The sequence below is a fragment of the Mesoplodon densirostris genome, chromosome 13, assembly GCF_025265405.1.
Source record: "Mesoplodon densirostris isolate mMesDen1 chromosome 13, mMesDen1 primary haplotype, whole genome shotgun sequence".
Taxonomy (NCBI): Eukaryota; Metazoa; Chordata; class Mammalia; order Artiodactyla; family Ziphiidae; genus Mesoplodon; species Mesoplodon densirostris.
Genome location: NC_082673.1, coordinates 45,515,888 through 45,804,245, shown reverse-complemented (window position 1 = coordinate 45,804,245; position 288,358 = coordinate 45,515,888).

Sequence of the window (288,358 nt, the reverse complement as noted above, 5' to 3'; positions counted from 1 at the left end):
ATATTCAAAATCATTGCAGGCCTGTAAATGACACCTGCCCTGAAAACAAATCCTGGGGTCACATATCGACCAAAAAATTCAAAGGACGTCCATATTTCAAAACGACCATTTCAAAAGGCATATTTTACGCACATTAGTGTTCTGCTTCTTTTTCTTTCTTTCCTTTTTTGTTAAAAAAACGGGAATGGAAAAAGGCATCCCTCAGAATGGGCGAAAATCGTTGCAAATGAATCAATGGACAAAGGTTTAATCTCCAATATATATATAAACAGCTCATGCAGCTTAATATTAAAAAAACAAACAACCCAATACAAAAATGGGCAGAAGATCTAAAGAGACGTTTCTTCAAAGAAGACACAGAGATGGCCAAGACGCACATGAAAAGCTGCTCAACAGCACTAATTATTAGAGAAATGCAAATCAAAACTACAATGAGGTATCACCTCACACCTGTTAGAATCGGCATCATCAGAAAATCTACAAACAACAAATTCTGGGGAGGGTGTGGACAAAAGGAGCCCTCTTCCACTATTGGTGGGGATGTAAATTGATACAGTCACTATGGAGAACAGTTTGGAGTTTCCTTAAAAAACCTAGAAATAGAATTACCATCTGATCCAGCAATCCCACTTCTGGGCATATACCCAGAGAAAACCATAAATCAAATGGCACATTCACCACAATGTTCATTGCAGCACTATTTACAATAGCCAGGGAATGCAAGCAACCTAAATCCCCACAGATGAATGGATAAAGATGTGGTATATATATAAAATGGAATATTACTCAGCCATAAAAAGGAATGAAACTGGGTCATTTGTAGAGACATCGATGGATCTAGAGACTGTCATACAGAATGAAGTAAGTCAGAAAGAGGAAAACAAATATTGTGTATTAATGCATATATGTGGAACGTAAAAAATGGTCCAGATGAACTGGTTTGCAGGGAAGAAAGAGAGACACAGAGGTAGAGAACAAACGTATGGACACCAAGTGTGGGAAGCCATGGGGTGGTGGTGGTGGGATGAGTTGGGAGATTGGGATTGACCTGTATACATGTATATGCATAAAATACATAACTCATAATAACCTGCTGTATAAAAAAATAAATAAAATTAAATTTCAAAATTTAAAAAAAAAATTAAAATAAAATAGAAAAAATTTATTCCCTTCACACAGATGTATTTATAGGAATGAATTATTTCCATGCTTATATCTGTAAATACATAAAAGAGGAATCAAATCTAACTTGAACCATAAAAGAAAAAAAAAACCTGAACCCACCAGTTATACAGAGGGAAACCCTATCAGGGCACTTGCTCCAGCGGTAAACAATTCTGAAATTGGTCAGAGGTGGGGAATCACCTCCCATACAGCCAGCAACCCACCCCAAATGCAAGGAGCGTCCTCATTGCAAAGCTGGGGGACCGTGCTGAGGCATCTGTGAGTAAACGTGAGCTGAGCCCCAGGCCAGCTGCTGCTGAACTGTTCCCACCCTTCCCAGGTAAAACACCTGAATATGTACAAGGGCTTGAAAGCCTAGAGGAAGGGCCGTGGAGCCGCACCAGCGACAGCACTCAGGCCAACTTGGTGCCTGCAGGCCAGCCAGGATGGTCCTGGCCCCGGGCGCTGTTCTGGAAGCTTTCTATTGCCCTGCCTGAGATACCCCTCCTGTCCTGGCCCCCACTGCTTTTATCCTTCCTCACCTCTGTCCGGAGAGAAATTCCATCGGAAGGTATGGGTGACACATCCTCTTCTTTACAGGTGGCAGCCTGGCAACTCCTGCAGAAAGGCCAGCAGAGCCCCACTCACACCGGGCCACCAACAAAGCCTTGGCCCCTCACTCCCTCCCACCAGCACAGCCCCGAGACTGCTGACGGGGCAGAGAATATGGAGTCAGGCACAACTTCAGGGGCTATTGCTGCCTGGAGCGCTGTTTATATTGACCTCAACCAGGCACACCTGGGGAGGGCCGGCCGGCAGGGTAAGGCTGCCCAGGTCAGCTAATCCACAACCCTCAGGGAATCACATTGTTGAAAATGGACCTCGCTAAGGCAGAACAGAAGCCAAGGGAAAAAAGGACACAATGCCATTTGCAGCCCCGTAGATGAGTCTAGAGGTAATCACGTGACTTGGAGTAAGTCAGAAAGTGAAAGACACATATCGTATCATATCACTTATAGGTATTACCTAAAAATGGATACCAGGGCAGATATTTCCACGGAGAAGGGCAATCACAGATTCATTAAACAAACTTATGGTTCACCAATGGAAAGGTGTGAGGATTGGTTTCATTATGATATCGGGGTTAACAGACATAATCAAACACAGGTGACATATATAATCACCAAAGACCTACGGAATACCAAGAGAAGACTACTCAACATTCTGTCCTAAGGTACATGGGAAAAGGATCCCAGGATGAACAGACATCTGTATATGTGTAAAAGAACCACATCTTCCACACTTACAACAAGCCAAACATTGTAATCAAACTTGCTATAATAGAAAATAAAAAAAAAAAATTAAAAACACGAACAAGAAGTAGTGAGACAAACTTGAGGGGCTTTCTCCTGGCACATTCCATTCTAAATTCCAGTCTAGAACACGACTTCCATTGAGGCTCTGTTGCTCTAGTAACCAGATTTGGTAAGGGAGAACTTCTGCCAACTTGTGGCCGTTTCACGCAACAGCAGCTTTAATCCCAGCGCTAATGGTCAGTTGATATTCAAAATCATTGCAGGCCTGTAAATGACACCTGCCCTGAAAACAAATCCTGGGGTCACATATCGACCAAAAAATTCAAAGGACGTCCATATTTCAAAACGACCATTTCAAAAGGCATATTTTACGCACATTAGTGTTCTGCTTCTTTTTCTTTCTTTCCTTTTTTGTTAAAAAAACGGGAATGGAAAAAGGCATCCCTCAGAATGGGCGAAAATCGTTGCAAATGAATCAATGGACAAAGGTTTAATCTCCAATATATATATAAACAGCTCATGCAGCTTAATATTAAAAAAACAAACAACCCAATACAAAAATGGGCAGAAGATCTAAAGAGACGTTTCTTCAAAGAAGACACAGAGATGGCCAAGACGCACATGAAAAGCTGCTCAACAGCACTAATTATTAGAGAAATGCAAATCAAAATTACAATGAGGTATCACCTCACACCTGTTAGAATCGGCATCATCAGAAAATCTACAAACAACAAATTCTGGGGAGGGTGTGGACAAAAGGAGCCCTCTTCCACTATTGGTGGGGATGTAAATTGATACAGTCACTATGGAGAACAGTTTGGAGTTTCCTTAAAAAACCTAGAAATAGAATTACCATCTGATCCAGCAATCCCACTTCTGGGCATATACCCAGAGAAAACCATAAATCAAAAGGCACATTCACCACAATGTTCATTGCAGCACTATTTACAATAGCCAGGGAATGCAAGCAACCTAAATCCCCACAGACAGATGAATGGATAAAGATGTGGTATATATATAAAATGGAATATTACTCAGCCATAAAAAGGAATGAAACTGGGTCATTTGTAGAGACATCGATGGATCTAGAGACTGTCATACAGAATGAAGTAAGTCAGAAAGAGGAAAACAAATATTGTATATTAATGCATATATGTGGAACCTAAAAAATGGTACAGATGAACTGGGTTGCAGGGAAGAAATAGAGACACAGAGGTAGAGAACAAACGTATGGACACCAAGTGTGGGAAGCCATGTGGTGGTGGTGGTGGGATGAGTTGGGAGATTGGGATTGACCTGTATACATGTATATGCATAAAATACATAACTCATAATAACCTGCTGTATAAAGAAATAAATAAAATTAAATTTCAAAATTAAAAAAAAAATTAAAATAAAATAGAAAAAATTTATTCCCTTCACACAGATGTATTTATAGGAATGAATTATTTCCATGCTTATATCTGTAAATACATAAAAGAGGAATCAAATCTAACTTGAACCATAAAAGAAAAAAAAAACCTGAACCCACCAGTTATACAGAGGGAAACCCTATCAGGGCACTTGCTCCAGCGGTAAACAATTCTGAAATTGGTCAGAGGTGGGGAATCACCTCCCATACAGCCAGCAACCCACCCCAAATGCAAGGAGTGTCCTCATTGCAAAGCTGGGGGACCGTGCTGAGGCATCTGTGAGTAAACGTGAGCTGAGCCCCAGGCCAGCTGCTGCTGAACTGTTCCCACCCTTCCCAGGTAAAACACCTGAATATGTACAACGGCTTGAAAGCCTAGAGGAAGGGCCGTGGAGCCACACCAGCGACAGCACTCAGGCCAAATTGGTGCCTGCAGGCCAGCCAGGATGGTCCTGGACCCGGGCGCTGTTCTGGAAGGTTTCTATTGCCCTGCCTGAGTTACCCCTCCTGTCCTGGCCCCCACTGCTTTTATCCTTCCTCACCTCTGTCCGGAGAGAAATTCCATCGGAAGGTATGGGTGACACATCCTCTTCTTTACAGGTGGCAGCCTGGCAACTCCTGCAGAAAGGCCAGCAGAGCCCCACTCACACCGGGCCACCAACAAAGCCTTGGCCCCTCACTCCCTCCCACCAGCACAGCCCCGAGACTGCTGACGGGGCAGAGAATATGGAGTCAGGCACAACTTCAGGGGCTATTGCTGCCTGGAGCGCTGTTTATATTGACCTCAACCAGGCACACCTGGGGAGGGCCGGCCGGCAGGGTAAGGCTGCCCAGGTCAGCTAATCCACAACCCTCAGGGAATCACATTGTTGAAAATGGACCTCGCTAAGGCAGAACAGAAGCCAAGGGAAAAAAGGACACAATGCCATTTGCAGCCCCGTAGATGAGTCTAGAGGTAATCACGTGACTTGGAGTAAGTCAGAAAGTGAAAGACACATATCGTATCATATCACTTATAGGTATTACCTAAAAATGGATACCAGGGCAGATATTTCCACGGAGAAGGGCAATCACAGATTCATTAAACAAACTTATGGTTCACCAATGGAAAGGTGTGAGGATTGGTTTCATTATGATATCGGGGTTAACAGACATAATCAAACACAGGTGACATATATAATCACCAAAGACCTACGGAATACCAAGAGAAGACTACTCAACATTCTGTCCTAAGGTACATGGGAAAAGGATCCCAGGATGAACAGACATCTGTATATGTGTAAAAGAACCACATCTTCCACACTTACAACAAGCCAAACATTGTAATCAAACTTGCTATAATAGAAAATAAAAAAAAAAATTAAAAACACGAACAAGAAGTAGTGAGACAAACTTGAGGGGCTTTCTCCTGGCACATTCCATTCTAAATTCCAGTCTAGAACACGACTTCCATTTAGGCTCTGTTGCTCTAGTAACCAGATTTGGTAAGGGAGAACTTCTGCCACCTTGTGGCCGTTTCACGCAACAGCAGCTTTAATCCCAGCGCTAATGGTCAGTTGATATTCAAAATCATTGCAGGCCTGTAAATGACACCTGCCCTGAAAACAAATCCTGGGGTCACATATCGACCAAAAAATTCAAAGGACGTCCATATTTCAAAACGACCATTTCAAAAGGCATATTTTACGCACATTAGTGTTCTGCTTCTTTTTCTTTCTTTCCTTTTTTGTTAAAAAAACGGGAATGGAAAAAGGCATCCCTCAGAATGGGCGAAAATCGTTGCAAATGAATCAATGGACAAAGGTTTAATCTCCAATATATATATAAACAGCTCATGCAGCTTAATATTAAAAAAACAAACAACCCAATACAAAAATGGGCAGAAGATCTAAAGAGACGTTTCTTCAAAGAAGACACAGAGATGGCCAAGACGCACATGAAAAGCTGCTCAACAGCACTAATTATTAGAGAAATGCAAATCAAAACTACAATGAGTTATCACCTCACACCTGTTAGAATCGGCATCATCAGAAAATCTACAAACAACAAATTCTGGGGAGGGTGTGGACAAAAGGAGCCCTCTTCCACTATTGGTGGGGATGTAAATTGATACAGTCACTATGGAGAACAGTTTGGAGTTTCCTTAAAAAACCTAGAAATAGAATTACCATCTGATCCAGCAATCCCACTTCTGGGCATATACCCAGAGAAAACCATAAATCAAAAGGCACATTCACCACAATGTTCATTGCAGCACTATTTACAATAGCCAGGGAATGCAAGCAACCTAAATCCCCACAGACAGATGAATGGATAAAGATGTGGTACATATATAAAATGGAATATTACTCAGCCATAAAAAGGAATGAAACTGGGTCATTTGTAGAGACATCGATGGATCTAGAGACTGTCATACAGAATGAAGTAAGTCAGAAAGAGGAAAACAAATATTGTATATTAATGCATATATGTGGAACCTAAAAAATGGTACAGATGAACTGGTTTGCAGGGAAGAAATAGAGACACAGAGGTAGAGAACAAACGTATGGACACCAAGTGTGGGAAGCCATGGGGTGGTGGTGGTGGGATGAGTTGGGAGATTGGGATTGACCTGTATACATGTATATGCATAAAATACATAACTCATAATAACCTGCTGTACGAAAAAATAAATAAAATTAAATTTCAAAATTTAAAAAAAAAAATTTAAAATAAAATAGAAAAAATTTATTCCCTTCACACAGATGTATTTATAGGAATGAATTATTTCCATGCTTATATCTGTAAATACATAAAAGAGGAATCAAATCTAACTTGAACCATAAAAGAAAAAAAAAAACCTGAAGCCACCAGTTATACAGAGGGAAACCCTATCAGGGCACTTGCTCCAGCGGTAAACAATTCTGAAATTGGTCAGAGGTGGGGAATCACCTCCCATACAGCCAGCAACCCACCCCCAATGCAAGGAGCGTCCTCATTGCAAAGCTGGGGGACCGTGCTGAGGCATCTGTGAGTAAACGTGAGCTGAGCCCCAGGCCAGCTGCTGCTGAACTGTTCCCACCCTTCCCAGGTAAAACACCTGAATATGTACAAGGGCTTGAAAGCCTAGAGGAAGGGCCGTGGAGCCACACCAGCGACAGCACTCAGGCCAACTTGGTGCCTGCAGGCCAGCCAGGATGGTCCTGGATCCGGGTGCTGTTCTGGAAGCTTTCTATTGCCCTGCCTGAGATACCCCTCCTGTCCTGGCCCCCACTGCTTTTATCCTTCCTCACCTCTGTCCGGAGAGAAATTCCATCGGAAGGTATGGGTGACACATCCTCTTCTTTACAGGTGGCAGCCTGTCAACTCCTGCAGAAAGGCCAGCAGAGCCCCACTCACACCGGGCCACCAACAAAGCCTTGGCCCCTCACTCCCTCCCACCAGCACAGCCCCGAGACTGCTGACGGGGCAGAGAATATGGAGTCAGGCACAACTTCAGGGGCTATTGCTGCCTGGAGCGCTGTTTATATTGACCTCAACCAGGCACACCTGGGGAGGGCCGGTCGGCAGGGTAAGGCTGCCCAGGTCAGCTAATCCACAACCCTCAGGGAATCACATTGTTGAAAATGGACCTCGCTAAGGCAGAACAGAAGCCAAGGGAAAAAAGGACACAATGCCATTTGCAGCCCCGTAGATGAGTCTAGAGGTAATCACGTGACTTGGAGTAAGTCAGAAAGTGAAAGACACATATCGTATCATATCACTTATAGGTATTACCTAAAAATGGATACCAGGGCAGATATTTCCACGGAGAAGGGCAATCACAGATTCATTAAACAAACTTATGGTTCACCAATGGAAAGGTGTGAGGATTGGTTTCATTATGATATCGGGGTTAACAGACATAATCAAACACAGGTGACATATATAATCACCAAAGACCTACGGAATACCAAGAGAAGACTACTCAACATTCTGTCCTAAGGTACATGGGAAAAGGATCCCAGGATGAACAGACATCTGTATATGTGTAAAAGAACCACATCTTCCACACTTACAACAAGCCAAACATTGTAATCAAACTTGCTATAATAGAAAATAAAAAAAAAATAAAAACACGAACAAGAAGTAGTGAGACAAACTTGAGGGGCTTTCTCCTGGCACATTCCATTCTAAATTCCAGTCTAGAACACGACTTCCATTGAGGCTCTGTTGCTCTAGTAACCAGATTTGGTAAGGGAGAACTTCTGCCACCTTGTGGCCGTTTCACGCAACAGCAGCTTTAATCCCAGCGCTAATGGTCAGTTGATATTCAAAATCATTGCAGGCCTGTAAATGACACCTGCCCTGAAAACAAATCCTGGGGTCACATATCGACCAAAAAATTCAAAGGACGTCCATATTTCAAAACGACCATTTCAAAAGGCATATTTTACGCACATTAGTGTTCTGCTTCTTTTTCTTTCTTTCCTTTTTTGTTAAAAAAACGGGAATGGAAAAAGGCATCCCTCAGAATGGGCGAAAATCATTGCAAATGAATCAATGGACAAAGGTTTAATCTCCAATATATATATAAACAGCTCATGCAGCTTAATATTAAAAAAACAAACAACCCAATACAAAAATGGGCAGAAGATCTAAAGAGACGTTTCTTCAAAGAAGACACAGAGTTGGCCAAGACGCACATGAAAAGCTGCTCAACAGCACTAATTATTAGAGAAATGCAAATCAAAACTACAATGAGGTATCACCTCACACCTGTTAGAATCGGCATCATCAGAAAATCTACAAACAACAAATTCTGGGGAGGGTGTGGACAAAAGGAGCCCTCTTCCACTATTGGTGGGGATGTAAATTGATACAGTCACTATGGAGAACAGTTTGGAGTTTCCTTAAAAAACCTAGAAATAGAATTACCATCTGATCCAGCAATCCCACTTCTGGGCATATACCCAGAGAAAACCATAAATCAAAAGGCACATTCACCACAATGTTCATTGCAGCACTATTTACAATAGCCAGGGAATGCAAGCAACCTAAATCCCCACAGATGAATGGATAAAGATGTGGTATATATATAAAATGGAATATTACTCAGCCATAAAAAGGAATGAAACTGGGTCATTTGTAGAGACATCGATGGATCTAGAGACTGTCATACAGAATGAAGTAAGTCAGAAAGAGGAAAACAAATATTGTGTATTAATGCATATATGTGGAACCTAAAAAATGGTCCAGATGAACTGGTTTGCAGGGAAGAAATAGAGACACAGAGGTAGAGAACAAACGTATGGACACCAAGTGTGGGAAGCCATGGGGTGGTGGTGGTGGGATGAGTTGGGAGATTGGGATTGACATGTATACATGTATATGCATAAAATACATAACTCATAATAACCTGCTGTATAAAGAAATAAATAAAATTAAATTTCAAAATTTTAAAAAAAAATTAAAATAAAATAGAAAATATTTATTCCCTTCACACAGATGTATTTATAGGAATGAATTATTTCCATGCTTATATCTGTAAATACATAAAAGAGGAATCAAATCTAACTTGAACCATAAAAGAAAAAAAAAAACCTGAACCCACCAGTTATACAGAGGGAAACCCTATCAGGGCACTTGCTCCAGCGGTAAACAATTCTGAAATTGGTCAGAGGTGGGGAATCACCTCCCATACAGCCAGCAACCCACCCCAAATGCATGGAGCGTCCTCATTGCAAAGCTGTGGGACCGTGCTGAGGCATCTGTGAGTAAACGTGAGCTGAGCCCCAGGCCAGCTGCTGCTGAACTGTTCCCACCCTTCCCAGGTAAAACACCTGAATATGTACAACGGCTTGAAAGCCTAGAGGAAGGGCCGTGGAGCCACACCAGCGAAGGCACGCAGGCCAACTTGGTGCCTGCAGGCCAGCCAGGATGGTCCTGGCCCCGGGCGCTGTTCTGGAAGCTTTCTATTGCCCTGCCTGAGTTACCCCTCCTGTCCTGGCCCCCACTGCTTTTATCCTTCCTCACCTCTGTCCGGAGAGAAATTCCATCGGAAGGTATGGGTGACACATCCTCTTCTTTACAGGTGGCAGCCTGGCAACTCCTGCAGAAAGGCCAGCAGAGCCCCACTCACACCGGGCCACCAACAAAGCCTTGGCCCCTCACTCCCTCCCACCAGCACAGCCCCGAGACTGCTGACGGGGCAGAGAATATGGAGTCAGGCACAACTTCAGGGGCTATTGCTGCCTGGAGCGCTGTTTATATTGACCTCAACCAGGCACACCTGGGGAGGGCCGGCCCGCAGGGTAAGGCTGCCCAGGGCAGCTAATCCACAACCCTCAGGGAATCACATTGTTGAAAATGGACCTCGCTAAGGCAGAACAGAAGCCAAGGGAAAAAAGGACACAATGCCATTTGCAGCCCCGTAGATGAGTCTAGAGGTAATCACGTGACTTGGAGTAAGTCAGAAAGTGAAAGACACATATCGTATCATATCACTTATAGGTATTACCTAAAATGGATACCAGGGCAGATATTTCCACGGAGAAGGGCAATCACAGATTCATTAAACAAACTTATGGTTCACCAATGGATAGGTGTGAGGATTGGTTTCATTACGATATCGGGGTTAACAGACATAATCAAACACAGGTGACATATATAATCACCAAAGACCTACGGAATACCAAGAGAAGACTACTCAACATTCTGTCCTAAGGTACATGGGAAAAGGATCCCAGGATGAACAGACATCTGTATATGTGTAAAAGAACCACATCTTCCACACTTACAACAAGCCAAACATTGTAATCAAACTTGCTATAATAGAAAATAAAAAAAAAATTAAAAACACGAACAAGAAGTAGTGAGACAAACTTGAGGGGCTTTCTCCTGGCACATTCCATTCTAAATTCCAATCTAGAACACGCCTTCCATTGAGGCTCTGTTGCTCTAGTAACCAGATTTGGTAAGGGAGAACTGCTGCCACCTTGTGGCCGTTTCACGCAACAGCAGCTTTAATCCCAGCACTAATGGTCAGTTGATATTCAAAATCATTGCAGGCCTGTAAATGACACCTGCCCTGAAAACAAATCCTGGGGTCCCATACCGACCAAAGGACATCCATATTTCAAAACGACCATTTCAAAAGGCATATTTTACGCACATTAGTGTTCTGCTTCTTTTTCTTTCTTTCCTTTTTTGTTAAAAAAACGGGAATGGAAAAAGGCATCCCTCAGAATGGGCGAAAATCGTTGCAAATGAATCAATGGACAAAGGTTTAATCTCCAATATATATATAAACAGCTCATGCAGCTTAATATTAAAAAAACAAACAACCCAATACAAAAATGGGCAGAAGATCTAAAGAGACGTTTCTTCAAAGAAGACACAGAGATGGCCAAGACGCACATGAAAAGCTGCTCAACAGCACTAATTATTAGAGAAATGCAAATCAAAACTACAATGAGGTATCACCTCACACCTGTTAGAATCGGCATCATCAGAAAATCTACAAACAACAAATTCTGGGGAGGGTGTGGACAAAAGGAGCCCTCTTCCACTATTGGTGGGGATGTAAATTGATACAGTCACTATGGAGAACAGTATGGAGTTTCCTTAAAAAAACTAGAAATAGAATTACCATCTGATCCAGCAATCCCACTTCTGGACATATACCCAGAGAAAACCATAAATCAAAAAGGCACATTCACCACAATGTTCATTGCAGCACTATTTACAATAGCCAGGTAATGCAAGTAACCTAAATGCCCACAGACAGATGAATGGATAAAGATGTGGTACATATATAAAATGGAATATTACTCAGCCATAAAAAGGAATGAAACTGGGTCATTTGTAGAGACATCGATGGATCTAGAGACTGTCATACAGAATGAAGTAAGTCAGAAAGAGGAAAACAAATATTGTATATTAATGCATATATGTGGAAACTAAAAAATGGTACAGATGAACTGGTTTGCAGGGAAGAAATAGAGACACAGAGGTAGAGAACAAACGTATGGACACCAAGTGAGGGAAGCCATGGGGTGGTGGTGGTGGGATGAGTTGGGAGATTGGGATTGACCTGTATACATGTATATGCATAAAATACATAACTAATAATAACCTGCTGTATAAAAAAATAAATAAAATTAAATTTCAAAATTAAAAAGAAAAATTTAAAATAAAACAGAAAAAAGTTCTTCCCTTCACACAGATGTATTTATAGGAATGAATTATTTCCATGCTTATATCTATAAATACATAAAAGAGGAATCAAATCTAACTTGAACCATAAAAGAAAAAAAAAACCTGAACCCACCAGTTATACAGAGGGAAACCCTATCAGGACACTTGCTCCAGCGGTAAACAATTCTGAAATTGGTCAGAGGTGGGGAATCACCTCCCATACAGCCAGCCACCCAACCCCCATGCAAGGAGCGTCCTCATTGCAAAGCTGTGGGACCGTGCTGAGGCATCTGTGAGTAAACGTGAGCTGAGCCCCAGGCCAGCTGCTGCTGAACTGTTCCCACCCTTCCCAGGTAAAACACCTGAATATGTACAAGGGCTTGAAAGCCTAGAGGAAGGGCCCTGGAGCCACACCAGCGAAGGCACGCAGGCCAACTTGGTGCCTGCAGGCCAGCCAGGATGGTCCTGGCTCCGGGCGCTGTTCTGGAAGCTTTCTATTGCCCTGCCTGAGATACACCTCCTGTCCTGGCCCCCACTGCTTTTATCCTTCCTCACCTCTGTCCGGAGAGAAATTCCATCGGAAGGTATGGGTGACACATCCTCTTCTTTACAGGTGGCAGCCTGGCAACTCCTGCAGAAAGGCCAGCAGAGCCCCACTCACACCGGGCCACCAACAAAGCCTTGGCCCCTCACTCCCTCCCACCAGCACAGCCCCGAGACTGCTGACGGGGCAGAGAATATGGAGTCAGGCACAACTTCAGGGGCTATTGCTGCCTGGAGCGCTGTTTATATTGACCTCAACCAGGCACACCTGGGGAGGGCCGGCCCGCAGGGTAAGGCTGCCCAGGGCAGCTAATCCACAACCCTCAGGGAATCACATTGTTGAAAATGGACCTCGCTAAGGCAGAACAGAAGCCAAGGGAAAAAAGGACACAATGCCATTTGCAGCCCCGTAGATGAGTCTAGAGGTAATCACGTGACTTAGAGTAAGTCAGAAAGTGAAAGACACATATCGTATCATATCACTTATAGGTATTACCTAAAATGGATACCAGGGCAGATATTTCCACGGAGAAGGGCAATCACAGATTCATTAAACAAACTTATGGTTCACCAATGGAAAGGTGTGAGGATTGGTTTCATTACGATATCGGGGTTAACAGACATAATCAAACACAGGTGACATATATAATCACCAAAGACCTACGGAATACCAAGAGAAGACTACTCAACATTCTGTCCTAAGGTACATGGGAAAAGGATCCCAGGATGAACAGACATCCGTATATGTGTAAAAGAACCACATCTTCCACACTTACAACAAGCCAAACATTGTAATCAAACTTGCTATAATAGAAAATAAAAAAAAAAATTAAAAACACGAACAAGAAGTAGTGAGACAAACTTGAGGGGCTTTCTCCTGGCACATTCCATTCTAAATTCCAGTCTAGAACAAGACTTCCATTGAGGCTCTGTTGCTCTAGTAACCAGATTTTGTAAGGGAGAACTTCTGCCACCTTGTGGCCGTTTCACACAACAGCAGCTTTAATCCCAGCGCTAATGGTCAGTTGATATTCAAAATCATTGCAGGCCTGTAAATGACACCTGCCCTGAAAACAAATCCTGGGGTCACATATCGACCAAAAAATTCAAAGGACGTCCATATTTCAAAACGACCATTTCAAAAGGCATATTTTACGCACATTAGTGTTCTGCTTCTTTTTCTTTCTTTCCGTTTTTATTAAAAAAACCGGAATGGAAAAAGGCATCCCTCAGAATGGGCGAAAATCGTTGCAAATGAATCAATGGACAAAGGTTTAATCTCCAATATATATATAAACAGCTCATGCAGCTTAATATTAAAAAAACAAACAACCCTATACAAAAATGGGCAGAAGATCTAAAGAGACGTTTCTTTAAAGAAGACACAGAGATGGCCAAGACGCACATGAAAAGCTGCTCAACAGCACTAATTATTAGAGAAATGCAAATCAAAACTACAATGAGGTATCACCTCACACCTGTTAGAATCGGCATCATCAGAAAATCTACAAACAACAAATTCTGGGGAGGGTGTGGACAAAAGGAGCCCTCTTCCACTATTGGTGGGGATGTAAATTGATACAGTCACTATGGAGAACAGTATGGAGTTTCCTTAAAAAACCTAGAAATAGAATTACCATCTGATCCAGCAATCCCACTTCTGGGCATATACCCAGAGAAAACCATAAATCAAAAAGGCACATTCACCACAATGTTCATTGCAGCACTATTTACAATAGCCAGGGAATGCAAGCAACCTAAATCCCCACAGACAGATGAATGGATAAAGATGTGGTATATATATAAAATGGAATATTACTCAGCCATAAAAAGGAATGAAACTGGGTCATTTGTAGAGACATCGATGGATCTAGAGACTGTCATACAGAATGAAGTAAGTCAGAAAGAGGAAAACAAATATTGTATATTAATGCATATATGTGGAACCTAAAAAATGGTACAGATGAACTGGTTTGCAGGGAAGAAATAGAGACACAGAGGTAGAGAACAAACGTATGGACACCAAGTGTGGGAAGCCATGGGGTGGTGGTGGTGGGATGAGTTGGGAGATTGGGATTGACCTGTATACATGTATATGCATAAAATACATAACTCATAATAACCTGCTGTATAAAGAAATAAATAAAATTAAATTTCAAAAATTAAAAAAAAAATTTTAAAATAAAATAGAAAAAATTTACTCCCTTCACACAGATGTATTTATAGGAATGAATTATTTCCATGCTTATATCTGTAAATACATAAAAGAGGAATCAAATCTAACTTGAACCATAAAAGAAAAAAAAAACCTGAACCCACCAGTTATACAGAGGGAAACCCTATCAGGGCACTTGCTCCAGCAGTAAACATTTCTGAAATTGGTCAGAGGTGGGGAATCACCTCCTATACAGCCAGCAACCCACCCCCAATGCAAGGAGCGTCCTCATTGCAAAGCTGGGGGACCGTGCTGAGGCATCTGTGAGTAAACGTGAGCTGAGCCCCAGGCCAGCTGCTGCTGAACTGTTCCCACCCTTCCCAGGTAAAACACCTGAATATGTACAAGGGCTTGAAAGCCTAGAGGATGGGCCGTGGAGCCACATCAGCGACAGCACTCAGGCCAACTTGGTGCCTGCAGGCCAGCCAGGATGGTGCTGGACCCGGGTGCTGTTCGGGAAGCTTTCTATTGCCCTGCCTGAGATACCCCTCCTGTCCTGGCCCCCACTGCTTTTATCCTTCCTCACCTCTGTCCGGAGAGAAATTCCATCGGAAGGTATGGGTGACACATCCTCTTCTTTACAGGTGGCAGCCTGGCAACTCCTGCAGAAAGGCCAGCAGAGCCCCACTCACACCGGGCCACCAACAAAGCCTTGGCCCCTCACTCCCTCCCACCAGCACAGCCCCGAGACTGCTGACGGGGCAGAGAATATGGAGTCAGGCACAACTTCAGGGGCTATTGCTGCCTGGAGCGCTGTTTATATTGACCTCAACCAGGCACACCTGGGGAGGGCCGGCCCGCAGGGTAAGGCTGCCCAGGTCAGCTAATCCACAACCCTCAGGGAATCACATTGTTGAAAATGGACCTCGCTAAGGCAGAACAGAAGCCAATGGAAAAAAGGACACAATGCCATTTGCAGCCCCGTAGATGAGTCTAGAGGTAATCACGTGACTTGGAGTAAGTCAGAAAGTGAAACACACATATCGTATCATATCACTTATAGGTGTTACCTAAAAATGGATACCAGGGCAGATATTTCCATGGAGAAGGGCAATCACAGATTCATTAAACAAACTTATGGTTCACCATTGGAAAGGTGTGAGGATTGGTTTCATTACGATATCGGGGTTAACAGACATAATCAAACACAGGTGACATATATAATCACCAAAGACCTACGGAATACCAAGAGAAGACTACTCAACATTCTGTACTAACGTACATGGGAAAAGGATCCCAGGAAGAACAGACATCTGTATATGTGTAAAAGAACCACATCTTCCACACCTACAACAAGCCAAACATTGTAATCAAACTTGCTGTAATAGAAAATAAAAATAATTAAAAACACGAACAAGAAGTAGTGAGACAAACTTGAGGGGCTTTCTCCTGGCACATTCCATTCGAACTTCCAATCTAGAACACGCCTTCCATTGAGGCTCTGTTGCTCTAGTAACCAGATTTGGTAAGGGAGAACTGCTGCCACCTTGTGGCCGTTTCACGCAACAGCAGCTTTAATCCCAGCGCTAATGGTCAGTTGATATTCAAAATCATTGCAGGCCTGTAAATGACACCTGCCCTGAAAACAAATCCTGGGGTCACATATCGACCAAAAAATTCAAAGGATGTCCATATTTCAAAACGACCATTTCAAAAGGCATATTTTACGCACATTAGTGTTCTGCTTCTTTTTCTTTCTTTCCTTTTTTGTTAAAAAAACGGGAATGGAAAAAGGCATCCCTCAGAATGGGCGAAAATCGTTGCAAATGAATCAATGGACAAAGGTTTAATCTCCAATATATATATAAACAGCTCATGCAGCTTAATATTAAAAAAACAAACAACCCAATACAGAAATGGGCAGAAGATCTAAAGAGACGTTTCTTCAAAGAAGACACAGAGATGGCCAAGACGCACATGAAAAGCTGCTCAACAGCACTAATTATTAGAGAAATGCAAATCAAAACTACAATGAGGTATCACCTCACACCTGTTAGAATCGGCATCATCAGAAAATCTACAAACAACAAATTCTGGGGAGGGTGTGGACAAAAGGAGCCCTCTTCCACTATTGGTGGGGATGTAAATTGATACAGTCACTATGGAGAACAGTATGGAGTTTCCTTAAAAAACCTAGAAATAGAATTACCATCTGATCCAGCAATCCCACTTCTGGGCATATACCCAGAGAAAACCATAAATCAAAAAGGCACATTCACCACAATGTTCATTGCAGCACTATTTACAATAGCCAGGGAATGCAAGCAACCTAAATCCCCACAGACAGATGAATGGATAAAGATGTGGTATATATATAAAATGGAATATTACTCAGCCATAAAAAGGAATGAAACTGGGTCATTTGTAGAGACATCGATGGATCTAGAGACTGTCATACAGAATGAAGTAAGTCAGAAAGAGGAAAACAAATATTGTATATTAATGCATATATGTGGAACCTAAAAAACGGTACAGATGAACTGTTTTGCAGGGAAGAAATAGAGACACAGAGGTAGAGAACAAACGTATGGACACCAAGTGAGGGAAGCCATGGGGTGGTGGTGGTGGGATGAGTTGGGAGATTGGGATAGACCTGTATACATGTATATGCATAAAATACATAACTCATAATAACTGCTGTATAAAAAAAATAAATAAAATTAAATTTCAAAATTTTAAAAAATAAAATTTTAAAATAAAACAGAAAAAAGTTATTCGCTTCACACAGATGTATTTACAGGAATGAATTATTTCCATGCTTCTATCTATAAATACATAAAAGAGGAATGAAATCTAACTTGAAACATAAAAGGAAAAAAAAAAACCGAACCCACCAGTTATAAAGAGGGAAACCCTATCAGGGCACTTGCTCCAGCGGTAAACAATTCTGAAATTGGTCAGAGGTGGGGAATCACCTCCCATACAGCCAGAAAACCACCCCCCATGCAAGGAGCGTCCTCATTGCAAAGCTGGGGGACCGTGCTGAGGCATCTGTGAGTAAACGTGAGCTGAGCCCCAGGCCAGCTGCTGCTGAACTGTTCCCACCCTTCCCAGGTAAAACACCTGAATATGTACAAGGGCTTGAAAGCCTAGATGAAGGGCTCTGGAGCCACACCAGCCACAGCACGCAGGCCAACTTGGTGCCTGCAGGTCAGCCAGGATGGTCCTGGACCCGGGCGCTCTTCTGGAAGCTTTCTATTGCCCTGCCTGAGATATCCCTCCTGTCCCGGCACCCACTGCTTTTATCCTTCCTCACCTCTGTCTGGAGAGAAATTCCATCAGAAGTTATGAGTGACACATCTTCTTCTTTACAGGTGGCAGCCTGGCAACTCCTGCAGAAAGGCCAGCAGAGCCCCACTCACACCGGGCCACCATCAAAGCCTTGGCCCCTCACTCCCTCCCACCAGCACAGCCCCGAGACTGCTGACGGGGCAGAGAATATGGAGTCAGGCACAACTTCAGGGGCTATTGCTGCCTGGAGCGCTGTTTATATTGACCTCAACAAGGCACACCTGGGGAGGGCCGGCCGGCAGTGTAAGGCTGCCCAGGTCAGCTAATCCACAACCCTCAGGGAATCACATTGTTGAAAATGGACCTCGCTAAGGCAGAATAGAAGCCAAGGAAAAAAAGGACACAATGCCATTTGCAGCCCCGTAGATGAGTCTAGAGGTAATCACGTGACTTGGAGTAAGTCAGAAAGTGAAAGACACATATCATATCATATCACTTATAGGTGTTACCTAAAAATGGATACCAGGGCAGATATTTCCATGGAGAAGGGCAATCACAGATTCATTAAACAAACTTATGGTTCACCAATGGAAAGGTGTGAGGATTGGTTTCATTACGATATCGGGGTTAACAGACATAATCAAACACAGGTGACATATATAATCACCAAAGACCTACGGAATACCAAGAGAAGACTACTCAACATTCTGTCCTAAGGTACATGGGAAAAGGATCCCAGGATGAACAGACATCTGTATATGTGTAAAAGAACCACATCTTCCACACCTACAACAAGCCAAACATTGTAATCAAACTTGCTGTAATAGAAAATAAAAAAAAACAAATTAAAAACACAAAGAAGAAATAGTGAGACAAACTTGAGGGGCTTTCTCCTGGCACATTCCATTCTAAATTCCAATCTAGAACACGCCTTCCATTGAGGCTCTGTTGCTCTAGTAACCAGATTTGGTAAGGGAGAACTGCTGCCACCTTGTGGCCGTTTCACGCAACAGCAGCTTTAATCCCAGCGCTAATGGTCAGTTGATATTCAAAATCATTGCAGGCCTGTAAATGACACCTGCCCTGAAAACAAATCCTGGGGTCACATATCGACCAAAAAAGTTAAAGGACGTCCATATTTCAAAACGACCATTTCAAAAGGCATATTTTACGCACATTAGTGTTCTGCTTCTTTTTCTTTCTTTCCTTTTTTGTTAAAAAAAACGGGAATGGAAAAAGGCATCCCTCAGAATGGGCGAAAATCGTTGCAAATGAATCAATGGACAAAGGTTTAATCTCCAATATATATATAAACAGCTCATGCAGCTTAATATTAAAAAAACAAACAACCCAATACAGAAATGGGAAGATCTAAAGAGACGTTTCTTCAAAGAAGACACAGAGATGGCCAAGACGCACATGAAAAGCTGCTCAACAGCACTAATTATTAGAGAAATGCAAATCAAAACTACAATGAGGTATCACCTCACACCTGTTAGAATCGGCATCATCAGAAAATCTACAAACAACAAATTCTGGGGAGGGTGTGGACAAAAGGAGCCCTCTTCCACTATTGGTGGGGATGTAAATTGATACAGTCACTATGGAGAACAGTATGGAGTTTCCTTAAAAAAACTAGAAATAGAATTACCATCTGATCCAGCAATCCCACTTCTGGGCATATACCCAGAGAAAACCATAAATCAAAAATGCACATTCACCACAATGTTCATTGCAGCACTATTTACAATAGCCAGGTAATGCAAGCAACCTAAATGCCCACAGACAGATGAATGGATAAAGATGTGGTACATATATAAAATGGAATATTACTCAGCCATAAAAGGGATGAAACTTGGTCATTTTTAGAGACATTGATGGATCTAGAGACTGTCATACAGAATGAAGTAAGTCAGAAAGAGGAAAACAAATATTGTATATTAATGCATATATGTGGAACCTAAAAAGTGGTACAGATGAACTGGTTTGCAGGGAAGAAATAGAGACACATAGGTAGAGAACAAACGTATGGACACCAAGTGTGGGAAGCCATGGGGTTGTGGTGGTGGGATGAGTTGGGAGATTGGGATTGACCTGTATACATGTATATGCATAAAATACATAACTAATAATAACCTGATGTATAAAAAAATAAATAAAATTAAATTTCAAAATTAAAAAGAAAAATTTAAAATAAAACAGAAAAAAAGTTCTTCCCTTCACACAAATGTATTTATAGGAATGAATTATTTCCATGCTTATATCTATAAATACATAAAAGAGGAATCAAATCTAACTTGAACCATAAAAGAAAAAAAAAACCTGAACCCACCAGTTATACAGAGGGAAACCCTATCAGGGCACTTGCTCCAGCGGTAAACAATTCTGAAATTGGTCAGAGGTGGGGAATCACCTCCCATACAGCCAGCAACCCAACGCCCATGCAAGGAGCGTCCTCATTGCAAAGCTGGGGGACCGTGCTGAGGCATCTGTGAGTAAACGTGAGCTGAGCCCCAGGCCAGCTGCTGCTGAACTGTTCCCACCCTTCCCAGGTAAAACACCTGAATATGTACAAGGGCTTGAAAGCCTAGAGGAAGGGCCCTGGAGCCACACCAGCGAAGGCACGCAGGCCAACTTGGTGCCTGCAGGCCAGCCAGGATGGTCCTGGACCCGGGCGCTGTTCTGGAAGCTTTCTATTGCCCTGCCTGAGATACCCCAACTGTCACGGCCCTCACTGCTTTTTTCCTTCCTCACCTCTGTCCGGAGAGAAATTCCATCGGAAGGTATGGGGGACACATCCTCTTCTTTACAGGTGGCAGCCTGGCAACTCCTGCAGAAAGGCCAGCAGAGCCCTACTCACACCGGGCCATCAACAAAGTCTTGGCCCCTCACTCCCTCCCACCAGCACAGCCCCGAGACGGCTGACGGGGCAGAGAATATGGAGTCAGGCACAACTTCAGGGGCTAATGCTGCCTGGAGCGCTGTTTATATTGACCTCAACCAGGCACACCTGGGGAGGGCCGGCCGGCAGTGTAAGGCTTCCCAGGTCAGCTAATCCACAACCCTCAGGGAATCACATTGTTGAAAATGGACCTCGCTAAGGCAGAATAGAAGCCAAGGAAAAAATGGACACAATGCCATTTGCAGCCCCGTAGATGAGTCTAGAGGTAATCACGTGACTTGGAGTAAGTCAGAAAGTGAAACACACATATCGTATCATATGACTTATAGGTGTTACCTAAAAATGGATACCAGGGCAGATATTTCCACGGAGAAGGGCAATCACAGATTCATTAAACAAACTTATGGTTCACCAATGGAAAGGTGTGAGGATTGGTTTCATTATGATATCGGGGTTAACAGACATAATCAAACACAGGTGACATATATAATCACCAAAGACCTACGGAATACCAAGAGAAGACTACTCAACATTCTGTCCTAAGGTACATGGGAAAAGGATCCCAGGAAGAACAGACATCTGTATATGTGTAAAAGAACCACATCTTCCACACCTACAACAAGCCAAACATTGTAATCAAACTTGCTGTAATAGAAAATAAAAAAAAAATTAAAAACACGAACAAGAAGTAGTGAGACAAACTTGAGGGGCTTTCTCCTGGCACATTCCATTCTAAATTCCAATCTAGAACACGCCTTCCATTGAGGCTCTGTTGCTCTAGTAACCAGTTTTGGTAAGGGAGAACTTCTGCCACCTTGTGGCCGTTTCACGCAACAGCAGCTTTAATCCCAGCGCTAATGGTCAGTTGATATTCAAAATCATTGCAGGCCTGTAAATGACACCTGCCCTGAAAACAAATCCTGGGGTCACATATCGACCAAAAAATTCAAAGGACGTCCATATTTCAAAACGACCATTTCAAAAGGCATATTTTACGCACATTAGTGTTCTGCTTCTTTTTCTTTCTTTCCTTTTTTGTTAAAAAAAACGGGAATGGAAAAAGGCATCCCTCAGAATGGGCGAAAATCGTTGCAAATGAATCAATGGACAAAGGTTTAATCTCCAATATATATATATAAACAGCTCATGCAGCTTAATATTCAAAAATCAAACAACCCAATACAAAAATGGGCAGAAGATCTAAAGAGACGTTTCTTCAAAGAAGACACAGAGATGGCCAAGACGCACATGAAAAGCTGCTCAAGAGCACTAATTATTAGAGAAATGCAAATCAAAACTACAATGAGGTATCACCTCACACCTGTTAGAATCGGCATCATCAGAAAATCTACAAACAACAAATTCTGGGGAGGGTGTGGACAAAAGGAGCCCTCTTCCACTATTGGTGGGGATGTAAATTGATACAGTCACTATGGAGAACAGTATGGAGTTTCCTTAAAAAAACTAGAAATAGAATTACCATCTGATCCAGCAATCCCACTTCTGGGCATATACCCAGAGAAAACCATAAATCAAAAAGGCACATTCACCACAATGTTCATTGTAGCACTATTTACAATAGCCAGGTAATGCAAGTAACCTAAATGCCCACAGACAGATGAATGGATAAAGATGTGGTACATATATAAAATGGAATATTACTCAGCCATAAAAAGGAATGAAACTGGGTCATTTGTAGAGACATCGATGGATCTAGAGACTGTCACACAGAATGAAGTAAGTCAGAAAGAGGAAAACAAATATTGTATATTAATGCATATATGTGGAAACTAAAAAATGGTACAGATGAACTGGTTTGAAGGGAAGAAATAGAGACACAGAGGTAGAGAACAAACGTATGGTCACCAAGGGTGGGAAGCCATGGGGGGGTGGTGGTGGGATGAGTTGGGAGATTGGGATTGACCTGTATACATATATATGCATAAAATACATAACTAATAATAACCTGCTGTATAAAAAAATAAATACAATTAAATTTCAAAATTAAAAAAAAAATTAAATAAAACAGAAAAAAGTTCTTCCCTTCACACAGATGTATTTATAGGAATGAATTATTTCCATGCTTATATCTATAAATACATAAAAGAGGAATCAAATCTAACTTGAACCATAAAAGAAAAAAAAAACCTGAACCCACCAGTTATACAGAGGGAAACCCTATCAGGGCACTTGCTCCAGTGGTAAACAATTCTGAAATTGGTCAGAGGTGGGGAATCACCTCCCATACAGCCAGCAACCCACCCCCCATGCAAGGAGCGTCCTCATTGCAAAACTGGGGGACCGTGCTGAGGCATCTGTGAGTAAACGTGAGCTGAGCCCCAGGCCAGCTGCTGCTGAACTGTTCCCACCCTTCCCGGGTAAAACACCTTAATATGTACAAGGGCTTGAAAGCCTAGAGGAAGGGCCGTGGTGCCACACCAGCGACAGCACGCAGGCCAACTTGGTGCCTGCAGGCCAGCCAGGATGGTCCTGGCCCCGGGCGCTCTTCTGGAAGCTTTCTATTGCCCTGCCTGAGATACCCATCCTGTCCCGGCCCCCACTGCTTTTTTCCTTCCTCACCTCTGTCCGGAGAGAAATTCCATCGGAAGGTATGGGGGACACATCCTCTTCTTTACAGGTGGCAGCCTGGCACCTCCTGCAGAAAGGCCAGCAGAGCCCCACTCACACCGGGCCACCAACAAATCCTTGGCCCCTCACTCCCTCCCACCAGCACAGCCCCGAGACTGCTGACGGGGCAGAGAATATGGAGTCAGGAACAACTTCAGGGGCTATTGCTGCCTGGAACGCTGTTTATATTGACCTCAACCAGGCACACCTGGGGAGGGCCGGCCGGCAGGGTAAGGCTGGCCAGGTCAGCTAATCCAAAACCCTCAGGGAATCACATTGTTGAAAACTGGACCTCGCTAAGGCAGAATAGAAGCCAAGGAAAAAAAGGACACAATGCCATTTGCAGCCCCGTAGATGAGTCTAGAGGTAATCACGTGACTTGGAGTAAGTCAGAAATTGAAAGACACATATCGTATCATATCACTTATAGGTGTTACCTAAAAATGGATACCAGGGCAGATATTTCCACGGAGAAGGGCAATCACAGATTCATTAAACAAACTTATGTTTCACCAATGGAAAGGTGTGAGGATTGCTTTAATTATGATATCGGGGTTAACAGACATAATCAAACACAGGTGACATATATAATCACCAAAGACCTACGGAATACCAAGAGAAGACTACTCAACATTCTGTCCTAACGTACATGGGAAAAGGATCCCAGGAAGAACAGACATCTGTATATGTGTAAAAGAACCACATCTTCCACACCTACAACAAGCCAAACATTGTAATCAAACTTGCTGTAATAGAAAATAAAAAAAAATTAAAAACACGAACAAGAAGTAGTGAGACAAACTTGAGGGGCTTTCTCCTGGCACATTCCATTCTAAATTCCAATCTAGAACACGCCTTCCATTGAGGCTCTGTTGCTCTAGTAACCAGTTTTGGTAAGGGAGAACTTCTGCCACCTTGTGGCCGTTTCACGCAACAGCAGCTTTAATCCCAGCGCTAATGGTCAGTTGATATTCAAAATCATTGCAGGCCTGTAAATGACACCTGCCCTGAAAACAAATCCTGGGGTCACATATCGACCAAAACATTCAAAGGACGTCCATATTTCAAAACGACCATTTCAAAAGGCATATTTTACGCACATTAGTGTTCTGCTTCTTTTTCTTTCTTTCCTTTTTTGTTAAAAAAAACGGGAATGGAAAAAGGCATCCCTCAGAATGGGCGAAAATCGTTGCAAATGAATCAATGGACAAAGGTTTAATCTCCAATATATATATATAAACAGCTCATGCAGCTTAATATTCAAAAATCAAACAACCCAATACAAAAATGGGCAGAAGATCTAAAGAGACGTTTCTTCAAAGAAGACACAGAGATGGCCAAGACGCACATGAAAAGCTGCTCAAGAGCACTAATTATTAGAGAAATGCAAATCAAAACTACAATGAGGTATCACCTCACACCTGTTAGAATCGGCATCATCAGAAAATCTACAAACAACAAATTCTGGGGAGGGTGTGGACAAAAGGAGCCCTCTTCCACTATTGGTGGGGATGTAAATTGATACAGTCACTATGGAGAACAGTATGGAGTTTCCTTAAAAAAACTAGAAATAGAATTACCATCTGATCCAGCAATCCCACTTCTGGGCATATACCCAGAGAAAACCATAAATCAAAAAGGCACATTCACCACAATGTTCATTGTAGCACTATTTACAATAGCCAGGTAATGCAAGTAACCTAAATGCCCACAGACAGATGAATGGATAAAAATGTGGTACATATATAAAATGGAATATTACTCAGCCATAAAAAGGAATGAAACTGGGTCATTTGTAGAGACATCGATGGATCTAGAGACTGTCATACAGAATGAAGTAAGTCAGAAAGAGGAAAACAAATATTGTATATTAATGCATATATGTGGAAACTAAAAAATGGTACAGATGAACTGGTTTGAAGGGAAGAAATAGAGACACAGAGGTAGAGAACAAACGTATGGTCACCAAGGGTGGGAAGCCATGGGGGGGTGGTGGTGGGATGAGTTGGGAGATTGGGATTGACCTGTATACATATATATGCATAAAATACATAACTAATAATAACCTGCTGTATAAAAAAATAAATACAATTAAATTTCAAAATTAAAAAAAAAAATTTTAAATAAAACAGAAAAAAGTTCTTCCCTTCACACAGATGTATTTATAGGAATGAATTATTTCCATGCTTATATCTATAAATACATAAAAGAGGAATCAAATCTAACTTGAACCATAAAAGAAAAAAAAAAAACCTGAACCCACCAGTTATACAGAGGGAAACCCTATCAGGGCACTTGCTCCAGCGGTAAACAATTCTGAAATTGGTCAGAGGTGGGGAATCACCTCCCATACAGCCAGCAACCCAACGCCCATGCAAGGAGCGTCCTCATTGCAAAGCTGGGGGACCGTGCTGAGGCATCTGTGAGTAAACGTGAGCTGAGCCCCAGGCCAGCTGCTGCTGAACTGTTCCCACCCTTCCCAGGTAAAACACCTGAATATGTACAAGGGCTTGAAAGCCTAGAGGAAGGGCCCTGGAGCCACACCAGCGAAGGCACGCAGGCCAACTTGGTGCCTGCAGGCCAGCCAGGATGGTCCTGGCCCCGGGCGCTCTTCTGGAAGCTTTCTATTGCCCTGCCTGAGATACCCCAACTGTCACGGCCCTCACTGCTTTTTTCCTTCCTCACCTCTGTCCGGAGAGAAATTCCATCGGAAGGTATGGGGGACACATCCTCTTCTTTACAGGTGGCAGCCTGGCAACTCCTGCAGAAAGGCCAGCAGAGCCCAACTCACACCGGGCCATCAACAAAGCCTTGGCCCCTCACTCCCTCCCACCAGCACAGCCCCGAGACTGCTGACGGGGCAGAGAATATGGAGTCAGGCACAACTTCAGGGGCTATTGCTGCCTGGAGCGCTGTTTATATTGACCTCAACCAGGCACACCTGGGGAGGGCCGGCCGGCAGGGTAAGGCTTCCCAGGTCAGCTAATCCACAACCCTCAGGGAATCACATTGTTGAAAATGGACCTCGCTAAGGCAGAATAGAAGCCAAGGAAAAAATGGACACAATGCCATTTGCAGCCCCGTAGATGAGTCTAGAGGTAATCACGTGACTTGGAGTAAGTCAGAAAGTGAAACACACATATCGTATCATATGACTTATAGGTGTTACCTAAAAATGGATACCAGGGCAGATATTTCCACGGAGAAGGGCAATCACAGATTCATTAAACAAACTTATGGTTCACCAATGGAAAGGTGTGAGGATTGGTTTCATTATGATATCGGGGTTAACAGACATAATCAAACACAGGTGACATATATAATCACCAAAGACCTACGGAATACCAAGAGAAGACTACTCAACATTCTGTCCTAACGTACATGGGAAAAGGATCCCAGGAAGAACAGACATCTGTATATGTGTAAAAGAACCACATCTTCCACACCTACAACAAGCCAAACATTGTAATCAAACTTGCTGTAATAGAAAATAAAAAAAAATTAAAAACACGAACAAGAAGTAGTGAGACAAACTTGAGGGGCTTTCTCCTGGCACATTCCATTCTAAATTCCAATCTAGAACACGCCTTCCATTGAGGCTCTGTTGCTCTAGTAACCAGTTTTGGTAAGGGAGAACTTCTGCCACCTTGTGGCCGTTTCACGCAACAGCAGCTTTAATCCCAGCGCTAATGGTCAGTTGATATTCAAAATCATTGCAGGCCTGTAAATGACACCTGCCCTGAAAACAAATCCTGGGGTCACATATCGACCAAAACATTCAAAGGACGTCCATATTTCAAAACGACCATTTCAAAAGGCATATTTTACGCACATTAGTGTTCTGCTTCTTTTTCTTTCTTTCCTTTTTTGTTAAAAAAAACGGGAATGGAAAAAGGCATCCCTCAGAATGGGCGAAAATCGTTGCAAATGAATCAATGGACAAAGGTTTAATCTCCAATATATATATATAAACAGCTCATGCAGCTTAATATTCAAAAATCAAACAACCCAATACAAAAATGGGCAGAAGATCTAAAGAGACGTTTCTTCAAAGAAGACACAGAGATGGCCAAGACGCACATGAAAAGCTGCTCAAGAGCACTAATTATTAGAGAAATGCAAATCAAAACTACAATGAGGTATCACCTCACACCTGTTAGAATCGGCATCATCAGAAAATCTACAAACAACAAATTCTGGGGAGGGTGTGGACAAAAGGAGCCCTCTTCCACTATTGGTGGGGATGTAAATTGATACAGTCACTATGGAGAACAGTATGGAGTTTCCTTAAAAAAACTAGAAATAGAATTACCATCTGATCCAGCAATCCCACTTCTGGGCATATACCCAGAGAAAACCATAAATCAAAAAGGCACATTCACCACAATGTTCATTGTAGCACTATTTACAATAGCCAGGTAATGCAAGTAACCTAAATGCCCACAGACAGATGAATGGATAAAAATGTGGTACATATATAAAATGGAATATTACTCAGCCATAAAAAGGAATGAAACTGGGTCATTTGTAGAGACATCGATGGATCTAGAGACTGTCATACAGAATGAAGTAAGTCAGAAAGAGGAAAACAAATATTGTATATTAATGCATATATGTGGAAACTAAAAAATGGTACAGATGAACTGGTTTGAAGGGAAGAAATAGAGACACAGAGGTAGAGAACAAACGTATGGTCACCAAGGGTGGGAAGCCATGGGGGGGTGGTGGTGGGATGAGTTGGGAGATTGGGATTGACCTGTATACATATATATGCATAAAATACATAACTAATAATAACCTGCTGTATAAAAAAATAAATACAATTAAATTTCAAAATTAAAAAAAAAAATTTTAAATAAAACAGAAAAAAGTTCTTCCCTTCACACAGATGTATTTATAGGAATGAATTATTTCCATGCTTATATCTATAAATACATAAAAGAGGAATCAAATCTAACTTGAACCATAAAAGAAAAAAAAAACCTGAACCCACCAGTTATACAGAGGGAAACCCTATCAGGGCACTTGCTCCAGCGGTAAACAATTCTGAAATTGGTCAGAGGTGGGGAATCACCTCCCATACAGCCAGCAACCCAACGCCCATGCAAGGAGCGTCCTCATTGCAAAGCTGGGGGACCGTGCTGAGGCATCTGTGAGTAAACGTGAGCTGAGCCCCAGGCCAGCTGCTGCTGAACTGTTCCCACCCTTCCCAGGTAAAACACCTGAATATGTACAAGGGCTTGAAAGCCTAGAGGAAGGGCCCTGGAGCCACACCAGCGAAGGCACGCAGGCCAACTTGGTGCCTGCAGGCCAGCCAGGATGGTCCTGGCCCCGGGCGCTCTTCTGGAAGCTTTCTATTGCCCTGCCTGAGATACCCCAACTGTCACGGCCCTCACTGCTTTTTTCCTTCCTCACCTCTGTCCGGAGAGAAATTCCATCGGAAGGTATGGGGGACACATCCTCTTCTTTACAGGTGGCAGCCTGGCAACTCCTGCAGAAAGGCCAGCAGAGCCCAACTCACACCGGGCCATCAACAAAGCCTTGGCCCCTCACTCCCTCCCACCAGCACAGCCCCGAGACTGCTGACGGGGCAGAGAATATGGAGTCAGGCACAACTTCAGGGGCTATTGCTGCCTGGAGCGCTGTTTATATTGACCTCAACCAGGCACACCTGGGGAGGGCCGGCCGGCAGGGTAAGGCTGCCCAGGTCAGCTAATCCACAACCCTCAGGGAATCACATTGTTGAAAATGGACCTCGCTAAGGCAGAATAGAAGCCAAGGAAAAAATGGACACAATGCCATTTGCAGCCCCGTAGATGAGTCTAGAGGTAATCACGTGACTTGGAGTAAGTCAGAAAGTGAAACACACATATCGTATCATATGACTTATAGGTGTTACCTAAAAATGGATACCAGGGCAGATATTTCCACGGAGAAGGGCAATCACAGATTCATTAAACAAACTTATGGTTCACCAATGGAAAGGTGTGAGGATTGGTTTCATTATGATATCGGGGTTAACAGACATAATCAAACACAGGTGACATATATAATCACCAAAGACCTACGGAATACCAAGAGAAGACTACTCAACATTCTGTCCTAACGTACATGGGAAAAGGATCCCAGGAAGAACAGACATCTGTATATGTGTAAAAGAACCACATCTTCCACACCTACAACAAGCCAAACATTGTAATCAAACTTGCTGTAATAGAAAATAAAAAAAAAAATTAAAAACACGAACAAGAAGTAGTGAGACAAACTTGAGGGGCTTTCTCCTGGCACATTCCATTCTAAATTCCAATCTAGAACACGCCTTCCATTGAGGCTCCGTTGCTCTAGTAACCAGTTTTGGTAAGGGAGAACTTCTGCCACCTTGTGGCCGTTTCACGCAACAGCAGCTTTAATCCCAGCGCTAATGGTCAGTTGATATTCAAAATCATTGCAGGCCTGTAAATGACACCTGCCCTGAAAACAAATCCTGGGGTCACATATCGACCAAAACATTCAAAGGACGTCCATATTTCAAAACGACCATTTCAAAAGGCATATTTTACGCACATTAGTGTTCTGCTTCTTTTTCTTTCTTTCCTTTTTTGTTAAAAAAAACGGGAATGGAAAAAGGCATCCCTCAGAATGGGCGAAAATCGTTGCAAATGAATCAATGGACAAAGGTTTAATCTCCAATATATATATAAACAGCTCATGCAGCTTAATATTCAAAAATCAAACAACCCAATACAAAAATGGGCAGAAGATCTAAAGAGACGTTTCTTCAAAGAAGACACAGAGATGGCCAAGACGCACATGAAAAGCTGCTCAACAGCACTAATTACTAGAGAAATGCAAATCAAAACTACAATGAGGTATCACCTCACACCTGTTAGAATCGGCATCATCAGAAAATCTACAAACAACAAATTCTGGGGAGGGTGTGGACAAAAGGAGCCCTCTTCCACTATTGGTGGGGATGTAAATTGATACAGTCACTATGGAGAACAGTATGGAGTTTCCTTAAAAAAACTAGAAATAGAATTACCATCTGATCCAGCAATCCCACTTCTGGGCATATACCCAGAGAAAACCATAAATCAAAAAGGCACATTCACCACAATGTTCATTGTAGCACTATTTACAATAGCCAGGTAATGCAAGTAACCTAAATGCCCACAGACAGATGAATGGATAAAGATGTGGTACATATATAAAATGGAATATTACTCAGCCATAAAAAGGAATGAAACTGGGTCATTTGTAGAGACATCGATGGATCTAGAGACTGTCATACAGAATGAAGTAAGTCAGAAAGAGGAAAACAAATATTGTATATTAATGCATATATGTGGAAACTAAAAAATGGTACAGATGAACTGGTTTGAAGGGAAGAAATAGAGACACAGAGGTAGAGAACAAACGTATGGACACCAAGTGGGGGAAGCCATGGGGGGGTGGTGGTGGGATGAGTTGGGAGATTGGGATTGACCTGTATACATATATATGCATAAAATACATAACTAATAATAACCTGCTGTATAAAAAAATAAATACAATTAAATTTCAAAATTAAAAAAAAAATTTTAAATAAAACAGAAAAAAGTTCTTCATTCACACAGATGTATTTATAGGAATGAATTATTTCCATGCTTATATCTATAAATACATAAAAGAGGAATCAAATCTAACTTGAACCATAAAAGAAAAAAAAACCTGAACCCACCAGTTATACAGAGGGAAACCCTATCAGGGCACTTGCTCCAGCGGTAAACAATTCTGAAATTGGTCAGAGGTGGGGAATCACCTCCCATACCGCCAGCAACCCACCCCCCATGCAAGGAGCGTCCTCATTGCAAAGCTGGGGGACCGTGCTGAGGCATCTGTGAGTAAACGTGAGCTGAGCCCCAGGCCAGCTGCTGCTGAACTGTTCCCACCCTTCCCAGGTAAAACACCTGAATATGTACAAGGGCTTGAAAGCCTAGAGGAAGGGCCCTGGAGCCACACCAGCGAAGGCACGCAGGCCAACTTGGTGCCTTCAGGCCAGCCAGGACGGTCCTGGCCCCGGGCGCTCTTCTGGAAGCTTTCTATTGCCCTGCCTGAGATACCCCAACTGTCACGGCCCTCACTGCTTTTTTCCTTCCTCACCTCTGTCCGGAGAGAAATTCCATCGGAAGGTATGGGGAACACATCCTCTTCTTTACAGGTGGCAGCCTGGCAACTCCTGCAGAAAGGCCAGCAGAGCCCCACTCACACCGGGCCATCAACAAAGCCTTGGCCCCTCACTCCCTCCCACCAGCACAGCCCCGAGACTGCTGACGGGGCAGAGAATATGGAGTCAGGCACAACTTCAGGGGCTACTGCTGCCTGGAGCGCTGTTTATATTGACCTCAACCAGGCACACCTGGGGAGGGCCGGCCGGCAGGGTAAGGCTTCCCAGGTCAGCTAATCCACAACCCTCAGGGAATCACATTGTTGAAAATGGACCTCGCTAAGGCAGAATAGAAGCCAAGGAAAAAATGGACACAATGCCATTTGCAGCCCCGTAGATGAGTCTAGAGGTAATCACGTGACTTGGAGTAAGTCAGAAAGTGAAACACACATATCGTATCATATGACTTATAGGTGTTACCTAAAAATGGATACCAGGGCAGATATTTCCACGGAGAAGGGCAATCACAGATTCATTAAACAAACTTATGGTTCACCAATGGAAAGGTGTGAGGATTGGTTTCATTATGATATCGGGGTTAACAGACATAATCAAACACAGGTGACATATATAATCACCAAAGACCTACGGAATACCAAGAGAAGACTACTCAACATTCTGTCCTAACGTACATGGGAAAAGGATCCCAGGAAGAACAGACATCTGTATATGTGTAAAAGAACCACATCTTCCACACCTACAACAAGCCAAACATTGTAATCAAACTTGCTGTAATAGAAAATAAAAAAAAAAATTAAAAACACGAACAAGAAGTAGTGAGACAAACTTGAGGGGCTTTCTCCTGGCACATTCCATTCTAAATTCCAATCTAGAACACGCCTTCCATTGAGGCTCCGTTGCTCTAGTAACCAGTTTTGGTAAGGGAGAACTTCTGCCACCTTGTGGCCGTTTCACGCAACAGCAGCTTTAATCCCAGCGCTAATGGTCAGTTGATATTCAAAATCATTGCAGGCCTGTAAATGACACCTGCCCTGAAAACAAATCCTGGGGTCACATATCGACCAAAACATTCAAAGGACGTCCATATTTCAAAACGACCATTTCAAAAGGCATATTTTACGCACATTAGTGTTCTGCTTCTTTTTCTTTCTTTCCTTTTTTGTTAAAAAAAACGGGAATGGAAAAAGGCATCCCTCAGAATGGGCGAAAATCGTTGCAAATGAATCAATGGACAAAGGTTTAATCTCCAATATATATATAAACAGCTCATGCAGCTTAATATTCAAAAATCAAACAACCCAATACAAAAATGGGCAGAAGATCTAAAGAGACGTTTCTTCAAAGAAGACACAGAGATGGCCAAGACGCACATGAAAAGCTGCTCAACAGCACTAATTATTAGAGAAATGCAAATCAAAACTCCAATGAGGTATCACCTCACACCTGTTAGAATCGGCATCATCAGAAAATCTACAAACAACAAATTCTGGGGAGGGTGTGGACAAAAGGAGCCCTCTTCCACTATTGGTGGGGATGTAAATTGATACAGTCACTATGGAGAACAGTATGGAGTTTCCTTAAAAAAACTAGAAATAGAATTACCATCTGATCCAGCAATCCCACTTCTGGGCATATACCCAGAGAAAACCATAAATCAAAAAGGCACATTCACCACAATGTTCATTGTAGCACTATTTACAATAGCCAGGTAATGCAAGTAACCTAAATGCCCACAGACAGATGAATGGATAAAGATGTAGTACATATATAAAATGGAATATTACTCAGCCATAAAAAGGAATGAAACTGGGTCATTTGTAGAGACATCGATGGATCTAGAGACTGTCATACAGAATGAAGTAAGTCAGAAAGAGGAAAACAAATATTGTATATTAATGCATATATGTGGAAACTAAAAAATGGTACAGATGAACTGGTTTGAAGGGAAGAAATAGAGACACAGAGGTAGAGAACAAACGTATGGACACCAAGTGGGGGAAGCCATGGGGGGGTGGTGGTGGGATGAGTTGGGAGATTGGGATTGACCTGTATACATATATATGCATAAAATACATAACTAATAATAACCTGCTGTATAAAAAAATAAATACAATTAAATTTCAAAATTAAAAAAAATTTTTTTAAATAAAACAGAAAAAAGTTCTTCATTCACACAGATGTATTTATAGGAATGAATTATTTCCATGCTTATATCTATAAATACATAAAAGAGGAATCAAATCTAACTTGAACCATAAAAGAAAAAAAAACCTGAACCCACCAGTTATACAGAGGGAAACCCTATCAGGGCACTTGCTCCAGCGGTAAACAATTCTGAAATTGGTCAGAGGTGGGGAATAACCTCCCATACAGCCAGCAACCCACCCCCCATGCAAGGAGCGTCCTCATTGCAAAGCTGGGGGACCGTGCTGAGGCATCTGTGAGTAAACGTGAGCTGAGCCCCAGGCCAGCTGCTGCTGAACTGTTCCCACCCTTCCCAGGTAAAACACCTGAATATGTACAAGGGCTTGAAAGCCTAGAGGAAGGGCCGTGGAGCCACACCAGCAACAGCACGCAGGCCAACTTAGTGCCTGCAGGCCACCCAGGATGGTCCTGGCCCCGGGCGCTCTTCTGGAAGCTTTCTATTGCCCTGCCTGAGATACCCATCCTGTCCCGGCCCCCACTGCTTTTTTCCTTCCTCACCTCTGTCCGGAGAGAAATTCCATCGGAAGGTATGGGTGACACATCCTCTTCTTTACAGGTGGCAGCCTGGCAACTCCTCCAGAAAGGCCAGCAGAGCCCCACTCACACCGGGCCACCAGCAAAGCCTTGGCCCCTCACTCCCTCCCACCAGCACAGCCCCGAGACTGCTGACGGGGCAGAGAATATGGAGTCAGGAACAACTTCAGGGGCTATTGCTGCCTGGAACGCTGTTTATATTGACCTCAACCAGGCACACCTGGGGAGGGCCGGCCGGCAGGGTAAGGCTGCCCAGGTCAGCTAATCCAAAACCCTCAGGGAATCACATTGTTGAAAACTGGACCTCGCTAAGGCAGAATAGAAGCCAAGGAAAAAAAGGACACAATGCCATTTGCAGCCCCGTAGATGAGTCTAGAGGTAATCACGTGACTTGGAGTAAGTCAGAAAGTGAAAGACACATATCGTATCATATCACTTATATGTGTTACCTAAAAATGGATACCAGGGCAGATATTTCCACGGAGAAGGGCAATCACAGATTCATTAAACAAACTTATGGTTCACCAATGGAAAGGTGTGAGGATTGCTTTCATTACGATTTCGGGGTTAACAGACATAATCAAACACAGGTGACATATATAATCACCAAAGACCTACGGAATACCAAGAGAAGACTACTCAACATTCTGTCCTAACGTACATGGGAAAAGGATCCCAGGAAGAACAGACATCTGTATATGTGTAAAAGAACCACATCTTCCACACCTACAACAAGCCAAACATTGTAATGAAACTTGCTGTAATAGAAAATAAAAAAAAAAATTAAAAACACGAACAAGAAGTAGTGAGACAAACTTGAGGGGCTTTCTCCTGGCACATTCCATTCGAAATTCCAATGTAGAACACGACTTCCATTGAGGCTCTGTTGCTCTAGTAACCAGATTTGGTAAGGGAGAACTGCTGCCACCTTGTGGCCGTTTCACGCAACAGCAGCTTTAATCCCAGCGCTAATGGTCAGTTGATATTCAAAATCATTGCAGGCCTGTAAATGACACCTGCCCTGAAAACAAATCCTGGGGTCACATATCGACCAAAAAATTCAAAGGACGTCCATATTTCAAAACGACCTTTTCAAAAGGCATATTTTACGCACATTAGTGTTCTGCTTCTTTTTCTTTCTTTCCTTTTTTGTTAAAAAAAACGGGAATGGAAAAAGGCATCCCTCAGAATGGGCGAAAATCGTTGCAAATGAATCAATGGACAAAGGTTTAATCTCCAATATATATATAAACAGCTCATGCAGCTTAATATTAAAAAAACAAACAACCCAATACAGAAATGGGAAGATCTAAAGAGACGTTTCTTCAAAGAAGACACAGAGATGGCCAAGACGCACATGAAAAGCTGCTCAACAGCACTAATTATTAGAGAAATGCAAATCAAAACTACAATGAGGTATCACCTCACACCTGTTAGAATCGGCATCATCAGAAAATCTACAAACAACAAATTCTGGGGAGGGTGTGGACAAAAGGAGCCCTCTTCCACTATTGGTGGGGATTTAAATTGATACAGTCACTATGGAGAACAGTATGGAGTTTCCTTAAAAAAACTAGAAATAGAATTACCATCTGATCCAGCAATCCCACTTCTGGGCATATACCCAGAGAAAACCATAAATCAAAAATGCACATTCACCACAATGTTCATTGCAGCACTATTTACAATAGCCAGGTAATGCAAGTAACCTAAATGCCCACAGACAGATGAATGGATAAAGATGTGGTACATATATAAAATGGAATATTACTCAGCCATAAAAAGGAATGAAACTGGGTCATTTTTAGAGACATCGATGGATCTAGAGACTGTCATACAGAATGAAGTAAGTCAGAAAGAGGAAAACAAATATTGTATATTAATGCATATATGTGGAAACTAAAAAATGGTACAGATGAACTGGTTTGCAGGGAAGAAATAGAGACACAGAGGTAGAGAACAAACGTATGGACACCAAGTGTGGGAAGCCATGGGGTTGTGGTGGTGGGATGAGTTGGGAGATTGGGATTGACCTGTATACATGTATATGCATAAAATACATAACTAATAATAACCTGATGTATAAAAAAATAAATAAAATTAAATTTCAAAATTAAAAAGAAAAATTTAAAATAAAACAGAAAAAAAGTCTTCCCTTCACACAGATGTATTTATAGGAATGAATTATTTCCATGCTTATATCTATAAATACATAAAAGAGGAATCAAATCTAACTTGAACCATAAAAGAAAAAAAAAAAACCTGAACCCACCAGTTATACAGAGGGAAACCCTATCAGGGCACTTGCTCCAGCGGTAAACAATTCTGAAATTGGTCAGAGGTGGGGAATCACCTCCCATACAGCCAGCAACCCAACGCCCATGCAAGGAGCGTCCTCATTGCAAAGCTGGGGGACCGTGCTGAGGCATCTGTGAGTAAACGTGAGCTGAGCCCCAGGCCAGCTGCTGCTGAACTGTTCCCACCCTTCCCAGGTAAAACACCTGAATATGTACAAGGGCTTGAAAGCCTAGAGGAAGGGCCCTGGAGCCACACCAGCGAAGGCACGCAGGCCAACTTGGTGCCTTCAGGCCAGCCAGGACGGTCCTGGCCCCGGGCGCTCTTCTGGAAGCTTTCTATTGCCCTGCCTGAGATACCCCAACTGTCACGGCCCTCACTGCTTTTTTCCTTCCTCACCTCTGTCCGGAGAGAAATTCCATTGGAAGGCATGGGGAACACATCCTCTTCTTTACAGGTGGCAGCCTGGCAACTCCTGCAGAAAGGCCAGCAGAGCCCAACTCACACCGGGCCATCAACAAAGACTTGGCCCCTCACTCCCTCCCACCAGCACAGCCCCGAGACTGCTGACGGGGCAGAGAATATGGAGTCAGGCACAACTTCAGGGGCTACTGCTGCCTGGAGCGCTGTTTATATTGACCTCAACCAGGCACACCTGGGGAGGGCCGGCCGGCAGGGTAAGGCTTCCCAGGTCAGCTAATCCACAACCCTCAGGGAATCACATTGTTGAAAATGGACCTCGCTAAGGCAGAATAGAAGCCAAGGAAAAAATGGACACAATGCCATTTGCAGCCCCGTAGATGAGTCTAGAGGTAATCACGTGACTTGGAGTAAGTCAGAAAGTGAAACACACATATCGTATCATATGACTTATAGGTGTTAACTAAAAATGGATACCAGGGCAGATATTTCCACGGAGAAGGGCAATCACAGATTCATTAAACAAACTTATGGTTCACCAATGGAAAGGTGTGAGGATTGGTTTCATTATGATATCGGGGTTAACAGACATAATCAAACACAGGTGACATATATAATCACCAAAGACCTACGGAATACCAAGAGAAGACTACTCAACATTCTGTCCTAACGTACATGGGAAAAGGATCCCAGGAAGAACAGACATCTGTATATGTGTAAAAGAACCACATCTTCCACACCTACAACAAGCCAAACATTGTAATCAAACTTGCTGTAATAGAAAATAAAAAAAAAATTAAAAACACGAACAAGAAGTAGTGAGACAAACTTGAGGGGCTTTCTCCTGGCACATTCCATTCTAAATTCCAATCTAGAACACACCTTCCATTGAGGCTCTGTTGCTCTAGTAACCAGTTTTGGTAAGGGAGAACTTCTGCCACCTTGTGGCCGTTTCACGCAACAGCAGCTTTAATCCCAGCGCTAATGGTCAGTTGATATTCAAAATCATTGCAGGCCTGTAAATGACACCTGCCCTGAAAACAAATCCTGGGGTCACATATCGACCAAAACATTCAAAGGACGTCCATATTTCAAAACGACCATTTCAAAAGGCATATTTTACGCACATTAGTGTTCTGCTTCTTTTTCTTTCTTTCCTTTTTTGTTAAAAAAAACGGGAATGGAAAAAGGCATCCCTCAGAATGGGCGAAAATCGTTGCAAATGAATCAATGGACAAAGGTTTAATCTCCAATATATATATAAACAGCTCATGCAGCTTAATATTCAAAAATCAAACAACCCAATACAAAAATGGGCAGAAGATCTAAAGAGACGTTTCTTCAAAGAAGACACAGAGATGGCCAAGACGCACATGAAAAGCTGCTCAACAGCACTAATTATTAGAGAAATGCAAATCAAAACTACAATGAGGTATCACCTCACACCTGTTAGAATCGGCATCATCAGAAAATCTACAAACAACAAATTCTGGGGAGGGTGTGGACAAAAGGAGCCCTCTTCCACTATTGGTGGGGATGTAAATTGATACAGTCACTATGGAGAACAGTATGGAGTTTCCTTTAAAAAACAAGAAATAGAATTACCATCTGATCCAGCAATCCCACTTCTGGGCATATACCCAGAGAAAACCATAAATCAAAAAGGCACATTCACCACAATGTTCATTGTAGCACTATTTACAATAGCCAGGTAATGCAAGTAACCTAAATGCCCACAGACAGATGAATGGATAAAGATGTGGTACATATATAAAATGGAATATTACTCAGCCATAAAAAGGAATGAAACTGGGTCATTTGTAGAGACATCGATGGATCTAGAGACTGTCATACAGAATGAAGTAAGTCAGAAAGAGGAAAACAAATATTGTATATTAATGCATATATGTGGAAACTAAAAAATGGTACAGATGAACTGGTTTGAAGGGAAGAAATAGAGACACAGAGGTAGAGAACAAACGTATGGTCACCAAGGGTGGGAAGCCATGGGGGGGTGGTGGTGGGATGAGTTGGGAGATTGGGATTGACCTGTATACATATATATGCATAAAATACATAACTAATAATAACCTGCTGTATAAAAAAATAAATACAATTAAATTTCAACATTAAAAAAAAAAATTTAAATAAAACAGAAAAAAGTTCTTCCCTTCACACAGATGTATTTATAGGAATGAATTATTTCCATGCTTATATCTATAAATACATAAAAGAGGAATCAAATCTAACTTGAACCATAAAAGAAAAAAAAACCTGAACCCACCAGTTATACAGAGGGAAACCCTATCAGGGCACTTGCTCCAGCGGTAAACAATACTGAAATTGGTCAGAGGTGGGGAATCACCTCCCATACAGCCAGCAACCCACCCCCCATGCAAGGAGCGTCCTCATTGCAAAGCTGGGGGACCGTGCTGAGGCATCTGTGAGTAAACGTGAGCTGAGCCCCAGGCCAGCTGCTGCTGAACTGTTCCCACCCTTCCCAGGTAAAACACCTGAATATGTACAAGGGCTTGAAAGCCTAGAGGAAGGGCCCTGGAGCCACACCAGCGAAGGCACGCAGGCCAACTTGGTGCCTGCAGGCCAGCCAGGATGGTCCTGGCCCCGGGCGCTCTTCTGGAAGCTTTCTATTGCCCTGCCTGAGATACCCATCCTGTCCCGGCCCCCACTGCTTTTTTCCTTCCTCACCTCTGTCCGGAGAGAAATTCCATCGGAAGGTATGGGTGACACATCCTCTTCTTTACAGGTGGCAGCCTGGCACCTCCTGCAGAAAGGCCAGCAGAGCCCCACTCACACCGGGCCACCAACAAAGCCTTGGCCCCTCACTCCCTCCCACCAGCACAGCCCCGAGACTGCTGACGGGGCAGAGAATATGGAGTCAGGCACAACTTCAGGGGCTACTGCTGCCTGGAGCGCTGTTTATATTGACCTCAACCAGGCACACCTGGGGAGGGCCGGCCGGCAGGGTAAGGCTGCCCAGGTCAGCTAATCCACAACCCTCAGGGAATCACATTGTTGAAAATGGACCTCGCTAAGGCAGAATAGAAGCCAAGGAAAAAAAGGACACAATGCCATTTGCAGCCCCGTAGATGAGTCTAGATGTAATCACGTGACTTGGAGTAAGTCAGAAAGTGAAAGACACATATCGTATCATATCACTTATAGGTGTTACCTAAAAATGGATACCAGGGCAGATATTTCCACGGAGAAGGGCAATCACAGATTCATTAAACAAACTTATGGTTCACCAATGGAAAGGTGTGAGGATTGGTTTCATTACGATTTCGGGGTTAACAGATATAATCAAACACAGGTGACATATATAATCACCAAAGATCTACGGAATACCAAGAGAAGACTACTCAACATTCTGTCCTAACGTACATGGGAAAAGGATCCCAGGAAGAACAGACATCTGTATATGTGTAAAAGAACCACATCTTCCACACCTACAACAAGCCAAACATTGTAATCAAACTTGCTGTAATAGAAAATAAAAAAAAAATTAAAAACACGAACAAGAAGTAGTGAGACAAACTTGAGGGGCTTTCTCCTGGCACATTCCATTCTAAATTCCAATGTAGAACACGACTTCCATTGAGGCTCTGTTGCTCTAGTAACCAGATTTGGTAAGGGAGAACTGCTGCCACCTTGTGGCCGTTTCACGCAACAGCAGCTTTAATCCCAGCGCTAATGGGCAGTTGATATTCAAAATCATTGCAGGCCTGTAAATGACACCTGCCCTGAAAACAAATCCTGGGGTCACATATCGACCAAAAAATTCAAAGGACCTCCATATTTCAAAACGACCATTTCAAAAGGCATATTTTACGCACATTAGTGTTCTGCTTCTTTTTCTTTCTTTCCTTTTTTGTTAAAAAAACGGGAATGGAAAAAGGCATCCCTCAGAATGGGCGAAAATCGTTGCAAATGAATCAATGGACAAAGGTTTAATCTCCAATATATATATAAACAGCTCATGCAGCTTAATATTAAAAAAACAAACAACCCAATACAAAAATGGGCAGAAGATCTAAAGAGACGTTTCTTCAAAGAAGACACAGAGATGGCCAAGACGCACATGAAAAGCTGCTCAACAGCACTAATTATTAGAGAAATGCAAATCAAAACTACAATGAGGTATCACCTCACACCTGTTAGAATCGGCATCATCAGAAAATCTACAAACAACAAATTCTGGGGAGGGTGTGGACAAAAGGAGCCCTCTTCCACTATTGGTGGGGATGTAAATTGATACAGTCACTATGGAGAACAGTATGGAGTTTCCTTAAAAAAATCTAGAAATAGAATTACCATCTGATCCAGCAATCCCACTTCTGGGCATATACCCAGAGAAAACCATAAATCAAAAAGGCACATTAACCACAATGTTCATTGCAGCACTATTTACAATAGCCAGGTAATGCAAGCAACCTAAATGCCCACAGACAGATGAATGGATAAAGATGTGGTACATATATAAAATGGAATATTACTCAGCCATAAAAAGGGATGAAAGTGGGTCATTTGTAGAGACATCAATGGATCTAGAGACTGTCATACAGAATGAACTAAGTCAGAAAGAGGGAAAACAAATATTGTATATTAATGCATATATGTGGAACCTAAAAAATGGTACAGATGAACTGGTTTGCAGGGAAGAAATAGAGACACAGAGGTAGAGAACAAACGTATGGACACCAAGTGTGGGAAGCCATGGGGTGGTGGTTGTGGGATGAGTTGGGAGGTTGGGATTCACCTCTATACATGTATATGCATAAAATACATAACTAATAATAACCTGCTGTATAAAAAAATAAATAAAATTAAATTTCAAAATTTAAAAAAAAAATTTAAAATATAACAGAGAAAAGTTCTTCCCTTCACACAGATGTATTTATAGGAATGAATTATTTCCATGCTTATATCTATAAATACATAAAAGAGGAATCAAATCTAACTTGAACCATAAAAGAAAAAAAAAACCTGAACACACCAGTTATACAGAGGGAAACCCTATCAGGGCACTTGCTCTAGCGGTAAACAATTCTGAAATTGGTCAGAGGTGGGGAATCACATCCCATACAGCCAGCAACCCAGCCCCCATGCAAGGAGCGTCCTCATTGCAAAGCTGGGGGACCGTGCTGAGGCATCTGTGAGCAAACGTGAGCTGAGCCCCAGGCAAGCTGCTGCTGAACTGTTCCCACCCTTCCCAGGTAAAACACCTGAATATGTACAAGGGCTTGAAAGCCTAGAGGAAGGGCCGTGGAGCCACACCAGCGACAGCACGCAGGCCAACTTGGTGCCTGCAGGTCAGCCAGGACGGTCCTGGCCCCGGGCGCTCTTCTGGAAGCTTTCTATTGCCCTGCCTGAGATACCCCTCCTGTCCCGGCCCCCACTGCTTTTTTCCTTCCTCACCTCTGTCCGGAGAGAAATTCCATCGGAAGTTATGAGTGACACATCCTCTTCTTTACAGGTGGCAGCCTGGCAACTCCTGCAGAAAGGCCAGCAGAGCCCCACTCACACCAGGCCACCAACAAAGCCTTGGCCCCTCACTCCCTCCCACCAGCACAGCCCCGAGACTGCTGACGGGGCAGAGAATATGGAGTCAGGCACAACTTCAGGGGCTATTGCTGCCTGGCGCGCTGTTTATATTGACCTCAACCAGGCACACCTTGGGAGGGCGAGCCGGCAGGGTAAGGCTGCCCAGGTCAGCTAATCCACAACCATCAGGGAATCACATTGTTGAAAATGGACCTCGCTAAGGCAGAATAGAAGCCAAGGAAAAAAAGGACACAATGCCATTTGCAGCCCCGTAGATGAGTCTAGATGTAATCACGTGACTTGGAGTAAGTCAGAAAGTGAAAGACACATATCGTATCATATCACTTATAGGTATTACCTAAAAATGGATACCAGGGCAGATATTTCCACGGAGAAGGGCAATCACAGATTCATTAAACAAACTTATGGTTCACCAATGGAAAGGTGTGAGGATTGGTTTCATTACGATTTCGGGGTTAACGGATATAATCAAACACAGGTGACATATATAATCACCAAAGATCTACGGAATACCAAGAGAAGACTACTCAACATTCTGTCCTAACGTACATGGGAAAAGGATCCCAGGAAGAACAGACATCTGTATATGTGTAAAAGAACCACATCTTCCACACCTACAACAAGCCAAACTTTGTAATCAAACTTGCTGTAATAGAAAATAAAAAAAAATTAAAAACACGAACAAGAAGTAGTGAGACAAACTTGAGGGGCTTTCTCCTGGCACATTCCATTCTAAATTCCAATGTAGAACACGACTTCCATTGAGGCTCTGTTGCTCTAGTAACCAGATTTGGTAAGGGAGAACTGCTGCCACCTTGTGGCCGTTTCACGCAACAGCAGCTTTAATCCCAGCGCTAATGGTCAGTTGATATTCAAAATCATTGCAGGCCTGTAAATGACACCTGCCCTGAAAACAAATCCTGGGGTCACATATCGACCAAAAAATTCAAAGGACGTCCATATTTCAAAACGACCATTTCAAAAGGCATATTTTACGCACATTAGTGTTCTGCTTCTTTTTTTTCTATCCTTTTTTGTTAAAAAAAGGGGAAGGGAAAAAGGCATCCCTCAGAATGGGCGAAAATCGTTGCAAATGAATCAATGGACAAAGGTTTAATCTCCAATATATATATAAACAGCTCATGCAGCTTAATATTAAAAAAACAAACAACCCAATACAATAATGGGCAGAAGATCTAAAGAGACATTTCTTCAAAGAAGACACAGAGATGGCCAAGACGCACATGAAAAGCTGCTCAACAGCACTAATTATTAGAGAAATGCAAATCAAAACTACAATGAGGTATCACCTCACACCTGTTAGAATCGGCATCATCAGAAAATCTACAAACAACAAATTCTGGGGAGGGTGTGGACAAAAGGAGCCCTCTTCCACTATTGGTGGGGATGTAAATTGATACAGTCACTATGGAGAACAGTATGGAGTTTCCTTAAAAAAACTAGAAATAGAATTACCATCTGATCCAGCAATGCCACTTCTGGGCATATACCCAGAGAAAACCATAAATCAAAAAGGCACATTCACCACAATATTCTTTGCAGCACTATTTACAATAGCCAGGTAATGCAAGTACACTAAATGCCCACAAACAGATGAATGGATAAAGATGTGGTACATATATAAAATGGAATATTACTCAGCCATAAAAAGGGATGAAACTGGGTCATTTGTAGAGACATCTATGGATCTAGAGACTGTCATACAGAATGAAGTAAGTCAGAAAGAGGAAAACAAATATTGTATATTAATGCATATATGTGGAACCTAAAAAATGGTACACATGAACTGGTTTGCAGGGAAGAAATAGAGACACAGAGGTAGAGAACAAACGTATGGACACCAAGTGTTGGAAGCCATGGGGTGGTGGTGGTGAGATGAGTTGTGGGATTGGGATTGACCTGTATACATGTATATGCATAAAATACATAACTAATAATAACCTGCTGTATAAAAAAATAAATACAATTAAATTTCAAAATTTAAAAAAAACATTATAAAATAAAACAGAAAAAAGTTCTTCCCTTCACACAGATGTATTTATAGGAATGAATTATTTCCATGCTTATATCTATAAATACATAAAAGAGGAATCAAATCTAACTTGAAACATAAAAGAAAAAAAAAACCTGAACCCACCAGTTATACAGAGGGAAACCCTATCAGGGCACTTGCTCCAGCGGTAAACAATTCTGAAATTGGTCAGAGGTGGGGAATCACCTCCCATACAGCCAGCAACCCACCCCCCATGCAAGGAGCGTCCTCATTGCAAAGCTGGGGGACCATGCTGAGGCATCTGTGAGTAAACGTGAGCTGAGCCCCAGGCCAGCTGCTGCTGAACTGTTCCCACCCTTCCCAGGTAAAACACCTGAATATGTACAAGGGCTTGAAAGCCTAGAGGAAGGGCCCTGGAGCCACACCAGCGACAGCACGCAGGCCAACTTGGTGCCTGCAGGCCAGCCAGGATGGTCCTGGCACCGGGAACTGTTCTGGAAGATTGCTATTGCCCTGCCTGAGATACCCCTCCTGTCCCGGCCCCCACTGCTATTTTCCTTCCTCACCTCTGTCCGGAGTGAAATCCCATTGGAAGGTATGGGTGACACATCCTCTTCTTTACGGGTGGCAGCCTGGCAACTCCTGCAGAAAGGCCAGCAGAGCCCCACTCACACCGGGCCACCAACAAAGCCTTGGCCCCTCACTCCATCCCACCAGCACAGCCCCGAGACTGCTGACGGGGCAGAGAATATGGAGTCAGGCACAACTTCAGGGGCTATTGCTCCCTGGAGCGCTGTTCATATTGACCTCAACCAGGCACACCTGGGGAGGGCCGGCCGGCAGGGTAAGGCTTCCCAGGTCAGCTAATCCACAACCCTCAGGGAATCACATTGTTGAAAATGGACCTCGCTAAGGCAGAATAGAAGCCAAGGAAAAAAAGGACACAATGCCATTTGCAGCCCCGTAGATGAGTCTAGAGGTAATCACGTGACTTGGAGTAAGTCAGAAAGTGAAAGACACATATCGTATCATATCACTTATAGGTGTTACCTAAAAATGGATACCAGGGCAGATATTTCCACGGAGAAGGGCAATCACAGATTCATTAAACAAACTTATGGTTCACCAATGGAAAGGTGTGAGGATTGGTTTCATTATGATATCGGGGTTAACAGACATAATCAAACACAGGTGACATATATAATCACCAAAGACCTACGGAATACCAAGAGAAGACTACTCAACATTCTGTCCTAACGTACATGGGAAAAGGATCCCAGGAAGAACAGACATCTGTATATGTGTAAAAGAACCACATCTTCCACACCTACAACAAGCCAAACATTGTAATCAAACTTGATGTAATAGAAAATAAAAAAAAATTAAAAACACGAACAAAAAGTAGTAAGACAAACTTGAGGGGCTTTCTCCTGGCACATTCCATTCGAAATTCCAATCTAGAACAGGACTTCCATTGAGGCTCTGTTGCTCTAGTAGCCAGATTTGGTAAGGGAGAACTGCTGCCACCTTGTGGCCGTTTCACGCAACAGCAGCTTTAATCCCAGCGCTAATGGTCAGTTGATATTCAAAATCATTGCAGGCCTGTAAATGACACCTGCCCTGAAAACAAATTCTGGGGTCACATATCGACCAAAAAATTCAAAGGACGTCCATATTTCAAAACGACCATTTCAAAAGGCATATTTTACGCACATTAGTGTTCTGCTTCTCTTTCTTTCTTTCCTTTTTTGTTAAAAAAACGGGAATGGAAAAAGGCATCCCTCAGAATGGGTGAAAATCGTTGCAAATGAAGCAATGGACAAAGGTTTAATCTCCAATATATATATAAACAGCTCATGCAGCTTAATATTCAAAAATCAAACAACCCAATACAAAAATGGGCAGAAGATCTAAAGAGACGTTTCTTCAAAGAAGACACAGAGATGGCCAAGACGCACATGAAAAGCTGCTCAACAGCACTAATTATTAGAGAAATGCAAATCAAAACTACAATGAGGTATCACCTCACACCTGTTAGAATTGGCATCATCAGAAAATCTACAAACAACAAATTCTGGGGAGGGTGTGGACAAAAGGAGCCCTCTTCCACTATTGGTGGGGATGTAAATTGATATAGTCACTATGGAGAACAGTATGGAGTTTCCTTAAAAAAACTAGAAATAGAATTACCATCTGATCCAGCAATCCCACTTCTGGGCACATACCCAGAGAAAACCATAAATCAAAAAGGCACATTCACCACAATGTTCATTGCAGCACTATTTACAAGAGCCAGGTAATGCAAGTAACCTAAATGCCCACAGCAGATGAATGGATAAAGATGTGGTACATATATCAAATGGAATATTACTCAGCCATAAAAAGGGATGAAACTGGGTCATTTGTAGAGACATCGATGGATCTAGAGACTGTCATACAGAATGAAGTAAGTCAGAAAGAGGAAAAAAATATTGTATATTAATGCATATATGTGGAACCTAAAAAATGGTACAGATGAACTGGTTTGCAGGGAAGAAATAGAGACACAGAGGTAGAGAACAAACGTATGGACACCAAGTGTTGGAAGCCATGGGGTGGTGGTGGTGGGATGAGTTGTGGGATTGGGATTGACCTGTATACATGTATATGCATAAAATACATAACTAATAATAACCTGCTGTATAAAAAATAAATACAATTAAATTTCAAAATTAAAAAAAAACATTTTAAAATAAAACAGAAAAAAGTTCTTCCCTTCACACAGATGTATTTATAGGAATGAATTATTTCCATGCTTATATCTATAAATACATAAAAGAGGAATCAAATCTAACTTGAACTATAAAAGAAAAAAAAACCTGAACCCACCAGTTATTCAGAGGGAAACCCTATCAGGGCACTTGCTCCAGCGGTAAACACTTCTGAAATTGGTCAGAGGTGGGGAATCACCTCCCATACAGCCAGCAACCCACCCCCCATGCAAGGAGCGTCCTCATTTCAAAGCTGGGGGACCATGCTGAGGCATCTGTGAGTAAACGTGAGCTGAGCCCCAGGCCAGCTGCTGCTGAACTGTTCCCACCCTTCCCAGGTAAAACACCTGAATATGTACAAGGGCTTGAAAGCCTAGAGGAAGGGCCGTGGAGCCACACCAGCGACAGCACGCAGGCCAACTTGGTGCCTGCAGGCCAGCCAGGATGGTCCTGGCACCGGGAGCTGTTCTGGAAGATTTCTATTGCCCTGCCTGAGATACCCCTCCTGTCCCGGCCCCCACTGCTATTTTCCTTCCTCACCTCTGTCCGGAGTGAAATCCCATTGGAAGGTATGGGTGACACATCCTCTTCTTTACAGGTGGCAGCATGGCAACTCATGCAGAAAGGCCAGCAGAGCCCCACTCACACCGGGCCACCAACAAAGCCTTGGCCCCTCACTCCCTCCCATCAGCACAGCCCCGAGACTGCTGACGGGGCAGAGAATATGGAGTCAGGCACAACTTCAGGGGCTATTGCTGCCTGGAGCGCTGTTTATATTGACCTCAACCAGGCACACCTGGGGAGGGCCGGCCGGCAGGGTAAGGCTTCCCAGGTCAGCTAATCCACAACCCTCTGGGAATCACATTGTTGAAAATGGACCTCGCTAAGGCAGAATAGAAGCCAAGGAAAAAAAGGACACAATGCCATTTGCAGCCCCGTAGATGAGTCTAGAGGTAATCACGTGACTTGGAGTAAGTCAGAAAGTGAAAGACACATATCGTATCATATCACTTATAGGTGTTACCTAAAAATGGATACCAGGGCACATATTTCCACGGAGAAGGGCAATCACAGATTCATTAAACAAACTTATGGTTCACCAATGGAAAGGTGTGAGGATTGCTTTCATTATGATATCGGGGTTAACAGACATAATCAAACACAGGTGACATATATAATCACCAAAGACCTGCGGAATACCAAGAGAAGACTACTCAACATTCTGTCCTAACGTACATGGGAAAAGGATCCCAGGAAGAACAGACATCTGTATATGTGTAAAAGAACCACATCTTCCACACCTACAACAAGCCAAACATTGTAATCAAACTTGCTGTAATAGAAAATAAAAAAAAAAATTAAAAACACGAACAAAAAGTAGTGAGACAAACTTGAGGGGCTTTCTCCTGGCACATTCCATTCGAAATTCCAATCTAGAACAGGACTTCCATTGAGGCTCTGTTGCTCTAATAACCAGATTTGGTAAGGGAGAACTGCTGCCACCTTGTGGCCGTTTCACGCAACAGCAGCTTTAATCCCAGCGCTAATTGTCAGTTGATATTCAAAATCATTGCAGGCCTGTAAATGACACCTGCCCTGAAAACAAATCCTGGGGTCACATATCGACCAAAAAATTCAAAGGACGTCCATATTTCAAAACGACCATTTCAAAAGGCATATTTTACGCACATTAGTGTTCTGCTTCTTTTTCTTTCTTTCCTTTTTTGTTAAAAAAACGGGAATGGAAAAAGGCATCCCTCAGAATGGGCGAAAATCGTTGCAAATGAAGCAATGGACAAAGGTTTAATCTCCAATATATATATAAACAGCTCATGCAGCTTAATATTCAAAAATCAAACAACCCAATACAAAAATGGGCAGAAGATCTAAAGAGACGTTTCTTCAAAGAAGACACAGAGATGGCCAAGACGCACATGAAAAGCTGCTCAACAGCACTAATTATTAGAGAAATGCAAATCAAAACTACAATGAGGTATCACCTCACACCTGTTAGAATTGGCATCATCAGAAAATCTACAAACAACAAATTCTGGGGAGGGTGTGGACAAAAGGAGCCCTCTTCCACTATTGGTGGGGATGTAAATTGATACAGTCACTATGGAGAACAGTATGGAGTTTCCTTTAAAAAACTAGAAATAGAATTACCATCTGATCCAGCAATCCCACTTCTGGGCATATACCCAGAGAAAACCATAAATCAAAAAGGCACATTCACCACAATGTTCATTGCAGCACTATTTACAATAGCCAGGTAATGCAAGTAAACTAAATGCCCACAGACAGATGAATGGATAAAGAAGTGGTACATATATAAAATGGAATATTACTCAGCCATAAAAAGGAATGAAACTGGGTCATTTGTAGAGACATCGATGGATCCAGAGACTGTCATACAGAATGAAGTAAGTCAGAAAGAGGAAAACAAATATTGTATATTAATGCATATATGTGGAACCTAAAAAATGGTACAGATGAACTGGTTTGCAGGGAAGAAATAGAGACACAGAGGTAGACAACAAACGTATGGACACCAAGTGTGGGAAGCCATGGGGTGGTGGTGGTGGGATGAGTTGGGAGATTGGGATTGACCTGTATACATGTATATAAATAAGATACATAACTAATTATAACCTGCTGTATAAAAAAATAAATAAAATTAAATTTCAAAATTAAAAAAAAAAATTTAAAATAAAACAGAAAAAAGTTCTTCCCTTCACACAGATGTATTTATAGGGATGAATTATTTCCATGCTTATATCTATAAATACATAAAAGAGGAATCAAATCTAACTTGAACCATAAAAGAAAAAAAAAACCTGAACCCACCAGTTATACAGAGGGAAACCCTATCAGGGCACTTGCTCCAGTGGTAAACAATTCTGAAATTGGTCAGAGGTGGGGAATCACCTCCCATACAGCCAGCAACCCACCCCCCATGCAAGGAGCGTCCTCATTGCAAAGCTGGGGGACCGTGCTGAGGCATCTGTGAGTAAACGTGAGCTGAGCCCCAGGCCAGCTGCTGCTGAACTGTTCCCATCCTTTCCAGGTAAAACACCTGAATATGTACAAGGGCTTGAAAGCCTAGAGGAAGGGCCCTGGAGCAACACCAGCCACAGCACGCAGGCCAACTTGGTGCCTGCAGGTCAGTCAGGATGGTCCTGGCCCCGGGCGCTGTTCTGGAAGCTTTCTATTGCCCTGACTGAGATATCCCTACTGTCCCGTCCCCCACTGCTTTTATCCTTCCTCACCTCTGTCCGGAGAGAAATTCCATGGGAAGTTATGACTGACACATCCTCTTCTTTACAGGTGGCAGCCTGGCAACTCATGCAGAAAGGCCAGCAGAGCCCCACTCACACCGGGCCACCAACAAAGCCTTGGCCCCTCACTCCCTCCCACCAGCACAGCCCCGAGACTGCTGACGGGGCAGAGAATATGGAGTCAGGCACAACTTCAGGGGCTATTGCTGCCTGGAGCGCTGTTTATATTGACCTCAACCAGGCACACCTGGGGAGGGCCGGCCGGCAGGGTAAGGCTTCCCAGGTCAGCTAATCCACAACCCTCAGGGAATCACATTGTTGAAAATGGACCTCACTAAGGCAGAATAGAAGCCAAGGAAAAAAAGGACACAATGCCATTTGCAGCCCCGTAGATGAGTCTAGAGGTAATCACGTGACTTGGAGTAAGTCAGAAAGTGAAAGACACATATCGTATCATATCACTTATAGGTGTTACCTAAAAATGGATACCAGGGCACATATTTCCACGGAGAAGGGCAATCACAGATTCATTAAACAAACTTATGGTTCACCAATGGAAAGGTGTGAGGATTGGTTTCATTATGATTTTGGGGTTAACAGACATAATCAAACACAGGTGACATATATAATCACCAAAGACCTATGGAATACCAAGAGAAGACTACTCAACATTCTGTCCTAACGTACATGGGAAAAGGATCCCAGGAAGAACAGACATCTGTAGATGTGTAAAAGAACCACATCTTCCACACCTACAACAAGCCAAACATTGTAATCAAACTTGCTGTAATAGAAAATAAAAAAAATTAAAAACACGAACAAAAAGTAGTGAGACAAACTTGAGGGGCTTTCTCCTGGCACATTCCATTCGAAATTCCAATCTAGAACAGGACTTCCATTGAGGCTCTGTTGCTCTAGTAGCCAGATTTGGTAAGGGAGAACTGCTGCCACCTTGTGGCCGTTTCACGCAACAGCAGCTTTAATCCCAGCGCTAATGGTCAGTTGATATTCAAAATCATTGCAGGCCTGTAAATGACACCTGCCCTGAAAACAAATCCTGGGGTCACATATCGACCAAAAAATTCAAAGGACGTCCATATTTCAAAACGACCATTTCAAAAGGCATATTTTACGCACATTAGTGTTCTGCTTCTTTTTCTTTCTTTCCTTTTTTGTTAAAAAAACGGGAATGGAAAAAGGCATCCCTCAGAATGGGCGAAAATCGTTGCAAATGAAGCAATGGACAAAGGTTTAATCTCCAATATATATATAAACAGCTCATGCAGCTTAATATTCAAAAATCAAACAACCCAATACAAAAATGGGCAGAAGATCTAAAGAGACGTTTCTTCAAAGAAGACACAGAGATGGCCAAGACGCACATGAAAAGCTGCTCAACAGCACTAATTATTAGAGAAATGCAAATCAAAACTACAATGAGGTATCACCTCACACCTGTTAGAATTGGCATCATCAGAAAATCTACAAACAACAAATTCTGGGGAGGGTGTGGACAAAAGGAGCCCTCTTCCACTATTGGTGGGGATGTAAATTGATACAGTCACTATGGAGAACAGTATGGAGTTTCCTTAAAAAAACTAGAAATAGAATTACCATCTGATCCAGCAATCCCACTTCTGGGCATATACCCAGAGAAAACCATAAATCAAAAAGGCACATTCACCACAATGTTCATTGCAGCACTATTTACAATAGCCAGGGAATGCAAGTAACCTAAATGCCCACAGACAGATGAATGGATAAAGATGTGGTACATATATAAAATGGAATATTACTCAGCCATAAAAAGGAATGAAACTGGGTCATTTGTAGAGACATCGATGGATCCAGAGACTGTCATACAGAATGAAGTAAGTCAGAAAGAGGAAAACAAATATTGTATATTAATGCATATATGTGGAACCTAAAAAATGGTACAGATGAACTGGTTTGCAGGGAAGAAATAGAGACACAGAGGTAGACAACAAACGTATGGACACCAAGTGTGGGAAGCCATGGGGTTGTGGTGGTGGGATGAGTTGGGAGATTGGGATTGACCTGTATACATGTATATAAATAAGATACATAACTAATTATAACCTGCTGTATAAAAAAATAAATAAAATTATATTTCAAAATTAAAAAAAAAATTTTAAAATAAAACAGAAAAAAGTTCTTCCCTTCACACAGATGTATTTACAGGGATGAATTATTTCCATGCTTATATCTATAAATACATAAAAGAGGAATCAAATCTAACTTGAACCATAAAAGAAAAAAAAAACCTGAACCCACCAGTTATACAGAGGGAAACCCTATCAGGGCACTTGCTCCAGTGGTAAACAATTCTGAAATTGGTCAGAGGTGGGGAATCACCTCCCATACAGCCAGCAACCCACCCCCCATGCAAGGAGCGTCCTCATTGCAAAGCTGGGGGACCGTGCTGAGGCATCTGTGAGTAAACGTGAGCTGAGCCCCAGGCCAGCTGCTGCTGAACTGTTCCCACCCTTTCCAGGTAAAACACCTGAATATGTACAAGGGCTTGAAAGCCTAGAGGAAGGGCCCTGGAGCAACACCAGCCACAGCACGCAGGCCAACTTGGTGCCTGCAGTTCAGCAAGGATGGTCCTGGCCCCGGGCGCTGTTCTGGAAGCTTTCTATTGCCCTGCCTGAGATATCCCTACTGTCCCGTCCCCCACTGCTTTTATCCTTCCTCACCTCTGTCCGGAGAGAAATTCCATCGGAAGTTATGACTGACACATCCTCTTCTTTACAGGTGGCAGCCTGGCAACTCCTGCAGAAAGGCCAGCAGAGCCCCACTCACAACGGGCCACCAACAAAGCCTTGGCCCCTCACTCCCTCCCACCAGCACAGCCCCGAGACTGCTGACGGGGCAGAGAATATGGAGTCAGGCACAACTTCAGGGGCTATTGCTGCCTGGAGCGCTGTTTATATTGACCTCAACCAGGCACACCTGGGGAGGGCCGGCCGGCAGGGTAAGGCTGCACAGGTCAGCTAATCCACAACCCTCAGGGAATCACATTGTTGAAAATGGACCTCGCTAAGGCAGAATATAAGCCAAGGAAAAAAAGGACACAATGCCATTTGCAGCCCCGTAGATGAGTCTAGAGGTAATCACGTGACTTGGAGTAAGTCAGAAAGTGAAAGACACATATCGTATCATATCACTTATAGGTGTTACCTAAAAATGGATACCAGGGCAGATATTTCCACGGAGAAGGGCAATCACAGATTCATTAAACAAACTTATGGTTCACCAATGGAAAGGTGTGAGGATTGGTTTCATTATGATATCGGGGTTAACAGACATAATCAAACACAGGTGACATATATAATCACCAAAGACCTACGGAATACCAAGAGAAGACTACTCAACATTCTGTCCTAACGTACATGGGAAAAGGATCCCAGGAAGAACAGACATCTGTATATGTGTAAAAGAACCACATCTTCCACACCTACAACAAGCCAAACATTGTAATCAAACTTGCTGTAATAGAAAAAAAAAATTAAAAACACGAACAAAAAGTAGTGAGACAAACTTGAGGGGCTTTCTCCTGGCACATTCCATTCGAAATTCCAATCTAGAACAGGACTTCCATTGAGGCTCTGTTGCTCTAGTAGCCAGATTTGGTAAGGGAGAACTGCTGCCACCTTGTGGCCGTTTCACGCAACAGCAGCTTTAATCCCAGCGCTAATGGTCAGTTGATATTCAAAATCATTGCAGGCCTGTAAATGACACCTGCCCTGAAAACAAATCCTGGGGTCACATATCGACCAAAAAATTCAAAGGACGTCCATATTTCAAAACGACCATTTCAAAAGGCATATTTTACGCACATTAGTGTTCTGCTTCTTTTTCTTTCTTTCCTTTTTTGTTAAAAAAACGGGAATGGAAAAAGGCATCCCTCAGAATGGGCGAAAATCGTTGCAAATGAAGCAATGGACAAAGGTTTAATCTCCAATATATATATAAACAGCTCATGCAGCTTAATATTCAAAAATCAAACAACCCAATACAAAAATGGGCAGAAGATCTAAAGAGACGTTTCTTCAAAGAAGACACAGAGATGGCCAAGACGCACATGAAAAGCTGCTCAACAGCACTAATTATTAGAGAAATGCAAATCAAAACTACAATGAGGTATCACCTCACACCTGTTAGAATTGGCATCATCAGAAAATCTACAAACAACAAATTCTGGGGAGGGTGTGGACAAAAGGAGCCCTCTTCCACTATTGGTGGGGATGTAAATTGATACAGTCACTATGGAGAACAGTATGGAGTTTCCTTAAAAAAACTAGAAATAGAATTACCATCTGATCCAGCAATCCCACTTCTGGGCATATACCCAGAGAAAACCATAAATCAAAAAGGCACATTCACCACAATGTTCATTGCAGCACTATTTACAATAGCCAGGTAATGCAAGTAAACTAAATGCCCACAGACAGATGAATGGATAAAGATGTGGTACATATATAAAATGGAATATTACTCAGCCATAAAAAGGAATGAAACTGGGTCATTTGTAGAGACATCGATGGATCTAGAGACTGTCATACAGAATGAAGTAAGTCAGAAAGAGGAAAACAAATATTGTATATTAATGCATATATGTGGAACCTAAAAAATGGTACAGATGAACTGGTTTGCAGGGAAGAAATAGAGACACAGAGGTAGACAACAAACGTATGGACACCAAGTGTGGGAAGCCATGGGGTGGTGGTGGTGGGATGAGTTGGGAGATTGGGATTGACCTGTATACATGTATATAAATAAGATACATAACTAATTATAACCTGCTGTATAAAAAAATAAATAAAATTAAATTTCAAAATTAAAAAAAAATTTTTAAAATAAAACAGAAAAAAGTTCTTCCCTTCACACAGATGTATTTATAGGAATGAATTATTTCCATGCTTATATCTATAAATACATAAAAGAGGAATCAAATCTACCTTGAACCATAAAAGAAAAAAAAAACCTGAACCCACCAGTTATACAGAGGGAAACCCTATCAGGGCACTTGCTCCAGCGGTAAACAATTCTGAAATTGGTCAGAGGTGGGGAATCACCTCCCATACAGCCAGCAACCCAGCCCCCATGCAAGGAGCGTCCTCATTGCAAAGCTGGGGGACCGTGCTGAGGCATCTGTGAGTAAACGTGAGCTGAGCCCCAGGCCAGCTGCTGCTGAACTGTTCCCACCCTTCCCAGGTAAAACACCTGAATATGTACAAGGGCTTGAAAGCCGAGAGGAAGGGCCCTGGAGCCACACCAGCCACAGAACGCACTCCAACTTGGTGCCTGCAGGTCAGCAAGGATGGTCCTGGCCCCGGGCGCTGTTCTGGAAGCTTTCTATTGCCCTCCCTGAGATATCCCTCCTGTCCCGGCCCCCACTGCTTTTATCCTTTCTCACCTCTGTCCGGAGAGAAATTCCATCGTAAGTTATGAGTGACACATCCTCTTCTTTACAGGTGTCAGCCTGGCAACTCCTCCAGAAAGGCCAGCAGAGCCCCACTCACACCGGGCCACCAACAAAGCCTTGGCCCCTCACTCCCTCCCACCAGCACAGCCCCGAGACTGCTGACGGGGCAGAGAATATGGAGTCAGGCACAACTTCAGGGGCTATTGCTGCCTGGAGCGCTGTTTATATTGACCTCAACCAGGCACACCTGGGGAGGGCCGGCCGGCAGGGTAAGGCTGCCCAGGTCAGCTAATCCACAACCCTCAGGGAATCACATTGTTGAAAATGGACCTCGCTAAGGCAGAATAGAAGCCAAGGGAAAAAAGGACACAATGCCATTTGCAGCCACGTAGATGAGTCTAGAAGTAATCACGTGACTTGGAGTAAGTCAGAAAGTGAAAGACACATATCGTATCATATCACTTATAGGTGTTACCTAAAAATGGATACCAGGGCAGATATTTCCACGGAGAAGGGCAATCACAGATTCATTAAACAAACTTATGGTTCACCAATGGAAAGGTGTGAGGATTGGTTTCATTATGATATCGGGGTTAACAGACATAATCAAACACAGGTGACATATATAATCACCAAAGACCTAAGGAATACCAAGAGAAGACTACTCAACATTCTGTCCTAACGTACATGGGAAAAGGATCCCAGGAAGAACAGACATCTGTATATGTGTAAAAGAACCACATCTTCCACACCTACAACAAGCCAAACATTGTAATCAAACTTGCTGTAATAGAAAAAAAAAAATTAAAAACACGAACAAAAAGTAGTGAGACAAACTTGAGGGGCTTTCTCCTGGCACATTCCATTCGAAATTCCAATCTAGAACAGGACTTCCATTGAGGCTCTGTTGCTCTAGTAGCCAGATTTGGTAAGGGAGAACTGCTGCCACCTTGTGGCCGTTTCACGCAACAGCAGCTTTAATCCCAGCGCTAATGGTCAGTTGATATTCAAAATCATTGCAGGCCTGTAAATGACACCTGCCCTGAAAACAAATCCTGGGGTCACATATCGACCAAAAAATTCAAAGGACGTCCATATTTCAAAACGACCATTTCAAAAGGCATATTTTACGCACATTAGTGTTCTGCTTCTTTTTCTTTCTTTCCTTTTTTGTTAAAAAAACGGGAATGGAAAAAGGCATCCCTCAGAATGGGCGAAAATCGTTGCAAATGAATCAATGGACAAAGGTTTAATCTCCAATATATATATAAACAGCTCATGCAGCTTAATATTCAAAAATCAAACAACCCAATACAAAAATGGGCAGAAGATCTAAAGAGACGTTTCTTCAAAGAAGACACAGAGATGGCCAAGACGCACATGAAAAGCTGCTCAACAGCACTAATTATTAGAGAAATGCAAATCAAAACTACAATGAGGTATCACCTCACACCTGTTAGAATTGGCATCATCAGAAAATCTACAAACAACAAATTCTGTGGAGGGTGTGGACAAAAGGAGCCCTCTTCCACTATTGGTGGGGATGTAAATTGATACAGTCACTATGGAGAACAGTATGGAGTTTCCTTAAAAAAACTAGAAATAGAATTACCATCTGATCCAGCAATCCCACTTCTGGGCATATACCCAGAGAAAACCATAAATCAAAAAGGCACATTCACCACAATGTTCATTGCAGCACTATTTACAATAGCCAGGTAATGCAAGTAAACTAAATGCCCACAGACAGATGAATGGATAAAGATGTGGTACATATATAAAATGGAATATTACTCAGCCATAAAAAGGAATGAAACTGGGTCATTTGTAGAGACATCGATGGATCTAGAGACTGTCATACAGAATGAAGTAAGTCAGAAAGAGGAAAACAAATATTGTATATTAATGCATATATGTGGAACCTAAAAAATGGTACAGATGAACTGGTTTGCAGGGAAGAAATAGAGACACAGAGGTAGACAACAAACGTATGGACACCAAGTGTGGGAAGCCATGGGGTGGTGGTGGTGGGATGAGTTGGGAGATTGGGATTGACCTGTATACATGTATATAAATAAGATACATAACTAATTATAACCTGCTGTATAAAAAAATAAATAAAATTAAATTTCAAAATTAAAAAAAAATTTTTAAAATAAAACAGAAAAAAGTTCTTCCCTTCACACAGATGTATTTATAGGAATGAATTATTTCCATGCTTATATCTATAAATACATAAAAGAGGAATCAAATCTAACTTGAACCATAAAAGAAAAAAAAAACCTGAACCCACCAGTTATACAGAGGGAAACCCTATCAGCGAACTTGCTCCAGCGGTAAACACTTCTGAAATTGGTCAGAGGTGGGGAATCACCTCCCATACAGCCAGCAACCCACCCCCCATGCAAGGAGCGTCCTCATTGCAAAGCTGGGGGACCGTGCTGAGGCATCTGTGAGTAAACGTGAGCTGAGCCCCAGGCCAGCTGCTGCTGAACTGTTCCCACCCTTCCCAGGTAAAACACCTGAATATGTACAAGGGCTTGAAAGCCTAGAGGAAGGGCCCTGGAGCCACACCAGCCACAGCACGCAGGCCAACTTGGTGCCTGCAGGTCAGCCAGGATGGTCCTGGCCCCGGGCGCTGTTCTGAAAGCTTTCTATTGCCCTGCCTGAGATATCCCTACTGTCCCGTCCCCCACTGCTTTTATCCTTCCTCACCTCTGTCCGGAGAGAAATTCCATCGGAAGTTATGACTGACACATCCTCTTCTTTACAGGTGGCAGCCTGGCAACTCCTGCAGAAAGGCCAGCAGAGCCCCACTCACACCGGGCCACCAACAAAGCCTTGGCCCCTCACTCCCTCCCACCAGCACAGCCCCGAGACTGCTGACGGGGCAGAGAATATGGAGTCAGGCACAACTTCAGGGGCTATTGCTGCCTGGAGCGCTGTTTATATTGACCTCAACCAGGCACACCTGGGGAGGGCCGGCCGGCAGGGTAAGGCTTCCCAGGTCAGCTAATCCACAACCCTCAGGGAATCACATTGTTGAAAATGGACCTCGCTAAGGCAGAATAGAAGCCAAGGAAAAAAAGGACACAATGCCATTTGCAGCCCCGTAGATGAGTCTAGAGGTAATCACGTGACTTGGAGTAAGTCAGAAAGTGAAAGACACATATCGTATCATATCACTTATAGGTGTTACCTAAAAATGGATACCAGGGCAGATATTTCCACGGAGAAGGGCAATCACAGATTCATTAAACAAACTTATGGCTCACCAATGGAAAGGTGTGAGGATTGCTTTCATTATGATATCGGGGTTAACAGACATAATCAAACACAGGTGACATATATAATCACCAAAGACCTGCGGAATACCAAGAGAAGACTACTCAACATTCTGTCCTAACGTACATGGGAAAAGGATCCCAGGAAGAACAGACATCTGTATATGTGTAAAAGAACCACATCTTCCACACCTACAACAAGCCAAACATTGTAATCAAACTTGCTGTAATAGAAAATAAAAAAAAAAATTAAAAACACGAACAAAAAGTAGTGAGACAAACTTGAGGGGCTTTCTCCTGGCACATTCCATTCGAAATTCCAATCTAGAACAGGACTTCCATTGAGGCTCTGTTGCTCTAGTAGCCAGATTTGGTAAGGGAGAACTGCTGCCACCTTGTGGCCGTTTCACGCAACAGCAGCTTTAATCCCAGTGCTAATGGTCAGTTGATATTCAAAATCATTGCAGGCCTGTAAATGACACCTGCCCTGAAAACAAATCCTGGGGTCACATATCGACCAAAAAATTCAAAGGACGTCCATATTTCAAAACGACCATTTCAAAAGGCATATTTTACGCACATTAGTGTTCTGCTTCTTTTTCTTTCTTTCCTTTTTTGTTAAAAAAACGGGAATGGAAAAAGGCATCCCTCAGAATGGGCGAAAATCGTTGCAAATGAAGCAATGGACAAAGGTTTAATCTCCAATATATATATATAAACAGCTCATGCAGCTTAATATTCAAAAATCAAACAACCCAATACAAAAATGGGCAGAAGATCTAAAGAGACGTTTCTTCAAAGAAGACACAGAGATGGCCAAGACGCACATGAAAAGCTGCTCAACAGCACTAATTATTAGAGAAATGCAAATCAAAACTACAATGAGGTATCACCTCACACCTGTTAGAATTGGCATAATCAGAAAATCTACAAACAACAAATTCTGGGGAGGGTGTGGACAAAAGGAGCCCTCTTCCACTATTGGTGGGGATGTAAATTGATACAGTCACTATGGAGAACAGTATGGAGTTTCCTTAAAAAAACTAGAAATAGAATTACCATCTGATCCAGCAATCCCACTTCTGGGCATATACCCAGAGAAAACCATAAATCAAAAAGGCACATTCACCACAATGTTCATTGCAGCACTATTTACAATAGCCAGGTAATGCAAGTAAACTAAATGCCCACAGACAGATGAATGGATAAAGATGTGGTACATATATAAAATGGAATATTACTCAGCCATAAAAAGGAATGAAACTGGGTCATTTGTAGAGACATCGATGGATCTAGAGACTGTCATACAGAATGAAGTAAGTCAGAAAGAGGAAAACAAATATTGTATATTAATGCATATATGTGGAACCTAAAAAATGGTACAGATGAACTGGTTTGCAGGGAAGAAATAGAGACACAGAGGTAGACAACAAACGTATGGACACCAAGTGTGGGAAGCCATGGGGTGGTGGTGGTGGGATGAGTTGGGAGATTGGGATTGACCTGTATACATATATATAAATAAGATACGTAACTAATTATAACCTGCTGTATAAAAAAATAAATAAAATTAAATTTCAAAATTAAAAAAAAATTTTAAAATAAAACAGAAAAAATTCTTCCCTTCACACAGATGTATTTATAGGAATGAATTATTTCCATGCTTATATCTATAAATACATAAAAGAGGAATCAAATCTAACTTGAACCATAAAAGAAAAAAAAAACCTGAACCCACCAGTTATACAGAGGGAAACCCTATCAGGGCACTTGCTCCAGCGGTAAACACTTCTGAAATTGGTCAGAGGTGGGGAATCACCTCCCATACAGCCAGCAACCCACCCCCCATGCAAGGAGCGTCCTCATTGCAAAGCTGGGGGACCGTGCTGAGGCATCTGTGAGTAAACGTGAGCTGAGCCCCAGGCTAGCTGCTGCTGAACTGTTCCCACCCTTCCCAGGTAAAACACCTGAATATGTACAAGGGCTTGAAAGCCGAGAGGAAGGGCCCTGGAGCCACACCAGCCACAGCACGCAGGCCAACTTGGTGCCTGCAGGTCAGCAAGGATGGTCCTGGCCCCGGGCGCTGTTCTGGAAGCTTTCTATTGCCCTGCCTGAGATATCCCTCCTGTCCCGGCACCCACTGCTTTTATCCTTCCTCACCTCTGTCCGGAGAGAAATTCCATCGGAAGTTATGAGTGACACATCCTCTTCTTTACAGGTGTCAGCCTGGCAACTCCTCCAGAAAGGCCAGCAGAGCCCCACTCACACCAGGCCACCAACAAAGCCTTGGCCCCTCACTCCCTCCCACCAGCACAGCCCCGAGACTGCTGACGGGGCAGAGAATATGGAGTCAGGCACAACTTCAGGGGCTATTGCTGCCTGGAGCGCTGTTTATATTGACCTCAACCAGGCACACCTTGGGAGGGCCGGCCGGCAGGGTAAGGCTGCCCAGGTCAGCTAATCCACAACCCTCAGGGAATCACATTGTTGAAAATGGACCTCGCTAAGGCAGAATAGAAGCCAAGGAAAAAAAGAACACAATGACATTTGCAGCCCCGTAGATGAGTCTAGAGGTAATCACGTGACTTGGAGTAAGTCAGAAAGTGAAAGACACATATCATATCATATCACTTATAGGTGTTACCAAAAAATGGATAACAGGGCAGATATTTCCACGGAGAAGGGCAATCACAGATTCATTAAACAAACTTATGGTTCACCAATGGAAAGGTGTGAGGATTGGTTTCATTATGATATCGGGGTTAACAGACATAATCAAACACAGGTGACATATATAATCACCAAAGACCTACGGAATACCAAGAGAAGACTACTCAACATTCTGTCCTAACGTACATGGGAAAAGGATCCCAGGAAGAACAGACATCTGTATATGTGTAAAAGAACCACATCTTCCACACCTACAACAAGCCAAACATTGTAATCAAACTTGCTGTAATAGAAAAAAAAAATTAAAAACACGAACAAAAAGTAGTGAGACAAACTTGAGGGGCTTTCTCCTGGCACATTCCATTCGAAATTCCAATCTAGAACAGGACTTCCATTGAGGCTCTGTTGCTCTAGTAGCCAGATTTGGTAAGGGAGAACTGCTGCCACCTTGTGGCCGTTTCACGCAACAGCAGCTTTAATCCCAGCGCTAATGGTCAGTTGATATTCAAAATCATTGCAGGCCTGTAAATGACACCTGCCCTGAAAACAAATCCTGGGGTCACATATCGACCAAAAAATTCAAAGGACGTCCATATTTCAAAACGACCATTTCAAAAGGCATATTTTACGCACATTAGTGTTCTGCTTCTTTTTCTTTCTTTCCTTTTTTGTTAAAAAAACGGGAATGGAAAAAGGCATCCCTCAGAATGGGCGAAAATCGTTGCAAATGAAGCAATGGACAAAGGTTTAATCTCCAATATATATATAAACAGCTCATGCAGCTTAATATTCAAAAATCAAACAACCCAATACAAAAATGGGCAGAAGATCTAAAGAGACGTTTCTTCAAAGAAGACACAGAGATGGCCAAGACGCACATGAAAAGCTGCTCAACAGCACTAATTATTAGAGAAATGCAAATCAAAACTACAATGAGGTATCACCTCACACCTGTTAGAATTGGCATCATCAGAAAATCTACAAACAACAAATTCTGGGGAGGGTGTGGACAAAAGGAGCCCTCTTCCACTATTGGTGGGGATGTAAATTGATACAGTCACTATGGAGAACAGTATGGAGTTTCCTTAAAAAAACTAGAAATAGAATTACCATCTGATCCAGCAATCCCACTTCTGGGCATATACCCAGAGAAAACCATAAATCAAAAAGGCACATTCACCACAATGTTCATTGCAGCACTATTTACAATAGCCAGGTAATGCAAGTAACCTAAATGCCCACAGACAGATGAATGGATAAAGATGTGGTACATATATAAAATGGAATATTACTCAGCCATAAAAAGGAATGAAACTGGGTCATTTGTAGAGACATCGATGGATCTAGAGACTGTCATACAGAATGAAGTAAGTCAGAAAGAGGAAAACAAATATTGTATATTAATGCATATATGTGGAACCTAAAAAATGGTACAGATGAACTGGTTTGCAGGGAAGAAATAGAGACACAGAGGTAGACAACAAACGTATGGACACCAAGTGTGGGAAGCCATGGGGTGGTGGTGGTGGGATGAGTTGGGAGATTGGGATTGACCTGTATACATGTATATAAATAAGATACATAACTAATTATAACCTGCTGTATAAAAAAACAAATAAAATTAAATTTCAAAATTAAAAAAATTTAAAATAAAACAGAAAAAAGTTCTTCCCTTCACACAGATGTATTTATAGGAATGAATTATTTCCATGCTTATATCTATAAATACATAAAAGAGGAATCAAATCTAACTTGATCCGTAAAAGAAAAAAAACCTGTACCCACCAGTTATACAGCGGGAAACCCTATCAGGGCACTTGCTCCAGCGGTAAACACTTCTGAAATTGGTCAGAGGTGGGGAATCACCTCCCATACAGCCAGCAACCCACCCCCCATGCAAGGAGCGTCCTCATTGCAAAGCTGGGGGACCGTGCTGAGGCATCTGTGAGTAAACGTGAGCTGAGCCCCAGGCCAGCTGCTGCTGAACTGTTCCCACCCTTCCCAGGTAAAACACCTGAATATGTACAAGGGCTTGAAAGCCTAGAGGAAGGGCCCTGGAGCCACACCAGCCACAGGACGCAGGCCAACTTGATGCCTGCAGGTCAGCCAGGATGGTCCTGGCCCCGGGCGCTGTTCTGGAAGCTTTCTATTGCCCTGCCTGAGATATCCCTACTGTCCCGTCCCCCACTGCTTTTATCCTTCCTCACCTCTGTCCGGAGAGAAATTCCATCGGAAGGTATGGGTGACACATCCTCTTCTTTACAGGTGGCAGCCTGGCACCTCCTGCAGAAAGGCCAGCAGAGCCCCACTCACACCGGGCCACCAACAAAGCCTTGGCCCCTCACTCCCTCCCACCAGCACAGCCCCGAGACTGCTGACGGGGCAGAGAATATGGAGTCAGGCACAACTTCAGGGGCTATTGCTGCCTGGAGCGCTGTTTATATTGACCTCAACCAGGCACACCTGGGGAGGGCCGGCCGGCAGGGTAAGGCTGCCCAGGTCAGCTAATCCACAACCCTCAGGGAATCACATTGTTGAAAATGGACCTCGCTAAGGCAGAATAGAAGCCAAGGAAAAAAAGGACACAATGCCATTTGCAGCCCCGTAGATGAGTCTAGAGGTAATCACGTGACTTGGAGTAAGTCAGAAAGTGAAAGACACATATCGTATCATATCACTTATAGGTGTTACCTAAAAATGGATACCAGGGCAGATATTTCCACGGAGAAGGGCAATCACAGATTCATTAAACAAACTTATGGTTCACCAATGGAAAGGTGTGAGGATTGCTTTCATTATGATATCGGGGTTAACAGACATAATCAAACACAGGTGACATATATAATCACCAAAGACCTACGGATTACCAAGAGAAGACTACTCAACATTCTGTCCTAACGTACATGGGAAAAGGATCCCAGGAAGAACAGACATCTGTATATGTGTAAAAGAACCACATCTTCCACACCTACAACAAGCCAAACATTGTAATCAAACTTGCTGTAATAGAAAATAAAAAAAAAATTAAAAACACGAACAAAAAGTAGTGAGACAAACTTGAGGGGCTTTCTCCTGGCACATTCCATTCGAAATTCCAATCTAGAACAGGACTTCCATTGAGGCTCTGTTGCTCTAATAGCCAGATTTGGTAAGGGAGAACTGCTGCCACCTTGTGGCCGTTTCACGCAACAGCAGCTTTAATCCCAGCGCTAATGGTCAGTTGATATTCAAAATCATTGCAGGCCTGTAAATGACACCTGCCCTGAAAACAAATCCTGGGGTCACATATCGACCAAAAAATTCAAAGGACGTCCATATTTCAAAACGACCATTTCAAAAGGCATATTTTACGCACATTAGTGTTCTGCTTCTTTTTCTTTCTTTCCTTTTTTGTTAAAAAAACGGGAATGGAAAAAGGCATCCCTCAGAATGGGCGAAAATCGTTGCAAATGAATCAATGGACAAAGGTTTAATCTCCAATATATATATAAACAGCTCATGCAGCTTAATATTCAAAAATCAAACAACCCAATACAAAAATGGGCAGAAGATCTAAAGAGACGTTTCTTCAAAGAAGACACAGAGATGGCCAAGACGCACATGAAAAGCTGCTCAACAGCACTAATTATTAGAGAAATGCAAATCAAAACTACAATGAGGTATCACCTCACACCTGTTAGAATCGGCATCATCAGAAAATCTACAAACAACAAATTCTGGGGAGGGTGTGGACAAAAGGAGCCGTCTTCCACTATTGGTGGGGATGTAAATTGATACAGTCACTATGGAGAACAGTATGGAGTTTCCTTAAAAAAAACTAGAAATAGAATTACCATCTGATCCAGCAATCCCACTTCTGGGCATATACCCAGAGAAAACCATAAATCAAAAAGGCACATTCACCACAATATTCATTGCAGCACTATTTACAATAGCCAGGTAATGCAAGTAACCTAAATGCCCACAGACAGATGAATGGATAAAGATGTGGTACATATATAAAATGGAATATTACTCAGCCATAAAAAGGAATGAAACTGGGTCATTTGTAGAGACATCGATGGATCTAGAGACTGTCATACAGAATGAAGTAAGTCAGAAAGAGGAAAACAAATATTGTATATTAATGCATATATGTGGAACCTAAAAAATGGTACAGATGAACTGGTTTGCAGGGAAGAAATAGAGACACAGAGGTAGAGAACAAACGTATGGACACCAAGTGTGGGAAGCCATGGGGTGTTGGTGGTGGGATGAGTTGGGAGATTGGGATTGACCTGTATACATGTATATGAATAAGATACATAACTAATAAAAACCTGCTGTATAAAAAAATAAATAAAATTAAATTTCAAAATTTAAAAAAAAAATTTAAAATAAAACAGAAAAAAGTTCTTCCCTTCACACAGATGTATTTATAGGAATGAATTATTTCCATGCTTATATCTGTAAATACATAAAAGAGGAATCAAATCTAACTTGAACCATAAAAGAAAAAAAAACCTGAACCCACCAGTTATACAGAGGGAAACCCTATCAGCGAACTTGCTCCAGCGGTAAACACTTCTGAAATTGGTCAGAGGTGGGGAATCACCTCCCATACAGCCAGCAACCCACCCCCCATGCAAGGAGCGTCCTCATTGCAAAGCTGGGGGACCGTGCTGAGGCATCTGTGAGTAAACGTGAGCTGAGCCCCAGGCCAGCTGCTGCTGAACTGTTCCCACCCTTCCCAGGTAAAACACCTGAATATGTACAAGGGCTTGAAAGCCTAGAGGAAGGGCCCTGGAGCCACACCAGCCACAGCACGCAGGCCAACTTGGTGCCTGCAGGTCAGCCAGGATGGTCCTGGCCCCGGGCGCTGTTCTGGAAGCTTTCTATTGCCCTGCCTGAGATATCCCTACTGTCCCGTCCCCCACTGCTTTTATCCTTCCTCACCTCTGTCCGGAGAGAAATTCCATCGGAAGTTATGACTGACACATCCTCTTCTTTACAGGTGTCAGCCTGGCAACTCCTGCAGAAAGGCCAGCAGAGCCCCACTCACACCGGGCCACCAACAAAGCCTTGGCCCCTCACTCCCTCCCACCAGCACAGCCCCGAGACTGCTGACGGGGCAGAGAATATGGAGTCAGGCACAACTTCAGGGGCTATTGCTGCCTGGAGCGCTGTTTATATTGACCTCAACCAGGCACACCTGGGGAGGGCCGGCCGGCAGGGTAAGGCTTCCCAGGTCAGCTAATCCACAACCCTCAGGGAATCACATTGTTGAAAATGGACCTCGCTAAGGCAGAATAGAAGCCAAGGAAAAAAAGGACACAATGCCATTTGCAGCCCCGTAGATGAGTCTAGAGGTAATCACGTGACTTGGAGTAAGTCAGAAAGTGAAAGACACATATCGTATCATATCACTTATAGGTGTTACCAAAAAATGGATACCAGGGCAGATATTTCCACGGAGAAGGGCAATCACAGATTCATTAAACAAACTTATGGTTCACCAATGGAAAGGTGTGAGGATTGGTTTCATTATGATATCGGGGTTAACAGACATAATCAAACACAGGTGACATATATAATCACCAACGACCTACGGAATACCAAGAGAAGACTACTCAACATTCTGTCCGAACGTACATGGGAAAAGGATCCCAGGAAGAACAGACATCTGTAGATGTGTAAAAGAACCACATCTTCCACACCTACAACAAGCCAAACATTGTAATCAAACTTGCTGTAATAGAAAAAAAAAATTAAAATCACGAACAAAAAGTAGTGAGACAAACTTGAGGGGCTTTCTCCTGGCACATTCCATTCGAAATTCCAATCTAGAACAGGACTTCCATTGAGGCTCTGTTGCTTTGGTAGCCAGATTTGGTAAGGGAGAACTGCTGCCACCTTGTGGCCGTTTCACGCAACAGCAGCTTTAATCCCAGCGCTAATGGTCAGTTGATATTCAAAATCATTGCAGGCCTGTAAATGACACCTGCCCTGAAAACAAATCCTGGGGTCACATATCGACCAAAAAATTCAAAGGACGTCCATATTTCAAAACGACCATTTCAAAAGGCATATTTTACGCACATTAGTGTTCTGCTTCTTTTTCTTTCTTTCCTTTTTTGTTAAAAAGACGGGAATGGAAAAAGGCATCCCTCAGAATGGGCGAAAATCGTTGCAAATGAAGCAATGGACAAAGGTTTAATCTCCAATATATATATATAAACAGCTCATGCAGCTTAATATTCAAAAATCAAACAACCCAATACAAAAATGGGCAGAAGATCTAAAGAGACGTTTCTTCAAAGAAGACACAGAGATGGCCAAGACGCACATGAAAAGCTGCTCAACAGCACTAATTATTAGAGAAATGCAAATCAAAACTACAATGAGGTATCACCTCACACCTGTTAGAATCGGCATCATCAGAAAATCTACAAACAACAAATTCTGGGGAGGGTGTGGACAAAAGGAGCCCTCTTCCACTATTGGTGGGGATGTAAATTGATACAGTCACTATGGAGAACAGTATGGAGTTTCCTTAAAAATACTAGAAATAGAATTACCATCTGATCCAGCAATCCCACTTCTGGGCATATACCCAGAGAAAACCATAAATCAAAAAGGCACATTCACCGCAATGTTCATTGCAGCACTATTTACAATAGCCAGGTAATGCAAGTAAACTAAATGCCCACAGACAGATGAATGGATAAAGATGTGGTACATATATAAAATGGAATATTACTCAGCCATAAAAAGGAATGAAACTGGGTCATTTGTAGAGACATCGATGGATCTAGAGACTGTCATACAGAATGAAGTAAGTCAGAAAGAGGAAAACAAATATTGTATATTAATGCATATATGTGGAACCTAAAAAATGGTACAGATGAACTGGTTTGCAGGGAAGAAATAGAGACACAGAGGTAGACAACAAACGTATGGACACCAAGTGTGGGAAGCCATGGGGTGGTGGTGGTGGGATGAGTTGGGAGATTGGGATTGACCTGTATACATGTATATAAATAAGATACGTAACTAATTATAACCTGCTGTATAAAAAAATAAATAAAATTAAATTTCAAAATTAAAAAAAAAATTTTAAAATAAAACAGAAAATATTTCTTCCCTTCACACAGATGTATTTATAGGAATGAATTATTTCCATGCTTATATCTATAAATACATAAAAGAGGAATCAAATCTAACTTGAACCATAAAAGAAAAAAAAACCTGAACCCACCAGGTATACAGAGGGAAACCCTATCAGCGAACTTGCTCCAGCGGTAAACACTTCTGAAATTGGTCAGAGGTGGGGAATCACCTCCCATACAGCCAGCAACCCACACCCCATGCAAGGAGCGTCCTCATTGCAAAGCTGGGGGACCGTGCTGAGGCATCTGTGAGTAAACGTGAGCTGAGCCCCAGGCCAGCTGCTGCTGAACTGTTCCCACCCTTCCCAGGTAAAACACCTGAATATGTACAAGGGCTTGAAAGCCTAGAGGAAGGGCCCTGGAGCCACACCAGCCACAGCACGCAGGCCAACTTGGTGCCTGCAGGTCAGCCAGGATGGTCCTGGCCCCGGGCGCTGTTCTGGAAGCTTTCTATTGCCCTGCCTGAGATATCCCTACTGTCCCGTCCCCCACTGCTTTTATCCTTCCTCACCTCTGTCCGGAGAGAAATTCCATCGGAAGTTATGACTGACACATCCTCTTCTTTACAGGTGGCAGCCTGGCAACTCCTGCAGAAAGGCCAGCAGAGCCCCACTCACACCGGGCCACCAACAAAGCCTTGGCCCCTCACTCCCTCCCACCAGCACAGCCCCGAGACTGCTGACGGGGCAGAGAATATGGAGTCAGGCACAACTTCAGGGGCTATTGCTGCCTGGAGCGCTGTTTATATTGACCTCAACCAGGCACACCTGGGGAGGGCCGGCCGGCAGGGTAAGGCTTCCCAGGTCAGCTAATCCACAACCCTCAGGGAATCACATTGTTGAAAATGTACCTCGCTAAGGCAGAATAGAAGCCAAGGAAAAAAAGGACACAATGCCATTTGCAGCCCCGTAGATGAGTCTAGAGGTAATCACGTGACTTGGAGTAAGTCAGAAAGTGAAAGACACATATCGTATCATATCACTTATAGGTGTTACCTAAAAATGGATACCAGGGCAGATATTTCCACGGAGAAGGGCAATCACAGATTCATTAAACAAACTTATGGTTCACCAATGGAAAGGTGTGAGGATTGCTTTCATTATGATATCGGGGTTAACAGACATAATCAAACACAGGTGACATATATAATCACCAAAGACCTGCGGAATACCAAGAGAAGACTACTCAACATTCTGTCCTAACGTACATGGGAAAAGGATCCCAGGAAGAACAGACATCTGTATATGTGTAAAAGAACCACATCTTCCACACCTACAACAAGCCAAACATTGTAATCAAACTTGCTGTAATAGAAAATAAAAAAAAAATTAAAAACACAAACAAAAAGTAGTGAGACAAACTTGAGGGGCTTTCTCCTGGCACATTCCATTCGAAATTCCAATCTAGAACAGGACTTCCATTGAGGCTCTGTTGCTCTAGTAGCCAGATTTGGTAAGGGAGAACTGCTGCCACCTTGTGGCCGTTTCACGCAACAGCAGCTTTAATCCCAGCGCTAATGGTCAGTTGATATTCAAAATCATTGCAGGCCTGTAAATGACACCTGCCCTGAAAACAAATCCTGGGGTCACATATCGACCAAAAAATTCAAAGGACGTCCATATTTAAAAACAACCATTTCAAAAGGCATATTTTACGCACATTAGTGTTCTGCTTCTTTTTCTTTCTTTCCTTTTTTGTTAAAAAGACGGGAATGGAAAAAGGCATCCCTCAGAATGGGCGAAAATCGTTGCAAATGAAGCAATGGACAAAGGTTTAATCTCCAATATATATATAAACAGCTCATGCAGCTTAATATTCAAAAATCAAACAACCCAATACAAAAATGGGCAGAAGATCTAAAGAGACGTTTCTTCAAAGAAGACACAGAGATGGCCAAGACGCACATGAAAAGCTGCTCAACAGCACTAATTATTAGAGAAATGCAAATCAAAACTACAATGAGGTATCACCTCACACCTGTTAGAATTGGCATCATCAGAAAATCTACAAACAACAAATTCTGGGGAGGGTGTGGACAAAAGGAGCCCTCTTCCACTATTGGTGGGGATGTAAATTGATACAGCCACTATGGAGAACAGTATGGAGTTTCCTTAAAAAAACTAGAAATAGAATTACCATCTGATCCAGCAATCCCACTTCTGGGCATATACCCAGAGAAAACCATAAATCAAAAAGGCACATTCACCACAATGTTCATTGCAGCACTATTTACAATAGCCAGGTAATGCAAGTAAACTAAATGCCCACAGACAGATGAATGGATAAAGATGTGGTACATATATAAAATGGAATATTACTCAGCCATAAAAAGGAATGAAACTGGGTCATTTGTAGAGACATCGATGGATCTAGAGACTGTCATACAGAATGAAGTAAGTCAGAAAGAGGAAAACAAATATTGTATATTAATGCATATATGTGGAACCTAAAAAATGGTACAGATGAACTGGTTTGCAGGGAAGAAATAGAGACACAGAGGTAGACAACAAACGTATGGACACCAAGTGTGGGAAGCCATGGGGTGGTGGTGGTGGGATGAGTTGGGAGATTGGGATTGACCTGTATACATGTATATAAATAAGATACGTAACTAATTATAACCTGCTGTATAAAAAAATAAAATTAAATTTCAAAATTAAAAAAAAAATTTTAAAATAAAACAGAAAAAAGTTCTTCCCTTCACACAGATGTATTTATAGGCATGAATTATTTCCATGCTTATATCTATAAATACATAAAAGAGGAATCAAATCTAACTTGAACCATAAAAGAAAAAAAAAAACTGAACCCACCAGTTATACAGAGGGAAACCCTATCAGGGCACTTGCTCCAGCGGTAAACACTTCTGAAATTGGTCAGAGGTGGGGAATCACCTCCCATACAGCCAGCAACCCACCCCCCATGCAAGGAGCGTCCTCATTGCAAAGCTGGGGGACCGTGCTGAGGCATCTGTGAGTAAACGTGAGCTGAGCCCCAGGCCAGCTGCTGCTGAACCGTTCCCACCCTTCCCAGGTAAAACACCTGAATATGTACAAGGGCTTGAAAGCCTAGAGGAAGGGCCCTGGAGCCACACCAGCCACAGCACGAAGGCCAACTTGGTGCCTGCAGGTCAGCAAGGATGGTCCTGGCCCCGGGCGCTGTTCTGGAAGCTTTCTATTGCCCTGCCTGAGATATCCCTCCTGTCCCGGCCCCCACTGCTTTTATCCTTCCTCACCTCTGTCCGGAGAGAAATTCCATCGGAAGTTATGAGTGACACATCCTCTTCTTTACAGGTGTCAGCCTGGCAACTCCTCCAGAAAGGCCAGCAGAGCCCCACTCACACCAGGCCACCAACAAAGCCTTGGCCCCTCACTCCCTCCCACCAGCACAGCCCCGAGACTGCTGACGGGGCAGAGAATATGGAGTCAGGCACAACTTCAGGGGCTATTGCTGCCTGGAGCGCTGTTTATATTGACCTCAACCAGGCACACCTGGGGAGGGCCGGCCGGCAGGGTAAGGCTTCCCAGGTCAGCTAATCCACAACCCTCAGGGAATCACATTGTTGAAAATGGACCTCGCTAAGGCAGAATAGAAGCCAAGAAAAAAAAGGACACAATGCCATTTGCAGCCCCGTAGATGAGTCTAGAGGTAATCACGTGACTTGGTGTAAGGCGGAAAGTGAAAGACACATATCGTATCATATCACTTATAGGTGTTACCAAAAAATGGATACCAGGGCAGATATTTCCACGGAGAAGGGCAATCACAGATTCATTAAACAAACTTATGGTTCACCAATGGAAAGGTGTGAGGATTGGTTTCATTATGATATCGGGGTTAACAGACATAATCAAACACAGGTGACATATATAATCACCAAAGACCTACGGAATACCAAGAGAAGACTACTCAACATTCTGTCCTAACGTACATGGGAAAAGGATCCCAGGAAGAACAGACATCTGTATATGTGTAAAAGAACCACATCTTCCACACCTACAACAAGCCAAACATTGTAATCAAACTTGCTGTTATAGAAAAAAAAAAATTAAAAACACGAACAAAAAGTAGTGAGATAAACTTGAGGGGCTTTCTCCTGGCACATTCCATTCGAAATTCCAATCTAGAACAGGACTTCCATTGAGGCTCTGTTGCTCTAATAACCAGATTTGGTAAGGGAGAACTGCTGCCACCTTGTGGCCGTTTCACGCAACAGCAGCTTTAATCCCAGCGCTAATGGTCAGTTGATATTCAAAATCATTGCAGGCCTGTAAATGACACCTGCCCTGAAAACAAATCCTGGGGTCACATATCGACCAAAAAATTCAAAGGACGTCCATATTTCAAAACGACCATTTCAAAAGGCATATTTTACGCACATTAGTGTTCTGCTTCTTTTTCTTTCTTTCCTTTTTTGTTAAAAAAACGGGAATGGAAAAAGGCATCCCTCAGAATGGGCGAAAATCGTTGCAAATGAAGCAATGGACAAAGGTTTAATCTCCAATATATATATAAACAGCTCATGCAGCTTAATATTCAAAAATCAAACAACCCAATACAAAAATGGGCAGAAGATCTAAAGAGACGTTTCTTCAAAGAAGACACAGAGATGGCCAAGACGCACATGAAAAGCTGCTCAACAGCACTAATTATTAGAGAAATGCAAATCAAAACTACAATGAGGTATCACCTCACACCTGTTAGAATTGGCATCATCAGAAAATCTACAAACAACAAATTCTGGGGAGGCTGTGGACAAAAGGAGCCCTCTTCCACTATTGGTGGGGATGTAAATTGATACAGTCACTATGGAGAACAGTATGGAGTTTCCTTAAAAAAACTAGAAATAGAATTTCCATCTGATCCAACAATCCCACTTCTGGACATATACACAGAGAAAACCATAAATCAAAAAGGCACATTCACCACAATGTTCATTGCAGCACTATTTACAATAGCCAGGTAATGCAAGTAAACTAAATGCCCACAGACAGATGAATGGATAAAGATGTGGTACATATATAAAATGGAATATTACTCAGCCATAAAAAGGAATGAAACTGGGTCATTTGTAGAGACATCGATGGATCTAGAGACTGTCATACAGAATGAAGTAAGTCAGAAAGAGGAAAACAAATATTGTATATTAATGCATATATGTGGAACCTAAAAAATGGTACAGATGAACTGGTTTGCAGGGAAGAAATAGAGACACAGAGGTAGACAACAAACGTATGGACACCAAGTGTGGGAAGCCATGGGGTGGTGGTGGTGGGATGAGTTGGGAGATTGGGATTTACCTGTATACATGTATATAAATAAGATACATAACTAATTATAACCTGCTGTATAAAAAAATAAATAAAATTAAATTTCAAAATTAAAAAAAAAATTTTAAAATAAAACAGAAAAAAGTTCTTCCCTTCACACAGATGTATTTATAGGCATGAATTATTTCCATGCTTATATCTATAAATACATAAAAGAGGAATCAAATCTAACTTGAACCATAAAAGAAAAAAAAACCTGAACCCACCAGTTATACAGAGGGAAACCCTATCAGGGCACTTGCTCCAGCGGTAAACACTTCTGAAATTGGTCAGAGGTGGGGAATCACCTCCCATACAGCCAACAACCCACCCCCCATGCAAGGAGCGTCCTCATTGCAAAGCTGGGGGACCGTGCTGAGGCATCTGTGAGTAAACGTGGGCTGAGCCCCAGGCCAGCTGCTGCTGAACTGTTCCCACCCTTCCCAGGTAAAACACCTGAATATGTACAACGGCTTGAAAGCCGAGAGGAAGGGCCCTGGAGCCACACCAGCCACAGCACGCAGGCCAACTTGGTGCCTGCAGGTCAGCAAGGATGGTCCTGGCCCCGGGCGCTGTTCTGGAAGCTTTCTATTGCCCTGCCTGAGATATCCCTCCTGTCCCGGCCCCCACTGCTTTTATCCTTCCTCACCTCAGTCCGGAGAGAAATTCCATCGGAAGTTATGAGTGACACATCCTCTTCTTTACAGGTGGCAGCCTGGCAACTCCTCCAGAAAGGCCAGCAGAGCCCCACTCACACCAGGCCACCAACAAAGCCTTGGCCCCTCACTCCCTCCCACCAGCACAGCCCCGAGACTGCTGACGGGGCAGAGAATATGGAGTCAGGCACAACTTCAGGGGCTATTGCTGCCTGGAGCGCTGTTTATATTGACCTCAACCAGGCACACCTGGGGAGGGCCGGCCGGCAGGGTAAGGCTGCCCAGGTCAGCTAATCCACAACCCTCAGGGAATCACATTGTTGAAAATGGACCTCGCTAAGGCAGAATAGAAGCCAAGGAAAAAAAGGACACAATGCCATTTGCAGCCCCGTAGATGAGTCTAGAGGTAATCACGTGACTTGGAGTAAGTCAGAAAGTGAAAGACACATATCGTATCATATCACTTATAGGTGTTACCTAAAAATGGATACCAGGGCAGATATTTCCACGGAGAAGGGCAATCACAGATTCATTAAACAAACTTATGGTTCACCAATGGAAAGGTGTGAGGATTGGTTTCATTATGATATCGGGGTTAACAGACATAATCAAACACAGGTGACATATATAATCACCAAAGACCTACGGAATACCAAGAGAAGACTACTCAACATTCTGTCCTAAGGTACATGGGAAAAGGATCCCAGGATGAACAGACATCTGTATATGTGTAAAAGAACCACATCTTCCACACTTACAACAAGCCAAACATTGTAATCAAACTTGCTATAATAGAAAATAAAAAAAAAAAATTAAAAACACGAACAAGAAGTAGTGAGACAAACTTGAGGGGCTTTCTCCTGGCACATTCCATTCTAAATTCCAGTCTAGAACACGACTTCCATTGAGGCTCTGTTGCTCTAGTAACCAGATTTGGTAAGGGAGAACTTCTGCCACCTTGTGGCCGTTTCACGCAACAGCAGCTTTAATCCCAGCGCTAATGGTCAGTTGATATTCAAAATCATTGCAGGCCTGTAAATGACACCTGCCCTGAAAACAAATCCTGGGGTCACATATCGACCAAAAAATTCAAAGGACGTCCATATTTCAAAACGACCATTTCAAAAGGCATATTTTACGCACATTAGTGTTCTGCTTCTTTTTCTTTCTTTCCTTTTTTGTTAAAAAAACGGGAATGGAAAAAGGCATCCCTCAGAATGGGCGAAAATCGTTGCAAATGAATCAATGGACAAAGGTTTAATCTCCAATATATATATAAACAGCTCATGCAGCTTAATATTAAAAAAACAAACAACCCAATACAAAAATGGGCAGAAGATCTAAAGAGACGTTTCTTCAAAGAAGACACAGAGATGGCCAAGACGCACATGAAAAGCTGCTCAACAGCACTAATTATTAGAGAAATGCAAATCAAAACTACAATGAGGTATCACCTCACACCTGCTAGAATCGGCATCATCAGAAAATCTACAAACAACAAATTCTGGGGAGGGTGTGGACAAAAGGAGCCCTCTTCCACTATTGGTGGGGATGTAAATTGATACAGTCACTATGGAGAACAGTTTGGAGTTTCCTTAAAAAACCTAGAAATAGAATTACCATCTGATCCAGCAATCCCACTTCTGGGCATATACCCAGAGAAAACCATAAATCAAAAAGGCACATTCACCACAATGTTCATTGCAGCACTATTTACAATAGCCAGGGAATGCAAGCAACCTAAATCCCCACAGACAGATGAATGGATAAAGATGTGGTATATATATAAAATGGAATATTACTCAGCCATAAAAAGGAATGAAACTGGGTCATTTGTAGAGACATCGATGGATCTAGAGACTGTCATACAGAATGAAGTAAGTCAGAAAGAGGAAAACAAATATTGTATATTAATGCATATATGTGGAACCTAAAAAATGGTACAGATGAACTGGTTTGCAGGGAAGAAATAGAGACACAGAGGTAGAGAACAAACGTATGGACACCAAGTGTGGGAAGCCATGGGGTGGTGGTGGTGGGATGAGTTGGGAGATTGGGATTGACCTGTATACATGTATATGCATAAAATACATAACTCATAATAACCTGCTGTATAAATAAATAAATAAAATAAATTTTCAAAATTTAAAAAAAAAAATTTAAAATAAAATAGAAAAAATTTATTCCCTTCACACAGATGTATTTATAGGAATGAATTATTTCCATGCTTATATCTGTAAATACATAAAAGAGGAATCAAATCTAACTTGAACCATAAAAGAAAAAAAAACCTGAACCCACCAGTTATACAGAGGGAAACCCTATCAGGGCACTTGCTCCAGCGGTAAACACTTCTGAAATTGGTCAGAGGTGGGGAATCACCTCCCATACAGCCAGCAACCCACCCCCAATGCAAGGAGCATCCTCATTGCAAAGCTGGGGGACCGTGCTGAGGCATCTGTGAGTAAACGTGAGCTGAGCCCCAGGCCAGCTGCTGCTGAACTGTTCCCACCCTTCCCAGGTAAAACACGTGAATATGTACAACGGCTTGAAAGCCTAGAGGAAGGGCCGTGGAGCCACACCAGCGACAGCACTCAGGCCAACTTGGTGCCTGCAAGCCAGCCAGGATGGTCCTGGCCCCGGGCGCTGTTCTGGAAGCTTTCTATTGCCCTGCCTGAGATACCCCTCCTGTCCTGGCCCCCACTGCTTTTTTCCTTCCTCACCTCTGTCCGGAGAGAAATTCCATCGGAAGGTATGGGTGACACATCCTCTTCTTTACAGGTGGCAGCCTGGCAACTCCTGCAGAAAGGCCAGCAGAGCCCCACTCACACCGGGCCACCAACAAAGCCTTGGCCCCTCACTCCCTCCCACCAGCACAGCCCCGAGACTGCTGACGGGGCAGAGAATATGGAGTCAGGCACAACTTCAGGGGCTATTGCTGCCTGGAGCACTGTTTATATTGACCTCTACCAGGCACACCTGGGGAGGGCCGGCCGGCAGGGTAAGGCTGCCCAGGTCAGCTAATCCACAACCCTCAGGGAATCACATTGTTGAAAATGGACCTCGCTAAGGCAGAACAGAAGCCAAGGGAAAAAAGGACACAATGCCATTTGCAGCCCCGTAGATGAGTCTAGAGGTAATCACGTGACTTGGAGTAAGTCAGAAAGTGAAAGACACATATCGTATCATATCACTTATAGGTATTACCTAAAATGGATACCAGGGCAGATATTTCCACGGAGAAGGGCAATCACAGATTCATTAAACAAACTTATGGTTCACCAATGGAAAGGTGTGAGGATTGGTTTCATTATGATATCGGGGTTAACAGACATAATCAAACACAGGTGACATATATAATCACCAAAGACCTACGGAATACCAAGAGAAGACTACTCAACATTCTGTCCTAACGTACATGGGAAAAGGATCCCAGGAAGAACAGACATCTGTATATGTGTAAAAGAACCACATCTTCCACACCTACAACAAGCCAAACATTGTAATCAAACTTGCTGTTATAGAAAAAAAAAAATTAAAAACACGAACAAAAAGTAGTGAGATAAACTTGAGGGGCTTTCTCCTGGCACATTCCATTCGAAATTCCAATCTAGAACAGGACTTCCATTGAGGCACTGTTGCTCTAATAACCAGATTTGGTAAGGGAGAACTGCTGCCACCTTGTGGCCGTTTCACGCAACAGCAGCTTTAATCCCAGCGCTAATGGTCAGTTGATATTCAAAATCATTGCAGGCCTGTAAATGACACCTGCCCTGAAAACAAATCCTGGGGTCACATATCGACCAAAAAATTCAAAGGACGTCCATATTTCAAAACGACCATTTCAAAAGGCATATTTTACGCACATTAGTGTTCTGCTTCTTTTTCTTTCTTTCCTTTTTTGTTAAAAAAACGGGAATGGAAAAAGGCATCCCTCAGAATGGGCGAAAATCGTTGCAAATGAAGCAATGGACAAAGGTTTAATCTCCAATATATATATAAACAGCTCATGCAGCTTAATATTCAAAAATCAAACAACCCAATACAAAAATGGGCAGAAGATCTAAAGAGACGTTTCTTCAAAGAAGACACAGAGATGGCCAAGACGCACATGAAAAGCTGCTCAACAGCACTAATTATTAGAGAAATGCAAATCAAAACTACAATGAGGTATCACCTCACACCTGTTAGAATTGGCATCATCAGAAAATCTACAAACAACAAATTCTGGGGAGGCTGTGGACAAAAGGAGCCCTCTTCCACTATTGGTGGGGATGTAAATTGATACAGTCACTATGGAGAACAGTATGGAGTTTCCTTAAAAAAACTAGAAATAGAATTTCCATCTGATCCAACAATCCCACTTCTGGACATATACCCAGAGAAAACCATAAATCAAAAAGGCACATTCACCACAATGTTCATTGCAGCACTATTTACAATAGCCAGGTAATGCAAGTAAACTAAATGCCCACAGACAGATGAATGGATAAAGATGTGGTACATATATAAAATGGAATATTACTCAGCCATAAAAAGGAATGAAACTGGGTCATTTGTAGAGACATCGATGGATCTAGAGACTGTCATACAGAATGAAGTAAGTCAGAAAGAGGAAAACAAATATTGTATATTAATGCATATATGTGGAACCTAAAAAATGGTACAGATGAACTGGTTTGCAGGGAAGAAATAGAGACACAGAGGTAGACAACAAACGTATGGACACCAAGTGTGGGAAGCCATGGGGTGGTGGTGGTGGGATGAGTTGGGAGATTGGGATTTACCTGTATACATGTATATAAATAAGATACATAACTAATTATAACCTGCTGTATAAAAAAATAAATAAAATTAAATTTCAAAATTAAAAAAAAAATTTTAAAATAAAACAGAAAAAAGTTCTTCCCTTCACACAGATGTATTTATAGGCATGAATTATTTCCATGCTTATATCTATAAATACATAAAAGAGGAATCAAATCTAACTTGAACCATAAAAGAAAAAAAAACCTGAACCCACCAGTTATACAGAGGGAAACCCTATCAGGGCACTTGCTCCAGCGGTAAACAATTCTGAAATTGGTCAGAGGTGGGGAATCACCTCCCATACAGCCAACAACCCACCCCCCATGCAAGGAGCGTCCTCATTGCAAAGCTGGGGGACCGTGCTGAGGCATCTGTGAGTAAACGTGGGCTGAGCCCCAGGCCAGCTGCTGCTGAACTGTTCCCACCCTTCCCAGGTAAAACACCTGAATATGTACAACGGCTTGAAAGCCGAGAGGAAGGGCCCTGGAGCCACACCAGCCACAGCACGCAGGCCAACTTGGTGCCTGCAGGTCAGCAAGGATGGTCCTGGCCCCGGGCGCTGTTCTGGAAGCTTTCTATTGCCCTGCCTGAGATATCCCTCCTGTCCCGGCCCCCACTGCTTTTATCCTTCCTCACCTCAGTCCGGAGAGAAATTCCATCGGAAGTTATGAGTGACACATCCTCTTCTTTACAGGTGGCAGCCTGGCAACTCCTCCAGAAAGGCCAGCAGAGCCCCACTCACACCAGGCCACCAACAAAGCCTTGGCCCCTCACTCCCTCCCACCAGCACAGCCCCGAGACTGCTGACGGGGCAGAGAATATGGAGTCAGGCACAACTTCAGGGGCTATTGCTGCCTGGAGCGCTGTTTATATTGACCTCAACCAGGCACACCTGGGGAGGGCCGGCCGGCAGGGTAAGGCTGCCCAGGTCAGCTAATCCACAACCCTCAGGGAATCACATTGTTGAAAATGGACCTCGCTAAGGCAGAATAGAAGCCAAGGAAAAAAAGGACACAATGCCATTTGCAGCCCCGTAGATGAGTCTAGAGGTAATCACGTGACTTGGAGTAAGTCAGAAAGTGAAAGACACATATCGTATCATATCACTTATAGGTGTTACCTAAAAATGGATACCAGGGCAGATATTTCCACGGAGAAGGGCAATCACAGATTCATTAAACAAACTTATGGTTCACCAATGGAAAGGTGTGAGGATTGGTTTCATTATGATATCGGGGTTAACAGACATAATCAAACACAGGTGACATATATAATCACCAAAGACCTACGGAATACCAAGAGAAGACTACTCAACATTCTGTCCTAAGGTACATGGGAAAAGGATCCCAGGATGAACAGACATCTGTATATGTGTAAAAGAACCACATCTTCCACACTTACAACAAGCCAAACATTGTAATCAAACTTGCTATAATAGAAAATAAAAAAAAAAAATTAAAAACACGAACAAGAAGTAGTGAGACAAACTTGAGGGGCTTTCTCCTGGCACATTCCATTCTAAATTCCAGTCTAGAACACGACTTCCATTGAGGCTCTGTTGCTCTAGTAACCAGATTTGGTAAGGGAGAACTTCTGCCACCTTGTGGCCGTTTCACGCAACAGCAGCTTTAATCCCAGCGCTAATGGTCAGTTGATATTCAAAATCATTGCAGGCCTGTAAATGACACCTGCCCTGAAAACAAATCCTGGGGTCACATATCGACCAAAAAATTCAAAGGACGTCCATATTTCAAAACGACCATTTCAAAAGGCATATTTTACGCACATTAGTGTTCTGCTTCTTTTTCTTTCTTTCCTTTTTTGTTAAAAAAACGGGAATGGAAAAAGGCATCCCTCAGAATGGGCGAAAATCGTTGCAAATGAATCAATGGACAAAGGTTTAATCTCCAATATATATATAAACAGCTCATGCAGCTTAATATTAAAAAAACAAACAACCCAATACAAAAATGGGCAGAAGATCTAAAGAGACGTTTCTTCAAAGAAGACACAGAGATGGCCAAGACGCACATGAAAAGCTGCTCAACAGCACTAATTATTAGAGAAATGCAAATCAAAACTACAATGAGGTATCACCTCACACCTGCTAGAATCGGCATCATCAGAAAATCTACAAACAACAAATTCTGGGGAGGGTGTGGACAAAAGGAGCCCTCTTCCACTATTGGTGGGGATGTAAATTGATACAGTCACTATGGAGAACAGTTTGGAGTTTCCTTAAAAAACCTAGAAATAGAATTACCATCTGATCCAGCAATCCCACTTCTGGGCATATACCCAGAGAAAACCATAAATCAAAAAGGCACATTCACCACAATGTTCATTGCAGCACTATTTACAATAGCCAGGGAATGCAAGCAACCTAAATCCCCACAGACAGATGAATGGATAAAGATGTGGTATATATATAAAATGGAATATTACTCAGCCATAAAAAGGAATGAAACTGGGTCATTTGTAGAGACATCGATGGATCTAGAGACTGTCATACAGAATGAAGTAAGTCAGAAAGAGGAAAACAAATATTGTATATTAATGCATATATGTGGAACCTAAAAAATGGTACAGATGAACTGGTTTGCAGGGAAGAAATAGAGACACAGAGGTAGAGAACAAACGTATGGACACCAAGTGTGGGAAGCCATGGGGTGGTGGTGGTGGGATGAGTTGGGAGATTGGGATTGACCTGTATACATGTATATGCATAAAATACATAACTCATAATAACCTGCTGTATAAATAAATAAATAAAATAAATTTTCAAAATTTAAAAAAAAAATTTAAAATAAAATAGAAAAAATTTATTCCCTTCACACAGATGTATTTATAGGAATGAATTATTTCCATGCTTATATCTGTAAATACATAAAAGAGGAATCAAATCTAACTTGAACCATAAAAGAAAAAAAAACCTGAACCCACCAGTTATACAGAGGGAAACCCTATCAGGGCACTTGCTCCAGCGGTAAACACTTCTGAAATTGGTCAGAGGTGGGGAATCACCTCCCATACAGCCAGCAACCCACCCCCAATGCAAGGAGCATCCTCATTGCAAAGCTGGGGGACCGTGCTGAGGCATCTGTGAGTAAACGTGAGCTGAGCCCCAGGCCAGCTGCTGCTGAACTGTTCCCACCCTTCCCAGGTAAAACACGTGAATATGTACAACGGCTTGAAAGCCTAGAGGAAGGGCCGTGGAGCCACACCAGCGACAGCACTCAGGCCAACTTGGTGCCTGCAAGCCAGCCAGGATGGTCCTGGCCCCGGGCGCTGTTCTGGAAGCTTTCTATTGCCCTGCCTGAGATACCCCTCCTGTCCTGGCCCCCACTGCTTTTATCCTTCCTCACCTCTGTCCGGAGAGAAATTCCATCGGAAGGTATGGGTGACACATCCTCTTCTTTACAGGTGGCAGCCTGGCAACTCCTGCAGAAAGGCCAGCAGAGCCCCACTCACACCGGGCCACCAACAAAGCCTTGGCCCCTCACTCCCTCCCACCAGCACAGCCCCGAGACTGCTGACGGGGCAGAGAATATGGAGTCAGGCACAACTTCAGGGGCTATTGCTGCCTGGAGCACTGTTTATATTGACCTCTACCAGGCACACCTGGGGAGGGCCGGCCGGCAGGGTAAGGCTGCCCAGGTCAGCTAATCCACAACCCTCAGGGAATCACATTGTTGAAAATGGACCTCGCTAAGGCAGAACAGAAGCCAAGGGAAAAAAGGACACAATGCCATTTGCAGCCCCGTAGATGAGTCTAGAGGTAATCACGTGACTTGGAGTAAGTCAGAAAGTGAAAGACACATATCGTATCATATCACTTATAGGTATTACCTAAAATGGATACCAGGGCAGATATTTCCACGGAGAAGGGCAATCACAGATTCATTAAACAAACTTATGGTTCACCAATGGAAAGGTGTGAGGATTGGTTTCATTATGATATCGGGGTTAACAGACATAATCAAACACAGGTGACATATATAATGACCAAAGACCTACAGAATACCAAGAGAAGACTACTCAACATTCTGTCCTAAGGTACATGGGAAAAGGATCCCAGGATGAACAGACATCTGTATATGTGTAAAAGAACCACATCTTCCACACTTACAACAAGCCAAACATTGTAATCAAACTTGCTATAATAGAAAATAAAAAAAAAAAAATTAAAAACACGAACAAGAAGTAGTGAGACAAACTTGAGGGGCTTTCTCCTGGCACATTCCATTCTAAATTCCAGTCTAGAACACGACTTCCATTGAGGCTCTGTTGCTCTAGTAACCAGATTTGGTAAGGGAGAACTTCTGCCACCTTGTGGCCGTTTCACGCAACAGCAGCTTTAATCCCAGCGCTAATGGTCAGTTGATATTCAAAATCATTGCAGGCCTGTAAATGACACCTGCCCTGAAAACAAATCCTGGGGTCACATATCGACCAAAAAATTCAAAGGACGTCCATATTTCAAAACGACCATTTCAAAAGGCATATTTTACGCACATTAGTGTTCTGCTTCTTTTTCTTTCTTTCCTTTTTTGTTAAAAAAACGGGAATGGAAAAAGGCATCCCTCAGAATGGGCGAAAATCGTTGCAAATGAATCAATGGACAAAGGTTTAATCTCCAATATATATATAAACAGCTCATGCAGCTTAATATTAAAAAAACAAACAACCCAATACAAAAATGGGCAGAAGATCTAAAGAGACGTTTCTTCAAAGAAGACACAGAGATGGCCAAGACGCACATGAAAAGCTGCTCAACAGCACTAATTATTAGAGAAATGCAAATCAAAACTACAATGAGGTATCACCTCACACCTGTTAGAATCGGCATCATCAGAAAATCTACAAACAACAAATTCTGGGGAGGGTGTGGACAAAAGGAGCCCTCTTCCACTATTGGTGGGGATGTAAATTGATACAGTCACTATGGAGAACAGTATGGAGTTTCCTTAAAAAAACTAGAAATAGAATTACCATGTGATCCAGCAATCCCACTTCTGGGCATATACCCAGAGAAAACCATAAATCAAAAAGGCACATTCACCACAATGTTCATTGCAGCACTATTTACAATAGCCGGGGAATGCAAGCAACCTAAATCCCCACAGACAGATGAATGGATAAAGATGTGGTACATATATAAAATGGAATATTACTCAGCCATAAAAAGGAATGAAACTGGGTCATTTGTAGAGACATCGATGGATCTAGAGACTGTCATACAGAATGAAGTAAGTCAGAAAGAGGAAAACAAATATTGTATATTAATGCATATATGTGGAACCTAAAAAATGGTACAGATGAACTGGTTTGCAGGGAAGAAATAGAGACACAGAGGTAGAGAACAAACGTATGGACACCAAGTGTGGGAAGCCATGGGGTGGTGGTGGTGGGATGAGTTGGGAGATTGGGATTGACCTGTATACATGTATATGCATAAAATACATAACTCATAATAACCTGCTGTATAAATAAATAAATAAAATAAAATTTCAAAATTAAAAAAAAAATAAAATAAAATAGAAAAAATTTATTCCCTTCACACAGATGTATTTATAGGAATGAATTATTTCCATGCTTATATCTGTAAATACATAAAAGAGGAATCAAATCTAACTTGAACCATAAAAGAAAAAAAAACCTGAACCCACCAGTTATACAGAGGGAAACCCTATCAGGGCACTTGCTCCAGCGGTAAACAATTCTGAAATTGGTCAGAGGTGGGGAATCACCTCCCATACAGCCAGCAACCCACCCCCAATGCAAGGAGCGTCCTCATTGCAAAGCTGGGGGACCGTGCTGAGGCATCTGTGAGTAAACGTGAGCTGAGCCCCAGGCCAGCTGCTGCTGAACTGTTCCCACCCTTCCCAGGTAAAACACCTGAATATGTACAACGGCTTGAAAGCCTAGAGGAAGGGCCCTGGAGCCACACCATCGACAGCACTCAGGCCAACTTGGTGCCTGCAGGCCAGCCAGGATGGTCCTGGCCCCGGGCGCTGTTCTGGAAGATTTCTATTGCCCTGCCTGAGATACCCCTCCTGTCCTGGCCCCCACTGCTTTTATCCTTCCTCACCTCTGTCCGGAGAGAAATTCCATCGGAAGGTATGGGTGACACATCCTCTTCTTTACAGGTGGCAGCCTGGCAACTCCTGCAGAAAGGCCAGTAGAGCCCCACTCACACCGGGCCACCAACAAAGCCTTGGCCCCTCACTCCCTCCCACCAGCACAGCCCCGAGACTGCTGACGGGGCAGAGAATATGGAGTCAGGCACAACTTCAGGGGCTATTGCTGCCTGGAGCGCTGTTTATATTGACCTCAACCAGGCACACCCGGGGAGGGCCGGCCGGCAGGGTAAGGCTGCCCAGGTCAGCTAATCCACAACCCTCAGGGAATCACATTGTTGAAAATGGACCTCGCTAAGGCAGAATAGAAGCCAAGGGAAAAAAGGACACAATGCCATTTGCAGCCCCGTAGAAGAGTCTAGATGTAATCACGTGACTTGGAGTAAGTCAGAAAGTGAAAGACACATATCGTATCATATCACTTATAGGTATTACCTAAAATGGATACCAGGGCAGATATTTCCACGGAGAAGGGCAATCACAGATTCATTAAACAAACTTATGGTTCACCAATTGAAAGGTGTGAGGATTGGTTTCATTATGATATCGGGGTTAACAGACATAATCAAACACAGGTGACATATATAATCACCAAAGACCTACGGAATACCAAGAGAAGACTACTCAACATTCTGTCCTAAGGTACATGGGAAAAGGATCCCAGGATGAACAGACATCTGTATATGTGTAAAAGAACCACATCTTCCACACTTACAACAAGCCAAACATTGTAATCAAACTTGGTATAATAGAAAATAAAAAAAAAAATAAAAACACGAACAAGAATTAGTGAGACAAACTTGAGGGGCTTTCTCCTGGCACATTCCATTCTAAATTCCAGTCTAGAACACGACTTCCATTGAGGCTCTGTTGCTCTAGTAACCAGATTTGGTAAGGGAGAACTTCTGCCACCTTGTGGCCGTTTCACGCAATAGCTGCTTTAATCCCAGCGCTAATGGTCAGTTGATATTCAAAATCATTGCAGGCCTGTAAATGACACCTGCCCTGAAAACAAATCCTGGGGTCACATATCGACCAAAAAATTCAAAGGACGTCCATATTTCAAAACGACCATTTCAAAAGGCATATTTTACGCACATTAGTGTTCTGCTTCTTTTTCTTTCTTTCCTTTTTTGTTAAAAAAACGGGAATGGAAAAAGGCATCCCTCAGAATGGGCGAAAATCGTTGCAAATGAATCAATGGACAAAGGTTTAATCTCCAATATATATATAAACAGCTCATGCAGCTTAATATTAAAAAAACAAACAACCCAATACAAAAATGGGCAGAAGATCTAAAGAGACGTTTCTTCAAAGAAGACACAGAGATGGCCAAGACGCACTTGAAAAGCTGCTCAACAGCACTAATTATTAGAGAAATGCAAATCAAAACTACAATGAGGTATCACCTCACACCTGCTAGAATCGGCATCATCAGAAAATCTACAAACAACAAATTCTGGGGAGGGTGTGGACAAAAGGAGCCCTCTTCCACTATTGGTGGGGATATAAATTGATACAGTCACTATGGAGAACAGTATGGAGTTTCCTTAAAAAACCTAGAAATAGAATTACCATCTGATCCAGCAATCCCACTTCTGGGCATATACCCAGAGAAAACCATAAATCAAAAAGGCACATTCACCACAATGTTCATTGCAGCACTATTTACAATAGCCAGGGAATGCAAGCAACCTAAATCCCCACAGACAGATGAATGGATAAAGATGTGGTACATATATAAAATGGAATATTACTCAGCCATAAAAAGGAATGAAACTGGGTCATTTGTAGAGACATCGATGGATCTAGAGACTGTCATACAGAATGAAGTAAGTCAGAAAGAGGAAAACAAATATTGTATATTAATGCATATATGTGGAACCTAAAAAACGGTACAGATGAACTGGTTTGCAGGGAAGAAATAGAGACACAGAGGTAGAGAACAAACGTATGGACACCAAGTGTGGGAAGCCATGGGTTGGTGGTGGTGGGATGAGTTGGGAGATTGGGATTGACCTGTATACATGTATATGCATAAAATACATAACTCATAATAACCTGCTGTATAAAAAAATAAATACAATTAAATTTCAAAATTAAAAAAAAATTTTAAATAAAACAGAAAAAAGTTCTTCCCTTCACACAGATGTATTTATAGGAATGAATTATTTCCATGCTTATATCTGTAAATACATAAAAGAGGAATCAAATATAACTTGAACCATAAAAGAAAAAAAAAACCTGAACCCACCAGTTATACAGAGGGAAACCCTATCAGGGCACTTGCTCCAGCGGTAAACAATTCTGAAATTGGTCAGAGGTGGGGAATCACCTCCCATACAGCCAGCAATCCACCCCCCATGCAAGGAGCTTCCTCATTGCAAAGCTGGGGGACCGTGCTGAGGCATCTGTGAGTAAACGTGAGCTGAGCCCCAGGCCAGCTGCTGCTGAACTGTTCCCACCCTTCCCAGGTAAAACACCTGAATATGTACAAGGGCTTGAAAGCCTAGAGGAAGGTCCGTGGATCCGCACCAGCGACAGCACGCAGGCCAACTTGGTGCCTGCAGGCCAGCCAGGATGGTCCTGTCCCCGGGCGCTCTTCTGGAAGCTTTCTATTGCCCTGCCTGAGATACCCCTCCTGTCCAGGCCCCCACTGCTTTTTTCCTTCTTCACCTCTGTCCGGAGAGAAATTCCATCGGAAGGTATGGGTGACACATCCTCTTCTTTACAGGTGGCAGCCTGGCAACTCCTCCAGAAAGCCCAGCAGAGCCCCACTCACACCGGGCCACCAACAAAGCCTTGGCCCCTCACTCCCTCCCACCAGCACAGCCACGAGACGGCTGACGGGGCAGAGAATATGGAGTCAGGCACAACTTCAGGGGCTATTGCTGCCTGGAGCGCTGTTTATATTGACCTCAACCAGGCACACCCGGGGAGGGCCGGCCGGCAGGGTAAGGCTGCCCAGGTCAGCTAATCCACAACCCTCAGGGAATCACATTGTTGAAAATGGACCTCAGCTAAGGCAGAATAGAAGCCAAGGAAAAAATGGACACAATGCCATTTGCAGCCCCGTAGATGAGTCTAGAGGTAATCACGTGACTTGGAGTAAGTCAGAAAGTGAAAGACACATATCGTATCATATCACTTATAGGTGTTACCTAAAAATGGATACCAGGGCAGATATTTCCACGGAGAAGGGCAATCACAGATTCATTAAACAAACTTATGGTTCACCAATGGAAAGGTGTGAGGATTGCTTTCATTACAATTTCGGGGTTAACAGACATAATCAAACACAGGTGACATATATAATCACCAAAGACCTACGGAATACCAAGAGAAGACTACTCAACATTCTGTCCTAACGTACATGGGAAAAGGATCCCAGGAAGAACAGACATCTGTATATGTGTAAAAGAACCACATCTTCCACACCTACAACAAGCCAAACATTGTAATCAAACTTGCTGTAATAGAAAATAAAAAAAAAATTAAAAACACGAACAAGAAGTAGTGAGACAAACTTGAGGGGCTTTCTCCTGGCACATTCCATTCTAAATTCCAATCTAGAACACGCCTTCCATTGAGGCTCTGTTGCTCTAGTAACCAGATTTGGTAAGGGAGAACTTCTGCCACCTTGTGGCCGTTTCACGCAACAGCAGCTTTAATCCCAGCGCTAATGGTCAGTTGATATTCAAAATCATTGCAGGCCTGTAAATGACACCTGCCCTGAAAACAAATCCTGGGGTCACATATCGACCAAAAAATTCAAAGGACGTCCATATTTCAAAACGACCATTTCAAAAGGCATATTTTACGCACATTAGTGTTCTGCTTCTTTTTCTTTCTTTCCTTTTTTGTTAAAAAAACGGGAATGGAAAAAGGCATCCCTCAGAATGGGCGAAAATCGTTGCAAATGAATCAATGGACAAAGGTTTAATCTCCAATATATATATAAACAGCTCATGCAGCTTAATATTAAAAAAAACAAACAACCCAATACAAAAATGGGCAGAAGATCTAAAGAGACGTTTCTTCAAAGAAGACACAGAGATGGCCAAGATGCACATGAAAAGCTGTTCAACAGCACTAATTATTAGAGAAATGCAAATCAAAACTACAATGAGGTATCACCTCACACCTGTTAGAATCGGCATCATCAGAAAATCTACAAACAACAAATTCTGGGGAGGGTGTGGACAAAAGGAGCCCTCTTCCACTATTGGTGGGGATGTAAATTGATACAGTCACTATGGAGAACAGTATGGAGTTTCCTTAAAAAAACTAGAAATAGAATTACCATGTGATCCAGCAATCCCACTTCTGGGCATATAGCCAGAGAAAACCATAAATCAAAAAGGCACATTCACCACAATGTTCATTGCAGCACTATTTACAATAGCCGGGGAATGCAAGCAACCTAAATCCCCACAGACAGATGAATGGATAAAGATGTGGTATATATATAAAATGGAATATTACTCAGCCATAAAAAGGAATGAAACTGGGTCATTTGTAGAGACATCGATGGATCTAGAGACTGTCATACAGAATGAAGTAAGTCAGAAAGAGGAAAACAAATATTGTATATTAATGCATATATGTGGAACCTAAAAAATGGTACAGAAGAACGGGTTTGCAGGGAAGAAATTGAGACACAGAGGTAGAGAACAAACGTATGGACACCAAGTGTGGGAAGCCATGGGGTGGTGGTGGTGGGATGAGTTGGGAGATTGGGATTGACCTGTATACATGTATATGCATAAAATACATAACTCATAATAACCTGCTGTATAAAAAAATAAATAAAATTAAATTTCAAAAATTTTTAAAAAAAATTTTAAAATAAAATAGAAAAAATTTATTCCCTTCACACAGATGTATTTATAGGAATGAATTATTTCCATGCTTATATCTGTAAACACATAAAAGAGGAATCAAATCTAACTTGAACCATAAAAGAAAAAAAAAATCAGAACCCACCAGTTATACAGAGGGAAACCCTATCAGGGCACTTGCTCCAGCGGTAAACAATTCTGAAATTGGTCAGAGGTGGGGAATCACCTCCCATACAGCCAGCAACCCACCCCCAATGCAAGGAGCGTCCTCATTGCAAAGCTGGGGGACCGTGCTGAGGCATCTGTGAGTAAACGTGAGCTGAGCCCCAGGCCAGCTGCTGCTGAACTGTTCCCACCCTTCCCAGGTAAAACACCTGAATATGTACAAGGGCTTGAAAGCCTAGAGAAAGGGCCGTGGAGCCACACCAGCGACAGCACTCAGGCCAACTTGGTGCCTGCAGGCCAGCCAGGATGGTCCTGGCCCCGGGCGCTCTTCTGGAAGCTTTCTATTGCCCTGCCAGAGATACCCCTCCTGTCCCGGCCCCCACTGCTTTTGTCCTTCCTCACCTCTGTCCGGAGAGAAATTCCATCGGAATGTATGGGTGACACATCCTCTTCTTTACAGGTGGCAGCCTGGCAACTCCTGCAGAAAGGCCAGCAGAGCCCCACTCACACCGGGCCACCACAAAGCCTTGGCCCCTCACTCCCTCCCACCAGCACAGCCCTGAGACTGCTGACGGGGCAGAGAATATGGAGTCAGGCACAACTTCAGGGGCTATTGATGCCTGGAGCACTGTTTATATTGACCTCAACCAGGCACACCTGGGGAGGGCCGGCCGGCAGGGTAAGGCTGCCCAGGTCAGCTAATCCACAACCCTCAGGGAATCACATTGTTGAAAATGGACCTCGCTAAGGCAGAATAGAAGCCAAGGGAAAAAAGGACACAATGCCATTTGCAGCCCCGTAGATGAGTCTAGAGGTAATCACGTGACTTGGAGTAAGTCAGAAATTGAAAGACACATATCGTATCATATCACTTATGGTATTACCTAAAATGGATACCAGGGCAGATATTTCCACGGAGAAGGGCAATCACAGATTCATTAAACAAACTTATGGTTCACCAATGGAAAGGTGTGAGGATTGGTTTCATTATGATATCGGGGTTAACAGACATAATCAAACACAGGTGACATATATAATCACCAAAGACCTGCGGAATACCAAGAGAAGACTACTCAACATTCTGTCCTAACGTACATGGGAAAAGGATCCCAGGAAGAACAGACATCTGTATATGTGTAAAAGAACCACATCTTCCACACCTACAACAAGCCAAACATTGTAATCAAACTTGCTGTAATAGAAAATAAAAAAAAAAATTAAAAACACAAACAAAAAGTAGTGAGACAAACTTGAGGGGCTTTCTCCTGGCACATTCCATTCGAAATTCCAATCTAGAACAGGACTTCCATTGAGGCTCTGTTGCTCTAGTAGCCAGATTTGGTAAGGGAGAACTGCTGCCACCTTGTGGCCGTTTCACGCAACAGCAGCTTTAATCCCAGTGCTAATGGTCAGTTGATATTCAAAATCATTGCAGGCCTGTAAATGACACCTGCCCTGAAAACAAATCCTGGGGTCACATATCGACCAAAAAATTCAAAGGACGTCCATATTTCAAAACGACCATTTCAAAAGGCATATTTTACGCACATTAGTGTTCTGCTTCTTTTTCTTTCTTTCCTTTTTTGTTAAAAAAACGGGAATGGAAAAAGGCATCCCTCAGAATGGGCGAAAATCGTTGCAAATGAAGCAATGGACAAAGGTTTAATCTCCAATATATATATATAAACAGCTCATGCAGCTTAATATTCAAAAATCAAACAACCCAATACAAAAATGGGCAGAAGATCTAAAGAGACGTTTCTTCAAAGAAGACACAGAGATGGCCAAGACGCACATGAAAAGCTGCTCAACAGCACTAATTATTAGAGAAATGCAAATCAAAACTACAATGAGGTATCACCTCACACCTGTTAGAATTGGCATAATCAGAAAATCTACAAACAACAAATTCTGGGGAGGGTGTGGACAAAAGGAGCCCTCTTCCACTATTGGTGGGGATGTAAATTGATACAGTCACTATGGAGAACAGTATGGAGTTTCCTTAAAAAAACTAGAAATAGAATTACCATCTGATCCAGCAATCCCACTTCTGGGCATATACCCAGAGAAAACCATAAATCAAAAAGGCACATTCACCACAATGTTCATTGCAGCACTATTTACAATAGCCAGGTAATGCAAGTAAACTAAATGCCCACAGACAGATGAATGGATAAAGATGTGGTACATATATAAAATGGAATATTACTCAGCCATAAAAAGGAATGAAACTGGGTCATTTGTAGAGACATCGATGGATCTAGAGACTGTCATACAGAATGAAGTAAGTCAGAAAGAGGAAAACAAATATTGTATATTAATGCATATATGTGGAACCTAAAAAATGGTACAGATGAACTGGTTTGCAGGGAAGAAATAGAGACACAGAGGTAGACAACAAACGTATGGACACCAAGTGTGGGAAGCCATGGGGTGGTGGTGGTGGGATGAGTTGGGAGATTGGGATTGACCTGTATACATATATATAAATAAGATACGTAACTAATTATAACCTGCTGTATAAAAAAATAAATAAAATTAAATTTCAAAATTAAAAAAAAATTTTAAAATAAAACAGAAAAAAGTTCTTCCCTTCACACAGATGTATTTATAGGAATGAATTATTTCCATGCTTATATCTCTAAATACATAAAAGAGGAATCAAATCTAACTTGAACCATAAAAGAAAAAAAAAACCTGAACCCACCAGTTATACAGAGGGAAACCCTATCAGGGCACTTGCTCCAGCGGTAAACACTTCTGAAATTGGTCAGAGGTGGGGAATCACCTCCCATACAGCCAGCAACCCACCCCCCATGCAAGGAGCGTCCTCATTGCAAAGCTGGGGGACCGTGCTGAGGCATCTGTGAGTAAACGTGAGCTGAGCCCCAGGCTAGCTGCTGCTGAACTGTTCCCACCCTTCCCAGGTAAAACACCTGAATATGTACAAGGGCTTGAAAGCCGAGAGGAAGGGCCCTGGAGCCACACCAGCCACAGCACGCAGGCCAACTTGGTGCCTGCAGGTCAGCAAGGATGGTCCTGGCCCCGGGCGCTGTTCTGGAAGCTTTCTATTGCCCTGCCTGAGATATCCCTCCTGTCCCGGCACCCACTGCTTTTATCCTTCCTCACCTCTGTCCGGAGAGAAATTCCATCGGAAGTTATGAGTGACACATCCTCTTCTTTACAGGTGTCAGCCTGGCAACTCCTCCAGAAAGGCCAGCAGAGCCCCACTCACACCAGGCCACCAACAAAGCCTTGGCCCCTCACTCCCTCCCACCAGCACAGCCCCGAGACTGCTGACGGGGCAGAGAATATGGAGTCAGGCACAACTTCAGGGGCTATTGCTGCCTGGAGCGCTGTTTATATTGACCTCAACCAGGCACACCTTGGGAGGGCCGGCCGGCAGGGTAAGGCTGCCCAGGTCAGCTAATCCACAACCCTCAGGGAATCACATTGTTGAAAATGGACCTCGCTAAGGCAGAATAGAAGCCAAGGAAAAAAAGAACACAATGACATTTGCAGCCCCGTAGATGAGTCTAGAGGTAATCACGTGACTTGGAGTAAGTCAGAAAGTGAAAGACACATATCATATCATATCACTTATAGGTGTTACCAAAAAAAGGATAACAGGGCAGATATTTCCACGGAGAAGGGCAATCACAGATTCATTAAACAAACTTATGGTTCACCAATGGAAAGGTGTGAGGATTGGTTTCATTATGATATCGGGGTTAACAGACATAATCAAACACAGGTGACATATATAATCACCAAAGACCTACGGAATACCAAGAGAAGACTACTCAACATTCTGTCCTAACGTACATGGGAAAAGGATCCCAGGAAGAACAGACATCTGTATATGTGTAAAAGAACCACATCTTCCACACCTACAACAAGCCAAACATTGTAATCAAACTTGCTGTAATAGAAAAAAAAAATTAAAAACACGAACAAAAAGTAGTGAGACAAACTTGAGGGGCTTTCTCCTGGCACATTCCATTCGAAATTCCAATCTAGAACAGGACTTCCATTGAGGCTCTGTTGCTCTAGTAGCCAGATTTGGTAAGGGAGAACTGCTGCCACCTTGTGGCCGTTTCACGCAACAGCAGCTTTAATCCCAGCGCTAATGGTCAGTTGATATTCAAAATCATTGCAGGCCTGTAAATGACACCTGCCCTGAAAACAAATCCTGGGGTCACATATCGACCAAAAAATTCAAAGGACGTCCATATTTAAAAACGACCATTTCAAAAGGCATATTTTACGCACATTAGTGTTCTGCTTCTTTTTCTTTCTTTCCTTTTTTGTTGAAAAGACGGGAATGGAAAAAGGCATCCCTCAGAATGGGCGAAAATCGTTGCAACTGAAGCAATGGACAAAGGTTTAATCTCCAATATATATATAAACAGCTCATGCAGCTTAATATTCAAAAATCAAACAACCCAATACAAAAATGGGCAGAAGATCTAAAGAGACGTTTCTTCAAAGAAGACACAGAGATGGCCAAGACGCACATGAAAAGCTGCTCAACAGCACTAATTATTAGAGAAATGCAAATCAAAACTACAATGAGGTATCACCTCACACCTGTTAGAATTGGCATCATCAGAAAATCTACAAACAACAAATTCTGGGGAGGGTGTGGACAAAAGGAGCCCTCTTCCACTATTGGTGGGGATGTAAATTGATACAGTCACTATGGAGAACAGTATGGAGTTTCCTTAAAAAAACTAGAAATAGAATTACCATCTGATCCAGCAATCCCACTTCTGGGCATATACCCAGAGAAAACCATAAATCAAAAAGGCACATTCACCACAATGTTCATTGCAGCACTATTTACAATAGCCAGGTAATGCAAGTAAACTAAATGCCCACAGACAGATGAATGGATAAAGATGTGGTACATATATAAAATGGAATATTACTCAGCCATAAAAAGGAATGAAACTGGGTCATTTGTAGAGACATCGATGGATCTAGAGACTGTCATACAGAATGAAGTAAGTCAGAAAGAGGAAAACAAATATTGTATATTAATGCATATATGTGGAACCTAAAAAATGGTACAGATGAACTGGTTTGCAGGGAAGAAATAGAGACACAGAGGTAGACAACAAACGTATGGACACCAAGTGTGGGAAGCCATGGGGTGGTGGTGGTGGGATGAGTTGGGAGATTGGGATTGACCTGTATACATGTATATAAATAAGATACATAACTAATTATAACCTGCTGTATAAAAAAATAAATAAAATTAAATTTCAAAATTAAAAAAAAATTTTTAAAATAAAACAGAAAAAAGTTCTTCCCTTCACACAGATGTATTTATAGGCATGAATTATTTCCATGCTTATATCTATAAATACATAAAAGAGGAATCAAATCTAACTTGAACCATAAAAGAAAAAAAAACCTGAACCCACCAGTTATACAGAGGGAAACCCTATCAGGGCACTTGCTCCAGCGGTAAACACTTCTGAAATTGGTCAGAGGTGGGGAATCACCTCCCATACAGCCAGCAACCCAGCCCCCATGCAAGGAGCGTCCTCATTGCAAAGCTGGGGGACCGTGCTGAGGCATCTGTGAGTAAACGTGAGCTGAGCCCCAGGCCAGCTGCTGCTGAACTGTTCCCACCCTTCCCAGGTAAAACACCTGAATATGTACAAGGGCTTGAAAGCCGAGAGGAAGGGCCCTGGAGCCACACCAGCCACAGAACGCACTCCAACTTGGTGCCTGCAGGTCAGCAAGGATGGTCCTGGCCCCGGGCGCTGTTCTGGAAGCTTTCTATTGCCCTCCCTGAGATATCCCTCCTGTCCCGGCCCCCACTGCTTTTATCCTTTCTCACCTCTGTCCGGAGAGAAATTCCATCGGAAGTTATGAGTGACACATCCTCTTCTTTACAGGTGTCAGCCTGGCAACTCCTCCAGAAAGGCCAGCAGAGCCCCACTCACACCGGGCCACCAACAAAGCCTTGGCCCCTCACTCCCTCCCACCAGCACAGCCCCGAGACTGCTGACGGGGCAGAGAATATGGAGTCAGGCACAACTTCAGGGGCTATTGCTGCCTGGAGCGCTGTTTATATTGACCTCAACCAGGCACACCTGGGGAGGGCCGGCCGGCAGGGTAAGGCTGCCCAGGTCAGCTAATCCACAACCCTCAGGGAATCACATTGTTGAAAATGGACCTCGCTAAGGCAGAATAGAAGCCAAGGGAAAAAAGGACACAATGCCATTTGCAGCCACGTAGATGAGTCTAGAAGTAATCACGTGACTTGGAGTAAGTCAGAAAGTGAAAGACACATATCGTATCATATCACTTATAGGTGTTACCTAAAAATGGATACCAGGGCAGATATTTCCACGGAGAAGGGCAATCACAGATTCATTAAACAAACTTATGGTTCACCAATGGAAAGGTGTGAGGATTGGTTTCATTATGATATCGGGGTTAACAGACATAATCAAACACAGGTGACATATATAATCACCAAAGACCTACGGAATACCAAGAGAAGACTACTCAACATTCTGTCCTAACGTACATGGGAAAAGGATCCCAGGAAGAACAGACATCTGTATATGTGTAAAAGAACCACATCTTCCACACCTACAACAAGCCAAACATTGTAATCAAACTTGCTGTAATAGAAAAAAAAAAATTAAAAACACGAACAAAAAGTAGTGAGACAAACTTGAGGGGCTTTCTCCTGGCACATTCCATTCGAAATTCCAATCTAGAACAGGACTTCCATTGAGGCTCTGTTGCTCTAGTAGCCAGATTTGGTAAGGGAGAACTGCTGCCACCTTGTGGCCGTTTCACGCAACAGCAGCTTTAATCCCAGCGCTAATGGTCAGTTGATATTCAAAATCATTGCAGGCCTGTAAATGACACCTGCCCTGAAAACAAATCCTGGGGTCACATATCGACCAAAAAATTCAAAGGACGTCCATATTTCAAAACGACCATTTCAAAAGGCATATTTTACGCACATTAGTGTTCTGCTTCTTTTTCTTTCTTTCCTTTTTTGTTAAAAAAACGGGAATGGAAAAAGGCATCCCTCAGAATGGGCGAAAATCGTTGCAAATGAAGCAATGGACAAAGGTTTAATCTCCAATATATATATATAAACAGCTCATGCAGCTTAATATTCAAAAATCAAACAACCCAATACAAAAATGGGCAGAAGATCTAAAGAGACGTTTCTTCAAAGAAGACACAGAGATGGCCAAGACGCACATGAAAAGCTGCTCAACAGCACTAATTATTAGAGAAATGCAAATCAAAACTACAATGAGGTATCACCTCACACCTGTTAGAATTGGCATAATCAGAAAATCTACAAACAACAAATTCTGGGGAGGGTGTGGACAAAAGGAGCCCTCTTCCACTATTGGTGGGGATGTAAATTGATACAGTCACTATGGAGAACAGTATGGAGTTTCCTTAAAAAAACTAGAAATAGAATTACCATCTGATCCAGCAATCCCACTTCTGGGCATATACCCAGAGAAAACCATAAATCAAAAAGGCACATTCACCATAATGTTCATTGCAGCACTATTTACAATAGCCAGGTAATGCAAGTAAACTAAATGCCCACAGACAGATGAATGGATAAAGATGTGGTACATATATAAAATGGAATATTACTCAGCCATAAAAAGGAATGAAACTGGGTCATTTGTAGAGACATCGATGGATCTAGAGACTGTCATACAGAATGAAGTAAGTCAGAAAGAGGAAAACAAATATTGTATATTAATGCATATATGTGGAACCTAAAAAATGGTACAGATGAACTGGTTTGCAGGGAAGAAATAGAGACACAGAGGTAGACAACAAACGTATGGACACCAAGTGTGGGAAGCCATGGGGTGGTGGTGGTGGGATGAGTTGGGAGATTGGGATTGACCTGTATACATATATATAAATAAGATACGTAACTAATTATAACCTGCTGTATAAAAAAATAAATAAAATTAAATTTCAAAATTAAAAAAAAATTTTAAAATAAAACAGAAAAAAGTTCTTCCCTTCACACAGATGTATTTATAGGAATGAATTATTTCCATGCTTATATCTATAAATACATAAAAGAGGAATCAAATCTAACTTGAACCATAAAAGAAAAAAAAAACCTGAACCCACCAGTTATACAGAGGGAAACCCTATCAGGGCACTTGCTCCAGCGGTAAACACTTCTGAAATTGGTCAGAGGTGGGGAATCACCTCCCATACAGCCAGCAACCCACCCCCCATGCAAGGAGCGTCCTCATTGCAAAGCTGGGGGACCGTGCTGAGGCATCTGTGAGTAAACGTGAGCTGAGCCCCAGGCTAGCTGCTGCTGAACTGTTCCCACCCTTCCCAGGTAAAACACCTGAATATGTACAAGGGCTTGAAAGCCGAGAGGAAGGGCCCTGGAGCCACACCAGCCACAGCACGCAGGCCAACTTGGTGCCTGCAGGTCAGCAAGGATGGTCCTGGCCCCGGGCGCTGTTCTGGAAGCTTTCTATTGCCCTGCCTGAGATATCCCTCCTGTCCCGGCACCCACTGCTTTTATCCTTCCTCACCTCTGTCCGGAGAGAAATTCCATCGGAAGTTATGAGTGACACATCCTCTTCTTTACAGGTGTCAGCCTGGCAACTCCTCCAGAAAGGCCAGCAGAGCCCCACTCACACCAGGCCACCAACAAAGCCTTGGCCCCTCACTCCCTCCCACCAGCACAGCCCCGAGACTGCTGACGGGGCAGAGAATATGGAGTCAGGCACAACTTCAGGGGCTATTGCTGCCTGGAGCGCTGTTTATATTGACCTCAACCAGGCACACCTTGGGAGGGCCGGCCGGCAGGGTAAGGCTGCCCAGGTCAGCTAATCCACAACCCTCAGGGAATCACATTGTTGAAAATGGACCTCGCTAAGGCAGAATAGAAGCCAAGGAAAAAAAGAACACAATGACATTTGCAGCCCCGTAGATGAGTCTAGAGGTAATCACGTGACTTGGAGTAAGTCAGAAAGTGAAAGACACATATCATATCATATCACTTATAGGTGTTACCAAAAAATGGATAACAGGGCAGATATTTCCACGGAGAAGGGCAATCACAGATTCATTAAACAAACTTATGGTTCACCAATGGAAAGGTGTGAGGATGGTTTCATTATGATATCGGGGTTAACAGACATAATCAAACACAGGTGACATATATAATCACCAAAGACCTACGGAATACCAAGAGAAGACTACTCAACATTCTGTCCTAACGTACATGGGAAAAGGATCCCAGGAAGAACAGACATCTGTATATGTGTAAAAGAACCACATCTTCCACACCTACAACAAGCCAAACATTGTAATCAAACTTGCTGTAATAGAAAAAAAAAATTAAAAACACGAACAAAAAGTAGTGAGACAAACTTGAGGGGCTTTCTCTCCTGGCACATTCCATTCTAAATTCCAGTCTAGAACACGACTTCCATTGAGGCTCTGTTGCTCTAGTAGCCAGATTTGGTAAGGGAGAACTGCTGCCACCTTGTGGCCGTTTCACGCAAACAGCAGCTTTAATCCCAGCGCTAATGGTCAGTTGATATTCAAAATCATTGCAGGCCTGTAAATGACACCTGCCCTGAAAACAAATCCTGGGGTCACATATCGACCAAAAAATTCAAAGGACGTCCATATTTAAAAACGACCATTTCAAAAGGCATATTTTACGCACATTAGTGTTCTGCTTCTTTTTTCTTTCTTTCCTTTTTTGTTGAAAAGACGGGAATGGAAAAAGGCATCCCTCAGAATGGGCGAAAATCGTTGCAACTGAAGCAATGGACAAAGGTTTAATCTCCAATATATATATAAACAGCTCATGCAGCTTAATATTCAAAAATCAAACAACCCAATACAAAAATGGGCAGAAGATCTAAGAGACGTTTCTTCAAAGAAGACACAGAGATGGCCAAGACGCACATGAAAAGCTGCTCAACAGCACTAATTATTAGAGAAATGCAAATCAAAACTACAATGAGGTATCACCTCACACCTGTTAGAATTGGCATCATCAGAAAATCTACAAACAACAAATTCTGGGGAGGGTGTGGACAAAAGGAGCCCTCTTCCACTATTGGTGGGGATGTAAATTGATACAGTCACTATGGAGAACAGTATGGAGTTTCCTTAAAAAAACTAGAAATAGAATTACCATCTGATCCAGCAATCCCACTTCTGGGCATATACCCAGAGAAAACCATAAATCAAAAAGGCACATTCACCACAATGTTCATTGCAGCACTATTTACAATAGCCAGGTAATGCAAGTAAACTAAATGCCCACAGACAGATGAATGGATAAAGATGTGGTACATATATAAAATGGAATATTACTCAGCCATAAAAAGGAATGAAACTGGGTCATTTGTAGAGACATCGATGGATCTAGAGGACTGTCATACAGAATGAAGTAAGTCAGAAAGAGGAAAACAAATATTGTATATTAATGCATATATGTGGAACCTAAAAAATGTACAGATGAACTGGTTTGCAGGGAAGAAATAGAGACACAGAGGTAGACAACAAACGTATGGACACCAAGTGTGGGAAGCCATGGGGTGGTGGTGGTGGGATGAGGTTGGGAGATTGGGATTGACCTGTATACATGTATATAAATAAGATACATAACTAATTATAACCTGCTGTATAAAAAAATAAATAAAATTAAATTTCAAAATTAAAAAAAAATTTTTAAAATAAAACAGAAAAAAGTTCTTCCCTTCACACAGATGTATTTATAGGAATGAATTATTTCCATGCTTATATCTATAAATACATAAAAGAGGAATCAAATCTAACTTGAACCATAAAAGAAAAAAAAAACCTGAACCCACCAGTTATACAGAGGGAAACCCTATCAGGGCACTTGCTCCAGCGGTAAACAATTCTGAAATTGGTCAGAGGTGGGGAATCACCTCCCATACAGCCAGCAACCCAGCCCCATGCAAGGAGCGTCCTCATTGCAAAGCTGGGGGGACCGTGCTGAGGCATCTGTGAGTAAACGTGAGCTGAGCCCCAGGCCAGCTGCTGCTGAACTGTTCCCACCCTTCCAGGTAAAACACCTGAATATGTACAAGGGCTTGAAAGCCGAGAGGAAGGGCCCTGGAGCCACACCAGCCACAGAACGCACTCCAACTTGGTGCCTGCAGGTCAGCAAGGATGGTCCTGGCCCCGGGCGCTGTTCTGGAAGCTTTCTATTGCCCTCCCTGAGATATCCCTCCTGTCCCGGCCCCCACTGCTTTTATCCTTTCTCACCTCTGTCCGGAGAGAAATTCCATCGGAAGTTATGAGTGACACATCCTCTTCTTTACAGGTGTCAGCCTGGCAACCTCCTCCAGAAAGGCCAGCAGAGCCCCACTCACACCGGGCCACCAACAAAGCCTTGGCCCCTCACTCCCTCCCACCAGCACAGCAACCCGAGACTGCTGACGGGGCAGAGAATATGGAGTCAGGCACAACTTCAGGGGCTATTGCTGCCTGGAGCGCTGTTTATATTGACCTCAACCAGGCACACCTGGGGAGGGCCGGCCGGCAGGGTAAGGCTGCCCAGGTCAGCTAATCCACAACCCTCAGGGAATCACATTGTTGAAAATGGACCTCGCTAAGGCAGAATAGAAGCCAAGGGAAAAAAGGACACAATGCCATTTGCAGCCACGTAGATGAGTCTAGAAGTAATCACTGTGACTTGGAGTAAGTCAGAAAGTGAAAGACACATATCGTATCATATCACTTATAGGTGTTACCTAAAAATGGATACCAGGGCAGATATTTCCACGGAGAAGGGCAATCACAGATTCATTAAACAAACTTATGGTTCACCAATGGAAAGGTGTGAGGATTGGTTTCATTATGATATCGGGGTTAACAGACATAATCAAACACAGGTGACATATATAATCACCAAAGACCTACGGAATACCAAGAGAAGACTACTCAACATTCTGTCCCTAACGTACATGGGAAAAGGATCCCAGGAAGAACAGACATCTGTATATGTGTAAAAGAACCACATCTTCCACACCTACAACAAGCCAAACATTGTAATCAAACTTGCTGTAATAGAAAAAAAAAATTAAAAACACGAACAAAAAGTAGTGAGACAAACTTGAGGCGGCTTTCTCCTGGCACATTCCATTCGAAATTCCAATCTAGAACAGGACTTCCATTGAGGCTCTGTTGCTCTAGTAGCCAGATTTGGTAAGGGAGAACTGCTGCCACCTTGTGGCCGTTTCACGCAACAGCAGCTTTAATCCCAGCGCTAATGGTCAGTTGATATTCAAAATCATTGCAGGCCTGTAAATGACACCTGCCCTGAAAACAAATCCTGGGGTCACATATCGACCAAAAAATTCAAAGGACGTCCATATTTCAAAACGACCATTTCAAAAGGCATATTTTACGCACATTAGTGTTCTGCTTCTTTTTCTTTCTTTCCTTTTTTGTTAAAAAAACGGAATGGAAAAAGGCATCCCTCAGAATGGGCGAAAATCGTTGCAAATGAAGCAATGGACAAAGGTTTAATCTCCAATATATATATAAACAGCTCATGCAGCTTAATATTCAAAAATCAAACAACCCAATACAAAAATGGGCAGAAGATCTAAAGAGACGTTTCTTTCAAAGAAGACACAGAGATGGCCAAGACGCACATGAAAAGCTGCTCAACAGCACTAATTATTAGAGAAATGCAAATCAAAACTACAATGAGGTATCACCTCACACCTGTTAGAATTGGCATCATCAGAAAATCTACAAACAACAAATTCTGGGGAGGGTGTGACAAAAGGAGCCCTCTTCCACTATTGGTGGGGATGTAAATTGATACAGTCACTATGGAGAACAGTATGGAGTTTCCTTAAAAAAACTAGAAATTAGAATTACCATCTGATCCAGCAATCCCACTTCTGGGCATATACCCAGAGAAAACCATAAATCAAAAAGGCACATTCACCACAATGTTCATTGCAGCACTATTTACAATAGCCAGGTAATGCAAGTAACCTAAATGCCCACAGACAGATGAATGGATAAAGATGTGGTACATATATAAAATGGAATATTACTCAGCCATAAAAAGGAATGAAACTGGGTCATTTGTAGAGACATCGATGGATCTAGAGACTGTCATACAGAATGAAGTAAGTCAGAAAGAGGAAAACAAATATTGTATATTAATGCATATATGTGGAACCTAAAAAATGGTACAGATGAACTGGTTTGCAGGGAAGAAATAGAGACACAGAGGTAGACAACAAACGTATGGACACCAAGTGTGGGAAGCCATGGGGTGGTGGTGGTGGGATGAGTTGGGAGATTGGGATTGACCTGTATACATGTATATAAAATAAGATACATAACTAATTATAACCTGCTGTATAAAAAAACAAATAAAATTAAATTTCAAAATTAAAAAAAATTTAAAATAAAACAGAAAAAAGTTCTTCCCTTCACACAGATGTATTTATAGGAATGAATTATTTCCATGCTTATATCTATAAATACATAAAAGAGGAATCAAATCTAACTTGATCCGTAAAAGAAAAAAAACCTGTACCCACCAGTTTATACAGCGGGAAACCCTATCAGGGCACTTGCTCCAGCGGTAAACACTTCTGAAATTGGTCAGAGTGGGGAATCACCTCCCATACAGCCAGCAACCCACCCCCCATGCAAGGAGCGTCCTCATTGCAAAGCTGGGGGACCGTGCCTGAGGCATCTGTGAGTAAACGTGAGCTGAGCCCCAGGCCAGCTGCTGCTGAACTGTTCCCACCCTTCCCAGGTAAAACACCTGAATATGTACAAGGGCTTGAAAGCCTAGAGGAAGGGCCCTGGAGCCACACCAGCCACAGGACGCAGGCCAACTTGATGCCTGCAGTCAGCCAGGATGTCCTGGCCCCGGGCGCTGTTCTGGAAGCTTTCTATTGCCCTGCCTGAGATATCCCTACTGTCCCGTCCCCCACTGCTTTTATCCTTCCTCACCTCTGTCCGGAGAGAAATTCCATCGGAAGGTATGGGTGACACATCCTCTTCTTTACAGGTGGCAGCCTGGCACCTCCTGCAGAAAGGCCAGCAGAGCCCCACTCACACCGGGCCACCAACAAAGCCTTGGCCCCTCACTCCCTCCCACCAGCACAGCCCCGAGACTGCTGACGGGGCAGAGAATATGGAGTCAGGCACAACTTCAGGGGCTATTGCTGCCTGGAGCGCTGTTTATATTGACCTCAACCAGGCACACCTGGGGAGGGCCGGCCGGCAGGGTAAGGCTTCCCAGGTCAGCTAATCCACAACCCTCAGGGAATCACATTGTTGAAAATGTACCTCGCTAAGGCAGAATAGAAGCCAAGGGAAAAAAGGACACAATGCCATTTGCAGCCACGTAGATGAGTCTAGAAGTAATCACGTGACTTGGAGTAAGTCAGAAAGTGAAAGACACATATCGTATCATATCACTTATAGGTGTTACCTAAAAAATGGATACCAGGGCAGATATTTCCACGGAGAAGGGCAATCACAGATTCATTAAACAAACTTATGGTTCACCAATGGAAAGGTGTGAGGATTGGTTTCATTATGATATCGGGGTTAACAGACATAATCAAACACAGGTGACATATATAATCACCAAAGACCTACGGAATACCAAGAGAAGACTACTCAACATTCTGTCCTAACGTACATGGGAAAAGGATCCCAGGAAGAACAGACATCTGTATATGTGTAAAAGAACCACATCTTCCACACCTACAACAAGCCAAACATTGTAATCAACTTGCTGTAATAGAAAAAAAAAAATTAAAAACACGAACAAAAAGTAGTGAGACAAACTTGAGGGGCTTTCTCCTGGCACATTCCATTCGAAATTCCAATCTAGAACAGGACTTCCATTGAGGCTCTGTTGCTCTAGTAGCCAGATTTGGTAAGGGAGAACTGCTGCCACCTTCTGGCCGTTTCACGCAACAGCAGCTTTAATCCCAGCGCTAATGGTCAGTTGATATTCAAAATCATTGCAGGCCTGTAAATGACACCTGCCCTGAAAACAAATCCTGGGGTCACATATCGACCAAAAAATTCAAAGGACGTCCATATTTAAAAACGACCATTTCAAAAGGCATATTTTACGCACATTAGTGTTCTGCTTCTTTTTCTTTCTTTCCTTTTTGTTGAAAAGACGGGAATGGAAAAAGGCATCCCTCAGAATGGGCGAAAATCGTTGCAACTGAAGCAATGGACAAAGGTTTAATCTCCAATATATATATAAACAGCTCATGCAGCTTAATATTCAAAAATCAAACAACCCAATACAAAAATGGGCAGAAGATCTAAAGAGGACGTTTCTTCTTCAAAGAAGACACAGAGATGGCCAAGACGCACATGAAAAGCTGCTCAACAGCACTAATTATTAGAGAAATGCAAATCAAAACTACAATGAGGTATCACCTCACACCTGTTAGAATTGGCATCATCAGAAAATCTACAAACAACAAATTCTGGGGAGGGTGTGGACAAAAGGAGCCCTCTTCCACTATTGGTGGGGATGTAAATTGATACAGTCACTATGGAGAACAGTATGGAGTTTTCCTTAAAAAAACTAGAAATAGAATTACCATCTGATCCAGCAATCCCACTTCTGGGCATATACCCAGAGAAAACCATAAATCAAAAAGGCACATTCACCACAATGTTCATTGCAGCACTATTTACAATAGCCAGGTAATGCAAGTAAACTAAATGCCCACAGACAGATGAATGGATAAAGATGTGGTACATATATAAAATGGAATATTACTCAGCCATAAAAAGGAATGAAACTGGGTCATTTGTAGAGACATCGATGGATCTAGAGACTGTCATACAGAATGAAGTAAGTCAGAAAGAGGAAAACAAATATTGTATATTAATGCATATATGTGGAACCTAAAAAATGGTACAGATGAACTGGTTTGCAGGGAAGAAATAGAGACACAGAGGTAGACAACAAACGTATGGACACCAAGTGTGGGAAGCCATGGGGTGGTGGGTGGTGGGATGAGTTGGGAGATTGGGATTGACCTGTATACATGTATATAAATAAGATACATAACTAATTATAACCTGCTGTATAAAAAAATAAATAAAATTAAATTTCAAAATTAAAAAAAAATTTTTAAAATAAAACAGAAAAAAGTTCTTCCCTTCACACAGATGTATTTATAGAATGAATTATTTCCATGCTTATATCTATAAATACATAAAAGAGGAATCAAATCTAACTTGAACCATAAAAGAAAAAAAAAACCTGAACCCACCAGTTATACAGAGGGAAACCCTATCAGGGCACTTGCTCCAGCGGTAAACAATTCTGAAATTGGTCAGAGGTGGGGAATCACCTCCCATACAGCCAGCAACCCAGCCCCCATGCAAGGAGCGTCCTCATTGCAAAGCTGGGGGACCGTGCTGAGGCATCTGTGAGTAAACGTGAGCTGAGCCCCAGGCCAGCTGCTGCTGAACTGTTCCCACCCTTCCCAGGTAAAACACCTGAATATGTACAAGGGCTTGAAAGCCGAGAGGAAGGGCCCTGGAGCCACACCAGCCACAGAACGCACTCCAACTTGGTGCCTGCAGGTCAGCAAGGATGGTCCATGGCCCCGGGCGCTGTTCTGGAAGCTTTCTATTGCCCTCCCTGAGATATCCCTCCTGTCCCGGCCCCCACTGCTTTTATCCTTTCTCACCTCTGTCCGGAGAGAAATTCCATCGGAAGTTATGAGTGACACATCCTCTTCTTTACAGGTGTCAGCCTGGCAACTCCTCCAGAAAGGCCAGCAGAGCCCCACTCACACCGGGCCACCAACAAAGCCTTGGCCCCTCACTCCCTCCCACCAGCACAGCCCCGAGACTGCTGACGGGGCAGAGAATATGGAGTCAGGCACAACTTCAGGGGCTATTGCTGCCTGGAGCGCTGTTTATATTGACCTCAACCAGGCACACCTGGGGAGGGCCGGCCGGCAGGGTAAGGCTGCCCAGGTCAGCTAATCCACAACCCTCAGGGAATCACATTGTTGAAAATGGACCTCGCTAAGGCAGAATAGAAGCCAAGGGAAAAAAGGACACAATGCCATTTGCAGCCACGTAGATGAGTCTAGAAGTAATCACGTGACTTGGAGTAAGTCAGAAAGTGAAAGACACATATCGTATCATATCACTTATAGGTGTTACCCTAAAAATGGATACCAGGGCAGATAATTTCCACGGAGAAGGGCAATCACAGATTCATTAAACAAACTTATGGTTCACCAATGGAAAGGTGTGAGGATTGGTTTCATTATGATATCGGGGTTAACAGACATAATCAAACACAGGTGACATATATAATCACCAAAGACCTACGGAATACCAAGAGAAGACTACTCAACATTCTGTCCTAACGTACATGGGAAAAGGATCCCAGGAAGAACAGACATCTGTATATGTGTAAAAGAACCACATCTTCCACACCTACAACAAGCCAAACATTGTAATCAAACTTGCTGTAATAGAAAAAAAAAAATTAAAAACACGAACAAAAAGTAGTGAGACAAACTTGAGGGGCTTTCTCCTGCACATTCCATTCGAAATTCCAATCTAGAACAGGACTTCCATTGAGGCTCTGTTGCTCTAGTAGCCAGATTTGGTAAGGGAGAACTGCTGCCACCTTGTGGCCGTTTCACGCAACAGCAGCTTTAATCCCAGCGCTAATGGTCAGTTGATATTCAAAATCATTGCAGGCCTGTAAATGACACCTGCCCTGAAAACAAATCCTGGGGTCACATATCGACCAAAAAATTCAAAGGACGTCCATATTTCAAAACGACCATTTCAAAAGGCATATTTTACGCACATTAGTGTTCTGCTTCTTTTTCTTTCTTTCCTTTTTTGTTAAAAAAAACGGGAATGGAAAAAGGCATCCCTCAGAATGGGCGAAAATCGTTGCAAATGAAGCAATGGACAAAGGTTTAATCTCCAATATATATATAAACAGCTCATGCAGCTTAATATTCCAAAAATCAAACAACCCAATACAAAAATGGGCAGAAGATCTAAAGAGACGTTTCTTCAAAGAAGACACAGAGATGGCCAAGACGCACATGAAAAGCTGCTCAACAGCACTAATTATTAGAGAAATGCAAATCAAAACTACAATGAGGTATCACCTCACACCTGTTAGAATTGGCATCATCAGAAAATCTACAAACAACAAATTCTGGGGAGGGTGTGGACAAAAGGAGCCCTCTTCCACTATTGGTGGGGATGTCAATTGATACAGTCACTATGGAGAACAGTATGGAGTTTCCTTAAAAAACTAGAAATAGAATTACCATCTGATCCAGCAATCCCACTTCTGGGCATAAACCCAGAGAAAACCATAAATCAAAAAGGCACATTCACCACAATGTTCATTGCAGCACTATTTACAATAGCCAGGTAATGCAAGTAACCTAAATGCCCACAGACAGATGAATGGATAAAGATGTGGTACATATATAAAATGGAATATTACTCAGCCATAAAAAGGAATGAAACTGGGTCATTTGTAGAGACATCGATGGATCTAGAGACTGTCATACAGAATGAAGTAAGTCAGAAAGAGGAAAACAAATATTGTATATTAATGCATATATGTGGAACCTAAAAAATGGTACAGATGAACTGGTTTGCAGGGAAGAAATAGAGACACAGAGGTAGACAACAAACGTATGGACACCAAGTGTGGGAAGCCATGGGGTGGTGGTGGTGGGATGAGTTGGGAGATTGGGATTGACCTGTATACATGTATATAAATAAGATACATAACTAATTATAACCTGCTGTATAAAAAAACAAATAAAATTAAATTTCAAAATTAAAAAAATTAAAATAAAACAGAAAAAAGTTCTTCCCTTCACACAGATGTATTTATAGGAATGAATTATTTCCATGCTTATATCTATAAATACATAAAAGAGGAATCAAATCTAACTTGATCCGTAAAAGAAAAAAAAAACCTGTACCACCAGTTATACAGCGGGAAACCCTATCAGGGCACTTGCTCCAGCGGTAAACACTTCTGAAATTGGTCAGAGGTGGGGAATCACCTCCATACAGCCAGCAACCCACCCCCCATGCAAGGAGCGTCCTCATTGCAAAGCTGGGGGACCGTGCTGAGGCATCTGTGAGTAAACGTGAGCTGAGCCCCAGGCCAGCTGCTGCTGAACTGTTCCCACCCTTCCCAGGTAAAACACCTGAATATGTACAAGGGCTTGAAAGCCTAGAGGAAGGGCCCTGGAGCCACACCAGCCACAGGACGCAGGCCAACTTGATGCCTGCAGGTCAGCCAGGATGGTCCTGGCCCCGGGCGCTGTTCTGGAAGCTTTCTATTGCCCTGCCTGAGATATCCCTACTGTCCCGTCCCCCACTGCTTTTATCCTTCCTCACCTCTGTCCGGAGAGAAATTCCATCGGAAGGTATGGGTGACACATCCTCTTCTTTACAGGTGGCAGCCTGGCATCTCCTGCAGAAAGGCCAGCAGAGCCCCACTCACACCGGGCCACCAACAAAGCCTTGGCCCCTCACTTCCCTCCCACCAGCACAGCCCCGAGACTGCTGACGGGGCAGAGAATATGGAGTCAGGCACAACTTCAGGGGCTATTGCTGCCTGGAGCGCTGTTTATATTGACCTCAACCAGGCACACCTGGGGAGGGCCGGCCGGCAGGGTAAGGCTGCCCAGGGTCAGCTAATCCACAACCCTCAGGGAATCACATTGTTGAAAATGGACCTCGCTAAGGCAGAATAGAAGCCAAGGGAAAAAAGGACACAATGCCATTTGCAGCCACGTAGATGAGTCTAGAAGTAATCACGTGACTTGGAGTAAGTCAGAAAAGTGAAAGACACATATCGTATCATATCACTTATAGGTGTTACCTAAAAATGGATACCAGGGCAGATATTTCCACGGAGAAGGGCAATCACAGATTCATTAAACAAACTTATGGTTCAACCATGGAAAGGTGTGAGGATTGGTTTCATTATGATATCGGGGTTAACAGACATAATCAAACACAGGTGACATATATAATCACCAAAGACCTACGGAATACCAAGAGAAGACTACTCAACATTCTGTCCTAACGTACATGGGAAAAGGATCCCAGGAAGAACAGACATCTGTATATGTGTAAAAGAACCACATCTTCCACACCTACAACAAGCCAAACATTGTAATCAAACTTGCTGTAATAGAAAAAAAAAAATTAAAAACACGAACAAAAAGTAGTGAGACAAACTTGAGGGGCTTTCTCCTGGCACATTCCATTCGAAATTCCAATCTAGAACAGGACTTCCATTGAGGCTCTGTTGCTCTAGTAGCCAGATTTGGTAAGGGAGAACTGCTGCCACCTTGTGGCCGTTTCACGCAACAGCAGCTTTAATCCCAGCGCTAATGGTCAGTTGATATTCAAAATCATTGCAGGCCTGTAAATGACACCTGCCCTGAAAACAAATCCTGGGGTCACATATCGACCAAAAAATTCAAAGGACGTCCATATTTAAAAACGACCATTTCAAAAGGCATATTTTACGCACATTAGTGTTCTGCTTCTTTTTCTTTCTTTCCTTTTTGTTGAAAAGACGGGAATGGAAAAAGGCATCCCTCAGAATGGGCGAAAAACTGAAGCAATGGACAAAGGTTTAATCTCCAATATATATATAAACAGCTCATGCAGCTTAATATTCAAAAATCAAACAACCCAATACAAAAATGGGCAGAAGATCTAAAGAGACGTTTCTTCAAAGAAGACACAGAGATGGCCAAGACGCACATGAAAAGCTGCTCAACAGCACTAATTATTAGAGAAATGCAAATCAAAACTACAATGAGGTATCACCTCACACCTGTTAGAATTGGCATCATCAGAAAATCTACAAACAACAAATTCTGGGGAGGGTGTGGACAAAAGGAGCCCTCTTCCACTATTGGTGGGGATGTAAATTGATACAGTCACTATGGAGAACAGTATGGAGTTTCCTTAAAAAAACTAGAAATAGAATTACCATCTGATCCAGCAATCCCACTTCTGGGCATATACCCAGAGAAAACCATAAATCAAAAAGGCACATTCACCACAATGTTCATTGCAGCACTATTTACAATAGCCAGGTAATGCAAGTAAACTAAATGCCCACAGACAGATGAATGGATAAAGATGTGGTACATATATAAAATGGAATATTACTCAGCCATAAAAAGGAATGAAACTGGGTCATTTGTAGAGACATCGATGGATCTAGAGACTGTCATACAGAATGAAGTAAGTCAGAAAGAGGAAAACAAATATTGTATATTAATGCATATATGTGGAACCTAAAAAATGGTACAGATGAACTGGTTTGCAGGGAAGAAATAGAGACACAGAGGTAGACAACAAACGTATGGACACCAAGTGTGGGAAGCCATGGGGTGGTGGTGGTGGGATGAGTTGGGAGATTGGGATTGACCTGTATACATGTATATAAATAAGATACATAACTAATTATAACCTGCTGTATAAAAAAATAAATAAAATTAAATTTCAAAATTAAAAAAAAATTTTTAAAATAAAACAGAAAAAAGTTCTTCCCTTCACACAGATGTATTTATAGGAATGAATTATTTCCATGCTTATATCTATAAATACATAAAAGAGGAATCAAATCTAACTTGAACCATAAAAGAAAAAAAAAACCTGAACCCACCAGTTATACAGAGGGAAACCCTATCAGGGCACTTGCTCCAGCGGTAAACAATTCTGAAATTGGTCAGAGGTGGGGAATCACCTCCCATACAGCCAGCAACCCAGCCCCCATGCAAGGAGCGTCCTCATTGCAAAGCTGGGGGACCGTGCTGAGGCATCTGTGAGTAAACGTGAGCTGAGCCCCAGGCCAGCTGCTGCTGAACTGTTCCCACCCTTCCCAGGTAAAACACCTGAATATGTACAAGGGCTTGAAAGCCGAGAGGAAGGGCCCTGGAGCCACACCAGCCACAGAACGCACTCCAACTTGGTGCCTGCAGGTCAGCAAGGATGGTCCTGGCCCCGGGCGCTGTTCTGGAAGCTTTCTATTGCCCTCCCTGAGATATCCCTCCTGTCCCGGCCCCCACTGCTTTTATCCTTTCTCACCTCTGTCCGGAGAGAAATTCCATCGGAAGTTATGAGTGACACATCGTCTTCTTTACAGGTGTCAGCCTGGCAACTCCTCCAGAAAGGCCAGCAGAGCCCCACTCACACCGGGCCACCAACAAAGCCTTGGCCCCTCACTCCCTCCCACCAGCACAGCCCCGAGACTGCTGACGGGGCAGAGAATATGGAGTCAGGCACAACTTCAGGGGCTATTGCTGCCTGGAGCGCTGTTTATATTGACCTCAACCAGGCACACCTGGGGAGGGCCGGCCGGCAGGGTAAGGCTGCCCAGGTCAGCTAATCCACAACCCTCAGGGAATCACATTGTTGAAAATGGACCTCGCTAAGGCAGAATAGAAGCCAAGGGAAAAAAGGACACAATGCCATTTGCAGCCACGTAGATGAGTCTAGAAGTAATCACGTGACTTGGAGTAAGTCAGAAAGTGAAAGACACATATCGTATCATATCACTTATAGGTGTTACCTAAAAATGGATACCAGGGCAGATATTTCCACGGAGAAGGGCAATCACAGATTCATTAAACAAACTTATGGTTCACCAATGGAAAGGTGTGAGGATTGGTTTCATTATGATATCGGGGTTAACAGACATAATCAAACACAGGTGACATATATAATCACCAAAGACCTACGGAATACCAAGAGAAGACTACTCAACATTCTGTCCTAACGTACATGGGAAAAGGATCCCAGGAAGAACAGACATCTGTATATGTGTAAAAGAACCACATCTTCCACACCTACAACAAGCCAAACATTGTAATCAAACTTGCTGTAATAGAAAAAAAAAATTAAAAACACGAACAAAAAGTAGTGAGACAAACTTGAGGGGCTTTCTCCTGGCACATTCCATTCGAAATTCCAATCTAGAACAGGACTTCCATTGAGGCTCTGTTGCTCTAGTAGCCAGATTTGGTAAGGGAGAACTGCTGCCACCTTGTGGCCGTTTCACGCAACAGCAGCTTTAATCCCAGCGCTAATGGTCAGTTGATATTCAAAATCATTGCAGGCCTGTAAATGACACCTGCCCTGAAAAAAAATCCTGGGGTCACATATCGACCAAAAAATTCAAAGGACGTCCATATTTCAAAACGACCATTTCAAAAGGCATATTTTACGCACATTAGTGTTCTGCTTCTTTTTCTTTCTTTCCTTTTTTGTTAAAAAAACGGGAATGGAAAAAGGCATCCCTCAGAATGGGCGAAAATCGTTGCAAATGAAGCAATGGACAAAGGTTTAATCTCCAATATATATATAAACAGCTCATGCAGCTTAATATTCAAAAATCAAACAACCCAATACAAAAATGGGCAGAAGATCTAAAGAGACGTTTCTTCAAAGAAGACACAGAGATGGCCAAGACGCACATGAAAAGCTGCTCAACAGCACTAATTATTAGAGAAATGCAAATCAAAACTACAATGAGGTATCACCTCACACCTGTTAGAATTGGCATCATCAGAAAATCTACAAACAACAAATTCTGGGGAGGGTGTGGACAAAAGGAGCCCTCTTCCACTATTGGTGGGGATGTAAATTGATACAGTCACTATGGAGAACAGTATGGAGTTTCCTTAAAAAAACTAGAAATAGAATTACCATCTGATCCAGCAATCCCACTTCTGGGCATATACCCAGAGAAAACCATAAATCAAAAAGGCACATTCACCACAATGTTCATTGCAGCACTATTTACAATAGCCAGGTAATGCAAGTAACCTAAATGCCCACAGACAGATGAATGGATAAAGATGTGGTACATATATAAAATGGAATATTACTCAGCCATAAAAAGGAATGAAACTGGGTCATTTGTAGAGACATCGATGGATCTAGAGACTGTCATACAGAATGAAGTAAGTCAGAAAGAGGAAAACAAATATTGTATATTAATGCATATATGTGGAACCTAAAAAATGGTACAGATGAACTGGTTTGCAGGGAAGAAATAGAGACACAGAGGTAGACAACAAACGTATGGACACCAAGTGTGGGAAGCCATGGGGTGGTGGTGGTGGGATGAGTTGGGAGATTGGGATTGACCTGTATACATATATATAAATAAGATACGTAACTAATTATAACCTGCTGTATAAAAAAAGAAATAAAATTAAATTTCAAAATTAAAAAAATTTAAAATAAAACAGAAAAAAGTTCTTCCCTTCACACAGATGTATTTATAGGAATGAATTATTTCCATGCTTATATCTATAAATACATAAAAGAGGAATCAAATCTAACTTGATCCGTAAAAGAAAAAAAACCTGTACCCACCAGTTATACAGCGGGAAACCCTATCAGGGCACTTGCTCCAGCGGTAAACACTTCTGAAATTGGTCAGAGGTGGGGAATCACCTCCCATACAGCCAGCAACCCACCCCCCATGCAAGGAGCGTCCTCATTGCAAAGCTGGGGGACCGTGCTGAGGCATCTGTGAGTAAACGTGAGCTGAGCCCCAGGCCAGCTGCTGCTGAACTGTTCCCACCCTTCCCAGGTAAAACACCTGAATATGTACAAGGGCTTGAAAGCCTAGAGGAAGGGCCCTGGAGCCACACCAGCCACAGGACGCAGGCCAACTTGATGCCTGCAGGTCAGCCAGGATGGTCCTGGCCCCGGGCGCTGTTCTGGAAGCTTTCTATTGCCCTGCCTGAGATATCCCTACTGTCCCGTCCCCCACTGCTTTTATCCTTCCTCACCTCTGTCCGGAGAGAAATTCCATCGGAAGGTATGGGTGACACATCCTCTTCTTTACAGGTGGCAGCCTGGCACCTCCTGCAGAAAGGCCAGCAGAGCCCCACTCACACCGGGCCACCAACAAAGCCTTGGCCCCTCACTCCCTCCCACCAGCACAGCCCCGAGACTGCTGACGGGGCAGAGAATATGGAGTCAGGCACAACTTCAGGGGCTATTGCTGCCTGGAGCGCTGTTTATATTGACCTCAACCAGGCACACCTGGGGAGGGCCGGCCGGCAGGGTAAGGCTGCCCAGGTCAGCTAATCCACAACCCTCAGGGAATCACATTGTTGAAAATGGACCTCGCTAAGGCAGAATAGAAGCCAAGGGAAAAAAGGACACAATGCCATTTGCAGCCACGTAGATGAGTCTAGAAGTAATCACGTGACTTGGAGTAAGTCAGAAAGTGAAAGACACATATCGTATCATATCACTTATAGGTGTTACCTAAAAATGGATACCAGGGCAGATATTTCCACGGAGAAGGGCAATCACAGATTCATTAAACAAACTTATGGTTCACCAATGGAAAGGTGTGAGGATTGGTTTCATTATGATATCGGGGTTAACAGACATAATCAAACACAGGTGACATATATAATCACCAAAGACCTACGGAATACCAAGAGAAGACTACTCAACATTCTGTCCTAACGTACATGGGAAAAGGATCCCAGGAAGAACAGACATCTGTATATGTGTAAAAGAACCACATCTTCCACACCTACAACAAGCCAAACATTGTAATCAAACTTGCTGTAATAGAAAAAAAAAAAATTAAAAACACGAACAAAAAGTAGTGAGACAAACTTGAGGGGCTTTCTCCTGGCACATTCCATTCGAAATTCCAATCTAGAACAGGACTTCCATTGAGGCTCTGTTGCTCTAGTAGCCAGATTTGGTAAGGGAGAACTGCTGCCACCTTGTGGCCGTTTCACGCAACAGCAGCTTTAATCCCAGCGCTAATGGTCAGTTGATATTCAAAATCATTGCAGGCCTGTAAATGACACCTGCCCTGAAAACAAATCCTGGGGTCACATATCGACCAAAAAATTCAAAGGACGTCCATATTTCAAAACGACCATTTCAAAAGGCATATTTTACGCACATTAGTGTTCTGCTTCTTTTTCTTTCTTTCCTTTTTTGTTGAAAAGACGGGAATGGAAAAAGGCATCCCTCAGAATGGGCGAAAATCGTTGCAACTGAAGCAATGGACAAAGGTTTAATCTCCAATATATATATAAACAGCTCATGCAGCTTAATATTCAAAAATCAAACAACCCAATACAAAAATGGGCAGAAGATCTAAAGAGACGTTTCTTCAAAGAAGACACAGAGATGGCCAAGACGCACATGAAAAGCTGCTCAACAGCACTAATTATTAGAGAAATGCAAATCAAAACTACAATGAGGTATCACCTCACACCTGTTAGAATTGGCATCATCAGAAAATCTACAAACAACAAATTCTGTGGAGGGTGTGGACAAAAGGAGCCCTCTTCCACTATTGTTGGGGATGTAAATTGATACAGTCACTATGGAGAACAGTATGGAGTTTCCTTAAAAAAACTAGAAATAGAATTACCATCTGATCCAGCAATCCCACTTCTGGGCATATACCCAGAGAAAACCATAAATCAAAAAGGCACATTCACCACAATGTTCATTGCAGCACTATTTACAATAGCCAGGTAATGCAAGTAACCTAAATGCCCACAGACAGATGAATGGATAAAGATGTGGTACATATATAAAATGGAATATTACTCAGCCATAAAAAGGAATGAAACTGGGTCATTTGTAGAGACATCGATGGATCTAGAGACTGTCATACAGAATGAAGTAAGTCAGAAAGAGGAAAACAAATATTGTATATTAATGCATATATGTGGAACCTAAAAAATGGTACAGATGAACTGGTTTGCAGGGAAGAAATAGAGACACAGAGGTAGACAACAAACGTATGGACACCAAGTGTGGGAAGCCATGGGGTGGTGGTGGTGGGATGAGTTGGGAGATTGGGATTGACCTGTATACATGTATATAAATAAGATACATAACTAATTATAACCTGCTGTATAAAAAAACAAATAAAATTAAATTTCAAAATTAAAAAAATTTATAATAAAACAGAAAAAAGTTCTTCCCTTCACACAGATGTATTTATAGGAATGAATTATTTCCATGCTTATATCTATAAATACATAAAAGAGGAATCAAATCTAACTTGATCCGTAAAAGAAAAAAAACCTGTACCCACCAGTTATACAGCGGGAAACCCTATCAGGGCACTTGCTCCAGCGGTAAACACTTCTGAAATTGGTCAGAGGTGGGGAATCACCTCCCATACAGCCAGCAACCCACCCCCCATGCAAGGAGCGTCCTCATTGCAAAGCTGGGGGACCGTGCTGAGGCATCTGTGAGTAAACGTGAGCTGAGCCCCAGGCCAGCTGCTGCTGAACTGTTCCCACCCTTCCCAGGTAAAACACCTGAATATGTACAAGGGCTTGAAAGCCTAGAGGAAGGGCCCTGGAGCCACACCAGCCACAGGACGCAGGCCAACTTGATGCCTGCAGGTCAGCCAGGATGGTCCTGGCCCCGGGCGCTGTTCTGGAAGCTTTCTATTGCCCTGCCTGAGATATCCCTACTGTCCCGTCCCCCACTGCTTTTATCCTTCCTCACCTCTGTCCGGAGAGAAATTCCATCGGAAGGTATGGGTGACACATCCTCTTCTTTACAGGTGGCAGCCTGGCACCTCCTGCAGAAAGGCCAGCAGAGCCCCACTCACACCGGGCCACCAACAAAGCCTTGGCCCCTCACTCCCTCCCACCAGCACAGCCCCGAGACTGCTGACGGGGCAGAGAATATGGAGTCAGGCACAACTTCAGGGGCTATTGCTGCCTGGAGCGCTGTTTATATTGACCTCAACCAGGCACACCTGGGGAGGGCCGGCCGGCAGGGTAAGGCTGCCCAGGTCAGCTAATCCACAACCCTCAGGGAATCACATTGTTGAAAATGGACCTCGCTAAGGCAGAATAGAAGCCAAGGAAAAAAAGGACACAATGCCATTTGCAGCCCCGTAGATGAGTCTAGAGGTAATCACGTGACTTGGAGTAAGTCAGAAAGTGAAAGACACATATCGTATCATATCACTTATAGGTGTTACCTAAAAATGGATACCAGGGCAGATATTTCCACGGAGAAGGGCAATCACAGATTCATTAAACAAACTTATGGTTCACCAATGGAAAGGTGTGAGGATTGCTTTCATTATGATATCGGGGTTAACAGACATAATCAAACACAGGTGACATATATAATCACCAAAGACCTACGGATTACCAAGAGAAGACTACTCAACATTCTGTCCTAACGTACATGGGAAAAGGATCCCAGGAAGAACAGACATCTGTATATGTGTAAAAGAACCACATCTTCCACACCTACAACAAGCCAAACATTGTAATCAAACTTGCTGTAATAGAAAATAAAAAAAAAATTAAAAACACGAACAAAAAGTAGTGAGACAAACTTGAGGGGCTTTCTCCTGGCACATTCCATTCGAAATTCCAATCTAGAACAGGACTTCCATTGAGGCTCTGTTGCTCTAATAGCCAGATTTGGTAAGGGAGAACTGCTGCCACCTTGTGGCCGTTTCACGCAACAGCAGCTTTAATCCCAGCGCTAATGGTCAGTTGATATTCAAAATCATTGCAGGCCTGTAAATGACACCTGCCCTGAAAACAAATCCTGGGGTCACATATCGACCAAAAAATTCAAAGGACGTCCATATTTCAAAACGACCATTTCAAAAGGCATATTTTACGCACATTAGTGTTCTGCTTCTTTTTCTTTCTTTCCTTTTTTGTTAAAAAAACGGGAATGGAAAAAGGCATCCCTCAGAATGGGCGAAAATCGTTGCAAATGAAGCAATGGACAAAGGTTTAATCTCCAATATATATATAAACAGCTCATGCAGCTTAATATTCAAAAATCAAACAACCCAATACAAAAATGGGCAGAAGATCTAAAGAGACGTTTCTTCAAAGAAGACACAGAGATGGCCAAGACGCACATGAAAAGCTGCTCAACAGCACTAATTATTAGAGAAATGCAAATCAAAACTACAATGAGGTATCACCTCACACCTGTTAGAATCGGCATCATCAGAAAATCTACAAACAACAAATTCTGGGGAGGGTGTGGACAAAAGGAGCCGTCTTCCACTATTGGTGGGGATGTAAATTGATACAGTCACTATGGAGAACAGTATGGAGTTTCCTTAAAAAAAACTAGAAATAGAATTACCATCTGATCCAGCAATCCCACTTCTGGGCATATACCCAGAGAAAACCATAAATCAAAAAGGCACATTCACCACAATATTCATTGCAGCACTATTTACAATAGCCAGGTAATGCAAGTAACCTAAATGCCCACAGACAGATGAATGGATAAAGATGTGGTACATATATAAAATGGAATATTACTCAGCCATAAAAAGGAATGAAACTGGGTCATTTGTAGAGACATCGATGGATCTAGAGACTGTCATACAGAATGAAGTAAGTCAGAAAGAGGAAAACAAATATTGTATATTAATGCATATATGTGGAACCTAAAAAATGGTACAGATGAACTGGTTTGCAGGGAAGAAATAGAGACACAGAGGTAGAGAACAAACGTATGGACACCAAGTGTGGGAAGCCATGGGGTGTTGGTGGTGGGATGAGTTGGGAGATTGGGATTGACCTGTATACATGTATATGAATAAGATACATAACTAATAAAAACCTGCTGTATAAAAAAATAAATAAAATTAAATTTCAAAATTTAAAAAAAAAATTTAAAATAAAACAGAAAAAAGTTCTTCCCTTCACACAGATGTATTTATAGGAATGAATTATTTCCATGCTTATATCTGTAAATACATAAAAGAGGAATCAAATCTAACTTGAACCATAAAAGAAAAAAAAACCTGAACCCACCAGTTATACAGAGGGAAACCCTATCAGCGAACTTGCTCCAGCGGTAAACACTTCTGAAATTGGTCAGAGGTGGGGAATCACCTCCCATACAGCCAGCAACCCACCCCCCATGCAAGGAGCGTCCTCATTGCAAAGCTGGGGGACCGTGCTGAGGCATCTGTGAGTAAACGTGAGCTGAGCCCCAGGCCAGCTGCTGCTGAACTGTTCCCACCCTTCCCAGGTAAAACACCTGAATATGTACAAGGGCTTGAAAGCCTAGAGGAAGGGCCCTGGAGCCACACCAGCCACAGCACGCAGGCCAACTTGGTGCCTGCAGGTCAGCCAGGATGGTCCTGGCCCCGGGCGCTGTTCTGGAAGCTTTCTATTGCCCTGCCTGAGATATCCCTACTGTCCCGTCCCCCACTGCTTTTATCCTTCCTCACCTCTGTCCGGAGAGAAATTCCATCGGAAGTTATGACTGACACATCCTCTTCTTTACAGGTGGCAGCCTGGCAACTCCTGCAGAAAGGCCAGCAGAGCCCCACTCACACCGGGCCACCAACAAAGCCTTGGCCCCTCACTCCCTCCCACCAGCACAGCCCCGAGACTGCTGACGGGGCAGAGAATATGGAGTCAGGCACAACTTCAGGGGCTATTGCTGCCTGGAGCGCTGTTTATATTGACCTCAACCAGGCACACCTGGGGAGGGCCGGCCGGCAGGGTAAGGCTTCCCAGGTCAGCTAATCCACAACCCTCAGGGAATCACATTGTTGAAAATGGACCTCGCTAAGGCAGAATAGAAGCCAAGGAAAAAAAGGACACAATGCCATTTGCAGCCCCGTAGATGAGTCTAGAGGTAATCACGTGACTTGGAGTAAGTCAGAAAGTGAAAGACACATATCGTATCATATCACTTATAGGTGTTACCTAAAAATGGATACCAGGGCAGATATTTCCACGGAGAAGGGCAATCACAGATTCATTAAACAAACTTATGGTTCACCAATGGAAAGGTGTGAGGATTGCTTTCATTATGATATCGGGGTTAACAGACATAATCAAACACAGGTGACATATATAATCACCAAAGACCTACGGAATACCAAGAGAAGACTACTCAACATTCTGTCCTAACGTACATGGGAAAAGGATCCCAGGAAGAACAGACATCTGTATATGTGTAAAAGAACCACATCTTCCACACCTACAACAAGCCAAACATTGTAATCAAACTTGCTGTAATAGAAAATAAAAAAAAAATTAAAAACACAAACAAAAAGTAGTGAGACAAACTTGAGGGGCTTTCTCCTGGCACATTCCATTCGAAATTCCAATCTAGAACAGGACTTCCATTGAGGCTCTGTTGCTCTAGTAGCCAGATTTGGTAAGGGAGAACTGCTGCCACCTTGTGGCCGTTTCACGCAACAGCAGCTTTAATCCCAGCGCTAATGGTCAGTTGATATTCAAAATCATTGCAGGCCTGTAAATGACACCTGCCCTGAAAACAAATCCTGGGGTCACATATCGACCAAAAAATTCAAAGGACGTCCATATTTCAAAACGACCATTTCAAAAGGCATATTTTACGCACATTAGTGTTCTGCTTCTTTTTCTTTCTTTCCTTTTTTGTTAAAAAAACGGGAATGGAAAAAGGCATCCCTCAGAATGGGCGAAAATCGTTGCAAATGAATCAATGGACAAAGGTTTAATCTCCAATATATATATAAACAGCTCATGCAGCTTAATATTCAAAAATCAAACAACCCAATACAAAAATGGGCAGAAGATCTAAAGAGACGTTTCTTCAAAGAAGACACAGAGATGGCCAAGACGCACATGAAAAGCTGCTCAACAGCACTAATTATTAGAGAAATGCAAATCAAAACTACAATGAGGTATCACCTCACACCTGTTAGAATTGGCATCATCAGAAAATCTACAAACAACAAATTCTGGGGAGGGTGTGGACAAAAGGAGCCCTCTTCCACTATTGGTGGGGATGTAAATTGATACAGTCACTATGGAGAACAGTATGGAGTTTCCTTAAAAAAACTAGAAATAGAATTACCATCTGATCCAGCAATTCCACTTCTGGGCATATACCCAGAGAAAACCATAAATCAAAAAGGCACATTCACCACAATGTTCATTGCAGCACTATTTACAATAGCCAGGTAATGCAAGTAAACTAAATGCCCACAGACAGATGAATGGATAAAGATGTGGTACATATATAAAATGGAATATTACTCAGCCATAAAAAGGAATGAAACTGGGTCATTTGTAGAGACATCGATGGATCTAGAGACTGTCATACAGAATGAAGTAAGTCAGAAAGAGGAAAACAAATATTGTATATTAATGCATATATGTGGAACCTAAAAAATGGTACAGATGAACTGGTTTGCAGGGAAGAAATAGAGACACAGAGGTAGACAACAAACGTATGGACACCAAGTGTGGGAAGCCATGGGGTGGTGGTGGTGGGATGAGTTGGGAGATTGGGATTGACCTGTATACATGTATATAAATAAGATACGTAACTAATTATAACCTGCTGTATAAAAAAATAAATAAAATTAAATTTCAAAATTAAAAAAAAAAATTTAAAATAAAACAGAAAAAAGTTCTTCCCTTCACACAGATGTATTTATAGGAATGAATTATTTCCATGCTTATATCTATAAATACATAAAAGAGGAATCAAATCTAACTTGAACCATAAAAGAAAAAAAAAACCTGAACCCACCAGTTATACAGAGGGAAACCCTATCAGGGCACTTGCTCCAGCGGTAAACACTTCTGAAATTGGTCAGAGGTGGGGAATCACCTCCCATACAGCCAGCAACCCACCCCCCATGCAAGGAGCGTCCTCATTGCAAAGCTGCGGGACCGTGCTGAGGCATCTGTGAGTAAACGTGAGCTGAGCCCCAGGCCAGCTGCTGCTGAACTGTTCCCACCCTTCCCAGGTAAAACACCTGAATATGTACAAGGGCTTGAAAGCCGAGAGGAAGGGCCCTGGAGCCACACCAGCCACAGCACGCAGGCCAACTTGGTGCCTGCAGGTCAGCCAGGATGGTCCTGGCCCCGGGCGCTGTTCTGGAAGCTTTCTATTGCCCTGCCTGAGATATCCCTCCTGTCCCGGCCCCCACTGCTTTTATCCTTCCTCACCTCTGTCCGGAGAGAAATTCCATCGGAAGTTATGAGTGACACATCCTCTTCTTTACAGGTGTCAGCCTGGCAACTCCTCCAGAAAGGCCAGCAGAGCCCCACTCACACCAGGCCACCAACAAAGCCTTGGCCCCTCACACCCTCCCACCAGCACAGCCCCGAGACTGCTGACGGGGCAGAGAATATGGAGTCAGGCACAACTTCAGGGGCTATTGCTGCCTGGAGCGCTGTTTATATTGACCTCAACCAGGCACACCTGGGGAGGGCCGGCCGGCAGGGTAAGGCTGCCCAGGTCAGCTAATCCACAACCCTCAGGGAATCACATTGTTGAAAATGGACCTCGCTAAGGCAGAATAGAAGCCAAGGAAAAAAAGGACACAATGCCATTTGCAGCCCCGTAGATGAGTCTAGAGGTAATCACGTGACTTGGAGTAAGTCAGAAAGTGAAAGACACATATCGTATCATATCACTTATAGGTGTTACCAAAAAATGGATACCAGGGCAGATATTTCCACGGAGAAGGGCAATCACAGATTCATTAAACAAACTTATGGTTCACCAATGGAAAGGTGTGAGGATTGGTTTCATTATGATATCGGGGTTAACAGACATAATCAAACACAGGTGACATATATAATCACCAACGACCTACGGAATACCAAGAGAAGACTACTCAACATTCTGTCCGAACGTACATGGGAAAAGGATCCCAGGAAGAACAGACATCTGTAGATGTGTAAAAGAACCACATCTTCCACACCTACAACAAGCCAAACATTGTAATCAAACTTGCTGTAATAGAAAAAAAAAATTAAAATCACGAACAAAAAGTAGTGAGACAAACTTGAGGGGCTTTCTCCTGGCACATTCCATTCGAAATTCCAATCTAGAACAGGACTTCCATTGAGGCTCTGTTGCTCTAGTAGCCAGATTTGGTAAGGGAGAACTGCTGCCACCTTGTGGCCGTTTCACGCAACAGCAGCTTTAATCCCAGCGCTAATGGTCAGTTGATATTCAAAATCATTGCAGGCCTGTAAATGACACCTGCCCTGAAAACAAATCCTGGGGTCACATATCGACCAAAAAATTCAAAGGACGTCCATATTTAAAAACGACCATTTCAAAAGGCATATTTTACGCACATTAGTGTTCTGCTTCTTTTTCTTTCTTTCCTTTTTTGTTAAAAAGACGGGAATGGAAAAAGGCATCCCTCAGAATGGGCGAAAATCGTTGCAAATGAAGCAATGGACAAAGGTTTAATCTCCAATATATATATATAAACAGCTCATGCAGCTTAATATTCAAAAATCAAACAACCCAATACAAAAATGGGCAAAAGATCTAAAGAGACGTTTCTTCAAAGAAGACACAGAGATGGCCAAGACGCACATGAAAAGCTGCTCAACAGCACTAATTATTAGAGAAATGCAAATCAAAACTACAATGAGGTATCACCTCACACCTGTTAGAATCGGCATCATCAGAAAATCTACAAACAACAAATTCTGGGGAGGGTGTGGACAAAAGGAGCCCTCTTCCACTATTGGTGGGGATGTAAATTGATACAGTCACTATGGAGAACAGTATGGAGTTTCCTTAAAAATACTAGAAATAGAATTACCATCTGATCCAGCAATCCCACTTCTGGGCATATACCCAGAGAAAACCATAAATCAAAAAGGCACATTCACCGCAATGTTCATTGCAGCACTATTTACAATAGCCAGGTAATGCAAGTAAACTAAATGCCCACAGACAGATGAATGGATAAAGATGTGGTACATATATAAAATGGAATATTACTCAGCCATAAAAAGGAATGAAACTGGGTCATTTGTAGAGACATCGATGGATCTAGAGACTGTCATACAGAATGAAGTAAGTCAGAAAGAGGAAAACAAATATTGTATATTAATGCATATATGTGGAACCTAAAAAATGGTACAGATGAACTGGTTTGCAGGGAAGAAATAGAGACACAGAGGTAGACAACAAACGTATGGACACCAAGTGTGGGAAGCCATGGGGTGGTGGTGGTGGGATGAGTTGGGAGATTGGGATTGACCTGTATACATGTATATAAATAAGATACGTAACTAATTATAACCTGCTGTATAAAAAAATAAATAAAATTAAATTTCAAAATTAAAAAAAAAATTTTAAAATAAAACAGAAAATAGTTCTTCCCTTCACACAGATGTATTTATAGGAATGAATTATTTCCATGCTTATATCTATAAATACATAAAAGAGGAATCAAATCTAACTTGAACCATAAAAGAAAAAAAAACCTGAACCCACCAGGTATACAGAGGGAAACCCTATCAGCGAACTTGCTCCAGCGGTAAACACTTCTGAAATTGGTCAGAGGTGGGGAATCACCTCCCATACAGCCAGCAACCCACACCCCATGCAAGGAGCGTCCTCATTGCAAAGCTGGGGGACCGTGCTGAGGCATCTGTGAGTAAACGTGAGCTGAGCCCCAGGCCAGCTGCTGCTGAACTGTTCCCACCCTTCCCAGGTAAAACACCTGAATATGTACAAGGGCTTGAAAGCCTAGAGGAAGGGCCCTGGAGCCACACCAGCCACAGCACGCAGGCCAACTTGGTGCCTGCAGGTCAGCCAGGATGGTCCTGGCCCCGGGCGCTGTTCTGGAAGCTTTCTATTGCCCTGCCTGAGATATCCCTACTGTCCCGTCCCCCACTGCTTTTATCCTTCCTCACCTCTGTCCGGAGAGAAATTCCATCGGAAGTTATGACTGACACATCCTCTTCTTTACAGGTGGCAGCCTGGCAACTCCTGCAGAAAGGCCAGCAGAGCCCCACTCACACCGGGCCACCAACAAAGCCTTGGCCCCTCACTCCCTCCCACCAGCACAGCCCCGAGACTGCTGACGGGGCAGAGAATATGGAGTCAGGCACAACTTCAGGGGCTATTGCTGCCTGGAGCGCTGTTTATATTGACCTCAACCAGGCACACCTGGGGAGGGCCGGCCGGCAGGGTAAGGCTTCCCAGGTCAGCTAATCCACAACCCTCAGGGAATCACATTGTTGAAAATGTACCTCGCTAAGGCAGAATAGAAGCCAAGGAAAAAAAGGACACAATGCCATTTGCAGCCCCGTAGATGAGTCTAGAGGTAATCACGTGACTTGGAGTAAGTCAGAAAGTGAAAGACACATATCGTATCATATCACTTATAGGTGTTACCTAAAAATGGATACCAGGGCAGATATTTCCACGGAGAAGGGCAATCACAGATTCATTAAACAAACTTATGGTTCACCAATGGAAAGGTGTGAGGATTGCTTTCATTATGATATCGGGGTTAACAGACATAATCAAACACAGGTGACATATATAATCACCAAAGACCTGCGGAATACCAAGAGAAGACTACTCAACATTCTGTCCTAACGTACATGGGAAAAGGATCCCAGGAAGAACAGACATCTGTATATGTGTAAAAGAACCACATCTTCCACACCTACAACAAGCCAAACATTGTAATCAAACTTGCTGTAATAGAAAATAAAAAAAAAATTAAAAACACAAACAAAAAGTAGTGAGACAAACTTGAGGGGCTTTCTCCTGGCACATTCCATTCGAAATTCCAATCTAGAACAGGACTTCCATTGAGGCTCTGTTGCTCTAGTAGCCAGATTTGGTAAGGGAGAACTGCTGCCACCTTGTGGCCGTTTCACGCAACAGCAGCTTTAATCCCAGCGCTAATGGTCAGTTGATATTCAAAATCATTGCAGGCCTGTAAATGACACCTGCCCTGAAAACAAATCCTGGGGTCACATATCGACCAAAAAATTCAAAGGACGTCCATATTTAAAAACAACCATTTCAAAAGGCATATTTTACGCACATTAGTGTTCTGCTTCTTTTTCTTTCTTTCCTTTTTTGTTAAAAAGACGGGAATGGAAAAAGGCATCCCTCAGAATGGGCGAAAATCGTTGCAAATGAAGCAATGGACAAAGGTTTAATCTCCAATATATATATAAACAGCTCATGCAGCTTAATATTCAAAAATCAAACAACCCAATACAAAAATGGGCAGAAGATCTAAAGAGACGTTTCTTCAAAGAAGACACAGAGATGGCCAAGACGCACATGAAAAGCTGCTCAACAGCACTAATTATTAGAGAAATGCAAATCAAAACTACAATGAGGTATCACCTCACACCTGTTAGAATTGGCATCATCAGAAAATCTACAAACAACAAATTCTGGGGAGGGTGTGGACAAAAGGAGCCCTCTTCCACTATTGGTGGGGATGTAAATTGATACAGTCACTATGGAGAACAGTATGGAGTTTCCTTAAAAAAACTAGAAATAGAATTACCATCTGATCCAGCAATCCCACTTCTGGGCATATACCCAGAGAAAACCATAAATCAAAAAGGCACATTCACCACAATGTTCATTGCAGCACTATTTACAATAGCCAGGTAATGCAAGTAAACTAAATGCCCACAGACAGATGAATGGATAAAGATGTGGTACATATATAAAATGGAATATTACTCAGCCATAAAAAGGAATGAAACTGGGTCATTTGTAGAGACATCGATGGATCTAGAGACTGTCATACAGAATGAAGTAAGTCAGAAAGAGGAAAACAAATATTGTATATTAATGCATATATGTGGAACCTAAAAAATGGTACAGATGAACTGGTTTGCAGGGAAGAAATAGAGACACAGAGGTAGACAACAAACGTATGGACACCAAGTGTGGGAAGCCATGGGGTGGTGGTGGTGGGATGAGTTGGGAGATTGGGATTGACCTGTATACATGTATATAAATAAGATACGTAACTAATTATAACCTGCTGTATAAAAAAATAAAATTAAATTTCAAAATTAAAAAAAAAATTTTAAAATAAAACAGAAAAAAGTTCTTCCCTTCACACAGATGTATTTATAGGCATGAATTATTTCCATGCTTATATCTATAAATACATAAAAGAGGAATCAAATCTAACTTGAACCATAAAAGAAAAAAAAAAAACTGAACCCACCAGTTATACAGAGGGAAACCCTATCAGGGCACTTGCTCCAGCGGTAAACACTTCTGAAATTGGTCAGAGGTGGGGAATCACCTCCCATACAGCCAGCAACCCACCCCCCATGCAAGGAGCGTCCTCATTGCAAAGCTGGGGGACCGTGCTGAGGCATCTGTGAGTAAACGTGAGCTGAGCCCCAGGCCAGCTGCTGCTGAACTGTTCCCACCCTTCCCAGGTAAAACACCTGAATATGTACAAGGGCTTGAAAGCCTAGAGGAAGGGCCCTGGAGCCACACCAGCCACAGCACGAAGGCCAACTTGGTGCCTGCAGGTCAGCAAGTATGGTCCTGGCCCCGGGCGCTGTTCTGGAAGCTTTCTATTGCCCTGCCTGAGATATCCCTCCTGTCCCGGCCCCCACTGCTTTTATCCTTCCTCACCTCTGTCCGGAGAGAAATTCCATCGGAAGTTATGAGTGACACATCCTCTTCTTTACAGGTGTGAGCCTGGCAACTCCTCCAGAAAGGCCAGCAGAGCCCCACTCACACCAGGCCACCAACAAAGCCTTGGCCCCTCACTCCCTCCCACCAGCACAGCCCCGAGACTGCTGACGGGGCAGAGAATATGGAGTCAGGCACAACTTCAGGGGCTATTGCTGCCTGGAGCGCTGTTTATATTGACCTCAACCAGGCACACCTGGGGAGGGCCGGCCGGCAGGGTAAGGCTTCCCAGGTCAGCTAATCCACAACCCTCAGGGAATCACATTGTTGAAAATGGACCTCGCTAAGGCAGAATAGAAGCCAAGAAAAAAAAGGACACAATGCCATTTGCAGCCCCGTAGATGAGTCTAGAGGTAATCACGTGACTTGGTGTAAGGCGGAAAGTGAAAGACACATATCGTATCATATCACTTATAGGTGTTACCAAAAAATGGATACCAGGGCAGATATTTCCACGGAGAAGGGCAATCACAGATTCATTAAACAAACTTATGGTTCACCAATGGAAAGGTGTGAGGATTGGTTTCATTATGATATCGGGGTTAACAGACATAATCAAACACAGGTGACATATATAATCACCAAAGACCTACGGAATACCAAGAGAAGACTACTCAACATTCTGTCCTAACGTACATGGGAAAAGGATCCCAGGAAGAACAGACATCTGTATATGTGTAAAAGAACCACATCTTCCACACCTACAACAAGCCAAACATTGTAATCAAACTTGCTGTTATAGAAAAAAAAAAATTAAAAACACGAACAAAAAGTAGTGAGATAAACTTGAGGGGCTTTCTCCTGGCACATTCCATTCGAAATTCCAATCTAGAACAGGACTTCCATTGAGGCTCTGTTGCTCTAATAACCAGATTTGGTAAGGGAGAACTGCTGCCACCTTGTGGCCGTTTCACGCAACAGCAGCTTTAATCCCAGCGCTAATGGTCAGTTGATATTCAAAATCATTGCAGGCCTGTAAATGACACCTGCCCTGAAAACAAATCCTGGGGTCACATATCGACCAAAAAATTCAAAGGACGTCCATATTTCAAAACGACCATTTCAAAAGGCATATTTTACGCACATTAGTGTTCTGCTTCTTTTTCTTTCTTTCCTTTTTTGTTAAAAAAACGGGAATGGAAAAAGGCATCCCTCAGAATGGGCGAAAATCGTTGCAAATGAAGCAATGGACAAAGGTTTAATCTCCAATATATATATAAACAGCTCATGCAGCTTAATATTCAAAAATCAAACAACCCAATACAAAAATGGGCAGAAGATCTAAAGAGACGTTTCTTCAAAGAAGACACAGAGATGGCCAAGACGCACATGAAAAGCTGCTCAACAGCACTAATTATTAGAGAAATGCAAATCAAAACTACAATGAGGTATCACCTCACACCTGTTAGAATTGGCATCATCAGAAAATCTACAAACAACAAATTCTGGGGAGGCTGTGGACAAAAGGAGCCCTCTTCCACTATTGGTGGGGATGTAAATTGATACAGTCACTATGGAGAACAGTATGGAGTTTCCTTAAAAAAACTAGAAATAGAATTTCCATCTGATCCAACAATCCCACTTCTGGACATATACCCAGAGAAAACCATAAATCAAAAAGGCACATTCACCACAATGTTCATTGCAGCACTATTTACAATAGCCAGGTAATGCAAGTAAACTAAATGCCCACAGACAGATGAATGGATAAAGATGTGGTACATATATAAAATGGAATATTACTCAGCCATAAAAAGGAATGAAACTGGGTCATTTGTAGAGACATCGATGGATCTAGAGACTGTCATACAGAATGAAGTAAGTCAGAAAGAGGAAAACAAATATTGTATATTAATGCATATATGTGGAACCTAAAAAATGGTACAGATGAACTGGTTTGCAGGGAAGAAATAGAGACACAGAGGTAGACAACAAACGTATGGACACCAAGTGTGGGAAGCCATGGGGTGGTGGTGGTGGGATGAGTTGGGAGATTGGGATTGACCTGTATACATGTATATAAATAAGATACATAACTAATTATAACCTGCTGTATAAAAAAATAAATAAAATTAAATTTCAAAATTAAAAAAAAATTTTTAAAATAAAACAGAAAAAAGTTCTTCCCTTCACACAGATGTATTTATAGGAATGAATTATTTCCATGCTTATATCTATAAATACATAAAAGAGGAATCAAATCTAACTTGAACCATAAAAGAAAAAAAAAACCTGAACCCACCAGTTATACAGAGGGAAACCCTATCAGGGCACTTGCTCCAGCGGTAAACACTTCTGAAATTGGTCAGAGGTGGGGAATCACCTCCCATACAGCCAGCAACCCACCCCCCATGCAAGGAGCGTCCTCATTGCAAAGCTGCGGGACCATGCTGAGGCATCTGTGAGTAAACGTGGGCTGAGCCCCAGGCCAGCTGCTGCTGAACTGTTCCCACCCTTCCCAGGTAAAACACCTGAATATGTACAACGGCTTGAAAGCCGAGAGGAAGGGCCCTGGAGCCACACCAGCCACAGCACGCAGGCCAACTTGGTGCCTGCAGGTCAGCAAGGATGGTCCTGGCCCCGGGCGCTGTTCTGGAAGCTTTCTATTGCCCTGCCTGAGATATCCCTCCTGTCCCGGCCCCCACTGCTTTTATCCTTCCTCACCTCAGTCCGGAGAGAAATTCCATCGGAAGTTATGAGTGACACATCCTCTTCTTTACAGGTGTCAGCCTGGCAACTCCTCCAGAAAGGCCAGCAGAGCCCCACTCACACCAGGCCACCAACAAAGCCTTGGCCCCTCACTCCCTCCCACCAGCACAGCCCCGAGACTGCTGACGGGGCAGAGAATATGGAGTCAGGCACAACTTCAGGGGCTATTGCTGCCTGGAGCGCTGTTTATATTGACCTCAACCAGGCACACCTGGGGAGGGCCGGCCGGCAGGGTAAGGCTGCCCAGGTCAGCTAATCCACAACCCTCAGGGAATCACATTGTTGAAAATGGACCTCGCTAAGGCAGAATAGAAGCCAAGGAAAAAAAGGACACAATGCCATTTGCAGCCCCGTAGATGAGTCTAGAGGTAATCACGTGACTTGGAGTAAGTCAGAAAGTGAAAGACACATATCGTATCATATCACTTATAGGTGTTACCTAAAAATGGATACCAGGGCAGATATTTCCACGGAGAAGGGCAATCACAGATTCATTAAACAAACTTATGGTTCACCAATGGAAAGGTGTGAGGATTGGTTTCATTACGATTTCGGGGTTAACAGACATAATCAAACACAGGTGACATATATAATCACCAAAGACCTACGGAATACCAAGAGAAGACTACTCAACATTCTGTCCTAAGGTACATGGGAAAAGGATCCCAGGATGAACAGACATCTGTATATGTGTAAAAGAACCACATCTTCCACACTTACAACAAGCCAAACATTGTAATCAAACTTGCTATAATAGAAAATAAAAAAAAAAAATTAAAAACACGAACAAGAAGTAGTGAGACAAACTTGAGGGGCTTTCTCCTGGCACATTCCATTCTAAATTCCAGTCTAGAACACGACTTCCATTGAGGCTCTGTTGCTCTAGTAACCAGATTTGGTAAGGGAGAACTTCTGCCACCTTGTGGCCGTTTCACGCAACAGCAGCTTTAATCCCAGCGCTAATGGTCAGTTGATATTCAAAATCATTGCAGGCCTGTAAATGACACCTGCCCTGAAAACAAATCCTGGGGTCACATATCGACCAAAAAATTCAAAGGACGTCCATATTTCAAAACGACCATTTCAAAAGGCATATTTTACGCACATTAGTGTTCTGCTTCTTTTTCTTTCTTTCCTTTTTTGTTAAAAAAACGGGAATGGAAAAAGGCATCCCTCAGAATGGGCGAAAATCGTTGCAAATGAATCAATGGACAAAGGTTTAATCTCCAATATATATATAAACAGCTCATGCAGCTTAATATTAAAAAAACAAACAACCCAATACAAAAATGGGCAGAAGATCTAAAGAGACGTTTCTTCAAAGAAGACACAGAGATGGCCAAGACGCACATGAAAAGCTGCTCAACAGCACTAATTATTAGAGAAATGCAAATCAAAACTACAATGAGGTATCACCTCACACCTGCTAGAATCGGCATCATCAGAAAATCTACAAACAACAAATTCTGGGGAGGGTGTGGACAAAAGGAGCCCTCTTCCACTATTGGTGGGGATGTAAATTGATACAGTCACTATGGAGAACAGTTTGGAGTTTCCTTAAAAAACCTAGAAATAGAATTACCATCTGATCCAGCAATCCCACTTCTGGGCATATACCCAGAGAAAACCATAAATCAAAAAGGCACATTCACCACAATGTTCATTGCAGCACTATTTACAATAGCCAGGGAATGCAAGCAACCTAAATCCCCACAGACAGATGAATGGATAAAGATGTGGTATATATATAAAATGGAATATTACTCAGCCATAAAAAGGAATGAAACTGGGTCATTTGTAGAGACATCGATGGATCTAGAGACTGTCATACAGAATGAAGTAAGTCAGAAAGAGGAAAACAAATATTGTATATTAATGCATATATGTGGAACCTAAAAAATGGTACAGATGAACTGGTTTGCAGGGAAGAAATAGAGACACAGAGGTAGAGAACAAACGTATGGACACCAAGTGTGGGAAGCCATGGGGTGGTGGTGGTGGGATGAGTTGGGAGATTGGGATTGACCTGTATACATGTATATGCATAAAATACATAACTCATAATAACCTGCTGTATAAATAAATAAATAAAATAAAATTTCAAAATTTAAAAAAAAAAATTTAAAATAAAATAGAAAAAATTTATTCCCTTCACACAGATGTATTTATAGGAATGAATTATTTCCATGCTTATATCTGTAAATACATAAAAGAGGAATCAAATCTAACTTGAACCATAAAAGAAAAAAAAACCTGAACCCACCAGTTATACAGAGGGAAACCCTATCAGGGCACTTGCTCCAGCGGTAAACACTTCTGAAATTGGTCAGAGGTGGGGAATCACCTCCCATACAGCCAGCAACCCACCCCCAATGCAAGGAGCATCCTCATTGCAAAGCTGGGGGACCGTGCTGAGGCATCTGTGAGTAAACGTGAGCTGAGCCCCAGGCCAGCTGCTGCTGAACTGTTCCCACCCTTCCCAGGTAAAACACGTGAATATGTACAACGGCTTGAAAGCCTAGAGGAAGGGCCGTGGAGCCACACCAGCGACAGCACTCAGGCCAACTTGGTGCCTGCAAGCCAGCCAGGATGGTCCTGGCCCCGGGCGCTGTTCTGGAAGCTTTCTATTGCCCTGCCTGAGATACCCCTCCTGTCCTGGCCCCCACTGCTTTTATCCTTCCTCACCTCTGTCCGGAGAGAAATTCCATTGGAAGGTATGGGTGACACATCCTCTTCTTTACAGGTGGCAGCCTGGCAACTCCTGCAGAAAGGCCAGCAGAGCCCCACTCACACCGGGCCACCAACAAAGCCTTGGCCCCTCACTCCCTCCCACCAGCACAGCCCCGAGACTGCTGACGGGGCAGAGAATATGGAGTCAGGCACAACTTCAGGGGCTATTGCTGCCTGGAGCACTGTTTATATTGACCTCTACCAGGCACACCTGGGGAGGGCCGGCCGGCAGGGTAAGGCTGCCCAGGTCAGCTAATCCACAACCCTCAGGGAATCACATTGTTGAAAATGGACCTCGCTAAGGCAGAACAGAAGCCAAGGGAAAAAAGGACACAATGCCATTTGCAGCCCCGTAGATGAGTCTAGAGGTAATCACGTGACTTGGAGTAAGTCAGAAAGTGAAAGACACATATCGTATCATATCACTTATAGGTATTACCTAAAATGGATACCAGGGCAGATATTTCCACGGAGAAGGGCAATCACAGATTCATTAAACAAACTTATGGTTCACCAATGGAAAGGTGTGAGGATTGGTTTCATTATGATATCGGGGTTAACAGACATAATCAAACACAGGTGACATATATAATCACCAAAGACCTACAGAATACCAAGAGAAGACTACTCAACATTCTGTCCTAAGGTACATGGGAAAAGGATCCCAGGATGAACAGACATCTGTATATGTGTAAAAGAACCACATCTTCCACACTTACAACAAGCCAAACATTGTAATCAAACTTGCTATAATAGAAAATAAAAAAAAAAAATTAAAAACACGAACAAGAAGTAGTGAGACAAACTTGAGGGGCTTTCTCCTGGCACATTCCATTCTAAATTCCAGTCTAGAACACGACTTCCATTGAGGCTCTGTTGCTCTAGTAACCAGATTTGGTAAGGGAGAACTTCTGCCACCTTGTGGCCGTTTCACGCAACAGCAGCTTTAATCCCAGCGCTAATGGTCAGTTGATATTCAAAATCATTGCAGGCCTGTAAATGACACCTGCCCTGAAAACAAATCCTGGGGTCACATATCGACCAAAAAATTCAAAGGACGTCCATATTTCAAAACGACCATTTCAAAAGGCATATTTTACGCACATTAGTGTTCTGCTTCTTTTTCTTTCTTTCCTTTTTTGTTAAAAAAACGGGAATGGAAAAAGGCATCCCTCAGAATGGGCGAAAATCGTTGCAAATGAATCAATGGACAAAGGTTTAATCTCCAATATATATATAAACAGCTCATGCAGCTTAATATTAAAAAAACAAACAACCCAATACAAAAATGGGCAGAAGATCTAAAGAGACGTTTCTTCAAAGAAGACACAGAGATGGCCAAGACGCACATGAAAAGCTGCTCAACAGCACTAATTATTAGAGAAATGCAAATCAAAACTACAATGAGGTATCACCTCACACCTGTTAGAATCGGCATCATCAGAAAATCTACAAACAACAAATTCTGGGGAGGGTGTGGACAAAAGGAGCCCTCTTCCACTATTGGTGGGGATGTAAATTGATACAGTCACTATGGAGAACAGTATGGAGTTTCCTTAAAAAAACTAGAAATAGAATTACCATGTGATCCAGCAATCCCACTTCTGGGCATATACCCAGAGAAAACCATAAATCAAAAAGGCACATTCACCACAATGTTCATTGCAGCACTATTTACAATAGCCGGGGAATGCAAGCAACCTAAATCCCCACAGACAGATGAATGGATAAAGATGTGGTACATATATAAAATGGAATATTACTCAGCCATAAAAAGGAATGAAACTGGGTCATTTGTAGAGACATCGATGGATCTAGAGACTGTCATACAGAATGAAGTAAGTCAGAAAGAGGAAAACAAATATTGTATATTAATGCATATATGTGGAACCTAAAAAATGGTACAGATGAACTGGTTTGCAGGGAAGAAATAGAGACACAGAGGTAGAGAACAAACGTATGGACACCAAGTGTGGGAAGCCATGGGGTGGTGGTGGTGGGATGAGTTGGGAGATTGGGATTGACCTGTATACATGTATATGCATAAAATACATAACTCATAATAACCTGCTGTATAAATAAATAAATAAAATAAAATTTCAAAATTAAAAAAAAAATAAAATAAAATAGAAAAAATTTATTCCCTTCACACAGATGTATTTATAGGAATGAATTATTTCCATGCTTATATCTGTAAATACATAAAAGAGGAATCAAATCTAACTTGAACCATAAAAGAAAAAAAAACCTGAACCCACCAGTTATACAGAGGGAAACCCTATCAGGGCACTTGCTCCAGCGGTAAACAATTCTGAAATTGGTCAGAGGTGGGGAATCACCTCCCATACAGCCAGCAACCCACCCCCAATGCAAGGAGCGTCCTCATTGCAAAGCTGGGGGACCGTGCTGAGGCATCTGTGAGTAAACGTGAGCTGAGCCCCAGGCCAGCTGCTGCTGAACTGTTCCCACCCTTCCCAGGTAAAACACCTGAATATGTACAATGGCTTGAAAGCCTAGAGGAAGGGCCCTGGAGCCACACCAGCGACAGCACTCAGGCCAACTTGGTGCCTGCAGGCCAGCCAGGATGGTCCTGGCCCCGGGCGCTGTTCTGGAAGATTTCTATTGCCCTGCCTGAGATACCCCTCCTGTCCTGGCCCCCACTGCTTTTATCCTTCCTCACCTCTGTCCGGAGAGAAATTCCATCGGAAGGTATGGGTGACACATCCTCTTCTTTACAGGTGGCAGCCTGGCAACTCCTGCAGAAAGGCCAGTAGAGCCCCACTCACACCGGGCCACCAACAAAGCCTTGGCCCCTCACTCCCTCCCACCAGCACAGCCCCGAGACTGCTGACGGGGCAGAGAATATGGAGTCAGGCACAACTTCAGGGGCTATTGCTGCCTGGAGCGCTGTTTATATTGACCTCAACCAGGCACACCCGGGGAGGGCCGGCCGGCAGGGTAAGGCTGCCCAGGTCAGCTAATCCACAACCCTCAGGGAATCACATTGTTGAAAATGGACCTCGCTAAGGCAGAATAGAAGCCAAGGGAAAAAAGGACACAATGCCATTTGCAGCCCCGTAGATGAGTCTAGATGTAATCACGTGACTTGGAGTAAGTCAGAAAGTGAAAGACACATATCGTATCATATCACTTATAGGTATTACCTAAAATGGATACCAGGGCAGATATTTCCACGGAGAAGGGCAATCACAGATTCATTAAACAAACTTATGGTTCACCAATTGAAAGGTGTGAGGATTGGTTTCATTATGATATCGGGGTTAACAGACATAATCAAACACAGGTGACATATATAATCACCAAAGACCTACGGAATACCAAGAGAAGACTACTCAACATTCTGTCCTAAGGTACATGGGAAAAGGATCCCAGGATGAACAGACATCTGTATATGTGTAAAAGAACCACATCTTCCACACTTACAACAAGCCAAACATTGTAATCAAACTTGCTATAATAGAAAATAAAAAAAAAAAATAAAAACACGAACAAGAATTAGTGAGACAAACTTGAGGGGCTTTCTCCTGGCACATTCCATTCTAAATTCCAGTCTAGAACACGACTTCCATTGAGGCTCTGTTGCTCTAGTAACCAGATTTGGTAAGGGAGAACTTCTGCCACCTTGTGGCCGTTTCACGCAATAGCTGCTTTAATCCCAGCGCTAATGGTCAGTTGATATTCAAAATCATTGCAGGCCTGTAAATGACACCTGCCCTGAAAACAAACCCTGGGGTCACATATCGACCAAAAAATTCAAAGGACGTCCATATTTCAAAACGACCATTTCAAAAGGCATATTTTACGCACATTAGTGTTCTGCTTCTTTTTCTTTCTTTCCTTTTTTGTTAAAAAAACGGGAATGGAAAAAGGCATCCCTCAGAATGGGCGAAAATCGTTGCAAATGAATCAATGGACAAAGGTTTAATCTCCAATATATATATAAACAGCTCATGCAGCTTAATATTAAAAAAACAAACAACCCAATACAAAAATGGGCAGAAGATCTAAAGAGACGTTTCTTCAAAGAAGACACAGAGATGGCCAAGACGCACTTGAAAAGCTGCTCAACAGCACTAATTATTAGAGAAATGCAAATCAAAACTACAATGAGGTATCACCTCACACCTGCTAGAATCGGCATCATCAGAAAATCTACAAACAACAAATTCTGGGGAGGGTGTGGACAAAAGGAGCCCTCTTCCACTATTGGTGGGGATATAAATTGATACAGTCACTATGGAGAACAGTATGGAGTTTCCTTAAAAAACCTAGAAATAGAATTACCATCTGATCCAGCAATCCCACTTCTGGGCATATACCCAGAGAAAACCATAAATCAAAAAGGCACATTCACCACAATGTTCATTGCAGCACTATTTACAATAGCCAGGGAATGCAAGCAACCTAAATCCCCACAGACAGATGAATGGATAAAGATGTGGTACATATATAAAATGGAATATTACTCAGCCATAAAAAGGAATGAAACTGGGTCATTTGTAGAGACATCGATGGATCTAGAGACTGTCATACAGAATGAAGTAAGTCAGAAAGAGGAAAACAAATATTGTATATTAATGCATATATGTGGAACCTAAAAAACGGTACAGATGAACTGGTTTGCAGGGAAGAAATAGAGACACAGAGGTAGACAACAAACGTATGGACACCAAGTGTGGGAAGCCATGGGTTGGTGGTGGTGGGATGAGTTGGGAGATTGGGATTGACCTGTATACATGTATATGCATAAAATACATAACTCATAATAACCTGCTGTATAAAAAAATAAATACAATTAAATTTCAAAATTAAAAAAAAATTTTAAATAAAACAGAAAAAAGTTCTTCCCTTCACACAGATGTATTTATAGGAATGAACTATTTCCATGCTTATATCTGTAAATACATAAAAGAGGAATCAAATATAACTTGAACCATAAAAGAAAAAAAAAACCTGAACCCACCAGTTATACAGAGGGAAACCCTATCAGGGCACTTGCTCCAGCGGTAAACAATTCTGAAATTGGTCAGAGGTGGGGAATCACCTCCCATACAGCCAGCAATCCACCCCCCATGCAAGGAGCTTCCTCATTGCAAAGCTGGGGGACCGTGCTGAGGCATCTGTGAGTAAACGTGAGCTGAGCCCCAGGCCAGCTGCTGCTGAACTGTTCCCACCCTTCCCAGGTAAAACACCTGAATATGTACAAGGGCTTGAAAGCCTAGAGGAAGGTCCGTGGATCCGCACCAGCGACAGCACGCAGGCCAACTTGGTGCCTGCAGGCCAGCCAGGATGGTCCTGTCCCCGGGCGCTCTTCTGGAAGCTTTCTATTGCCCTGCCTGAGATACCCCTCCTGTCCCGGCCCCCACTGCTTTTTTCCGTCTTCACCTCTGTCCGGAGAGAAATTCCATCGGAAGGTATGGGTGACACATCCTCTTCTTTACAGGTGGCAGCCTGGCAACTCCTCCAGAAAGCCCAGCAGAGCCCCACTCACACCGGGCCACCAACAAAGCCTTGGCCCCTCACTCCCTCCCACCAGCACAGCCACGAGACGGCTGACGGGGCAGAGAATATGGAGTCAGGCACAACTTCAGGGGCTATTGCTGCCTGGAGCGCTGTTTATATTGACCTCAACCAGGCACACCCGGGGAGGGCCGGCCGGCAGGGTAAGGCTGCCCAGGTCAGCTAATCCACAACCCTCAGGGAATCACATTGTTGAAAATGGACCTCGGCTAAGGCAGAATAGAAGGCAAGGAAAAAATGGACACAATGCCATTTGCAGCCCCGTAGATGAGTCTAGAGGTAATCACGTGACTTGGAGTAAGTCAGAAAGTGAAAGACACATATCGTATCATATCACTTATAGGTGTTACCTAAAAATGGATACCAGGGCAGATATTTCCACGGAGAAGGGCAATCACAGATTCATTAAACAAACTTATGGTTCACCAATGGAAAGGTGTGAGGATTGGTTTCATTACGGTATCGGGTTTAACAGACATAATCAAACACAGGTGACATATATAATCACCAAAGACCTACGGAATACCAAGAGAAGACTACTCAACATTCTGTCCTAACGTACATGGGAAAAGGATCCCAGGAAGAACAGACATCTGTATATGTGTAAAAGAACCACATCTTCCACACCTACAACAAGCCAAACATTGTAATCAAACTTGCTGTAATAGAAAATAAAAAAAAAATTAAAAACACGAACAAGAAGTAGTGAGACAAACTTGAGGGGCTTTCTCCTGGCACATTCCATTCTAAATTCCAATCTAGAACACGCCTTCCATTGAGGCTCTGTTGCTCTAGTAACCAGATTTGGTAAGGGAGAACTTCTGCCACCTTGTGGCCGTTTCACGCAACAGCAGCTTTAATCCCAGCGCTAATGGTCAGTTGATATTCAAAATCATTGCAGGCCTGTAAATGACACCTGCCCTGAAAACAAATCCTGGGGTCACATATCGACCAAAAAATTCAAAGGACGTCCATATTTCAAAACGACCATTTCAAAAGGCATATTTTACGCACATTAGTGTTCTGCTTCTTTTTCTTTCTTTCCTTTTTTGTTAAAAAAACGGGAATGGAAAAAGGCATCCCTCAGAATGGGCGAAAATCGTTGCAAATGAATCAATGGACAAAGGTTTAATCTCCAATATATATATAAACAGCTCATGCAGCTTAATATTAAAAAAAACAAACAACCCAATACAAAAATGGGCAGAAGATCTAAAGAGACGTTTCTTCAAAGAAGACACAGAGATGGCCAAGATGCACATGAAAAGCTGTTCAACAGCACTAATTATTAGAGAAATGCAAATCAAAACTACAATGAGGTATCACCTCACACCTGTTAGAATCGGCATCATCAGAAAATCTACAAACAACAAATTCTGGGGAGGGTGTGGACAAAAGGAGCCCTCTTCCACTATTGGTGGGGATGTAAATTGATACAGTCACTATGGAGAACAGTATGGAGTTTCCTTAAAAAAACTAGAAATAGAATTACCATGTGATCCAGCAATCCCACTTCTGGGCATATAGCCAGAGAAAACCATAAATCAAAAAGGCACATTCACCACAATGTTCATTGCAGCACTATTTACAATAGCCAGGGAATGCAAGCAACCTAAATCCCCACAGACAGATGAATGGATAAAGATGTGGTATATATATAAAATGGAATATTAGTCAGCCATAAAAAGGAATGAAACTGGGTCATTTGTAGAGACATCGATGGATCTAGAGACTGTCATACAGAATGAAGTAAGTCAGAAAGAGGAAAACAAATATTGTATATTAATGCATATATGTGGAACCTAAAAAATGGTACAGAAGAACTGGTTTGCAGGGAAGAAATTGAGACACAGAGGTAGAGAACAAACGTATGGACACCAAGTGTGGGAAGCCATGGGGTGGTGGTGGTGGGATGAGTTGGGAGATTGGGATTGACCTGTATACATGTATATGCATAAAATACATAACTAATAATAACCTGATGTATAAAAAAATAAATAAAATTAAATTTCAAAAATTTTTAAAAAAAATTTTAAAATAAAATAGAAAAAATTTATTCCCTTCACACAGATGTATTTATAGGAATGAATTATTTCCATGCTTATATCTGTAAATACATAAAAGAGGAATCAAATCTAACTTGAACCATAAAAGAAAAAAAAAATCAGAACCCACCAGTTATACAGAGGGAAACCCTATCAGGGCACTTGCTCCAGCGGTAAACAATTCTGAAATTGGTCAGAGGTGGGGAATCACCTCCCATACAGCCAGCAACCCACCCCCAATGCAAGGAGCGTCCTCATTGCAAAGCTGGGGGACCGTGCTGAGGCATCTGTGAGTAAACGTGAGCTGAGCCCCAGGCCAGCTGCTGCTGAACTGTTCCCACCCTTCCCAGGTAAAACACCTGAATATGTACAAGGGCTTCAAAGCCTAGAGAAAGGGCCGTGGAGCCACACCAGCGACAGCACTCAGGCCAACTTGGTGCCTGCAGGCCAGCCAGGATGGTCCTGGCCCCGGGCGCTCTTCTGGAAGCTTTCTATTGCCCTGCCAGAGATACCCCTCCTGTCCCGGCCCCCACTGCTTTTATCCTTCCTCACCTCTGTCCGGAGAGAAATTCCATCGGAAGGTATGGGTGACACATCCTCTTCTTTACAGGTGGCAGCCTGGCAACTCCTGCAGAAAGGCCAGCAGAGCCCCACTCACACCGGGCCACCACAAAGCCTTGGCCCCTCACTCCCTCCCACCAGCACAGCCCTGAGACTGCTGACGGGGCAGAGAATATGGAGTCAGGCACAACTTCAGGGGCTATTGCTGCCTGGAGCACTGTTTATATTGACCTCAACGAGGCACACCTGGGGAGGGCCGGCCGGCAGGGTAAGGCTGCCCAGGTCAGCTAATCCACAACCCTCAGGGAATCACATTGTTGAAAATGGACCTCGCTAAGGCAGAATAGAAGCCAAGGGAAAAAAGGACACAATGCCATTTGCAGCCCCGTAGATGAGTCTAGAGCTAATCACGTGACTTGGAGTAAGTCAGAAAGTGAAAGACACATATCGTATCATATCACTTATGGTATTACCTAAAATGGATACCAGGGCAGATATTTCCACGGAGAAGGGCAATCACAGATTCATTAAACAAACTTATGGTTCACCAATGGAAAGGTGTGAGGATTGGTTTCATTATGATATCGGGGTTAACAGACATAATCAAACACAGGTGACATATATAATCACCAAAGACCTACGGAATACCAAGAGAAGACTACTCAACATTCTGTCCTAACGTACATGGGAAAAGGATCCCAGGAAGAACAGACATCTGTATATGTGTAAAAGAACCACATCTTCCACACCTACAACAAGCCAAACATTGTAATCAAACTTGCTGTAATAGAAAATAAAAAAAAAACAAATTAAAAACACAAACAAGAAGTACTGAGACAAACTTGAGGGGCTTTCTCCTGGCACATTCCATTCTAAATTCCAGTCTAGAACACGACTTCCATTGAGGCTCTGTTGCTCTAGTAACCAGATTTGGTAAGGGAGAACTTCTGCCACCTTGTGGCCGTTTCACGCAACAGCAGCTTTAATCCCAGCGCTAATGGTCAGTTGATATTCAAACTCATTTCAGGCCTGTAAATGACACCTGCCCTGAAAACAAATCCTGGGGTCACATATCGACCAAAAAATTCAAAGGACGTCCATATTTCAAAACGACCATTTCAAAAGGCATATTTTACGCACATTAGTGTTCTGCTTCTTTTTCTTTCTTTCCTTTTTTGTTAAAAAAACGGGAATGGAAAAAGGCATCCCTCAGAATGGGCGAAAATCGTTGCAAATGAATCAATGGACAAAGGTTTAATCTCCAATATATATATAAACAGCTCATGCAGCTTAATATTAAAAAAACAAACAACCCAATACAAAAATGGGCAGAAGATCTAAAGAGACGTTTCTTCAAAGAAGACACAGAGATGGCCAAGACGCACATGAAAAGCTGCTCAACAGCACTAATTATTAGAGAAATCCAAATCAAAACTACAATGAGGTATCACCTCACACCTGCTAGAATCGGCATCATCAGAAAATCTACAAACAACAAATTCTGGGGAGGGTGTGGACAAAAGGAGCCCTCTTCCACTATTGGTGGGGATGTAAATTGATACAGTCACTATGGAGAACAGTTTGGAGTTTCCTTAAAAAAACTAGAAATAGAATTACCATCTGATCCAGCAATCCCACTTCTGGGCATATACCCAGAGAAAACCATAAATCAAAAAGGCACATTCACCACAATGTTCATTGCAGCACTATTTACAATAGCCAGGTAATGCAAGTAAACTAAATGCCCACAGACAGATGAATGGATAAAGATGTGGTACATATATAAAATGGAATATTACTCAGCCATAAAAAGGAATGAAACTGGGTCATTTGTAGAGACATCGATGGATCTAGAGACTGTCATACAGAATGAAGTAAGTCAGAAAGAGGAAAACAAATATTGTATATTAATGCATATATGTGGAACCTAAAAAATGGTACAGATGAACTGGTTTGCAGGGAAGAAATAGAGACACAGAGGTAGACAACAAACGTATGGACACCAAGTGTGGGAAGCCATGGGGTGGTGGTGGTGGGATGAGTTGGGAGATTGGGATTGACCTGTATACATGTATATAAATAAGATACGTAACTAATTATAACCTGCTGTATAAAAAAATAAATAAAATTAAATTTCAAAATTAAAAAAAAAAATTTAAAATAAAACAGAAAAAAGTTCTTCCCTTCACACAGATGTATTTATAGGAATGAATTATTTCCATGCTTATATCTATAAATACATAAAAGAGGAATCAAATCTAACTTGAACCATAAAAGAAAAAAAAAACCTGAACCCACCAGTTATACAGAGGGAAACCCTATCAGGGCACTTGCTCCAGCGGTAAACACTTCTGAAATTGGTCAGAGGTGGGGAATCACCTCCCATACAGCCAGCAACCCACCCCCCATGCAAGGAGCGTCCTCATTGCAAAGCTGCGGGACCGTGCTGAGGCATCTGTGAGTAAACGTGAGCTGAGCCCCAGGCCAGCTGCTGCTGAACTGTTCCCACCCTTCCCAGGTAAAACACCTGAATATGTACAAGGGCTTGAAAGCCGAGAGGAAGGGCCCTGGAGCCACACCAGCCACAGCACGCAGGCCAACTTGGTGCCTGCAGGTCAGCAAGGATGGTCCTGGCCCCGGGCGCTGTTCTGGAAGCTTTCTATTGCCCTGCCTGATATATCCCTCCTGTCCCGGCACCCACTGCTTTTATCCTTCCTCACCTCTGTCCGGAGAGAAATTCCATCGGAAGTTATGAGTGACACATCCTCTTCTTTACAGGTGTCAGCCTGGCAACTCCTCCAGAAAGGCCAGCAGAGCCCCACTCACACCAGGCCACCAACAAAGCCTTGGCCCCTCACTCCCTCCCACCAGCACAGCCCCGAGACTGCTGACGGGGCAGAGAATATGGAGTCAGGCACAACTTCAGGGGCTATTGCTGCCTGGAGCGCTGTTTATATTGACCTCAACCAGGCACACCTGGGGAGGGCCGGCCGGCAGGGTAAGGCTGCCCAGGTCAGCTAATCCACAACCCTCAGGGAATCACATTGTTGAAAATGGACCTCGCTAAGGCAGAATAGAAGCCAAGGAAAAAAAGGACACAATGCCATTTGCAGCCCCGTAGATGAGTCTAGAGGTAATCACGTGACTTGGAGTAAGTCAGAAAGTGAAAGACACATATCGTATCATATCACTTATAGGTGTTACCAAAAAATGGATACCAGGGCAGATATTTCCACGGAGAAGGGCAATCACAGATTCATTAAACAAACTTATGGTTCACCAATGGAAAGGTGTGAGGATTGGTTTCATTATGATATCGGGGTTAACAGACATAATCAAACACAGGTGACATATATAATCACCAAAGACCTACGGAATACCAAGAGAAGACTACTCAACATTCTGTCCTAACGTACATGGGAAAAGGATCCCAGGAAGAACAGACATCTGTATATGTGTAAAAGAACCACATCTTCCACACCTACAACAAGCCAAACATTGTAATCAAACTTGCTGTAATAGAAAAAAAAAATTAAAATCACGAACAAAAAGTAGTGAGACAAACTTGAGGGGCTTTCTCCTGGCACATTCCATTCGAAATTCCAATCTAGAACAGGACTTCCATTGAGGCTCTGTTGCTCTAGTAGCCAGATTTGGTAAGGGAGAACTGCTGCCACCTTGTGGCCGTTTCACGCAACAGCAGCTTTAATCCCAGCGCTAATGGTCAGTTGATATTCAAAATCATTGCAGGCCTGTAAATGACACCTGCCCTGAAAACAAATCCTGGGGTCACATATCGACCAAAAAATTCAAAGGACGTCCATATTTAAAAACGACCATTTCAAAAGGCATATTTTACGCACATTAGTGTTCTGCTTCTTTTTCTTTCTTTCCTTTTTTGTTAAAAAGACGGGAATGGAAAAAGGCATCCCTCAGAATGGGCGAAAATCGTTGCAAATGAAGCAATGGACAAAGGTTTAATCTCCAATATATATATAAACAGCTCATGCAGCTTAATATTCAAAAATCAAACAACCCAATACAAAAATGGGCAGAAGTTCTAAAGAGACGTTTCTTCAAAGAAGACACAGAGATGGCCAAGACGCACATGAAAAGCTGCTCAACAGCACTAATTATTAGAGAAATGCAAATCAAAACTACAATGAGGTATCACCTCACACCTGTTAGAATTGGCATCATCAGAAAATCTACAAACAACAAATTCTGGGGAGGGTGTGGACAAAAGGAGCCCTCTTCCACTATTGGTGGGGATGTAAATTGATACAGTCACTATGGAGAACAGTATGGAGTTTCCTTAAAAAAACTAGAAATAGAATTACCATCTGATCCAGCAATCCCACTTCTGGGCATATACCCAGAGAAAACCATAAATCAAAAAGGCACATTCACCACAATGTTCATTGCAGCACTATTTACAATAGCCAGGTAATGCAAGTAAACTAAATGCCCACAGACAGATGAATGGATAAAGATGTGGTACATATATAAAATGGAATATTACTCAGCCATAAAAAGGAATGAAACTGGGTCATTTGTAGAGACATCGATGGATCTAGAGACTGTCATACAGAATGAAGTAAGTCAGAAAGAGGAAAACAAATATTGTATATTAATGCATATATGTGGAACCTAAAAAATGGTACAGATGAACTGGTTTGCAGGGAAGAAATAGAGACACAGAGGTAGACAACAAACGTATGGACACCAAGTGTGGGAAGCCATGGGGTGGTGGTGGTGGGATGAGTTGGGAGATTGGGATTGACCTGTATACATGTATATAAATAAGATACGTAACTAATTATAACCTGCTGTATAAAAAAATAAAATTAAATTTCAAAATTAAAAAAAAAATTTTAAAATAAAACAGAAAAAAGTTCTTCCCTTCACACAGATGTATTTATAGGAATGAATTATTTCCATGCTTATATCTATAAATACATAAAAGAGGAATCAAATCTAACTTGAACCATAAAAGAAAAAAAAACTGAACCCACCAGTTATACAGAGGGAAACCCTATCAGGGCACTTGCTCTAGCGGTAAACACTTCTGAAATTGGTCAGAGGTGGGGAATCACCTCCCATACAGCCAGCAACCCACCCCCCATGCAAGGAGCGTCCTCATTGCAAAGCTGGGGGACCGTGCTGAGGCATCTGTGAGTAAACGTGAGCTGAGCCCCAGGCCAGCTGCTGCTGAACTGTTCCCACCCTTCCCAGGTAAAACACCTGAATATGTACAAGGGCTTGAAAGCCGAGTGGAAGGGCCCTGGAGCCACACCAGCCACAGCACGCAGGCCAACTTGGTGCCTGCAGGTCAGCAAGGATGGTCCTGGCCCCGGGCGCTGTTCTGGAAGCTTTCTATTGCCCTGCCTGAGATATCCCTCCTGTCCCGGCCCCCACTGCTTTTATCCTTCCTCACCTCTGTCCGGAGAGAAATTCCATCGGAAGTTATGAGTGACACATCCTCTTCTTTACAGGTGTCAGCCTGGCAACTCCTCCAGAAAGGCCAGCAGAGCCCCACTCACACCAGGCCACCAAGAAAGCCTTGGCCCCTCACTCCCTCCCACCAGCACAGCCCCGAGACTGCTGACGGGGCAGAGAATATGGAGTCAGGCACAACTTCAGGGGCTATTGCTGCCTGGAGCGCTGTTTATATTGACCTCAACCAGGCACACCTGGGGAGGGCCGGCCGGCAGGGTAAGGCTTCCCAGGTCAGCTAATCCACAACCCTCAGGGAATCACATTGTTGAAAATGGACCTCGCTAAGGCAGAATAGAAGCCAAGGAAAAAAAGGACACAATGCCATTTGCAGCCCCGTAGATGAGTCTAGAGGTAATCACGTGACTTGGAGTAAGGCGGAAAGTGAAAGACACATATCGTATCATATCACTTATAGGTGTTACCAAAAAATGGATACCAGGGCAGATATTTCCACGGAGAAGGGCAATCACAGATTCATTAAACAAACTTATGGTTCACCAATGGAAAGGTGTGAGGATTGGTTTCATTATGATATCGGGGTTAACAGACATAATCAAACACAGGTGACATATATAATCACCAAAGACCTACGGAATACCAAGAGAAGACTACTCAACATTCTGTCCTAACGTACATGGGAAAAGGATCCCAGGAAGAACAGACATCTGTATATGTGTAAAAGAACCACATCTTCCACACCTACAACAAGCCAAACATTGTAATCAAACTTGCTGTTATAGAAAAAAAAAATTAAAAACACGAACAAAAAGTAGTGAGATAAACTTGAGGGGCTTTCTCCTGGCACATTCCATTCGAAATTCCAATCTAGAACAGGACTTCCATTGAGGCTCTGTTGCTCTAGTAACCAGATTTGGTAAGGGAGAACTGCTGCCACCTTGTGGCCGTTTCACGCAACAGCAGCTTTAATCCCAGCGCTAATGGTCAGTTGATATTCAAAATCATTGCAGGCCTGTAAATGACACCTGCCCTGAAAACAAATCCTGGGGTCACATATCGACCAAAAAATTCAAAGGACGTCCATATTTCAAAACGACCATTTCAAAAGGCATATTTTACGCACATTAGTGTTCTGCTTCTTTTTCTTTCTTTCCTTTTTTGTTAAAAAAACGGGAATGGAAAAAGGCATCACTCAGAATGGGCGAAAATCGTTGCAAATGAAGCAATGGACAAAGGTTTAATCTCCAATATATATATAAACAGCTCATGCAGCTTAATATTCAAAAATCAAACAACCCAATACAAAAATGGGCAGAAGATCTAAAGAGACGTTTCTTCAAAGAAGACACAGAGATGGCCAAGACGCACATGAAAAGCTGCTCAACAGCACTAATTATTAGAGAAATGCAAATCAAAACTACAATGAGGTATCACCTCACACCTGTTAGAATTGGCATCATCAGAAAATCTACAAACAACAAATTCTGGGGAGGGTGTGGACAAAAGGAGCCCTCTTCCACTATTGGTGGGGATGTAAATTGATACAGTCACTATGGAGAACAGTATGGAGTTTCCTTAAAAAAACTAGAAATAGAATTTCCATCTGATCCAACAATCCCACTTCTGGACATATACCCAGAGAAAACCATAAATCAAAAAGGCACATTCACCACAATGTTCATTGCAGCACTATTTACAATAGCCAGGTAATGCAAGTAAACTAAATGCCCACAGACAGATGAATGGATAAAGATGTGGTACATATATAAAATGGAATATTACTCAGCCATAAAAAGGAATGAAACTGGGTCATTTGTAGAGACATCGATGGATCTAGAGACTGTCATACAGAATGAAGTAAGTCAGAAAGAGGAAAACAAATATTGTATATTAATGCATATATGTGGAACCTAAAAAATGGTACAGATGAACTGGTTTGCAGGGAAGAAATAGAGACACAGAGGTAGACAACAAACGTATGGACACCAAGTGTGGGAAGCCATGGGGTGGTGGTGGTGGGATGAGTTGGGAGATTGGGATTGACCTGTATACATGTATATAAATAAGATACATAACTAATTATAACCTGCTGTATAAAAAAATAAATAAAATTAAATTTCAAAATTAAAAAAAAATTTTTAAAATAAAACAGAAAAAAGTTCTTCCCTTCACACAGATGTATTTATAGGCATGAATTATTTCCATGCTTATATCTATAAATACATAAAAGAGGAATCAAATCTAACTTGAACCATAAAAGAAAAAAAAACCTGAACCCACCAGTTATACAGAGGGAAACCCTATCAGGGCACTTGCTCCAGCGGTAAACACTTCTGAAATTGGTCAGAGGTGGGGAATCACCTCCCATACAGCCAGCAACCCACCCCCCATGCAAGGAGCGTCCTCATTGCAAAGCTGCGGGACCGTGCTGAGGCATCTGTGAGTAAACGTGAGCTGAGCCCCAGGCCAGCTGCTGCTGAACTGTTCCCACCCTTCCCAGGTAAAACACCTGAATATGTACAAGGGCTTGAAAGCCGAGAGGAAGGGCCCTGGAGCCACACCAGCCACAGCACGCAGGCCAACTTGGTGCCTGCAGGTCAGCAAGGATGGTCCTGGCCCCGGGCGCTGTTCTGGAAGCTTTCTATTGCCCTGCCTGAGATATCCCTCCTGTCCCGGCCCCCACTGCTTTTATCCTTCCTCACCTCTGTCCGGAGAGAAATTCCATCGGAAGTTATGACTGACACATCCTCTTCTTTACAGGTGTCAGCCTGGCAACTCCTCCAGAAAGGCCAGCAGAGCCCCACTCACACCAGGCCACCAAGAAAGCCTTGGCCCCTCACTCCCTCCCACCAGCACAGCCCCGAGACTGCTGACGGGGCAGAGAATATGGAGTCAGGCACAACTTCAGGGGCTATTGCTGCCTGGAGCGCTGTTTATATTGACCTCAACCAGGCACACCTGGGGAGGGCCGGCCGGCAGGGTAAGGCTTCCCAGGTCAGCTAATCCACAACCCTCAGGGAATCACATTGTTGAAAATGGACCTCGCTAAGGCAGAATAGAAGCCAAGGAAAAAAAGGACACAATGCCATTTGCAGCCCCGTAGATGAGTCTAGAGGTAATCACGTGACTTGGAGTAAGGCGGAAAGTGAAAGACACATATCGTATCATATCACTTATAGGTGTTACCAAAAAATGGATACCAGGGCAGATATTTCCACGGAGAAGGGCAATCACAGATTCATTAAACAAACTTATGGTTCACCAATGGAAAGGTGTGAGGATTGGTTTCATTATGATATCGGGGTTAACAGACATAATCAAACACAGGTGACATATATAATCACCAAAGACCTACGGAATACCAAGAGAAGACTACTCAACATTCTGTCCTAACGTACATGGGAAAAGGATCCCAGGAAGAACAGACATCTGTATATGTGTAAAAGAACCACATCTTCCACACCTACAACAAGCCAAACATTGTAATCAAACTTGCTGTAATAGAAAAAAAAAATTAAAAACACGAACAAAAAGTAGTGAGACAAACTTGAGGGGCTTTCTCCTGGCACATTCCATTCGAAATTCCAATCTAGAACAGGACTTCCATTGAGGCTCTGTTGCTCTAGTAACCAGATTTGGTAAGGGAGAACTGCTGCCACCTTGTGGCCGTTTCACGCAACAGCAGCTTTAATCCCAGCGCTAATGGTCAGTTGATATTCAAAATCATTGCAGGCCTGTAAATGACACCTGCCCTGAAAACAAATCCTGGGGTCACATATCGACCAAAAATTTCAAAGGACGTCCATATTTCAAAACGACCATTTCAAAAGGCATATTTTACGCACATTAGTGTTCTGCTTCTTTTTCTTTCTTTCCTTTTTTGTTAAAAAAACGGGAATGGAAAAAGGCATCCCTCAGAATGGGCGAAAATCGTTGCAAATGAAGCAATGGACAAAGGTTTAATCTCCAATATATATATAAACAGCTCATGCAGCTTAATATTCAAAAATCAAACAACCCAATACAAAAATGGGCAGAAGATCTAAAGAGACGTTTCTTCAAAGAAGACACAGAGATGGCCAAGACGCACATGAAAAGCTGCTCAACAGCACTAATTATTAGAGAAATGCAAATCAAAACTACAATGAGGTATCACCTCACACCTGTTAGAATTGGCATCATCAGAAAATCTACAAACACCAAACTCTGGGGAGGGTGTGGACTAAAGGAGCCTTCTTCCACTATTGGTGGGGATGTAAATTGATACAGTCACTATGGAGAACAGTATGGAGTTTCCTTAAAAAACCTAGAAATAGAATTACCATCTGATCCAGCAATCCCACTTCTGGGCATATACCCAGAGAAAACCATAAATCAAAAAAGCACATTCACCACAATGTTCATTGCAGCACTATTTACAATAGCCAGGTAATGCAAGTAACCTAAATGCCCACAGACAGATGAATGGATAAAGATATGGTACATATATAAAATGGAATATTACTCAGCCATAAAAAGGAATGAAACTGGGTCATTTGTAGAGACATCGATGGATCTAGAGACTGTCATACAGAATGAAGTAAGTCAGAAAGAGGAAAACAAATATTGTATATTAATGCATATATGTGGAACCTAAAAAATGGTACAGATGAACTGGTTTGCAGGGAAGAAATAGAGACACAGAGGTAGACAACAAACGTATGGACACCAAGTGTGGGAAGCCATGGGGTGGTGGTGGTGGGATGAGTTGGGAGATTGGGATTGACCTGTATACATGTATATAAATAAGATACATAACTAATTATAACCTGCTGTATAAAAAATAAATAAAATTAAATTTCAAAATTAAAAAAATTTAAAATAAAACAGAAAAAAGTTCTTCCCTTCACACAGATGTATTTATAGGAATGAATTATTTCCATGCTTATATCTATAAATACATAAAAGAGGAATCAAATCTAACTTGATCCGTAAAAGAAAAAAAAACCTGTACCCACCAGTTATACAGAGGGAAACCCTATCAGGGCACTTGCTCCAGCGGTAAACAATTCTGAAATTGGTCAGATGTGGGGAATCACCTCCCATACAGCCAGCAACCCACCCCCCATGCAAGGAGCGTTCTCATTGCAAAGCTGGGGGACCGTGCTGAGGCATCTGTGAGTAAACGTGAGCTGAGCCCCAGGCCAGCTGCTGCTGAACTGTTCCCACCCTTCCCAGGTAAAACACCTGAATATGTACAAGGGCTTGAAAGCCTAGAGGAAGGGCCCTGGTGCCACACCAGCCACAGAACGCAGGCCAACTTGATGCCTGCAGGTCAGCCAGGATGGTCCTGGCCCCGGGCGCTGTTCTGGAAGCTTTCTATTGCCCTGCCTGAGATATCCCTACTGTCCCGTCCCCCACTGCTTTTATCCTTCCTCACCTCTGTCCGGAGAGAAACTCCATCGGAAGTTATGACTAACACATCCTCTTCTTTACAGGTGGCAGCCTGGCAACTCCTGCAGAAAGGCCAGCAGAGCCCCACTCACACCGGGCCACCAACAAAGCCTTGGCCCCTCACTCCCTCCCACCAGCACAGCCCCGAGACTGCTGACGGGGCAGAGAATATGGAGTCAGGCACAACTTCAGGGGCTATTGCTGCCTGGAGCGCTGTTTATATTGACCTCAACCAGGCACACCTGGGGAGGGCCGGCCGGCAGGGTAAGGCTTCCCAGGTCAGCTAATCCACAACCCTCAGGGAATCACATTGTTGAAAATGGACCTCGCTAAGGCAGAATAGAAGCCAAGGAAAAAAAGGACACAATGCCATTTGCAGCCCCGTAGATGAGTCTAGAGTTAATCACGTGACTTGGAGTAAGTCAGAAAGTGAAAGACACATATCGTATCATATCACTTATAGGTGTTACCTAAAAATGGATACCAGGGCAGATATTTCCACGGAGAAGGGCAATCACAGATTCATTAAACAAACTTATGGTTCACCAATGGAAAGGTGTGAGGATTGGTTTCATTATGATATCGGGGTTAACAGACATAATCAAACACAGGTGACATATATAATCACCAAAGACCTACGGAATACCAAGAGAAGACTACTCAACATTCTGTCCTAAGGTACATGGGAAAAGGATCCCAGGATGAACAGACATCTGTATATGTGTAAAAGAACCACATCTTCCACACTTACAACAAGCCAAACATTGTAATCAAACTTGCTATAATAGAAAATAAAAAAAAAAAATTAAAAACACGAACAAGAAGTAGTGAGACAAACTTGAGGGGCTTTCTCCTGGCACATTCCATTCTAAATTCCAGTCTAGAACACGACTTCCATTGAGGCTCTGTTGCTCTAGTAACCAGATTTGGTAAGGGAGAACTGCTGCCACCTTGTGGCCGTTTCACGCAACAGCAGCTTTAATCCCAGCGCTAATGGTCAGTTGATATTCAAAATCATTGCAGGCCTGTAAATGACACCTGCCCTGAAAACAAATCCTGGGGTCACATATCGACCAAAAAATTCAAAGGACGTCCATATTTCAAAACGACCATTTCAAAAGGCATATTTTACGCACATTAGTGTTCTGCTTCTTTTTCTTTCTTTCCTTTTTTGTTAAAAAAACGGGAATGGAAAAAGGCATCCCTCAGAATGGGCGAAAATCGTTGCAAATGAATCAATGGACAAAGGTTTAATCTCCAATATATATATAAACAGCTCATGCAGCTTAATATTAAAAAAACAAACAACCTAATACAAAAATGGGCAGAAGATCTAAAGAGACGTTTCTTCAAAGAAGACACAGAGATGGCCAAGACGCACATGAAAAGCTGCTCAACAGCACTAATTATTAGAGAAATCCAAATCAAAACTACAATGAGGTATCACCTCACACCTGCTAGAATCGGCATCATCAGAAAATCTACAAACAACAAATTCTGGGGAGGGTGTGGACAAAAGGAGCCCTCTTCCACTATTGGTGGGGATGTAAATTGATACAGTCACTATGGAGAACAGTTTGGAGTTTCCTTAAAAAACCTAGAAATAGAATTACCATCTGATCCAGCAATCCCACTTCTGGGCATATACCCAGAGAAAACCATAAATCAAAAAGGCACATTCACCACAATGTTCATTGCAGCACTATTTACAATAGCCAGGGAATGCAAGCAACCTAAATCCCCACAGACAGATGAATGGATAAAGATGTGGTATATATATAAAATGGAATATTACTCAGCCATAAAAAGGAATGAAACTGGGTCATTTGTAGAGACATCGATGGATCTAGAGACTGTCATACAGAATGAAGTAAGTCAGAAAGAGGAAAACAAATATTGTATATTAATGCATATATGTGGAACCTAAAAAATGGTACAGATGAACTGGTTTGCAGGGAAGAAATAGAGACACAGAGGTAGAGAACAAACGTATGGACACCAAGTGTGGGAAGCCATGGGGTGGTGGTGGTGGGATGAGTTGGGAGATTGGGATTGACCTGTATACATGTATATGCATAAAATACATAACTCATAATAACCTGCTGTATAAATAAATAAATAAAATAAAATTTCAAAATTAAAAAAAAAAATTTAAAATAAAATAGAAAAAATTTATTCCCTTCACACAGATGTATTTATAGGAATGAATTATTTCCATGCTTATATCTGTAAATACATAAAAGAGGAATCAAATCTAACTTGAACCATAAAAGAAAAAAAAACCTGAACCCACCAGTTATACAGAGGGAAACCCTATCAGGGCACTTGCTCCAGCGGTAAACACTTCTGAAATTGGTCAGAGGTGGGGAATCACCTCCCATACAGCCAGCAACCCACCCCCAATGCAAGGAGCATCCTCATTGCAAAGCTGGGGGACCGTGCTGAGGCATCTGTGAGTAAACGTGAGCTGAGCCCCAGGCCAGCTGCTGCTGAACTGTTCCCACCCTTCCCAGGTAAAACACGTGAATATGTACAACGGCTTGAAAGCCTAGAGGAAGGGCCGTGGAGCCACACCAGCGACAGCACTCAGGCCAACTTGGTGCCTGCAGGCCAGCCAGGATGGTCCTGGCCCCGGGCGCTGTTCTGGAAGCTTTCTATTGCCCTGCCTGAGATACCCCTCCTGTCCTGGCCCCCACTGCTTTTATCCTTCCTCACCTCTGTCCGGAGAGAAATTCCATCGGAAGGTATGGGTGACACATCCTCTTCTTTACAGGTGGCAGCCTGGCAACTCCTGCAGAAAGGCCAGCAGAGCCCCACTCACACCGGGCCACCAACAAAGCCTTGGCCCCTCACTCCCTCCCACCAGCACAGCCCCGAGACTGCTGACGGGGCAGAGAATATGGAGTCAGGCACAACTTCAGGGGCTATTGCTGCCTGGAGCACTGTTTATATTGACCTCAACCAGGCACACCTGGGGAGGGCCGGCCGGCAGGGTAAGGCTGCCCAGGTCAGCTAATCCACAACCCTCAGGGAATCACATTGTTGAAAATGGACCTCGCTAAGGCAGAACAGAAGCCAAGGGAAAAAAGGACACAATGCCATTTGCAGCCCCGTAGATGAGTCTAGAGGTAATCACGTGACTTGGAGTAAGTCAGAAAGTGAAAGACACATATCGTATCATATCACTTATAGGTATTACCTAAAATGGATAGCAGGGCAGATATTTCCACGGAGAAGGGCAATCACAGATTCATTAAACAAACTTATGGTTCACCAATGGAAAGGTGTGAGGATTGGTTTCATTATGATATCGGGGTTAACAGACATAATCAAACACAGGTGACATATATAATCACCAAAGACCTACGGAATACCAAGAGAAGACTACTCAACATTCTGTCCTAAGGTACATGGGAAAAGGATCCCAGGATGAACAGACATCTGTATATGTGTAAAAGAACCACATCTTCCACACTTACAACAAGCCAAACATTGTAATCAAACTTGCTATAATAGAAAATAAAAAAAAAAAAAATTAAAAACACGAACAAGAAGTAGTGAGACAAACTTGAGGGGCTTTCTCCTGGCACATTCCATTCGAAATTCCAGTCTAGAACACGACTTCCATTGAGGCTCTGTTGCTCTAGTAACCAGATTTGGTAAGGGAGAACTGCTGCCACCTTGTGGCCGTTTCACGCAACAGCAGCTTTAATCCCAGCGCTAATGGTCAGTTGATATTCAAAATCATTGCAGGCCTGTAAATGACACCTGCCCTGAAAACAAATCCTGGGGTCACATATCGACCAAAAAATTCAAAGGACGTCCATATTTCAAAACGACCATTTCAAAAGGCATATTTTACGCACATTAGTGTTCTGCTTCTTTTTCTTTCTTTCCTTTTTTGTTAAAAAAACGGGAATGGAAAAAGGCATCCCTCAGAATGGGCGAAAATCGTTGCAAATGAATCAATGGACAAAGGTTTAATCTCCAATATATATATAAACAGCTCATGCAGCTTAATATTAAAAAAACAAACAACCCAATACAAAAATGGGCAGAAGATCTAAAGAGACGTTTCTTCAAAGAAGACACAGAGATGGCCAAGACGCACATGAAAAGCTGCTCAACAGCACTAATTATTAGAGAAATGCAAATCAAAACTACAATGAGGTATCACCTCACACCTGTTAGAATCGGCATCATCAGAAAATCTACAAACAACAAATTCTGGGGAGGGTGTGGACAAAAGGAGCCCTCTTCCACTATTGGTGGGGATGTAAATTGATACAGTCACTATGGAGAACAGTATGGAGTTTCCTTAAAAAAACTAGAAATAGAATTACCATGTGATCCAGCAATCCCACTTCTGGGCATATACCCAGAGAAAACCATAAATCAAAAAGGCACATTCACCACAATGTTCATTGCAGCACTATTTACAATAGCCAGGGAATGCAAGCAACCTAAATCCCCACAGACAGATGAATGGATAAAGATGTGGTACATATATAAAATGGAATATTACTCAGCCATAAAAAGGAATGAAACTGGGTCATTTGTAGAGACATCGATGGATCTAGAGACTGTCATACAGAATGAAGTAAGTCAGAAAGAGGAAAACAAATATTGTATATTAATGCATATATGTGGAACCTAAAAAATGGTACAGATGAACTGGTTTGCAGGGAAGAAATAGAGACACAGAGGTAGAGAACAAACGTATGGACACCAAGTGTGGGAAGCCATGGGGTGGTGGTGGTGGGATGAGTTGGGAGATTGGGATTGACCTGTATACATGTATATGCATAAAATACATAACTCATAATAACCTGCTGTATAAATAAATAAATAAAATTAAATTTCAAAATTAAAAAAAAAATAAAATAAAATAGAAAAAATTTATTCCCTTCACACAGATGTATTTATAGGAATGAATTATTTCCATGCTTATATCTGTAAATACATAAAAGAGGAATCAAATCTAACTTGAACCATAAAAGAAAAAAAAACCTGAACCCACCAGTTATACAGAGGGAAACCCTATCAGGGCACTTGCTCCAGCGGTAAACAATTCTGAAATTGGTCAGAGGTGGGGAATCACCTCCCATACAGCCAGCAACCCACCCCCAATGCAAGGAGCGTCCTCATTGCAAAGCTGGGGGACCGTGCTGAGGCATCTGTGAGTAAACGTGAGCTGAGCCCCAGGCCAGCTGCTGCTGAACTGTTCCCACCCTTCCCAGGTAAAACACCTGAATATGTACAACGGCTTGAAAGCCTAGAGGAAGGGCCCTGGAGCCACACCAGCGACAGCACTCAGGCCAACTTGGTGCCTGCAGGCCAGCCAGGATGGTCCTGGCCCCGGGCGCTGTTCTGGAAGCTTTCTATTGCCCTGCCTGAGATACCCCTCCTGTCCTGGCCCCCACTGCTTTTATCCTTCCTCACCTCTGTGCGGAGAGAAATTCCATCGGAAGGTATGGGTGACACATCCTCTTCTTTACAGTTGGCAGCCTGGCAACTCCTGCAGAAAGGCCAGCAGAGCCCCACTCACACCGGGCCACCAACAAAGCCTTGGCCCCTCACTCCCTCCCACCAGCACAGCCCCGAGACTGCTGACGGGGCAGAGAATATGGAGTCAGGCACAACTTCAGGGTCTATTGCTGCCTGGAGCGCTGTTTATATTGACCTCAACCAGGCACACCCGGGGAGGGCCGGCCGGCAGGGTAAGGCTGCCCAGGTCAGCTAATCCACAACCCTCAGGGAATCACATTGTTGAAAATGGACCTCGCTAAGGCAGAATAGAAGCCAAGGAAAAAAAGGACACAATGCCATTTGCAGCCCCGTAGATGAGTCTAGAGGTAATCACGTGACTTGGAGTAAGGCGGAAAGTGAAAGACACATATCGTATCATATCACTTATAGGTGTTACCAAAAAATGGATACCGGGGCAGATATTTCCACGGAGAAGGGCAATCACAGATTCATTAAACAAACTTATGGTTCACCAATGGAAAGGTGTGAGGATTGGTTTCATTATGATATCGGGGTTAACAGACATAATCAAACACAGGTGACATATATAATCACCAAAGACCTACGGAATACCAAGAGAAGACTACTCAACATTCTGTCCTAACGTACATGGGAAAAGGATCCCAGGAAGAACAGACATCTGTATATGTGTAAAAGAACCACATCTTCCACACCTACAACAAGCCAAACATTGTAATCAAACTTGCTGTAATAGAAAAAAAAAATTAAAAACACGAACAAAAAGTAGTGAGACAAACTTGAGGGGCTTTCTCCTGGCACATTCCATTCGAAATTCCAATCTAGAACAGGACTTCCATTGAGGCTCTGTTGCTCTAGTAACCAGATTTGGTAAGGGAGAACTGCTGCCACCTTGTGGCCGTTTCACGCAACAGCAGCTTTAATCCCAGCGCTAATGGTCAGTTGATATTCAAAATCATTGCAGGCCTGTAAATGACACCTGCCCTGAAAACAAATCCTGGGGTCACATATCGACCAAAAAATTCAAAGGACGTCCATATTTCAAAACGACCATTTCAAAAGGCATATTTTACGCACATTAGTGTTCTGCTTCTTTTTCTTTCTTTCCTTTTTTGTTAAAAAACGGGAATGGAAAAAGGCATCCCTCAGAATGGGCGAAAATCGTTGCAAATGAATCAATGGACAAAGGTTTAATCTCCAATATATATATAAACAGCTCATGCAGCTTAATATTAAAAAAACAAACAACCTAATACAAAAATGGGCAGAAGATCTAAAGAGACGTTTCTTCAAAGAAGACACAGAGATGGCCAAGACGCACATGAAAAGCTGCTCAACAGCACTAATTATTAGAGAAATCCAAATCAAAACTACAATGAGGTATCACCTCACACCTGCTAGAATCGGCATCATCAGAAAATCTACAAACAACAAATTCTGGGGAGGGTGTGGACAAAAGGAGCCCTCTTCCACTATTGGTGGGGATGTAAATTGATACAGTCACTATGGAGAACAGTTTGGAGTTTCCTTAAAAAACCTAGAAATAGAATTACCATCTGATCCAGCAATCCCACTTCTGGGCATATACCCAGAGAAAACCATAAATCAAAAAGGCACATTCACCACAATGTTCATTGCAGCACTATTTACAATAGCCAGGGAATGCAAGCAACCTAAATCCCCACAGACAGATGAATGGATAAAGATGTGGTATATATATAAAATGGAATATTACTCAGCCATAAAAAGGAATGAAACTGGGTCATTTGTAGAGACATCGATGGATCTAGAGACTGTCATACAGAATGAAGTAAGTCAGAAAGAGGAAAACAAATATTGTATATTAATGCATATATGTGGAACCTAAAAAATGGTACAGATGAACTGGTTTGCAGGGAAGAAATAGAGACACAGAGGTAGAGAACAAACGTATGGACACCAAGTGTGGGAAGCCATGGGGTGGTGGTGGTGGGATGAGTTGGGAGATTGGGATTGACCTGTATACATGTATATGCATAAAATACATAACTCATAATAACCTGCTGTATAAATAAATAAATAAAATAAAATTTCAAAATTTAAAAAAAAAAATTTAAAATAAAATAGAAAAAATGTATTCCCTTCACACAGATGTATTTATAGGAATGAATTATTTCCATGCTTATATCTGTAAATACATAAAAGAGGAATCAAATCTAACTTGAACCATAAAGGAAAAAAAAACCTGAACCCACCAGTTATACAGAGGGAAACCCTATCAGGGCACTTGCTCCAGCGGTAAACACTTCTGAAATTGGTCAGAGGTGGGGAATCACCTCCCATACAGCCAGCAACCCACCCCCAATGCAAGGAGCATCCTCATTGCAAAGCTGGGGGACCGTGCTGAGGCATCTGTGAGTAAACGTGAGCTGAGCCCCAGGCCAGCTGCTGCTGAACTGTTCCCACCCTTCCCAGGTAAAACACGTGAATATGTACAACGGCTTGAAAGCCTAGAGGAAGGGCCGTGGAGCCACACCAGCGACAGCACTCAGGCCAACTTGGTGCCTGCAGGCCAGCCAGGATGGTCCTGGCCCCGGGCGCTGTTCTGGAAGCTTTCTATTGCCCTGCCTGAGATACCCCTCCTGTCCTGGCCCCCACTGCTTTTATCCTTCCTCACCTCTGTCCGGAGAGAAATTCCATCGGAAGGTATGGGTGACACATCCTCTTCTTTACAGGTGGCAGCCTGGCAACTCCTGCAGAAAGGCCAGCAGAGCCCCACTCACACCGGGCCACCAACAAAGCCTTGGCCCCTCACTCCCTCCCACCAGCACAGCCCCGAGACTGCTGACGGGGCAGAGAATATGGAGTCAGGCACAACTTCAGGGGCTATTGCTGCCTGGAGCACTGTTTATATTGACCTCAACCAGGCACACCTGGGGAGGGCCGGCCGGCAGGGTAAGGCTGCCCAGGTCAGCTAATCCACAACCCTCAGGGAATCACATTGTTGAAAATGGACCTCGCTAAGGCAGAACAGAAGCCAAGGGAAAAAAGGACACAATGCCATTTGCAGCCCCGTAGATGAGTCTAGAGGTAATCACGTGACTTGGAGTAAGTCAGAAAGTGAAAGACACATATCGTATCATATCACTTATAGGTATTACCTAAAATGGATAGCAGGGCAGATATTTCCACGGAGAAGGGCAATCACAGATTCATTAAACAAACTTATGGTTCACCAATGGAAAGGTGTGAGGATTGGTTTCATTATGATATCGGGGTTAACAGACATAATCAAACACAGGTGACATATATAATCACCAAAGACCTACGGAATACCAAGAGAAGACTACTCAACATTCTGTCCTAAGGTACATGGGAAAAGGATCCCAGGATGAACAGACATCTGTATATGTGTAAAAGAACCACATCTTCCACACTTACAACAAGCCAAACATTGTAATCAAACTTGCTATAATAGAAAATAAAAAAAAAAAAATTAAAAACACGAACAAGAAGTAGTGAGACAAACTTGAGGGGCTTTCTCCTGGCACATTCCATTCGAAATTCCAGTCTAGAACACGACTTCCATTGAGGCTCTGTTGCTCTAGTAACCAGATTTGGTAAGGGAGAACTGCTGCCACCTTGTGGCCGTTTCACGCAACAGCAGCTTTAATCCCAGCGCTAATGGTCAGTTGATATTCAAAATCATTGCAGGCCTGTAAATGACACCTGCCCTGAAAACAAATCCTGGGGTCACATATCGACCAAAAAATTCAAAGGACGTCCATATTTCAAAACGACCATTTCAAAAGGCATATTTTACGCACATTAGTGTTCTGCTTCTTTTTCTTTCTTTCCTTTTTTGTTAAAAAAACGGGAATGGAAAAAGGCATCCCTCAGAATGGGCGAAAATCGTTGCAAATGAATCAATGGACAAAGGTTTAATCTCCAATATATATATAAACAGCTCATGCAGCTTAATATTAAAAAAACAAACAACCCAATACAAAAATGGGCAGAAGATCTAAAGAGACGTTTCTTCAAAGAAGACACAGAGATGGCCAAGACGCACATGAAAAGCTGCTCAACAGCACTAATTATTAGAGAAATGCAAATCAAAACTACAATGAGGTATCACCTCACACCTGTTAGAATCGGCATCATCAGAAAATCTACAAACAACAAATTCTGGGGAGGGTGTGGACAAAAGGAGCCCTCTTCCACTATTGGTGGGGATGTAAATTGATACAGTCACTATGGAGAACAGTATGGAGTTTCCTTAAAAAAACTAGAAATAGAATTACCATGTGATCCAGCAATCCCACTTCTGGGCATATACCCAGAGAAAACCATAAATCAAAAAGGCACATTCACCACAATGTTCATTGCAGCACTATTTACAATAGCCAGGGAATGCAAGCAACCTAAATCCCCACAGACAGATGAATGGATAAAGATGTGGTACATATATAAAATGGAATATTACTCAGCCATAAAAAGGAATGAAACTGGGTCATTTGTAGAGACATCGATGGATCTAGAGACTGTCATACAGAATGAAGTAAGTCAGAAAGAGGAAAACAAATATTGTATATTAATGCATATATGTGGAACCTAAAAAATGGTACAGATGAACTGGTTTGCAGGGAAGAAATAGAGACACAGAGGTAGAGAACAAACGTATGGACACCAAGTGTGGGAAGCCATGGGGTGGTGGTGGTGGGATGAGTTGGGAGATTGGGATTGACCTGTATACATGTATATGCATAAAATACATAACTCATAATAACCTGCTGTATAAATAAATAAATAAAATTAAATTTCAAAATTAAAAAAAAAAATAAAATAAAATAGAAAAAATTTATTCCCTTCACACAGATGTATTTATAGGAATGAATTATTTCCATGCTTATATCTGTAAATACATAAAAGAGGAATCAAATCTAACTTGAACCATAAAAGAAAAAAAAACCTGAACCCACCAGTTATACAGAGGGAAACCCTATCAGGGCACTTGCTCCAGCGGTAAACAATTCTGAAATTGGTCAGAGGTGGGGAATCACCTCCCATACAGCCAGCAACCCACCCCCAATGCAAGGAGCGTCCTCATTGCAAAGCTGGGGGACCGTGCTGAGGCATCTGTGAGTAAACGTGAGCTGAGCCCCAGGCCAGCTGCTGCTGAACTGTTCCCACCCTTCCCAGGTAAAACACCTGAATATGTACAACGGCTTGAAAGCCTAGAGGAAGGGCCCTGGAGCCACACCAGCGACAGCACTCAGGCCAACTTGGTGCCTGCAGGCCAGCCAGGATGGTCCTGGCCCCGGGCGCTGTTCTGGAAGCTTTCTATTGCCCTGCCTGAGATACCCCTCCTGTCCTGGCCCCCACTGCTTTTATCCTTCCTCACCTCTGTGCGGAGAGAAATTCCATCGGAAGGTATGGGTGACACATCCTCTTCTTTACAGTTGGCAGCCTGGCAACTCCTGCAGAAAGGCCAGCAGAGCCCCACTCACACCGGGCCACCAACAAAGCCTTGGCCCCTCACTCCCTCCCACCAGCACAGCCCCGAGACTGCTGACGGGGCAGAGAATATGGAGTCAGGCACAACTTCAGGGTCTATTGCTGCCTGGAGCGCTGTTTATATTGACCTCAACCAGGCACACCCGGGGAGGGCCGGCCGGCAGGGTAAGGCTGCCCAGGTCAGCTATTCCACAACCCTCAGGGAATCACATTGTTGAAAATGGACCTCGCTAAGGCAGAATAGAAGCCAAGGAAAAAAAGGACACAATGCCATTTGCAGCCCCGTAGATGAGTCTAGAGGTAATCACGTGACTTGGAGTAAGGCGGAAAGTGAAAGACACATATCGTATCATATCACTTATAGGTGTTACCAAAAAATGGATACCAGGGCAGATATTTCCACGGAGAAGGGCAATCACAGATTCATTAAACAAACTTATGGTTCACCAATGGAAAGGTGTGAGGATTGGTTTCATTATGATATCGGGGTTAACAGACATAATCAAACACAGGTGACATATATAATCACCAAAGACCTACGGAATACCAAGAGAAGACTACTCAACATTCTGTCCTAACGTACATGGGAAAAGGATCCCAGGAAGAACAGACATCTGTATATGTGTAAAAGAACCACATCTTCCACACCTACAACAAGCCAAACATTGTAATCAAACTTGCTGTAATAGAAAAAAAAAATTAAAAACACGAACAAAAAGTAGTGAGACAAACTTGAGGGGCTTTCTCCTGGCACATTCCATTCGAAATTCCAATCTAGAACAGGACTTCCATTGAGGCTCTGTTGCTCTAGTAACCAGATTTGGTAAGGGAGAACTGCTGCCACCTTGTGGCCGTTTCACGCAACAGCAGCTTTAATCCCAGCGCTAATGGTCAGTTGATATTCAAAATCATTGCAGGCCTGTAAATGACACCTGCCCTGAAAACAAATCCTGGGGTCACATATCGACCAAAAAATTCAAAGGACGTCCATATTTCAAAACGACCATTTCAAAAGGCATATTTTACGCACATTAGTGTTCTGCTTCTTTTTCTTTCTTTCCTTTTTTGTTAAAAAAACGGGAATGGAAAAAGGCATCCCTCAGAATGGGCGAAAATCGTTGCAAATGAAGCAATGGACAAAGGTTTAATCTCCAATATATATATATAAACAGCTCATGCAGCTTAATATTCAAAAATCAAACAACCCAATACAAAAATGGGCAGAAGATCTAAAGAGACGTTTCTTCAAAGAAGACACAGAGATGGCCAAGACGCACATGAAAAGCTGCTCAACAGCACTAATTATTAGAGAAATGCAAATCAAAACTACAATGAGGTATCACCTCACACCTGTTAGAATTGGCATCATCAGAAAATCTACAAACACCAAACTCTGGGGAGGGTGTGGACTAAAGGAGCCTTCTTCCACTATTGGTGGGGATGTAAATTGATACAGTCACTATGGAGAACAGTATGGAGTTTCCTTAAAAAACCTAGAAATAGAATTACCATCTGATCCAGCAATCCCACTTCTGGGCATATACCCAGAGAAAACCATAAATCAAAAAAGCACATTCACCACAATGTTCATTGCAGCACTATTTACAATAGCCAGGTAATGCAATTAACCTAAATGCCCACAGACAGATGAATGGATAAAGATATGGTACATATATAAAATGGAATATTACTCAGCCATAAAAAGGAATGAAACTGGGTCATTTGTAGAGACATCGATGGATCTAGAGACTGTCATACAGAATGAAGTAAGTCAGAAAGAAGAAAACAAATATTGTATATTAATGCATATATGTGGAACCTAAAAAATGGTACAGATGAACTGGTTTGCAGGGAAGAAATAGAGACACAGAGGTAGACAACAAACGTATGGACACCAAGTGTGGGAAGCCATGGGGTGGTGGTGGTGGGATGAGTTGGGAGATTGGGATTGACCTGTATACATGTATATAAATAAGATACATAACTAATTATAACCTGCTGTATAAAAAATAAATAAAATTAAATTTCAAAATTAAAAAAATTTAAAATAAAACAGAAAAAAGTTCTTCCCTTCACACAGATGTATTTATAGGAATGAATTATTTCCATGCTTATATCTATAAATACATAAAAGAGGAATCAAATCTAACTTGATCCGTAAAAGAAAAAAAAACCTGTACCCACCAGTTATACAGAGGGAAACCCTATCAGGGCACTTGCTCCAGCGGTAAACAATTCTGAAATTGGTCAGATGTGGGGAATCACCTCCCATACAGCCAGCAACCCACCCCCCATGCAAGGAGCGTCCTCATTGCAAAGCTGGGGGACCGTGCTGAGGCATCTGTGAGTAAACGTGAGCTGAGCCCCAGGCCAGCTGCTGCTGAACTGTTCCCACCCTTCCCAGGTAAAACACCTGAATATGTACAAGGGCTTGAAAGCCTAGAGGAAGGGCCCTGGAGCCACACCAGCCACAGCACGCAGGCCAACTTGATGCCTGCAGGTCAGCCAGGATGGTCCTGGCCCCGGGCGCTGTTCTGGAAGCTTTCTATTGCCCTGCCTGAGATATCCCTACTGTCCCGTCCCCCACTGCTTTTATCCTTCCTCACCTCTGTCCGGAGAGAAACTCCATCGGAAGTTATGACTAACACATCCTCTTCTTTACAGGTGGCAGCCTGGCAACTCCTGCAGAAAGGCCAGCAGAGCCCCACTCACACCGGGCCACCAACAAAGCCTTGGCCCCTCACTCCCTCCCACCAGCACAGCCCCGAGACTGCTGACGGGGCAGAGAATATGGAGTCAGGCACAACTTCAGGGGCTATTGCTGCCTGGAGCGCTGTTTATATTGACCTCAACCAGGCACACCTGGGGAGGGCCGGCCGGCAGGGTAAGGCTTCCCAGGTCAGCTAATCCACAACCCTCAGGGAATCACATTGTTGAAAATGGACCTCGCTAAGGCAGAATAGAAGCCAAGGAAAAAAAGGACACAATGCCATTTGCAGCCCCGTAGATGAGTCTAGAGTTAATCACGTGACTTGGAGTAAGTCAGAAAGTGAAAGACACATATCGTATCATATCACTTATAGGTGTTACCTAAAAATGGATACCAGGGCAGATATTTCCACGGAGAAGGGCAATCACAGATTCATTAAACAAACTTATGGTTCACCAATGGAAAGGTGTGAGGATTGGTTTCATTATGATATCGGGGTTAACAGACATAATCAAACACAGGTGACATATATAATCACCAAAGACCTACGGAATACCAAGAGAAGACTACTCAACATTCTGTCCTAAGGTACATGGGAAAAGGATCCCAGGATGAACAGACATCTGTATATGTGTAAAAGAACCACATCTTCCACACTTACAACAAGCCAAACATTGTAATCAAACTTGCTATAATAGAAAATAAAAAAAAAAATTAAAAACACGAACAAGAAGTAGTGAGACAAACTTGAGGGGCTTTCTCCTGGCACATTCCATTCTAAATTCCAGTCTAGAACACGACTTCCATTGAGGCTCTGTTGCTCTAGTAACCAGATTTGGTAAGGGAGAACTGCTGCCACCTTGTGGCCGTTTCACGCAACAGCAGCTTTAATCCCAGCGCTAATGGTCAGTTGATATTCAAAATCATTGCAGGCCTGTAAATGACACCTGCCCTGAAAACAAATCCTGGGGTCACATATCGACCAAAAAATTCAAAGGACGTCCATATTTCAAAACGACCATTTCAAAAGGCATATTTTACGCACATTAGTGTTCTGCTTCTTTTTCTTTCTTTCCTTTTTTGTTAAAAAAACGGGAATGGAAAAAGGCATCCCTCAGAATGGGCGAAAATCGTTGCAAATGAATCAATGGACAAAGGTTTAATCTCCAATATATATATAAACAGCTCATGCAGCTTAATATTAAAAAAACAAACAACCTAATACAAAAATGGGCAGAAGATCTAAAGAGACGTTTCTTCAAAGAAGACACAGAGATGGCCAAGACGCACATGAAAAGCTGCTCAACAGCACTAATTATTAGAGAAATGCAAATCAAAACTACAATGAGGTATCACCTCACACCTGTTAGAATCGGCATCATCAGAAAATCTACAAACAACAAATTCTGGGGAGGGTGTGGACAAAAGGAGCCCTCTTCCACTATTGGTGGGGATGTAAATTGATACAGTCACTATGGAGAACAGTATGGAGTTTCCTTAAAAAAACTAGAAATAGAATTACCATCTGATCCAGCAATCCCACTTCTGGGCATATACCCAGAGAAAACCATAAATCAAAAAGGCACATTCACCACAATGTTCATTGCAGCACTATTTACAATAGCCAGGTAATGCAAGTAAACTAAATGCCCACAGACAGATGAATGGATAAAGATGTGGTACATATATAAAATGGAATATTACTCAGCCATAAAAAGGAATGAAACTGGGTCATTTGTAGAGACATCGATGGATCTAGAGACTGTCATACAGAATGAAGTAAGTCAGAAAGAGGAAAACAAATATTGTATATTAATGCATATATGTGGAACCTAAAAAATGGTACAGATGAACTGGTTTGCAGGGAAGAAATAGAGACACAGAGGTAGACAACAAACGTATGGACACCAAGTGTGGGAAGCCATGGGGTGGTGGTGGTGGGATGAGTTGGGAGATTGGGATTGACCTGTATACATGTATATAAATAAGATACGTAACTAATTATAACCTGCTGTATAAAAAAATAAAATTAAATTTCAAAATTAAAAAAAAAATTTTAAAATAAAACAGAAAAAAGTTCTTCCCTTCACACAGATGTATTTATAGGAATGAATTATTTCCATGCTTATATCTATAAATACATAAAAGAGGAATCAAATCTAACTTGAACCATAAAAGAAAAAAAAAACCTGAACCCACCAGTTATACAGAGGGAAACCCTATCAGGGCACTTGCTCCAGCGGTAAACACTTCTGAAATTGGTCAGAGGTGGGGAATCACCTCCCATACAGCCAGCAACCCACCCCCCATGCAAGGAGCGTCCTCATTGCAAAGCTGCGGGACCGTGCTGAGGCATCTGTGAGTAAACGTGAGCTGAGCCCCAGGCCAGCTGCTGCTGAACTGTTCCCACCCTTCCCAGGTAAAACACCTGAATATGTACAAGGGCTTGAAAGCCGAGAGGAAGGGCCCTGGAGCCACACCAGCCACAGCACGCAGGCCAACTTGGTGCCTGCAGGTCAGCAAGGATGGTCCTGGCCCCGGGCGCTGTTCTGGAAGCTTTCTATTGCCCTGCCTGATATATCCCTCCTGTCCCGGCACCCACTGCTTTTATCCTTCCTCACCTCTGTCCGGAGAGAAATTCCATCGGAAGTTATGAGTGACACATCCTCTTCTTTACAGGTGTCAGCCTGGCAACTCCTCCAGAAAGGCCAGCAGAGCCCCACTCACACCAGGCCACCAACAAAGCCTTGGCCCCTCACTCCCTCCCACCAGCACAGCCCCGAGACTGCTGACGGGGCAGAGAATATGGAGTCAGGCACAACTTCAGGGGCTATTGCTGCCTGGAGCGCTGTTTATATTGACCTCAACCAGGCACACCTGGGGAGGGCCGGCCGGCAGGGTAAGGCTGCCCAGGTCAGCTAATCCACAACCCTCAGGGAATCACATTGTTGAAAATGGACCTCGCTAAGGCAGAATAGAAGCCAAGGAAAAAAAGGACACAATGCCATTTGCAGCCCCGTAGATGAGTCTAGAGGTAATCACGTGACTTGGAGTAAGTCAGAAAGTGAAAGACACATATCGTATCATATCACTTATAGGTGTTACCAAAAAATGGATACCAGGGCAGATATTTCCACGGAGAAGGGCAATCACAGATTCATTAAACAAACTTATGGTTCACCAATGGAAAGGTGTGAGGATTGGTTTCATTATGATATCGGGGTTAACAGACATAATCAAACACAGGTGACATATATAATCACCAAAGACCTACGGAATACCAAGAGAAGACTACTCAACATTCTGTCCTAACGTACATGGGAAAAGGATCCCAGGAAGAACAGACATCTGTATATGTGTAAAAGAACCACATCTTCCACACCTACAACAAGCCAAACATTGTAATCAAACTTGCTGTAATAGAAAAAAAAAATTAAAATCACGAACAAAAAGTAGTGAGACAAACTTGAGGGGCTTTCTCCTGGCACATTCCATTCGAAATTCCAATCTAGAACAGGACTTCCATTGAGGCTCTGTTGCTCTAGTAGCCAGATTTGGTAAGGGAGAACTGCTGCCACCTTGTGGCCGTTTCACGCAACAGCAGCTTTAATCCCAGCGCTAATGGTCAGTTGATATTCAAAATCATTGCAGGCCTGTAAATGACACCTGCCCTGAAAACAAATCCTGGGGTCACATATCGACCAAAAAATTCAAAGGACGTCCATATTTAAAAACGACCATTTCAAAAGGCATATTTTACGCACATTAGTGTTCTGCTTCTTTTTCTTTCTTTCCTTTTTTGTTAAAAAGACGGGAATGGAAAAAGGCATCCCTCAGAATGGGCGAAAATCGTTGCAAATGAAGCAATGGACAAAGGTTTAATCTCCAATATATATATAAACAGCTCATGCAGCTTAATATTCAAAAATCAAACAACCCAATACAAAAATGGGCAGAAGTTCTAAAGAGACGTTTCTTCAAAGAAGACACAGAGATGGCCAAGACGCACATGAAAAGCTGCTCAACAGCACTAATTATTAGAGAAATGCAAATCAAAACTACAATGAGGTATCACCTCACACCTGTTAGAATTGGCATCATCAGAAAATCTACAAACAACAAATTCTGGGGAGGGTGTGGACAAAAGGAGCCCTCTTCCACTATTGGTGGGGATGTAAATTGATACAGTCACTATGGAGAACAGTATGGAGTTTCCTTAAAAAAACTAGAAATAGAATTACCATCTGATCCAGCAATCCCACTTCTGGGCATATACCCAGAGAAAACCATAAATCAAAAAGGCACATTCACCACAATGTTCATTGCAGCACTATTTACAATAGCCAGGTAATGCAAGTAAACTAAATGCCCACAGACAGATGAATGGATAAAGATGTGGTACATATATAAAATGGAATATTACTCAGCCATAAAAAGGAATGAAACTGGGTCATTTGTAGAGACATCGATGGATCTAGAGACTGTCATACAGAATGAAGTAAGTCAGAAAGAGGAAAACAAATATTGTATATTAATGCATATATGTGGAACCTAAAAAATGGTACAGATGAACTGGTTTGCAGGGAAGAAATAGAGACACAGAGGTAGACAACAAACGTATGGACACCAAGTGTGGGAAGCCATGGGGTGGTGGTGGTGGGATGAGTTGGGAGATTGGGATTGACCTGTATACATGTATATAAATAAGATACGTAACTAATTATAACCTGCTGTATAAAAAAATAAAATTAAATTTCAAAATTAAAAAAAAAATTTTAAAATAAAACAGAAAAAAGTTCTTCCCTTCACACAGATGTATTTATAGGAATGAATTATTTCCATGTTTATATCTATAAATACATAAAAGAGGAATCAAATCTAACTTGAACCATAAAAGAAAAAAAAACTGAACCCACCAGTTATACAGAGGGAAACCCTATCAGGGCACTTGCTCTAGCGGTAAACACTTCTGAAATTGGTCAGAGGTGGGGAATCACCTCCCATACAGCCAGCAACCCACCCCCCATGCAAGGAGCGTCCTCATTGCAAAGCTGGGGGACCGTGCTGAGGCATCTGTGAGTAAACGTGAGCTGAGCCCCAGGCCAGCTGCTGCTGAACTGTTCCCACCCTTCCCAGGTAAAACACCTGAATATGTACAAGGGCTTGAAAGCCGAGTGGAAGGGCCCTGGAGCCACACCAGCCACAGCACGCAGGCCAACTTGGTGCCTGCAGGTCAGCAAGGATGGTCCTGGCCCCGGGCGCTGTTCTGGAAGCTTTCTATTGCCCTGCCTGAGATATCCCTCCTGTCCCGGCCCCCACTGCTTTTATCCTTCCTCACCTCTGTCCGGAGAGAAATTCCATCGGAAGTTATGAGTGACACATCCTCTTCTTTACAGGTGTCAGCCTGGCAACTCCTCCAGAAAGGCCAGCAGAGCCCCACTCACACCAGGCCACCAAGAAAGCCTTGGCCCCTCACTCCCTCCCACCAGCACAGCCCCGAGACTGCTGACGGGGCAGAGAATATGGAGTCAGGCACAACTTCAGGGGCTATTGCTGCCTGGAGCGCTGTTTATATTGACCTCAACCAGGCACACCTGGGGAGGGCCGGCCGGCAGGGTAAGGCTTCCCAGGTCAGCTAATCCACAACCCTCAGGGAATCACATTGTTGAAAATGGACCTCGCTAAGGCAGAATAGAAGCCAAGGAAAAAAAGGACACAATGCCATTTGCAGCCCCGTAGATGAGTCTAGAGGTAATCACGTGACTTGGAGTAAGGCGGAAAGTGAAAGACACATATCGTATCATATCACTTATAGGTGTTACCAAAAAATGGATACCAGGGCAGATATTTCCACGGAGAAGGGCAATCACAGATTCATTAAACAAACTTATGGTTCACCAATGGAAAGGTGTGAGGATTGGTTTCATTATGATATCGGGGTTAACAGACATAATCAAACACAGGTGACATATATAATCACCAAAGACCTACGGAATACCAAGAGAAGACTACTCAACATTCTGTCCTAACGTACATGGGAAAAGGATCCCAGGAAGAACAGACATCTGTATATGTGTAAAAGAACCACATCTTCCACACCTACAACAAGCCAAACATTGTAATCAAACTTGCTGTTATAGAAAAAAAAAATTAAAAACACGAACAAAAAGTAGTGAGATAAACTTGAGGGGCTTTCTCCTGGCACATTCCATTCGAAATTCCAATCTAGAACAGGACTTCCATTGAGGCTCTGTTGCTCTAGTAACCAGATTTGGTAAGGGAGAACTGCTGCCACCTTGTGGCCGTTTCACGCAACAGCAGCTTTAATCCCAGCGCTAATGGTCAGTTGATATTCAAAATCATTGCAGGCCTGTAAATGACACCTGCCCTGAAAACAAATCCTGGGGTCACATATCGACCAAAAAATTCAAAGGACGTCCATATTTCAAAACGACCATTTCAAAAGGCATATTTTACGCACATTAGTGTTCTGCTTCTTTTTCTTTCTTTCCTTTTTTGTTAAAAAAACGGGAATGGAAAAAGGCATCACTCAGAATGGGCGAAAATCGTTGCAAATGAAGCAATGGACAAAGGTTTAATCTCCAATATATATATAAACAGCTCATGCAGCTTAATATTCAAAAATCAAACAACCCAATACAAAAATGGGCAGAAGATCTAAAGAGACGTTTCTTCAAAGAAGACACAGAGATGGCCAAGACGCACATGAAAAGCTGCTCAACAGCACTAATTATTAGAGAAATGCAAATCAAAACTACAATGAGGTATCACCTCACACCTGTTAGAATTGGCATCATCAGAAAATCTACAAACAACAAATTCTGGGGAGGGTGTGGACAAAAGGAGCCCTCTTCCACTATTGGTGGGGATGTAAATTGATACAGTCACTATGGAGAACAGTATGGAGTTTCCTTAAAAAAACTAGAAATAGAATTTCCATCTGATCCAACAATCCCACTTCTGGACATATACCCAGAGAAAACCATAAATCAAAAAGGCACATTCACCACAATGTTCATTGCAGCACTATTTACAATAGCCAGGTAATGCAAGTAAACTAAATGCCCACAGACAGATGAATGGATAAAGATGTGGTACATATATAAAATGGAATATTACTCAGCCATAAAAAGGAATGAAACTGGGTCATTTGTAGAGACATCGATGGATCTAGAGACTGTCATACAGAATGAAGTAAGTCAGAAAGAGGAAAACAAATATTGTATATTAATGCATATATGTGGAACCTAAAAAATGGTACAGATGAACTGGTTTGCAGGGAAGAAATAGAGACACAGAGGTAGACAACAAACGTATGGACACCAAGTGTGGGAAGCCATGGGGTGGTGGTGGTGGGATGAGTTGGGAGATTGGGATTGACCTGTATACATGTATATAAATAAGATACATAACTAATTATAACCTGCTGTATAAAAAAATAAATAAAATTAAATTTCAAAATTAAAAAAAAATTTTTAAAATAAAACAGAAAAAAGTTCTTCCCTTCACACAGATGTATTTATAGGCATGAATTATTTCCATGCTTATATCTATAAATACATAAAAGAGGAATCAAATCTAACTTGAACCATAAAAGAAAAAAAAACCTGAACCCACCAGTTATACAGAGGGAAACCCTATCAGGGCACTTGCTCCAGCGGTAAACACTTCTGAAATTGGTCAGAGGTGGGGAATCACCTCCCATACAGCCAGCAACCCACCCCCCATGCAAGGAGCGTCCTCATTGCAAAGCTGCGGGACCGTGCTGAGGCATCTGTGAGTAAACGTGAGCTGAGCCCCAGGCCAGCTGCTGCTGAACTGTTCCCACCCTTCCCAGGTAAAACACCTGAATATGTACAAGGGCTTGAAAGCCGAGAGGAAGGGCCCTGGAGCCACACCAGCCACAGCACGCAGGCCAACTTGGTGCCTGCAGGTCAGCAAGGATGGTCCTGGCCCCGGGCGCTGTTCTGGAAGCTTTCTATTGCCCTGCCTGAGATATCCCTCCTGTCCCGGCCCCCACTGCTTTTATCCTTCCTCACCTCTGTCCGGAGAGAAATTCCATCGGAAGTTATGAGTGACACATCCTCTTCTTTACAGGTGTCAGCCTGGCAACTCCTCCAGAAAGGCCAGCAGAGCCCCACTCACACCAGGCCACCAAGAAAGCCTTGGCCCCTCACTCCCTCCCACCAGCACAGCCCCGAGACTGCTGACGGGGCAGAGAATATGGAGTCAGGCACAACTTCAGGGGCTATTGCTGCCTGGAGCGCTGTTTATATTGACCTCAACCAGGCACACCTGGGGAGGGCCGGCCGGCAGGGTAAGGCTTCCCAGGTCAGCTAATCCACAACCCTCAGGGAATCACATTGTTGAAAATGGACCTCGCTAAGGCAGAATAGAAGCCAAGGAAAAAAAGGACACAATGCCATTTGCAGCCCCGTAGATGAGTCTAGAGGTAATCACGTGACTTGGAGTAAGGCGGAAAGTGAAAGACACATATCGTATCATATCACTTATAGGTGTTACCAAAAAATGGATACCAGGGCAGATATTTCCACGGAGAAGGGCAATCACAGATTCATTAAACAAACTTATGGTTCACCAATGGAAAGGTGTGAGGATTGGTTTCATTATGATATCGGGGTTAACAGACATAATCAAACACAGGTGACATATATAATCACCAAAGACCTACGGAATACCAAGAGAAGACTACTCAACATTCTGTCCTAACGTACATGGGAAAAGGATCCCAGGAAGAACAGACATCTGTATATGTGTAAAAGAACCACATCTTCCACACCTACAACAAGCCAAACATTGTAATCAAACTTGCTGTAATAGAAAAAAAAAATTAAAAACACGAACAAAAAGTAGTGAGACAAACTTGAGGGGCTTTCTCCTGGCACATTCCATTCGAAATTCCAATCTAGAACAGGACTTCCATTGAGGCTCTGTTGCTCTAGTAACCAGATTTGGTAAGGGAGAACTGCTGCCACCTTGTGGCCGTTTCACGCAACAGCAGCTTTAATCCCAGCGCTAATGGTCAGTTGATATTCAAAATCATTGCAGGCCTGTAAATGACACCTGCCCTGAAAACAAATCCTGGGGTCACATATCGACCAAAAATTTCAAAGGACGTCCATATTTCAAAACGACCATTTCAAAAGGCATATTTTACGCACATTAGTGTTCTGCTTCTTTTTCTTTCTTTCCTTTTTTGTTAAAAAAACGGGAATGGAAAAAGGCATCCCTCAGAATGGGCGAAAATCGTTGCAAATGAAGCAATGGACAAAGGTTTAATCTCCAATATATATATAAACAGCTCATGCAGCTTAATATTCAAAAATCAAACAACCCAATACAAAAATGGGCAGAAGATCTAAAGAGACGTTTCTTCAAAGAAGACACAGAGATGGCCAAGACGCACATGAAAAGCTGCTCAACAGCACTAATTATTAGAGAAATGCAAATCAAAACTACAATGAGGTATCACCTCACACCTGTTAGAATTGGCATCATCAGAAAATCTACAAACACCAAACTCTGGGGAGGGTGTGGACTAAAGGAGCCTTCTTCCACTATTGGTGGGGATGTAAATTGATACAGTCACTATGGAGAACAGTATGGAGTTTCCTTAAAAAACCTAGAAATAGAATTACCATCTGATCCAGCAATCCCACTTCTGGGCATATACCCAGAGAAAACCATAAATCAAAAAAGCACATTCACCACAATGTTCATTGCAGCACTATTTACAATAGCCAGGTAATGCAAGTAACCTAAATGCCCACAGACAGATGAATGGATAAAGATATGGTACATATATAAAATGGAATATTACTCAGCCATAAAAAGGAATGAAACTGGGTCATTTGTAGAGACATCGATGGATCTAGAGACTGTCATACAGAATGAAGTAAGTCAGAAAGAGGAAAACAAATATTGTATATTAATGCATATATGTGGAACCTAAAAAATGGTACAGATGAACTGGTTTGCAGGGAAGAAATAGAGACACAGAGGTAGACAACAAACGTATGGACACCAAGTGTGGGAAGCCATGGGGTGGTGGTGGTGGGATGAGTTGGGAGATTGGGATTGACCTGTATACATGTATATAAATAAGATACATAACTAATTATAACCTGCTGTATAAAAAATAAATAAAATTAAATTTCAAAATTAAAAAAATTTAAAATAAAACAGAAAAAAGTTCTTCCCTTCACACAGATGTATTTATAGGAATGAATTATTTCCATGCTTATATCTATAAATACATAAAAGAGGAATCAAATCTAACTTGATCCGTAAAAGAAAAAAAAACCTGTACCCACCAGTTATACAGAGGGAAACCCTATCAGGGCACTTGCTCCAGCGGTAAACAATTCTGAAATTGGTCAGATGTGGGGAATCACCTCCCATACAGCCAGCAACCCACCCCCCATGCAAGGAGCGTTCTCATTGCAAAGCTGGGGGACCGTGCTGAGGCATCTGTGAGTAAACGTGAGCTGAGCCCCAGGCCAGCTGCTGCTGAACTGTTCCCACCCTTCCCAGGTAAAACACCTGAATATGTACAAGGGCTTGAAAGCCTAGAGGAAGGGCCCTGGAGCCACACCAGCCACAGAACGCAGGCCAACTTGATGCCTGCAGGTCAGCCAGGATGGTCCTGGCCCCGGGCGCTGTTCTGGAAGCTTTCTATTGCCCTGCCTGAGATATCCCTACTGTCCCGTCCCCCACTGCTTTTATCCTTCCTCACCTCTGTCCGGAGAGAAACTCCATCGGAAGTTATGACTAACACATCCTCTTCTTTACAGGTGGCAGCCTGGCAACTCCTGCAGAAAGGCCAGCAGAGCCCCACTCACACCGGGCCACCAACAAAGCCTTGGCCCCTCACTCCCTCCCACCAGCACAGCCCCGAGACTGCTGACGGGGCAGAGAATATGGAGTCAGGCACAACTTCAGGGGCTATTGCTGCCTGGAGCGCTGTTTATATTGACCTCAACCAGGCACACCTGGGGAGGGCCGGCCGGCAGGGTAAGGCTTCCCAGGTCAGCTAATCCACAACCCTCAGGGAATCACATTGTTGAAAATGGACCTCGCTAAGGCAGAATAGAAGCCAAGGAAAAAAAGGACACAATGCCATTTGCAGCCCCGTAGATGAGTCTAGAGTTAATCACGTGACTTGGAGTAAGTCAGAAAGTGAAAGACACATATCGTATCATATCACTTATAGGTGTTACCTAAAAATGGATACCAGGGCAGATATTTCCACGGAGAAGGGCAATCACAGATTCATTAAACAAACTTATGGTTCACCAATGGAAAGGTGTGAGGATTGGTTTCATTATGATATCGGGGTTAACAGACATAATCAAACACAGGTGACATATATAATCACCAAAGACCTACGGAATACCAAGAGAAGACTACTCAACATTCTGTCCTAAGGTACATGGGAAAAGGATCCCAGGATGAACAGACATCTGTATATGTGTAAAAGAACCACATCTTCCACACTTACAACAAGCCAAACATTGTAATCAAACTTGCTATAATAGAAAATAAAAAAAAAAAATTAAAAACACGAACAAGAAGTAGTGAGACAAACTTGAGGGGCTTTCTCCTGGCACATTCCATTCTAAATTCCAGTCTAGAACACGACTTCCATTGAGGCTCTGTTGCTCTAGTAACCAGATTTGGTAAGGGAGAACTGCTGCCACCTTGTGGCCGTTTCACGCAACAGCAGCTTTAATCCCAGCGCTAATGGTCAGTTGATATTCAAAATCATTGCAGGCCTGTAAATGACACCTGCCCTGAAAACAAATCCTGGGGTCACATATCGACCAAAAAATTCAAAGGACGTCCATATTTCAAAACGACCATTTCAAAAGGCATATTTTACGCACATTAGTGTTCTGCTTCTTTTTCTTTCTTTCCTTTTTTGTTAAAAAAACGGGAATGGAAAAAGGCATCCCTCAGAATGGGCGAAAATCGTTGCAAATGAATCAATGGACAAAGGTTTAATCTCCAATATATATATAAACAGCTCATGCAGCTTAATATTAAAAAAACAAACAACCTAATACAAAAATGGGCAGAAGATCTAAAGAGACGTTTCTTCAAAGAAGACACAGAGATGGCCAAGACGCACATGAAAAGCTGCTCAACAGCACTAATTATTAGAGAAATCCAAATCAAAACTACAATGAGGTATCACCTCACACCTGCTAGAATCGGCATCATCAGAAAATCTACAAACAACAAATTCTGGGGAGGGTGTGGACAAAAGGAGCCCTCTTCCACTATTGGTGGGGATGTAAATTGATACAGTCACTATGGAGAACAGTTTGGAGTTTCCTTAAAAAACCTAGAAATAGAATTACCATCTGATCCAGCAATCCCACTTCTGGGCATATACCCAGAGAAAACCATAAATCAAAAAGGCACATTCACCACAATGTTCATTGCAGCACTATTTACAATAGCCAGGGAATGCAAGCAACCTAAATCCCCACAGACAGATGAATGGATAAAGATGTGGTATATATATAAAATGGAATATTACTCAGCCATAAAAAGGAATGAAACTGGGTCATTTGTAGAGACATCGATGGATCTAGAGACTGTCATACAGAATGAAGTAAGTCAGAAAGAGGAAAACAAATATTGTATATTAATGCATATATGTGGAACCTAAAAAATGGTACAGATGAACTGGTTTGCAGGGAAGAAATAGAGACACAGAGGTAGAGAACAAACGTATGGACACCAAGTGTGGGAAGCCATGGGGTGGTGGTGGTGGGATGAGTTGGGAGATTGGGATTGACCTGTATACATGTATATGCATAAAATACATAACTCATAATAACCTGCTGTATAAATAAATAAATAAAATAAAATTTCAAAATTAAAAAAAAAAATTTAAAATAAAATAGAAAAAATTTATTCCCTTCACACAGATGTATTTATAGGAATGAATTATTTCCATGCTTATATCTGTAAATACATAAAAGAGGAATCAAATCTAACTTGAACCATAAAAGAAAAAAAAACCTGAACCCACCAGTTATACAGAGGGAAACCCTATCAGGGCACTTGCTCCAGCGGTAAACACTTCTGAAATTGGTCAGAGGTGGGGAATCACCTCCCATACAGCCAGCAACCCACCCCCAATGCAAGGAGCATCCTCATTGCAAAGCTGGGGGACCGTGCTGAGGCATCTGTGAGTAAACGTGAGCTGAGCCCCAGGCCAGCTGCTGCTGAACTGTTCCCACCCTTCCCAGGTAAAACACGTGAATATGTACAACGGCTTGAAAGCCTAGAGGAAGGGCCGTGGAGCCACACCAGCGACAGCACTCAGGCCAACTTGGTGCCTGCAGGCCAGCCAGGATGGTCCTGGCCCCGGGCGCTGTTCTGGAAGCTTTCTATTGCCCTGCCTGAGATACCCCTCCTGTCCTGGCCCCCACTGCTTTTATCCTTCCTCACCTCTGTCCGGAGAGAAATTCCATCGGAAGGTATGGGTGACACATCCTCTTCTTTACAGGTGGCAGCCTGGCAACTCCTGCAGAAAGGCCAGCAGAGCCCCACTCACACCGGGCCACCAACAAAGCCTTGGCCCCTCACTCCCTCCCACCAGCACAGCCCCGAGACTGCTGACGGGGCAGAGAATATGGAGTCAGGCACAACTTCAGGGGCTATTGCTGCCTGGAGCACTGTTTATATTGACCTCAACCAGGCACACCTGGGGAGGGCCGGCCGGCAGGGTAAGGCTGCCCAGGTCAGCTAATCCACAACCCTCAGGGAATCACATTGTTGAAAATGGACCTCGCTAAGGCAGAACAGAAGCCAAGGGAAAAAAGGACACAATGCCATTTGCAGCCCCGTAGATGAGTCTAGAGGTAATCACGTGACTTGGAGTAAGTCAGAAAGTGAAAGACACATATCGTATCATATCACTTATAGGTATTACCTAAAATGGATAGCAGGGCAGATATTTCCACGGAGAAGGGCAATCACAGATTCATTAAACAAACTTATGGTTCACCAATGGAAAGGTGTGAGGATTGGTTTCATTATGATATCGGGGTTAACAGACATAATCAAACACAGGTGACATATATAATCACCAAAGACCTACGGAATACCAAGAGAAGACTACTCAACATTCTGTCCTAAGGTACATGGGAAAAGGATCCCAGGATGAACAGACATCTGTATATGTGTAAAAGAACCACATCTTCCACACTTACAACAAGCCAAACATTGTAATCAAACTTGCTATAATAGAAAATAAAAAAAAAAAAAATTAAAAACACGAACAAGAAGTAGTGAGACAAACTTGAGGGGCTTTCTCCTGGCACATTCCATTCGAAATTCCAGTCTAGAACACGACTTCCATTGAGGCTCTGTTGCTCTAGTAACCAGATTTGGTAAGGGAGAACTGCTGCCACCTTGTGGCCGTTTCACGCAACAGCAGCTTTAATCCCAGCGCTAATGGTCAGTTGATATTCAAAATCATTGCAGGCCTGTAAATGACACCTGCCCTGAAAACAAATCCTGGGGTCACATATCGACCAAAAAATTCAAAGGACGTCCATATTTCAAAACGACCATTTCAAAAGGCATATTTTACGCACATTAGTGTTCTGCTTCTTTTTCTTTCTTTCCTTTTTTGTTAAAAAAACGGGAATGGAAAAAGGCATCCCTCAGAATGGGCGAAAATCGTTGCAAATGAATCAATGGACAAAGGTTTAATCTCCAATATATATATAAACAGCTCATGCAGCTTAATATTAAAAAAACAAACAACCCAATACAAAAATGGGCAGAAGATCTAAAGAGACGTTTCTTCAAAGAAGACACAGAGATGGCCAAGACGCACATGAAAAGCTGCTCAACAGCACTAATTATTAGAGAAATGCAAATCAAAACTACAATGAGGTATCACCTCACACCTGTTAGAATCGGCATCATCAGAAAATCTACAAACAACAAATTCTGGGGAGGGTGTGGACAAAAGGAGCCCTCTTCCACTATTGGTGGGGATGTAAATTGATACAGTCACTATGGAGAACAGTATGGAGTTTCCTTAAAAAAACTAGAAATAGAATTACCATGTGATCCAGCAATCCCACTTCTGGGCATATACCCAGAGAAAACCATAAATCAAAAAGGCACATTCACCACAATGTTCATTGCAGCACTATTTACAATAGCCAGGGAATGCAAGCAACCTAAATCCCCACAGACAGATGAATGGATAAAGATGTGGTACATATATAAAATGGAATATTACTCAGCCATAAAAAGGAATGAAACTGGGTCATTTGTAGAGACATCGATGGATCTAGAGACTGTCATACAGAATGAAGTAAGTCAGAAAGAGGAAAACAAATATTGTATATTAATGCATATATGTGGAACCTAAAAAATGGTACAGATGAACTGGTTTGCAGGGAAGAAATAGAGACACAGAGGTAGAGAACAAACGTATGGACACCAAGTGTGGGAAGCCATGGGGTGGTGGTGGTGGGATGAGTTGGGAGATTGGGATTGACCTGTATACATGTATATGCATAAAATACATAACTCATAATAACCTGCTGTATAAATAAATAAATAAAATTAAATTTCAAAATTAAAAAAAAAATAAAATAAAATAGAAAAAATTTATTCCCTTCACACAGATGTATTTATAGGAATGAATTATTTCCATGCTTATATCTGTAAATACATAAAAGAGGAATCAAATCTAACTTGAACCATAAAAGAAAAAAAAACCTGAACCCACCAGTTATACAGAGGGAAACCCTATCAGGGCACTTGCTCCAGCGGTAAACAATTCTGAAATTGGTCAGAGGTGGGGAATCACCTCCCATACAGCCAGCAACCCACCCCCAATGCAAGGAGCGTCCTCATTGCAAAGCTGGGGGACCGTGCTGAGGCATCTGTGAGTAAACGTGAGCTGAGCCCCAGGCCAGCTGCTGCTGAACTGTTCCCACCCTTCCCAGGTAAAACACCTGAATATGTACAACGGCTTGAAAGCCTAGAGGAAGGGCCCTGGAGCCACACCAGCGACAGCACTCAGGCCAACTTGGTGCCTGCAGGCCAGCCAGGATGGTCCTGGCCCCGGGCGCTGTTCTGGAAGCTTTCTATTGCCCTGCCTGAGATACCCCTCCTGTCCTGGCCCCCACTGCTTTTATCCTTCCTCACCTCTGTGCGGAGAGAAATTCCATCGGAAGGTATGGGTGACACATCCTCTTCTTTACAGTTGGCAGCCTGGCAACTCCTGCAGAAAGGCCAGCAGAGCCCCACTCACACCGGGCCACCAACAAAGCCTTGGCCCCTCACTCCCTCCCACCAGCACAGCCCCGAGACTGCTGACGGGGCAGAGAATATGGAGTCAGGCACAACTTCAGGGTCTATTGCTGCCTGGAGCGCTGTTTATATTGACCTCAACCAGGCACACCCGGGGAGGGCCGGCCGGCAGGGTAAGGCTGCCCAGGTCAGCTAATCCACAACCCTCAGGGAATCACATTGTTGAAAATGGACCTCGCTAAGGCAGAATAGAAGCCAAGGAAAAAAAGGACACAATGCCATTTGCAGCCCCGTAGATGAGTCTAGAGGTAATCACGTGACTTGGAGTAAGGCGGAAAGTGAAAGACACATATCGTATCATATCACTTATAGGTGTTACCAAAAAATGGATACCGGGGCAGATATTTCCACGGAGAAGGGCAATCACAGATTCATTAAACAAACTTATGGTTCACCAATGGAAAGGTGTGAGGATTGGTTTCATTATGATATCGGGGTTAACAGACATAATCAAACACAGGTGACATATATAATCACCAAAGACCTACGGAATACCAAGAGAAGACTACTCAACATTCTGTCCTAACGTACATGGGAAAAGGATCCCAGGAAGAACAGACATCTGTATATGTGTAAAAGAACCACATCTTCCACACCTACAACAAGCCAAACATTGTAATCAAACTTGCTGTAATAGAAAAAAAAAATTAAAAACACGAACAAAAAGTAGTGAGACAAACTTGAGGGGCTTTCTCCTGGCACATTCCATTCGAAATTCCAATCTAGAACAGGACTTCCATTGAGGCTCTGTTGCTCTAGTAACCAGATTTGGTAAGGGAGAACTGCTGCCACCTTGTGGCCGTTTCACGCAACAGCAGCTTTAATCCCAGCGCTAATGGTCAGTTGATATTCAAAATCATTGCAGGCCTGTAAATGACACCTGCCCTGAAAACAAATCCTGGGGTCACATATCGACCAAAAAATTCAAAGGACGTCCATATTTCAAAACGACCATTTCAAAAGGCATATTTTACGCACATTAGTGTTCTGCTTCTTTTTCTTTCTTTCCTTTTTTGTTAAAAAACGGGAATGGAAAAAGGCATCCCTCAGAATGGGCGAAAATCGTTGCAAATGAATCAATGGACAAAGGTTTAATCTCCAATATATATATAAACAGCTCATGCAGCTTAATATTAAAAAAACAAACAACCTAATACAAAAATGGGCAGAAGATCTAAAGAGACGTTTCTTCAAAGAAGACACAGAGATGGCCAAGACGCACATGAAAAGCTGCTCAACAGCACTAATTATTAGAGAAATCCAAATCAAAACTACAATGAGGTATCACCTCACACCTGCTAGAATCGGCATCATCAGAAAATCTACAAACAACAAATTCTGGGGAGGGTGTGGACAAAAGGAGCCCTCTTCCACTATTGGTGGGGATGTAAATTGATACAGTCACTATGGAGAACAGTTTGGAGTTTCCTTAAAAAACCTAGAAATAGAATTACCATCTGATCCAGCAATCCCACTTCTGGGCATATACCCAGAGAAAACCATAAATCAAAAAGGCACATTCACCACAATGTTCATTGCAGCACTATTTACAATAGCCAGGGAATGCAAGCAACCTAAATCCCCACAGACAGATGAATGGATAAAGATGTGGTATATATATAAAATGGAATATTACTCAGCCATAAAAAGGAATGAAACTGGGTCATTTGTAGAGACATCGATGGATCTAGAGACTGTCATACAGAATGAAGTAAGTCAGAAAGAGGAAAACAAATATTGTATATTAATGCATATATGTGGAACCTAAAAAATGGTACAGATGAACTGGTTTGCAGGGAAGAAATAGAGACACAGAGGTAGAGAACAAACGTATGGACACCAAGTGTGGGAAGCCATGGGGTGGTGGTGGTGGGATGAGTTGGGAGATTGGGATTGACCTGTATACATGTATATGCATAAAATACATAACTCATAATAACCTGCTGTATAAATAAATAAATAAAATAAAATTTCAAAATTTAAAAAAAAAAATTTAAAATAAAATAGAAAAAATGTATTCCCTTCACACAGATGTATTTATAGGAATGAATTATTTCCATGCTTATATCTGTAAATACATAAAAGAGGAATCAAATCTAACTTGAACCATAAAGGAAAAAAAAACCTGAACCCACCAGTTATACAGAGGGAAACCCTATCAGGGCACTTGCTCCAGCGGTAAACACTTCTGAAATTGGTCAGAGGTGGGGAATCACCTCCCATACAGCCAGCAACCCACCCCCAATGCAAGGAGCATCCTCATTGCAAAGCTGGGGGACCGTGCTGAGGCATCTGTGAGTAAACGTGAGCTGAGCCCCAGGCCAGCTGCTGCTGAACTGTTCCCACCCTTCCCAGGTAAAACACGTGAATATGTACAACGGCTTGAAAGCCTAGAGGAAGGGCCGTGGAGCCACACCAGCGACAGCACTCAGGCCAACTTGGTGCCTGCAGGCCAGCCAGGATGGTCCTGGCCCCGGGCGCTGTTCTGGAAGCTTTCTATTGCCCTGCCTGAGATACCCCTCCTGTCCTGGCCCCCACTGCTTTTATCCTTCCTCACCTCTGTCCGGAGAGAAATTCCATCGGAAGGTATGGGTGACACATCCTCTTCTTTACAGGTGGCAGCCTGGCAACTCCTGCAGAAAGGCCAGCAGAGCCCCACTCACACCGGGCCACCAACAAAGCCTTGGCCCCTCACTCCCTCCCACCAGCACAGCCCCGAGACTGCTGACGGGGCAGAGAATATGGAGTCAGGCACAACTTCAGGGGCTATTGCTGCCTGGAGCACTGTTTATATTGACCTCAACCAGGCACACCTGGGGAGGGCCGGCCGGCAGGGTAAGGCTGCCCAGGTCAGCTAATCCACAACCCTCAGGGAATCACATTGTTGAAAATGGACCTCGCTAAGGCAGAACAGAAGCCAAGGGAAAAAAGGACACAATGCCATTTGCAGCCCCGTAGATGAGTCTAGAGGTAATCACGTGACTTGGAGTAAGTCAGAAAGTGAAAGACACATATCGTATCATATCACTTATAGGTATTACCTAAAATGGATAGCAGGGCAGATATTTCCACGGAGAAGGGCAATCACAGATTCATTAAACAAACTTATGGTTCACCAATGGAAAGGTGTGAGGATTGGTTTCATTATGATATCGGGGTTAACAGACATAATCAAACACAGGTGACATATATAATCACCAAAGACCTACGGAATACCAAGAGAAGACTACTCAACATTCTGTCCTAAGGTACATGGGAAAAGGATCCCAGGATGAACAGACATCTGTATATGTGTAAAAGAACCACATCTTCCACACTTACAACAAGCCAAACATTGTAATCAAACTTGCTATAATAGAAAATAAAAAAAAAAAAATTAAAAACACGAACAAGAAGTAGTGAGACAAACTTGAGGGGCTTTCTCCTGGCACATTCCATTCGAAATTCCAGTCTAGAACACGACTTCCATTGAGGCTCTGTTGCTCTAGTAACCAGATTTGGTAAGGGAGAACTGCTGCCACCTTGTGGCCGTTTCACGCAACAGCAGCTTTAATCCCAGCGCTAATGGTCAGTTGATATTCAAAATCATTGCAGGCCTGTAAATGACACCTGCCCTGAAAACAAATCCTGGGGTCACATATCGACCAAAAAATTCAAAGGACGTCCATATTTCAAAACGACCATTTCAAAAGGCATATTTTACGCACATTAGTGTTCTGCTTCTTTTTCTTTCTTTCCTTTTTTGTTAAAAAAACGGGAATGGAAAAAGGCATCCCTCAGAATGGGCGAAAATCGTTGCAAATGAATCAATGGACAAAGGTTTAATCTCCAATATATATATAAACAGCTCATGCAGCTTAATATTAAAAAAACAAACAACCCAATACAAAAATGGGCAGAAGATCTAAAGAGACGTTTCTTCAAAGAAGACACAGAGATGGCCAAGACGCACATGAAAAGCTGCTCAACAGCACTAATTATTAGAGAAATGCAAATCAAAACTACAATGAGGTATCACCTCACACCTGTTAGAATCGGCATCATCAGAAAATCTACAAACAACAAATTCTGGGGAGGGTGTGGACAAAAGGAGCCCTCTTCCACTATTGGTGGGGATGTAAATTGATACAGTCACTATGGAGAACAGTATGGAGTTTCCTTAAAAAAACTAGAAATAGAATTACCATGTGATCCAGCAATCCCACTTCTGGGCATATACCCAGAGAAAACCATAAATCAAAAAGGCACATTCACCACAATGTTCATTGCAGCACTATTTACAATAGCCAGGGAATGCAAGCAACCTAAATCCCCACAGACAGATGAATGGATAAAGATGTGGTACATATATAAAATGGAATATTACTCAGCCATAAAAAGGAATGAAACTGGGTCATTTGTAGAGACATCGATGGATCTAGAGACTGTCATACAGAATGAAGTAAGTCAGAAAGAGGAAAACAAATATTGTATATTAATGCATATATGTGGAACCTAAAAAATGGTACAGATGAACTGGTTTGCAGGGAAGAAATAGAGACACAGAGGTAGAGAACAAACGTATGGACACCAAGTGTGGGAAGCCATGGGGTGGTGGTGGTGGGATGAGTTGGGAGATTGGGATTGACCTGTATACATGTATATGCATAAAATACATAACTCATAATAACCTGCTGTATAAATAAATAAATAAAATTAAATTTCAAAATTAAAAAAAAAAATAAAATAAAATAGAAAAAATTTATTCCCTTCACACAGATGTATTTATAGGAATGAATTATTTCCATGCTTATATCTGTAAATACATAAAAGAGGAATCAAATCTAACTTGAACCATAAAAGAAAAAAAAACCTGAACCCACCAGTTATACAGAGGGAAACCCTATCAGGGCACTTGCTCCAGCGGTAAACAATTCTGAAATTGGTCAGAGGTGGGGAATCACCTCCCATACAGCCAGCAACCCACCCCCAATGCAAGGAGCGTCCTCATTGCAAAGCTGGGGGACCGTGCTGAGGCATCTGTGAGTAAACGTGAGCTGAGCCCCAGGCCAGCTGCTGCTGAACTGTTCCCACCCTTCCCAGGTAAAACACCTGAATATGTACAACGGCTTGAAAGCCTAGAGGAAGGGCCCTGGAGCCACACCAGCGACAGCACTCAGGCCAACTTGGTGCCTGCAGGCCAGCCAGGATGGTCCTGGCCCCGGGCGCTGTTCTGGAAGCTTTCTATTGCCCTGCCTGAGATACCCCTCCTGTCCTGGCCCCCACTGCTTTTATCCTTCCTCACCTCTGTGCGGAGAGAAATTCCATCGGAAGGTATGGGTGACACATCCTCTTCTTTACAGTTGGCAGCCTGGCAACTCCTGCAGAAAGGCCAGCAGAGCCCCACTCACACCGGGCCACCAACAAAGCCTTGGCCCCTCACTCCCTCCCACCAGCACAGCCCCGAGACTGCTGACGGGGCAGAGAATATGGAGTCAGGCACAACTTCAGGGTCTATTGCTGCCTGGAGCGCTGTTTATATTGACCTCAACCAGGCACACCCGGGGAGGGCCGGCCGGCAGGGTAAGGCTGCCCAGGTCAGCTATTCCACAACCCTCAGGGAATCACATTGTTGAAAATGGACCTCGCTAAGGCAGAATAGAAGCCAAGGAAAAAAAGGACACAATGCCATTTGCAGCCCCGTAGATGAGTCTAGAGGTAATCACGTGACTTGGAGTAAGGCGGAAAGTGAAAGACACATATCGTATCATATCACTTATAGGTGTTACCAAAAAATGGATACCAGGGCAGATATTTCCACGGAGAAGGGCAATCACAGATTCATTAAACAAACTTATGGTTCACCAATGGAAAGGTGTGAGGATTGGTTTCATTATGATATCGGGGTTAACAGACATAATCAAACACAGGTGACATATATAATCACCAAAGACCTACGGAATACCAAGAGAAGACTACTCAACATTCTGTCCTAACGTACATGGGAAAAGGATCCCAGGAAGAACAGACATCTGTATATGTGTAAAAGAACCACATCTTCCACACCTACAACAAGCCAAACATTGTAATCAAACTTGCTGTAATAGAAAAAAAAAATTAAAAACACGAACAAAAAGTAGTGAGACAAACTTGAGGGGCTTTCTCCTGGCACATTCCATTCGAAATTCCAATCTAGAACAGGACTTCCATTGAGGCTCTGTTGCTCTAGTAACCAGATTTGGTAAGGGAGAACTGCTGCCACCTTGTGGCCGTTTCACGCAACAGCAGCTTTAATCCCAGCGCTAATGGTCAGTTGATATTCAAAATCATTGCAGGCCTGTAAATGACACCTGCCCTGAAAACAAATCCTGGGGTCACATATCGACCAAAAAATTCAAAGGACGTCCATATTTCAAAACGACCATTTCAAAAGGCATATTTTACGCACATTAGTGTTCTGCTTCTTTTTCTTTCTTTCCTTTTTTGTTAAAAAAACGGGAATGGAAAAAGGCATCCCTCAGAATGGGCGAAAATCGTTGCAAATGAAGCAATGGACAAAGGTTTAATCTCCAATATATATATATAAACAGCTCATGCAGCTTAATATTCAAAAATCAAACAACCCAATACAAAAATGGGCAGAAGATCTAAAGAGACGTTTCTTCAAAGAAGACACAGAGATGGCCAAGACGCACATGAAAAGCTGCTCAACAGCACTAATTATTAGAGAAATGCAAATCAAAACTACAATGAGGTATCACCTCACACCTGTTAGAATTGGCATCATCAGAAAATCTACAAACACCAAACTCTGGGGAGGGTGTGGACTAAAGGAGCCTTCTTCCACTATTGGTGGGGATGTAAATTGATACAGTCACTATGGAGAACAGTATGGAGTTTCCTTAAAAAACCTAGAAATAGAATTACCATCTGATCCAGCAATCCCACTTCTGGGCATATACCCAGAGAAAACCATAAATCAAAAAAGCACATTCACCACAATGTTCATTGCAGCACTATTTACAATAGCCAGGTAATGCAATTAACCTAAATGCCCACAGACAGATGAATGGATAAAGATATGGTACATATATAAAATGGAATATTACTCAGCCATAAAAAGGAATGAAACTGGGTCATTTGTAGAGACATCGATGGATCTAGAGACTGTCATACAGAATGAAGTAAGTCAGAAAGAGGAAAACAAATATTGTATATTAATGCATATATGTGGAACCTAAAAAATGGTACAGATGAACTGGTTTGCAGGGAAGAAATAGAGACACAGAGGTAGACAACAAACGTATGGACACCAAGTGTGGGAAGCCATGGGGTGGTGGTGGTGGGATGAGTTGGGAGATTGGGATTGACCTGTATACATGTATATAAATAAGATACATAACTAATTATAACCTGCTGTATAAAAAATAAATAAAATTAAATTTCAAAATTAAAAAAATTTAAAATAAAACAGAAAAAAGTTCTTCCCTTCACACAGATGTATTTATAGGAATGAATTATTTCCATGCTTATATCTATAAATACATAAAAGAGGAATCAAATCTAACTTGATCCGTAAAAGAAAAAAAAACCTGTACCCACCAGTTATACAGAGGGAAACCCTATCAGGGCACTTGCTCCAGCGGTAAACAATTCTGAAATTGGTCAGATGTGGGGAATCACCTCCCATACAGCCAGCAACCCACCCCCCATGCAAGGAGCGTCCTCATTGCAAAGCTGGGGGACCGTGCTGAGGCATCTGTGAGTAAACGTGAGCTGAGCCCCAGGCCAGCTGCTGCTGAACTGTTCCCACCCTTCCCAGGTAAAACACCTGAATATGTACAAGGGCTTGAAAGCCTAGAGGAAGGGCCCTGGAGCCACACCAGCCACAGCACGCAGGCCAACTTGATGCCTGCAGGTCAGCCAGGATGGTCCTGGCCCCGGGCGCTGTTCTGGAAGCTTTCTATTGCCCTGCCTGAGATATCCCTACTGTCCCGTCCCCCACTGCTTTTATCCTTCCTCACCTCTGTCCGGAGAGAAACTCCATCGGAAGTTATGACTAACACATCCTCTTCTTTACAGGTGGCAGCCTGGCAACTCCTGCAGAAAGGCCAGCAGAGCCCCACTCACACCGGGCCACCAACAAAGCCTTGGCCCCTCACTCCCTCCCACCAGCACAGCCCCGAGACTGCTGACGGGGCAGAGAATATGGAGTCAGGCACAACTTCAGGGGCTATTGCTGCCTGGAGCGCTGTTTATATTGACCTCAACCAGGCACACCTGGGGAGGGCCGGCCGGCAGGGTAAGGCTTCCCAGGTCAGCTAATCCACAACCCTCAGGGAATCACATTGTTGAAAATGGACCTCGCTAAGGCAGAATAGAAGCCAAGGAAAAAAAGGACACAATGCCATTTGCAGCCCCGTAGATGAGTCTAGAGTTAATCACGTGACTTGGAGTAAGTCAGAAAGTGAAAGACACATATCGTATCATATCACTTATAGGTGTTACCTAAAAATGGATACCAGGGCAGATATTTCCACGGAGAAGGGCAATCACAGATTCATTAAACAAACTTATGGTTCACCAATGGAAAGGTGTGAGGATTGGTTTCATTATGATATCGGGGTTAACAGACATAATCAAACACAGGTGACATATATAATCACCAAAGACCTACGGAATACCAAGAGAAGACTACTCAACATTCTGTCCTAAGGTACATGGGAAAAGGATCCCAGGATGAACAGACATCTGTATATGTGTAAAAGAACCACATCTTCCACACTTACAACAAGCCAAACATTGTAATCAAACTTGCTATAATAGAAAATAAAAAAAAAAAATTAAAAACACGAACAAGAAGTAGTGAGACAAACTTGAGGGGCTTTCTCCTGGCACATTCCATTCTAAATTCCAGTCTAGAACACGACTTCCATTGAGGCTCTGTTGCTCTAGTAACCAGATTTGGTAAGGGAGAACTGCTGCCACCTTGTGGCCGTTTCACGCAACAGCAGCTTTAATCCCAGCGCTAATGGTCAGTTGATATTCAAAATCATTGCAGGCCTGTAAATGACACCTGCCCTGAAAACAAATCCTGGGGTCACATATCGACCAAAAAATTCAAAGGACGTCCATATTTCAAAACGACCATTTCAAAAGGCATATTTTACGCACATTAGTGTTCTGCTTCTTTTTCTTTCTTTCCTTTTTTGTTAAAAAAACGGGAATGGAAAAAGGCATCCCTCAGAATGGGCGAAAATCGTTTCAAATGAATCAATGGACAAAGGTTTAATCTCCAATATATATATAAACAGCTCATGCAGCTTAATATTAAAAAAACAAACAACCTAATACAAAAATGGGCAGAAGATCTAAAGAGACGTTTCTTCAAAGAAGACACAGAGATGGCCAAGACGCACATGAAAAGCTGCTCAACAGCACTAATTATTAGAGAAATGCAAATCAAAACTACAATGAGGTATCACCTCACACCTGTTAGAATCGGCATCATCAGAAAATCTACAAACAACAAATTCTGGGGAGGGTGTGGACAAAAGGAGCCCTCTTCCACTATTGGTGGGGATGTAAATTGATACAGTCACTATGGAGAACAGTATGGAGTTTCCTTAAAAAAACTAGAAATAGAATTACCATCTGATCCAGCAATCCCACTTCTGGGCATATACCCAGAGAAAACCATAAATCAAAAAGGCACATTCACCACAATGTTCATTGCAGCACTATTTACAATAGCCAGGTAATGCAAGTAAACTAAATGCCCACAGACAGATGAATGGATAAAGATGTGGTACATATATAAAATGGAATATTACTCAGCCATAAAAAGGAATGAAACTGGGTCATTTGTAGAGACATCGATGGATCTAGAGACTGTCATACAGAATGAAGTAAGTCAGAAAGAGGAAAACAAATATTGTATATTAATGCATATATGTGGAACCTAAAAAATGGTACAGATGAACTGGTTTGCAGGGAAGAAATAGAGACACAGAGGTAGACAACAAACGTATGGACACCAAGTGTGGGAAGCCATGGGGTGGTGGTGGTGGGATGAGTTGGGAGATTGGGATTGACCTGTATACATGTATATAAATAAGATACGTAACTAATTATAACCTGCTGTATAAAAAAATAAAATTAAATTTCAAAATTAAAAAAAAAATTTTAAAATAAAACAGAAAAAAGTTCTTCCCTTCACACAGATGTATTTATAGGAATGAATTATTTCCATGCTTATATCTATAAATACATAAAAGAGGAATCAAATCTAACTTGAACCATAAAAGAAAAAAAAACTGAACCCACCAGTTATACAGAGGGAAACCCTATCAGGGCACTTGCTCTAGCGGTAAACACTTCTGAAATTGGTCAGAGGTGGGGAATCACCTCCCATACAGCCAGCAACCCACCCCCCATGCAAGGAGCGTCCTCATTGCAAAGCTGGGGGACCGTGCTGAGGCATCTGTGAGTAAACGTGAGCTGAGCCCCAGGCCAGCTGCTGCTGAACTGTTCCCACCCTTCCCAGGTAAAACACCTGAATATGTACAAGGGCTTGAAAGCCGAGTGGAAGGGCCCTGGAGCCACACCAGCCACAGCACGCAGGCCAACTTGGTGCCTGCAGGTCAGCAAGGATGGTCCTGGCCCCGGGCGCTGTTCTGGAAGCTTTCTATTGCCCTGCCTGAGATATCCCTCCTGTCTCGGCCCCCACTGCTTTTATCCTTCCTCACCTCTGTCCGGAGAGAAATTCCATCGGAAGTTATGAGTGACACATCCTCTTCTTTACAGGTGTCAGCCTGGCAACTCCTCCAGAAAGGCCAGCAGAGCCCCACTCACACCAGGCCACCAAGAAAGCCTTGGCCCCTCACTCCCTCCCACCAGCACAGCCCCGAGACTGCTGACGGGGCAGAGAATATGGAGTCAGGCACAACTTCAGGGGCTATTGCTGCCTGGAGCGCTGTTTATATTGACCTCAACCAGGCACACCTGGGGAGGGCCGGCCGGCAGGGTAAGGCTTCCCAGGTCAGCTAATCCACAACCCTCAGGGAATCACATTGTTGAAAATGGACCTCGCTAAGGCAGAATAGAAGCCAAGGAAAAAAAGGACACAATGCCATTTGCAGCCCCGTAGATGAGTCTAGAGGTAATCACGTGACTTGGAGTAAGGCGGAAAGTGAAAGACACATATCGTATCATATCACTTATAGGTGTTACCAAAAAATGGATACCAGGGCAGATATTTCCACGGAGAAGGGCAATCACAGATTCATTAAACAAACTTATGGTTCACCAATGGAAAGGTGTGAGGATTGGTTTCATTATGATATCGGGGTTAACAGACATAATCAAACACAGGTGACATATATAATCACCAAAGACCTACGGAATACCAAGAGAAGACTACTCAACATTCTGTCCTAACGTACATGGGAAAAGGATCCCAGGAAGAACAGACATCTGTATATGTGTAAAAGAACCACATCTTCCACACCTACAACAAGCCAAACATTGTAATCAAACTTGCTGTTATAGAAAAAAAAAATTAAAAACACGAACAAAAAGTAGTGAGATAAACTTGAGGGGCTTTCTCCTGGCACATTCCATTCGAAATTCCAATCTAGAACAGGACTTCCATTGAGGCTCTGTTGCTCTAGTAACCAGATTTGGTAAGGGAGAACTGCTGCCACCTTGTGGCCGTTTCACGCAACAGCAGCTTTAATCCCAGCGCTAATGGTCAGTTGATATTCAAAATCATTGCAGGCCTGTAAATGACACCTGCCCTGAAAACAAATCCTGGGGTCACATATCGACCAAAAAATTCAAAGGACGTCCATATTTCAAAACGACCATTTCAAAAGGCATATTTTACGCACATTAGTGTTCTGCTTCTTTTTCTTTCTTTCCTTTTTTGTTAAAAAAACGGGAATGGAAAAAGGCATCACTCAGAATGGGCGAAAATCGTTGCAAATGAAGCAATGGACAAAGGTTTAATCTCCAATATATATATAAACAGCTCATGCAGCTTAATATTCAAAAATCAAACAACCCAATACAAAAATGGGCAGAAGATCTAAAGAGACGTTTCTTCAAAGAAGACACAGAGATGGCCAAGACGCACATGAAAAGCTGCTCAACAGCACTAATTATTAGAGAAATGCAAATCAAAACTACAATGAGGTATCACCTCACACCTGTTAGAATTGGCATCATCAGAAAATCTACAAACAACAAATTCTGGGGAGGGTGTGGACAAAAGGAGCCCTCTTCCACTATTGGTGGGGATGTAAATTGATACAGTCACTATGGAGAACAGTATGGAGTTTCCTTAAAAAAACTAGAAATAGAATTTCCATCTGATCCAACAATCCCACTTCTGGACATATACCCAGAGAAAACCATAAATCAAAAAGGCACATTCACCACAATGTTCATTGCAGCACTATTTACAATAGCCAGGTAATGCAAGTAAACTAAATGCCCACAGACAGATGAATGGATAAAGATGTGGTACATATATAAAATGGAATATTACTCAGCCATAAAAAGGAATGAAACTGGGTCATTTGTAGAGACATCGATGGATCTAGAGACTGTCATACAGAATGAAGTAAGTCAGAAAGAGGAAAACAAATATTGTATATTAATGCATATATGTGGAACCTAAAAAATGGTACAGATGAACTGGTTTGCAGGGAAGAAATAGAGACACAGAGGTAGACAACAAACGTATGGACACCAAGTGTGGGAAGCCATGGGGTGGTGGTGGTGGGATGAGTTGGGAGATTGGGATTGACCTGTATACATGTATATAAATAAGATACATAACTAATTATAACCTGCTGTATAAAAAAATAAATAAAATTAAATTTCAAAATTAAAAAAAAAATTTTAAAATAAAACAGAAAAAAGTTCTTCCCTTCACACAGATGTATTTATAGGCATGAATTATTTCCATGCTTATATCTATAAATACATAAAAGAGGAATCAAATCTAACTTGAACCATAAAAGAAAAAAAAACCTGAACCCACCAGTTATACAGAGGGAAACCCTATCAGGGCACTTGCTCCAGCGGTAAACACTTCTGAAATTGGTCAGAGGTGGGGAATCACCTCCCATACAGCCAGCAACCCACCCCCCATGCAAGGAGCGTCCTCATTGCAAAGCTGCGGGACCGTGCTGAGGCATCTGTGAGTAAACGTGAGCTGAGCCCCAGGCCAGCTGCTGCTGAACTGTTCCCACCCTTCCCAGGTAAAACACCTGAATATGTACAAGGGCTTGAAAGCCGAGAGGAAGGGCCCTGGAGCCACACCAGCCACAGCACGCAGGCCAACTTGGTGCCTGCAGGTCAGCAAGGATGGTCCTGGCCCCGGGCGCTGTTCTGGAAGCTTTCTATTGCCCTGCCTGAGATATCCCTCCTGTCCCGGCCCCCACTGCTTTTATCCTTCCTCACCTCTGTCCGGAGAGAAATTCCATCGGAAGTTATGAGTGACACATCCTCTTCTTTACAGGTGTCAGCCTGGCAACTCCTCCAGAAAGGCCAGCAGAGCCCCACTCACACCAGGCCACCAAGAAAGCCTTGGCCCCTCACTCCCTCCCACCAGCACAGCCCCGAGACTGCTGACGGGGCAGAGAATATGGAGTCAGGCACAACTTCAGGGGCTATTGCTGCCTGGAGCGCTGTTTATATTGACCTCAACCAGGCACACCTGGGGAGGGCCGGCCGGCAGGGTAAGGCTTCCCAGGTCAGCTAATCCACAACCCTCAGGGAATCACATTGTTGAAAATGGACCTCGCTAAGGCAGAATAGAAGCCAAGGAAAAAAAGGACACAATGCCATTTGCAGCCCCGTAGATGAGTCTAGAGGTAATCACGTGACTTGGAGTAAGGCGGAAAGTGAAAGACACATATCGTATCATATCACTTATAGGTGTTACCAAAAAATGGATACCAGGGCAGATATTTCCACGGAGAAGGGCAATCACAGATTCATTAAACAAACTTATGGTTCACCAATGGAAAGGTGTGAGGATTGGTTTCATTATGATATCGGGGTTAACAGACATAATCAAACACAGGTGACATATATAATCACCAAAGACCTACGGAATACCAAGAGAAGACTACTCAACATTCTGTCCTAACGTACATGGGAAAAGGATCCCAGGAAGAACAGACATCTGTATATGTGTAAAAGAACCACATCTTCCACACCTACAACAAGCCAAACATTGTAATCAAACTTGCTGTAATAGAAAAAAAAATTAAAAACACGAACAAAAAGTAGTGAGACAAACTTGAGGGGCTTTCTCCTGGCACATTCCATTCGAAATTCCAATCTAGAACAGGACTTCCATTGAGGCTCTGTTGCTCAAGTAACCAGATTTGGTAAGGGAGAACTGCTGCCACCTTGTGGCCGTTTCACGCAACAGCAGCTTTAATCCCAGCGCTAATGGTCAGTTGATATTCAAAATCATTGCAGGCCTGTAAATGACACCTGCCCTGAAAACAAATCCTGGGGTCACATATCGACCAAAAATTTCAAAGGACGTCCATATTTCAAAACGACCATTTCAAAAGGCATATTTTACGCACATTAGTGTTCTGCTTCTTTTTCTTTCTTTCCTTTTTTGTTAAAAAAACGGGAATGGAAAAAGGCATCCCTCAGAATGGGCGAAAATCGTTGCAAATGAAGCAATGGACAAAGGTTTAATCTCCAATATATATATAAACAGCTCATGCAGCTTAATATTCAAAAATCAAACAACCCAATACAAAAATGGGCAGAAGATCTAAAGAGACGTTTCTTCAAAGAAGACACAGAGATGGCCAAGACGCACATGAAAAGCTGCTCAACAGCACTAATTATTAGAGAAATGCAAATCAAAACTACAATGAGGTATCACCTCACACCTGTTAGAATTGGCATCATCAGAAAATCTACAAACACCAAACTCTGGGGAGGGTGTGGACTAAAGGAGCCTTCTTCCACTATTGGTGGGGATGTAAATTGATACAGTCACTATGGAGAACAGTATGGAGTTTCCTTAAAAAACCTAGAAATAGAATTACCATCTGATCCAGCAATCCCACTTCTGGGCATATACCCAGAGAAAACCATAAATCAAAAAAGCACATTCACCACAATGTTCATTGCAGCACTATTTACAATAGCCAGGTAATGCAAGTAACCTAAATGCCCACAGACAGATGAATGGATAAAGATATGGTACATATATAAAATGGAATATTACTCAGCCATAAAAAGGAATGAAACTGGGTCATTTGTAGAGACATCGATGGATCTAGAGACTGTCATACAGAATGAAGTAAGTCAGAAAGAGGAAAACAAATATTGTATATTAATGCATATATGTGGAACCTAAAAAATGGTACAGATGAACTGGTTTGCAGGGAAGAAATAGAGACACAGAGGTAGACAACAAACGTATGGACACCAAGTGTGGGAAGCCATGGGGTGGTGGTGGTGGGATGAGTTGGGAGATTGGGATTGACCTGTATACATGTATATAAATAAGATACATAACTAATTATAACCTGCTGTATAAAAAATAAATAAAATTAAATTTCAAAATTAAAAAAATTTAAAATAAAACAGAAAAAAGTTCTTCCCTTCACACAGATGTATTTATAGGAATGAATTATTTCCATGCTTATATCTATAAATACATAAAAGAGGAATCAAATCTAACTTGATCCGTAAAAGAAAAAAAAACCTGTACCCACCAGTTATACAGAGGGAAACCCTATCAGGGCACTTGCTCCAGCGGTAAACAATTCTGAAATTGGTCAGATGTGGGGAATCACCTCCCATACAGCCAGCAACCCACCCCCCATGCAAGGAGCGTCCTCATTGCAAAGCTGGGGGACCGTGCTGAGGCATCTGTGAGTAAACGTGAGCTGAGCCCCAGGCCAGCTGCTGCTGAACTGTTCCCACCCTTCCCAGGTAAAACACCTGAATATGTACAAGGGCTTGAAAGCCTAGAGGAAGGGCCCTGGAGCCACACCAGCCACAGAACGCAGGCCAACTTGATGCCTGCAGGTCAGCCAGGATGGTCCTGGCCCCGGGCGCTGTTCTGGAAGCTTTCTATTGCCCTGCCTGAGATATCCCTACTGTCCCGTCCCCCACTGCTTTTATCCTTCCTCACCTCTGTCCGGAGAGAAACTCCATCGGAAGTTATGACTAACACATCCTCTTCTTTACAGGTGGCAGCCTGGCAACTCCTGCAGAAAGGCCAGCAGAGCCCCACTCACACCGGGCCACCAACAAAGCCTTGGCCCCTCACTCCCTCCCACCAGCACAGCCCCGAGACTGCTGACGGGGCAGAGAATATGGAGTCAGGCACAACTTCAGGGGCTATTGCTGCCTGGAGCGCTGTTTATATTGACCTCAACCAGGCACACCTGGGGAGGGCCGGCCGGCAGGGTAAGGCTTCCCAGGTCAGCTAATCCACAACCCTCAGGGAATCACATTGTTGAAAATGGACCTCGCTAAGGCAGAATAGAAGCCAAGGAAAAAAAGGACACAATGCCATTTGCAGCCCCGTAGATGAGTCTAGAGTTAATCACGTGACTTGGAGTAAGTCAGAAAGTGAAAGACACATATCGTATCATATCACTTATAGGTGTTACCTAAAAATGGATACCAGGGCAGATATTTCCACGGAGAAGGGCAATCACAGATTCATTAAACAAACTTATGGTTCACCAATGGAAAGGTGTGAGGATTGGTTTCATTATGATATCGGGGTTAACAGACATAATCAAACACAGGTGACATATATAATCACCAAAGACCTACGGAATACCAAGAGAAGACTACTCAACATTCTGTCCTAAGGTACATGGGAAAAGGATCCCAGGATGAACAGACATCTGTATATGTGTAAAAGAACCACATCTTCCACACTTACAACAAGCCAAACATTGTAATCAAACTTGCTATAATAGAAAATAAAAAAAAAAAATTAAAAACACGAACAAGAAGTAGTGAGACAAACTTGAGGGGCTTTCTCCTGGCACATTCCATTCTAAATTCCAGTCTAGAACACGACTTCCATTGAGGCTCTGTTGCTCTAGTAACCAGATTTGGTAAGGGAGAACTGCTGCCACCTTGTGGCCGTTTCACGCAACAGCAGCTTTAATCCCAGCGCTAATGGTCAGTTGATATTCAAAATCATTGCAGGCCTGTAAATGACACCTGCCCTGAAAACAAATCCTGGGGTCACATATCGACCAAAAAATTCAAAGGACGTCCATATTTCAAAACGACCATTTCAAAAGGCATATTTTACGCACATTAGTGTTCTGCTTCTTTTTCTTTCTTTCCTTTTTTGTTAAAAAAACGGGAATGGAAAAAGGCATCCCTCAGAATGGGCGAAAATCGTTGCAAATGAAGCAATGGACAAAGGTTTAATCTCCAATATATATATAAACAGCTCATGCAGCTTAATATTAAAAAAACAAACAACCCAATACAAAAATGGGCAGAAGATCTAAAGAGACGTTTCTTCAAAGAAGACACAGAGATGGCCAAGACGCACATGAAAAGCTGCTCAACAGCACTAATTATTAGAGAAATCCAAATCAAAACTACAATGAGGTATCACCTCACACCTGCTAGAATCGGCATCATCAGAAAATCTACAAACAACAAATTCTGGGGAGGGTGTGGACAAAAGGAGCCCTCTTCCACTATTGGTGGGGATGTAAATTGATACAGTCACTATGGAGAACAGTTTGGAGTTTCCTTAAAAAACCTAGAAATAGAATTACCATCTGATCCAGCAATCCCACTTCTGGGCATATACCCAGAGAAAACCATAAATCAAAAAGGCACATTCACCACAATGTTCATTGCAGCACTATTTACAATAGCCAGGGAATGCAAGCAACCTAAATCCCCACAGACAGATGAATGGATAAAGATGTGGTATATATATAAAATGGAATATTACTCAGCCATAAAAAGGAATGAAACTGGGTCATTTGTAGAGACATCGATGGATCTAGAGACTGTCATACAGAATGAAGTAAGTCAGAAAGAGGAAAACAAATATTGTATATTAATGCATATATGTGGAACCTAAAAAATGGTACAGATGAACTGGTTTGCAGGGAAGAAATAGAGACACAGAGGTAGAGAACAAACGTATGGACACCAAGTGTGGGAAGCCATGGGGTGGTGGTGGTGGGATGAGTTGGGAGATTGGGATTGACCTGTATACATGTATATGCATAAAATACATAACTCATAATAACCTGCTGTATAAATAAATAAATAAAATAAAATTTCAAAATTAAAAAAAAAAATTTAAAATAAAATAGAAAAAATTTATTCCCTTCACACAGATGTATTTATAGGAATGAATTATTTCCATGCTTATATCTGTAAATACATAAAAGAGGAATCAAATCTAACTTGAACCATAAAAGAAAAAAAAACCTGAACCCACCAGTTATACAGAGGGAAACCCTATCAGGGCACTTGCTCCAGCGGTAAACACTTCTGAAATTGGTCAGAGGTGGGGAATCACCTCCCATACAGCCAGCAACCCACCCCCAATGCAAGGAGCATCCTCATTGCAAAGCTGGGGGACCGTGCTGAGGCATCTGTGAGTAAACGTGAGCTGAGCCCCAGGCCAGCTGCTGCTGAACTGTTCCCACCCTTCCCAGGTAAAACACGTGAATATGTACAACGGCTTGAAAGCCTAGAGGAAGGGCCGTGGAGCCACACCAGCGACAGCACTCAGGCCAACTTGGTGCCTGCAGGCCAGCCAGGATGGTCCTGGCCCCGGGCGCTGTTCTGGAAGCTTTCTATTGCCCTGCCTGAGATACCCCTCCTGTCCTGGCCCCCACTGCTTTTATCCTTCCTCACCTCTGTCCGGAGAGAAATTCCATCGGAAGGTATGGGTGACACATCCTCTTCTTTACAGGTGGCAGCCTGGCAACTCCTGCAGAAAGGCCAGCAGAGCCCCACTCACACCGGGCCACCAACAAAGCCTTGGCCCCTCACTCCCTCCCACCAGCACAGCCCCGAGACTGCTGACGGGGCAGAGAATATGGAGTCAGGCACAACTTCAGGGGCTATTGCTGCCTGGAGCACTGTTTATATTGACCTCAACCAGGCACACCTGGGGAGGGCCGGCCGGCAGGGTAAGGCTGCCCAGGTCAGCTAATCCACAACCCTCAGGGAATCACATTGTTGAAAATGGACCTCGCTAAGGCAGAACAGAAGCCAAGGGAAAAAAGGACACAATGCCATTTGCAGCCCCGTAGATGAGTCTAGAGGTAATCACGTGACTTGGAGTAAGTCAGAAAGTGAAAGACACATATCGTATCATATCACTTATAGGTATTACCTAAAATGGATAGCAGGGCAGATATTTCCACGGAGAAGGGCAATCACAGATTCATTAAACAAACTTATGGTTCACCAATGGAAAGGTGTGAGGATTGGTTTCATTATGATATCGGGGTTAACAGACATAATCAAACACAGGTGACATATATAATCACCAAAGACCTACGGAATACCAAGAGAAGACTACTCAACATTCTGTCCTAAGGTACATGGGAAAAGGATCCCAGGATGAACAGACATCTGTATATGTGTAAAAGAACCACATCTTCCACACTTACAACAAGCCAAACATTGTAATCAAACTTGCTATAATAGAAAATAAAAAAAAAAAAAATTAAAAACACGAACAAGAAGTAGTGAGACAAACTTGAGGGGCTTTCTCCTGGCACATTCCATTCGAAATTCCAGTCTAGAACACGACTTCCATTGAGGCTCTGTTGCTCTAGTAACCAGATTTGGTAAGGGAGAACTGCTGCCACCTTGTGGCCGTTTCACGCAACAGCAGCTTTAATCCCAGCGCTAATGGTCAGTTGATATTCAAAATCATTGCAGGCCTGTAAATGACACCTGCCCTGAAAACAAATCCTGGGGTCACATATCGACCAAAAAATTCAAAGGACGTCCATATTTCAAAACGACCATTTCAAAAGGCATATTTTACGCACATTAGTGTTCTGCTTCTTTTTCTTTCTTTCCTTTTTTGTTAAAAAAACGGGAATGGAAAAAGGCATCCCTCAGAATGGGCGAAAATCGTTGCAAATGAATCAATGGACAAAGGTTTAATCTCCAATATATATATAAACAGCTCATGCAGCTTAATATTAAAAAAACAAACAACCCAATACAAAAATGGGCAGAAGATCTAAAGAGACGTTTCTTCAAAGAAGACACAGAGATGGCCAAGACGCACATGAAAAGCTGCTCAACAGCACTAATTATTAGAGAAATGCAAATCAAAACTACAATGAGGTATCACCTCACACCTGTTAGAATCGGCATCATCAGAAAATCTACAAACAACAAATTCTGGGGAGGGTGTGGACAAAAGGAGCCCTCTTCCACTATTGGTGGGGATGTAAATTGATACAGTCACTATGGAGAACAGTATGGAGTTTCCTTAAAAAAACTAGAAATAGAATTACCATGTGATCCAGCAATCCCACTTCTGGGCATATACCCAGAGAAAACCATAAATCAAAAAGGCACATTCACCACAATGTTCATTGCAGCACTATTTACAATAGCCAGGGAATGCAAGCAACCTAAATCCCCACAGACAGATGAATGGATAAAGATGTGGTACATATATAAAATGGAATATTACTCAGCCATAAAAAGGAATGAAACTGGGTCATTTGTAGAGACATCGATGGATCTAGAGACTGTCATACAGAATGAAGTAAGTCAGAAAGAGGAAAACAAATATTGTATATTAATGCATATATGTGGAACCTAAAAAATGGTACAGATGAACTGGTTTGCAGGGAAGAAATAGAGACACAGAGGTAGAGAACAAACGTATGGACACCAAGTGTGGGAAGCCATGGGGTGGTGGTGGTGGGATGAGTTGGGAGATTGGGATTGACCTGTATACATGTATATGCATAAAATACATAACTCATAATAACCTGCTGTATAAATAAATAAATAAAATTAAATTTCAAAATTAAAAAAAAAAATAAAATAAAATAGAAAAAATTTATTCCCTTCACACAGATGTATTTATAGGAATGAATTATTTCCATGCTTATATCTGTAAATACATAAAAGAGGAATCAAATCTAACTTGAACCATAAAAGAAAAAAAAACCTGAACCCACCAGTTATACAGAGGGAAACCCTATCAGGGCACTTGCTCCAGCGGTAAACAATTCTGAAATTGGTCAGAGGTGGGGAATCACCTCCCATACAGCCAGCAACCCACCCCCAATGCAAGGAGCGTCCTCATTGCAAAGCTGGGGGACCGTGCTGAGGCATCTGTGAGTAAACGTGAGCTGAGCCCCAGGCCAGCTGCTGCTGAACTGTTCCCACCCTTCCCAGGTAAAACACCTGAATATGTACAACGGCTTGAAAGCCTAGAGGAAGGGCCCTGGAGCCACACCAGCGACAGCACTCAGGCCAACTTGGTGCCTGCAGGCCAGCCAGGATGGTCCTGGCCCCGGGCGCTGTTCTGGAAGCTTTCTATTGCCCTGCCTGAGATACCCCTCCTGTCCTGGCCCCCACTGCTTTTATCCTTCCTCACCTCTGTGCGGAGAGAAATTCCATCGGAAGGTATGGGTGACACATCCTCTTCTTTACAGTTGGCAGCCTGGCAACTCCTGCAGAAAGGCCAGCAGAGCCCCACTCACACCGGGCCACCAACAAAGCCTTGGCCCCTCACTCCCTCCCACCAGCACAGCCCCGAGACTGCTGACGGGGCAGAGAATATGGAGTCAGGCACAACTTCAGGGTCTATTGCTGCCTGGAGCGCTGTTTATATTGACCTCAACCAGGCACACCCGGGGAGGGCCGGCCGGCAGGGTAAGGCTGCCCAGGTCAGCTAATCCACAACCCTCAGGGAATCACATTGTTGAAAATGGACCTCGCTAAGGCAGAATAGAAGCCAAGGAAAAAAAGGACACAATGCCATTTGCAGCCCCGTAGATGAGTCTAGAGGTAATCACGTGACTTGGAGTAAGGCGGAAAGTGAAAGACACATATCGTATCATATCACTTATAGGTGTTACCAAAAAATGGATACCGGGGCAGATATTTCCACGGAGAAGGGCAATCACAGATTCATTAAACAAACTTATGGTTCACCAATGGAAAGGTGTGAGGATTGGTTTCATTATGATATCGGGGTTAACAGACATAATCAAACACAGGTGACATATATAATCACCAAAGACCTACGGAATACCAAGAGAAGACTACTCAACATTCTGTCCTAACGTACATGGGAAAAGGATCCCAGGAAGAACAGACATCTGTATATGTGTAAAAGAACCACATCTTCCACACCTACAACAAGCCAAACATTGTAATCAAACTTGCTGTAATAGAAAAAAAAAATTAAAAACACGAACAAAAAGTAGTGAGACAAACTTGAGGGGCTTTCTCCTGGCACATTCCATTCGAAATTCCAATCTAGAACAGGACTTCCATTGAGGCTCTGTTGCTCTAGTAACCAGATTTGGTAAGGGAGAACTGCTGCCACCTTGTGGCCGTTTCACGCAACAGCAGCTTTAATCCCAGCGCTAATGGTCAGTTGATATTCAAAATCATTGCAGGCCTGTAAATGACACCTGCCCTGAAAACAAATCCTGGGGTCACATATCGACCAAAAAATTCAAAGGACGTCCATATTTCAAAACGACCATTTCAAAAGGCATATTTTACGCACATTAGTGTTCTGCTTCTTTTTCTTTCTTTCCTTTTTTGTTAAAAAACGGGAATGGAAAAAGGCATCCCTCAGAATGGGCGAAAATCGTTGCAAATGAATCAATGGACAAAGGTTTAATCTCCAATATATATATAAACAGCTCATGCAGCTTAATATTAAAAAAACAAACAACCTAATACAAAAATGGGCAGAAGATCTAAAGAGACGTTTCTTCAAAGAAGACACAGAGATGGCCAAGACGCACATGAAAAGCTGCTCAACAGCACTAATTATTAGAGAAATCCAAATCAAAACTACAATGAGGTATCACCTCACACCTGCTAGAATCGGCATCATCAGAAAATCTACAAACAACAAATTCTGGGGAGGGTGTGGACAAAAGGAGCCCTCTTCCACTATTGGTGGGGATGTAAATTGATACAGTCACTATGGAGAACAGTTTGGAGTTTCCTTAAAAATCCTAGAAATAGAATTACCATCTGATCCAGCAATCCCACTTCTGGGCATATACCCAGAGAAAACCATAAATCAAAAAGGCACATTCACCACAATGTTCATTGCAGCACTATTTACAATAGCCAGGGAATGCAAGCAACCTAAATCCCCACAGACAGATGAATGGATAAAGATGTGGTATATATATAAAATGGAATATTACTCAGCCATAAAAAGGAATGAAACTGGGTCATTTGTAGAGACATCGATGGATCTAGAGACTGTCATACAGAATGAAGTAAGTCAGAAAGAGGAAAACAAATATTGTATATTAATGCATATATGTGGAACCTAAAAAATGGTACAGATGAACTGGTTTGCAGGGAAGAAATAGAGACACAGAGGTAGAGAACAAACGTATGGACACCAAGTGTGGGAAGCCATGGGGTGGTGGTGGTGGGATGAGTTGGGAGATTGGGATTGACCTGTATACATGTATATGCATAAAATACATAACTCATAATAACCTGCTGTATAAATAAATAAATAAAATAAAATTTCAAAATTTAAAAAAAAAAATTTAAAATAAAATAGAAAAAATGTATTCCCTTCACACAGATGTATTTATAGGAATGAATTATTTCCATGCTTATATCTGTAAATACATAAAAGAGGAATCAAATCTAACTTGAACCATAAAGGAAAAAAAAACCTGAACCCACCAGTTATACAGAGGGAAACCCTATCAGGGCACTTGCTCCAGCGGTAAACACTTCTGAAATTGGTCAGAGGTGGGGAATCACCTCCCATACAGCCAGCAACCCACCCCCAATGCAAGGAGCATCCTCATTGCAAAGCTGGGGGACCGTGCTGAGGCATCTGTGAGTAAACGTGAGCTGAGCCCCAGGCCAGCTGCTGCTGAACTGTTCCCACCCTTCCCAGGTAAAACACGTGAATATGTACAACGGCTTGAAAGCCTAGAGGAAGGGCCGTGGAGCCACACCAGCGACAGCACTCAGGCCAACTTGGTGCCTGCAGGCCAGCCAGGATGGTCCTGGCCCCGGGCGCTGTTCTGGAAGCTTTCTATTGCCCTGCCTGAGATACCCCTCCTGTCCTGGCCCCCACTGCTTTTATCCTTCCTCACCTCTGTCCGGAGAGAAATTCCATCGGAAGGTATGGGTGACACATCCTCTTCTTTACAGGTGGCAGCCTGGCAACTCCTGCAGAAAGGCCAGCAGAGCCCCACTCACACCGGGCCACCAACAAAGCCTTGGCCCCTCACTCCCTCCCACCAGCACAGCCCCGAGACTGCTGACGGGGCAGAGAATATGGAGTCAGGCACAACTTCAGGGGCTATTGCTGCCTGGAGCACTGTTTATATTGACCTCAACCAGGCACACCTGGGGAGGGCCGGCCGGCAGGGTAAGGCTGCCCAGGTCAGCTAATCCACAACCCTCAGGGAATCACATTGTTGAAAATGGACCTCGCTAAGGCAGAACAGAAGCCAAGGGAAAAAAGGACACAATGCCATTTGCAGCCCCGTAGATGAGTCTAGAGGTAATCACGTGACTTGGAGTAAGTCAGAAAGTGAAAGACACATATCGTATCATATCACTTATAGGTATTACCTAAAATGGATAGCAGGGCAGATATTTCCACGGAGAAGGGCAATCACAGATTCATTAAACAAACTTATGGTTCACCAATGGAAAGGTGTGAGGATTGGTTTCATTATGATATCGGGGTTAACAGACATAATCAAACACAGGTGACATATATAATCACCAAAGACCTACGGAATACCAAGAGAAGACTACTCAACATTCTGTCCTAAGGTACATGGGAAAAGGATCCCAGGATGAACAGACATCTGTATATGTGTAAAAGAACCACATCTTCCACACTTACAACAAGCCAAACATTGTAATCAAACTTGCTATAATAGAAAATAAAAAAAAAAAAATTAAAAACACGAACAAGAAGTAGTGAGACAAACTTGAGGGGCTTTCTCCTGGCACATTCCATTCGAAATTCCAGTCTAGAACACGACTTCCATTGAGGCTCTGTTGCTCTAGTAACCAGATTTGGTAAGGGAGAACTGCTGCCACCTTGTGGCCGTTTCACGCAACAGCAGCTTTAATCCCAGCGCTAATGGTCAGTTGATATTCAAAATCATTGCAGGCCTGTAAATGACACCTGCCCTGAAAACAAATCCTGGGGTCACATATCGACCAAAAAATTCAAAGGACGTCCATATTTCAAAACGACCATTTCAAAAGGCATATTTTACGCACATTAGTGTTCTGCTTCTTTTTCTTTCTTTCCTTTTTTGTTAAAAAAACGGGAATGGAAAAAGGCATCCCTCAGAATGGGCGAAAATCGTTGCAAATGAATCAATGGACAAAGGTTTAATCTCCAATATATATATAAACAGCTCATGCAGCTTAATATTAAAAAAACAAACAACCCAATACAAAAATGGGCAGAAGATCTAAAGAGACGTTTCTTCAAAGAAGACACAGAGATGGCCAAGACGCACATGAAAAGCTGCTCAACAGCACTAATTATTAGAGAAATGCAAATCAAAACTACAATGAGGTATCACCTCACACCTGTTAGAATCGGCATCATCAGAAAATCTACAAACAACAAATTCTGGGGAGGGTGTGGACAAAAGGAGCCCTCTTCCACTATTGGTGGGGATGTAAATTGATACAGTCACTATGGAGAACAGTATGGAGTTTCCTTAAAAAAACTAGAAATAGAATTACCATGTGATCCAGCAATCCCACTTCTGGGCATATACCCAGAGAAAACCATAAATCAAAAAGGCACATTCACCACAATGTTCATTGCAGCACTATTTACAATAGCCAGGGAATGCAAGCAACCTAAATCCCCACAGACAGATGAATGGATAAAGATGTGGTACATATATAAAATGGAATATTACTCAGCCATAAAAAGGAATGAAACTGGGTCATTTGTAGAGACATCGATGGATCTAGAGACTGTCATACAGAATGAAGTAAGTCAGAAAGAGGAAAACAAATATTGTATATTAATGCATATATGTGGAACCTAAAAAATGGTACAGATGAACTGGTTTGCAGGGAAGAAATAGAGACACAGAGGTAGAGAACAAACGTATGGACACCAAGTGTGGGAAGCCATGGGGTGGTGGTGGTGGGATGAGTTGGGAGATTGGGATTGACCTGTATACATGTATATGCATAAAATACATAACTCATAATAACCTGCTGTATAAATAAATAAATAAAATTAAATTTCAAAATTAAAAAATAAAATAAAATAAAATAGAAAAAATTTATTCCCTTCACACAGATGTATTTATAGGAATGAATTATTTCCATGCTTATATCTGTAAATACATAAAAGAGGAATCAAATCTAACTTGAACCATAAAAGAAAAAAAAACCTGAACCCACCAGTTATACAGAGGGAAACCCTATCAGGGCACTTGCTCCAGCGGTAAACAATTCTGAAATTGGTCAGAGGTGGGGAATCACCTCCCATACAGCCAGCAACCCACCCCCAATGCAAGGAGCGTCCTCATTGCAAAGCTGGGGGACCGTGCTGAGGCATCTGTGAGTAAACGTGAGCTGAGCCCCAGGCCAGCTGCTGCTGAACTGTTCCCACCCTTCCCAGGTAAAACACCTGAATATGTACAACGGCTTGAAAGCCTAGAGGAAGGGCCCTGGAGCCACACCAGCGACAGCACTCAGGCCAACTTGGTGCCTGCAGGCCAGCCAGGATGGTCCTGGCCCCGGGCGCTGTTCTGGAAGCTTTCTATTGCCCTGCCTGAGATACCCCTCCTGTCCTGGCCCCCACTGCTTTTATCCTTCCTCACCTCTGTGCGGAGAGAAATTCCATCGGAAGGTATGGGTGACACATCCTCTTCTTTACAGTTGGCAGCCTGGCAACTCCTGCAGAAAGGCCAGCAGAGCCCCACTCACACCGGGCCACCAACAAAGCCTTGGCCCCTCACTCCCTCCCACCAGCACAGCCCCGAGACTGCTGACGGGGCAGAGAATATGGAGTCAGGCACAACTTCAGGGTCTATTGCTGCCTGGAGCGCTGTTTATATTGACCTCAACCAGGCACACCCGGGGAGGGCCGGCCGGCAGGGTAAGGCTGCCCAGGTCAGCTATTCCACAACCCTCAGGGAATCACATTGTTGAAAATGGACCTCGCTAAGGCAGAATAGAAGCCAAGGAAAAAAAGGACACAATGCCATTTGCAGCCCCGTAGATGAGTCTAGAGGTAATCACGTGACTTGGAGTAAGGCGGAAAGTGAAAGACACATATCGTATCATATCACTTATAGGTGTTACCAAAAAATGGATACCAGGGCAGATATTTCCACGGAGAAGGGCAATCACAGATTCATTAAACAAACTTATGGTTCACCAATGGAAAGGTGTGAGGATTGGTTTCATTATGATATCGGGGTTAACAGACATAATCAAACACAGGTGACATATATAATCACCAAAGACCTACGGAATACCAAGAGAAGACTACTCAACATTCTGTCCTAACGTACATGGGAAAAGGATCCCAGGAAGAACAGACATCTGTATATGTGTAAAAGAACCACATCTTCCACACCTACAACAAGCCAAACATTGTAATCAAACTTGCTGTAATAGAAAAAAAAAATTAAAAACACGAACAAAAAGTAGTGAGACAAACTTGAGGGGCTTTCTCCTGGCACATTCCATTCGAAATTCCAATCTAGAACAGGACTTCCATTGAGGCTCTGTTGCTCTAGTAACCAGATTTGGTAAGGGAGAACTGCTGCCACCTTGTGGCCGTTTCACGCAACAGCAGCTTTAATCCCAGCGCTAATGGTCAGTTGATATTCAAAATCATTGCAGGCCTGTAAATGACACCTGCCCTGAAAACAAATCCTGGGGTCACATATCGACCAAAAAATTCAAAGGACGTCCATATTTCAAAACGACCATTTCAAAAGGCATATTTTACGCACATTAGTGTTCTGCTTCTTTTTCTTTCTTTCCTTTTTTGTTAAAAAAACGGGAATGGAAAAAGGCATCCCTCAGAATGGGCGAAAATCGTTGCAAATGAAGCAATGGACAAAGGTTTAATCTCCAATATATATATATAAACAGCTCATGCAGCTTAATATTCAAAAATCAAACAACCCAATACAAAAATGGGCAGAAGATCTAAAGAGACGTTTCTTCAAAGAAGACACAGAGATGGCCAAGACGCACATGAAAAGCTGCTCAACAGCACTAATTATTAGAGAAATGCAAATCAAAACTACAATGAGGTATCACCTCACACCTGTTAGAATTGGCATCATCAGAAAATCTACAAACACCAAACTCTGGGGAGGGTGTGGACTAAAGGAGCCTTCTTCCACTATTGGTGGGGATGTAAATTGATACAGTCACTATGGAGAACAGTATGGAGTTTCCTTAAAAAACCTAGAAATAGAATTACCATCTGATCCAGCAATCCCACTTCTGGGCATATACCCAGAGAAAACCATAAATCAAAAAAGCACATTCACCACAATGTTCATTGCAGCACTATTTACAATAGCCAGGTAATGCAATTAACCTAAATGCCCACAGACAGATGAATGGATAAAGATATGGTACATATATAAAATGGAATATTACTCAGCCATAAAAAGGAATGAAACTGGGTCATTTGTAGAGACATCGATGGATCTAGAGACTGTCATACAGAATGAAGTAAGTCAGAAAGAGGAAAACAAATATTGTATATTAATGCATATATGTGGAACCTAAAAAATGGTACAGATGAACTGGTTTGCAGGGAAGAAATAGAGACACAGAGGTAGACAACAAACGTATGGACACCAAGTGTGGGAAGCCATGGGGTGGTGGTGGTGGGATGAGTTGGGAGATTGGGATTGACCTGTATACATGTATATAAATAAGATACATAACTAATTATAACCTGCTGTATAAAAAATAAATAAAATTAAATTTCAAAATTAAAAAAATTTAAAATAAAACAGAAAAAAGTTCTTCCCTTCACACAGATGTATTTATAGGAATGAATTATTTCCATGCTTATATCTATAAATACATAAAAGAGGAATCAAATCTAACTTGATCCGTAAAAGAAAAAAAAACCTGTACCCACCAGTTATACAGAGGGAAACCCTATCAGGGCACTTGCTCCAGCGGTAAACAATTCTGAAATTGGTCAGATGTGGGGAATCACCTCCCATACAGCCAGCAACCCACCCCCCATGCAAGGAGCGTCCTCATTGCAAAGCTGGGGGACCGTGCTGAGGCATCTGTGAGTAAACGTGAGCTGAGCCCCAGGCCAGCTGCTGCTGAACTGTTCCCACCCTTCCCAGGTAAAACACCTGAATATGTACAAGGGCTTGAAAGCCTAGAGGAAGGGCCCTGGAGCCACACCAGCCACAGCACGCAGGCCAACTTGATGCCTGCAGGTCAGCCAGGATGGTCCTGGCCCCGGGCGCTGTTCTGGAAGCTTTCTATTGCCCTGCCTGAGATATCCCTACTGTCCCGTCCCCCACTGCTTTTATCCTTCCTCACCTCTGTCCGGAGAGAAACTCCATCGGAAGTTATGACTAACACATCCTCTTCTTTACAGGTGGCAGCCTGGCAACTCCTGCAGAAAGGCCAGCAGAGCCCCACTCACACCGGGCCACCAACAAAGCCTTGGCCCCTCACTCCCTCCCACCAGCACAGCCCCGAGACTGCTGACGGGGCAGAGAATATGGAGTCAGGCACAACTTCAGGGGCTATTGCTGCCTGGAGCGCTGTTTATATTGACCTCAACCAGGCACACCTGGGGAGGGCCGGCCGGCAGGGTAAGGCTTCCCAGGTCAGCTAATCCACAACCCTCAGGGAATCACATTGTTGAAAATGGACCTCGCTAAGGCAGAATAGAAGCCAAGGAAAAAAAGGACACAATGCCATTTGCAGCCCCGTAGATGAGTCTAGAGTTAATCACGTGACTTGGAGTAAGTCAGAAAGTGAAAGACACATATCGTATCATATCACTTATAGGTGTTACCTAAAAATGGATACCAGGGCAGATATTTCCACGGAGAAGGGCAATCACAGATTCATTAAACAAACTTATGGTTCACCAATGGAAAGGTGTGAGGATTGGTTTCATTATGATATCGGGGTTAACAGACATAATCAAACACAGGTGACATATATAATCACCAAAGACCTACGGAATACCAAGAGAAGACTACTCAACATTCTGTCCTAAGGTACATGGGAAAAGGATCCCAGGATGAACAGACATCTGTATATGTGTAAAAGAACCACATCTTCCACACTTACAACAAGCCAAACATTGTAATCAAACTTGCTATAATAGAAAATAAAAAAAAAAAATTAAAAACACGAACAAGAAGTAGTGAGACAAACTTGAGGGGCTTTCTCCTGGCACATTCCATTCTAAATTCCAGTCTAGAACACGACTTCCATTGAGGCTCTGTTGCTCTAGTAACCAGATTTGGTAAGGGAGAACTGCTGCCACCTTGTGGCCGTTTCACGCAACAGCAGCTTTAATCCCAGCGCTAATGGTCAGTTGATATTCAAAATCATTGCAGGCCTGTAAATAACACCTGCCCTGAAAACAAATCCTGGGGTCACATATCGACCAAAAAATTCAAAGGACGTCCATATTTCAAAACGACCATTTCAAAAGGCATATTTTACGCACATTAGTGTTCTGCTTCTTTTTCTTTCTTTCCTTTTTTGTTAAAAAAACGGGAATGGAAAAAGGCATCCCTCAGAATGGGCGAAAATCGTTTCAAATGAATCAATGGACAAAGGTTTAATCTCCAATATATATATAAACAGCTCATGCAGCTTAATATTAAAAAAACAAACAACCTAATACAAAAATGGGCAGAAGATCTAAAGAGACGTTTCTTCAAAGAAGACACAGAGATGGCCAAGACGCACATGAAAAGCTGCTCAACAGCACTAATTATTAGAGAAATGCAAATCAAAACTACAATGAGGTATCACCTCACACCTGTTAGAATCGGCATCATCAGAAAATCTACAAACAACAAATTCTGGGGAGGGTGTGGACAAAAGGAGCCCTCTTCCACTATTGGTGGGGATGTAAATTGATACAGTCACTATGGAGAACAGTATGGAGTTTCCTTAAAAAAACTAGAAATAGAATTACCATGTGATCCAGCAATCCCACTTCTGGGCATATACCCAGAGAAAACCATAAATCAAAAAGGCACATTCACCACAATGTTCATTGCAGCACTATTTACAATAGCCAGGGAATGCAAGCAACCTAAATCCCCACAGACAGATGAATGGATAAAGATGTGGTACATATATAAAATGGAATATTACTCAGCCATAAAAAGGAATGAAACTGGGTCATTTGTAGAGACATCGATGGATCTAGAGACTGTCATACAGAATGAAGTAAGTCAGAAAGAGGAAAACAAATATTGTATATTAATGCATATATGTGGAACCTAAAAAATGGTACAGATGAACTGGTTTGCAGGGAAGAAATAGAGACACAGAGGTAGAGAACAAACGTATGGACACCAAGTGTGGGAAGCCATGGGGTGGTGGTGGTGGGATGAGTTGGGAGATTGGGATTGACCTGTATACATGTATATGCATAAAATACATAACTCATAATAACCTGCTGTATAAATAAATAAATAAAATTAAATTTCAAAATTAAAAAAAAAAATAAAATAAAATAGAAAAAATTTATTCCCTTCACACAGATGTATTTATAGGAATGAATTATTTCCATGCTTATATCTGTAAATACATAAAAGAGGAATCAAATCTAACTTGAACCATAAAAGAAAAAAAAACCTGAACCCACCAGTTATACAGAGGGAAACCCTATCAGGGCACTTGCTCCAGCGGTAAACAATTCTGAAATTGGTCAGAGGTGGGGAATCACCTCCCATACAGCCAGCAACCCACCCCCAATGCAAGGAGCGTCCTCATTGCAAAGCTGGGGGACCGTGCTGAGGCATCTGTGAGTAAACGTGAGCTGAGCCCCAGGCCAGCTGCTGCTGAACTGTTCCCACCCTTCCCAGGTAAAACACCTGAATATGTACAACGGCTTGAAAGCCTAGAGGAAGGGCCCTGGAGCCACACCAGCGACAGCACTCAGGCCAACTTGGTGCCTGCAGGCCAGCCAGGATGGTCCTGGCCCCGGGCGCTGTTCTGGAAGCTTTCTATTGCCCTGCCTGAGATACCCCTCCTGTCCTGGCCCCCACTGCTTTTATCCTTCCTCACCTCTGTGCGGAGAGAAATTCCATCGGAAGGTATGGGTGACACATCCTCTTCTTTACAGTTGGCAGCCTGGCAACTCCTGCAGAAAGGCCAGCAGAGCCCCACTCACACCGGGCCACCAACAAAGCCTTGGCCCCTCACTCCCTCCCACCAGCACAGCCCCGAGACTGCTGACGGGGCAGAGAATATGGAGTCAGGCACAACTTCAGGGTCTATTGCTGCCTGGAGCGCTGTTTATATTGACCTCAACCAGGCACACCCGGGGAGGGCCGGCCGGCAGGGTAAGGCTGCCCAGGTCAGCTAATCCACAACCCTCAGGGAATCACATTGTTGAAAATGGACCTCGCTAAGGCAGAATAGAAGCCAAGGAAAAAAAGGACACAATGCCATTTGCAGCCCCGTAGATGAGTCTAGAGGTAATCACGTGACTTGGAATAAGGCGGAAAGTGAAAGACACATATCGTATCATATCACTTATAGGTGTTACCAAAAAATGGATACCAGGGCAGATATTTCCACGGAGAAGGGCAATCACAGATTCATTAAACAAACTTATGGTTCACCAATGGAAAGGTGTGAGGATTGGTTTCATTATGATATCGGGGTTAACAGACATAATCAAACACAGGTGACATATATAATCACCAAAGACCTACGGAATACCAAGAGAAGACTACTCAACATTCTGTCCTAACGTACATGGGAAAAGGATCCCAGGAAGAACAGACATCTGTATATGTGTAAAAGAACCACATCTTCCACACCTACAACAAGCCAAACATTGTAATCAAACTTGCTGTAATAGAAAAAAAAAATTAAAAACACGAACAAAAAGTAGTGAGACAAACTTGAGGGGCTTTCTCCTGGCACATTCCATTCGAAATTCCAATCTAGAACAGGACTTCCATTGAGGCTCTGTTGCTCTAGTAACCAGATTTGGTAAGGGAGAACTGCTGCCACCTTGTGGCCGTTTCACGCAACAGCAGCTTTAATCCCAGCGCTAATGGTCAGTTGATATTCAAAATCATTGCAGGCCTGTAAATGACACCTGCCCTGAAAACAAATCCTGGGGTCACATATCGACCAAAAAATTCAAAGGACGTCCATATTTCAAAACGACCATTTCAAAAGGCATATTTTACGCACATTAGTGTTCTGCTTCTTTTTCTTTCTTTCCTTTTTTGTTAAAAAAACGGGAATGGAAAAAGGCATCCCTCAGAATGGGCGAAAATCGTTGCAAATGAAGCAATGGACAAAGGTTTAATCTCCAATATATATATATAAACAGCTCATGCAGCTTAATATTCAAAAATCAAACAACCCAATACAAAAATGGGCAGAAGATCTAAAGAGACGTTTCTTCAAAGAAGACACAGAGATGGCCAAGACGCACATGAAAAGCTGCTCAACAGCACTAATTATTAGAGAAATGCAAATCAAAACTACAATGAGGTATCACCTCACACCTGTTAGAATTGGCATCATCAGAAAATCTACAAACACCAAACTCTGGGGAGGGTGTGGACTAAAGGAGCCTTCTTCCACTATTGGTGGGGATGTAAATTGATACAGTCACTATGCAGAACAGTATGGAGTTTCCTTAAAAAACCTAGAAATAGAATTACCATCTGATCCAGCAATCCCACTTCTGGGCATATACCCAGAGAAAACCATAAATCAAAAAAGCACATTCACCACAATGTTCATTGCAGCACTATTTACAATAGCCAGGTAATGCAATTAACCTAAATGCCCACAGACAGATGAATGGATAAAGATATGGTACATATATAAAATGGAATATTACTCAGCCATAAAAAGGAATGAAACTGGGTCATTTGTAGAGACATCGATGGATCTAGAGACTGTCATACAGAATGAAGTAAGTCAGAAAGAGGAAAACAAATATTGTATATTAATGCATATATGTGGAACCTAAAAAATGGTACAGATGAACTGGTTTGCAGGGAAGAAATAGAGACACAGAGGTAGACAACAAACGTATGGACACCAAGTGTGGGAAGCCATGGGGTGGTGGTGGTGGGATGAGTTGGGAGATTGGGATTGACCTGTATACATGTATATAAATAAGATACATAACTAATTATAACCTGCTGTATAAAAAATAAATAAAATTAAATTTCAAAATTAAAAAAATTTAAAATAAAACAGAAAAAAGTTCTTCCCTTCACACAGATGTATTTATAGGAATGAATTATTTCCATGCTTATATCTATAAATACATAAAAGAGGAATCAAATCTAACTTGATCCGTAAAAGAAAAAAAAACCTGTACCCACCAGTTATACAGAGGGAAACCCTATCAGGGCACTTGCTCCAGCGGTAAACAATTCTGAAATTGGTCAGATGTGGGGAATCACCTCCCATACAGCCAGCAACCCACCCCCCATGCAAGGAGCGTCCTCATTGCAAAGCTGGGGGACCGTGCTGAGGCATCTGTGAGTAAACGTGAGCTGAGCCCCAGGCCAGCTGCTGCTGAACTGTTCCCACCCTTCCCAGGTAAAACACCTGAATATGTACAAGGGCTTGAAAGCCTAGAGGAAGGGCCCTGGAGCCACACCAGCCACAGCACGCAGGCCAACTTGATGCCTGCAGGTCAGCCAGGATGGTCCTGGCCCCGGGCGCTGTTCTGGAAGCTTTCTATTGCCCTGCCTGAGATATCCCTACTGTCCCGTCCCCCACTGCTTTTATCCTTCCTCACCTCTGTCCGGAGAGAAACTCCATCGGAAGTTATGACTAACACATCCTCTTCTTTACAGGTGGCAGCCTGGCAACTCCTGCAGAAAGGCCAGCAGAGCCCCACTCACACCGGGCCACCAACAAAGCCTTGGCCCCTCACTCCCTCCCACCAGCACAGCCCCGAGACTGCTGACGGGGCAGAGAATATGGAGTCAGGCACAACTTCAGGGGCTATTGCTGCCTGGAGCGCTGTTTATATTGACCTCAACCAGGCACACCTGGGGAGGGCCGGCCGGCAGGGTAAGGCTTCCCAGGTCAGCTAATCCACAACCCTCAGGGAATCACATTGTTGAAAATGGACCTCGCTAAGGCAGAATAGAAGCCAAGGAAAAAAAGGACACAATGCCATTTGCAGCCCCGTAGATGAGTCTAGAGTTAATCACGTGACTTGGAGTAAGTCAGAAAGTGAAAGACACATATCGTATCATATCACTTATAGGTGTTACCTAAAAATGGATACCAGGGCAGATATTTCCACGGAGAAGGGCAATCACAGATTCATTAAACAAACTTATGGTTCACCAATGGAAAGGTGTGAGGATTGGTTTCATTATGATATCGGGGTTAACAGACATAATCAAACACAGGTGACATATATAATCACCAAAGACCTACGGAATACCAAGAGAAGACTACTCAACATTCTGTCCTAAGGTACATGGGAAAAGGATCCCAGGATGAACAGACATCTGTATATGTGTAAAAGAACCACATCTTCCACACTTACAACAAGCCAAACATTGTAATCAAACTTGCTATAATAGAAAATAAAAAAAAAAAATTAAAAACACGAACAAGAAGTAGTGAGACAAACTTGAGGGGCTTTCTCCTGGCACATTCCATTCTAAATTCCAGTCTAGAACACGACTTCCATTGAGGCTCTGTTGCTCTAGTAACCAGATTTGGTAAGGGAGAACTGCTGCCACCTTGTGGCCGTTTCACGCAACAGCAGCTTTAATCCCAGCGCTAATGGTCAGTTGATATTCAAAATCATTGCAGGCCTGTAAATGACACCTGCCCTGAAAACAAATCCTGGGGTCACATATCGACCAAAAAATTCAAAGGACGTCCATATTTCAAAACGACCATTTCAAAAGGCATATTTTACGCACATTAGTGTTCTGCTTCTTTTTCTTTCTTTCCTTTTTTGTTAAAAAAACGGGAATGGAAAAAGGCATCCCTCAGAATGGGCGAAAATCGTTGCAAATGAATCAATGGACAAAGGTTTAATCTCCAATATATATATAAACAGCTCATGCAGCTTAATATTAAAAAAACAAACAACCTAATACAAAAATGGGCAGAAGATCTAAAGAGACGTTTCTTCAAAGAAGACACAGAGATGGCCAAGACGCACATGAAAAGCTGCTCAACAGCACTAATTATTAGAGAAATGCAAATCAAAACTACAATGAGGTATCACCTCACACCTGCTAGAATCGGCATCATCAGAAAATCTACAAACAACAAATTCTGGGGAGGGTGTGGACAAAAGGAGCCCTCTTCCACTATTGGTGGGGATGTAAATTGATACAGTCACTATGGAGAACAGTTTGGAGTTTCCTTAAAAAACCTAGAAATAGAATTACCATCTGATCCAGCAATCCCACTTCTGGGCATATACCCAGAGAAAACCATAAATCAAAAAGGCACATTCACCACAATGTTCATTGCAGCACTATTTACAATAGCCAGGGAATGCAAGCAACCTAAATCCCCACAGACAGATGAATGGATAAAGATGTGGTATATATATAAAATGGAATATTACTCAGCCATAAAAAGGAATGAAACTGGGTCATTTGTAGAGACATCGATGGATCTAGAGACTGTCATACAGAATGAAGTAAGTCAGAAAGAGGAAAACAAATATTGTATATTAATGCATATATGTGGAACCTAAAAAATGGTACAGATGAACTGGTTTGCAGGGAAGAAATAGAGACACAGAGGTAGAGAACAAACGTATGGACACCAAGTGTGGGAAGCCATGGGGTGGTGGTGGTGGGATGAGTTGGGAGATTGGGATTGACCTGTATACATGTATATGCATAAAATACATAACTCATAATAACCTGCTGTATAAATAAATAAATAAAATAAAATTTCAAAATTTAAAAAAAAAATTTTAAAATAAAATAGAAAAAATTTATTCCCTTCACACAGATGTATTTATAGGAATGAATTATTTCCATGCTTATATCTGTAAATACATAAAAGAGGAATCAAATCTAACTTGAACCATAAAAGAAAAAAAAACCTGAACCCACCAGTTATACAGAGGGAAACCCTATCAGGGCACTTGCTCCAGCGGTAAACACTTCTGAAATTGGTCAGAGGTGGGGAATCACCTCCCATACAGCCAGCAACCCACCCCCAATGCAAGGAGCATCCTCATTGCAAAGCTGGGGGACCGTGCTGAGGCATCTGTGAGTAAACGTGAGCTGAGCCCCAGGCCAGCTGCTGCTGAACTGTTCCCACCCTTCCCAGGTAAAACACGTGAATATGTACAACGGCTTGAAAGCCTAGAGGAAGGGCCGTGGAGCCACACCAGCGACAGCACTCAGGCCAACTTGGTGCCTGCAGGCCAGCCAGGATGGTCCTGGCCCCGGGCGCTGTTCTGGAAGCTTTCTATTGCCCTGCCTGAGATACCCCTCCTGTCCTGGCCCCCACTGCTTTTATCCTTCCTCACCTCTGTCCGGAGAGAAATTCCATCGGAAGGTATGGGTGACACATCCTCTTCTTTACAGGTGGCAGCCTGGCAACTCCTGCAGAAAGGCCAGCAGAGCCCCACTCACACCGGGCCACCAACAAAGCCTTGGCCCCTCACTCCCTCCCACCAGCACAGCCCCGAGACTGCTGACGGGGCAGAGAATATGGAGTCAGGCACAACTTCAGGGGCTATTGCTGCCTGGAGCACTGTTTATATTGACCTCAACCAGGCACACCTGGGGAGGGCCGGCCGGCAGGGTAAGGCTGCCCAGGTCAGCTAATCCACAACCCTCAGGGAATCACATTGTTGAAAATGGACCTCGCTAAGGCAGAACAGAAGCCAAGGGAAAAAAGGACACAATGCCATTTGCAGCCCCGTAGATGAGTCTAGAGGTAATCACGTGACTTGGAGTAAGTCAGAAAGTGAAAGACACATATCGTATCATATCACTTATAGGTATTACCTAAAATGGATAGCAGGGCAGATATTTCCACGGAGAAGGGCAATCACAGATTCATTAAACAAACTTATGGTTCACCAATGGAAAGGTGTGAGGATTGGTTTCATTATGATATCGGGGTTAACAGACATAATCAAACACAGGTGACATATATAATCACCAAAGACCTACGGAATACCAAGAGAAGACTACTCAACATTCTGTCCTAAGGTACATGGGAAAAGGATCCCAGGATGAACAGACATCTGTATATGTGTAAAAGAACCACATCTTCCACACTTACAACAAGCCAAACATTGTAATCAAACTTGCTATAATAGAAAATAAAAAAAAAAAAATTAAAAACACGAACAAGAAGTAGTGAGACAAACTTGAGGGGCTTTCTCCTGGCACATTCCATTCGAAATTCCAGTCTAGAACACGACTTCCATTGAGGCTCTGTTGCTCTAGTAACCAGATTTGGTAAGGGAGAACTGCTGCCACCTTGTGGCCGTTTCACGCAACAGCAGCTTTAATCCCAGCGCTAATGGTCAGTTGATATTCAAAATCATTGCAGGCCTGTAAATGACACCTGCCCTGAAAACAAATCCTGGGGTCACATATCGACCAAAAAATTCAAAGGACGTCCATATTTCAAAACGACCATTTCAAAAGGCATATTTTACGCACATTAGTGTTCTGCTTCTTTTTCTTTCTTTCCTTTTTTGTTAAAAAAACGGGAATGGAAAAAGGCATCCCTCAGAATGGGCGAAAATCGTTGCAAATGAATCAATGGACAAAGGTTTAATCTCCAATATATATATATAAACAGCTCATGCAGCTTAATATTAAAAAAACAAACAACCCAATACAAAAATGGGCAGAAGATCTAAAGAGACGTTTCTTCAAAGAAGACACAGAGATGGCCAAGACGCACATGAAAAGCTGCTCAACAGCACTAATTATTAGAGAAATGCAAATCAAAACTACAATGAGGTATCACCTCACACCTGTTAGAATCGGCATCATCAGAAAATCTACAAACAACAAATTCTGGGGAGGGTGTGGACAAAAGGAGCCCTCTTCCACTATTGGTGGGGATGTAAATTGATACAGTCACTATGGAGAACAGTATGGAGTTTCCTTAAAAAAACTAGAAATAGAATTACCATGTGATCCAGCAATCCCACTTCTGGGCATATACCCAGAGAAAACCATAAATCAAAAAGGCACATTCACCACAATGTTCATTGCAGCACTATTTACAATAGCCAGGGAATGCAAGCAACCTAAATCCCCACAGACAGATGAATGGATAAAGATGTGGTACATATATAAAATGGAATATTACTCAGCCATAAAAAGGAATGAAACTGGGTCATTTGTAGAGACATCGATGGATCTAGAGACTGTCATACAGAATGAAGTAAGTCAGAAAGAGGAAAACAAATATTGTATATTAATGCATATATGTGGAACCTAAAAAATGGTACAGATGAACTGGTTTGCAGGGAAGAAATAGAGACACAGAGGTAGAGAACAAACGTATGGACACCAAGTGTGGGAAGCCATGGGGTGGTGGTGGTGGGATGAGTTGGGAGATTGGGATTGACCTGTATACATGTATATGCATAAAATACATAACTCATAATAACCTGCTGTATAAATAAATAAATAAAATTAAATTTCAAAATTAAAAAAAAAATAAAATAAAATAGAAAAAATTTATTCCCTTCACACAGATGTATTTATAGGAATGAATTATTTCCATGCTTATATCTGTAAATACATAAAAGAGGAATCAAATCTAACTTGAACCATAAAAGAAAAAAAAACCTGAACCCACCAGTTATACAGAGGGAAACCCTATCAGGGCACTTGCTCCAGCGGTAAACAATTCTGAAATTGGTCAGAGGTGGGGAATCACCTCCCATACAGCCAGCAACCCACCCCCAATGCAAGGAGCGTCCTCATTGCAAAGCTGGGGGACCGTGCTGAGGCATCTGTGAGTAAACGTGAGCTGAGCCCCAGGCCAGCTGCTGCTGAACTGTTCCCACCCTTCCCAGGTAAAACACCTGAATATGTACAACGGCTTGAAAGCCTAGAGGAAGGGCCCTGGAGCCACACCAGCGACAGCACTCAGGCCAACTTGGTGCCTGCAGGCCAGCCAGGATGGTCCTGGCCCCGGGCGCTGTTCTGGAAGCTTTCTATTGCCCTGCCTGAGATACCCCTCCTGTCCTGGCCCCCACTGCTTTTATCCTTCCTCACCTCTGTGCGGAGAGAAATTCCATCGGAAGGTATGGGTGACACATCCTCTTCTTTACAGTTGGCAGCCTGGCAACTCCTGCAGAAAGGCCAGCAGAGCCCCACTCACACCGGGCCACCAACAAAGCCTTGGCCCCTCACTCCCTCCCACCAGCACAGCCCCGAGACTGCTGACGGGGCAGAGAATATGGAGTCAGGCACAACTTCAGGGGCTATTGCTGCCTGGAGCGCTGTTTATATTGACCTCAACCAGGCACACCCGGGGAGGGCCGGCCGGCAGGGTAAGGCTGCCCAGGTCAGCTAATCCACAACCCTCAGGGAATCACATTGTTGAAAATGGACCTCGCTAAGGCAGAATAGAAGCCAAGGGAAAAAAGGACACAATGCCATTTGCAGCCCCGTAGATGAGTCTAGAGGTAATCACGTGACTTGGAGTAAGTCAGAAAGTGAAAGACACATATCGTATCATATCACTTATAGGTATTACCTAAAATGGATAGCAGGGCAGATATTTCCACGGAGAAGGGCAATCACAGATTCATTAAACAAACTTATGGTTCACCAATGGAAAGGTGTGAGGATTGGTTTCATTATGATATCGGGGTTAACAGACATAATCAAACACAGGTGACATATATAATCACCAAAGACCTACGGAATACCAAGAGAAGACTACTCAACATTCTGTCCTAAGGTACATGGGAAAAGGATCCCAGGATGAACAGACATCTGTATATGTGTAAAAGAACCACATCTTCCACACTTACAACAAGCCAAACATTGTAATCAAACTTGCTATAATAGAAAATAAAAAAAAAAATTAAAAACACGAACAAGAATTAGTGAGACAAACTTGAGGGGCTTTCTCCTGGCACATTCCATTCTAAATTCCAGTCTAGAACACGACTTCCATTGAGGCTCTGTTGCTCTAGTAACCAGATTTGGTAAGGGAGAACTTCTGCCACCTTGTGGCCGTTTCACGCAACAGCAGCTTTAATCCCAGCGCTAATGGTCAGTTGATATTCAAAATCATTGCAGGCCTGTAAATGACACCTGCCCTGAAAACAAATCCTGGGGTCACATATCGACCAAAAAATTCAAAGGACGTCCATATTTCAAAACGACCATTTCAAAAGGCATATTTTACGCACATTAGTGTTCTGCTTCTTTTTCTTTCTTTCCTTTTTTGTTAAAAAAACGGGAATGGAAAAAGGCATCCCTCAGAATGCGCGAAAATCGTTGCAAATGAATCAATGGACAAAGGTTTAATCTCCAATATATATATAAACAGCTCATGCAGCTTAATATTCAAAAAACAAACAACCCAATACAAAAATGGGCAGAAGATCTAAAGAGACGTTTCTTCAAAGAAGACACAGAGATGGCCAAGACGCACTTGAAAAGCTGCTCAACAGCACTAATTATTAGAGAAATGCAAATCAAAACTACAATGAGGTATCACCTCACACCTGCTAGAATCGGCATCATCAGAAAATCTACAAACAACAAATTCTGGGGAGGGTGTGGACAAAAGGAGCCCTCTTCCACTATTGGTGGGGATATAAATTGATACAGTCACTATGGAGAACAGTATGGAGTTTCCTTAACAAACCTAGAAATAGAATTACCATCTGATCCAGCAATCCCACTTCTGGGCATATACCCAGAGAAAACCATAAATCAAAAAGGCACATTCACCACAATGTTCATTGCAGCACTATTTACAATAGCCAGGGAATGCAAGCAACCTAAATCCCCACAGACAGATGAATGGATAAAGATGTGGTACATATATAAAATGGAATATTACTCAGCCATAAAAAGGAATGAAACTGGGTCATTTGTAGAGACATCGATGGATCTAGAGACTGTCATACAGAATGAAGTAAGTCAGAAAGAGGAAAACAAATATTGTATATTAATGCATATATGTGGAACCTAAAAAATGGTATAGATGAACTGGTTTGCAGGGAAGAAATAGAGACACAGAGGTAGACAACAAACGTATGGACACCAAGTGTGGGAAGCCATGGGGTGGTGGTGGTGGGATGAGTTGGGAGATTGGGATTGACCTGTATACATGTATATAAATAAGATACATAACTAATTATAACCTGCTGTATAAAAAAATAAATAAAATTAAATTTCAAAATTAAAAAAAAAAATTTAAAATAAAACAGAAAAAAGTTCTTCCCTTCACACAGATGTATTTATAGGCATGAATTATTTCCATGCTTATATCTATAAATACATAAAAGAGGAATCAAATCTAACTTGAACCATAAAAGAAAAAAAAACCTGAACCCACCAGTTATACAGAGGGAAACCCTATCAGGGCACTTGCTCCAGCGGTAAACACTTCTGAAATTGGTCAGATGTGGGGAATCACCTCCCATACAGCCAGCAACCCACCCCCCATGCAAGGAGCATCCTCATTGCAAAGCTGGGGGACCGTGCTGAGGCATCTGTGAGTAAACGTGAGCTGAGCCCCAGGCCAGCTGCTGCTGAACTGTTCCCACCCTTCCCAGGTAAAACACCTGAATATGTACAACGGCTTGAAAGCCGAGAGGAAGGGCCCTGGAGCCACACCAGCCACAGCACGCAGGCCAACTTGGTGCCTGCAGGTCAGCAAGGATGGTCCTGGCCCCGGGCGCTGTTCTGGAAGCTTTCTATTGCCCTGCCTGAGATATCCCTCCTGTCCCGGCCCCCACTGCTTTTATCCTTCCTCACCTCTGTCCGGAGAGAAATTCCATCGGAAGTTATGAGTGACACATCCTCTTCTTTACAGGTGTCAGCCTGGCAACTCCTCCAGAAAGGCCAGCAGAGCCCCACTCACACCAGGCCACCAACAAAGCCTTGCCCCCTCACTCCCTCCCACCAGCACAGCCCCGAGACTGCTGACGGGGCAGAGAATATGGAGTCAGGCACAACTTCAGGGGCTATTGCTGCCTGGAGCGCTGTTTATATTGACCTCAACCAGGCACACCTGGGGAGGGCCGGCCGGCAGGGTAAGGCTTCCCAGGTCAGCTAATCCACAACCCTCAGGGAATCACATTGTTGAAAATGGACCTCGCTAAGGCAGAATAGAAGCCAAGGAAAAAAAGGACACAATGCCATTTGCAGCCCCGTAGATGAGACTAGAGGTAATCACGTGACTTGGAGTAAGGCGGAAAGTGAAAGACACATATCGTATCATATCACTTATAGGTGTTACCAAAAAATGGATACCAGGGCAGATATTTCCACGGAGAAGGGCAATCACAGATTCATTAAACAAACTTATGGTTCACCAATGGAAAGGTGTGAGGATTGGTTTCATTATGATATCGGGGTTAACAGACATAATCAAACACAGGTGACATATATAATCACCAAAGACCTACGGAATACCAAGAGAAGACTACTCAACATTCTGTCCTAACGTACATGGGAAAAGGATCCCAGGAAGAACAGACATCTGTATATGTGTAAAAGAACCACATCTTCCACACCTACAACAAGCCAAACATTGTAATCAAACTTGCTGTAATAGAAAAAAAAAAAATTAAAAACACGAACAAAAAGTAGTGAGACAAACTTGAGGGGCTTTCTCCTGGCACATTCCATTCGAAATTCCAATCTAGAACAGGACTTCCATTGAGGCTCTGTTGCTCTAGTAACCAGATTTGGTAAGGGAGAACTGCTGCCACCTTGTGGCCGTTTCACGCAACAGCAGCTTTAATCCCAGCGCTAATGGTCAGTTGATATTCAAAATCATTGCAGGCCTGTAAATGACACCTGCCCTGAAAACAAATCCTGGGGTCACATATCGACCAAAAAATTCAAAGGACGTCCATATTTCAAAACGACCATTTCAAAAGGCATATTTTACGCACATTAGTGTTCTGCTTCTTTTTCTTTCTTTCCTTTTTTGTTAAAAAAACGGGAATGGAAAAAGGCATCCCTCAGAATGGGCGAAAATCGTTGCAAATGAAGCAATGGACAAAGGTTTAATCTCCAATATATATATAAACAGCTCATGCAGCTTAATATTCAAAAATCAAACAACCCAATACAAAAATGGGCAGAAGATCTAAAGAGACGTTTCTTCAAAGAAGACACAGAGATGGCCAAGACGCACATGAAAAGCTGCTCAACAGCACTAATTATTAGAGAAATGCAAATCAAAACTACAATGAGGTATCACCTCACACCTGTTAGAATTGGCATCATCAGAAAATCTACAAACAACAAACTCTGGGGAGGGTGTGGACTAAAGGAGCCTTCTTCCACTATTGGTGGGGATGTAAATTGATACAGTCACTATGGAGAACAGTATGGAGTTTCCTTAAAAAACCTAGAAATAGAATTACCATCTGATCCAGCAATCCCACTTCTGGGCATATACCCAGAGAAAACCATAAATCAAAAAAGCACATTCACCACAATGTTCATTGCAGCACTATTTACAATAGCCAGGTAATGCAAGTAACCTAAATGCCCACAGACAGATGAATGGATAAAGATATGGTACATATATAAAATGGAATATTACTCAGCCATAAAAAGGAATGAAACTGGGTCATTTGTAGAGACATCGATGGATCTAGAGACTGTCATACAGAATGAAGTAAGTCAGAAAGAGGAAAACAAATATTGTATATTAATGCATATATGTGGAACCTAAAAAATGGTACAGATGAACTGGTTTGCAGGGAAGAAATAGAGACACAGAGGTAGACAACAAACGTATGGACACCAAGTGTGGGAAGCCATGGGGTGGTGGTGGTGGGATGAGTTGGGAGATTGGGATTGACCTGTATACATGTATATAAATAAGATACATAACTAATTATAACCTGCTGTATAAAAAATAAATAAAATTAAATTTCAAAATTAAAAAAATTTAAAATAAAACAGAAAAAAGTTCTTCCCTTCACACAGATGTATTTATAGGAATGAATTATTTCCATGCTTATATCTATAAATACATAAAAGAGGAATCAAATCTAACTTGATCCGTAAAAGAAAAAAAAACCTGTACCCACCAGTTATACAGAGGGAAACCCTATCAGGGCACTTGCTCCAGCGGTAAACAATTCTGAAATTGGTCAGATGTGGGGAATCACCTCCCATACAGCCAGCAACCCACCCCCCATGCAAGGAGCGTCCTCATTGCAAAGCTGGGGGACCGTGCTGAGGCATCTGTGAGTAAACGTGAGCTGAGCCCCAGGCCAGCTGCTGCTGAACTGTTCCCACCCTTCCCAGGTAAAACACCTGAATATGTACAAGGGCTTGAAAGCCTAGAGGAAGGGCCCTGGAGCCACACCAGCCACAGCACGCAGGCCAACTTGATGCCTGCAGGTCAGCCAGGATGGTCCTGGCCCCGGGCGCTGTTCTGGAAGCTTTCTATTGCCCTGCCTGAGATATCCCTACTGTCCCGTCCCCCACTGCTTTTATCCTTCCTCACCTCTGTCCGGAGAGAAACTCCATCGGAAGTTATGACTAACACATCCTCTTCTTTACAGGTGGCAGCCTGGCAACTCCTGCAGAAAGGCCAGCAGAGCCCCACTCACACCGGGCCACCAACAAAGCCTTGGCCCCTCACTCCCTCCCACCAGCACAGCCCCGAGACTGCTGACGGGGCAGAGAATATGGAGTCAGGCACAACTTCAGGGGCTATTGCTGCCTGGAGCGCTGTTTATATTGACCTCAACCAGGCACACCTGGGGAGGGCCGGCCGGCAGGGTAAGGCTTCCCAGGTCAGCTAATCCACAACCCTCAGGGAATCACATTGTTGAAAATGGACCTCGCTAAGGCAGAATAGAAGCCAAGGAAAAAAAGGACACAATGCCATTTGCAGCCCCGTAGATGAGTCTAGAGTTAATCACGTGACTTGGAGTAAGTCAGAAAGTGAAAGACACATATCGTATCATATCACTTATAGGTGTTACCTAAAAATGGATACCAGGGCAGATATTTCCACGGAGAAGGGCAATCACAGATTCATTAAACAAACTTATGGTTCACCAATGGAAAGGTGTGAGGATTGGTTTCATTATGATATCGGGGTTAACAGACATAATCAAACACAGGTGACATATATAATCACCAAAGACCTACGGAATACCAAGAGAAGACTACTCAACATTCTGTCCTAAGGTACATGGGAAAAGGATCCCAGGATGAACAGACATCTGTATATGTGTAAAAGAACCACATCTTCCACACTTACAACAAGCCAAACATTGTAATCAAACTTGCTATAATAGAAAATAAAAAAAAAAAATTAAAAACACGAACAAGAAGTAGTGAGACAAACTTGAGGGGCTTTCTCCTGCACATTCCATTCTAAATTCCAGTCTAGAACACGACTTCCATTGAGGCTCTGTTGCTCTAGTAACCAGATTTGGTAAGGGAGAACTTCTGCCACCTTGTGGCCGTTTCACGCAACAGCAGCTTTAATCCCAGCGCTAATGGTCAGTTGATATTCAAAATCATTGCAGGCCTGTAAATGACACCTGCCCTGAAAACAAATCCTGGGGTCACATATCGACCAAAAAATTCAAAGGACGTCCATATTTCAAAACGACCATTTCAAAAGGCATATTTTACGCACATTAGTGTTCTGCTTCTTTTTCTTTCTTTCCTTTATTGTTAAAAAAACGGGAATGGAAAAAGGCATCCCTCAGAATGGGCGAAAATCGTTGCAAATGAAGCAATGGACAAAGGTTTAATCTCCAATATATATATAAACAGCTCATGCAGCTTAATATTAAAAAAACAAACAACCCAATACAAAAATGGGCAGAAGATCTAAAGAGACGTTTCTTCAAAGAAGACACAGAGATGGCCAAGACGCACATGAAAAGCTGCTCAACAGCACTAATTATTAGAGAAATGCAAATCAAAACTACAATGAGGTATCACCTCACACCTGTTAGAATCGGCATCATCAGAAAATCTACAAACAACAAATTCTGGGGAGGGCGTGGACAAAAGGAGCCCTCTTCCACTATTGGTGGGGATGTAAATTGATACAGTCACTATGGAGAACAGTTTGGAGTTTCCTTAAAAAACCTAGAAATAGAATTACCATCTGATCCAGCAATCCCACTTCTGGGCATATACCCAGAGAAAACCATAAATCAAAAAGGCACATTCACCACAATGTTCATTGCAGCACTATTTACAATAGCCAGGGAATGCAAGCAACCTAAATCCCCACAGACAGATGAATGGATAAAGATGTGGTATATATATAAAATGGAATATTACTCAGCCATAAAAAGGAATGAAACTGGGTCATTTGTAGAGACATCGATGGATCTAGAGACTGTCATACAGAATGAAGTAAGTCAGAAAGAGGAAAACAAATATTGTATGTTAATGCATATATGTGGAACCTAAAAAATGGTACAGATGAACTGGTTTGCAGGGAAGAAATAGAGACACAGAGGTAGAGAACAAACGTATGGACACCAAGTGTGGGAAGCCATGGGGTGGTGGTGGTGGGATGAGTTGGGAGATTGGGATTGACCTGTATACATGTATATGCATAAAATACATAACTCATAATAACCTGCTGTATAAATAAATAAATAAAATAAAATTTCAAAATTTAAAAAAAAAATTTTAAAATAAAATAGAAAAAATTTATTCCCTTCACACAGATGTATTTATAGGAATGAATTATTTCCATGCTTATATCTGTAAATACATAAAAGAGGAATCAAATCTAACTTGAACCATAAAAGAAAAAAAAACCTGAACCCACCAGTTATACAGAGGGAAACCCTATCAGGGCACTTGCTCCAGCGGTAAACACTTCTGAAATTGGTCAGAGGTGGGGAATCACCTCCCATACAGCCAGCAACCCACCCCCAATGCAAGGAGCATCCTCATTGCAAAGCTGGGGGACCGTGCTGAGGCATCTGTGAGTAAACGTGAGCTGAGCCCCAGGCCAGCTGCTGCTGAACTGTTCCCACCCTTCCCAGGTAAAACACGTGAATATGTACAACGGCTTGAAAGCCTAGAGGAAGGGCCGTGGAGCCACACCAGCGACAGCACTCAGGCCAACTTGGTGCCTGCAGGCCAGCCAGGATGGTCCTGGCCCCGGGCGCTGTTCTGGAAGCTTTCTATTGCCCTGCCTGAGATACCCCTCCTGTCCTGGCCCCCACTGCTTTTATCCTTCCTCACCTCTGTCCGGAGAGAAATTCCATCGGAAGGTATGGGTGACACATCCTCTTCTTTACAGGTGGCAGCCTGGCAACTCCTGCAGAAAGGCCAGCAGAGCCCCACTCACAGCGGGCCACCAACAAAGCCTTGGCCCCTCACTCCCTCCCACCAGCACAGCCCCGAGACGGCTGACGGGGCAGAGAATATGGAGTCAGGCACAACTTCAGGGGCTATTGCTGCCTGGAGCGCTGTTTATATTGACCTCAACCAGGCACACCCGGGGAGGGCCGGCCGGCAGGGTAAGGCTGCCCAGGTCAGCTAATCCACAACCCTCAGGGAATCACATTGTTGAAAATGGACCTCGGCTAAGGCAGAATAGAAGCCAAGGAAAAAATGGACACAATGCCATTTGCAGCCCCGTAGATGAGTCTAGAGGTAATCACGTGACTTGGAGTAAGTCAGAAAGTGAAAGACACATATCGTATCATATCACTTATAGGTGTTACCTAAAAATGGATACCAGGGCAGATATTTCCACGGAGAAGGGCAATCACAGATTCATTAAACAAACTTATGGTTCACCAATGGAAAGGTGTGAGGATTGGTTTCATTACGGTATCGGGGTTAACAGACATAATCAAACACAGGTGACATATATAATCACCAAAGACCTACGGAATACCAAGAGAAGACTACTCAACATTCTGTCCTAACGTACATGGGAAAAGGATCCCAGGAAGAACAGACATCTGTATATGTGTAAAAGAACCACATCTTCCACACCTACAACAAGCCAAACATTGTAATCAAACTTGCTGTAATAGAAAATAAAAAAAAAATTAAAAACACGAACAAGAAGTAGTGAGACAAACTTGAGGGGCTTTCTCCTGGCACATTCCATTCTAAATTCCAATCTAGAACACGCCTTCCATTGAGGCTCTGTTGCTCTAGTAACCAGATTTGGTAAGGGAGAACTTCTGCCACCTTGTGGCCGTTTCACGCAACAGCAGCTTTAATCCCAGCGCTAATGGTCAGTTGATATTCAAAATCATTGCAGGCCTGTAAATGACACCTGCCCTGAAAACAAATCCTGGGGTCACATATCGACCAAAAAATTCAAAGGACGTCCATATTTCAAAACGACCATTTCAAAAGGCATATTTTACGCACATTAGTGTTCTGCTTCTTTTTCTTTCTTTCCTTTTTTGTTAAAAAAACGGGAATGGAAAAAGGCATCCCTCAGAATGGGCGAAAATCGTTGCAAATGAATCAATGGACAAAGGTTTAATCTCCAATATATATATAAACAGCTCATGCAGCTTAATATTAAAAAAACAAACAACCCAATACAAAAATGGGCAGAAGATCTAAAGAGACGTTTCTTCAAAGAAGACACAGAGATGGCCAAGACGCACATGAAAAGCTGCTCAACAGCACTAATTATTAGAGAAATGCAAATCAAAACTACAATGAGGTATCACCTCACACCTGTTAGAATCGGCATCATCAGAAAATCTACAAACAACAAATTCTGGGGAGGGTGTGGACAAAAGGAGCCCTCTTCCACTATTGGTGGGGATGTAAATTGATACAGTCACTATGGAGAACAGTATGGAGTTTCCTTAAAAAAACTAGAAATAGAATTACCATGTGATCCAGCAATCCCACTTCTGGGCATATACCCAGAGAAAACCATAAATCAAAAAGGCACATTCACCACAATGTTCATTGCAGCACTATTTACAATAGCCAGGGAATGCAAGCAACCTAAATCCCCACAGACAGATGAATGGATAAAGATGTGGTACATATATAAAATGGAATATTACTCAGCCATAAAAAGGAATGAAACTGGGTCATTTGTAGAGACATCGATGGATCTAGAGACTGTCATACAGAATGAAGTAAGTCAGAAAGAGGAAAACAAATATTGTATATTAATGCATATATGTGGAACCTAAAAAATGGTACAGATGAACTGGTTTGCAGGGAAGAAATAGAGACACAGAGGTAGAGAACAAACGTATGGACACCAAGTGTGGGAAGCCATGGGGTGGTGGTGGTGGGATGAGTTGGGAGATTGGGATTGACCTGTATACATGTATATGCATAAAATACATAACTCATAATAACCTGCTGTATAAATAAATAAATAAAATTAAATTTCAAAATTAAAAAAAAAATAAAATAAAATAGAAAACATTTATTCCCTTCACACAGATGTATTTATAGGAATGAATTATTTCCATGCTTATATCTGTAAATACATAAAAGAGGAATCAAATCTAACTTGAACCATAAAAGAAAAAAAAACCTGAACCCACCAGTTATACAGAGGGAAACCCTATCAGGGCACTTGCTCCAGCGGTAAACAATTCTGAAATTGGTCAGAGGTGGGGAATCACCTCCCATACAGCCAGCAACCCACCCCCAATGCAAGGAGCGTCCTCATTGCAAAGCTGGGGGACCGTGCTGAGGCATCTGTGAGTAAACGTGAGCTGAGCCCCAGGCCAGCTGCTGCTGAACTGTTCCCACCCTTCCCAGGTAAAACACCTGAATATGTACAACGGCTTGAAAGCCTAGAGGAAGGGCCCTGGAGCCACACCAGCGACAGCACTCAGGCCAACTTGGTGCCTGCAGGCCAGCCAGGATGGTCCTGGCCCCGGGCGCTGTTCTGGAAGCTTTCTATTGCCCTGCCTGAGATACCCCTCCTGTCCTGGCCCCCACTGCTTTTATCCTTCCTCACCTCTGTGCGGAGAGAAATTCCATCGGAAGGTATGGGTGACACATCCTCTTCTTTACAGTTGGCAGCCTGGCAACTCCTGCAGAAAGGCCAGTAGAGCCCCACTCACACCGGGCCACCAACAAAGCCTTGGGCCCTCACTCCCTCCCACCAGCACAGCCCCGAGACTGCTGACGGGGCAGAGAATATGGAGTCAGGCACAACTTCAGGGGCTATTGCTGCCTGGAGCGCTGTTTATATTGACCTCAACCAGGCACACCCGGGGAGGGCCGGCCGGCAGGGTAAGGCTGCCCAGGTCAGCTAATCCACAACCCTCAGGGAATCACATTGTTGAAAATGGACCTCGCTAAGGCAGAATAGAAGCCAAGGGAAAAAAGGACACAATGCCATTTGCAGCCCCGTAGATGAGTCTAGATGTAATCACGTGACTTGGAGTAAGTCAGAAAGTGAAAGACACATATCGTATCATATCACTTATAGGTATTACCTAAAATGGATACCAGGGCAGATATTTCCACGGAGAAGGGCAATCACAGATTCATTAAACAAACTTATGGTTCACCAATGGAAAGGTGTGAGGATTGGTTTCATTATGATATCGGGGTTAACAGACATAATCAAACACAGGTGACATATATAATCACCAAAGACCTACGGAATACCAAGTGAAGACTACTCAACATTCTGTCCTAAGGTACATGGGAAAAGGATCCCAGGATGAACAGACATCTGTATATGTGTAAAAGAACCACATCTTCCACACTTACAACAAGCCAAACATTGTAATCAAACTTGCTATAATAGAAAATAAAAAAAAAAATTAAAAACACGAACAAGAATTAGTGAGACAAACTTGAGGGGCTTTCTCCTGGCACATTCCATTCTAAATTCCAGTCTAGAACACGACTTCCATTGAGGCTCTGTTGCTCTAGTAACCAGATTTGGTAAGGGAGAACTTCTGCCACCTTGTGGCCGTTTCACGCAACAGCAGCTTTAATCCCAGCGCTAATGGTCAGTTGATATTCAAAATCATTGCAGGCCTGTAAATGACACCTGCCCTGAAAACAAATCCTGGGGTCACATATCGACCAAAAAATTCAAAGGACGTCCATATTTCAAAACGACCATTTCAAAAGGCATATTTTACGCACATTAGTGTTCTGCTTCTTTTTCTTTCTTTCCTTTTTTGTTAAAAAAACGGGAAGGGAAAAAGGCATCCCTCAGAATGGGCGAAAATCGTTGCAAATGAATCAATGGACAAAGTTTTAATCTCCAATATATATATAAACAGCTCATGCAGCTTAATATTAAAAAAACAAACAACCCAATACAAAAATGGGCAGAAGATCTAAAGAGACGTTTCTTCAAAGAAGACACAGAGATGGCCAAGACGCACTTGAAAAGCTGCTCAACAGCACTAATTATTAGAGAAATGCAAATCAAAACTACAATGAGGTATCACCTCACACCTGCTAGAATCGGCATCATCAGAAAATCTACAAACAACAAATTCTGGGGAGGGTGTGGACAAAAGGAGCCCTCTTCCACTATTGGTGGGGATATAAATTGATACAGTCACTATGGAGAACAGTATGGAGTTTCCTTAAAAAACCTAGAAATAGAATTACCATCTGATCCAGCAATCCCACTTCTGGGCATATACCCAGAGAAAACCATAAATCAAAAAGGCACATTCACCACAATGTTCATTGCAGCACTATTTACAATAGCCAGGGAATGCAAGCAACCTAAATCCCCACAGACAGATGAATGGATAAAGATGTGGTACATATATAAAATGGAATATTACTCAGCCATAAAAAGGAATGAAACTGGGTCATTTGTAGAGACATCGATGGATCTAGAGACTGTCATACAGAATGAAGTAAGTCAGAAAGAGGAAAACAAATATTGTATATTAATGCATATATGTGGAACCTAAAAAACGGTACAGATGAACTGGTTTGCAGGGAAGAAATAGAGACACAGAGGTAGAGAACAAACGTATGGACACCAAGTGTGGGAAGCCATGGGGTGGTGGTGGTGGGATGAGTTGGGAGATTGGGATTGACCTGTATACATGTATATGCATAAAATACATAACTCATAATAACCTGCTGTATAAAAAAATAAATACAATTAAATTTCAAAATTAAAAAAAAATTTTAAATAAAACAGAAAAAAGTTCTTCCCTTCACACAGATGTATTTATAGGAATGAACTATTTCCATGCTTATATCTGTAAATACATAAAAGAGGAATCAAATCTAACTTGAACCATAAAAGAAAAAAAAAACCTGAACCCACCAGTTATACAGAGGGAAACCCTATCAGGGCACTTGCTCCAGCGGTAAACAATTCTGAAATTGGTCAGAGGTGGGGAATCACCTCCCATACAGCCAGCAATCCACCTCCCATGCAAGGAGCTTCCTCATTGCAAAGCTGGGGGACCGTGCTGAGGCATCTGTGAGTAAACGTGAGCTGAGCCCCAGGCCAGCTGCTGCTGAACTGTTCCCACCCTTCCCAGGTAAAACACCTGAATATGTACAAGGGCTTGAAAGCCTAGAGGAAGGTCCGTGGATCCGCACCAGCGACAGCACGCAGGCCAACTTGGTGCCTGCAGGCCAGCCAGGATGGTCCTGGCCCCGGGCGCTCTTCTGGAAGCTTTCTATTGCCCTGCCTGAGATACCCCTCCTGTCCCGGCCCCCACTGCTTTTTTCCTTCTTCACCTCTGTCCGGAGAGAAATTCCATCGGAAGGTATGGGTGACACATCCTCTTCTTTACAGGTGGCAGCCTGGCAACTCCTCCAGAAAGCCCAGCAGAGCCCCACTCACAGCGGGCCACCAACAAAGCCTTGGCCCCTCACTCCCTCCCACCAGCACAGCCCCGAGACGGCTGACGGGGCAGAGAATATGGAGTCAGGCACAACTTCAGGGGCTATTGCTGCCTGGAGCGCTGTTTATATTGACCTCAACCAGGCACACCCGGGGAGGGCCGGCCGGCAGGGTAAGGCTGCCCAGGTCAGCTAATCCACAACCCTCAGGGAATCACATTGTTGAAAATGGACCTCGGCTAAGGCAGAATAGAAGCCAAGGAAAAAATGGACACAATGCCATTTGCAGCCCCGTAGATGAGTCTAGAGGTAATCACGTGACTTGGAGTAAGTCAGAAAGTGAAAGACACATATCGTATCATATCACTTATAGGTGTTACCTAAAAATGGATACCAGGGCAGATATTTCCACGGAGAAGGGCAATCACAGATTCATTAAACAAACTTATGGTTCACCAATGGAAAGGTGTGAGGATTGGTTTCATTACGGTATCGGGGTTAACAGACATAATCAAACACAGGTGACATATATAATCACCAAAGACCTACGGAATACCAAGAGAAGACTACTCAACATTCTGTCCTAACGTACATGGGAAAAGGATCCCAGGAAGAACAGACATCTGTATATGTGTAAAAGAACCACATCTTCCACACCTACAACAAGCCAAACATTGTAATCAAACTTGCTGTAATAGAAAATAAAAAAAAAATTAAAAACACGAACAAGAAGTAGTGAGACAAACTTGAGGGGCTTTCTCCTGGCACATTCCATTCTAAATTCCAATCTAGAACACGCCTTCCATTGAGGCTCTGTTGCTCTAGTAACCAGATTTGGTAAGGGAGAACTTCTGCCACCTTGTGGCCGTTTCACGCAACAGCAGCTTTAATCCCAGCGCTAATGGTCAGTTGATATTCAAAATCATTGCAGGCCTGTAAATGACACCTGCCCTGAAAACAAATCCTGGGGTCACATATCGACCAAAAAATTCAAAGGACGTCCATATTTCAAAACGACCATTTCAAAAGGCATATTTTACGCACATTAGTGTTCTGCTTCTTTTTCTTTCTTTCCTTTTTTGTTAAAAAAACGGGAATGGAAAAAGGCATCCCTCAGAATGGGCGAAAATCGTTGCAAATGAATCAATGGACAAAGGTTTAATCTCCAATATATATATAAACAGCTCATGCAGCTTAATATTAAAAAAACAAACAACCCAATACAAAAATGGGCAGAAGATCTAAAGAGACGTTTCTTCAAAGAAGACACAGAGATGGCCAAGACGCACATGAAAAGCTGCTCAACAGCACTAATTATTAGAGAAATGCAAATCAAAACTACAATGAGGTATCACCTCACACCTGTTAGAATCGGCATCATCAGAAAATCTACAAACAACAAATTCTGGGGAGGGTGTGGACAAAAGGAGCCCTCTTCCACTATTGGTGGGGATGTAAATTGATACAGTCACTATGGAGAACAGTATGGAGTTTCCTTAAAAAAACTAGAAATAGAATTACCATGTGATCCAGCAATCCCACTTCTGGGCATATACCCAGAGAAAACCATAAATCAAAAAGGCACATTCACCACAATGTTCATTGCAGCACTATTTACAATAGCCAGGGAATGCAAGCAACCTAAATCCCCACAGACAGATGAATGGATAAAGATGTGGTACATATATAAAATGGAATATTACTCAGCCATAAAAAGGAATGAAACTGGGTCATTTGTAGAGACATCGATGGATCTAGAGACTGTCATACAGAATGAAGTAAGTCAGAAAGAGGAAAACAAATATTGTATATTAATGCATATATGTGGAACCTAAAAAATGGTACAGATGAACTGGTTTGCAGGGAAGAAATAGAGACACAGAGGTAGAGAACAAACGTATGGACACCAAGTGTGGGAAGCCATGGGGTGGTGGTGGTGGGATGAGTTGGGAGATTGGGATTGACCTGTATACATGTATATGCATAAAATACATAACTCATAATAACCTGCTGTATAAATAAATAAATAAAATTAAATTTCAAAATTAAAAAAAAAAATAAAATAAAATAGAAAAAATTTATTCCCTTCACACAGATGTATTTATAGGAATGAATTATTTCCATGCTTATATCTGTAAATACATAAAAGAGGAATCAAATCTAACTTGAACCATAAAAGAAAAAAAAACCTGAACCCACCAGTTATACAGAGGGAAACCCTATCAGGGCACTTGCTCCAGCGGTAAACAATTCTGAAATTGGTCAGAGGTGGGGAATCACCTCCCATACAGCCAGCAACCCACCCCCAATGCAAGGAGCGTCCTCATTGCAAAGCTGGGGGACCGTGCTGAGGCATCTGTGAGTAAACGTGAGCTGAGCCCCAGGCCAGCTGCTGCTGAACTGTTCCCACCCTTCCCAGGTAAAACACCTGAATATGTACAACAGCTTGAAAGCCTAGAGGAAGGGCCCTGGAGCCACACCAGCGACAGCACTCAGGCCAACTTGGTGCCTGCAGGCCAGCCAGGATGGTCCTGGCCTCGGGCGCTGTTCTGGAAGCTTTCTATTGCCCTGCCTGAGATACCCCTCCTGTCCTGGCCCCCACTGCTTTTATCCTTCCTCACCTCTGTGCGGAGAGAAATTCCATCGGAAGGTATGGGTGACACATCCTCTCCTTTACAGTTGGCAGCCTGGCAACTCCTGCAGAAAGGCCAGTAGAGCCCCACTCACACCGGGCCACCAACAAAGCCTTGGCCCCTCACTCCCTCCCACCAGCACAGCCCCGAGACTGCTGACGGGGCAGAGAATATGGAGTCAGGCACAACTTCAGGGGCTATTGCTGCCTGGAGCGCTGTTTATATTGACCTCAACCAGGCACACCCGGGGAGGGCCGGCCGGCAGGGTAAGGCTGCCCAGGTCAGCTAATCCACAACCCTCAGGGAATCACATTGTTGAAAATGGACCTCGCTAAGGCAGAATAGAAGCCAAGGGAAAAAAGGACACAATGCCATTTGCAGCCCCGTAGATGAGTCTAGATGTAATCACGTGACTTGGAGTAAGTCAGAAAGTGAAAGACACATATCGTATCATATCACTTATAGGTATTACCTAAAATGGATACCAGGGCAGATATTTCCACGGAGAAGGGCAATCACAGATTCATTAAACAAACTTATGGTTCACCAATGGAAAGGTGTGAGGATTGGTTTCATTACGGTATCGGGGTTAACAGACATAATCAAACACAGGTGACATATATAATCACCAAAGACCTACGGAATACCAAGAGAAGACTACTCAACATTCTGTCCTAACGTACATGGGAAAAGGATCCCAGGAAGAACAGACATCTGTATATGTGTAAAAGAACCACATCTTCCACACCTACAACAAGCCAAACATTGTAATCAAACTTGCTGTAATAGAAAATAAAAAAAAAATTAAAAACACGAACAAGAAGTAGTGAGACAAACTTGAGGGGCTTTCTCCTGGCACATTCCATTCTAAATTCCAATCTAGAACACGCCTTCCATTGAGGCTCTGTTGCTCTAGTAACCAGATTTGGTAAGGGAGAACTTCTGCCACCTTGTGGCCGTTTCACGCAACAGCAGCTTTAATCCCAGCGCTAATGGTCAGTTGATATTCAAAATCATTGCAGGCCTGTAAATGACACCTGCCCTGAAAACAAATCCTGGGGTCACATATCGACCAAAAAATTCAAAGGACGTCCATATTTCAAAACGACCATTTCAAAAGGCATATTTTACGCACATTAGTGTTCTGCTTCTTTTTCTTTCTTTCCTTTTTTGTTAAAAAAACGGGAATGGAAAAAGGCATCCCTCAGAATGGGCGAAAATCGTTGCCAATGAATCAATGGACAAAGGTTTAATCTCCAATATATATATAAACAGCTCATGCAGCTTAATATTAAAAAAAACAAACAACCCAATACAAAAATGGGCAGAAGATCTAAAGAGACGTTTCTTCAAAGAAGACACAGAGATGGCCAAGATGCACATGAAAAGCTGCTCAACAGCACTAATTATTAGAGAAATGCAAATCAAAACTACAATGAGGTATCACCTCACACCTGTTAGAATCGGCATCATCAGAAAATCTACAAACAACAAATTCTGGGGAGGGTGTGGACAAAAGGAGGCCTCTTCCACTATTGGTGGGGATGTAAATTGATACAGTCACTATGGAGAACAGTATGGAGTTTCCTTAAAAAACCTAGAAATAGAATTACCATCTGATCCAGCAATCCCACTTCTGGGCATATAGCCAGAGAAAACCATAAATCAAAAAGGCACATTCACCACAATGTTCATTGCAGCACTATTTACAATAGCCAGGGAATGCAAGCAACCTAAATCCCCACAGACAGATGAATGGATAAAGATGTGGTATATATATAAAATGGAATATTACTCAGCCATAAAAAGGAATGAAACTGGGTCATTTGTAGAGACATCGATGGATCTAGAGACTGTCATACAGAATGAAGTAAGTCAGAAAGAGGAAAACAAATATTGTATATTAATGCATATATGTGGAACCTAAAAAATGGTACAGAAGAACTGGTTTGCAGGGAAGAAATAGAGACACAGAGGTAGAGAACAAACGTATGGACACCAAGTGTGGGAAGCCATGGGGTGGTGGTGGTGGGATGAGTTGGGAGATTGGGATTGACCTGTATACATGTATATGCATAAAATACATAACTCATAATAACCTGCTGTATAAAAAAATAAATAAAATTAAATTTCAAAATTTTTTAAAAAAAATTTTTAAAATAAAATAGAAAAAATTTATTCCCTTCACACAGATGTATTTATAGGAATGAATTATTTCCATGCTTATATCTGTAAATACATAAAAGAGGAATCAAATCTAACTTGAACCATAAAAGAAAAAAAAACCTGAACCCACCAGTTATACAGAGGGAAACCCTATCAGGGCACTTGCTCCAGCGGTAAACAATTCTGAAATTGGTCAGAGGTGGGGAATCACCTCCCATACAGCCAGCAACCCACCCCCAATGCAAGGAGCGTCCTCATTGCAAAGCTGGGGGACCGTGCTGAGGCATCTGTGAGTAAACGTGAGCTGAGCCCCAGGCCAGCTGCTGCTGAACTGTTCCCACCCTTCCCAGGTAAAACACCTGAATATGTACAACGGCTTGAAAGCCTAGAGGAAGGGCCCTGGAGCCACACCAGCGACAGCACTCAGGCCAACTTGGTGTCTGCAGGCCAGCCAGGATGGTCCTGGCACCGGGCGCTGTTCTGGAAGCTTTCTATTGCCCTGCCTGAGATACCCCTCCTGTCCTGGCCCCCACTGCTTTTATCCTTCCTCACCTCTGTCCGGAGAGAAATTCCATCGGAAGGTATGGGTGACACATCCTCTTCTTTACAGGTGGCAGCCTGGCAACTCCTGCAGAAAGGCCAGTAGAGCCCCACTCACAGCGGGCCACCAACAAAGCCTTGGCCCCTCACTCCCTCCCACCAGCACAGCCCCGAGACGGCTGACGGGGCAGAGAATATGGAGTCAGGCACAACTTCAGGGGCTATTGCTGCCTGGAGCGCTGTTTATATTGACCTCAACCAGGCACACCCGGGGAGGGCCGGCCGGCAGGGTAAGGCTGCCCAGGTCAGCTAATCCACAACCCTCAGGGAATCACATTGTTGAAAATGGACCTCGGCTAAGGCAGAATAGAAGCCAAGGAAAAAATGGACACAATGCCATTTGCAGCCCCGTAGATGAGTCTAGAGGTAATCACGTGACTTGGAGTAAGTCAGAAAGTGAAAGACACATATCGTATCATATCACTTATAGGTGTTACCTAAAAATGGATACCAGGGCAGATATTTCCACGGAGAAGGGCAATCACAGATTCATTAAACAAACATATGGTTCACCAATGGAAAGGTGTGAGGATTGGTTTCATTACGGTATCGGGGTTAACAGACATAATCAAACACAGGTGACATATATAATCACCAAAGACCTACGGAATACCAAGAGAAGACTACTCAACATTCTGTCCTAACGTACATGGGAAAAGGATCCCAGGAAGAACAGACATCTGTATATGTGTAAAAGAACCACATCTTCCACACCTACAACAAGCCAAACATTGTAATCAAACTTGCTGTAATAGAAAATAAAAAAAAAATTAAAAACACGAACAAGAAGTAGTGAGACAAACTTGAGGGGCTTTCTCCTGGCACATTCCATTCTAAATTCCAATCTAGAACACACCTTCCATTGAGGCTCTGTTGCTCTAGTAACCAGATTTGGTAAGGGAGAACTTCTGCCACCTTGTGGCCGTTTCACGCAACAGCAGCTTTAATCCCAGCGCTAATGGTCAGTTGATATTCAAAATCATTGCAGGCCTGTAAATGACACCTGCCCTGAAAACAAATCCTGGGGTCACATATCGACCAAAAAATTCAAAGGACGTCCATATTTCAAAACGACCATTTCAAAAGGCATATTTTACGCACATTAGTGTTCTGCTTCTTTTTCTTTCTTTCCTTTTTTGTTAAAAAAACGGGAATGGAAAAAGGCATCCCTCAGAATGGGCGAAAATCGTTGCAAATGAATCAATGGACAAAGGTTTAATCTCCAATATATATATAAACAGCTCATGCAGCTTAATATTAAAAAAAACAAACAACCCAATACAAAAATGGGCAGAAGATCTAAAGAGACGTTTCTTCAAAGAAGACACAGAGATGGCCAAGATGCACATGAAAAGCTGCTCAACAGCACTAATTATTAGAGAAATGCAAATCAAAACTACAATGAGGTATCACCTCACACCTGTTAGAATCGGCATCATCAGAAAATCTACAAACAACAAATTCTGGGGAGGGTGTGGACAAAAGGAGCCCTCTTCCACTATTGGTGGGGATGTAAATTGATACAGTCACTATGGAGAACAGTATGGAGTTTCCTTAAAAAAACTAGAAATAGAATTACCATGTGATCCAGCAATCCCACTTCTGGGCATATAGCCAGAGAAAACCATAAATCAAAAAGGCACATTCACCACAATGTTCATTGCAGCACTATTTACAATAGCCAGGGAATGCAAGCAACCTAAATCCCCACAGACAGATGAATGGATAAAGATGTGGTATATATATAAAATGGAATATTACTCAGCCATAAAAAGGAATGAAACTGGGTCATTTGTAGAGACATCGATGGATCTAGAGACTGTCATACAGAATGAAGTAAGTCAGAAAGAGGAAAACAAATATTGTATATTAATGCATATATGTGGAACCTAAAAAATGGTACAGAAGAACTGGTTTGCAGGGAAGAAATAGAGACACAGAGGTAGAGAACAAACGTATGGACACCAAGTGTGGGAAGCCATGGGGTGGTGGTGGTGGGATGAGTTGGGAGATTGGGATTGACCTGTATACATGTATATGCATAAAATACATAACTCATAATAACCTGCTGTATAAAAAAATAAATAAAATTAAATTTCAAAATTTTTTAAAAAAAATTTTTAAAATAAAATAGAAAAAATTTATTCCCTTCACACAGATGTATTTATAGGAATGAATTATTTCCATGCTTATATCTGTAAATACATAAAAGAGGAATCAAATCTAACTTGAACCATAAAAGAAAAAAAAAAAATCAGAACCCACCAGTTATACAGAGGGAAACCCTATCAGGGCACTTGCTCCAGCGGTAAACAATTCTGAAATTGGTCAGAGGTGGGGAATCACCTCCCATACAGCCAGCAACCCACCCCCAATGCAAGGAGCGTCCTCATTGCAAAGCTGGGGGACCGTGCTGAGGCATCTGTGAGTAAACGTGAGCTGAGCCCCAGGCCAGCTGCTGCTGAACTGTTCCCACCCTTCCCAGGTAAAACACCTGAATATGTACAAGGGCTTGAAAGCCTAGAGGAAGGGCCGTGGAGCCACACCAGCGACAGCACTCAGGCCAACTTGGTGCCTGCAGGCCAGCCAGGATGGTCCTGGCCCCGGGCGCTCTTCTGGAAGCTTTCTATTGCCCTGCCAGAGATACCCCTCCTGTCCCGGCCCCCACTGCTTTTATCCTTCCTCAACTCTGTCCGGAGAGAAATTCCATCGGAAGGTATGCGTGACACATCCTCTTCTTTACAGGTGGCAGCCTGGCAACTCCTGCAGAAAGGCCAGCAGAGTCCCACTCACAGCGGGCCACCAACAAAGACTTGGCCCCTCACTCCCTCCCACCAGCACAGCCCCGAGACGGCTGACGGGGCATAGAATATGGAGTCAGGCACAACTTCAGGGGCTATTGCTGCCTGGAGCGCTGTTTATATTGACCTCAACCAGGCACACACGGGGAGGGCTGGCCGGCAGGGTAAGGCTGCCCAGGTCAGCTAATCCACAACCCTCAGGGAATCACATTGTTGAAAATGGACCTCGGCTAAGGCAGAATAGAAGCCAAGGAAAAAATGGACACAATGCCATTTGCAGCCCCGTAGATGAGTCTAGAGGTAATCACGTGACTTGGAGTAAGTCAGAAAGTGAAAGACACATATCGTATCATATCACTTATAGGTGTTACCTAAAAATGGATACCAGGGCAGATATTTCCACGGAGAAGGGCAATCAGAGATTCATTAAACAAACATATGGTTCACCAATGGAAAGGTGTGAGGATTGGTTTCATTACGGTATCGGGGTTAACAGACATAATCAAACACAGGTGACATATATAATCACCAAAGACCTACGGAATACCAAGAGAAGACTACTCAACATTCTGTCCTAACGTACATGGGAAAAGGATCCCAGGAAGAACAGACATCTGTATATGTGTAAAAGAACCACATCTTCCACACCTACAACAAGCCAAACATTGTAATCAAACTTGCTGTAATAGAAAAAAAAAAAAATTAAAAACACGAACAAGAAGTAGTGAGACAAACTTGAGGGGCTTTCTCCTGGCACATTCCATTCTAAATTCCAATCTAGAACACGCCTTCCATTGAGGCTCTGTTGCTCTAGTAACCAGATTTGGTAAGGGAGAACTTCTGCCACCTTGTGGCCGTTTCACGCAACAGCAGCTTTAATCCCAGCGCTAATGGTCAGTTGATATTCAAAATCATTGCAGGCCTGTAAATGACACCTGCCCTGAAAACAAATCCTGGGGTCACATATCGACCAAAAAATTCAAAGGACGTCCATATTTCAAAACGACCATTTCAAAAGGCATATTTTACGCACATTAGTGTTCTGCTTCTTTTTCTTTCTTTCCTTTTTTGTTAAAAAAACGGGAATGGAAAAAGGCATCCCTCAGAATGGGCGAAAATCGTTGCCAATGAATCAATGGACAAAGGTTTAATCTCCAATATATATATAAACAGCTCATGCAGCTTAATATTAAAAAAAACAAACAACCCAATACAAAAATGGGCAGAAGATCTAAAGAGACGTTTCTTCAAAGAAGACACAGAGATGGCCAAGATGCACATGAAAAGCTGCTCAACAGCACTAATTATTAGAGAAATGCAAATGAAAACTACAATGAGGTATCACCTCACACCTGTTAGAATCGGCATCATCAGAAAATCTACAAACAACAAATTCTGGGGAGGGTGTGGACAAAAGGAGGCCTCTTCCACTATTGGTGGGGATGTAAATTGATACAGTCACTATGGAGAACAGTATGGAGTTTCCTTAAAAAACCTAGAAATAGAATTACCATCTGATCCAGCAATCCCACTTCTGGGCATATAGCCAGAGAAAACCATAAATCAAAAAGGCACATTCACCACAATGTTCATTGCAGCACTATTTACAATAGCCAGGGAATGCAAGCAACCTAAATCCCCACAGACAGATGAATGGATAAAGATGTGGTATATATATAAAATGGAATATTACTCAGCCATAAAAAGGAATGAAACTGGGTCATTTGTAGAGACATCGATGGATCTAGAGACTGTCATACAGAATGAAGTAAGTCAGAAAGAGGAAAACAAATATTGTATATTAATGCATATATGTGGAACCTAAAAAATGGTACAGAAGAACTGGTTTGCAGGGAAGAAATAGAGACACAGAGGTAGAGAACAAACGTATGGACACCAAGTGTGGGAAGCCATGGGGTGGTGGTGGTGGGATGAGTTGGGAGATTGGGATTGACCTGTATACATGTATATGCATAAAATACATAACTCATAATAACCTGCTGTATAAAAAAATAAATAAAATTAAATTTCAAAATTTTTTAAAAAAAATTTTTAAAATAAAATAGAAAAAATTTATTCCCTTCACACAGATGTATTTATAGGAATGAATTATTTCCATGCTTATATCTGTAAATACATAAAAGAGGAATCAAATCTAACTTGAACCATAAAAGAAAAAAAAACCTGAACCCACCAGTTATACAGAGGGAAACCCTATCAGGGCACTTGCTCCAGCGGTAAACAATTCTGAAATTGGTCAGAGGTGGGGAATCACCTCCCATACAGCCAGCAACCCACCCCCAATGCAAGGAGCGTCCTCATTGCAAAGCTGGGGGACCGTGCTGAGGCATCTGTGAGTAAACGTGAGCTGAGCCCCAGGCCAGCTGCTGCTGAACTGTTCCCACCCTTCCCAGGTAAAACACCTGAATATGTACAACGGCTTGAAAGCCTAGAGGAAGGGCCCTGGAGCCACACCAGCGACAGCACTCAGGCCAACTTGGTGTCTGCAGGCCAGCCAGGATGGTCCTGGCACCGGGCGCTGTTCTGGAAGCTTTCTATTGCCCTGCCTGAGATACCCCTCCTGTCCTGGCCCCCACTGCTTTTATCCTTCCTCACCTCTGTCCGGAGAGAAATTCCATCGGAAGGTATGGGTGACACATCCTCTTCTTTACAGGTGGCAGCCTGGCAACTCCTGCAGAAAGGCCAGTAGAGCCCCACTCACAGCGGGCCACCAACAAAGCCTTGGCCCCTCACTCCCTCCCACCAGCACAGCCCCGAGACGGCTGACGGGGCAGAGAATATGGAGTCAGGCACAACTTCAGGGGCTATTGCTGCCTGGAGCGCTGTTTATATTGACCTCAACCAGGCACACCCGGGGAGGGCCGGCCGGCAGGGTAAGGCTGCCCAGGTCAGCTAATCCACAACCCTCAGGGAATCACATTGTTGAAAATGGACCTCGGCTAAGGCAGAATAGAAGCCAAGGAAAAAATGGACACAATGCCATTTGCAGCCCCGTAGATGAGTCTAGAGGTAATCACGTGACTTGGAGTAAGTCAGAAAGTGAAAGACACATATCGTATCATATCACTTATAGGTGTTACCTAAAAATGGATACCAGGGCAGATATTTCCACGGAGAAGGGCAATCACAGATTCATTAAACAAACATATGGTTCACCAATGGAAAGGTGTGAGGATTGGTTTCATTACGGTATCGGGGTTAACAGACATAATCAAACACAGGTGACATATATAATCACCAAAGACCTACGGAATACCAAGAGAAGACTACTCAACATTCTGTCCTAACGTACATGGGAAAAGGATCCCAGGAAGAACAGACATCTGTATATGTGTAAAAGAACCACATCTTCCACACCTACAACAAGCCAAACATTGTAATCAAACTTGCTGTAATAGAAAATAAAAAAAAAATTAAAAACACGAACAAGAAGTAGTGAGACAAACTTGAGGGGCTTTCTCCTGGCACATTCCATTCTAAATTCCAATCTAGAACACACCTTCCATTGAGGCTCTGTTGCTCTAGTAACCAGATTTGGTAAGGGAGAACTTCTGCCACCTTGTGGCCGTTTCACGCAACAGCAGCTTTAATCCCAGCGCTAATGGTCAGTTGATATTCAAAATCATTGCAGGCCTGTAAATGACACCTGCCCTGAAAACAAATCCTGGGGTCACATATCGACCAAAAAATTCAAAGGACGTCCATATTTCAAAACGACCATTTCAAAAGGCATATTTTACGCACATTAGTGTTCTGCTTCTTTTTCTTTCTTTCCTTTTTTGTTAAAAAAACGGGAATGGAAAAAGGCATCCCTCAGAATGGGCGAAAATCGTTGCAAATGAATCAATGGACAAAGGTTTAATCTCCAATATATATATAAACAGCTCATGCAGCTTAATATTAAAAAAAACAAACAACCCAATACAAAAATGGGCAGAAGATCTAAAGAGACGTTTCTTCAAAGAAGACACAGAGATGGCCAAGATGCACATGAAAAGCTGCTCAACAGCACTAATTATTAGAGAAATGCAAATCAAAACTACAATGAGGTATCACCTCACACCTGTTAGAATCGGCATCATCAGAAAATCTACAAACAACAAATTCTGGGGAGGGTGTGGACAAAAGGAGCCCTCTTCCACTATTGGTGGGGATGTAAATTGATACAGTCACTATGGAGAACAGTATGGAGTTTCCTTAAAAAAACTAGAAATAGAATTACCATGTGATCCAGCAATCCCACTTCTGGGCATATAGCCAGAGAAAACCATAAATCAAAAAGGCACATTCACCACAATGTTCATTGCAGCACTATTTACAATAGCCAGGGAATGCAAGCAACCTAAATCCCCACAGACAGATGAATGGATAAAGATGTGGTATATATATAAAATGGAATATTACTCAGCCATAAAAAGGAATGAAACTGGGTCATTTGTAGAGACATCGATGGATCTAGAGACTGTCATACAGAATGAAGTAAGTCAGAAAGAGGAAAACAAATATTGTATATTAATGCATATATGTGGAACCTAAAAAATGGTACAGAAGAACTGGTTTGCAGGGAAGAAATAGAGACACAGAGGTAGAGAACAAACGTATGGACACCAAGTGTGGGAAGCCATGGGGTGGTGGTGGTGGGATGAGTTGGGAGATTGGGATTGACCTGTATACATGTATATGCATAAAATACATAACTCATAATAACCTGCTGTATAAAAAAATAAATAAAATTAAATTTCAAAATTTTTTAAAAAAAATTTTTAAAATAAAATAGAAAAAATTTATTCCCTTCACACAGATGTATTTATAGGAATGAATTATTTCCATGCTTATATCTGTAAATACATAAAAGAGGAATCAAATCTAACTTGAACCATAAAAGAAAAAAAAAAAATCAGAACCCACCAGTTATACAGAGGGAAACCCTATCAGGGCACTTGCTCCAGCGGTAAACAATTCTGAAATTGGTCAGAGGTGGGGAATCACCTCCCATACAGCCAGCAACCCACCCCCAATGCAAGGAGCGTCCTCATTGCAAAGCTGGGGGACCGTGCTGAGGCATCTGTGAGTAAACGTGAGCTGAGCCCCAGGCCAGCTGCTGCTGAACTGTTCCCACCCTTCCCAGGTAAAACACCTGAATATGTACAAGGGCTTGAAAGCCTAGAGGAAGGGCCGTGGAGCCACACCAGCGACAGCACTCAGGCCAACTTGGTGCCTGCAGGCCAGCCAGGATGGTCCTGGCCCCGGGCGCTCTTCTGGAAGCTTTCTATTGCCCTGCCAGAGATACCCCTCCTGTCCCGGCCCCCACTGCTTTTATCCTTCCTCAACTCTGTCCGGAGAGAAATTCCATCGGAAGGTATGCGTGACACATCCTCTTCTTTACAGGTGGCAGCCTGGCAACTCCTGCAGAAAGGCCAGCAGAGTCCCACTCACAGCGGGCCACCAACAAAGACTTGGCCCCTCACTCCCTCCCACCAGCACAGCCCCGAGACGGCTGACGGGGCATAGAATATGGAGTCAGGCACAACTTCAGGGGCTATTGCTGCCTGGAGCGCTGTTTATATTGACCTCAACCAGGCACACACGGGGAGGGCTGGCCGGCAGGGTAAGGCTGCCCAGGTCAGCTAATCCACAACCCTCAGGGAATCACATTGTTGAAAATGGACCTCGGCTAAGGCAGAATAGAAGCCAAGGAAAAAATGGACACAATGCCATTTGCAGCCCCGTAGATGAGTCTAGAGGTAATCACGTGACTTGGAGTAAGTCAGAAAGTGAAAGACACATATCGTATCATATCACTTATAGGTGTTACCTAAAAATGGATACCAGGGCAGATATTTCCACGGAGAAGGGCAATCAGAGATTCATTAAACAAACATATGGTTCACCAATGGAAAGGTGTGAGGATTGGTTTCATTACGGTATCGGGGTTAACAGACATAATCAAACACAGGTGACATATATAATCACCAAAGACCTACGGAATACCAAGAGAAGACTACTCAACATTCTGTCCTAACGTACATGGGAAAAGGATCCCAGGAAGAACAGACATCTGTATATGTGTAAAAGAACCACATCTTCCACACCTACAACAAGCCAAACATTGTAATCAAACTTGCTGTAATAGAAAATAAAAAAAAAATTAAAAACACGAACAAGAAGTAGTGAGACAAACTTGAGGGGCTTTCTCCTGGCACATTCCATTCTAAATTCCAATCTAGAACACGCCTTCCATTGAGGCTCTGTTGCTCTAGTAACCAGATTTGGTAAGGGAGAACTTCTGCCACCTTGTGGCCGTTTCACGCAACAGCAGCTTTAATCCCAGCGCTAATGGTCAGTTGATATTCAAAATCATTGCAGGCCTGTAAATGACACCTGCCCTGAAAACAAATCCTGGGGTCACATATCGACCAAAAAATTCAAAGGACGTCCATATTTCAAAACGACCATTTCAAAAGGCATATTTTACGCACATTAGTGTTCTGCTTCTTTTTCTTTCTTTCCTTTTTTGTTAAAAAAACGGGAATGGAAAAAGGCATCCCTCAGAATGGGCGAAAATCGTTGCAAATGAATCAATGGACAAAGGTTTAATCTCCAATATATATATAAACAGCTCATGCAGCTTAATATTAAAAAAAACAAACAACCCAATACAAAAATGGGCAGAAGATCTAAAGAGACGTTTCTTCAAAGAAGACACAGAGATGGCCAAGATGCACATGAAAAGCTGCTCAACAGCACTAATTATTAGAGAAATGCAAATGAAAACTACAATGAGGTATCACCTCACACCTGTTAGAATCGGCATCATCAGAAAATCTACAAACAACAAATTCTGGGGAGGGTGTGGACAAAAGGAGCCCTCTTCCACTATTGGTGGGGATGTAAATTGATACAGTCACTATGGAGAACAGTATGGAGTTTCCTTAAAAAAACTAGAAATAGAATTACCATGTGATCCAGCAATCCCACTTCTGGGCATATAGCCAGAGAAAACCATAAATCAAAAAGGCACATTCACCACAATGTTCATTGCAGCACTATTTACAATAGCCAGGGAATGCAAGCAACCTAAATCCCCACAGACAGATGAATGGATAAAGATGTGGTATATATATAAAATGGAATATTACTCAGCCATAAAAAGGAATGAAACTGGGTCATTTGTAGAGACATCGATGGATCTAGAGACTGTCATACAGAATGAAGTAAGTCAGAAAGAGGAAAACAAATATTGTATATTAATGCATATATGTGGAACCTAAAAAATGGTACAGAAGAACTGGTTTGCAGGGAAGAAATAGAGACACAGAGGTAGAGAACAAACGTATGGACACCAAGTGTGGGAAGCCATGGGGTGGTGGTGGTGGGATGAGTTGGGAGATTGGGATTGACCTGTATACATGTATATGCATAAAATACATAACTCATAATAACCTGCTGTATAAAAAAATAAATAAAATTAAATTTCAAAATTTTTAAAAAAAATTTTTTTAAATAAAATAGAAAAAATTTATTCCCTTCACACAGATGTATTTATAGGAATGAATTATTTCCATGCTTATATCTGTAAATACATAAAAGAGGAATCAAATCTAACTTGAACCATAAAAGAAAAAAAAAATCAGAACCCACCAGTTATACAGAGGGAAACCCTATCAGGGCACTTGCTCCAGCGGTAAACACTTCTGAAATTGGTCAGAGGTGGGGAATCACCTCCCATACAGCCAGCAACCCACCCCCAATGCAAGGAGCGTCCTCATTGCAAAGCTGGGGGACCGTGCTGAGGCATCTGTGAGTAAACGTGAGCTGAGCCCCAGGCCAGCTGCTGCTGAACTGTTCCCACCCTTCCCAGGTAAAACACCTGAATATGTACAAGGGCTTGAAAGCCTAGAGGAAGGGCCCTGGAGCCACACCAGCGACAGCACTCAGGCCAACTTGGTGCCTGCAGGCCAGCCAGGATGGTCCTGGCCCCGGGCGCTCTTCTGGAAGCTTTCTATTGCCCTGCCAGAGATACCCCTCCTGTCCCGGCCCCCACTGCTTTTATCCTTCCTCAACTCTGTCCGGAGAGAAATTCCATCGGAAGGTATGGGTGACACATCCTCTTCTTTACAGGTGGCAGCCTGGCAACTCCTGCAGAAAGGCCAGCAGAGTCCCACTCACAGCGGGCCACCAACAAAGACTTGGCCCCTCACTCCCTCCCACCAGCACAGCCCCGAGACGGCTGACGGGGCAGAGAATATGGAGTCAGGCACAACTTCAGGGGCTATTGCTGCCTGGAGCGCTGTTTATATTGACCTCAACCAGGCACACACGGGGAGGGCCGGCCGGCAGGGTAAGGCTGCCCAGGTCAGCTAATCCACAACCCTCAGGGAATCACATTGTTGAAAATGGACCTCGGCTAAGGCAGAATAGAAGCCAAGGAAAAAATGCACACAATGCCATTTGCAGCCCCGTAGATGAGTCTAGAGGTAATCACGTGACTTGGAGTAAGTCAGAAAGTGAAAGACACATATCGTATCATATCACTTATAGGTGTTACCTAAAAATGGATACCAGGGCAGATATTTCCACGGAGAAGGGCAATCACAGATTCATTAAACAAACATATGGTTCACCAATGGAAAGGTGTGAGGATTGGTTTCATTATGATATCGGGGTTAACAGACATAATCAAACACAGGTGACATATATAATCACCAAAGACCTACGGAATACCAAGAGAAGACTACTCAACATTCTGTCCTAACGTACATGGGAAAAGGATCCCAGGAAGAACAGACATCTGTATATGTGTAAAAGAACCACATCTTCCACACCTACAACAAGCCAAACATTGTAATCAAACTTGCTGTAATAGAAAATAAAAAAAAAATTAAAAACACGAACAAGAAGTAGTGAGACAAACTTGAGGGGCTTTCTCCTGGCACATTCCATTCTAAATTCCAATCTAGAACACGCCTTCCATTGAGGCTCTGTTGCTCTAGTAACCAGATTTGGTAAGGGAGAACTTCTGCCACCTTGTGGCCGTTTCACGCAACAGCAGCTTTAATCCCAGCGCTAATGGTCAGTTGATATTCAAAATCATTGCAGGCCTGTAAATGACACCTGCCCTGAAAACAAATCCTGGGGTCACATATCGACCAAAAAATTCAAAGGACGTCCATATTTCAAAACGACCATTTCAAAAGGCATATTTTACGCACATTAGTGTTCTGCTTCTTTTTCTTTCTTTCCTTTTTTGTTAAAAAAACGGGAATGGAAAAAGGCATCCCTCAGAATGGGCGAAAATCGTTGCAAATGAATCAATGGACAAACGTTTAATCTCCAATATATATATAAACAGCTCATGCAGCTTAATATTAAAAAAACAAACAACCCAATACAAAAATGGGCAGAAGATCTAAAGAGACGTTTCTTCAAAGAAGACACAGAGATGGCCAAGATGCACATGAAAAGCTGCTCAACAGCACTAATTATTAGAGAAATGCAAATCAAAACTACAATGAGGTATCACCTCACACCTGCTAGAATCGGCATCATCAGAAAATCTACAAACAACAAATTCTGGGGAGGGTGTGGACAAAAGGAGCCCTCTTCCACTATTGGTGGGGATGTAAATTGATACAGTCACTATGGAGAACAGTTTGGAGTTTCCTTAAAAAACCTAGAAATAGAATTACCATCTGATCCAGCAATCCCACTTCTGGGCATATACCCAGAGAAAACCATAAATCAAAAAGGCACATTCACCACAATGTTCATTGCAGCACTATTTACAATAGCCAGGGAATGCAAGCAACCTAAATCCCCACAGACAGATGAATGGATAAAGATGTGGTATATATATAAAATGGAATATTACTCAGCCATAAAAAGGAATGAAACTGGGTCATTTGTAGAGACATCGATGGATCTAGAGACTGTCATACAGAAGGAAGTAAGTCTGAAAGAGGAAAACACATATTGTATGTTAATGCATATATGTGGAACCTAAAAAATGGTACAGATGAACTGGTTTGCAGGGAAGAAATAGAGACACAGAGGTAGAGAACAAACGTATGGACACCAAGTGTGGGAAGCCATGGGGTGGTGGTGGTGGGATGAGTTGGGAGATTGGGATTGACCTGTACACATGTATATGCATAAAATACATAACTCATAATAACCTGCTGTATAAATAAATAAATAAAATAAAATTTCAAAATTAAAAAAAAAAATTTTAAAATAAAATAGAAAAAATTTATTCCCTTCACACAGATGTATTTATAGGAATGAATTATTTCCATGCTTATATCTGTAAATACATAAAAGAGGAATCAAATCTAACTTGAACCATAAAAGAAAAAAAAACCTGAACCCACCAGTTATACAGAGGGAAACCCTATCAGGGCACTTGCTCCAGCGGTAAACACTTCTGAAATTGGTCAGAGGTGGGGAATCACCTCCCATACAGCCAGCAACCCACCCCCAATGCAAGGAGCGTCCTCATTGCAAAGCTGGGGGACCGTGCTGAGGCATCTGTGAGTAAACGTGAGCTGAGCCCCAGGCCAGCTGCTGCTGAACTGTTCCCACCCTTCCCAGGTAAAACACCTGAATATGTACAACGGCTTGAAAGCCTAGAGGAAGGGCCGTGGAGCCACACCAGCGACAGCACTCAGGCCAACTTGGTGCCTGCAGGCCAGCCAGGATGGTCCTGGCCCCGGGCGCTGTTCTGGAAGCTTTCTATTGCCCTGCCTGAGATACCCCTCCTGTCCTGGCCCCCACTGCTTTTATCCTTCCTCACCTCTGTCCGGAGAGAAATTCCATCGGAAGGTATGGGTGACACATCCTCTTCTTTACAGGTGGCAGCCTGGCAACTCCTGCAGAAAGGCCAGCAGAGCCCCACTCACACCGGGCCACCAACAAAGCCTTGGCCCCTCACTCCCTCCCACCAGCACAGCCCCGAGACTGCTGACGGGGCAGAGAATATGGAGTCAGGCACAACTTCAGGGGCTATTGCTGCCTGGAGCGCTGTTTATATTGACCTCAACCAGGCACACCTGGGGAGGGCCGGCCGGCAGGGTAAGGCTGCCCAGGTCAGCTAATCCACAACCCTCAGGGAATCACATTGTTGAAAATGGACCTCGCTAAGGCAGAACAGAAGCCAAGGGAAAAAAGGACACAATGCCATTTGCAGCCCCGTAGGTGAGTCTAGAGGTAATCACGTGACTTGGAGTAAGTCAGAAAGTGAAAGACACATATCGTATCATATCACTTATAGGTATTACCTAAAATGGATACCAGGGCAGATATTTCCACGGAGAAGGGCAATCACAGATTCATTAAACAAACTTATGGTTCACCAATGGAAAGGTGTGAGGATTGGTTTCATTATGATATCGGGGTTAACAGACATAATCAAACACAGGTGACATATATAATCACCAAAGACCTACGGAATACCAAGAGAAGACTACTCAACATTCTGTCCTAAGGTACATGGGAAAAGGATCCCAGGATGAACAGACATCTGTATATGTGTAAAAGAACCACATCTTCCACACTTACAACAAGCCAAACATTGTAATCAAACTTGCTATAATAGAAAATAAAAAAAAAAAAATTAAAAACACGAACAAGAAGTAGTGAGACAAACTTGGAGGGGCTTTCTCCTGGCACATTCCATTCTAAATTCCAGTCTAGAACACGACTTCCATTGAGGCTCTGTTGCTCTAGTAACCAGATTTGGTAAGGGAGAACTTCTGCCACCTTGTGGCCGTTTCAGGCAACAGCAGCTTTAATCCCAGCGCTAATGGTCAGTTGATATTCAAAATCATTGCAGGCCTGTAAATGACACCTGCCCTGAAAACAAATCCTGGGGTCACATATCGACCAAAAAATTCAAAGGACGTCCATATTTCAAAACGACCATTTCAAAAGGCATATTTTACGCACATTAGTGTTCTGCTTCTTTTTCTTTCTTTCCTTTTTTGTTAAAAAAACGGGAATGGAAAAAGGCATCCCTCAGAATGGGCGAAAATCGTTGCAAATGAATCAATGGACAAAGGTTTAATCTCCAATATATATATAAACAGCTCATGCAGCTTAATATTAAAAAAACAAACAACCCAATACAAAAATGGGCAGAAGATCTAAAGAGACGTTTCTTCAAAGAAGACACAGAGATGGCCAAGACGCACATGAAAAGCTGCTCAACAGCACTAATTATTAGAGAAATGCAAATCAAAACTACAATGAGGTATCACCTCACACCTGTTAGAATCGGCATCATCAGAAAATCTACAAACAACAAATTCTGGGGAGGGTGTGGACAAAAGGAGCCCTCTTCCACTATTGGTGGGGATGTAAATTGATACAGTCACTATGGAGAACAGTTTGGAGTTTCCTTAAAAAACCTAGAAATAGAATTACCATCTGATCCAGCAATCCCACTTCTGGGCATATACCCAGAGAAAACCATAAATCAAAAAGGCACATTCACCACAATGTTCATTGCAGCACTATTTACAATAGCCAGGGAATGCAAGCAACCTAAATCCCCACAGACAGATGAATGGATAAAGATGTGGTATATATATAAAATGGAATATTACTCAGCCATAAAAAGGAATGAAACTGGGTCATTTGTAGAGACATCGATGGATCTAGAGACTGTCATACAGAATGCAGTAAGTCAGAAAGAGGAAAACAAATATTGTATGTTAATGCATATATGTGGAACCTAAAAAATGGTACAGATGAACTGGTTTGCAGGGAAGAAATAGAGACACAGAGGTAGAGAACAAACGTATGGACACCAAGTGTGGGAAGCCATGGGGTGGTGGTGGTGGGATGAGTTGGGAGATTGGGATTGACCTGTATACATGTATATGCATAAAATACATAACTCATAATAACCTGCTGTATAAATAAATAAATAAAATAAAATTTCAAAATTTAAAAAAAAAATTTAAAATAAAATAGAAAAAATTTATTCCCTTCACACAGATGTATTTATAGGAATGAATTATTTCCATGCTTATATCTGTAAATACATAAAAGAGGAATCAAATCTAACTTGAACCATAAAAGAAAAAAAAAACCTGAACCCACCAGTTATACAGAGGGAAACCCTATCAGGGCACTTGCTCCAGCGGTAAACACTTCTGAAATTGGTCAGAGGTGGGGAATCACCTCCCATACAGCCAGCAACCCACCCCCAATGCAAGGAGCGTCCTCATTGCAAAGCTGGGGGACCGTGCTGAGGCATCTGTGAGTAAACGTGAGCTGAGCCCCAGGCCAGCTGCTGCTGAACTGTTCCCACCCTTCCCAGGTAAAACACCTGAATATGTACAACGGCTTGAAAGCCTAGAGGAAGGGCCGTGGAGCCACACCAGCGACAGCACTCAGGCCAACTTGGTGCCTGCAGGCCAGCCAGGATGGTCCTGGCCCCGGGCGCTGTTCTGGAAGCTTTCTATTGCCCTGCCTGAGATACCCCTCCTGTCCTGGCCCCCACTGCTTTTATCCTTCCTCACCTCTGTCCGGAGAGAAATTCCATCGGAAGGTATGGGTGACACATCCTCTTCTTTACAGGTGGCAGCCTGGCAACTCCTGCAGAAAGGCCAGCAGAGCCCCACTCACACCGGGCCACCAACAAAGCCTTGGCCCCTCACTCCCTCCCACCAGCACAGCCCCGAGACTGCTGACGGGGCAGAGAATATGGAGTCAGGCACAACTTCAGGGGCTATTGCTGCCTGGAGCGCTGTTTATATTGACCTCAACCAGGCACACCTGGGGAGGGCCGGCCGGCAGGGTAAGGCTGCCCAGGTCAGCTAATCCACAACCCTCAGGGAATCACATTGTTGAAAATGGACCTCGCTAAGGCAGAACAGAAGCCAAGGGAAAAAAGGACACAATGCCATTTGCAGCCCCGTAGATGAGTCTAGAGGTAATCACGTGACTTGGAGTAAGTCAGAAAGTGAAAGACACATATCGTATCATATCACTTATAGGTATTACCTAAAATGGATACCAGGGCAGATATTTCCACGGAGAAGGGCAATCACAGATTCATTAAACAAACTTATGGTTCACCAATGGAAAGGTGTGAGGATTGGTTTCATTATGATATCGGGGTTAACAGACATAATCAAACACAGGTGACATATATAATCACCAAAGACCTACGGAATACCAAGAGAAGACTACTCAACATTCTGTCCTAAGGTACATGGGAAAAGGATCCCAGGATGAACAGACATCTGTATATGTGTAAAAGAACCACATCTTCCACACTTACAACAAGCCAAACATTGTAATCAAACTTGCTATAATAGAAAATAAAAAAAAAAAAATTAAAAACACGAACAAGAAGTAGTGAGACAAACTTGAGGGGCTTTCTCCTGGCACATTCCATTCTAAATTCCAGTCTAGAACACGACTTCCATTGAGGCTCTGTTGCTCTAGTAACCAGATTTGGTAAGGGAGAACTTCTGCCACCTTGTGGCCGTTTCACGCAACAGCAGCTTTAATCCCAGCGCTAATGGTCAGTTGATATTCAAAATCATTGCAGGCCTGTAAATGACACCTGCCCTGAAAACAAATCCTGGGGTCACATATCGACCAAAAAATTCAAAGGACGTCCATATTTCAAAACGACCATTTCAAAAGGCATATTTTACGCACATTAGTGTTCTGCTTCTTTTTCTTTCTTTCCTTTTTTGTTAAAAAAACGGGAATGGAAAAAGGCATCCCTCAGAATGGGCGAAAATCGTTGCAAATGAATCAATGGACAAAGGTTTAATCTCCAATATATATATAAACAGCTCATGCAGCTTAATATTAAAAAAACAAACCCAATACAAAAATGGGCAGAAGATCTAAAGAGACGTTTCTTCAAAGAAGACACAGAGATGGCCAAGACGCACATGAAAAGCTGCTCAACAGCACTAATTATTAGAGAAATTCAAATCAAAACTACAATGAGGTATCACCTCACACCTGCTAGAATCGGCATCATCAGAAAATCTACAAACAACAAATTCTGGGGAGGGTGTGGACAAAAGGAGCCCTCTTCCACTATTGGTGGGGATGTAAATTGATACAGTCACTATGGAGAACAGTTTGGAGTTTCCTTAAAAAACCTAGAAATAGAATTACCATCTGATCCAGCAATCCCACTTCTGGGCATATACCCAGAGAAAACCATAAATCAAAAAGGCACATTCACCACAATGTTCATTGCAGCACTATTTACAATAGCCAGGGAATGCAAGCAACCTAAATCCCCACAGACAGATGAATGGATAAAGATGTGGTATATATATAAAATGGAATATTACTCAGCCATAAAAAGGAATGAAACTGGGTCATTTGTAGAGACATCGATGGATCTAGAGACTGTCATACAGAATGAAGTAAGTCAGAAAGAGGAAAACAAATATTGTATGTTAATGCATATATGTGGAACCTAAAAAATGGTACAGATGAACTGGTTTGCAGGGAAGAAATAGAGACACAGAGGTAGAGAACAAACGTATGGACACCAAGTGTGGGAAGCCATGGGGTGGTGGTGGTGGGATGAGTTGGGAGATTGGGATTGACCTGTATACATGTATATGCATAAAATACATAACTCATAATAACCTGCTGTATAAATAAATAAATAAAATAAAATTTCAAAATTTAAAAAAAAAAATTTAAAATAAAATAGAAAAAATTTATTCCCTTCACACAGATATATTTATAGGAATGAATTATTTCCATGCTTATATCTGTAAATACATAAAAGAGGAATCAAATCTAACTTGAACCATAAAAGAAAAAAAAAACCTGAACCCACCAGTTATACAGAGGGAAACCCTATCAGGGCACTTGCTCCAGCGGTAAACACTTCTGAAATTGGTCAGAGGTGGGGAATCACCTCCCATACAGCCAGCAACCCACCCCCAATGCAAGGAGCGTCCTCATTGCAAAGCTGGGGGACCGTGCTGAGGCATCTGTGAGTAAACGTGAGCTGAGCCCCAGGCCAGCTGCTGCTGAACTGTTCCCACCCTTCCCAGGTAAAACACCTGAATATGTACAAGGGCTTGAAAGCCTAGAGGAAGGGCCGTGGAGCCACACCAGCGACAGCACTCAGGCCAACTTGGTGCCTGCAGGCCAGCCAGGATGGTCCTGGCCCCGGGCGCTGTTCTGGAAGCTTTCTATTGCCCTGCCTGAGATACCCCTCCTGTCCTGGCCCCCACTGCTTTTATCCTTCCTCACCTCTGTCCGGAGAGAAATTCCATCGGAAGGTATGGGTGACACATCCTCTTCTTTACAGGTGGCAGCCTGGCAACTCCTGCAGAAAGGCCAGCAGAGCCCCACTCACACCGGGCCACCAACAAAGCCTTGGCCCCTCACTCCCTCCCACCAGCACAGCCCCGAGACTGCTGACGGGGCAGAGAATATGGAGTCAGGCACAACTTCAGGGGCTATTGCTGCCTGGAGCACTGTTTATATTGACCTCAACCAGGCACACCTGGGGAGGGCCGGCCGGCAGGGTAAGGCTGCCCAGGTCAGCTAATCCACAACCCTCAGGGAATCACATTGTTGAAAATGGACCTCGCTAAGGCAGAACAGAAGCCAAGGGAAAACAGGACACAATGCCATTTGCAGCCCCGTAGGTGAGTCTAGAGGTAATCACGTGACTTGGAGTAAGTCAGAAAGTGAAAGACACATATCGTATCATATCACTTATAGGTATTACCTAAAATGGATACCAGGGCAGATATTTCCACGGAGAAGGGCAATCACAGATTCATTAAACAAACTTATGGTTCACCAATGGAAAGGTGTGAGGATTGGTTTCATTATGATATCGGGGTTAACAGACATAATCAAACACAGGTGACATATATAATCACCAAAGACCTACGGAATACCAAGAGAAGACTACTCAACATTCTGTCCTAAGGTACATGGGAAAAGGATCCCAGGATGAACAGACATCTGTATATGTGTAAAAGAACCACATCTTCCACACTTACAACAAGCCAAACATTGTAATCAAACTTGCTATAATAGAAAATAAAAAAAAAAAAATTAAAAACACGAACAAGAAGTAGTGAGACAAACTTGAGGGGCTTTCTCCTGGCACATTCCATTCTAAATTCCAGTCTAGAACACGACTTCCATTGAGGCTCTGTTGCTCTAGTAACCAGATTTGGTAAGGGAGAACTTCTGCCACCTTGTGGCCGTTTCACGCAACAGCAGCTTTAATCCCAGCGCTAATGGTCAGTTGATATTCAAAATCATTGCAGGCCTGTAAATGACACCTGCCCTGAAAACAAATCCTGGGGTCACATATCGACCAAAAAATTCAAAGGACGTCCATATTTCAAAACGACCATTTCAAAAGGCATATTTTACGCACATTAGTGTTCTGCTTCTTTTTCTTTCTTTCCTTTTTTGTTAAAAAAACGGGAATGGAAAAAGGCATCCCTCAGAATGGGCGAAAATCGTTGCAAATGAATCAATGGACAAAGGTTTAATCTCCAATATATATATAAACAGCTCATGCAGCTTAATATTAAAAAAACAAACAACCCAATACAAAAATGGGCAGAAGATCTAAAGAGACGTTTCTTCAAAGAAGACACAGAGATGGCCAAGACGCACATGAAAAGCTGCTCAACAGCACTAATTATTAGAGAAATTCAAATCAAAACTACAATGAGGTATCACCTCACACCTGCTAGAATCGGCATCATCAGAAAATCTACAAACAACAAATTCTGGGGAGGGTGTGGACAAAAGGAGCCCTCTTCCACTATTGGTGGGGATGTAAATTGATACAGTCACTATGGAGAACAGTTTGGAGTTTCCTTAAAAAACCTAGAAATAGAATTACCATCTGATCCAGCAATCCCACTTCTGGGCATATACCCAGAGAAAACCATAAATCAAAAAGGCACATTCACCACAATGTTCATTGCAGCACTATTTACAATAGCCAGGGAATGCAAGCAACCTAAATCCCCACAGACAGATGAATGGATAAAGATGTGGTATATATATAAAATGGAATATTACTCAGCCATAAAAAGGAATGAAACTGGGTCATTTGTAGAGACATCGATGGATCTAGAGACTGTCATACAGAATGAAGTAAGTCAGAAAGAGGAAAACAAATATTGTATGTTAATGCATATATGTGGAACCTAAAAAATGGTACAGATGAACTGGTTTGCAGGGAAGAAATAGAGACACAGAGGTAGAGAACAAACGTATGGACACCAAGTGTGGGAAGCCATGGGGTGGTGGTGGTGGGATGAGTTGGGAGATTGGGATTGACCTGTATACATGTATATGCATAAAATACATAACTCATAATAACCTGCTGTATAAATAAATAAATAAAATAAAATTTCAAAATTTAAAAAAAAAAATTTTAAATAAAATAGAAAAAATTTATTCCCTTCACACAGATATATTTATAGGAATGAATTATTTCCATGCTTATATCTGTAAATACATAAAAGAGGAATCAAATCTAACTTGAACCATAAAAGAAAAAAAAAACCTGAACCCACCAGTTATACAGAGGGAAACCCTATCAGGGCACTTGCTCCAGCGGTAAACACTTCTGAAATTGGTCAGAGGTGGGGAATCACCTCCCATACAGCCAGCAACCCACCCCCAATGCAAGGAGCGTCCTCATTGCAAAGCTGGGGGACCGTGCTGAGGCATCTGTGAGTAAACGTGAGCTGAGCCCCAGGCCAGCTGCTGCTGAACTGTTCCCACCCTTCCCAGGTAAAACACCTGAATATGTACAAGGGCTTGAAAGCCTAGAGGAAGGGCCGTGGAGCCACACCAGCGACAGCACTCAGGCCAACTTGGTGCCTGCAGGCCAGCCAGGATGGTCCTGGCCCCGGGCGCTGTTCTGGAAGCTTTCTATTGCCCTGCCTGAGATACCCCTCCTGTCCTGGCCCCCACTGCTTTTATCCTTCCTCACCTCTGTCCGGAGAGAAATTCCATCGGAAGGTATGGGTGACACATCCTCTTCTTTACAGGTGGCAGCCTGGCAACTCCTGCAGAAAGGCCAGCAGAGCCCCACTCACACCGGGCCACCAACAAAGCCTTGGCCCCTCACTCCCTCCCACCAGCACAGCCCCGAGACTGCTGACGGGGCAGAGAATATGGAGTCAGGCACAACTTCAGGGGCTATTGCTGCCTGGAGCACTGTTTATATTGACCTCAACCAGGCACACCTGGGGAGGGCCGGCCGGCAGGGTAAGGCTGCCCAGGTCAGCTAATCCACAACCCTCAGGGAATCACATTGTTGAAAATGGACCTCGCTAAGGCAGAACAGAAGCCAAGGGAAAACAGGACACAATGCCATTTGCAGCCCCGTAGGTGAGTCTAGAGGTAATCACGTGACTTGGAGTAAGTCAGAAAGTGAAAGACACATATCGTATCATATCACTTATAGGTATTACCTAAAATGGATACCAGGGCAGATATTTCCACGGAGAAGGGCAATCACAGATTCATTAAACAAACTTATGGTTCACCAATGGAAAGGTGTGAGGATTGGTTTCATTATGATATCGGGGTTAACAGACATAATCAAACACAGGTGACATATAGAATCACCAAAGACCTACGGAATACCAAGAGAAGACTACTCAACATTCTGTCCTAAGGTACATGGGAAAAGGATCCCAGGATGAACAGACATCTGTATATGTGTAAAAGAACCACATCTTCCACACTTACAACAAGCCAAACATTGTAATCAAACTTGCTATAATATAAAAAAAAAAAAAAAAAATTAAAAACACGAACAAGAAGTAGTGAGACAAACTTGAGGGGCTTTCTCCTGGCACATTCCATTCAAAATTCCAGTCTAGAACACGACTTCCATTGAGGCTCTGTTGCTCTAGTAACCAGATTTGGTAAGGGAGAACTTCTGCCACCTTGTGGCCGTTTCACGCAACAGCAGCTTTAATCCCAGCGCTAATGGTCAGTTGATATTCAAAATCATTGCAGGCCTGTAAATGACACCTGCCCTGAAAACAAATCCTGGGGTCACATATCGACCAAAAAATTCAAAGGACGTCCATATTTCAAAACGACCATTTCAAAAGGCATATTTTACGCACATTAGTGTTCTGCTTCTTTTTCTTTCTTTCCTTTTTTGTTAAAAAAACGGGAATGGAAAAAGGCATCCCTCAGAATGGGCGAAAATCGTTGCAAATGAATCAATGGACAAAGGTTTAATCTCCAATATATATATAAACAGCTCATGCAGCTTAATATTAAAAAAACAAACAACCCAATACAAAAATGGGCAGAAGATCTAAAGAGACGTTTCTTCAAAGAAGACACAGAGATGGCCAAGACGCACATGAAAAGCTGCTCAACAGCACTAATTATTAGAGAAATGCAAATCAAAACTACAATGAGGTATCACCTCACACCTGCTAGAATCGGCATCATCAGAAAATCTACAAACAACAAATTCTGGGGAGGGTGTGGACAAAAGGAGCCCTCTTCCACTATTGGTGGGGATGTAAATTGATACAGTCACTATGGAGAACAGTTTGGAGTTTCCTTAAAAAACCTAGAAATAGAATTACCATCTGATCCAGCAATCCCACTTCTGGGCATATACCCAGAGAAAACCATAAATCAAAAAGGCACATTCACCACAATGTTCATTGCAGCACTATTTACAATAGCCAGGGAATGCAAGCAACCTAAATCCCCACAGACAGATGAATGGATAAAGATGTGGTATATATATAAAATGGAATATTACTCAGCCATAAAAAGGAATGAAACTGGGTCATTTGTAGAGACATCGATGGATCTAGAGACTGTCATACAGAATGAAGTAAGTCAGAAAGAGGAAAACAAATATTGTATGTTAATGCATATATGTGGAACCTAAAAAATGGTACAGATGAACTGGTTTGCAGGGAAGAAATAGAGACACAGAGGTAGAGAACAAACGTATGGACACCAAGTGTGGGAAGCCATGGGGTGGTGGTGGTGGGATGAGTTGGGAGATTGGGATTGACCTGTATACATGTATATGCATAAAATACATAACTCATAATAACCTGCTGTATAAATAAATAAATAAAATAAAATTTCAAAATTAAAAAAAAAAAATTTAAAATAAAATAGAAAAAATTTATTCCCTTCACACAGATATATTTATAGGAATGAATTATTTCCATGCTTATATCTGTAAATACATAAAAGAGGAATCAAATCTAACTTGAACCATAAAAAAAAAAAAAACCTGAACCCACCAGTTATACAGAGGGAAACCCTATCAGGGCACTTGCTCCAGCGGTAAACACTTCTGAAATTGGTCAGAGGTGGGGAATCACCTCCCATACAGCCAGCAACCCACCCCCAATGCAAGGAGCGTCCTCATTGCAAAGCTGGGGGACCGTGCTGAGGCATCTGTGAGTAAACGTGAGCTGAGCCCCAGGCCAGCTGCTGCTGAACTGTTCCCACCCTTCCCAGGTAAAACACCTGAATATGTACAACAGCTTGAAAGCCTAGAGGAAGGGCCGTGGAGCCACACCAGCGACAGCACTCAGGCCAACTTGGTGCCTGCAGGCCAGCCAGGATGGTCCTGGCCCCGGGCGCTGTTCTGGAAGCTTTCTATTGCCCTGCCTGAGATACCCCTCCTGTCCTGGCCCCCACTGCTTTTATCCTTCCTCACCTCTGTCCGGAGAGAAATTCCATCGGAAGGTATGGGTGACACATCCTCTTCTTTACAGGTGGCAGCCTGGCAACTCCTGCAGAAAGGCCAGCAGAGCCCCACTCACACCGGGCCACCAACAAAGCCTTGGCCCCTCACTCCCTCCCACCAGCACAGCCCCGAGACTGCTGACGGGGCAGAGAATATGGAGTCAGGCACAACTTCAGGGGCTATTGCTGCCTGGAGCGCTGTTTATATTGACCTCAACCAGGCACACCTGGGGAGGGCCGGCCGGCAGGGTAAGGCTGCCCAGGTCAGCTAATCCACAACCCTCAGGGAATCACATTGTTGAAAATGGACCTCGCTAAGGCAGAACAGAAGCCAAGGGAAAAAAGGACACAATGCCATTTGCAGCCCCGTAGATGAGTCTAGAGGTAATCACGTGACTTGGAGTAAGTCAGAAAGTGAAAGACACATATCGTATCATATCACTTATAGGTATTACCTAAAATGGATACCAGGGCAGATATTTCCACGGAGAAGGGCAATCACAGATTCATTAAACAAACTTATGGTTCACCAATGGAAAGGTGTGAGGATTGGTTTCATTATGATATCGGGGTTAACAGACATAATCAAACACAGGTGACATATATAATCACCAAAGACCTACGGAATACCAAGAGAAGACTACTCAACATTCTGTCCTAAGGTACATGGGAAAAGGATCCCAGGATGAACAGACATCTGTATATGTGTAAAAGAACCACATCTTCCACACTTACAACAAGCCAAACATTGTAATCAAACTTGCTATAATAGAAAATAAAAAAAAAAAATTAAAAACACGAACAAGAAGTAGTGAGACAAACTTGAGGGGCTTTCTCCTGGCACATTCCATTCTAAATTCCAGTCTAGAACACGACTTCCATTGAGGCTCTGTTGCTCTAGTAACCAGATTTGGTAAGGGAGAACTTCTGCCACCTTGTGGCCGTTTCACGCAACAGCAGCTTTAATCCCAGCGCTAATGGTCAGTTGATATTCAAAATCATTGCAGGCCTGTAAATGACACCTGCCCTGAAAACAAATCCTGGGGTCACATATCGACCAAAAAATTCAAAGGACGTCCATATTTCAAAACGACCATTTCAAAAGGCATATTTTACGCACATTAGTGTTCTGCTTCTTTTTCTTTCTTTCCTTTTTTGTTAAAAAAACGGGAATGGAAAAAGGCATCCCTCAGAATGGGCGAAAATCGTTGCAAATGAATCAATGGACAAAGGTTTAATCTCCAATATATATATAAACAGCTCATGCAGCTTAATATTAAAAAAACAAACAACCCAATACAAAAATGGGCAGAAGATCTAAAGAGACGTTTCTTCAAAGAAGACACAGAGATGGCCAAGACGCACATGAAAAGCTGCTCAACAGCACTAATTATTAGAGAAATGCAAATCAAAACTACAATGAGGTATCACCTCACACCTGCTAGAATCGGCATCATCAGAAAATCTACAAACAACAAATTCTGGGGAGGGTGTGGACAAAAGGAGCCCTCTTCCACTATTGGTGGGGATGTAAATTGATACAGTCACTATGGAGAACAGTTTGGAGTTTCCTTAAAAAACCTAGAAATAGAATTACCATCTGATCCAGCAATCCCACTTCTGGGCATATACCCAGAGAAAACCATAAATCAAAAAGGCACATTCACCACAATGTTCATTGCAGCACTATTTACAATAGCCAGGGAATGCAAGCAACCTAAATCCCCACAGACAGATGAATGGATAAAGATGTGGTATATATATAAAATGGAATATTACTCAGCCATAAAAAGGAATGAAACTGGGTCATTTGTAGAGACATCGATGGATCTAGAGACTGTCATACAGAATGAAGTAAGTCAGAAAGAGGAAAACAAATATTGTATGTTAATGCATATATGTGGAACCTAAAAAATGGTACAGATGAACTGGTTTGCAGGGAAGAAATAGAGACACAGAGGTAGAGAACAAACGTATGGACACCAAGTGTGGGAAGCCATGGGGTGGTGGTGGTGGGATGAGTTGGGAGATTGGGATTGACCTGTATACATGTATATGCATAAAATACATAACTCATAATAACCTGCTGTATAAATAAATAAATAAAATAAAATTTCAAAATTTAAAAAAAAAAATTTAAAATAAAATAGAAAAAATTTATTCCCTTCACACAGATATATTTATAGGAATGAATTATTTCCATGCTTATATCTGTAAATACATAAAAGAGGAATCAAATCTAACTTGAACCATAAAAAAAAAAAAAACCTGAACCCACCAGTTATACAGAGGGAAACCCTATCAGGGCACTTGCTCCAGCGGTAAACACTTCTGAAATTGGTCAGAGGTGGGGAATCACCTCCCATACAGCCAGCAACCCACCCCCAATGCAAGGAGCGTCCTCATTGCAAAGCTGGGGGACCGTGCTGAGGCATCTGTGAGTAAACGTGAGCTGAGCCCCAGGCCAGCTGCTGCTGAACTGTTCCCACCCTTCCCAGGTAAAACACCTGAATATGTACAACAGCTTGAAAGCCTAGAGGAAGGGCCGTGGAGCCACACCAGCGACAGCACTCAGGCCAACTTGGTGCCTGCAGGCCAGCCAGGATGGTCCTGGCCCCGGGCGCTGTTCTGGAAGCTTTCTATTGCCCTGCCTGAGATACCCCTCCTGTCCTGGCCCCCACTGCTTTTATCCTTCCTCACCTCTGTCCGGAGAGAAATTCCATCGGAAGGTATGGGTGACACATCCTCTTCTTTACAGGTGGCAGCCTGGCAACTCCTGCAGAAAGGCCAGCAGAGCCCCACTCACACCGGGCCACCAAAAAAGCCTTGGCCCCTCACTCCCTCCCACCAGCACAGCCCCGAGACTGCTGACGGGGCAGAGAATATGGAGTCAGGCACAACTTCAGGGGCTATTGCTGCCTGGAGCGCTGTTTATATTGACCTCAACCAGGCACACCTGGGGAGGGCCGGCCGGCAGGGTAAGGCTGCCCAGGTCAGCTAATCCACAACCCTCAGGGAATCACATTGTTGAAAATGGACCTCGCTAAGGCAGAACAGAAGCCAAGGGAAAAAAGGACACAATGCCATTTGCAGCCCCGTAGATGAGTCTAGAGGTAATCACGTGACTTGGAGTAAGTCAGAAAGTGAAAGACACATATCGTATCATATCACTTATAGGTATTACCTAAAATGGATACCAGGGCAGATATTTCCACGGAGAAGGGCAATCACAGATTCATTAAACAAACTTATGGTTCACCAATGGAAAGGTGTGAGGATTGGTTTCATTATGATATCGGGGTTAACAGACATAATCAAACACAGGTGACATATATAATCACCAAAGACCTACGGAATACCAAGAGAAGACTACTCAACATTCTGTCCTAAGGTACATGGGAAAAGGATGAACAGACATCTGTATATGTGTAAAAGAACCACATCTTCCACACTTACAACAAGCCAAACATTGTAATCAAACTTGCTATAATAGAAAATAAAAAAAAAAAAATTAAAAACACGAACAAGAAGTAGTGAGACAAACTTGAGGGGCTTTCTCCTGGCACATTCCATTCTAAATTCCAGTCTAGAACACGACTTCCATTGAGGCTCTGTTGCTCTAGTAACCAGATTTGGTAAGGGAGAACTTCTGCCACCTTGTGGCCGTTTCACGCAACAGCAGCTTTAATCCCAGCGCTAATGGTCAGTTGATATTCAAAATCATTGCAGGCCTGTAAATGACACCTGCCCTGAAAACAAATCCTGGGGTCACATATCGACCAAAAAATTCAAAGGACGTCCATATTTCAAAACGACCATTTCAAAAGGCATATTTTACGCACATTAGTGTTCTGCTTCTTTTTCTTTCTTTCCTTTTTTGTTAAAAAAACGGGAATGGAAAAAGGCATCCCTCAGAATGGGCGAAAATCGTTGCAAATGAATCAATGGACAAAGGTTTAATCTCCAATATATATATAAACAGCTCATGCAGCTTAATATTAAAAAAACAAACAACCCAATACAAAAATGGGCAGAAGATCTAAAGAGACGTTTCTTCAAAGAAGACACAGAGATGGCCAAGACGCACATGAAAAGCTGCTCAACAGCACTAATTATTAGAGAAATGCAAATCAAAACTACAATGAGGTATCACCTCACACCTGCTAGAATCGGCATCATCAGAAAATCTACAAACAACAAATTCTGGGGAGGGTGTGGACAAAAGGAGCCCTCTTCCACTATTGGTAGGGATGTAAATTGATACAGTCACTATGGAGAACAGTTTGGAGTTTCCTTAAAAAACCTAGAAATAGAATTACCATCTGATCCAGCAATCCCACTTCTGGGCATATACCCAGAGAAAACCATAAATCAAAAAGGCACATTCACCACAATGTTCATTGCAGCACTATTTACAATAGCCAGGGAATGCAAGCAACCTAAATCCCCACAGACAGATGAATGGATAAAGATGTGGTATATATATAAAATGGAATATTACTCAGCCATAAAAAGGAATGAAACTGGGTCATTTGTAGAGACATCGATGGATCTAGAGACTGTCATACAGAATGAAGTAAGTCAGAAAGAGGAAAACAAATATTGTATGTTAATGCATATATGTGGAACCTAAAAAATGGTACAGATGAACTGGTTTGCAGGGAAGAAATAGAGACACAGAGGTAGAGAACAAACGTATGGACACCAAGTGTGGGAAGCCATGGGGTGGTGGTGGTGGGATGAGTTGGGAGATTGGGATTGACCTGTATACATGTATATGCATAAAATACATAACTCATAATAACCTGCTGTATAAATAAATAAATAAAATAAAATTTCAAAATTTAAAAAAAAAATTTAAAATAAAATAGAAAAAATTTATTCCCTTCACACAGATATATTTATAGGAATGAATTATTTCCATGCTTATATCTGTAAATACATAAAAGAGGAATCAAATCTAACTTGAACCATAAAAGAAAAAAAAAACCTGAACCCACCAGTTATACAGAGGGAAACCCTATCAGGGCACTTGCTCCAGCGGTAAACACTTCTGAAATTGGTCAGAGGTGGGGAATCACCTCCCATACAGCCAGCAACCCACCCCCAATGCAAGGAGCGTCCTCATTGCAAAGCTGGGGGACCGTGCTGAGGCATCTGTGAGTAAACGTGAGCTGAGCCCCAGGCCAGCTGCTGCTGAACTGTTCCCACCCTTCCCAGGTAAAACACCTGAATATGTACAACGGCTTGAAAGCCTAGAGGAAGGGCCGTGGAGCCACACCAGCGACAGCACTCAGGCCAACTTGGTGCCTGCAGGCCAGCCAGGATGGTCCTGGCCCCGGGCGCTGTTCTGGAAGCTTTCTATTGCCCTGCCTGAGATACCCCTCCTGTCCTGGCCCCCACTGCTTTTATCCTTCCTCACCTCTGTCCGGAGAGAAATTCCATCGGAAGGTATGGGTGACACATCCTCTTCTTTACAGGTGGCAGCCTGGCAACTCCTGCAGAAAGGCCAGCAGAGCCCCACTCACACCGGGCCACCAACAAAGCCTTGGCCCCTCACTCCCTCCCACCAGCACAGCCCCGAGACTGCTGACGGGGCAGAGAATATGGAGTCAGGCACAACTTCAGGGGCTATTGCTGCCTGGAGCGCTGTTTATATTGACCTCAACCAGGCACACCTGGGGAGGGCCGGCCGGCAGGGTAAGGCTGCCCAGGTCAGCTAATCCACAACCCTCAGGGAATCACATTGTTGAAAATGGACCTCGCTAAGGCAGAACAGAAGCCAAGGGAAAAAAGGACACAATGCCATTTGCAGCCCCGTAGATGAGTCTAGAGGTAATCACGTGACTTGGAGTAAGTCAGAAAGTGAAAGACACATATCGTATCATATCACTTATAGGTATTACCTAAAATGGATACCAGGGCAGATATTTCCACGGAGAAGGGCAATCACAGATTCATTAAACAAACTTATGGTTCACCAATGGAAAGGTGTGAGGATTGGTTTCATTATGATATCGGGGTTAACAGACATAATCAAACACAGGTGACATATATAATCACCAAAGACCTACGGAATACCAAGAGAAGACTACTCAACATTCTGTCCTAAGGTACATGGGAAAAGGATCCCAGGATGAACAGACATCTGTATATGTGTAAAAGAACCACATCTTCCACACTTACAACAAGCCAAACATTGTAATCAAACTTGCTATAATAGAAAATAAAAAAAAAAAAATTAAAAACACGAACAAGAAGTAGTGAGACAAACTTGAGGGGCTTTCTCCTGGCACATTCCATTCTAAATTCCAGTCTAGAACACGACTTCCATTGAGGCTCTGTTGCTCTAGTAACCAGATTTGGTAAGGGAGAACTTCTGCCACCTTGTGGCCGTTTCACGCAACAGCAGCTTTAATCCCAGCGCTAATAGTCAGTTGATATTCAAAATCATTGCAGGCCTGTAAATGACACCTGCCCTGAAAACAAATCCTGGGGTCACATATCGACCAAAAAATTCAAAGGACGTCCATATTTCAAAACGACCATTTCAAAAGGCATATTTTACGCACATTAGTGTTCTGCTTCTTTTTCTTTCTTTCCTTTTTTGTTAAAAAAACGGGAATGGAAAAAGGCATCCCTCAGAATGGGCGAAAATCGTTGCAAATGAATCAATGGACAAAGGTTTAATCTCCAATATATATATAAACAGCTCATGCAGCTTAATATTAAAAAAACAAACAACCCAATACAAAAATGGGCAGAAGATCTAAAGAGACGTTTCTTCAAAGAAGACACAGAGATGGCCAAGACGCACATGAAAAGCTGCTCAACAGCACTAATTATTAGAGAAATGCAAATCAAAACTACAATGAGGTATCACCTCACACCTGCTAGAATCGGCATCATCAGAAAATCTACAAACAACAAATTCTGGGGAGGGTGTGGACAAAAGGAGCCCTCTTCCACTATTGGTGGGGATGTAAATTGATACAGTCACTATGGAGAACAGTTTGGAGTTTCCTTAAAAAACCTAGAAATAGAATTACCATCTGATCCAGCAATCCCACTTCTGGGCATATACCCAGAGAAAACCATAAATCAAAAAGGCACATTCACCACAATGTTCATTGCAGCACTATTTACAATAGCCAGGGAATGCAAGCAACCTAAATCCCCACAGACAGATGAATGGATAAAGATGTGGTATATATATAAAATGGAATATTACTCAGCCATAAAAAGGAATGAAACTGGGTCATTTGTAGAGACATCGATGGATCTAGAGACTGTCATACAGAATGAAGTAAGTCAGAAAGAGGAAAACAAATATTGTATGTTAATGCATATATGTGGAACCTAAAAAATGGTACAGATGAACTGGTTTGCAGGGAAGAAATAGAGACACAGAGGTAGAGAACAAACGTATGGACACCAAGTGTGGGAAGCCATGGGGTGGTGGTGGTGGGATGAGTTGGGAGATTGGGATTGACCTGTATACATGTATATGCATAAAATACATAACTCATAATAACCTGCTGTATAAATAAATAAATAAAATAAAATTTCAAAATTTAAAAAAAAAATTTAAAATAAAATAGAAAAAATTTATTCCCTTCACACAGATATATTTATAGGAATGAATTATTTCCATGCTTATATCTGTAAATACATAAAAGAGGAATCAAATCTAACTTGAACCATAAAAGAAAAAAAAAACCTGAACCCACCAGTTATACAGAGGGAAACCCTATCAGGGCACTTGCTCCAGCGGTAAACACTTCTGAAATTGGTCAGAGGTGGGGAATCACCTCCCATACAGCCAGCAACCCACCCCCAATGCAAGGAGCGTCCTCATTGCAAAGCTGGGGGACCGTGCTGAGGCATCTGTGAGTAAACGTGAGCTGAGCCCCAGGCCAGCTGCTGCTGAACTGTTCCCACCCTTCCCAGGTAAAACACCTGAATATGTACAACGGCTTGAAAGCCTAGAGGAAGGGCCGTGGAGCCACACCAGCGACAGCACTCAGGCCAACTTGGTGCCTGCAGGCCAGCCAGGATGGTCCTGGCCCCGGGCGCTGTTCTGGAAGCTTTCTATTGCCCTGCCTGAGATACCCCTCCTGTCCTGGCCCCCACTGCTTTTATCCTTCCTCACCTCTGTCCGGAGAGAAATTCCATCGGAAGGTATGGGTGACACATCCTCTTCTTTACAGGTGGCAGCCTGGCAACTCCTGCAGAAAGGCCAGCAGAGCCCCACTCACACCGGGCCACCAACAAAGCCTTGGCCCCTCACTCCCTCCCACCAGCACAGCCCCGAGACTGCTGATGGGGCAGAGAATATGGAGTCAGGCACAACTTCAGGGGCTATTGCTGCCTGGAGCACTGTTTATATTGACCTCAACCAGGCACACCTGGGGAGGGCCGGCCGGCAGGGTAAGGCTGCCCAGGTCAGCTAATCCACAACCCTCAGGGAATCACATTGTTGAAAATGGACCTCGCTAAGGCAGAACAGAAGCCAAGGGAAAAAAGGACACAATGCCATTTGCAGCCCCGTAGATGAGTCTAGAGGTAATCACGTGACTTGGAGTAAGTCAGAAAGTGAAAGACACATATCGTATCATATCACTTATAGGTATTACCTAAAATGGATACCAGGGCAGATATTTCCACGGAGAAGGGCAATCACAGATTCATTAAACAAACTTATGGTTCACCAATGGAAAGGTGTGAGGATTGGTTTCATTATGATATCGGGGTTAACAGACATAATCAAACACAGGTGACATATATAATCACCAAAGACCTACGGAATACCAAGAGAAGACTACTCAACATTCTGTCCTAAGGTACATGGGAAAAGGATCCCAGGATGAACAGACATCTGTATATGTGTAAAAGAACCACATCTTCCACACTTACAACAAGCCAAACATTGTAATCAAACTTGCTATAATAGAAAATAAAAAAAAAAAAATTAAAAACACGAACAAGAAGTAGTGAGACAAACTTGAGGGGCTTTCTCCTGGCACATTCCATTCTAAATTCCAGTCTAGAACACGACTTCCATTGAGGCTCTGTTGCTCTAGTAACCAGATTTGGTAAGGGAGAACGTCTGCCACCTTGTGGCCGTTTCACGCAACAGCAGCTTTAATCCCAGCGCTAATGGTCAGTTGATATTCAAAATCATGCAGGCCTGTAAATGACACCTTCCCTGAAAACAAATCCTGGGGTCACATATCGACCAAAAAATTCAAAGGACGTCCATATTTCAAAACGACCATTTCAAAAGGCATATTTTACGCACATTAGTGTTCTGCTTCTTTTTCTTTCTTTCCTTTTTTGTTAAAAAAACGGGAATGGAAAAAGGCATCCCTCAGAATGGGCGAAAATCGTTGCAAATGAATCAATGGACAAAGGTTTAATCTCCAATATATATATAAACAGCTCATGCAGCTTAATATTAAAAAAACAAACAACCCAATACAAAAATGGGCAGAAGATCTAAAGAGACGTTTCTTCAAAGAAGACACAGAGATGGCCAAGACGCACATGAAAAGCTGCTCAACAGCACTAATTATTAGAGAAATGCAAATCAAAACTACAATGAGGTATCACCTCACACCTGCTAGAATCGGCATCATCAGAAAATCTACAAACAACAAATTCTGGGGAGGGTGTGGACAAAAGGAGCCCTCTTCCACTATTGGTGGGGATGTAAATTGATACAGTCACTATGGAGAACAGTTTGGAGTTTCCTTAAAAAACCTAGAAATAGAATTACCATCTGATCCAGCAATCCCACTTCTGGGCATATACCCAGAGAAAACCATAAATCAAAAAGGCACATTCACCACAATGTTCATTGCAGCACTATTTACAATAGCCAGGGAATGCAAGCAACCTAAATCCCCACAGACAGATGAATGGATAAAGATGTGGTATATATATAAAATGGAATATTACTCAGCCATAAAAAGGAATGAAACTGGGTCATTTGTAGAGACATCGATGGATCTAGAGACTGTCATACAGAATGAAGTAAGTCAGAAAGAGGAAAACAAATATTGTATGTTAATGCATATATGTGGAACCTAAAAAATGGTACAGATGAACTGGTTTGCAGGGAAGAAATAGAGACACAGAGGTAGAGAACAAACGTATGGACACCAAGTGTGGGAAGCCATGGGGTGGTGGTGGTGGGATGAGTTGGGAGATTGGGATTGACCTGTATACATGTATATGCATAAAATACATAACTCATAATAACCTGCTGTATAAATAAATAAATAAAATAAAATTTCAAAATTTAAAAAAAAAATTTAAAATAAAATAGAAAAAATTTATTCCCTTCACACAGATATATTTATAGGAATGAATTATTTCCATGCTTATATCTGTAAATACATAAAAGATGAATCAAATCTAACTTGAACCATAAAAGAAAAAAAAAACCTGAACCCACCAGTTATACAGAGGGAAACCCTATCAGGGCACTTGCTCCAGCGGTAAACACTTCTGAAATTGGTCAGAGGTGGGGAATCACCTCCCATACAGCCAGCAACCCACCCCCAATGCAAGGAGCGTCCTCATTGCAAAGCTGGGGGACCGTGCTGAGGCATCTGTGAGTAAACATGAGCTGAGCCCCAGGCCAGCTGCTGCTGAACTGTTCCCACCCTTCCCAGGTAAAACACCTGAATATGTACAACGGCTTGAAAGCCTAGAGGAAGGGCCGTGGAGCCACACCAGCGACAGCACTCAGGCCAACTTGGTGCCTGCAGGCCAGCCAGGATGGTCCTGGCCCCGGGCGCTGTTCTGGAAGCTTTCTATTGCCCTGCCTGAGATACCCCTCCTGTCCTGGCCCCCACTGCTTTTATCCTTCCTCACCTCTGTCCGGAGAGAAATTCCATCGGAAGGTATGGGTGACACATCCTCTTCTTTACAGGTGGCAGCCTGGCAACTCCTGCAGAAAGGCCAGCAGAGCCCCACTCACACCGGGCCACCAACAAAGCCTTGGCCCCTCACTCCCTCCCACCAGCACAGCCCCGAGACTGCTGATGGGGCAGAGAATATGGAGTCAGGCACAACTTCAGGGGCTATTGCTGCCTGGAGCACTGTTTATATTGACCTCAACCAGGCACACCTGGGGAGGGCCGGCCGGCAGGGTAAGGCTGCCCAGGTCAGCTAATCCACAACCCTCAGGGAATCACATTGTTGAAAATGGACCTCGCTAAGGCAGAACAGAAGCCAAGGGAAAAAAGGACACAATGCCATTTGCAGCCCCGTAGATGAGTCTAGAGGTAATCACGTGACTTGGAGTAAGTCAGAAAGTGAAAGACACATATCGTATCATATCACTTATAGGTATTACCTAAAATGGATACCAGGGCAGATATTTCCACGGAGAAGGGCAATCACAGATTCATTAAACAAACTTATGGTTCACCAATGGAAAGGTGTGAGGATTGGTTTCATTATGATATCGGGGTTAACAGACATAATCAAACACAGGTGACATATATAATCACCAAAGACCTACGGAATACCAAGAGAAGACTACTCAACATTCTGTCCTAAGGTACATGGGAAAAGGATCCCAGGATGAACAGACATCTGTATATGTGTAAAAGAACCACATCTTCCACACTTACAACAAGCCAAACATTGTAATCAAACTTGCTATAATAGAAAATAAAAAAAAAAAAAATTAAAAACACGAACAAGAAGTAGTGAGACAAACTTGAGGGGCTTTCTCCTGGCACATTCCATTCTAAATTCCAGTCTAGAACACGACTTCCATTGAGGCTCTGTTGCTCTAGTAACCAGATTTGGTAAGGGAGAACTTCTGCCACCTTGTGGCCGTTTCACGCAACAGCAGCTTTAATCCCAGCGCTAATGGTCAGTTGATATTCAAAATCATTGCAGGCCTGTAAATGACACCTGCCCTGAAAACAAATCCTGGGGTCACATATCGACCAAAAAATTCAAAGGACGTCCATATTTCAAAACGACCATTTCAAAAGGCATATTTTACGCACATTAGTGTTCTGCTTCTTTTTCTTTCTTTCCTTTTTTGTTAAAAAAACGGGAATGGAAAAAGGCATCCCTCAGAATGGGCGAAAATCGTTGCAAATGAATCAATGGACAAAGGTTTAATCTCCAATATATATATAAACAGCTCATGCAGCTTAATATTAAAAAAACAAACAACCCAATACAAAAATGGGCAGAAGATCTAAAGAGACGTTTCTTCAAAGAAGACACAGAGATGGCCAAGACGCACATGAAAAGCTGCTCAACAGCACTAATTATTAGAGAAATGCAAATCAAAACTACAATGAGGTATCACCTCACACCTGCTAGAATCGGCATCATCAGAAAATCTACAAACAACAAATTCTGGGGAGGGTGTGGACAAAAGGAGCCCTCTTCCACTATTGGTGGGGATGTAAATTGATACAGTCACTATGGAGAACAGTTTGGAGTTTCCTTAAAAAACCTAGAAATAGAATTACCATCTGATCCAGCAATCCCACTTCTGGGCATATACCCAGAGAAAACCATAAATCAAAAAGGCACATTCACCACAATGTTCATTGCAGCACTATTTACAATAGCCAGGGAATGCAAGCAACCTAAATCCCCACAGACAGATGAATGGATAAAGATGTGGTATATATATAAAATGGAATATTACTCAGCCATAAAAAGGAATGAAACTGGGTCATTTGTAGAGACATCGATGGATCTAGAGACTGTCATACAGAATGAAGTAAGTCAGAAAGAGGAAAACAAATATTGTATGTTAATGCATATATGTGGAACCTAAAAAATGGTACAGATGAACTGGTTTGCAGGGAAGAAATAGAGACACAGAGGTAGAGAACAAACGTATGGACACCAAGTGTGGGAAGCCATGGGGTGGTGGTGGTGGGATGAGTTGGGAGATTGGGATTGACCTGTATACATGTATATGCATAAAATACATAACTCATAATAACCTGCTGTATAAATAAATAAATAAAATAAAATTTCAAAATTAAAAAAAAAAATTTAAAATAAAATAGAAAAAATTTATTCCCTTCACACAGATATATTTATAGGAATGAATTATTTCCATGCTTATATCTGTAAATACATAAAAGAGGAATCAAATCTAACTTGAACCATAAAAGAAAAAAAAACCTGAACCCACCAGTTATACAGAGGGAAACCCTATCAGGGCACTTGCTCCAGCGGTAAACACTTCTGAAATTGGTCAGAGGTGGGGAATCACCTCCCATACAGCCAGCAACCCACCCCCAATGCAAGGAGCGTCCTCATTGCAAAGCTGGGGGACCGTGCTGAGGCATCTGTGAGTAAACGTGAGCTGAGCCCCAGGCCAGCTGCTGCTGAACTGTTCCCACCCTTCCCAGGTAAAACACCTGAATATGTACAACGGCTTGAAAGCCTAGAGGAAGGGCCGTGGAGCCACACCAGCGACAGCACTCAGGCCAACTTGGTGCCTGCAGGCCAGCCAGGATGGTCCTGGCCCCGGGCGCTGTTCTGGAAGCTTTCTATTGCCCTGCCTGAGATACCCCTCCTGTCCTGGCCCCCACTGCTTTTATCCTTCCTCACCTCTGTCCGGAGAGAAATTCCATCGGAAGGTATGGGTGACACATCCTCTTCTTTACAGGTGGCAGCCTGGCAACTCCTGCAGAAAGGCCAGCAGAGCCCCACTCACACCGGGCCACCAACAAAGCCTTGGCCCCTCACTCCCTCCCACCAGCACAGCCCCGAGACTGCTGACGGGGCAGAGAATATGGAGTCAGGCACAACTTCAGGGGCTATTGCTGCCTGGAGCACTGTTTATATTGACCTCAACCAGGCACACCTGGGGAGGGCCGGCCGGCAGGGTAAGGCTGCCCAGGTCAGCTAATCCACAACCCTCAGGGAATCACATTGTTGAAAATGGACCTCGCTAAGGCAGAACAGAAGCCAAGGGAAAAAAGGACACAATGCCATTTGCAGCCCCGTAGATGAGTCTAGAGGTAATCACGTGACTTGGAGTAAGTCAGAAAGTGAAAGACACATATCGTATCATATCACTTATAGGTATTACCTAAAATGGATACCAGGGCAGATATTTCCACGGAGAAGGGCAATCACAGATTCATTAAACAAACTTATGGTTCACCAATGGAAAGGTGTGAGGATTGGTTTCATTATGATATCGGGGTTAACAGACATAATCAAACACAGGTGACATATATAATCACCAAAGACCTACGGAATACCAACAGAAGACTACTCAACATTCTGTCCTAAGGTCCATGGGAAAAGGATCCCAGGATGAACAGACATCTGTATATGTGTAAAAGAACCACATCTTCCACACTTACAACAAGCCAAACATTGTAATCAAACTTGCTATAATAGAAAATAAAAAAAAAAAAATTAAAAACACGAACAAGAAGTAGTGAGACAAACTTGAGGGGCTTTCTCCTGGCACATTCCATTCTAAATTCCAGTCTAGAACACGACTTCCATTGAGGCTCTGTTGCTCTAGTAACCAGATTTGGTAAGGGAGAACTTCTGCCACCTTGTGGCCGTTTCACGCAACAGCAGCTTTAATCCCAGCGCTAATGGTCAGTTGATATTCAAAATCATTGCAGGCCTGTAAATGACACCTGCCCTGAAAACAAATCCTGGGGTCACATATCGACCAAAAAATTCAAAGGACGTCCATATTTCAAAACGACCATTTCAAAAGGCATATTTTACGCACATTAGTGTTCTGCTTCTTTTTCTTTCTTTCCTTTTTTGTTAAAAAAACGGGAATGGAAAAAGGCATCCCTCAGAATGGGCGAAAATCGTTGCAAATGAATCAATGGACAAAGGTTTAATCTCCAATATATATATAAACAGCTCATGCAGCTTAATATTAAAAAAACAAACAACCCAATACAAAAATGGGCAGAAGATCTAAAGAGACGTTTCTTCAAAGAAGACACAGAGATGGCCAAGACGCACATGAAAAGCTGCTCAACAGCACTAATTATTAGAGAAATGCAAATCAAAACTACAATGAGGTATCACCTCACACCTGTTAGAATCGGCATCATCAGAAAATCTACAAACAACAAATTCTGGGGAGGGTGTGGACAAAAGGAGCCCTCTTCCACTATTGGTGGGGATGTAAATTGATACAGTCACTATGGAGAACAGTTTGGAGTTTCCTTAAAAAACCTAGAAATAGAATTACCATCTGATCCAGCAATCCCACTTCTGGGCATATACCCAGAGAAAACCATAAATCAAAAAGGCACATTCACCACAATGTTCATTGCAGCACTATTTACAATAGCCAGGGAATGCAAGCAACCTAAATCCCCACAGACAGATGAATGGATAAAGATGTGGTATATATATAAAATGGAATATTACTCAGCCATAAAAAGGAATGAAACTGGGTCATTTGTAGAGACATCGATGGATCTAGAGACTGTCATACAGAATGAAGTAAGTCAGAAAGAGGAAAACAAATATTGTATGTTAATGCATATATGTGGAACCTAAAAAATGGTACAGATGAACTGGTTTGCAGGGAAGAAATAGAGACACAGAGGTAGAGAACAAACGTATGGACACCAAGTGTGGGAAGCCATGGGGTGGTGGTGGTGGGATGAGTTGGGAGATTGGGATTGACCTGTATACATGTATATGCATAAAATACATAACTCATAATAACCTGCTGTATAAATAAATAAATAAAATAAAATTTCAAAATTTAAAAAAAAAATTTAAAATAAAATAGAAAAAATTTATTCCCTTCACACAGATGTATTTATAGGAATGAATTATTTCCATGCTTATATCTGTAAATACATAAAAGAGGAATCAAATCTAACTTGAACCATAAAAGAAAAAAAAAACCTGAACCCACCAGTTATACAGAGGGAAACCCTATCAGGGCACTTGCTCCAGCGGTAAACACTTCTGAAATTGGTCAGAGGTGGGGAATCACCTCCCATACAGCCAGCAACCCACCCCCAATGCAAGGAGCGTCCTCATTGCAAAGCTGGGGGACCGTGCTGAGGCATCTGTGAGTAAACGTGAGCTGAGCCCCAGGCCAGCTGCTGCTGAACTGTTCCCACCCTTCCCAGGTAAAACACCTGAATATGTACAACGGCTTGAAAGCCTAGAGGAAGGGCCGTGGAGCCACACCAGCGACAGCACTCAGGCCAACTTGGTGCCTGCAGGCCAGCCAGGATGGTCCTGGCCCCGGGCGCTGTTCTGGAAGCTTTCTATTGCCCTGCCTGAGATACCCCTCCTGTCCTGGCCCCCACTGCTTTTATCCTTCCTCACCTCTGTCCGGAGAGAAATTCCATCGGAAGGTATGGGTGACACATCCTCTTCTTTACAGGTGGCAGCCTGGCAACTCCTGCAGAAAGGCCAGCAGAGCCCCACTCACACCGGGCCACCAACAAAGCCTTGGCCCCTCACTCTCTCCCACCAGCACAGCCCCGAGACTGCTGACGGGGCAGAGAATATGGAGTCAGGCACAACTTCAGGGGCTATTGCTGTCTGGAGCACTGTTTATATTGACCTCAACCAGGCACACCTGGGGAGGGCCGGCCGGCAGGGTAAGGCTGCCCAGGTCAGCTAATCCACAACCCTCAGGGAATCACATTGTTGAAAATGGACCTCGCTAAGGCAGAACAGAAGCCAAGGGAAAAAAGGACACAATGCCATTTGCAGCCCCGTAGATGAGTCTAGAGGTAATCACGTGACTTGGAGTAAGTCAGAAAGTGAAAGACACATATCGTATCATATCACTTATAGGTATTACCTAAAATGGATACCAGGGCAGATATTTCCACGGAGAAGGGCAATCACAGATTCATTAAACAAACTTATGGTTCACCAATGGAAAGGTGTGAGGATTGGTTTCATTATGATATCGGGGTTAACAGACATAATCAAACACAGGTGACATATATAATCACCAAAGACCTACGGAATACCAACAGAAGACTACTCAACATTCTGTCCTAAGGTCCATGGGAAAAGGATCCCAGGATGAACAGACATCTGTATATGTGTAAAAGAACCACATCTTCCACACTTACAACAAGCCAAACATTGTAATCAAACTTGCTATAATAGAAAATAAAAAAAAAAAATTAAAAACACGAACAAGAAGTAGTGAGACAAACTTGAGGGGCTTTCTCCTGGCACATTCCATTCTAAATTCCAGTCTAGAACACGACTTCCATTGAGGCTCTGTTGCTCTAGTAACCAGATTTGGTAAGGGAGAACTTCTGCCACCTTGTGGCCGTTTCACGCAACAGCAGCTTTAATCCCAGCGCTAATGGTCAGTTGATATTCAAAATCATTGCAGGCCTGTAAATGACACCTGCCCTGAAAACAAATCCTGGGGTCACATATCGACCAAAAAATTCAAAGGACGTCCATATTTCAAAACGACCATTTCAAAAGGCATATTTTACGCACATTAGTGTTCTGCTTCTTTTTCTTTCTTTCCTTTTTTGTTAAAAAAACGGGAATGGAAAAAGGCATCCCTCAGAATGGGCGAAAATCGTTGCAAATGAATCAATGGACAAAGGTTTAATCTCCAATATATATATAAACAGCTCATGCAGCTTAATATTAAAAAAACAAACAACCCAATACAAAAATGGGCAGAAGATCTAAAGAGACGTTTCTTCAAAGAAGACACAGAGATGGCCAAGACGCACATGAAAAGCTGCTCAACAGCACTAATTATTAGAGAAATGCAAATCAAAACTACAATGAGGTATCACCTCACACCTGTTAGAATCGGCATCATCAGAAAATCTACAAACAACAAATTCTGGGGAGGGTGTGGACAAAAGGAGCCCTCTTCCACTATTGGTGGGGATGTAAATTGATACAGTCACTATGGAGAACAGTTTGGAGTTTCCTTAAAAAACCTAGAAATAGAATTACCATCTGATCCAGCAATCCCACTTCTGGGCATATACCCAGAGAAAACCATAAATCAAAAAGGCACATTCACCACAATGTTCATTGCAGCACTATTTACAATAGCCAGGGAATGCAAGCAACCTAAATCCCCACAGACAGATGAATGGATAAAGATGTGGTATATATATAAAATGGAATATTACTCAGCCATAAAAAGGAATGAAACTGGGTCATTTGTAGAGACATCGATGGATCTAGAGACTGTCATACAGAATGAAGTAAGTCAGAAAGAGGAAAACAAATATTGTATGTTAATGCATATATGTGGAACCTAAAAAATGGTACAGATGAACTGGTTTGCAGGGAAGAAATAGAGACACAGAGGTAGAGAACAAACGTATGGACACCAAGTGTGGGAAGCCATGGGGTGGTGGTGGTGGGATGAGTTGGGAGATTGGGATTGACCTGTATACATGTATATGCATAAAATACATAACTCATAATAACCTGCTGTATAAATAAATAAATAAAATAAAATTTCAAAATTTAAAAAAAAAATTTAAAATAAAATAGAAAAAATTTATTCCCTTCACACAGATGTATTTATAGGAATGAATTATTTCCATGCTTATATCTGTAAATACATAAAAGAGGAATCAAATCTAACTTGAACCATAAAAGAAAAAAAAAACCTGAACCCACCAGTTATACAGAGGGAAACCCTATCAGGGCACTTGCTCCAGCGGTAAACACTTCTGAAATTGGTCAGAGGTGGGGAATCACCTCCCATACAGCCAGCAACCCACCCCCAATGCAAGGAGCGTCCTCATTGCAAAGCTGGGGGACCGTGCTGAGGCATCTGTGAGTAAACGTGAGCTGAGCCCCAGGCCAGCTGCTGCTGAACTGTTCCCACCCTTCCCAGGTAAAACACCTGAATATGTACAACGGCTTGAAAGCCTAGAGGAAGGGCCGTGGAGCCACACCAGCGACAGCACTCAGGCCAACTTGGTGCCTGCAGGCCAGCCAGGATGGTCCTGGCCCCGGGCACTGTTCTGGAAGCTTTCTATTGCCCTGCCTGAGATACCCCTCCTGTCCTGGCCCCCACTGCTTTTATCCTTCCTCACCTCTGTCCGGAGAGAAATTCCATCGGAAGGTATGGGTGACACATCCTCTTCTTTACAGGTGGCAGCCTGGCAACTCCTGCAGAAAGGCCAGCAGAGCCCCACTCACACCGGGCCACCAACAAAGCCTTGGCCCCTCACTCTCTCCCACCAGCACAGCCCCGAGACTGCTGACGGGGCAGAGAATATGGAGTCAGGCACAACTTCAGGGGCTATTGCTGCCTGGAGCACTGTTTATATTGACCTCAACCAGGCACACCTGGGGAGGGCCGGCCGGCAGGGTAAGGCTGCCCAGGTCAGCTAATCCACAACCCTCAGGGAATCACATTGTTGAAAATGGACCTCGCTAAGGCAGAACAGAAGCCAAGGGAAAAAAGGACACAATGCCATTTGCAGCCCCGTAGATGAGTCTAGAGGTAATCACGTGACTTGGAGTAAGT